General features: G+C 38.0%; 5 protein-coding genes, 1 long non-coding RNA gene, 2 other non-coding genes and 3 pseudogenes across 18 annotated transcripts in view; 6 read left to right on the forward strand and 5 right to left on the reverse strand.

Moving 5' to 3' along the window:
• The first annotated feature begins 12,534 nt into the window (after positions 1-12,534).
• LOC143648986 (U6 spliceosomal RNA) lies at positions 12,535-12,652 on the forward strand (annotated as a pseudogene).
• Positions 12,653-18,038: 5,386 nt separating this feature from the next.
• LOC143647823 (heat shock factor-binding protein 1 pseudogene) lies at positions 18,039-18,284 on the reverse strand (annotated as a pseudogene).
• Positions 18,285-34,666: 16,382 nt separating this feature from the next.
• TRNAQ-UUG (transfer RNA glutamine (anticodon UUG)) lies at positions 34,667-34,738 on the reverse strand. Its single transcript has one exon. It is a non-coding gene; the product is annotated as a tRNA-Gln (tRNA).
• A 17,805-nt stretch (positions 34,739-52,543) lies between these two features.
• On the reverse strand, positions 52,544-52,624 carry TRNAG-ACC (transfer RNA glycine (anticodon ACC)). Its single transcript has one exon. It is a non-coding gene; the product is annotated as a tRNA-Gly (tRNA).
• A 3,403-nt stretch (positions 52,625-56,027) lies between these two features.
• On the forward strand, positions 56,028-56,598 carry LOC143647824 (diphthamide biosynthesis protein 3). Its single transcript, XM_077117555.1, has one exon. It carries the CDS (start codon positions 56,101-56,103, stop codon positions 56,347-56,349), a length of 249 nt encoding a protein of 82 aa, XP_076973670.1. The 5' UTR covers positions 56,028-56,100; the 3' UTR covers positions 56,350-56,598.
• Positions 56,599-59,236: 2,638 nt separating this feature from the next.
• Positions 59,237-158,830, forward strand: UBXN7 (UBX domain protein 7). Its single transcript, XM_077117988.1, has 11 exons — positions 59,237-59,365; positions 112,128-112,275; positions 114,751-114,818; positions 120,834-120,899; positions 123,110-123,222; positions 129,925-130,071; positions 135,322-135,412; positions 136,062-136,189; positions 148,656-149,049; positions 149,173-149,252; positions 150,562-158,830. Exons 1-11 carry the CDS (start codon positions 59,293-59,295, stop codon positions 150,721-150,723), a joined length of 1,470 nt encoding a protein of 489 aa, XP_076974103.1. The 5' UTR covers positions 59,237-59,292; the 3' UTR covers positions 150,724-158,830.
• On the reverse strand, positions 69,522-70,032 carry LOC143648260 (small ribosomal subunit protein eS25 pseudogene; annotated as a pseudogene).
• A 27,846-nt stretch (positions 158,831-186,676) lies between the features above and the next one.
• TM4SF19 (transmembrane 4 L six family member 19) lies at positions 186,677-189,875 on the forward strand. Its single transcript, XM_077117556.1, has 4 exons — positions 186,677-186,856; positions 187,276-187,353; positions 189,246-189,415; positions 189,695-189,875. Exons 1-4 carry the CDS (start codon positions 186,677-186,679, stop codon positions 189,873-189,875), a joined length of 609 nt encoding a protein of 202 aa, XP_076973671.1.
• A 7,245-nt stretch (positions 189,876-197,120) lies between these two features.
• DYNLT2B (dynein light chain Tctex-type 2B) lies at positions 197,121-211,197 on the forward strand. Its single transcript, XM_077118003.1, has 5 exons — positions 197,121-197,345; positions 200,746-200,879; positions 203,871-203,940; positions 209,835-209,898; positions 211,044-211,197. Exons 1-5 carry the CDS (start codon positions 197,233-197,235, stop codon positions 211,089-211,091), a joined length of 429 nt encoding a protein of 142 aa, XP_076974118.1. The 5' UTR covers positions 197,121-197,232; the 3' UTR covers positions 211,092-211,197.
• Positions 211,198-211,201: 4 nt separating this feature from the next.
• LOC143648266 (uncharacterized) lies at positions 211,202-213,565 on the reverse strand. The gene is made up of 2 exons (XR_013158475.1): positions 213,100-213,565; positions 211,202-211,639 (listed from the first exon to the last, which is right to left on the reverse strand). It is a non-coding gene; the product is annotated as an uncharacterized LOC143648266 (long non-coding RNA).
• Positions 213,243-288,358, forward strand: part of PCYT1A (phosphate cytidylyltransferase 1A, choline) — a 90,263-nt gene continuing 15,147 nt past the window's right edge. Inside the window, exons 1-7 of one of the 11 annotated variants that reach the window (XM_077117998.1) lie at positions 213,256-213,356; positions 260,043-260,091; positions 261,989-262,115; positions 276,290-276,389; positions 282,725-282,841; positions 283,561-283,712; positions 285,710-285,788. In XM_077117998.1, coding sequence (XP_076974113.1) covers positions 261,999-262,115; positions 276,290-276,389; positions 282,725-282,841; positions 283,561-283,712; positions 285,710-285,788 — 565 coding nt within the window. In that variant the 5' untranslated portion in view covers positions 213,256-213,356; positions 260,043-260,091; positions 261,989-261,998. The other 10 variants (XM_077117996.1, XM_077117992.1, XM_077117989.1 and 7 more) reach the window with 10 other exon arrangements.

Consider the following 288,358-nt stretch of genomic DNA (forward strand, 5'->3'; position numbering starts at 1 on the left):
CTGGGAGATCCCATGGGGGATGCAGAAGCCAGCAGACTTGCTTTCCTTGTGCACAGATACCATTTGGCCAGGATACAATGCCTGCTTCCTACTACTGAAATGGGCTAGTGTGGGCACCTGGTCAACCCACTCGGGGGAGGAGGGATGGTGCAGAGTGGTGCCAGACTGACAACTGGCAAGCAAAAAAGAAGAAAACCTCATCAAAAATCAAATCAATGAATTGAGGGAGGATATAAAGAAGGCAAGGGATGAACAAAAAGAAGAAATTGAAAGTCTGAAAAAACAAATCGCAGAACTTATGGGAATGAAAGGCACAGTAGAAGAGATGGAAAAAAAAACAATGGAAACCTACAATGCTAGATTTTGAGAGGCAGAAGAAAGGATTAGTGAACTGGAGGACAGAACACCTGAAATCTGACAAACAAAAGAAAATATTGGAAAAATATGAGTAGGGACTCAGGGAATTGAATGACAATATGAAGTGCATAAATATATGTGTTGTGGTGTTTTAGAAGGAGAAGAGAAGGGAAAAGGAGGAGAAAAACTAATGCAGGAAATTATCACTGAAAATTTTCCAACTCTTATGAAAGACTTAAAATTACAGATCCAAGAAGTGCAGCATACCCCAAACAGAATAGATCCAAAAAGATGTACTCCAAGACACTTACTAATCAGAATGTCAGAGGTCAAAGAGAAAGAGAGGATCTTGAAATCATCATGAGAAAAGCAATCCATCACATAAAAGGGAAGCCCAATAATACTATGTGTAAATTTCTCAGCAGAAACCATGGAAGTGAGAAGACAGTGGAATGATATATTTAAATTACTAAAAGAGAAAAACTGCCAAGAATTCTATATCAGGCAAAATTGTCCTTCAAAAATGAGGGAGACATTAAAACATTTTCAGACAAAAAATCACTGAGAGAATTTGTGACCAAGAGACCAGCTCTGCAAGAAATACTAAAGGGAACACTAGAGACAGATACGAAGACAGAAGAGAGAGGTGTGGAGAAGAGTGTAGAAAGGAAGACTATGAGTAAAGGTAAGAAGAAGGAAAATTAGATATGACATATAAAATCCAGAAGGCAAAATAGTAGAAGAAAGTACTACCCATGCAGTAATAACACTGAATGTTAATGGATTAAACTCTCCAATCAAAAGACATAGTCTGGCAGAATGGATTAGAAAACAGGACCCATCTATATGCTGTCTACAGGAAACACATTTTAGACTCAAGGATAAACACAGGTTGAAAGTGAAAGGTTAGGAAAAGATATTTCATGCAAATAACCATCAGAGAAGAGCAGGAGTAGCTATATTAATATCTAACAAATTAGACTTCAAATGTAAAACAGTTAAAAGAGACAAAGAAGGACACTATGTATTAATAAAAGGAACAATTCAGCAAGAAGACACAACAATCAAATATTTATGCACCAAGTCAGAATGCTCCAAAATACATGCGGCAAACACTGAAAACACTGAAAAGAGAAATAGACACATCTACCATAACAGTTGGAGACTTCAATTCCCCACTCTCATCAACAGACAGAACATCTAGACAGAGGATCAGTAACGAAACAGAGAATTTGAATTATACAATCAATGAGCTAGACTTAACAGACATTTATAGAGCATTACACCCCACAACTGCAAGATACACCTTTTTCTCAAGTGCTCATGGATCATTCTCAAGGATAGACCATATGCTGGGTCACAAGGCAAAAGTTTGAATAAATTTTAAAAGATTCAAATCATACAAAACACTTTCTCAGATCATAAAGGAATGAAGTTGGAAATCAATAATAGGCAGAGTGCCCAAAAATTCACAAATATGTGGAGACTCAACAGCACACTCTTAAACAACCAGTGGGTCAAGGAAGAAATTACAAGAGAAATCAGTAAATACCTTGAGGCAAATGAAAATGAAAACACAACATATCAAAACTTATGGGATGCAGCAAAGGCAGTGCTACGAGGGAAATTTATTGCCCTAAAATGCCTATATCAAAAAAGAAGAAAGGGCAAAAATCGAGGTATTAACTGTCCACTTGGAAGAAGTAGAGACAGAACAGTAAACTAACCCTAAAGCAAGCAAAAGGAAAGAAATAATGAAGATTAGAGCAGAAATAAATGAAATTGAGAACATGAAAACAATTGAGAAAATCAGCAAAAAACAGAAGCTGGTTCTATGAGAAAATCAATAAGATTGATGGGCCTTTAGCAAGATTGACAAAAAGAAGAAGAGAGAGGATGCAAATAAATAAGATCAGAAATGGAAGAGGAGACATAACCACTGATCCTACAGAAATAAAGGAAGTAATGACAGGATACTATGAACAACTTTATGCTAATACAACAATGTAGATGAAATGGACAAATGTTCATGATAGGCATGAACAATCAACTTTGACTCGAGAAGAAACAGATGACCTCAACAACCAATCACAAGTAAAGAAATTGAATCAGTCATTAAGAAGCTCCCCAAAAAGAAAAGTCCAGGACCAGATGGCTTCACATGTGAATTCTACCAAACATTCCATTAAGAATTAGTACAAATCCTGCTCAAACTCTTCAAAAAAATTGAAGAGGAGGGAAAGCTGCCTAACTCATTCTATGAAGCCAACATCACCCTCATTCCAAAGCCAGACAAAGATATTACAAAAAAGAAACTACAGACCTCTCTAATGAATATAGATGCAAAAATCCTCAACGAAAGTCTAGCAAATCAAATCCAGCAACACATTAAAAAGGTAAAGATGCACTCAACTCAATAGGAGAAAATATTTGGTAACCATATATTAGAAAAAGCTTTGATATCTCTGTATATAAAGATATTACACATCTCAACAACAAAAGCAATCCAATTATAAAATAGGCAAAAGATATGAATAGACATTTTTTCCAAATAGCTAAAAAGCACATGAAGAGATACTCATCTTCATTAGCTATAAGGGAAATGCAAATTAAAACTGTACTGACGGAAAATGGTAGAATAGGATAGGCCAAGTTCACCTCTGCTACAAGGAACAGCTAGAGAAGTGACAGAAAAACAACCAGGAGTGTGGTGCCAGGGTGCAAATGTCCTGAGAGGGTATTCTATACTACATAGGGACATCCTGGGTGAAAAAGATGAGGACTCGAGATGTGGAAATCTGGAGACCATCTAGCTAGTACAAAGAGCCTAATGCACCCTTTTGCATATGGAAACCCAGAGATCTCAGGAGTGCACAGACAGGGAGGCAGGGATTAGGAAGCAAGCCAAGCCACACCCGTTAAATGCACAATGCTTGTGTGTCCACGTGAGCCAACCCCCTTGTGCCCTGCACACACATGCCCTGCCCCTACACACTCCCATGTACATGTGCCCTGCCCTCCTGCTCCCCACCCATGACCCCTGCACACCTACATCCTGCCTCCATGCCCTAATCACCTGCACAGTCCCCACAATCTGCATCCCACCCTGCCCTGACTCTGTGTATCCCATGCTGCACTCTGCCCCTGCACTCCAAGGTTTGCCCACACTGCACCCTACACCCTCCCCAAAACACCACAACTCACACCCCATGCTTCTGGGCAGCAGCATTGCACCCCACCACCACACTGCTGAGCACACCCCATGACCCACACCCTGTCCTAGAAATACAAAACCTTAGACAACTGAAGGAAATCAACCTCCAAAGTAACACGACTAAGATAATTAAATGCCTTGAAGTCAACAGAAAGTCACAAAGCATATGAAGATGCAAATGGATATAGCCCAGCCAAATGACCAAATTAAATGACACCAGAGGAGACACAGACCCTGGAACAACTAATCAAAGATGTTCATGCTACTCTACTAAGTAAATTCAATGGGATGGCTAAGGACATAAAGGAGATAAAAAAAAGACACTAGAAGGGCATAAAGAAGAATTCGATTAGGCCTAAGAGTCACCCCCAGAGAACCCATTTTGATCCTCAGATTTGGCCTCTCTCTCTAAGCCAACTCAGCAGGTGAACTCATTGCTCTACCCCTCAATGTAGGACATAACTCCTAGGGACATAAATCTCCCTGGCAATGTGGGACAGAAGTCTCAGGATAAGCCAGGACCCAGCATCAAGAGATTGAGAAAACCTTCTTGACCAAAAGGGGTAAAAGAGAAATAAGACAAAGTGTCAGTGGCTGAGAGATTTCAAACAGAGTTGAGAGATTATCCTGGAGGTTATTTTTATGCATTATATTGATATCACCTTTTTAGTTTATGGTGTATTGGAGTGACTGGAGGAAAGCACCTGAAACTATTGAACTGCATTCCAGTAGCCTTGATTCTTGAAGATATCTGTATAATTATATAATGTTTACAATGTGACTGTGTGGTTGTGAAAACCTTGTGTCTGATGCTCCTTATATCCAGGGTATGGACAGATGAGTAAAAAAAAAAATAAATAATAAATAAATAAATAAATAATAGGGGGACAAAGGGTAAAATAAACTGGGTAGATAAAAATACTAGTGGTCAATAAAAGGGAGTGGTAAGGTGTATGATATGTACGAGTTTTTTCTTTTTTCTTTTTATTTATTTTCCTGGAGTGATGCAAATGTTCAAAAAAAAAAAAAGATCATGGCGATGAACACACAACTATGTGGTGATATTGTGAGCCATTTCTTGTATACCATCATGGAATGTATGCGTGTGAAGAATTCTCAATAAAAACAGAAGAATTTGAAAGAATAAGCAGAAAAATAGCAGACATCACAGAGATGAAAGATACTGTATACCAAATAAAAATTATGCTAGAGACACACAACAGCATATTTGCAGAGACAGAGGAAAGGATAAGTGAACTAGAGGACAGAACAATCGATTTGCAATGCACAAAAGAACAAATGGCAAAAAAAAAAAAAGAAAGATAGAAAAAAATTGAATTAGATCTCAGGGAAATGATGGACAACACAAAGAGCACAATATAAGAATCATTAATCCTTTTGAGAATGATGAGAGCTGCAGAACCATGACAGAAGAACAAGAGAACCGCAGAGTCCACCAGCCAGCGGACTTTGGAGATGAAGAAGGAAAATGTCTCCTGGGGAGCTTTATGAAGCAAGATGCCTGGAGAGAAAGGTAGCAGATGCCACCATGTTTATCATGTGCTCTTCCAGCTGAGAGAGAAACGCTGAACGTCATTGGCCTTCCTGAACAAAGATTTTTGTGGATCCAGGAAGGCTCCTGAGGAAATCACAGTGAAGCTGAGTCCTGGCAATGTGATGTCAGCCATGTGCCCATCTAGAGAAGGAGCATTCCATGCCCAGGAATCACCCAGGGCAAAGGAAGTCATGTGAAAAGCAGTTGGTTATAAATTCACCACTTAACCAGTGCCTTGCACTTCTAAGCACTCAACAATTACTTTTGTTGAATAAAAGAATGAGTGAAGCAGAAGTAAGAAAGAATGAAGAAAAGTGAACAGAGCCTGAGGCACCCGTGGGACACCATCACAGATACCAATATACACATTGTGGGAATTCTAGAAGGAGAAGAAAGAGAGGAGCTGAGTCAATATTGAAAGATATAATGGCTGAAAACTTCCCAAATGTAATGAAAGTCAAGAATATACACATCCAAAATGCTCTATTAATTCCAAACAGGATAAACACAAATAGACCCACACCATGCCATGTGATAATCAAATTGTCAAATAACAAAGATAAAGAGAGAATTCTGAAAACCACAAGAGAGAAGCAACTTGTCACATACCAGGAACCCTTAATAAGATTAAGTGCTGATTTCTCATTGGAAAGCATGGAGGCAACAAGGCAGTGGCAAGACATTTATTTAAAGTGCTGAAAGCAAAAAATTGCCAACAAAGAATACTATATATGACAAACTGTCTTTCAAAAATGAAAGATAAATAAATGCTGAAGGACTTTGTCACTACTAGACCGCCCCTGCAAGATAGGCTAATGGGCGTTTTCTGCAGGTTGAAAGGACACTAGACAATGGACTAAAGCAATATGAAGAAATAAAGATCTCTGGTAGAGACAATGACATGGGTAAATATAAGTACCAGTACTTCTGTATTTCTGGTTTATAACTCCACTTTTTACTTCTTACAACATCTAAAGGCAAATACACAAAATGTAATGATAAATTAGTGGTTTGGGACTCATAATGTATAAACATGTAATTTGTGATAAGAACTACATAAAGGTGGGGGGACACGGGATATAGAAACATAAAGGGCATTTACTATTAAAGTTACGTTGGTATCATATCAAATGAGATTGTTCTAGATTTGGGATCTTAAATATGTAAATATCAGAGAACATGCAAACTCACAGAGATAGAAAGTAGAATAAGGTTACCAAATTGGGGTGGGGGGAGAGGAAATGGGGAGTTAATGCAAAAGGACTGTAGAGTTTCTGCTTGGGGTGAAATGAAAGTTCTTGTAATGGATGGTGGTGAGGGTACTGCGACAGTGGAACTGTGATCAATCCCACAGAACAGTACGCTTAGGATTTTTGTTGCATACGTTTCCACAATAAAATGAAAAAGAAAGAAAGAACAAAAGAAAGGAAGAAAGAAATAAGAAAAAAACTAAAGATAATGAGAATGAAATGCAATACATGATACCAATAGAATCAAAGAATGAAGGAGAAACAGCTCAAAAGGACATTATTGGACATAAGACAAAATTGGAAAATAGACTGTAAGCTTTGTAGCAATGTTAAATTTCTTGAACTTGATAACTGCACTTAATGTGATTGCATAAGTTAAATATCCTTGTTTGTAGGGAATGTATGTGGAACTATTATATGTCCATGGAGTGTGATGGATACAATCTACCTCTCCATGTTCAGAAACTAGATTGATGGATAAATAGATAGATGGATAGATAAAGATAACAGGATGTTTTGGCAAAGGTGGCAAAATGTTAAAATTGATGTATCTGGGTACCTGAGGGTGGGATTAGGGTGTGTTGGAGTTCTGTGTATGAGGTTTGTTTGTAACTGTCCTGTAAAGTTTAAATTATTTAAAAATAAAAAGTTAAAAATAACAAATGAAAAGGGGAAAAAAAGAATCATTAATGTCCCAGAAGGAGAAGAGAAGACTAAATGGCTAGGAAGATTAGTTGTGGAGATAATGAGGAAGAACCTGCCAACCCTTACAAAGGTGTAAATGTGCAAATCAAAGAAAACAAATGAACCCCAAATAGAATAAATCCAAATAGGCCTACTCCAAGACATATACTAATCAGCCTGTCAAATGTTGAAGAGAAGCAGAAAGTACTGAAAGCAGCAAGAGAAAACGACTCACCACATACAAGAGAAACCACATAAGACTGAGTTCAGACTACTCACCAAGCACTGTGGAGGCAAGAAGGCAGTGGTATGATATATTTCAGACCCTGAAAGAGAAAGACTTCCGTCCAAGAATTCTGTACCCAGCCAATTGTCCTTCAAAAGTGAGGGAGAGATTAAAATTTTCTCAGACAGACAAAGGCTGAGATAATTTGTCAACAAGAGACTGGACCTACAAGAAATACTAAGGGGAGTCCTGACCACTGGGGGTGGGGGAAACAGAAGAGGAGGTCTATAAGAGGGCACAAAATTGAAGAATACAATAAAGGTAACTTAAAAGATAAAAAAGGAAAAGGAAAAAAATATATATATATATTATTATGTATATATATATATATATATACAGGTCTGAAAAATAGAAGTCAAAGAATAGGATGGTAAATTCAAGAAATGCCTTTAGGGTGCATGGGTGGTTCAGTGGTAGGAAGCTTGCCTTCCATGCAGGAGACTTGGGTCCAATTCCTGGATCATGCACCCCCCAAAAAAGAAAGAAACAAAAGCCTTCATGGTAATAACTTTGAATGTTAATGGACTAAACTCAGAAATTAAAAGATAGATTAGCAGAATGGATTAAGAAATATGATTCATCTATATGCTGCTTACAAGAGACTCATCTTAGACCCAGGGATACAAATCGATTGAAAGTGAAAGAATGGAAAAATATGTTCCATGCAAGCTGTAACCAAAAGGAAGCAGGAGGAGCTATATAAATATCAAACAAAGAAGACTTTAAATGTAGAGAAGTCATAAGAGACAAAAAAGAAAACTACATATTAATAAAAGGGAAAATTCACCAAGAAGAAATAACAATCATAAATATTTATGCTCCCAATCAAGGAGTTACAAAGTACATGAGGCAAACATTGGCAAAACTGAAGGGAGCAATAGACGTTTCAACAATAATAGTAGGAGACTTCAATACACAATTCTCCTCTATAGATAGAATGACCAGACAGAGGATCTACAAAGAAATAGAGAACTTAAACAATTTGATAAATGAATTAGACCTAACAGACATATATAGATAGTTAACACCCCCAAACACCAGGATATAAGTTCTTCTCTAGTGTATGTCATATGTTTTCCAGATAGATTATGTCATGGTTAGGGACAGGTGTCAACTTGGCCAAGTTGTGGTACCTGTTCATCTGATTGGGCAAGCGCTGGCCTGTCTGTTGCAATGAGGACATTTCATAGGATTAGGTCATGATCACGTTAGCTACATCCACAGCTGATTCCATTTGTAATCAGCCAAAGGGGAGTGTCTTCTGCAATTAGTGATGCTAAATGCAATCATGGGAAGCCTTTTAAGGAGGACTCAGAGGAGACAGATTCCATTCCTGCTTTGGCTGGTGAGCCTCTCCTGTGGAGTTTGTCCAGGCCATCCATTGGAGTCATTGGCTTCGCAGCCTGCCCTGTGGATTTTGGACTCTGCGTTCCTACGATCACGTGAGACACTTTCATAAATTTTATATTTGCAAGTGTTCCCTGTTGATTCTGTTTCTCTAGAGAACCCTAACTAATACAGATTATATGCTGGGACATAAAACAGATCTTTATAAATTTAGAAAGATTGAAATTATTTAAAACATTTTCTCTGATCATGATAGAATCAAGCTGGAAATTAATAATCACAAAGAACAAGAACTTTCACAAATATATGGAGATTAAATAATACTCTTGTCATGGTCAGGTTCATATGTCAGTTTGGCTAGGTGATGGTGCCTGGTTGTCTGGCTGGGCAAGTGCTGGTCTGTCTGTTGCTATGAGGGCATTTCATGGACTTAAATCATGACCACATTGGTGGTATCCACAGCTGATTGTTGCACTCAGCTAAGGGGAGTGTCTTCTGCAATGACTGATGCTTAATCTAATCACCAGAAGGCTTTTAAGGAGAACTCAGAAGGGGCAATCACTCTTCCTGCCTCAGCCAGCCAGCTCCTGAGAGTTTATTGAGGACCTTCATTGGAGCTGCCACCTCACAGTCTGCCCCTACAGACCTTGGACTCTAAATCCCAGACTTACATGAGACACTTTTATAAATTTTATATTTACAGATATCTCCCGATGATTCTGTTTCTCTAGAGAACCCTAGCTAAACAGTTATTAATCAATCAGTGGGTCAAAGAAGAAATTGATAGAGAAATCACTAACTATATGGAGATGAATGAAAATGACAGTACAACATATCAGAGATGGGTTGTGGCAAAGGCAGTGCTGAGAGGGAAATTTAACCTTAAATGACTATATTTAAAAAGAAGAGGGGTATGCACAGTGGTTCAGTGGTAGAATATTCGCCTTTCATGTGGAAGACCCGGGTTCGATTTCCAGACCATGCACCCCCCAAAAAAGAGGAATAAGAGTTGGGGGAGGTGCAAGGATAATTCAGTGGTAGAATTCTCCTGCCATGCAGAGACCTGGATTTGATTCCAGGCCAACACCCCCCATCCCCCCAAAAAATCAACAAATGGTGCTAAAATAATGGGATAGTCACATGGAAAAAGAATGAGATGTGACCCCTACCATACAACATACCAAAAAAAGGGGGGAAAAAAGAAGAAAAAGAAACTAAAAATTGAGGTACCTGGAAGAACTAGAGAAAGAACAGCAAACTTACCACAAAGCAAGTAGAAGAACAGAAATAACAAAGGTTAAAGTGGAATTAAATGAATTAGAGAACAAAAGAACAATAGAAAGAATCAATAAAATCAAAAGTTGGTTCTTTGAGAAAATAAAATTGATAGACCCCTAGCTAGGCTGACAAAGAAAAAAAAGAGAGAGGATGCAAATAAAATCAGAAATGGGGGTGGTGGTGGCATTATCTCAGACCTTAAAGAAATTTTTAAAAAGTCATAATAAGATATTATGAACAACTAACTATACACCAATAAACTCAACAACTTAGATATAATGGAAAAATTCCTAGAAACATACAAACTATCAATTTTGATTCAAGAAGAAATAGAAGAACTCAGCAAACCAATTACAAGTAAAAAGATTCAATCAGTCATCAAAAAATCTTCCCACAAAGAAAAGCCAAAGACCAGATGGTGTCATAGGGGAATTTTATCAAACATTCCAAAAAGAATAACAACCCTGCTCAAATTCTTCCCAAAAAATTGAGTAAAAAGTAACACTACCTAACTCATTTTATGAATCACTCTAATACCGAAACCTGTTAAAGATGCTATAAGAAAGGAAAACTACAGGCCAATCTCCCTAATAAAAATAAATGCAAAAATTCTCAACAAATTGCTAGCAAACTGATTGCACCAACACATTAAAATAATTATACACCATGATCAAGTGGGGTTTGTACCAGGAATTAAGGATGGTTCAACATAAGAAAATCAATCAATGTAATACAGCACATTACAGTCAAAAGGGAAAAAAATCACATGATCGTTTCAATTGATGCTGGAAAACATTCAACAAAATTCAACATTCTTTTGTGATAAAAACACTTAAAAAATGTAGGAATCAAAGGAACCTTCCTCAGTGGGTAAACAGCATATATGAAAAGCCCATGGCAAGCATCATACTCAATGGTGAGAGACTAAAGCCTTCCCCCTAAAATCAGGAACAAAATACGGATGTCCTCTGTTACCAGTATTATTCAAATTGTACTAGAAGTTCTAGCTAGAGCAATCAGGCAGGAAAAAAGAAATAAAAGCCATCCAGGGGGTGCAAGGTAGTTCAGTGGTAGAATTCTCACCTGCCTTGCAGGATCCAGGTCTGATTCCTGACCCGTGCACTTCCCAAAAAACAAACAAGCAAGCAAACAAAGAAACCAAACAAGCAAAAATTCAACAAATGGTGCTGCAATAACATGATATTCACATGGAAAAAGAAGGAAATGTGACCCCAGCCATACAGCATTAAAAAAAAAAAAGGCATTCAGATTGGGAAGGAAGAAGTAAAGCTGTCATTATCTGCAGATGACATGATATTTGGAAAATCCTGAGAAATCTATGACAAAGATTGTTGCTCTAATAAACAAATTCAACAAAATGGTGGGATATAAGATTAATATACAAAAATCAGTAATGTTACTATACACAAGCAATAACCTAACTGAGGAGAAAATTAAGGAAAAAATCCATTCAAAATAGCAACTAAAATAATCAAATATCTAGAAATAAACTTAACCAGGGATGTAAAGGACCCATACACAGAAAACTACATAACTGTTAAAAGAAATCAAATCCACAAATAGGTGGAAAGGCATTCCATGTTTATGGATAGGAAGATTAAATGTAGTTAAGTTGACAATTCTATCCAAATTGATCTAAAGGCTCAATGCAATATCAATCAAAATTCCAATAACCTACTTTGAAGTTTTGGAAAAGCTAGTTACCAAATTCGTTTAGAAGGGAAAGAGACCTTGAATAGTGACAAATGCCCTAAAAAAGAAGAACAAAGTGAGAGGACTAACACTTCCTGATTTTAAATCTTATTATAAAGCCACAGTGGTCAAAACAACATGGTACTGGCACAAAGATAGAAGTATTGATCAAAGGAATCAAGTCAAGAGTGCAGAAATAGACCCCAAATCTATGGTCAACTAATCTTTGACAAGGCCCCCAAATAGACTGAACTGGAACAAAATAGTCTTTTCAATAAATGGGCAAGGGAGAACTAGATATCAATAGCCAAAAGTATGAAAGAGGGCCCTTACCTTACACCCTATACAAAAATTAATTCCAAGTGAACCAAAGACCTAATATAAGCACCAGTACCATAAAACTCCTAGAAGAAAATATAAGGAAACATCTTTAAGACCTAGTAATAGGAAGTAGCTTTTAAAATTTTACACCCAAAGCACAAGCAATGAAAGAAAAAATAGATTAATGGGAACTCACCAAAATGAAATGCTTTTGTGCCTCAAAAGATTGTCAAAAAGATGAAGAAGCACCCAACTCAATGTGAGAAAATATTTGGAAATCACATATTGGATAAAGGTTTGATATCCTATATATATAAAGAAATTATACAACTTAACAACAAAAGAACAAACAACCCAATTTAAAATTAGCTAAATATGTGAATAGGCAATTTTCTGAAGAGCAAATGCAGATGCCTAAAAATCACATAAGCAGTGTTCATCTTGACTAGCTATCAGGGAAATGCAAGTCAAGACTACAATGAGTTATCACTTCACATCTATAAATATGGCTGCTATTAACCACACAGAAGTGCCCATGTCAGCAGCACATATATTAAAATTGGAACAATACAGAGAATATTAGCATTGCCCCTGTACAGGGGCTTGTACAGGTGGACAAGCAAATTCATGAGGTGTTCCATGTTTTTAGAGCCTGTGACTAAGAGACCATTTCTGTAAGAATACTAAAGGGAGCAATACAGGCAGATCAGAACAGACAGGAGAGAGAGATATGGAGAAGAGTACAGAAATGAAGACTGTCAGTAAAGGTAAAATGAGCAAAAAAAATAAGGTATGACATAAAAAAAAAATCCAAACAACAAAATGGTACAAAGAAAGTACTGTGTTTACAGTAATACATTAAATATCAATAGATTGAACTTCCCAATAAAAAAACATAGACTGGAATAATGGATTAAAAAACAGGACTCTATGTTGTCTACAAGAGAATCACTTTAGACCCAAGAACAGAAACAAATTGAAAGTGAAAGGGTAGAAAAGATATTTCACGCAAACAACAACAAGAAAAGAGCAGGAGTAGTGTTCTAGTTTGCTAGCTGCCGGAATGCAATATACCAGAAATGGAATGGCTTTTAAAAAGGGGAATTTAGTAAGTTGGTAGTTTACAGTTGTAAGGCCAAGAAAATGTCCAATCTAAGACATCCAGAAAAGGATACCTTCAAGAAGGTTCAAGAAGCTGATGAAGTTCAGGGTTTCTTTCTCGAGGAGAAGACACATGGCAAACACAGTCAGAGTTTCTCTCTCATCTGGAAAGGCACATGGTGAACACGGTCAGGGTTGCTCTCTCATCTGGAAGGGCACATGGCAAGCAAGGCATCATCTGCTAGCTTCTTCTCTTGGCTTCCCGTTTCATGCAGCTCCCCGGGAGGTAAGCTGCATGAAAGGTATGGGAGGTATGTTCCTTCTTCATCTCTGTATGTTTGGGAGGTATGTTCCTTCTTCATCTCTAAAGGTCACTGGCTGGTGGACTCTGCTTCTCATGGCTGTGTTGTTCTGCTCTGCTCTCTCTGAATCTCACATTCTCCAAAATGTTTCCTCTTTTGTAGGACTCCAGTAAACCAATCAAGACACACCCAAATGGGTGGAGACACATCTCCCCTAATCCAGCTTAACAACCACTCTTGATTGGGTTACATCTCCAGGGAGATGATCTAATTACATACAGTATTGAATATGGATTATTCTGCCTTTAGGAAATGGGATTTTGATTAAAACATGGCTTTTCTAGGGGACATATATCCTTTCAAACCAGCACAGGTAGCTATACCAATATCTGACTAATAAAACAATTAAAAGAGCAAAGAAGGACATTATGTCTTAATAAAAGGAAGAAAACATAACAAGAGGACATAAAAATCATAAATATTTATCCTCCAAGCCAGAGTGCTTAAAAATACACAAGGCACAGATGTGGCCTCACTGTCTGTAAGCCCAATTCTGCAAGTGAAATCATTGCCCACCCCCCTACATGGGACATGACATCCAGAGGTGAAAGTCTCCCTGGCAACATGGAAGATGACTCCCAAGGATGAATCCAGACCTGGCCATATGGGATCAACAATTCCATCCTGACCAAAAGAGGGAAAAGAAGTGTAACTAATAAAGTACTAGTGGCAGAGAAAGTTCATTGTCCAGACGCTACTCTGGAGGTTGCTCTCACACAAAGCTTCAGTTGGACCTTACTACCGAACATAACCTGCCAACTCCCAACCAGGACCATTCCAGTCAATCCTAAAGAACACCTAGGGCAATATATAAGATTCCACAAGATTTCCTTGCACTATGGTAACTTTCCAGAAATCTACAACCTCCAGATGGGTCCCTGGTCCAGAAAAGTCCTGAAGACTCGCCTAGCCTCTCCAGAACATCAGATAGTTCCATCTCCCTACCCCATATTAGTGACAGACCTTTCCAATACGAAAAATTTAGAATTGTCATAGCCTGAACACCCCTAAAGAGAGAGATGGAAAGATCAAAGGTGATGGTGGAGTTATACAGAGAAGATAGAAAAGTAAGACCAACCAACATTATCTTGAGAAGAAATAGATTTCCTCAACAAACCAATCACATGTACAAAGATTGAATCAGTGATCAAGAAGTACCCCAAAATGAAAAGTCCAGGACTAGATGGCTTCACATGTGAATTCCACCAAATATTCAAGAAAGAATTCGTACCATCATGCTCAAATTCTTCAAAATAATTGAAGAGGAAAAGCAAACCTAACTCATTCTATGAAGCTAACATCATCTTACCACCAAAGCCAGGCAAAGATACTACAAGAAAAGAAAATTACAGACCAATCTCTTTAATGAATATAGATGCAAAAATCCTCAACAGAATACTTGCAAATCAAATTCAGTAGCATATTAAAAGAATTATGCACCATGATCAAGTGGGATTTATTCCAGGTATGCAAGGCTGGTTCAACGTAAGAAAATCGATTAATGTGATACACCACATCAATAAATCCCAGCAGAAAAATCACATGATTATCTCGATCAATGCAGAAAAGGCATTTGACAAAACTGAACATCCTTTCATGATGAAAACACTTCAAAGAAGAGGAATTAAAGGGAACTTCCTCAACATGGTAAAGGGATTACATGAAAAACTCACAGCTAATATCATACTCAAGGGGGAAAGAGTGAAAGCTTTCCCCCTAACATCAGAAAGAAGACAAGGATGCTCACTATCACCATTGTCATTCAACATTGTGTTGGAAGTTCTAGCCAGAGCCATTAGACAAGACTAGAAATTAAAGGCATGCAGATTAAAAAGGAAGAAGTGAAACTCTCACTGTTTGTAGATGACATGATGCTATATGTTGAAATCCCAAAAAAAAATCTACAGCAAAGTTGCTAGAGCAAATAAATGAGTACAACAAAGTGGCAGGGTACAATATCAACACCCCCAAATCAGTAGTGTTTCTATACATTAGTAATGAGGAATCTGAGGAGGGCGTCAAGAAAAAAATTCCATTTACAATAGCACCCAAATGAATAAAATATTTAGGAATAAATTTAACTAAGTATACAAAAGACTTGTAAACAGAGAACTACAAGAAATTGCTAAAAGAAATCATGGAAGATCTAAATAGAAGGGCATACCATGTGATTGTGAAAATGGTGTGTCTGATGCTCCCCTTATCCAGGATATGGACAGATGAGTAAATAAATAAGTAAATAAATAAATAAATAAATAGGGGTGATAAGGGGTTAAAAAATTATATAGATTACAATATTAGTGTCAATAAGAGGGAGGGGTAAGGGGTATGGGATATAGGGGTTTTTTCATTTTATTTCTTTTTCTGGAGGGATGTAAATGGTTTAAAAAAATGATCATGATAATGAATATACAACTATGTGGTGATAGTGTGAGCCATTGATTGTACACTTTGGATGGACTGTATGGTGTGTGAAGTTATCTCAATAAAAGTATTAAAAATATCAAGCAGGAAACTACAAATTTTGGAGAGGATGTGGAGAAATTGGAACAGTTATGCACTGTGGGTGGGATGTATGATGGTACAGCCACTATGGAAGACAGTTTGGAAGTCCTTAGAAAACTAAATATTCAGTTGCCCTATGACCCAGTGTGCTGGTCTGAAGGATTTATGTACCCTAGAAAAGCCATGTTTTAATTCTAACCCCATTTTGTAAAGGCAGCCATTTCTTCTAATCCCTATTTAGTACTATAGGTTGGAAACTTGATTAGTTTATCCCACAGAGATGTGACACTGAATGGTGGATATTATACTTTATTAGGAGGAGATGTGACTCCACCCATTCCAGGTGGGTCTTGATTAGTTTACTGGAACCTTTTAAAAGGAGAACGATTTTGGAGAAAGCTTGAAAACACTGCAGAGCCACAAAGACAGACCTTTGGAGGTGAAGCCAGCGACCTTTGGAGATGAAGAAGGAGAGCACCCCCGAGTCCAGCAGACGTCACCATGTTCACCATGTTCCTTTCCATTTGAGAGAGAAACCCTGAACTTCATTGGCCTTTCTTGAGTAAAGGTAACTCTTTGTGTGTGTATGTGTGGCTGAATTTCAGGCACCTTTATACATGGTAGACACTGTGGTTGGAGCCTGCCCATGCCATTTACTAGGCTTGAGCGTATCCAGCCCCCAGTTTCATCGGGACTTGCCCAATATGGACGGTAAGGATTTACAGCACCACCCACTGGTCTGCTCAAAGTCGTTTCTGCAGCTGGGGAATAACAGCCATTAATCCATTTTATTACTGAAGGATTTTACTCCTTTGTTCCCATATGACTTATAAATAGAACACAATATTTCTTAATATTTTTATATACTCGTAATACAATCAATACTAATGATATAGGAAACACAAAAAAATCATACCATGTTCATTAAGGATTTTCCTCTGTCAACTTCTTAAATTTTTCAAATTTTTGTAATGTAAAGTCATTCTGCTGTGACAATCACAAGAGTCTCCTCTGAGGTCATCAATACTAGCCTCTGGGCTTAGCATGCCCAGCAACACATTTTGAGTGATAAGAATTTTTACCCTGGGTTTCTAAGATCAACAATAAAATTGTTACTCTAAAAGCATTTAGCTAAGAAATTGTTAAATAAAACAGTAATTCTTAAGACCTTATCTTCTACAACAAATCCATGTGTCAACAAAGACATGTGCCAAGTGACTGGCATGGACTTGTGGTCTCTTTCCCTTTTCTGTTTCTTTTTTTCTGTTTCCAAAGAAACAGAAACAAAGAAAAGATGGAGTAATAGAATTTTAGAATCCTGCCAGGTTTTTTGTGGTGACAGTGTAGATGAACACTGTAGGGATCTACTGCATTAGAATCTCATGCAAAACTCTAACATTTCATTGGACTATTCTGTTATTTTCCATATTTAACAATTCTAACACACTAAAGTGGCAGCAGTTACCTTTCATCAATTTCAGCATCTGATCTCAGGGACTTAAAACAGAAATAGATCTGCAGTTTGATTCTGAGTTTTGGTAACAAATAAGTGTCAACTGTTTCTGAATAACCAATTTGTAAACCTTTTTTTGCCAATTCAAAAATACTGAAACCCACGATTTGGTGTTAGTTCAATAATCATTTTGTGCTAAAAGTGAAAAACCCTAAGCTCCTAAAATGTATAACTTCCCATAATCAAAGGAATTACTGTTTGTCTAAATTACATGCAATTTTTATCAAACAGCAACTACTACAAAAGGAATTACAGGAAAAAAAGTGACTTCACAAATATACACTAAAATATTTGACAATATTATGTAGGAACTGGCAGAGTTTTAGTGTTTCATATTTAAGAGCATGACTGACCAAGGTCCAAGATGCTAAGTTACCATGTTCAAGAAAATGAGGGAAAAAAATCACACTGAAAACTAACAATATAGTACATGATAAGAATGCACACTTTATAATATAAAAGCTGTTACACACAGCAGTTGCAAAAAAGCCATTAGGTCTTCTCTTGGCTTGTAAAAACAGTGTTCCAAATTTCATTGTAAATTAGCAAACTTCAACTCTTTTGTGTAGCTGGTATCTTGTTTCCCCCTTCCAGTTCTTCCACCCTAGCCTGCGTCATGAGGTCTGCAATGTTTTTCCCCAGATCGTCTATGCGACTACTCATATCATCAATTCTTCCAATGATTTGGTCAGACATAATCTGAAATTTATCTTACATCTGTTGCAGCAGTGTCTGCACCACCGAGGTGAGATCCTGCAAGGTCTTGGGGTCAGTCTTGGCCATCTCCCCGGTTCCCAGCGTGGCCATCACCTATACTACTGTTTGTCCCAAAAGTAACTCTTATTGGTGCCTTAATTTGGACATTTTTATAGACTTGCTTTAACTGGGACATTTTCATGGCCTTAGAACTGTAAACTTGGAACTTATTAAATTCCCCTTTTTAAGAGTAGAATTCTCACTTGTCATGCTGGAGACCTGGGTTTGATTCCTGGAGCCTGCCCATGCCAAAAAAGAAAAAAAAAAAAGCCGTTCCAGTTCCGGTATATCACATTTCAGCAGCTAGCAAACTAGAACACCCAGCAAAACCAATATTTGGTATATACCCAGAAGAGCTGAAACCAGTGACACAGACATTTGCACACCAATGTTCATAGCACCATTATTCACAACTGCCAAAAGATGGAAACAATCCAAGTGCCCATAAACAGATGAACAGGTTAACAAAATGTGGTATATACATACGATGGACTATTATGAAGCACAAAGATGAAATGATGGCCTGAAGCACGTAACAAGATGGATGAGCCTTAAGGACATAATGCTGAGTGAAATAAACCAGACACAAAAGGACAGATACTGTATGATTTTGCTTTCATGACCTTGGTAAAGGTAAACCCAGAGGCTTATAATATAGAATATAGAGGACCTAGAGATACACAGAAGCTAGAGATGGATGAACAGTTAGCTAACAAGGGTGAACTTGAATGTAAGGGAATAGATAGAAGTGAGGGTGGTTAACTGGTGGGTCTACAAGTAATATTGTCATATTGAAGGTGAACATGATTGTCATGGTCAGGTTCATGTGTCAACTTGGCCAAGTGGTGGTACCTGTTTGTCCGGTTGGGCAAGTGCTGACCTGTCTGTTGCAATGAGGACATTTCATAGAATTAGATCATGATCACGTCAGCTGCATCCACAGCTGATTCCATTTGTACCCAGCCAAAGGGGAGTGTCTTCTACAATGGCTGATGCTTAATCTAATCACAGGAAGCCTTTTAAGGAGGATTCAGAGAAGACAGGTTCCATTCCTGCTTCGGCTGGTAAGCCTCTCCCGTGGAGTTCATCCAGACCCTCCATCGGAGTCGTCGGCTTCACAGCCTGCCCTGTGGATTTCAGACTGCATTCCTGCAGTCACGTGAGACATTTTTATAAATTTTATATTTGCAAGTGTTCCCTGTTGATTCTGTTTCTCTAGCGAACCCTAACTAATACAATGATTGGAAAGGGTTGTATAGAGTCATGCATCCCACCAATTAACATTACAAATAAACATAGGCTCTTGCATGAACTACTTCAAAGGTATGAATCTTGTACACTGAGTAAATGATATTGGAGTATAGGAGGAAAACCACTATTGCATGCAGTGAGCTATATTAACAGGAAGACATCAATGATGCCACAGCAATAGCAGGGTAAGTATTAGGGGGAAGGGGGGAGGATCAAGAGTTAAGGGAAGACTTGGATTTTCTATTTGGTGAGGGTGTTTTTATTGGTTATTTTTCTCTTGAAAGCAGTGAAAATTGTCTAAAATTGAGAGTGTTGATGATCATACAAGTAAGAGAGGATAACGTGAGACATAGATTGTTGACTTTGGACATTAAACATGATGCCCAATGGATGGAGGTGGTGGAAAGATACCCTGACTGAGAAGTAGAATGGTGAACTGTGCTGTATACATAGGGTCACATATTGTGCTGCTACAGAAAAGAATGGAGTCATGAGGCATGCAACAAGGTGAATGAACTTGGGGGGGGGGGGCATTATGTGATGCAAAATGAGCCAGAAATAAAAGAGCAAATATTGTACTATCTCATTCAGAAAATACTTATAATAAAATTGGGGCCTCGATTATAAACTTTTATAGCAGTCACATTTAGTCTGCAGCTGTAATTGTTATTTCTAGATTTTGAGAGGCTGTAGTATATATGTATAACCTGGTATTTCCCTGGAAATTTGGGCATCTGTGTGACACCTAAGACTCAGTGTTCTGCAGGTCTGAAAGTCAGCATTGCCACATGCAACTACTGTTAAAGAAATTGAAAAAGAGATGAGGCTTCAGTTAGAGATAAGAATGAAGCCAATCAGGGCAGGACTAAGGTAAATCAGAATACAGGGGTAAGGAGGACATTGTATCTTATAACTTCATCTACTCTATGAGAGCAAAAGAAGTGAGGTTTATTTTGTCCAAAATTTTCTGTAGCACGTAATCTAACTCAACCTGCCTGGATAGATCATTTAAACAACTCAAACACATAGAGGCCAGAATAGGAATGAGGGTTTGTGATTTTTTTATAACTAGGCATTTATCAGTAGAGCTGATGGCCCAAAATCTGTCTCCCTGAGGAGTTCAAGGTTTTAAAGGATTTCAGCAAGGGGAGGTGAGGTCATTTCAAATAGCAAGTTCAAAGCAGAAAAGGGGACAGCGTTATCATTATCATTTCAATAGGAGAACATAAGCTGAAAGAAGGGGAGGCAGATCTATCACTTCAATACTAAAGGTATAAGCCAAAAGGAAGGAAGACAAGTTATCTTTCAATAGCAGAATCTAGCTGATATGATTTATAAATCTCCATTACCATTAGGCCTTTGCCCTACAAGAGAATGACCAGATAAAGAGCGTAACAGTTCTTACAGTCACAAAGGCACAAGATAAGGGCTTTTACATGCATTTCAGACACCAGGGCAGCTGAATTATAGTTTAGGGATTTCAGGTATTCCCCTGTCTACTCCAGTATCCCAGAAAGCAAAAAGGAATATGATTCAGTAACCAAAATCATCCCTGAAATCCTGATTTCTCATTTACAATTCCTCCCTCTCATTTGATAATTATCTCTCAATCATGAGGGATATCTGGGCGATGACACTCTGATTCAAGGCTGAAAAGGAGCATTGTTATTAAGGGGCAAAGGGATGAAGTGATGAAATCAGTTGTTATTCTTGGAGAGTCCAGTATCTCTCAGTTTCAGAGCTTCTCTGGCACTGGAACAATCTGAAGGTTTCAAGTCTCTGAAAAACATACTTCATAAGCAAAATTTTATAGAGCACAGGATATCTTTAAGGGTTTCCAGGAACACTGTTGGTTGGGGTTTGCCATTTATAGCAGTTTGCAATATCTGGCTGAAACTTGCATAAGAGTAACCTCCAGAATGATCTCTTGACTCAATTTGAAATCTCTTAGCCATTGAAACTCAATTTTTTAATCCTCTTTTGGTCAACTAATCCATGATGCCAGGACCAGGCGCATCCTTGGAACTTATGTCTCATGATGTCAGGGCTAGTTACATCCTGTGATGCCAGGGCCAGTTGTGTCTCATGCTGCCAGTGCCAGGCTTATGCCCCTGGAAATTATGTCCCATGTTGGGGTGGAGCTCAGAGTTTAGCTCAGAGAGAGACCACATTTGAACAACAGCAAAGATTATCCAGAGATGGCTCTTAGGTACTAATCCTAAGGAGGTTCAGTATAGTATTATAGAAGTAAGTTTCATTTGGGCAAGCCTCAAAATTGAGGCCTTGGCTTGTTAAATTGGGAGCCCCTCTTGCTTAAGAAAATGTTAGGAAATCCCCAGGTAGGAAGCTTAATAGTTCTATTTTTCTCAGTCCCTCAAGGGACTTTGCAAACGCTTTCATTTTCCACCTAAAATACTCTGAAATGCATCATTGCATAACATTAGCTTGTACAGAACATTAAGATTTTGTTCCTTATTCCAGGTTCTATATCAAGTAGGTTGTTTGATTAACCAGATTAAATTAGATAGTGTAAATTTTGGACAAAAATAAACATTTTTTTTGGTCCCACACAAAAGTTAAAGCTTTAAAATAAAGACAATATTTCCTGCATTTACCTTGTATATTGATTTACGTTAGTTTTAACCAGATCAGTTTCACCACATCTTTAATTGGAGTTTGATCTCTTTCTGCTTTTTTTAAACAGTTGCTGTATGGACTTACGCTGAATTTCAGAACTGGAAAACGAAATTAGAGTCTCAGGTGCCACACAGATACTTAAAGTTTCAGGAACTACTAGGTTATAAAGAGCAAAGCATTTCAGAATTTAAAGATAGCAGTTAACACTTGAAATCTGAGATTTAATTTTTATAAGCATTTTTAAATGAAGCTGCTTTCAGAAATGAAAACATTAGACACTTGTTTTATATTAAGAAACCATAGCAGAGGATTTGTTCTGTTTCATTTTTACCAGACTTATATTAACAGAAATATATAACATATATATCTGTCCTGCGTTTCTTTTAAAGTTTTTCCTTGTTACAGATGGAGCGCTGATGTATAGCTGACCACATATACGTTTAGAGAAGTATTAGAGCAAAGTAGTGCAAGTGACGATTTGGCTGTATCTATGATCTATAGCCTTTTTCGAATAACTAAAACAACACTGTACCATTGCTTAACATCATACAGATTTATATCAGCATATAACGTGGACAGTGAGAACATTGTCAAATTCTTAGGAATTTTATACAATTTCTAAATATATGAAAAATGTTTTGTCCATACAATTTTAACCAGCAACTGGATATAAAATCCCTTTAAATGCTTTAATACTTCCAAAATACCTCCTATGCATATAGGATTATATATATATATAGGTTAAACTATTTTAGCAACTTACTTACACAAGGTGAAAGAACAAATTATTTGTAACAGTTTTTCCCTTAACAGTGAGAAGACTTGCCTTCTGAAATAAAGGAGGAGAAGGCCAAGGATATTAACAAGGATATTATTCTGATGTAAGATCTTTGTTTTGTAGACAGAGTACTTGGATGATTAAGAAAAACTTTTTAAAAATCTCTACATTAAGAGCAGACTAACAATCCATGTTATTTCAACAAGGAGAAAACTAAACTTTAGTTTTGCATGAACATTCAGCTTAACACAAAAGTTTCTTTAAAAAAAAAACATACACAAAGCTTTGGAGCCTGCATACTTCTTTCCAATAGCAGTATTCATGAAAGGGGAAAGAGACAGAGATACTACAAAATAATGGAAGAAGGAAGAAATTTATGTTTGAATTTGGAACACAGCCAGGCATTTATATACTTTATGTTCAGAATACACAAATGATTTTTACAGTATGCCTAAAATCTCTCAGTCCAATTCAGCATTACCTTCAAAGGTCAGAAAATCCCCAAGTTTAAAATGTAATCAGCTTTTTATGATATTTAAGGGATTTATATCCTTTATAAAAAAACTCAAATTTTCAATAACATTATTTCCAACTGCTAAATAATAGCAAGAATATGTTAGTTTACAAAATTAAGTTGTGGTTTATAAAAGTTAGTTCAGAGTTCTTGTTATTTAAATGCTACTTTCTTATTTAAAAGTCTTCTTATTTAAAAATCATCTCTTCTATAAGGACTTCTTAGGTCATTCTTTATCTGCTTTCTAAATTCTTCCAGCATTTTTATTCCTTCATTACCACTGTCTTTTACGGTTCCAGTTTGCTAGCTGCCAGAATGCCACACACCAGAGACGGATTAGCTTTGCATAAAAGGGGATTTATTTAGTTAACATATAGTTCTTCAGAGGAAAGGCAGCTAACTTTCAACTGAGGTTCCTTCTTACATGGAAGGCACAGGGCGATCTCTGCTGGCCTTCTCTCCAGGCCTCTGGGTCCCAACATCTTTCCTCGGGGTGATTCCTTTCTGCATCTCCAAAGGCCTGGGCTGAGCTGTGAGTGTTGAGATGAGGTATGCTGAGCTGCTTGGGCTGTGCTACGTTGAGCGCTGTCATTTAAGTACAGCCAATGAAATCAAACATCACTCATTGCAGCAGGCACACCTGTTAGCCGACTGCAGATGTAATTAGCAACAGATGAGGTTCACATGCCATTGGCTTGTGTCCCCAGCAATAGAACTAGGCACCTTCTCCTGGCCAAGTTGACACCTGAATCTAACTACCATATATACTATGCTATGGTACAAGTATATTCTAACTGGAATATAAACTCTTTGAAGCTAAGAATTAGGTTTTCTCTATTTATGACAGTATTTACTAACAGAAATATTCTGATTGACATAAACAAAGCCACTACAACTACAAAGTCTTTACCTACTGAGGTAACAAATGGTCAGGTAACCAAAAGTCACATTTTTTGAAATCCAGATAATCAAGGTTATAAAAAAATCCATTTATATTTCTTTCTAAATTTAACCAATTTCTTAAATAGGGTACATTTGAAGTATCAACATGTTCTTAATTATACTTATATAATTTTATTTCCAGGTATAATTGCTCAGTTCATGTAACCTAACTTATCTAGCAAGGCTATTTTAAGAGGAATTTTGAGAATGAATTTATAATACCAGTTTATTTTATCAGTAAGCTTATATAGATTTAGGGAGAACACACCTAAGCAAAATAAAATTGCATTTGTTCAACTCAAAATTTATCATAAAATTTCTTTTACCAGAGGTTGAAAAAAAAATCTCTTTGTTTTCATAATATCTTAAAATACAAACAATTTTAAAAGTATATTGACTATCAAGTTCTGGAAAATAAACTGCAATTGTTTAATTTTTCCCAAGCTTAATTTCAGGAAAAACTTTTCTATACCTCTCAAAAATCTTCATTTTGCTTACTGAATACAGTAATAAAATTTTATTCAATTAGTCCTATGCCAAGGCTATTTATATATTTTAAATAATCTGATTTCAGGTTATCAGATTACCACTGCAAAAAATAATATTAACAAACATAGCCTATACTATAGCATTTTTATGCTTACCATTTGTAATCTCTAGGCCCAGTAACAAGAATTCTAAACTACATCTTGCCATATCTTTCTGTGCTTACCCCTCCCCCATAACTGCTTTAGGTGGTTGGGCATTAGGGCAGGGATAGGTTGCACAGACAGAAAGATATCAGGCTTGTTCAGTTTGGATTTGCAAGTTTTAGGTGAGGGCCATTTAATTTGGGGAGTTCCTATGCCCTTCTTTTTAACTATTTCCAATTATTAGATATATTTTACTAAAAGCTGTGACCAGCACCATTGGAAAAGGTCTCTGCTTTTTTCCAGATGCAGCCCTTTGGCAGTTTTCTGCTGCCTTAAGGAAATTCCAGGGGTGGTTTCTTTCTAATGTCCAGGCTTGTTTATAGTAATTATAAAAGTAAGCTATTGAATCTTGTTGCTCAGAGTTTTCCTCTTTTACTTCAGAAGTACCAATTTGTATATTTATATCAGACACCTAATTATTTCTAAGCATTTCAAATAGAGCTCTTTAAGAATTTTCTTATTAATTTGCTATAATAAGAAATTATTAATATAATATAATTTTATATTATTATAATATTGTTTCCAAATTTTTAGAAAAAACACCATACTTGAAAGTGAATAAATGCTCACCTGATTGTGAAGAAGAAAATAATTTATTCACAATCTTGCAAGAATGGGCGCCCAGCTGAACCCAAAATGGTGGCTGCAGCGCCAAACAATAGAACTGGAGGGTTACCAGGAGGTATGAGAATATACACTGAAAATGCATACAGACACAAATAGAAAATTAGCTACACAAGAAGCAGAAACAGAAATACTTTAGAGAGGGGCGATATCACCTCATACCATTTCTACCTTTTTGCAGAACAATTCTAACTATAGTATCTTTAACTTTATAATGGTATTTCCATTTTAAATCATATTGAGGCCAGATTATGTTACAGAAATAAAACCTTTTTTTATACACTCATAACCAAAATCTTTTCAATTTTCAATACAGCTCAAAGGCTATATTTCCGTAATCAGTAGCCAGTTAGGAAGACTTGACCTGGTAACCCTACAAATGCAGGAACACACGAGTTAATAACTAGGCTCAACACACCAGCTAACAAACAAGCATTAAACGCTTAACACATGGATTAATAATTAAGCAAACATCAACTCTTTACTATACCCAGGTCACACACCGGTTAGCATTTACTTAACTTCATTAAATACCAATTAATTGTTGGATTACTCATTTTTTAGGAGTATAGTCAACAGATAATTTTAGGCCAGTGCCTCAAACCCTGTACAGTACACACACTGAACAATCAATTAACAATAAACATACATAAAACACTTATCATGCCAATTTAACAATTAACCAATACCTAGGTAACACACCAGCTAACTCTTAAACAGACCTACTTAATTTCATTAAACACCAGTTAATTGTTGGATTAGGTTAGGCCCTCAGACCCAGTAGAGTATGGTACCCAAAATCAGAATGTGTAGAGGGCAGAGCAAAGGAAGCATGACCCTGGCCTAGGTCAAGGGGACTCAAACCGCCTATTTACTGCCTGATCCACTTTTGGCCTGCTGACCCACTCACCCAGTCAAATGTCTGGACATGGAACTGAAAACAGTTTCTCTCTGTGATGCCTTTCAAGGCACCAAAATTCTCTGAAGTGCCTGCAGAAGAGAGAAAACCTGGTTGCTGAGCCTCTAGACTAAATTCAGTCCAGTGGCTGCAAAAGACTTGGTTACTTGGCTCACCTGCTCTGCTGGGGCTGCAGAGATGTGGGCATTCGTTCTGGAGGGTCACCAAATTGTAGCATGGATTTTGCCCAACACTCTAAATAACCAATTCCTGAAATACTGGGGTTTCAAAGAAAGAAAGAGTTTGTTACTAGACACATAGTAGGAAAGCAGATGGCCTAATGGTCCAAAATCTGTCTTGCCTTGTGATTTTCCTCTTCTCTTTTTTTTTTTTTTTAATTAATGGAAAAAATGAAATTAACCCAACATTTAGAAATCATACCATTCTACATATGCAATCAGTAATTCTTAACATCATCACATAGATGCATGATCATTGTTTCTTAGTACATTTGCATCGGTTTAGAAGAACTAGCAACACAACCAAAAAAGATATAGAATGTTAATATAGAGAAAAAAATAAAAGTAATAATAGTAAAAACAAAACAAAACAAAACAAAACAAAAACCTATAGCTCAGATGCAGCTTCATTCAGTGTTTTAACATGATTACTTTACAATTAGGTATTATTGTGCTGTCCATTTTTGAGTTTTTGTATCTAGTCCTGTTGCACAGTCTGTATCCCTTCAGCTCCAATTGCCCATCATCTTACCCTGTTTCTACCTCCTGCTGGACTCTGTTACCATCTGATTTTCCTTCTTTCTACACTCTTCTCCATACCTCTCTCTTCTGTCTTTTTGTATCTGACTCTAGTGCTCCCTTTAGTATTTCTTGCAGAGCTGGTCTCTTGGTCACAAATTCTCTCAGTGACTTTTTGTCTATAAATGTTTTAATTTCTCCCTCATTTTTGAAGGATAATTTTGCTGGATATAGGAGTCTTGGTTGGCAGTTTTTCTCTTTTAGTAATTTAAATATATCATCCCACTGTCTTCTAGCTTCCATGGTTTCTGCTGAGAAATCTACACATAGTCTTATTGGGTTTCCCTTGTATGTGATGGATTGTTTTGCTCTTGCTGCTTTCAAGATCCTCTCTTTCTCTTTGACCTCTGATATTCTAACTAGTAAGTGTCTTGGAGAACGCCTATTTGGGTCTAATCTCTTTGGGGTGCGCTGCACTTCTTGGATCTGTAATTTTAGGTCTTTCATAAGAGTTGGGAAATTTTCAGTGATAATTTCTTCCATTAGTTTTTCTCCTCCTTTTCCCTTCTCTTCTCCTTCTGGGACACCCACAACACGTATATTTGTGCGGTTCATATTGTCCTTGAGTTCCCTGATACCCTGTTCAAATTTTTCCATTCTTTTCCCGATAGTTTCTTTTTGTTTTTGGAATTCAGATGTTCCATCCTCCAAATCACTAATTCTATCTTCTGTCTCTTTAAATCTATCATTGTAGGTATCCATTGTTTTTTCCATCTTTTCTACTTTATCCTTCACTTCCATAAGTTCTGCAATTTGTTTTTTCAGTTTTTCTATTTCTTCTTTATGTTCAGCCCATGTCCTCTTCATGTCCTCCCTCAATTTATTGATTTCATTTTTGAAGAGGTTTTCCATTTCTGTTCGTATATTCAGCATTAGTTGTCCCAGCTCTTGTATCTCATTTGAACTATTGGTTTGTTCCTTTGACTGGGCCATATTCTCAAGCTTCTGAGCGTGGACAGTTATCTTCTGCTGCTGGCGTCTGGGCATTTAGTCAGATTCCCCTGGGTGTCGGACCCAACAGGTTGAAAGATTTTTCTGTGAAATCTCTGGGTTCTGTTTTTCTTATCCTGCCCAGTAGGTGGCGCTCGTGGCACACGTTTGTCTGCAGGTCCCACCAGTAAAAGGTGCTGTGGGTCCTTTAACTTTGGAAAACTCTCACCGTCCGGGAGGTTCGCTAGCCGAAGTGGCTTGGAAGAGTGCCAACCGGCCCGGGGTCCAAACGCGGGGAGGATCGCTGGCCGCCGCAGCCCGGGAAAGCGCCCGTCCAAATTTCCTAGTCGGCCCAGTGGCGGGAGGGCGCCAGCCGCAGCAGCCCGCCCGGGAGAGTGCACGTTTCCGGGGAGTCACGGGTTTGGAAGGGCCCCCCCCCCATCGCTGTTCTCCGCGGCCTGGGGATTTCCGATCCAATTCTCTCAGTTGGTCCGGGGGGCCGCGCGTGGTGTGGGCACCAGCTGCCGCGGTTTAAGGGGACCACCTGTCCAATTCTCCCAGCCGGCCCGGGAAGGGGGAAGGGAGTGACTCCGGCCGCTTGCCGCCCCGCCCAGTGAAGTCCGCGCCCCTCGGCGATCTCACCAGAGCGCGTTCTCTCAGCCAGCCAGCCGTTCCAGGATGGGGTACGCTGTCTTTTTTATCTCTGTCGTGGCTTTGGGAGCTGTTCTGTATCGTTTCTACTCCCCTAGTAGCTGTTCTGGAGGAGAAATTAAGATCCGCGCATCTTACTAAGCCACCATCTTCTCCGGAAGTCCTTGCCTTGTGATTTTGTATAGCTTAATGTAATGCCTGGATATATCCCAGAGAATGTTGAGCAGATAACTTAAAAGTGTTGGCAAAGTCCATTGAGGGATGGGAGAAAAAATATGAAACTATTAAACTTTACCACCAGGGAAACCCCTGATAACTGTCTCAGATATTAGGGACTCCCAAGTCAATAGTCCAAGCCCTTTATCTTGAGGCTTGCTTTGGGGACACTTACTTTTGTAGTGGAGAAGCTTAGCTTATCTATAGTTATGCTTAAGAGTTACTTCCAGGGGACCTCTTTTATGGCTCAGATGTGGCCTCTCTCTCTCTCTCTTTAAGCCCAACTTTGCAAGTAAAAATATTACCTTTCCCCTTACGGGAGACATGACATCGAGAGGTGAATGTCTTCCTGGCAATGTGGGATATGACTCCCAGGGATGAGCCTGGCCATGTCACTGTGGGATCGACAATGCCTTTCAGACCAAAAGTGGGAAAACAATTGTAACAAAATAAGGTATCAGTGGCTGAGAGAATTCAGATAGAGTTAAGAGGCTATTCTGAAGTTTCAGCTAGAAATCACTATTTACCCTGGTTTGCCAGCCCCCAACCAAAACCATCCCTACCAACCCTAAAGAACACCTAGGGCTCTATCTAAGTTTCTACAAAGGTTCCATGCACTACAATTACTTTCTAGAAAGCTACAACCTCCAGATGGGATCCTAGGCCAAATAAGTCCTGAAACCCAAAGGGGAAAGCCTCTCCAGAACATCAAGTAGTTCTGTCTCCCTATCCCATATTGTGAACACCCCTTTCCAACATGAAAAAGTTAGACTGAGCATAGCTCAAATATCCCTAAAGATTGGGAAAAGGATCAAAGGAGGAGGAGGAGTTAAAACAGAGAAGATAGGATTAAACAAATGAGTATGACTGCTGAATCATTATATTGATATTTCTTTTAGTCTCCGGGTGTTTTGGAGTAGTTAAAAGGAAAAACTTGAAATTGTGGAACTGTAACCCATACCAAACTCAGAAATCTGTATTATAACTAATTGTTGCTGTGTGCTTTGAAATTTATTGCTTTTGTGTATATATGTTATATTTCATGATAAAAAAATTAAAAATGCAATGACATATCGTCTCACACTGTAAGAATGGCTATGACTAAACAAATAAGGAACTACAAATGTTGGGGGGAATATGGAGAAACTTATTTACTGCTGGTGGGAATGTATAATGGTCCAGCCACTATGGAAGACAGTTTGGAGTTTCCTTTGAAAACTAAATTATCTTGTTGCCCTACAATCCGGCAATAGCACTACTTGGTATATACCCAGAAGAGCTGAAAGTAGTGACACAAACAGACACCTGCACAACGATGTTCATGAAGACACTATTCATAATTGCCAAAAGTGGAAGCAATCCAAGTGTCCATCTACCAACGAGTAGATAAACAAAATGTGGGATATACACATGATGGAATATTATGCAGCAGTAATACAAAATGAAGTCCTGATGCATAAGACAATATGGGTGAACCTAGAGGATATAATATGAGTGAAATAAGCCAGACACAAAAGGATAAATACGCTATGAATTCACTATTATGACTCTGGTAAAGATAGCAAACTCCAAATCATGTGGCCCAGGAAGAAAATCTCTACTCATATGTAGCAGTGAACTAGATGCTGCATTTCTGCAGCTACAGTATGCAAATGACTTCAAAAGAAATGGCTTCCACATGTTTCACATTTTTAATATTGCCCATTCATAATAAAGATTCTATTAAAAGTAATAATTTAAAAATGTAATTTAAAAAATGGATGTGACCCTGGGAAAGTGACCTTTTGGCCTCACTTTTCCCATCTGTGAGATGGGATAATCATCCAGTCCTTTAAAGGACTGGCAGGCAAATAAAGGTTGTCCCCAGAAAGAGCAGTGTTAGAGGAACAAAGGGCAGTTAGTAAGAATTAAACAGAAATCCCAATTTCTAGCATTTTACCTGTACTTGTTATTTTATTTTATTCCTATAGGAATCCTGTGGGATAGGCCAGCAAGAGATCATCCACACTGGGGAAGGGTGAATAAGGATCAGAGAGGTTAAGTGATATATCTGAGGTGGCACAGCCAAGAGAGTAAATAGACCACCATGATGTAAGTCTCCAGAGTAAATCTAGATTGCAAACAGCTAGAAAATAGAGGAATTGTGTAATAAGTCTAGCAAGAATCACTGAGATGGTAGTAAATCAACTTGGTTTTAATGTGTGAGAGAATCTTTCTGTCCCCAAGAGCTAAACACACTGTAATTCATACAACTGTACTATAAGTTTATTGAATTAAAGTTTAATTTTAATTAAAATTTTAAAATCTCAGGATCTCAAGAATGGTTGTTTGGAAGAGGGCTTTACATACAAACAAAGAAAAATTACTTTATTCCTTCTATTAATAAATACATCAAAAAGTTCAGTATTTTATTTGTATAAAGCTAAAAACCATATCGCACTAGATTGCTTTTAGAAGAATTTAACTGTTTTTAAACCAATAATTATAGTTTTTAAAGCAGTGTCTTAAAAAGAACTTTCTTTTGGGATAATATGAACAGGTCAAAAAATATAGGTAAGAGTTGTTAGGTCGGGGGAACGGGGAAAGGCACTGCAGCTGGAGCTGCCGAGGCTGTGTCACGCTTCCCAACCTGACTTCCTGAACTAATGAACCGCCCCTTCTGGATGTTACCTGACCCCCATCCTTAAAAGCTGCCCGCACTGAAGCCCACCTCTCTCCATCTTGGATGCGGTGAGTTCTACCCGGGAGCGCACAAATAAACTCGCTCACTTTAAATTTCCTGGTCTACTTTTCTTCTTTTTCACCCTTTTGCCTCCTAAACCTTTCAAGAGTATTAATTATTCAAGACTTAGGTTCTTTAGAAGATAAAAGTGGCAATTTACAGCAAAGCCCCACATTTCTAAAGCAATCAAAAAGGTGAGAGTTGAACCTCTTTTGTTTGGATCAAAAAAATCATTTACGTATTATCTTAGTTTGCCAGGAGCTTCCATAGCAAATATCACAAGCTGGCTGACTTAGACAACAGGAATTTATTGTCTCTGTTTTGGAGGCTCGAAGGGCAAAGTAAAAGAATTATCCAAGCTTTCCCTGAAGTCGGGAGCATTCTGGGGTCGGCTTGCCAGCAATCGGTTTCTGCCGCCAATTACATGGTGAGCTGTCTTCTGCCTTCTCTGGCTTCTACTGACAAATTTCCTCTGCTTATAAGGACTTCAGTTATATTGGATTAAGGCCCAACTTTTGTTCAGATTCTGCTTTCTATAAATTCAGGCTGAGACGCTAGTGTTGTAGTTTCAAATGTTCATCTGTGGATACCAAACTTTCCTGGCTTTTTATCTCTCTTTGACTCTTCTTTCCCTCTTCCTTTACTCCTTCACTGTCTCCGCTTTCTCTGTCCACTTTTGTTGTTATTGTTATTTAATATTTTTACTGAGATATCTTCACACACATACAACTTGTCCATATTATACAATCAATGGCTCACAATATCATCACGCAGTTGTGTATTCATCACCATTGTAGTTGTTTAAAACACTTGCATCACTCCAGAAAAAGAAATAAAAAGAAAAAAGAAAAAACTCATACATACCATACCCCTCACCCATCCCTCTCATCAACCACTAGTATTTCCATCTACCCAATTTTTCACCCTTTATCCTCCCTATTATTTTTCTATTTATTGCCCTTATTTTTCACTCATCTGTCCATACCCTGAATAAAAGGAGCATCAGACACAAGATTCCACAGTCACACAGTCACTTTGTAAAAGCTATATAGTTATACAGTCGTCTTCAAGAATCAAGGCTACTGGAACACAGCTCAACAGTTTCAGGTACTTTCCTCCAGCCACTCCAATACACCATAAACTAAAAAGGGATACTATATAATGTGTAAGAATAACCTCCAGGATAACCTCTCAACTCTGTTTGAAATCTCTCAGCCATTGACACTTTATTTTGTGTCATTTCTGCCTTCCCCTTTTTGACAGGAAGTCTTTCTAAATCCCAAGATTATGCCCACTCTTAAATGAAGCTTTGCAGAGCTCAAATCCTTGGCTCTCTGCTCTCGTCACTTTAATTTATTGATAGGTGATCTTACACGATTTTTTGGCTTTGGCTACTCCCTATTTGCTAATGATTCCCAAACCTATAGCTTTGGTTTAAATTTTACCTGAAGCCAGAGCTGTACATGCTTTTTGTCTACAATATTTACTACAAAGCACAGTGATGAGACGTGGGAGAGAACAAGAAAAAGAGAGAGACCTGGTCCAGTCAAGTATATAGCCATCTGCCAACTAAACAAGTTCAACTAAATGTTCAACCAGCCATTCAAACGAAATGTCTTAGACTTGAACATATCTGTGCCTGCTGAATCTGCACATATTCCTCTGTCCTGAATCCTGAAATCTGGGAGTAATTCTAGAATCCTTTCTCTTTCTTACAGCGTGCCTACCTCATCTAATCAATCATCAATTTCACATCAATATCTCTCCTTCTCTGCCTCTCTTTGTGAACCGGAGGACTGGACTTATCCACTGAGCTTGAAATCGGAAACTTGGAGTCATCCTAAATCCCTGCCTCTTCTCTGTTGCATCTAATTAATCCCAATCTTTCTGACTTTAACGTTTGAATATCTCTTGTTCTCTCTGTCTTCATTACCTCTTATAGGTTTTAAAGCACTGCCTTTAAAAACTTTGCCATTTCCTATAGGAGTCTCTGATGGTCTGATATACTTTAGCTTAACACTCTGCCCTTGGCCTAGATTATGCCAAGTGCCCCAAAGAAAGGATCCCACAGCATATAATGTATGTAAGTTAATGCAGATACAAGGCCATTCCATTTCCATAGCCATGCAACTCACTCCTTTGGCTTCTCTCCTGATCTTTGCCTCTTTTCTGGTCCATCTTTATGTAATCTCTTTGCTGTTAAAGTCTGGTAAATGATCCCAGGCTCTAAAAGGTCATCCTTTATCCCAGTCACTTTGTCTCTGTCCTCTACAGCTTGGTAATATCACAGAGGACCCAATTCTGGGTTGCCTTGGCCTCCATGGCTCAACCCTTTGAAGCATCATCCATTGTAACCAGATTGTCATAGCTTCATAGTCAAAACCAAGAGATGACTATTGTCTTTTTCTTAGAGCTCAGTTTCCCTCAATCTCATCGTTCACACTTCCTGCTATCTTTTTAATCACAATTCTGAATGTCACCCCATTTAAACCCTTAAATAGTAAGGTAAGGGCTATTAAGGCATGGTCTCTGCCCATCTTTCTATCTCCTATTCTGCCCCAGTTTCAAACTCCAGCCTTACCAAATTACTTGTTTCAAATTACTTGAAACAAGCCTTGCTTTTGCAAGTACTATACCCTCTGCTTGCAACAATCTCCCTCTCCTCTTCTCCCTCACTTTTTGGCTTGGTTTAATCACTGGTCTTTTTTCAAAACTCAGTTCATTTATTCATGTTTTTTTGGGGGGGAGGAGTGCATGGTCCGGGAATCAAACCCGGGTCTCCCGCACCAAAGGCGGGCATTCTAACCACTGACCTACCCATGCACCTGGAAAACTCAGTTCAGACATCAGTTTCACTACTAAACTTTGTGGTTGCCTTACCAACATCTATCCCCTCTATGCCCTCTACACCCACCCTGCCCTTGTATACCCCTCTGACACTAATTGAGCACCTTTATCTCCTTTACAATAGGGGAAATATGACTCAGACTTCAATTACTCACAATTGAATTTTCCAGTCTCAGTTGTAGGTTTGGGAATAAGTATGAGACCCAACTGGGACCATGAGACATGATAAGGGATTTATTGGAGACTTCGGGGACTGTAGAAGTGATTTATGGAATGCTGACCAAGTAGATGGAAGCAAATTGAGTACTTCATGGTTTTGTCTAGACACTGAATTACACCAAACTGTCTTCCCTCTGGACTAGCCAAACACATGAGCCTATAAATTCCCATCACTGTTTAAGCCAGGTCGAGTTGTGTCTTCTGTTCTTTTCAGACTTCTCTAACACCCCCATTCCAAAACTGAACTCAGTGCTTCTCCTCTATGTCCTGTTGTACTGTAGGCACTGGTGCTCATGGTGCTGTATTGTAAATACTATTTTATTTGTCTGTCTTCCCAACCAGACCATGAACATCCTGAGAGCAGAAACTGTCTTGTTTACTCACCTCTATTCTCAGAACATAGCATACTATCTGCCACATAGCCCAGAAATAAACATTTGCTGGAGTCATGAATCAATGAATGGATGAGTGGGTGAAAGATTCAAATTTTACTTCTTTAGCCTTGATCTCTCAAACATATTTGTATCCTATCTACAATGGGGAAGTCCTACAGCAGGGACCCAAAAGGAATTCTGACTTGTCTGGGGGTATGTGATGTAGAGGTGAAGTTGCTGGACCCCACCAGGCTTCTATTTTCACCTGCCGGTTCACACAAGAGTTTGAATATTTTGGCCAAAGGTGGAAGAGTATGTGCACAAGCACCTGAGAAGACAGGAAGGAGGACAATGGAGGGGACAATATAGTATTTGGTCCCCAACCACGGGCAGGTCTGATTTCGAAGAGAGAGAGAAGGGCAACACTGTGTGGGGCTAAAGACCATTTTGGTACATTATGGCTTTGGAGATCCTGAAAGCCTGAAAATAGAGAATATGATATAAAGCAGAATTCTCCCAGAGTATCCACAGCACTGGCCAATCCAGATGTCCCACAGAGACCTCACAAGAGAGTATCAATACTTAATAAAGGGAACTTGTTCTGGAACTTCTGTGAGCACCCTCTTGGGAGATATTTTGCATGGGACAGAAGTCCTGTGTAAGCAAGTGAAGAATGACCTGCTGGAAAAATTCTGGGGAAATGCTAACAGGACCATGTTTGTACCCACAGCCTCTTAAGGCTTGGAGCATTCAGGTTATACTTCCAAATATCTAAATATGGTGTGTGGGGGGATAACAAGAACAGGGTTCTGGAATCAGATAGATGTATGTTCAAATTCTGCTTCAAAATGTGTAACCCTAATTTCTCTGAATGTTTCTTCAACTATCAGAGACAATAAAATTTTCCTCATGAATTGTTGAGAAAATGAAATGATTATAGTGTATGTGGTAAATTGTATGTATCCTCTCAAAAAGATTATGTTCTTAATTGTTCACATTCTTGTGGGTGTGCAACCATTTATAAACAGGGCCTTTTGCAAATATTACTATCAGTTAAGGTGTGGCCAACTGAATCAGGGTAGGTTTTAATCCATATCACTAGAGGCTTTTTAAAGACAAGAATTAGGAAGCCAGAAGTAAGAGAAGGTCACACAAGAGCCAAAAGCCGAAGTCATTGGAGAAAAGAAAAGCAGACACAAGAAGAAAGATATCACCAGGTGACAGGAGGCAGAGATGCAAGCCAAGGAACCCCAAGGATTGTGGCAACTCAGCACTAGAAAGCTACAGACTTTGGAAGAAAGCATAACCTTGCTGACACTTTGATTTTTTTGGACTTCTGGCTTCTGAATATGTGAGAAAATAGATGCCTGTTGTTCAAGCCAATTCATTGTGTGGTATTTGTCATAGCCGCCTGGCAAACTAAGACAGCATATATCTTATGCTCTCCTGCCCTGAGATTTCTTGGTTTCAGACCTTAGCTTCCATGTTCTGGCTTTGAAGACATTATTCCTTCAATTTGTGCCTTTTTTTGTTCCTTTTAGTCCAGGTTGATTGTGGTTCGATTTATACAGATCTTGCAAAAAAAAAAAAAAAAAAAAAGTTCATTTTCTATGTAGCACACAGGAATCAAAGCCATCGGACAATTAAACTTTCCACAAACCCTTTCTGCATAACTCCAACTCCCATCCTGGCCTCTTATACATGGCTAAATGGTTTCCTGTTTGGTTAAATCCTTACACGGGGTACTAGCTACTGGGGTCTCCCTTTCTGGAAGCCCAGAGTATTCCAGAACATCATTATCTGGTTTCTGAACACTATCCAAGGGTTCAGTTCTCAACTTTCATCTTTGCTCTTGCATTTTACTATAAGCTGCAAGGAGAAACAAGACTTCATTTTACACATATAGTGTGGAAATTTTCTCAGTTAAATATTCTGGTTATCACCTTTAAATTCTAATTTCCATCCAACAGCGGTGTTGTTGGATCCAACAGTTTGCAATGTTGCCAAGTTCTCTGTCACTTTTAAACAAGGGTCGCCTTCCTTCCAGTTTGCAATGACCTGCTCATCATTTCTGTCTAAGGCCTTGTAGGAAGTATCTTTAGAATCCATATTTCTACCAACAACAAAACAATCTAGCTCTTCTCTATCAATCATATCACAATTCTTCCAGAACCTTCCCCTTATCCATGTAAAAAGGTATTCCAACATGTTTGGTATTTGCAAACTGCTGCACCCCACTCTCAGTACCAAAATCTATTTTAGTTTGCTAATGCTTATGGAATGTAATATACCAGAAATGGAATGGTTTTTATAAAGGGGATTTATTAGATTACTAATTTACAATTCTAAGGCCATGAAAATGTCCAACTTAAGACCTCAAAAAGTGGATACCTTTACTTAAGAAAGGACACATGGGAAGGCACATGGCGACGTCTGCTTGCCCTTTGCTCCCGGATTTCATTGCTTTCAGCTCTTGATTCCAGTGGCCTTCTATCTAAGTGTCTATGGGTCCTTACTTAGCTGCTCCAGGGCAAAGCTCTAGGGTTCATGTCTCAGCTTAGCATCTCATGGAAAGGCACACGGCGATGTCTGCTGGGCTCTTGTTCCTGCCTAGTTTCTGTTGGCTCTCTCAGGTCCTGGTGTCTCCTGGTGCTTCTGCATTTCCAAATGTCTGCATCTAAGCTTTCTCTGTCAGCATTCCAAGCATCTCCAATGCCTGCATCTATGTTGGCTCTTTTAAGGACTTCAGTAAATTAGTCAAGACCCATCCCGAGTGGATGGAATCACATCTCCATCTAATCAAAAGTTCACACCCACAATTGGGCATGTCATATCTCCATGGAAACAATGTAATCAAAAGTTTACACCCTACAATATTGAATCAGGATTATAGGACATAGCTGTTGCCACAAGATTAGATCAGGATTGAAAGAACAAGGCTTTTCTAGGGTACACAACATTTTCAAAACAGAAAAGTTATATCAGCTATTTGTGGGTCTCATCCAGTATGTCTTAGAATTTTGGAACAGCCTATATCTGACTTGGGCCTGATTAAAAACCTAGACTAGAATTAGAGCCAAGTCATCCTGAGTCAAAGGCTGTAACCTGGTGAGAAATTTTGGTGTGTAGAGTTAAAGTGACCTCTCAGAAGTCTCTTCTGATTTCAGAAATACCATTGAATGGTGATGAGATGAAGAAATGAATAAGTCCAACAGAATAATTAAATTCCTTAGACAGATACAGGAAGATTGCTAAGAGAGAGTTAAGGCAACTTCATGATTGAATTCCCTAAGTCAGAAATGAGGAAGATCATGACACTGCCCCTGTCTCAGGGTGAATTTCAAAAAGATGGAGACATTTTATGGAAAAGGAAGAATTAGTTCAATGGCATTAATCCCAACTGCCAAAGTCGAGACTCTCAAAACCCTTCCAAATTGACACACCCCTTGGTTTGGTAAAGCTACCAGAATGCAATATACCAGAGTCGGATTGTCTTTTACAATGGGGATTTATTAGCTTCCAATTTACAGTTCTTAAACCATGGAAGTGTCCAGATTAAGGCATCAACAGGACAATGCCGTCTCCCTGAAAATAAAAAGGCTGCTGGAGATCTAGGGCTCTTCTGTCACATGGAAAGGCACATGACAGTGTTGCTGGTCTTCTCTTCCATGTTTCATTGCTTTCAGCTTCTAGCTTCAGTGGCTTCCTCTCAGTCCCTCCAGCAGCTTTTTCTCTAAACTTCTCTGGGTATGTCTCTTTGTAACCTGTGTGTCCTTTATCCTCTTATAAAGGACTCCAGTAAGAGTATTAAGATCCACCTTAAATGAGGTGAGGCATATCACAATTGAAATAATCTAATAAAAAATTCCATCCACAATAGGTCTACACCCACAGGAACAGATGCAAAGAACATGATCTTTTCTGGGGTATATAATGGCTTCAAATCATCACATCCCTTAATCTGCTCATTTAAAATATATGGTGGCCTGGATATGTGGGAAGAATCTCTCCCTCTTCCTCTCCCTGTGTGTGTGTTTCCTGGGGCCTACCATTATTGGGACTGTTGATATCCTTAGTACTTTAGCTTCTCACCACAGTGCAGTGGCAGCTCCAGCAAAGCTGACTTGTGGAGGGAGGTATTAGGATAGCCCATCCCACAGAAAGCAACTAAAAATGCTGGGTGCGATTTTATAACAAAGGAACTTTTAAAAACCATCAATGAACTGACAAGAGAGTATGGAATTATTGGGCCTGAGACAAAGAGAATGCATAATCTCAGAAAGGAAATGAACCAAGCATGTGTGGGGTGTTCCTGACCAATGCAGAATCATTCAGCTCTAAATGCCAGTTGCTTCCTCTTCAGAAACAAAGACCCAAATGAACTGAGATTTTTCCTGATAGAGAATTTGATCATTCAGAGCCTTCACTGAACTCCCAGCAAAAAGGGATTTTCTTTTTGAAGATAGCTGATGGGTTGTCTGACCAGTTCTTTTTGGCACCACTAACTCTTGGTGCCATGATTCTGTCATGTGACTGCCCCCAGGCATAGTCCATCCAGCCAAGGGTGGACAAATAAGAAAATTGGGCTAATTCCTGGGAAATTTGGCCACATGCACACACAGAGACAGCCACATTGCTGGAACCACAAATATGTGAACTCAGAGGTTGTGGCTGACTGTCTCCCATCCATCATGTGTCCTCAGCAGCCCAGAAGTTCAGTTTACAAAGAAAGGGTGTAGAGCAGATAAACAATCTGTCATGGTTAGGTTCATGTGTCAACTTGGCCAAGTGGTGGTACCTGTTTATCTGGTTGGGCAAGTGCTGGCCTGTCTGTTGCGATGAGGACATTTCATAGAATTAAATCATGATCATCTTGGCTACATCCACAGCTGATTACATTTGTAGTCAGCCAAAGGAGAGTGTCTTCTGCAATGAGTAATGCTTAATCTGATCACTGGGAGCCTTTTAAGGAGGATTCAGAAGAGACAGGCTCTTCATGTCTCGGGTGACGAGCCTCTTCTGTGGAGTTCGTCCAGACCCTCCATTGGAATCGTTGGCTTCACAGTCTGCCCTGTGGATTTTGGACTCTGCGTTCCAGCGGTCACGTGAGACACTTTTATAAATTTTATATTTGTGAGTGTTCCCTGTTGATTCTGTTTCTCTAGAGAACCCTAACTAATACACAATCCTTCTTGGATATTGAAGGAAGTAATGAAGGAACAAAGGAAAGGGGAGCACTGAAGTCTTATTTACTTAAAGGGCATTTGCCAAATCTGGCAAACTTGAGCTACAATTTTCACAGCCTCTTGGGGCAAGGAGTAAAGCAAAGGCCAAGGAGTGGAGTTTTATACGAAACATTCCCCATAATGTTAGGACCCCAAATGGCTAAATCCTCTGATAAGGGACAACCAAAAGTAAACCCAACCCTGCCACACTTCCTCCAAGGTGCTGTGTGGAAGGTTGCCTTGGTGATGGGGGATGAGGAGAGGACCTGGCCCTGAGACGTTGCAGCCCCAGGCTAGCTCTCATGTGTTGATTTGCAGTCTAAATTCACATCACCTGTGTGGTCCGAAAAGTCTTAAATTATGAAGTTAGTTTAAATTGGTCCCAGTATGGTTGTGCCCCAAATGCTTGGCAGGAGCAGAGGTAAATCCCCTCTAGAGAAATGTGCCTTAGACCTCAGAATTCCCACAAATAATTTTGCAAAGAAAATAAGCAGCTCATAGTAAAAGCAAAATAAAACAAGAACAATCACTGAGCACTCACCAACGAAACAGGTACCATATATGAGAAGCAATATGAACAACAGAAGGAACAGACTTGTAATGACATTATACATTGGAATTATCAGACATGGATTATAAAATAACACTGGTTACTGTGTTTGAGGAAATAAAACACTAGCTTGAAAACATCTACAAAAAACAACTTTTAAGTAACCGAGCAAATTTGAAATATAAATTGAACCACTAGAAATAAAAAATATATAGTAATTTAAATTTTTTTCAGCTATTTCATGCAAGAAATTTAAAACGTACAGAAAAGTTGAAAAAATATTAAAATGAACATCCTATACTCACTACCTAGATTCAATAATTGGTAACATTTTGCCATATTTGTTTTATATTTTTTTAATTTGCTGAACCATTTGAAAATAAATTACAGACATTGTATTTCATCCCTAAATATGTCAAAATGCATCTCCTAGAAATAATATGGTACCTGCTTTGTTTTGTTAGTGAGTGCTCAGTGATTGTTTTTGTTTTATTTTGCTTTTACTATGAGCTGCTTATTTTCCTTGCAAAATTATTTGTGGGAATTCTGAGGTCTAAGGCACATTTCTCTAGAGGGGATTTACCTCTACTCCTGCCAAGCATTTGAGACACAACTCTCTTCTATAACCACAAGATTATAGCATTTAAGAAAATTAAATAATTATTAATTAAATAGTTAAATAATATTTAAACAATTAAATATTAAATTATTTCATATCAGGTCCATATTAAAATTTTCAGTCCCCCACCACCACCAAAAAAAAAAAAAACTTTTATGGCTGTTTCCAATCAGGATTCAATACAAGCACTATAATTAGTTGTAATGTCTATTTACCCTCTTTTCATCTAGAACAATTCCTCTGACATCCCCCCCATGACACTGACTTTTTGAAATTGCCACTGCAGTTGTCCTATGGAATGCCCACATTCTGGATTTGTCTGGGGGCTTCCTAACTCACAGTGTCCTTAAACTTGTTTGTTGATCTTCTTCTGTTTCTAGAGTCTGGAATTTAGGCGTAGAAGCTTGATTAGATTCAGGGTAACAATTTAGGCAAGAAAATGACATATATGATGCTGTGTATTTCATAACACATCACACTAGAAGTACAATATATGGGATCGTCTCACTCAGAGTACTGTTAAGTTTGATCATTTGGTTAAGATAATGATTGCTCGATATCTTCCTAGGATTGAAATTTTAAAATCACTGGAAAGTTTATCAGCTTCTTATAAAGTGAAACATACACTTGCCAAAATGACCCAGATATTCCACTCCTTGATATTTTCCCATGAGAAATTAAAACTAACATTCACATAGGAATCTGTATGTGCATTGGAATAGCTTTATTCATAATTCTCTCTGACTGGAAACAACTTAGATGTCCTTCAACTGGTGAATAAACACACTGTGGTACCTGCTTTCAATAGAATCCTAAAAAGGAACGAAATTCTGATACAGGCCACCACGTGGTTGAATCTCAAATGCCTTATGCTAAGTGCAAGACACCAAGACTCAAAAGACTACATTCTACATGATTCCATTTAGCTAACATCCTGGAAATTACAAAACCATAGGAATAGAAAACTTTAACCCTAAATTTCACATTGGGAGGCCAGCATACTCATATCTCTTGTCCAAGTCACCACTTCACTGGTATCAAGAAACGTGGAAAAGTTAAGTTTTACACAGAAGGTTTCTACATAAGAATATAATCAGAACAAAGGGAAGTGGAGGAATATTTCATCATGTTTATAGTGAAGCTTTATGGATGGAGCAGATTCTGTGGATTGTCCTAATGAACATCCATTCCTCTCCTTCTTTCTTCCTAAAAACACCAAGACTTTTTGGGGAGCGTGTTATGAGTTTGTGTCCCCCCAAAATACATGTTGAAGCCCTAATCCCCAGTACCTGAGCATGTGATCTGATTTGGAAATAGGATCATTGCAGATGGAACTAGTTAAGATGAAGTCATACTGCAACAGGGTGAGCCCTGAGTCCATTCTGACCGATGTCCTTCTAAGAAGAGAAGAAACACGTGCAGATGGCCCTGTGAAGACAGAGGCAGAGATTAGTCATTCGCAAGTTAGAAGCTAAGGAACTGCTGGAGCCACTAGAAGTTGAAATAGGCAAAGGATTCCTCCTTTAGAGCTTTCAGAGAGCACATAACCTAGCTTATATTCAAATTTGGAATTTCTAGCCCCCAGAACTGTGAGATAATCCATTCCTGTTGTTTTAAGCCACCCAGTTTGTGGTAACATGCTCCAGCAGCTCTAGGAACTGAAGTAAGACAGGGAATATCCACCTTCCTCCTCAAATCCATATGTTTTACTAGACCAGCTATGTTTAGCTCACATCCCTTGCCAGAGACCAATTTAGGAACAGAGTTGTGACTCAACTAAGACCAATGAATTTTTTTTTTAACAATAGAAATTTTTTTTCTTTTAAAATTTTTATTGATAAAACAATGTATAAGCACATACATCCTTTTTTTTTAGTTAAAAAATTTTTTTTAAACGTAATAACGTACAAACACGAACATTCTTACTATGTGATCATTCCATTCTTGGTATATAATCAATAACTCACAATATCATCACATAGTTGTATATTCATCACCATGATAATTTCTTAGAACATTTGCATCGATTCAGAAAAAGAAATAAAAAGGAAAAAACTCATACATACCGTACCCCTCAACACTCCCTCTCATTGACTGCTACTATTTCCATCTAACCTTTGTTTCCCCTATTTTTTTTCTATACGCCTTGCTACTCCCTTTCATTGATTCCTAGCATTTCAATCTACTAAATTTATTTTAACATTTGTTCCCCCATTATTTATTTATTTTTAATAAATATGTTTTACTCATCTGTCCATACTGTAGATAAAAGGAGCATCAGACACAAGGTTTTCACAATCACACAGTCACATTGCAAAAGCTATATCATTATACAATCATCTTCAAGAAACATGGGTACATCTTCAGGCACTTCCCTCCAGCCTCTCCAATATATCTAAAGGAAAAAGGTGATATCTATATAATGTGTAAGAATAACCTCCAGAATAACATCTCGACTCTGTTTGAAATCTCTCAGCCATTGACACTTTATTTTGTCTCGTTTCTCTCTTCCCCCTTTTGGTTGAGAAGGTTTTCTCAATCCCTAGATGCTGAGTTCCAGCTCATTCTAGGATTTCTGTAAGACCAATGAATTCTGAAGGAATGTGTCTCAAAGGACTTTTAGGACATGTTTCCTTTCTAATTTAAAATATACACACAAATACACAACTTAGCAGAAAAGCTGCCACATCTTCCTTGAGATACTATTGTACCTGAATGTGAGACTTGGAACTGGTGCAGCTATCTTGCCACCAACTTAGACAAAGCTCAGAAATAGAGGATGGAAGTTAAGAGAATTAGAAGGAGTAGGGGCCAAGATGGCGGCTTAGCAAGGTGCGCGTTTTAGTTCGTCCTCCAGACTACTAAATAACCAGCAGTACAAAACAGCTCTTGGAGCCCCGAGAGTGAATGGACACAGAGCGTCCAGTCTGGACCAGCTGGACCGGCTGCGAGTCTCCAGAACTGTGAGTTCCCCAAGCTGCGGCGGCCGGCGGCCAGCGCCCCTCCCCCACAGGCGGCTTCCCAGAGACGAAAGACACTCTAACAGTAGCAGGGACTGAGTCCAACCAAACACCAATTGTGGCATTAATAAACAAATTCTGACTACGAAAAATAGTCTCCTAATCAGGCGAACCTGATCAAGGCAGAGGATGCTTATTGGGCTAACCGAAAAAGAGGAAAGGGGACGAAACGAAGGTTTTTGGGGATGTCTCTATGGAGGCTTGGCTGCCTCTGGATTCAGCGGCAGGACTACACAGGCTGTAACTGCCCCAGGCATAGGCAGAAACGGACTGCTTTCAGGGCTGTCTCCCGCCTGTGCCTTCCCCAGGGGAGGGGCGAAGCCCAACTCAGGTGGAATCCCTCTCTCAAGGAATTCAGAACCCAGGGCTCAGCATTTTGAAGCCATTAAAACCAGCCTGCAACCTCTCCTCTGTCTCCACCATGCCCCCAGCATGGAGAGCCTTCCAAACTTAAAGGTGCCACAACATCTTTTGCTGGTGGGACCCACAGGCAGACAAGCGCCACATACTGGGCAGGATAAGAAAAACAGAGCCCAGAGACTTCACAGGAAAGTCTTTCAACCTGCTGGGTCTCACCCTCAGGGAAAACTGACGCAGGTGACTCCTTCCCCCTGATAGGAGTCCAGTTTAGTCCGGGAAAACCTGGCTGGAGTCTATATTACCTATGTAGACAATCCTAAGGGTGGGGAGGGAAAAGGCACCTTACAAGCAGGGCAAGAAACAAGAAAACAAGAACTGAAAAATTATCCTCTGTTAAATAAAACCTAAGCTAGAGGTCCAGAAAAAGCTGAACTGAAGGTCAAAGAACAGATAGACAGCAAACTCATCTAGCAAGAAAACCCTAGGTAAGATAAGTGAAAGCAATCTCCAGAATAAACTAATTAAGGTAATTAAATGTCTAGACACGAGCAAAAAATAACAAATCACAACAGGAAAATTGAACATATGGCCCAGTCAAAGGAACAAACCAATAGTTCAAATGAGATACAGGAGCTGAAACAATTAATTCAGAATATACGAACAGACATGGAAAACCTCATCAAAAACCAAATCAATGAATTGAGGGAGGATATGAAGAAGGCAAGGAATGAACAAAAAGAAGAAATGGAAAGTCTGAAAAAACAAATCACAGAACTTATGAGAATGAAAAGTACAGTAGAAGAGATGAAAAAAACAATGGAAACCTACAAGGGTAGATTTCAAGACACAGAGGTTAAGCTTAGTGAACTGGAGGATGAAACATCTGAAATCCAAAAAGAAACAGAAACTATAGGGGAAAGAATGGAAATATACGAGCAGGGACTCAGGGAATTGAATGATAATATGAAGCACGCAAATATACATGTTGTGGGTGTCCCGGAAGGAGAAGAGAAGGGAAAAGGAGGAGAAAAACTAATGGAAGAAATTATCACTGAAAATTTCCCAACTCTTATGAAAGACCTAAAATTACAGATCCAAGAAGTGCAGCGCACCCCAAAGAGAATAGATCCAAATAGACGTTCTCCAAGACACTTACTAGTCAAAATGTCAGAGGTCAAAGAGAAAGAGAGGATCTTGAAAGCTGCAAGAGAAAAGTAATCCATCACATACAAGGGAAACCCAATAAGATTATGTATAGATTTCTCAGCAGAAACCATGGAGGCGAGAAAACAGTGGGATGATATATTTAAATTACTAAAAGAGAAAAACTGCCAACCAAGAATTCTATACCCAGCAAAATTGTCCTTCAAAAATGAGGGAGAAATTAAAACATTTTCAGACAAAAAATCACTGAGAGAATTTGTGACCAAGAGACCAGCTCTGCAAGAAATACGAAAGGGAGCACTAGAGACAGATACGAAAAGACAGAAGAGAGAGGTCTGGAAAAGAGTGTAGAAAGAAGGAAAATTAGATATGACATATAAAATACAAAAGGCAAAATGGTAGAAGAAAGTACCACCCATACAGTAATAACACTAAATGTTAATGGATTGAACTCCTCAATCAAAAGACATAGACTGGCAGAATGGATTAAAAAACAGGATCCTTCTATATGCTGTATACAGGAAACACATCTTAGACCCAAAGATAAACATAGGTTGAAAGTGAAAGGTTAGGAAAAGATATTCCATGCAAATAACAATCAGAAAAGAGCAGGAGTAGCTATACTAATATCCAACAAATTAGACTTCAAATGTAAAACAGTTAAAAGAGACAAAGAAGGACACTATGTATTAATAAAAGGAACAATTCAACATGAAGACATAACAATCATAAATATTTATGCACCAAACCAGAATGCCCCAAAATACGTGAGGCAAACACTGCAAACACTGAAAAGGGAAATAGACACATCTACCATAATAGTTGGAGATGTCAATTCCCCACTTTCATCAATGGACAGAACATCTAGACAGAGGATCAATAAAGAAATAGAGAATCTGAATATTACTATAAATGAGCTAGACTTAACAGACATTTATAGGACATTACATCCCACAACAGCAGGATACACCTTTTTCTCAAGTGCTCATGGATCATTCTCAAAGATAGACCATATGCTGGGTCACAAAGCAAGTCTCAACAAATTTAAAAAGATTGAAATCATACACAACACTTTCTCGGATCATAAAGAAATGAAGTTGGAAATCAATAATAGGCAGAGCGCCAGAAAATTCACAAATACATGGAGGCTCAACAACACACTCTTAAACAACCAGTGGGTCAAGGAAGAAATTACAAGAGAAATCAGTAAATATCTCGAGGTGAATGAAAATGAAAACACAACATATCAAAACTTATGGGATGCAGCAAAGGCAGTGCTAAGAGGGAAATTTATTGCCCTAAATGCCTATATCAAAAAAGAAGAAAGGGCAAAAATTCAGGAATTAACTGTCCATTTGGAAGAACTGGAGAAATAACAGCAAACTAACCCCAAAGCAAGCAAAAGGAAAAAAATAACAAAGATTAGAGCAGAAATAAATGAAATTGAGAACATGAAAACAATGAAAAAATCAATAAAACCAGAAGTTGGTTCTATGAGAAAATCAATAAGATTGATGGGCCCTTAGCAAGATTGACAAAAAGAAGAAGAGAGAGGACGCAAATAAGTAAGATCAGAAATGGGAGAGGAGACATAACCACTGACCCCACAGAAATAAAGGAGGTAATTACAGGATACTATGAACAACTTTATGCTAATAAATACAACAATGTAGATGAAATGGACAACTTCCTAGAAAGGCATGAACCACCAACTTTGACTCAAGAAGAAATAGATGACCTCAACAAACCAATCACAAGTAAAGAAGTTGAATCAGTCATTAAAAAGCTTCCCAAAAAGAAAAGTCCAGGACCAGACAGCTTCACATGTGAATTCTACCAAACATTCCAGAAAGAATTAGTACCAACCCTGCTCAAACTCTTCAAAAAAACTGAAGTGGAGGTAAAGCTACCAAATTCATTCTATGAAGCCAACATCACCCTCATACCAAAACCAGGCAAAGATATTACAAAAAAAGAAAACTACAGAACAATCTCTCTAATGAATGTAGATGCAAAAATCCTCAACAAAATTCTAGCAAATCGAATCTAGCAACACATTAAAAGAATTATACATCATGACCAAGTAGGATTCCTCCCAGGTATGCAAGGATGGTTCGACATAAGAAAATCAATTAATGTAATGCACCATATCAACAAATCAAAGCAGAAAAATCACATGATCATCTCAATTGATGCAGAGAAGGCATTTGACAAAATTCAACATCCTTTCCTGTTGAAAACACTTCAAAGGATAGTAATACAAGGGAACTTCCATAAAATGATAAAGAGAATATATGAAAAACCCACAGCTAATATCATCCTCAATGGCGAAAAACTGAAAACTTTCCCCCTAAGATCAGGAACAAGACAAGGATGTCCACTATCACCACTGTTATTCAACATTGTGTTGGAAGTTCTGGCCAGAGCAATTAGACAAGAAAAAGAAATACAAGGCATCAAAATTGGAAAGGAAGAAGTAAAACTCTCACTCTTTGCAGATGATATGATACCATATGTTGAAAACCCTGAAAAATCCACAGCAAAACTACTAGAGCTAATAAATGAATACAGCAGAGTGGCAGGTTACAAGATCAACATTCAAAAATCTGTAGTGTTTCTATACACTAGTAATGAACAATCTGAGGGGTAAATCAAGAAATGAATTCCATTTACAATTGCAACTAAAAGAATAAAATACTTAGGAATAAATTTAACTAAAGAGACAAAAGACCTATACAAAGAAAACTACAAGAAACTGTTCCAAGAAATCACAGAAGACCTAAATAGATGGAAGGGCATACCATGTTCATGGATTAGAAGACTAAATATAGTTAAGATGTCAATTCTACCTAAATTGATTTACAAATTCAACACAATACCAATCAAAATCCCAACAACTTACTTTTCAGAAATAGAAAAACCAATAAGCAAATTTATCTGGAAGGGCAGGGTGCCCCGAATTGCTAAAAGTATCTTGAGGAAAAAAAACCAAGCTGGAGGTCTCACGCTGCCTGACGTTAAGGCATATTATTAAGCCACAGTGGTCAAAACAGCATGGTACTGGCATAAAGATAGATATATTGACCAATGGAATCGAATAGAGTGCTCAGATATAGACTCTCTCATCTATGGACATTTGATCTTTCATAAGGCAGTCAAGCCAACTCATTTGGGACAGAACAGTCTCTTCAATAAATGGTGCCTAGAGAACTGGATATCCATATGCAAAAGAATGAAAGAGGACCCGTATCTCACACCCTATACAAAAGTTAACTCAAAATGGATCAAAGATCTAAACATTAGGTCTAAGACCATAAACCAGTTAGAGGAAAATGTTGGGAAATATCTTATAAATCTTATAATTGGAGGTGTTTTTATAGACCTTACACCTAAAGCAAGAGCACTGAAGAAAGAAAGAAAGAAATGGGAGCTCCTCAAAATTAAACACTTTTGTGCATCAAAGTACTTCATCAAGAAAGTAAAAAGGCAACCTACACAATGGGAGACAATATTTGGAAACGACATATCAGATAAAGGTCTAGTATCCAGAATTTATAAAGAGATTGTTCAACTCAACAACAAAAAGACAGCCAATCCAATTACAAAATGGGAAAAAGACTTGAACAGACACTTCTCAGAAAAGGAAATACAAATGGCCAAACACATGAAGAGATGCTCAATGTCCGTGGCCACTAGAGAAATGCAAATCAGAACCAGAATGAGATATCATCTCACACCCACCAGAATGGCCATTATCAACAAAACAGAAAATGACAAGTGCTGGAGAGGATGTGGAGAAAGAGGCACACTTATTCATTGTTGGTGGGAATGTCAAATGGTGCAACCGCTGTGGAAAGCAGTTTGGCGGTTCCTCAAAAAGCTAAATATAGAATTGCCATATGACCCAGCAATACCACTGCTACGTATCTACTCATAGGACTTAAGGGCAAAGACACAAATGGACACCAATGTTTATAGCAGCATTATTTACAATTGCAAAGAGATGGAAACAGCCAAAATGTCCATCAACAGACGAGTGGCTAAACAAACTGTGGTATATACATACGATGGAATATTATGCAGCTTTAAGACAGAATAAACTTATGAAGTTTGTAACAACATGGACGGACCTTGAGAACATTATGCGGAGTGAGACTAGCCAAAAACTAAAGGACAAATACTGTATGGTTTCACTGATATGAACTGACATTAGTGAATAAACTTGGAATATGTCGTTGGTAACAGAGATCATCAGCAGATAGAAATAGGGTAAGATATTGGGTAATTGGAGCTGAAGGGATACAGACTGTGCAATAGGACTGGATACAAAAACTCAGAAATGGACAGCACAATACTACCTAACTGTAATATAATTATGTTAAAACACTGAATGAAGCTGCATGTGAGAATGGTAGAGGGAGGAGGGCTGGGGACATAAATAAATCAGAAAGAAAGATAGAGGTTAAAGATTGAGAGGATATAATCTAGGAATGCCTAGAGTGTATAACAATAGTGAAATGTAAAATGTACAAGATTTTAAAAATGTTTTTGCATGAGGAAGAATAAAGAAATGTCATTATTGCAGGGTGCTGAAAATAGATGGTAATTAATATTTTAAAATGTCACCTTATGTGTGAGACTAAAGCAAAAAATGTTTATTTGTTACAAAGTTTATATTTTGACTAGAGCATTTCCTAATATAAATTATATAGATAGTTTGATTGAACGTCATAAGTACTTGGAATCTCAGGTACGACATGAAATTTTGTTGGTTTGTCCAGAGTGATGCCCGGATGAATCCCAGAGTGAATTGATCAGTGAGTGGAAAAGTATTTGCAAGCCCTCTTCAGGGAATGGCGAGAGCAGGGAGAAATTCAACATCCCCAGGTCGAATTGTTGATATTCTCACAAGCAGTGTGGACAACCAAAACTACAGGCTGAGCCCCCAGTCTTGGGGTTTGTTCATATGAAACTTAACCCCCAAAGGATAGGTCAAGTCTACTTAAAATTTAGGCCTAAGAGTCACCCCCAAGAGAGCCTCTTTTGTTGCTCAGATGTGGCCTCTCCCTCCAGCCAACATGACGAGCTGTCTCACCACCCTCCCCCTCTCAGCGTGGGACATGACTCCCAGGGGTCTGGCCCTTCCGTGACAGAGATCCTGGAATGTGCTGAGACTCAGCATCAAGGGACGGAGAAAAACCCTAGAATGAGCTGAGAATTAACATCAAGGGATTGAGAGAACCTTCTTGACCAAAAGGGGAAGAGTGCAATGAGACTAAGTGTGAATGGCTGAGAGATTCCAAACAGAGTCGAGAGGTTATCCTGGAGGTTATTCTTACGCATTACGTAGATATCACCTTGTTGTTCAAGATGTAGCGGAGAGGCTGGAGGGAACTGCCTGAAAATGTAGAGCTGTGTTCCAGTAGCCATGTTTCTTGATGATGATTGAACAATGATACTGCTTTCACAATGTGATTCTATGAATGTGAAAACCTTGTGTCTGATGCCCCTTTTATCTACCATATCAACAGAAGAATAGAACATATGGAATAAAAATAAATAATGGGGGAATAAATGTTAAAATAAATTTAGTTTGAAATGCTAGTGGTAAATGAAAGCGAGGGGTAAGGGGTATGGTATGTATAACTTTTTTTCTCTATTATCATTTTATTTCTTTTTCTGTTGTCTTTTTATTTCTTTTTTCTAAATCGATGCAAATGTTCTAAAAAATGATGAATATGCAACTATGTGATGATATTAAGAATTACTGATTATATATGTAGAATGGAATGATATCTTATTGTTTTGTTTGTTTGTTGTTAATTTCTTTTAATTAATATAAAAATTGTTAAAAAAAAAACAAACCCAAAGGAAAAAAACAACAAAAAAAAGAGAATTAGAGGGAAGCAGAGCTGGAGCCCTGTGGTACTGGGTATAGAACAGGTCCTAAATATTCTTGTTATTTAAGCCCAGATGAATAGGGGTTTTCCCAATATAATACATAACACCAGGAAGAATTTACTGCCTGTCCCACAATATAATATACCTTTTTGGTGGCAGCAGTACCACCTACTAGATGCTGATAAAATAAATGAAACATTTTGTATTCTTTGGGCTTTCTTTCTTTCGTTTTTGTATGCTAAGATGGCAGGTTCACATTTTATTATTTTTCCATGTGAGTATCCTGTTATTGCAGCACCATTTGTTGAATTTTTATTTGTTTGTTTTACTTGCTTGTTTTTTTGGGAAGTGCCTGGACTGGGAATTGAACCCAGGTCTCCCGCATGGTAGGCAAGAATTCTACCACTGAACCACCCTTGCACCCCTGGGCTTTCTTTTTATAATAGTTATCCACATCATGCCCCACTCTTTTCATCAGCTTATTTTGGCATGGGTTCAAATCCTAGTTTGCATCACAGAAGTTTATAATTTTACTATAGTCAAATTTATTACTTTTTGCCTTTATGGTTTATAGTTTTATGTCTTCTTTAAAAAACCTTTCCCTTCCTTGATCAAGATTTCTGTGATCCACAATTTCAGAATGGTCTGTTCCCATGTGTTCTATGTGAATGGCGACCCCTGGAGTGCAAAGTGCACTATGCCCCCTTAAGACCTGCAATGAAATTCTTGAAGTAATTAGGATAAGCTCCATATTTATTTTCTTTGTCTTCCTTCCTTCCTTCCTTCCTTCCTTCCTTCCTTCCTTCCTCCCTCCCTCCCTCCCTCCCTCCCTCCCTCCCTCCCTTCCTTCCTTCCTTCCTTCCTTCCTTCCTTCCTTCCTTCCTTCTTCCTTTCTTTCTTCCTTTCTTTCTTTCTCTCTCTCTCTCTCTCTCTTTCTTTTTTATTGATAGATATTAAAGAAGCTCTAAATAAAGAAATCTACTATAGTCATGTTTAGGAAGACTCAATATTGTAAAGGTATCAGTTTTCTAAATATTAGTCAATGAGTTTTCAGTGGCATTTTATTCTAAATTCCACAGTATTTTTCAGGTATTTTAATAAGGTGATTTTAAAATCCAAGGACAATAGATTAACAATAGTCCAAACACTTTTTTTTTAGTCCAGACACTTTTAAAGTAGAATAAAGTAGAAGGTTTATCCTACCAGATATCAAGATTATAATTACTATAGAGATATAATATCTAAGACAGTGTGGTATTGGTAGAAGTATAGAGACAAGAATGCAGAATAGATTCCAGAAATAAATGCAAACATGTACAGACAGGGTGACCAAAGTGACATTACAAATCAGTGGAGGAAAGGATTGCTCAATCACTAAAAGGCACTAGGATCAAGGTAAATTGGATCCCAACCCCATATTAGACCCAAAAATAAAGTATTGATTTAGTAAAGATTTAAGTAAGAACAGTAAAACTTTACAACTTTCAGAAGAAAATATAGGACCTTATCATTACCCTCCCCCCTATATGGGACATGACGTCCAGGGGTGAAAGTCTCCCTGGCAATGTGGGACATGACTCCCAGGGATGAGCCTGGCCCTGCAACAATGGGATCGACAGCACCTTCCTGACCAAAAGAAATGTAACAAAATAAGGTATTGGTGGCTAAGCGAATTCAAATAGAGTCCTGAGTCTTTCTGGAGGCTACTCTTACACAAGCTTCAGCTAGATAGTGCTAACTTCCACGGTTTGTCAAAGCCCAAATGACACCATTCCTGTTAACCCTAAAGAATACCTGGAGTTCTATCTGAGATTCTACAAAAGTTTCACACACTGATTACTTTCCACAAACTTACAGCTTACAGATGGGTTCCCAAGTCAGATAAGTCCTAACCCAAAGGGGCCAACCTCTCCAAGAACATCAACTAGTTTCAGCCACCTATCCCATATTGTCAACACCCCCTTCGAACACGAAAAAGTTAGAATGGTCATAGCCCAAATAGCCCCCCAAATTAGAAGGATCAAAGGAGAAAGAGGAGTTATAACAGAGAAGATAGGATTTAACAAATGAGTATGATTGCTGAATCATTATTTTTTAAATTAATTTAAAAAATTTTTTTTAAATAACAAAAAACACCAAACAAATGCAAACATTTGTAATTTTTGATCATCCCGTTCTACATATATAATCAGTAATTCACATAGTTGTATATTCATCATCAAGATCATTTCTTGGAACATTTGCATCTATTCAGAAAAAGAAATAAAAAGAAAACAGAAAAAAATTCATACATACCATAACCCCCCGCCCCTTCCCCTCACCAATCACCAGCATTTCACTCTAAATTTATTTTAACATTTGTTCCCCCTATTATTCATCTTTATTCCATATGCTTTACTCATCTGTTGATAAAGTAGATAAAAGGAGCATCAGACACAAGGTTTTCACAATCATACAGTCACATTGTGAAAGCTATGTCATTATACAATCATCTTTAAGAAATATGGCTACTGGAACACAGTTCTACATTTTCAGGCAGTTCCCTCCAGCCTCTCCATTACATCTTGAATAACAAGGTGATATCTACTTAATGCATAAGAATAACCTCCAGGATAACCTCTCAACTCTGTTTGGAATCTCTCAGCCATTGACACTTTTTTGTCTCATTTCACTCTTCTCCCTTTTGGTTGAGAAGGTTTTCTCAATCCCCTGATGCTGAGTCTCAGCTCATTCTAGAGGTTTTCTCAATCCCTTGATGCTGAGTCTCAGCTCATTCCAGGATTTCTGTCCCACATTGCCAGGAAGATCCACACCCTTGGAAGTCATGTCCCATGTAGATAGGGGGAGGGTGGTGAGTTTGCTTGTTGTGTTGGCTGGAGAGAGAGGCCACATCTGAGCAACAAAAAAGGCTCTCTTGGGGGTGACTCTTAGGCCTAAATTTTAAGTAGACTTGACCTATCCTTTGTGGGGTTAAATTTCATATGAACAAACCCCAAGACTGGGGGCTCAGCCTATAGCTTTGGTTGTCTGCACTGCTTATGAGACTATCAAGAATTCAACTTGGGGGAATTGAATTTCTCCCCATTTTCCCCATTCCCCGAAGGGGACTTTGCAAATACTTTTCCACTCACTGATCGAAGAACTCTGGGATTCATCCAGGCATCACTCTGGACAAACCAACAAAATCTCATGTCTTACCTGAGATTCCAAGTACTTATGCTGTTCAATCAAACTATCTACATAAGTTATATTAGGAATTGCACTAGTCAAAATACAAATTTTGAACCAAATAAACATTTTTTTTGCTTTAGTCTCACACATAAGGTGACATTTTAAAATATTAATTACCATCTATTTTCAGCACCCTGCAATAATGACATTCCTTTATTCTTCCTCATGCAAAAACATTTTTAAAATTTGTACATTTAGGCACTATTATTATACACTCTAGGCATTCCTAGATTATACCATCTCAATCTTTAACATCTATCTTTCTTTCTGATTTTATTTATGTCCCCAGCCCTCCTCCCTCTACACTCAGATGAGTAAAACATATAGATTAAAAATAAACAATAGGGGGACCAAATGGTAAAATTAAAAAATATATATTGGATAGATGGAAATACTAGTGATCAGTGAGAAGGAGGGGAAAGGGGTATGGTATGTATAAGTTTCTTCTTTTTTCTTTTTATTTCTTTTTCTGCAGCGATGCAAACATTCTAAGAAATGATTACAGTGATGAATATACAACTATGTGATGATATTGTGAGCCACTGATTGTACACCATGTATAGAATGTTTGTATGTTAAGAATGTATGTGCTGCCGGCCGGCGCCACCGAGGTTAAACCCACGGAGGTGGTGTCGGGCGGCGGGGGCGATAGCCCTCTTGCTGACCTCAGTGGCAATGGCCGTGTTTCACGACGAGGTGGAGATCGAGGACTTCCAGTATGACGAAGACTTGGAGACGTATTTCTACCCCTGCCCATGTGGGGATAACTTCGCCATCACCAAGGAAGATTTGGAGAATGGGGAAGACGTGGCAACGTGCCCTAGCTGCTCTCTCATTATAAAAGTGATTTATGACAAAGATCAGTTTATGTGTGGAGAAACAATCCCAGCACCTTCTACCAACAAAGAATTAGTTAAGTGCTAAAGAAGGCTATAAGAATTCAAATCTCGAACTACCGAGAATGAACTAAGATGGAAAAATCAAATGCAAGGTTACAGACCTCTTCACAAGGACAACCTTTTTTTGTGGTTTGTTGTTCTGTTAGATTGTGGATTCTTTCATCAACTGCTACGTTCACCTTCAATTAAAGAAGCAACCCACAGCATGACATACCTGGATTTCAGGTATAAAACTTTGAATTGCAAGTGTTCTTAAGTTTCCATCCAAATTTTTAAAAAGGTGTTGATATTATGTTAACTCCTGCTGATGTTGAATTTCAAACAAGAACAGACACCCTTGAAGTAGGTCTATTATGAGCTCAGAATAATGGGAAGAAAAGTTGCCAGAGTTGAAACACCCCAGGAAAAAAGAAGCGTAAACGACACTAGGCAATCAGTGATGGGTGGTGAACTGCAATAGTCCGAAAGATTTTGTTTCCACAGAACTAAATCACCAAATATATTTGTGAACTACAAAAGGACCATCAGAATTCAATCTAATGTTAAACAAAGTAAAACCAGGGTCTTTTTATGTATGACTAGAGTTCCATGTGATATATGTGCCTTATTTAGCCCAACAGATATTTTTGGAACCTTCCTAAGAAGCAATTTGTAGGCTAGGCTCTGCTTCTTACTAGCTTTTGTAATCTTTGACAATACCAGTGGATTCCTATCTGTATAATTAGTTGATAGGATCAAATGATTACTGAATTGTCAATTCTATAATGTCAGATTTGGTAGCCTGCAGGTACTGAAATGGCATCTGAAATCTTTATAAATTCAAACTATCTAAATCATGATTTATAGCTAAAGAGACTACTTTTCAAAAATTTCATGTTACCGCACTTGGATTGGAAAATTATGAAGGACAGCTGTTTAAATGGTTCTACAAAAGACTTTAGTATACACCTCCAGTGTACACCTCCTTGGAAAGCACCCAACATTTTTTGATAACTGTACATACTAATTTATTACCATGATAAACTATTGGTATGCTAAATAAAGTCAGATAAATCAAAAAAAAAAAGAATGTATGTGCTTGTATGTTGCTGTTATTAATAAAAATTAAAAAAAAAAAAGAAGTATGTCCTTTATTCTTTTAGGGTAGGTCTGTTTTTCAGTAATCTCAGTTGTTTGATATTTTCTTCATTTTATCTTTACCCCTAAATGATAATTTATCTGTGCATAAAATCTTAGTTTCACACTTTTGTTCCTCAGCATTTTAAGGCTAACAGTCCATTGTTTTTGCTGTTCTGGTCCAAATTTTGTATCAGACTAATTGCTATTATTTCATAAGAAATTTTCTATTTTATACTTGCTTCTCCCAGTTGCCCTGGGGTTCTATCAGCTCTGGAGAATTTTATATTAACTTTTTCCTTTGGTTGGTTCCTGTACTCTGCAAATTGTAAAACTGAACCTTAAATCCCGAGTGCAGGTCCACAGTTAGGAATTCTGAGGGATTTATTATTTATCTATTCCTTTATTTATTTACATCTACATCCCACCTCAAGGAGCTCAGGGGCTGAGAGAAAAGTTTCATTGTTCCTTCCCAGGACAGGTGTATTTTTCGTATTCTGCGCTTTTACATTTTTACTGAGCAAGTAGTTCTTCAAAGGTCTCAGTTTTAAAAAGGGTGGGGAGAAGGTGTTCCCATTTAGGCCACTTAGTGAAGAAGGTCCAAGGCCTTGTCTCTTGACTTTTAGTGGCTTTTAAAGGCACTTAACCAGACCTACAACCTCCTCTCTTGGCTCCTCAGTCCTGACATCATCTCAAACTCATTGCTGGGTGATTTAGTTTCCTGTTCATTTTTTGGCCCCTGCAGATTTCTCTTATTTTTCTGAGAGTTCAGCTACAAACTTAAAAGAATGCTTGCAATGAGTTGGCAGCATTTCCAGGTGTTTTATTCTCAGGTTTGTGCCTGCTACCATGCCTCACATCCTTTCTTTGCACAGGTCACAATATTTTCGATTAGGATTTGCTTTCTTTTACACCAATCATATCCTTCTGAAACTACAACCCTATACTAACCTTGATTTAACTCGGTTATTTCTCAACTCTCCCCAGTCGCACATTAACAGACTATTTCTTAGGTTGGGTCAAATCTGCAGATGACCTAAACTGAGGCTCTTTAACTTTATTTTCAAGGAGAGAAAATCATCAGCTTTGAGCGCGTCCCAATCATAGAACTGTATTTAAGAATACTTAAAATTATAAAAGTAGCAAATATTCTTTGTTTAAAAATAGCAAACCCTCATTTTAAAAGTAAGGAAACTAACTGGAATCCCGAGGAGGGAAATATGTGGACATATTTATTGAAAGAAAGCAGGTTGAAAAATTGTTTATTAAAACCCCGCTATAAATCCCCTCTATTACCCATGCTTTCTTGGCTTGAAAGGGTTCTGGCATTTTCTTTCTGCTGTATGGGATTGCTGCACCAGTTGACTAAGCAATTTAAAATTCAGAGGTTGGGTAATCGGAAAGAAAGTTGCTACAATGCCGATAATGACATTTGGCTTTTGATGGGACCTGCAAAATAAGAAAAAATACACGGCCATCGGCAGCTGGATCTATCAATAAAGCTTGTGAACTTGAAACGCGAGGAACCTGCTACCTGCCGAGACCGAGGCTGCCTCTGGAAACCAGGAACCAATACCGCATCTACAAGGTTGGTCTTGGAGCTTGGAGAAGGGGGAGCCATAGGTTGTAAAGAAGGATTCGGCGAGCAGGCAGCAACGGAACAGCCAACCCGGAGGGCAGGGAGAACGCTCCGGGACAGGCCGCGAGGTGCGCCTGCGCACACCGCGCAGCGGACTGGGGGGGCGGAGCATGGGGGCAGTCAATGAGCCTGCGCAAACGGCGCGGCGAAGTGGGGGAGGGCGGCCCGTGTGTGTCTGTGTTGTTGTTCGGCGGCAGCGGCGGCGGCGGTAAGATGGCTGCCCACGGGGGCTCCGCGGCGTCCTCGGCGCTGAAGGGGTTAATTCAGCAGTTCACGGCCATCACCGGTAAGAGACGCGGTTACCGGAAGGTTGAGAGTGGGGTCCGGAGTGGGCGTCGCGTCTGCCCCGTGCTTTCCCCTACCTTCCTGCATTCCTCCCTTGGGTTTTACTCACAGCTACTGTCCTCCCTCTTGAGGAAGAGGCGACGTCGGTGGGGTCTCCGGGTTAGGCGGGAGACAGACGTCCCCTTTTACCCCCCTTCTCGTTCCCTGTACCCTTGTTCTCGGTTTCCTTGCAGTGTGGAGGGAGACCTCTAACCTATTGCCAGCCCAGTCCAGGCGAATGGGCCGAACTCATCCGCCCCCGCCGGCCCGGGGACCTGGGGGCGGGAGGAGTGGGGGGCCGCACCCGGGCCACCGCCCTCCTCCTCCTTCATCATCTCTTGTCTGTGCAGGCTTCGGATAGAGTGTATCACCTCACCTCCTTTCTCCTTTCTTCCCGGGCCGGGTCATTCGCTCCCGCGTCCCTGGCCTGCCCTTCCCCTTTCTGGGCCCCTCCGAGCCATCGCCATGGCCTTGGTGTGTTCGGGCCCTCCCGCCTTAACGGCGATGCTGGTGGGTTCGGCAGCGCCTTTCCAGATCCCCGGGGATAGGCCGCCAGAAAGAGGGCTGCTGAGGAGTAACCTTAGGGCCTGGGGTTTTAAGAGAAGAGTGAGGGGGGAATCCCCCTCTCTCCAAACTGGATTCTGGAGGCCTGGACGGATACTGGGAGGCGTTTCCCACCTCCCCATAATAAAATCATAAAGACCCGAGTAGATGGCGCCGGGGCCTCCTGCTGCTAAAATAGGGATGGCGGCGGAAACTTCTCGGAGAGGGAACCTGTTTCTGGGTGTCAGTATCCCCAAACCCAAGGCCCAGGATTTCCTGTTTTTTTGGACCCCTGTGAAGGGCACACGAGATCTTCTTTCAGCCTGGAGAAAAGGCCCTGTGCCATTCTGTGAATTCCCTGTGTCTTGTTTCTCTCTGATGGTGCTGAACTTTTTTTGCATGAGTTATTAGAGGGCGGAGCAAATGATGAAGTTCTCTGTGGAGTGATTTGAGAGAAGAGTAGTCCATGTGCCTGAGTGTGGTTTTGCCGTTCTCGTTTGTTATTTTAGAAGGAGGTTAGAATATTAGTTCTTTCCTTTAGTAGTTACATATTTAATCTGGTCATTTGTTAGATGCAGAGAATATTTAACGTCCTCAGAGTTTATCATGCAATATCTGGTTAGATAAAATTTTGTCTTAACCATTACAGATTGTGTGGAAGTTACCGTTTTATAATTAAAACTAGTTTTATTTTTTACTCTGTGGTTAAAACTAGATGTTCGATGCATTATCTAGCTTGTGGGCGTGAAACACCACGTCAGAGTTGGTAAAGTAAAATTTGTAATGGCGTTGAGGTGGGGAATGGGATAATATTTTTCATAATTTTTTTAAAATCTTTTGCTATATATTAAAATGTTATGCATTTCCCAGTATCTAAATCTTTGTTATGGGGAATCTTTGAAAAGTATTGTGTATGTAAGTTAACATTGCTGCATATGTTTATATAGAAAAATCCTTGTAGAGAATCAGATATAGAAGTGAATATCCATTATTAATCTTTCCTTTAGAATGCCTAGTGATTTAATTTAAAGTCCCACTTATTTAATTTCAGTTTATGTTAACCCCTTCAGAAATTCAGATTGCCTTAACCTCACGTTGTCTTCTAATTCAACATTTTTGTTAGAGTTAGAAATCAAAGTGTGCCAAATGGATTTGACTGAGTTTAGCTTTTCTGTTTCTGTCAGTCTTCATTGCTTGTTTCTTGGTCATAGGCCTTTCTATTCTTAAATCAAATTGGCATCCCTCAGTAGACAGTGGTTATATGGAAATCTACAAAAGGGAAAATATCTTAGATTGTTCTTAATGTGTTGTGAATTTCTATTAATAATTTTGGGGATTCTTTTTATAAGATAATGATTAACCATTAGAAACACAGGATTGAACCTATTCAGCCTTTTTTCCACATATTTTACAAATACATTTTGGTGTTATCTCTCCTGGTATATATTTGAAATTGTTGTGCTTATGATATAAAGGTATTTTTTTCATTGCTGTATGAATCAGACTGATCTTAAGCACTTATGCTCTGATTTCAGAAAGATTTTTTTATATTTGGAAGCTCATTAATTTGATAAAAGCACTGCATCTTCAAAAATGCTATCAATCTACCAATATGGCATTTAGAAATAGAAGAGAAAATTTTAAGATTTCTTGTAAAGTCTTATTTCTTACTAAATAGAACAAATTTCTATAATACTTGAGTTTGAAATAATGAATCTGATTTAAGAAAATTATTAAAAAGATATCATGACACATGAAATAATTTTGAAAAAAGGGGGCAAAAACTAAACCTCCACTGTCACAACAGCAGTATTATTTATTTTACATTATGTTCCAATTCTTTTTCATATACTTATGTCTACATTCTGGATCCTGTTGTACATAATTTAGAACTCTGAATTTTTTCAGTTAGTATTACATCATAAAACATTTTTTCCATGATTAGTCTTTAATAGAGTAGTTAACAAAACGTTGTTCTCTGAATCACATTGAAAAGCTGTCTACCTCTACCATTGATGCCTTCAGAGTCATTTAAACCTACGTAAGATCAGTCCTGTTACTTTATAGTCATTTATTTTATGATATTATTCCACTTGATATCTCTTGATATTCATAATACATGACTTTGAATGACTTCTTTCAGAAGTCATGTCAGTTCTCAAAGCATGAAGAAAGAATGTGCTGCTGGATCTGAAGGTAATTCCAAAGCAGCAGTTTTAAAAATATTTTTTAACCATGACAGTATCCCATTAACACAAACTTGGGCTGACACCCAACCATATATACAAAATGCACAAATGTGGGCAAAGAATTTATGAGGTTAAGGTACGTAGACCCCTAAAAAAATAGGTAAAAATAAGCAATCAGAAGGTAAAGACAGAATCTGAAGGAATAGAAAAATGGACATTGAGATGAGTGCAACAAGTTGCTTGTTTAGAACTCCATAGGGCTTTGGGCATTTTAGGCATTCACATACTTCATGAAGTTATAGAACCTCAGTTGTAGAAGTGGCCTTTTACTGAAACTGTTGAATGAATGCATATTCATTATAAAAATCAGAAATTGATATGTGTAGTACTTTTTTTGTGGTGAATTTCAATTCTTTTATATTCTTTTTTATAATTACGTTTCTCTTGGATTAATATTAACATATGTTTAAGTTCTCTGTGTCAGGAAAGGAGGTCCCAAGTGTTTTAGATATCAAAAGATAGATCTTTGGAATTTTGAGACTTCGAAAGATTGTAATTGAGCAGGAAAGATGTCTGTCTTCACAGTGCTTAAAGTTTTGTGGGAATACAGACGTGTAGACAGGCAGTGTAATACAATGGAAGAATGGTAAAGAGGTATTTGGGTACCACAAAAGAGGGAGATCAAGAAAGGCTTTCCAGAAACAATAATTTCTTAGCTAAAATCTAGAGAATAATTTATCTGGGAAGCTATGTTTCTGGTAAGAGCAATATCTGTACAGGCCTGAGAAAGGGACAGACATACCGGGAAGAGAAAGAAAAGGAGTGACATAGACTTGAGGGGTTGATGATAACTTCAGATGAATAAAGCATGGTTTATGGGAGATGTACTTAAAGATGCTGAAGGAGATAAGCAGGGGCCACACCAGGGAAGGGTCTGGTTAAGAAATCTGGACTTTATTCTGAGAGTAGTAGGGAGTTTTAATTAGGGGAGTGACAAATCTGATATGCATTTTTTAGAACAGATTGCATGGCTATAGTGGAGAAGAGGTAAGCTGAAGAGATGAGTAGACAACTTGTATTAATCCAAGAAAGAGTCAGTGTCCTGAAATAAGTAGTGGCAGAGAACTGGACTCTGAAAGTCATGGGAATAAGTTATAGGAGTTAGAATGAAGTCTTAAGATTCTGTTTTGGACATCTAGGTGTATAGTGGTGATACTGAAGAAGGTATGGGATAGTAGATGTTTGGGGAGAAGATGAGTAGTTCAATTTTGGGTAAGTTAATTTGCTGCTAAGGGGATTTCTAAAGGCAGCACTTGAATAAACAAGTGAATATTGGGTCTAGAAAGATTGGTGAGATCTGGAGAGTCATACTGATGGCGGTTGAAGCTATAAAATGGTCTGACGTTCTGTAGCAGAGAGTACAGTGTGGAGGGAGTCCTAAGGATACAAAGTTGAAGGAGTATCAATATCTGAGATACTGATCTGAGTGCAAAAGAAGAAAGTACAGAGAAGATTAAGAAGAAACCAAAGATGTAGAAGGAAAACCAGGAGTGTGATGGCACTTCAAACAATAGCAGTTTAGTGATACTTAGGTAGGCACAATAGGAAATCAGAAATCACTGAATATTCATAGTTTTTTTTTTTTAAGGACTAAAAGATTCTTATAATCCATCTTGACCCATGCCTGAGACATACAGGTAAAAAGCTGGATCCCAGAGAAGTAAAGTAAAAAACTGGAGCCCCAGAGAAGCAAAGTGACTTACATATGCTTTTCAAATTTATTTGTGTAGGAAAGGACCTTAAAAAAAATTTCAATCTGCATGGACCAATCCTTTTGTAAAATACAGTAAAATTTAATTACTTGAAAAATGAAATAAAAATAAAAAGCCATTACAAAATATAAGGCCAAATTCTTTAAAAAAAAAAAAAAAAATTCAGATCTGCCTGGACCAATCCTTTTGTAAAATACAGTAAAGTTTAATTACTTGAAAAATGAAAAAGTAAAAGCTATTACAAAATAGGAGCCCAAATTCTTTTAAGCAATTGAGATACAATTTACAGACAGTAAAATTTACTCTTCTTGGTGTAGTTATGAGTTTTAAGTGCATATAATCATGTAAACCAGAATCAAGATGCAGAATAGTCCCATCACCCTCAGAAAATCCGTCCTGCCAGAAAAGTGTTTATGTGTTGACATAAGAAGTGTTCTAGATTGCTAGCTGCCAGAATTTCAATATACCGGAAATGAATGGCTTTTAAAAAGGGGAATTTAATAAGTTGCTAGTGTACAGTTCTAAGACCAAGAAAATACCCCAGTTAAAACAAGTCTATAGAAATGTCCAATCACAGGTATCCAGGGGAAGATACCTTGATTCAAGAAGGCTGATGAACTTCAGGGTCTCTCTCAGGTGGGAAGGCACATGGTGAACAAAGTGTCATCTGCTAGCTTTCGTTCCTGTCTTCCTGTTTCATGAAGCTCCCCAGGAGGCGTTTTCTTTCTTCATCTCCAAAGGTTGCTGGCTGATAGACTCTCTACTTCTCATGGCTTTGTCATTCTCTGCTGTCTCAGAAGTCTCTCTGAATCGCTCATTCTCCAAAATGTTTCCTCTTTTTATAGGACTCCAGAAGCTAATCAAGACCTGCCGAAATGGGTGGAGACATGCCTCCCCCAATCCAGTTTAACCACCACTCTTGATTGGGTTACATCTCCAGGGAGATGATCTAATTACAGATTCAAACATGTGGTATTGAATAGGGATTATTCTGCCTTTACAAAATGGGATTTTGATCAAAACTTGGATTTTCTAGGGTACATACATCATTTCACACCAGCACAGGAAGGCCTCCATTAATAGTTTCTAAGGAAAAAAAAAGTAGGTAATATGAGAGAAATAGCGTAATTCACTTGTAAAAACCTAGTGAATTGGGACTTTTTCTTTTGGCTGAAGTTTCAAAGCTGAGAAGAGAAGGTGATACACATCCACCCATTCTAAAATGAGGCACTAGATTCAGCCATGTAGGACTTCTAAAAAGACAGCAAAACCAAACCAATAATCCCTACCCTGTCCCAGTGATAAATAAGACAAAAGTAATTCCAAAAGAGTTCCTTGGATATAACAGTAGCACCAGAGTATCTGTCTTCCCAGCTCCCCTGTGGTAAAAGGACAGTGCCTCCCTTGAAGGACAGGTGCCAAAGTATTTGCTCTACTTACAGTTATCTCTAGATTGCTCACTTTTGAGTTTATGTTTGTATTGTTTTCATTTTTTATGTTTTTACATGGAAAAATTATGTAACTTTTTATACTAAACATATATTGCATTACATTTAGCCTGTGAGTAAAGCCGTATTTATTTTGATTTTGAAAAAACAAATGGTGAAGCCATGGTCAGGTGGGCTCCTGCAGTGGAGCAGACCCCATATTCTCTTCTTAGTCCTTTGGCTCTTGATAATATGGTTCATTCCACAGAGAATTTCCTTTCAAATGTTTAGCCTGTGGCAATAAGATGTTTTTATAGCTTTTTATTTAATATCCATCTGAGAATTAACCATTTGCTTTTACAGAGTACTACCAGGAAACAGAGGAAACAAAAACACACGTTAATTGTTCAAACAGTATGAATCTTCTTCTTTCCCTTGGTAGAGGAGTCAGAACTTTGTGGGGTAGAGAAGTAGGGTCAGAAGATAGATTTTTGTCTTGCCAGTGACCAGGCTCACCGTATGACCTTAAGAAGCCCTCAGTCTCTTGAGGCTTCATTTTCTACTCATGTAAAGTGCCCAGATTATAAAATATGCCCCAGACCTCCTATTGATCAGGATGTTTTTCTGTTGTGGGAAGACCCCAATCTAGGTTGATAATCAGAACATCTGTGTTCTAGTCCTTTCTGTTCCACCAAGGAGCACTATGATGCCAAGTAAAGCAAAGGATTTAAGTTCTTTGAGCTTCAGTTTCCTTATCTTAAAAAAGTAAAATGTCCTTAAAAAAGGAAAAAAGTCCCTCCTGCTCCTTTGTAGCTGTCCCCTTCCCCCGCTGAGGATTAATTTTTTTGTTGTTTTCATTTTGCCTTTTCCAGAATTTCATGTAAATGGAATTATGTAATATGTAGGCCTTTGGGTCTGCATTTGAGATTCATCCATGTTGTTTTATCATTAGTTCTTCCCTTTTTATTGGCCAGTAGTCTACCATTGTAAACTGTAGTTTGCTTATCCATTCTTCAAATGAAGGACACTTGTGCTGTTTCTAGTTTTCAGAGATTACTAAAAAAGCTGCTAAAATATTTGCGTACAGGTGTATGAATATAGGTTTTCATTTTCTTTGGATAAATACTTAGAAGGGGAATTAGGTTATTGAATCATATGATAAGTTTTTGTTTAATTTTATAAGAAATGACCAATTTTCCAAAGTAGCTGTAAGATTTTACGTTCTCATGAGCAGTGTTTGAGAGTTCCAGTTACTCTGCACTCTTGGCAGCACTTGGTATTGCCAGTTTTTCAAAAAGCCTTTCTAAAAGGTGTATAATGGTATCTTATTTTGGTTTAAACTTACATTCCCCTAATGACTAATGATATTGGATATTTTTCATATAATTTTCCATGCATAAAAATTCTCTCAAACCCCAATTTTCATTACTAGATTTAATAGACATAAAATTACTCTTTCAGATTGCTAAAAAATTTCCTAAATGTTTACACTGGAATTTCTGTTTTTTTCTTGTCAAGGACCTGTAATAGAGAATGGATGTCAGGACCACACTTCGGGTAGTACTGGTCTAGGTAGTGACAGAATAGGGTCTAGAAGAACCCTGGTGGTTTTTTTTTACTTCCAGACATTTCAGGTATTCCAGTACCATATCACTACTTCCCCCACTATAGTTTCTTTTTGTTAATTCAACAAATATTAGTTTATTAATCTAGCCCCTGATTTATTCCTTTTATGCCCCTTGTATTTACTACATTTAGTTTTCTCTGTGTAAATTTTTTTTTTAATGTTTTCTGTTGTTGAATGCTTAAAAACTACAGGATAGGAAACTTGAGGAGGTTAAAAATTCACCTTCCTCTCAGCCATCTTCTGTTCTCATTTCCTCTGATGTGTAGTATGACTTACTTTGATATCATTCCTAGGGAATATGAAGAACTAAAAAGTAAACTTTGTGTCCCTACATTTCTATGTTCCTTATCTTTGAGGCCGAAGAGGTCTATAGAGGATTTTTTTTTTTTTTTTTAAATCTCTGACTCCTATGCTTGCTTCCATGATGGTTGTGTAGAGACTCTTTTTGGCACTGAAAGTAGTGTAGAGAATTGACATAAAGGACTATTAAAATTTAGGATATCTCTTTATTCTTCCTTCCAGTTGTGGTGAAGATATGGACTACATCATAGGCTTTTGAGCTATTTCCTATTTCAGGTTATTAATGGAGAAGAGGATGTAAACAAGGCAACAGCAGCAAGGAAATGGCCATTCATGATTGTGTGCCATAAGCTGGGTTATGGAATGTCCTTTGGTGCCATTAGCAGGCTTAATGGAGATGAAAGGAAGAAGTGGTAAGGGATAAAGAAAAACGATGTATATGGTGAGAAAATAAAATGGAGTCCTGCTGTAAATTGTAGATTCCTAAGTTATATTAAGATATCCTGGTGCTGTCTATGTATTGGGACTTCAGAAAAAGCCCATTTTAAACAAGTTTTGCAGGTAGTTTAAAATTTCAAATTTGTTTCATTAGTATTTTAAGAAAAGATATGCTCTATTCTAAATATAGTAAAATAGAAGACCAAATTCTTCTTAGCTAACCCATAAAAATTTACCTCTTTATATTTAGGTAAGACTTGTAACATGACTCAATGTGTATCACTGTTCCTTTCTTTCATATCAGTTAGCCCTCCTTTCCCTCTTCTCTCTGAGTTAACTTTCGCTTCTTCATATTGCTCTGTCTAGCAAAATGGAAGTGTTATTTGCATTTTGAGTAGGATAGATTTTTATATAGGACTGTAGAACGTTCAGCACTTGTATTGGTTTCCTGTGACTGTTGTAAGAAATTACCAGAAATTGTCTAGCTTAAAACAAGACACATTACATTCATTTTCTCCCAGATCTGGAGGCCAGAAGTCTGATTTCATTGGGCCTAAATCTGTGTGTTGATAGGACACATTTCCTCCACAAGCTCTAGAGGAGAAACTGTTCCTTGCCTCTTCCAGTTTCTGGAGACTGCCAGCATTCATTGGCTTCTGACTGCACCCCGATCATCACGGCCAAAAGTCTTCAAATCTCACTTTGCTTCATCTTCAGATTGCCAACTCTGTATTTCTATGGTCACATCTCCCTCTTCCTTCCTTTTATGAGTACATGTGATTGCATTTAGGGCTACCCAGATCATCCAGAATAATCTCCCCATCTCAAGATGCTTAATTTGTCTGCAAAGACCCTCCCCACCTTTTTTTTTTTTTTTTTTTTTTTTTTTTTTTGGCCATGTAAGCTAGCATGCACAGGTCCAGAGATTAGGACCTGGCTGTTTGTGGGGTAGGGGGAGCATTTTTTTAGCCTACCACAACATGCCTCACTCTTATCCATTAAGTGTCAGTAGTGTCCCTCAACCTCCAGTCATGAAACACCAAAATTAGTGTCTTGCATTACTAAACGCCCCCAATACTTCCTGGCATTAAAGAGCCACTGAAACATTTAATTACATTTCGGTTATCTTCTGTTTCTAAAATGATACCCTAAGTGATATACTAAGTATAGCTGATAACACAAGCACAAATGATTAAGATATTTTGGCTTTATTTAAGAAAGTGAGTGAAATACTTTGCTTCTTGGGCCCCCTTTCTCATACTTTCTTCATTCTTGTCAGCATTTTACATGTCCTTCCTTTAAAAAATCTTTTGTGTAGAGACATTCTTTTTTTTTAATTGTGAAATACAGCATATATATAAAACAGTAAATTTCAAAACACATTGTAACAAGTAGTTAGTTATAGAACAAATTTCAGAGTTTAGTATAGGATAATGTCCCACAGTTTTAAGTTTTTACTTCTAGCTGCGCCAAGACACTGGAGACTAAAAGAAATATCAATATAATGATTCATTTGTTAAATCCTGTCTTCTCTGTTATAACTCCCCCTTTTCCTTTGATCTTTCTCCCAATCCTTAGTGCTATTTGGTCTACACCCATTCTAAGTTTTTCATGTTGGAAAGTGCTGTTGATAATATAGGATAGGGGGATGGAGCTGGTTGATGTTCTGGAGAGTCTGGCTATTCTGGGTTTCAGGACTTAGTTGGTCTAGGAACCCATCTGGAGGTTGTAGGTTTCTGTAAAGTAATCACAGTGCACGGAACCTTTGTAGAACCTCATATAGAGCCTTAGGTGTTCTATATGGTTGGCAGGAATGATTTTTTTTTTGATTTAATAAACTTTTATTTGTCAAAATGTACAGTTGGTTGGACCTGTTCATGCATCTTCACCGGCAGCTGGGGCATCTCCACCCTTGGTGTTTCTGGTGTAAATTACTTGAGCTCTGTGCTTTGAAACCAGCTTGATAAGTCCTTTACTAAGCAGCTCCTTAAGGGCTGCCCTAGCCAGGGAACCTCGAATCTTCAGTCTCTCAGAGACAACAGCTGGAGTTATAAGCTTGTAGTTGGGAACTTCCTTATAGAGTTTGTCGTAAGTGGCTTTGTCAAACAAGACTAGGTTATTGAGCTTGTCCCGAACTTTGCCTTTGGACCACTTCTTCTTTTTGGCTTTGCCGCCAGATTTGTTCACTGGGTCTTTGTCTTTCTTGGCCGACTTTCCGGCATCCTTCTTCTTCTTGGCATCCTTCTTCTTCTTGTCGTCCTTGGGCGGCATCGCGAAGCTCAGAGAGCAGTAGTTGCCACTGCAGCCTTGCTAAGATGTCGGGGGAAAAAGGACGGCAGGAATGATTTTGGTTGGGGGTTGGCAAAGTATGGTAAATAGTAATACGTAGCTGAAGCTTAAATGGGAATTACCTCCAGAATAGCCTCTCAATGCTATTTGAACTCTCTCAGCCACTGATTTCTTATATTGTTATAATTCTTTTCCCCATTTGGTCAGGCAGGCATTGTTGATCCCCTGGTGACAGGGCCAGGCTAATCCCTGGGATTCATGCCCCATATTACCATGGGGACTTTAACTGCTGAATGTCATATCCCATGTCGGGGGGTGGCGGGTAATGATAAGGTACTATATTTTCTTCTGAAAGTTGTAAAGTGTTACTATTCTTATTTAAATCTTTACTAAATCAATACTTTATTCTTGGCTCTAATATGAAGTTGGGATCCAATTTACCTTGGTCCTAGGGCCTTTTAATGATTGAGCAATCCTTTCCTCCACTGATTTGTAATGTCACTTTGGTCACCCTGTGTATACATGTTTTCATTTATTTCTGTAATCTGTTCTGCATTCTTGCCTCTGTACTTCTACCAGTACCCCACTGTCTTAGATATTGTATCTCTATAATAATTATTATCTTGATATGTGATAGGATAAACCTTCTGCTTTATTCTTCTACTTTTAAAGTGTCTGGACTAAAAAAAAAAGGTTTTGTGGGGGAGACGTGCGTGGTCTGGAAATATGTTTCCTATTTTTAACATCTTAAATTGAAGATTCTGAAAACCTGTCTTTATTAGAGAAAAACATTCCTTTATAAATCTGGCCCTTCTGTAGCAGGTTAATAAATGTAATAGTTGTAAATCTACTTGATACTGCAATAAACTGAATTGAACTTTTTGAAATCAAAAAGGAAAAAATTAAGAATTACTGATTGTATATGTAGAATGGAATGATTTCTAAATGTTGTATTTTTTTTTTAATTAATAAAAAAAAAGAAAGGAAAAAAAAAGATCCTAGATATACTCAGAAATCCTAAGTGGACAAAGAATGAAATGAAATCAGGAAAATGACAGATGAACATAAAGAGAACTTCATTAAAGAGATGGAAATTCTGAAAAGGAACCAAACAGAACTGAAGAGCAGTAACAAAAATTTAAAATTCCCTAAAAGAATTCAACAGCAGATTGGAGCTGCAAAAGAATAAATTAGTGAACTTGAAGATGAGACCATTGAAATCATCCAGTCTGAGAAGCAGAAAGAAAAAAGAATAAGGAAAAGTTGACAGATCCTGTAGAATCTGTGGGACACCATCAAGCAAACCATTATACACATTATGGGAGTCCCACAAGGAGAAGCAAGAGAGAAAGGGACAGAGAAAATAGTCACAGAAATCATGGTTGAAGTCTTCCCAAACTTAGTGAAAGACATGAACATACATATCTAATAACTCCAAACAAGATAAGCCCAAGTAGACTCACGTTGTGGTGTATTATAATCAGACTGTTGAACGCTAAAGTTGGAGAATTCTGAAAGCAGCAAGAGAGAAGCAATGTGCTATATACAAGGGAGCCTCAATAAGGTTAAGTGCTGATTTCTCATTGGAGACCATGGAAACAAGAGACAGTAGGAAGGCATTTATACATAAGTATTAAAAGAAAAGAAAAAAAATGTTAACAGAGAATTCTGTATCCAGTGAAACTGTGTTTTAAATATGAGGGAGAAATTAAGACATTCTCAGATAAACAAACATGTACAGATGGATGGGTAAATAGAATGATATGGTAAACGTGGCACAGTTAAAATTGATGGATCTAAGTATGGGGTAAATGTTACATTAGATTTGTCTATGTGGGGTTTGTGTTGTTTCTGTAACTGTCCTTGTAAGTTCAAGAGTATTTCAGTATACAAAGTTTAAAGAAACATGTTAGTCGAGAACTGAAACACAGGTTTTATGACTAAGAATATAGAAACACATGAATCTTTGAAACTGTTCATTACTTTTCCATCATTTTCTACCCCAAGACTTTGTATTTAATTAGCTAACATAAGGTAGTTGGCTGTTGATATTTGGAATTCAGATGTTCCATCCTCCAAATCACTAATTCTATCTTCTGTCTCTTTAAATCTATCATTGTAGCTATCCATTATTTTTTCTATGTTTGCTACTTTATCCTTCACTTCCATAAGTTCTGCGATTTGTTTTTTCAGTTTTTCTATTTCTTCTTTATGTTCAGCCCATGTCCTCTTCATGTCCTCCCTCAATTTATCGATTTCATTTTTGAAGAGGTTTTCCATTTCTGTTCGTATATTCAGCATTAGTTGTCTCAGCTCTTGTGTCTCATTTGAGCTATTGGTTTGTTCCTTTGACTGAGCCATATTCTCAATCTTTTGAGCGTGGACAGTTATCTTCTGCTGCTGGCGTCTGGGCATTTATTCAGATTTCTCTTGGTGTTGGACCCAGCAAGGTTGTAATATTTTTCTGTGAAATCTCTGGATTCTGTTTTTCTTATCCTGCCCAGTAGGTGGCGCTCGTGGCACCCGTTTGTCTGCGGGTCCCACCAGTAAAAGGTGCTGTGGGACCTTAAACTTTGGAAAACTCTCGCTGTCCTGGGGGTTCGCTAGCCGAAACGGCTTGAGCCGGCCCGGGGTCCGAACGCAGGGAGGGTTGCTGGTCGCCGCAGCCAGGGAAAGAGCCCGTCCGAATTTCCTAGTCGGCCCTGGGCAACAAGCGTGGCGGGAGGGCGCCAGCGGCAGCGGCCCACCCGAGAGAGTGCACGTTCCCCGGGAGTCACGGGTTTGGAAGGGGCCTCCCCCACCCGTCACCGTTCTCCGCGGCCTGGGGGTTTCCGATCCAATTCTCTCAGTTGGTCCGGGGGCTGCGCGTGGTGTGGGCGCCAGCCGTCTTTGTTTCAGGGGACCGCCTCTCCAATTCTCCCAGCCGGCCCGGGAAGGGGGAAGGGAGTAACTCCGGCCGCTTGCCACCCCGCCCGGTAAGGCCCGCGCGCCTCGGCGATCTCACCCGAGCTGCTTCTCTCAGCCAGCCAGCCGTTCCAGGATGGGGTACGCTGTCTTTTTTATCTCTGTTGTGGCTTTGGGCGCTTTCTGTATCGTTTCTACTCCCCTAGTAGGTGTCCTGGAGAAGAAACTAAGATCCGCGCGTCTTACTAAGCCGCCATCTTCCAGGAAGTCTCCTAGACATTCTTGCTGTTGATATTTGAACTCCCCACCAACCCTCAAAGAGTTACCATTGTTATTTGTGTTTTTGTTTTGAGATTTCATTTTTTAAAAGTTGTCATGGTTAGGGACATGTGTCAACTCGGCCAAGTTGTGGTAGCTGTTTATCTGATGGGGCAAGTACTGGCCTGTCTGTTGCAATGAGGACATTTCATAGGATCACTTCATGATCACTTCATCTGCATCCACAGCTGATTCCATTTGTAATCAGCCAAAGGGGAGTGTCTTCTACAATTAGTGATGCTAAATCTAATCACGGGAAGCCTTTTAAGGAGGACTCAGAGGAGACAGGCCCCATTCGTGCTTGGCTGGTGAGCCTCTCCTGCGGAGTTCATCCAGACCCTCTGTCGGAGTCATCGGCTTCACAGCCTGCCCTGTGGATTTGGACTCAGCATTCCTGCGGTCACGTGAGACAGTTTTATAAATTTTATATTTGTAAGTGTTCCCTGTTGATTCTGTTTATCTAGAGAACCCTAACTTGGTACCAGAAGTGGTTCTTAAGAAACAGAATCTTAAAAATGGGTTTTTGGGCGGGCCACAGTGGCTCAGCAGGTAAGAGTGCTTGCCTGCCATGCCAGAGGACCCAGGTTCGATTCCTGGTGCCTACTCATGTTTAAAAAAAAATGGGTTTTTAGGAATGGTTTTCTACTCTGACTGGACTCAGAGACACTAAGGACTCTGATTCCTCTGATCAGAATGATACTCCCAATCCATGGAGTGAGTTGGCAAAGGAGATAGTCAAAATATCATAATTTGATTCTCCTAATGCTTCGCTTGTACGAAGCCAGACTCTGGGGGATAATGTTTTTGACACCTTTACAGAGTTTTGTAGAAATAAGAGTTATAGAGATGTTGGTTGGTTGTTGGTAGATATACTGGCTACATTAAGAGATGAAAGGGATGGGCTTAAGGCCTCAAATGAGAAGCTTAAACGCCGTGTGAAAGAAGTTTCTATGAGTATTCTGAAGGAAAATCTTATTTCCTGTAGCCGTAGACTTGAGATCTCTGAAAATCAGACTCAGAATCTTATTGTTAGAGTAGCAACTTTACAACGTAAACTGAAATCTCAGTCTTGCATGGTGTCTGCCGTTAAAGTGAGGGCATTGATTGGAAAGGAGTGGGACCCTGAAAAATGGGATGGTGACATATGGATTGATAACGATGTTGGGGGCGAGGTTGAAACCCTAGGCCACACTGAGTCTTCTCTAGATAACCCTGTAATAGTCTGCCCTGGGGACATAGCCGCCCCACCTCCAGCCTGCCTTGAGGAATTGGCCACCCAACCTCCTCCTGAAGGGATTAGCCCTAGAGTGATTAATCCTGTTTCACCAGATGAAACTGCAAATGAAAGCCCTGAAGCAAATGGCTTGGAAGATATTTCTAAATCTTTTCATGACCCACCTCCACCACCCCTCATTTCTTCTAGACCTATAACTAGACTAAAGTCCCAACAGGCCCCTAAAGGTGAGGTACAAAGTATCACACATGAAGAGGTACGCTATACTCCAAAAGAACTGTGTGAGTTTTCCAATTTATATAGACAGAAATCAGGGGAATATGTGTGGCAATGGATTTTAAGAGTGTGGGATAATGGTGGGAGGAATATAAGGCTGGATTAGGCTGAATTTATTGATGTGGGCCCACTAAGCAGAGATTCTGCATTCAATGTTATAGCTCGAGCGGTTAGAAAAGGTATTAACAGCTTGTTTGGGTGGTCGGCTGAAACATGGATCAAAAGGTGGCCAACATTACCTGAGGTTGAAATGCCAGAATTTCCCTGGTATAATGCAGATGAGGGAATTAAGAGGCTTAGAGAGTTTGGAATGTTAGAGTGGATTTATCATGCAAAGCCTACTCTTACACCCCAGGAATGTCCAGAGGATGCACCTTTTACCAGAACAGTGAGAAATAAGTTTGTGAGACTAGCACCATCATCCCTCAAGAGCTCTGTGGTTGCACTTCTCTGTAGGTCAGATATTACTGTAGGAACTGCTGTCACTGAGCTGGAATCCTTAAACACAATGGGGATGACAGGATCCCGAGTTGGCAGAAGCCAGGTGGCAGCACTTAATCACCAAAGACAGGGTAGACGTGGCTATTATAATAGACAGCAAACTCAAAAGAGGCGTCAAAATTATATGACACGCAGAGATTTGTGGCATTGGCTAGTAAATCATGGGGTACCTAGAAATACAATAGAAGGGCAGTCTACTAAATTCTTGTTCGAGCTATATGAACAAAAGAGTTCTGGGCGAAGTGAACAGAAGTCTCACCTGAATTACAAAAACACAGAGTCACGGCCCCTTAATCAGTTTCCAGACTTGAAACAGTTTACAGACCCAGAGCCCCTTGAATGAAGGGGAGGCCAGGTCCCTTTGTGGGAGAAACCTGTTACACTGCCACGAATTTATACTGTTAATCTTCCTCCAAGTCTTCCCCAAGGAGACCGACGGCCTTTTACCAGGGTAACTGTGCATTGGGGGAAAGGAAATGATCAGATATTTCGGGGATTATTAGACACTGGTTCAGAAGTGACATTAATTCCAGGGGACCCAACACGTCACTCTGGACCACCAGTCAGAGTGGGGGCTTATGGAGGCCAGGTGATCAATGGAGTTTTAGCTCAGGTTTGTCTCACAGTGGGTCCAATGGGTCCCTGGACCCATCCTGTAGTTATTTCTCCAGTTCCGGAATGTTTAATTGGCATAGACATACTGAGCAACTGGCAGAATCCCCACGTTGGCTCTCTAACTCGTATAGTGAGGGCTATTATGGTGGGAAAGGCCAAGTGGAAGCCACTAGAACTGCCCCTACCAAGCAAAATAGTAAATCAGAAGCAATACCGCATTCTTAGAGGGATTGCAGAGATTACTGCCACTCTTAAGGACTTGAAAGATGCAGGGGTGGTGATTCCCACCACATCCCCGTTCAACTCTCCTATTTGGCCTGTACAGAAAACAGATGGGTCGTGGAGAATGACAGTGGATTATCGTAAGCTCAACCAGGTGGTAACTCCAGTTGCAGCTGCTGTTCCAGATGTAGTATCATTGCTTGAGCAAATCAGTACATCCCCTGGTACCTGGTATGCAGCTATTGATCTGGCAAATGCTTTTTTTCTCAGTAGCTATTAGTAAGGACCACCAGGTCAGCAGTATACTTTCACTGTCCTACCTCAGGGGTATATCAACTCTCCAGCCCTGTCATATTCTTGTTCGCAGAGACCTTGATCGTTTCTGCCTCCCACAAGACATCACACTGGTCCATTATATTGATGATATCATGTTGATTGGACCTAGTGAGCAAGAAGTAGCAACTACTCTAGATTTATTGGTAAGGCATTTGCGTGTCAGGGGATGGGAGATAAATCCAACAAAAATACAGGGGCCTTCCACCTCAGTAAAATTTCTAGGTGTCCAGTGGTGTGGAGCATGTTGAGATATCCCTTCGAAGGTGAAGGATAAGTTGCTGCATCTGGCTCCTCCCACAACCAAAAAAGAGGCACAACGCCTAGTTGGTTTTTTTGGATTTTGGCGACACCATATTCCTCATTTGGGTGTGCTACTCTGGCCCATTTATCGAGTGACCAGAAAAGCTGCTAATTTTGATTGGGGACCTGAATAAGAGGAGGCTCTGCGACAGGTCCAGGCTGCTGTGCAAGCTGCTCTGCCACTTGGGCCGTATGATCCAGGAAATCCAATGGTGCTGAAAGTGTCAGTGGCAAATAGAGATGCTGTCTGGAGCCTTTGGCAGGCCCCTATAGGAGAATCACAGCGCAGACCCTTAGGATTTTGGAGCAAAGCCTTACCATCTGCTTCAGATAACTACTCCCCTTTTCAGAAACAACTTTTGGCCTGCTACTGGGCCTTAGTAGAGACTGACAGCTTAACCATGGGCCACCAAGTTACCATGAGTCCTGAGTTGCCTATCATGAGTTGGGTGTTGTCTGACTCACCAAGCCATAAAGTTGGGCGTGCACAGCAGCACTCTATTGTAAAATGGAAATGGTATATACGAGATAGAGCCAGAGCAGGTCCTAAAGGCACAAGTAAGTTACATGAAGAAGTGGCACAAATGCCCATGGTTTCCACTCTTGCTGCCACATTACCTTCTCTTTCCCAGACCAGAACTATGGCCTCTTGGGGAGTTCCTTACAGTGAATTGACTGAGGAAGAGAAAACTCGGGCCTGGTTTACAGATGGTTCAGCACGATATGCAGGTACCACCCGAAAGTGGACAGCTGCAGCATTACAACCCCTTTCTGGGGTGTCCTTGAAGGACAGTAGTGAGGGGAAAGCCTCCCAGTGGGCAGAACTTCGAGCAGTGCACCTGGTTGTTCATTTTGCTTGGAAGGAAAACTGGCCAGAGGTGCGTTTGTATACTGACTCATGGGCTGTTGCTAATGGTTTGGCTGGATGGTCAGGGACTTGGAAAGAGCATAATTGGAAAATTGGCGACAAAGAGGTCTGGGGAAGAAGTATGTGGATAGACCTTTCTGAGTGGGCTAAAAACATGAAGATATTTGTGTCCCATGTGAATGCACACCAGAGGGTGACTTCAGCAGAGGAAGATTTTAATAATCAAGTGGATAAGATGACCCGTTCTGTGGATACAAGTCAGCCTCTTTCCCCAGTAACTCCTGTCATTGCCCAATGGGCTCATGAACAAAGTGGTCATGGTGGTAGGGATGGAGGTTATGCATGGGCTCAGTAACATGGACTTCCACTCACCAAGGCTGACCTGGCTACAGCCTCTGCTGAGTGCTCAATCTGCCAGCAGCAGAGACCCACACTCAGCCCCCGATATGGCACCATTCCCCGAGATGACCAGCCAGCTACATGGTGGCAGGTTGATTACATTGGATCACTCCCTTCATGGAAGGGGCAGCGATTTGTTCTAACTGAAATAGGCACAAACTCTGGATATGGGTTTGCTTTCCCTGCACGCAATGCTTTTGCCAAAACTACCATCCGTGGGCTTACAGAATGCCTTATCCATCATCATGGTATTCTGCATAGCATTGCTTCGGATCAAGGAACACACTTCACAGCAAATGAAGTGTGGGAATGGGCACATGCTCATGGAATTCTCTGGTCTTACCATGTTCCATCATCCAGAAGCAGCTGGATTGATAGAATGGTGGAATGGCCTTTTGAAAACTCAATTACGGTGCCAAGTAGGTGGCAAAAACTTGAAAGGCTGGGGTAATGTTCTCCAGGAAGCTGTGTATGCTCTGAATCAGCATCCGCTGTATGGTGCTGTTTCTCCCATAGCCAGGATCCATGGGTCCAGGAACCAAGGGGTGGAAATGGGTGTGGTACCACTCACTATTACCCCTAGTGATCCACTAGGAAAATTTTTCCTTCCTGTCCCTGCCACCCTGAGTTCTACTGGTCTACAGGTTTTAGTTCCAAAACGGGGTGTGCTTCCTCCAGGAGAAACAGCAATGATACCACTGAACTGGAAGTTAAGATTGCCACCTGGTAACTTTGGGATACTTATGCCTCTAGATCAACAAGCCAAGAAGGGGATTACATTATTGTCTGGGATAATTGACCCTGACTATCAGACAGAAGTAGGATTGCAACTACATAATGGAGGTAAAGAAGAGTTTTCTTGGGATATAAGAGATCCCCTAGGGCGTCTTTTAATACTATCATGCCCTGTGATTAAAATCAATGGAAAACTGCAGCAGCACAATCCAGGCAGGACTACTAATGGCTCTGAAACTTCAGGAATGAAGGTTTGGGTCACCCCACCAGGCAAAGAACCATGGCCATCTGAAGTGCTTACTGAGGGTAAAGGGAACATGGAATGGGTAGTGGAAGAAGGTAGTGATAAATATGAACTTCAACCACGTGATCAGTTACAGAAACAAGGACTGTGATGCTGTTTGGTTCATGTTATACTGTTTAAGTTGTAAGATATCAAGTTTAAGAATGAATGGTGCCGAAGGATCTGTACCCTATTCTGGAGAGATTTAATGTGTTTCCAGTTATATGCAGGACAGTTGAGTATTGTCAAGTAAAAGAAAAAAATGTCTGCTAATTTGTTTTCATTTGGAAATTAAGTATGGTTTAAGGTGATATATATATATATAGGTGCCAGGTTGACAAGGGGTGGACTGCCATGGTTAGGGACATGTGTCAACTCGGCCAAGTTGTGGTAGCTGTTTATCTGATTGGGCAAGTACTGGCCTATCTGTTGCAATGAGGAAATTTCATAGGATTAGGTCATGATTAGCTGTATCCACAGCTGATTCCATTTGTAATCAGCCAAAGGGGAGTGTCTACTACAATTAGTGATGCTAAATCTAATCACGGGAAGCCTTTTAAGGAGGACTCAGAGGAGACAGGCCCCATTCCTGCTTTGGCTGGTGAGCCTCTCCTGCGGAGTTCATCCAGACCCTCTATCAGAGTCATCGGCTTCACAGCCTGCCCTGTGAATTTGTACTCTGTGTCCCTGCGGTCACGTGAGACACTTTTATAGATTTTATATTTGCAAGTGTTCCCTGTTGATTCTGTTTATCTAGAGAACCCTAACTAATACAAAAATGTTTTTCTTTCTTTTTTTTTTTTTTGCGTGGGCAGGCACCAGGAATCGAACCCAGGTCTCCAGCATGGCAGGCAAGAACTGTGCCTGCTGAGCCACCGTGGTCCGCCATTTCCTTTTTTAAATATTTTTATTGACAAATCTGCACACACACATTCCATACATGGTGTACAATCAGTGGCTCACAGTGTCATTACATAGTTCTGTATTCATAGCCATGATCACTTTTTACAACATTCACGTCATTCCAGAAAAAGAAATAAAAAGAAAAGAGAAAAAACTCATATATACCATACCCGTTACCCCTCCCTCATTGAGGGAGTTTTTCCATCTACCTACTTTACTCCGTATGTCCCCGTTATTTATTTTTTATCCATATTTTTTACTCATTTCTCCATATCCTGAATAAAACGGTCATCAGAAACAAGGTTTTCACAATCACACTGTCACACTATAAAAGCTATATCATTATACAGTCATCTTCAAGAATCAGGGCTACTTAAACACAGCTCAACAGATTCAGGTATTTCCCTCCACCCACTCTAATACACTGTAAACCTCTAGGATAATGTCCCGACTGTTTGAAATTTCTCATCCATAGAAACTTTATTTTGTGTCATTTCTCTCTTCCCCTTTTTGTCAAGAAGGCTTTCTCAGTTCTTTGATACTGGGATCTGACTCATCCCAGGATTTCTGTGCCATGTTGCCAGGGAGATTTACACCCCTGGAGTCATGTCCCACGTGGAAGGGAGGGCAGTGAGTTCACCTGCCAAGTTGACTTAAGGAGAGAGGCCACATCTGAGAAACACTAGAGGTTCTCTGGATGTCACTCTTAGGCATAATTTTAAAGTAGGCTTAGCCTGTCCTTTGCAGGAATAAGTTTCATAGGGGTGAGCCCCAAGATGTAGGGCTTGGCCTGTTTATTTGGTTATCCTTACCATATTTGAGAATACCAGAAATTCTCTAATGAGGAAATTGAATATTTCCTCCTTTTTCTCCATTTCCCCAAGGGGACTTTACAAATACTGCTTTATTCACTGCATAAATTATTCTGGAATATATTGGGGCGTCATGCTAACCTGGATAAACCAACAAAATCTCACATCCTATGTAAGATTCCATGTACTTATAGTGTTCAGTGAAACGGACCATACAAGTTAAATTTGGTTATTTGCTACCCAAAATACAAATTTTGCACCAAATAAACATCTCTCCCTTGGTCTCACACAGAAATTGAAGTTTTAAGATATGAATGGTATCATCCTTTACCCTGTATCCCGATATATCAGTCTTATCCATATCACCTTCATTTATATCTCTACTCGAATTGAAAAAGTCCTCACTTTTTCAACTTTGTAAAAGTTTCCTGTATGGGGTACTGTTGACTTCCATAGCTTCAGAACTCTAACTCTGAGTCTCAGGTGTCACTTAAATTCCCGAAGTTTCTGGGAATGACCAGGTTATAAACAAACAGCTCAGTATCTCAGAATTTAAAAATAACAGTAATGACTCTTGAATATATGTGACTGGTGTAGGAGCTTACATTCTAAGACCCTTTACAATAGGCCCAACCTCATATCCCATGTACTTGTCTTCAGTTCACCAAGTTTTTATATTGTAGTTAGTATATATAATTGAGACATGATAATATTTGTCTTATTGTTCTTTACATTTCATTCAGTATGCAGTCCTTAAGGTTCATACACCTAGTTCATGCTTCACAACTTCATTTCTTCTTGCAGCTGCTTAGTAGTCCATTGTATGTATACACCACAGTTCCCCCTTGCACTTCTCAATCGTTTAACCCTTAGGTCATCTCCAAGAAATTATGAATGTCAAACACTGCCACCATAAACACCAGTGTGCAAATGTCCATTCCTGTCCCCACACTCAGTTCCTCCAGGTATATACTGAGAAAAGGAATTTCAGAATCATATGGCAAACCCACCCATAGCCTGTGGAACCACCATACTGCTCTCCAAGGGGCAGCACCTCTCAGTTTCTCTCCCAACAGTGATAGGTATATTGGTTTTTCCTCACTTTCTGTAACACTTATTTCTCTCTGGTCATTTAAAAACAGTTTTAGGGTTGCATGGGTAGTTCAGTGGTAGAATTTTTGTATGCCATTGGGGAGACCTGGGTTCGGTTCCTGGCCCATGCCCTTCCCCCCAGAAACAAACAGACAAACAAAAATTCAAGTAATGGTGCTGCAATAATGGGAAACTCACATGGAAAAAGAATGAAATGTGATCCCCCCCCATACAGCATACAAAACAAACAATTTTTACATCATAAATTCCAACCTAAATGTGTAGACATGCCTTCACTACTATAATCTATATGAAGACATTTCCTTTTCTTCCACAAAGAATCCATGCCCTCTGCGTGTTGACATTTAGTTTTGGCGTAATGCCTTTGTTGCATTCAGTGGAAGCATATTAAAATGTTACTTTTAACTATAGACCCTAGTTTGCATTGAATGTACTTTTTCCCATATACCATCTGTTTTCAACACCCTGTAATGTTGACATTCATTTGTTCTCCCTCATGCAAAAACATTTTTTTATTTGTACATTTAATCACCAACATTGTCCACTCTAGGCACTCCTAAATATACCATCTCAGTCTTTATCTGTTATCTTTCCTTATGGTTTCATAGATGCCCCAGTCCTTTTCCCTCAGTGATACTCACATTGAATCTGAATAGTGTACTTATATTATTGTGCTACAATAATTATGTGGTGGTGTGCTGTCCATTTCTGAGCTTTTACAATTTGTTCTGTTGCACAATCTGTATTCCTTCATCACCAGTTGCCCAATCTATCTCTTGATAACCTGTGTTCTTTTTTTTTTTTTTTCTTCAAAGAGAGAGTTTATTGCTACACATGTTGCAGGAGAGCAGACAGGCTAACGGCCCAAAATCTGTCTCCCCAATCAAAGGACATTCGAGGTTTTTAAGAAATCCAGCAAAGGGAGATGAAGTCATTTAAGGTAGTAAGTTCAAAGCAGAAAAGGCGTTATTTCAATAGGAGAACATAAATTGAAAGGAGGGGAGCCAGAGCTATCACTTCAGTAATAAAGATGTAAACCAAAAGAAAGAAGTAGTTAATGGCCAACTTCATTAGCATTAGGGCCTTTGCTGTACAAGAGAATGACCAGCTCTTACAATCAAAAAGGTACAGGATAAGGGCTTTTTACGCTCATTTAAGATTTCAAGGCAGCTGGACTACAATTCAGAGATCTCAGGTATTTCCCTGTCTACTCCAACATTCCAAAAAGCAAAAAGTAATTTTTATTTAATGATTTATTTGTCAAAATCATCCCTTAAATCCTAATTTCTTTTTTTTTTTGCTTTCAGTATTTTATTTTATTTTATTTTTATTAAAGAAAAAAAAGAAATTAACACAACATTTAGAAATCATTCCATTCTACATATGCAATCAGTAATTCTTAACATCATCACATAGATGCATGATCATCATTTCTTAGTACATTTGCATCGATTTAGAAAAGAACTAGCAAAACAACAGAAAAAGATATAGAATGTTAATATAGAGAAAAAAATAGAAATAATAATAATAGTAAAAAAAAAAAAGACACAAACAATCAAACAGACAGACAAACAAAAAAAACCCCTATAGCTCAGATGCAGCTTCATTCAGTGTTTTAACATGATTACTTTACAATTAGGTATTATTGTGCTGTCCATTTTTGAGTTTTTATATCTAGTCCTGTTGCACAGTCTGTATCCCTTCAGGTCCAAGTACCCATTATCTTACCCTGTTTCTAATTCCTGCTGGTCTCTGTTACCAATGACATATTCCAAGTTTATTCTCGAATGTCGATTCACATCAGTGGGACCATACAGTATTTGTCCTTTAGTTTTTGGCTAGACTCACTCAACATAATGTTCTCTAGGTCCATCCATGTTATTACATGCTTCATAAGTTTATTGTGTCTTAAAGCTGCATAATATTCCATCATATGTATATACCACAGTTTGTTTAGCCACTCGTCTGTTGATGGACATTTTGGCTGTTTCCATCTCTTTGCAATTGTAAATAACGCTGCTATAAACATTGGTGTGCAAATGTCCGTTTGTGCCTGTGCTGGTTTGAAAGGAAGTATGCCCCCTAAGAAAAGCCATGTTTTAATATAAATCCCATTTCTTAAAGGTAGAATGATCCCTATTCAATACTGTATATTTGAAACTGTAATGAGATCATCTCCCTGGTTGATGTGATTTAGTTAAGAATGGTTGTTAAACTGGATTAGGGGATGACATGTCTCCACCCATTTGAGTGGGTTTTGATCAGTTTCTGAAGTGCTATAAAAGAGGAAACATTTTGGAGAATGAGAGACTCAGAGAGGGCAGAGAATGCTGCAGCACCACGAAGAAGAGTCCACCAGCCAGTGACCTTTGGAGATGAAGAAGGAAAAAGCCTCCCGGGGAGCTTCATAAAATAGAAACCAGGAGAGAAAGCTAGCAGATGACGCCGTATTTGCCATGTGCCCTTCCAGCTGAGAGAGAAGCCCTGACTGTGTTTGCCATGTGCCATCTCACTTGAGAGAGAAACCCTGAACTTCATTGGCCTTCTTGAACCAAGGTATCTTTCCTTGGATGCCTTTGATTGGACATTACTATAGACTTGTTGTAATGGGGACATTTTCTCGGCCTTAGAACTGTAAACAAGCAACTTATTAAATTCCCCTTTTGAAAAGCCATTCCGTTTCTTCTATATTGCATTCCAGCAGCTAGCAAACTAGAACAGTGCCTTTGCCCTTAAGTCCTTTGAGTAGATACCTAGCAATGGTATTGCTGGGTCGTATGGCAATTCTATATTCAGTGTTTTGAGGAACCGCCAAACTGCCTTCCATAGTGGTTGCACCATTTGACAGTCCCACCAACAGTGGATAAGTGTGCCTCTTTCTCCGCATCCTCTCCAGCACTTGTCATTTTCTGTTTTGTTGATAATGGCCATTCTGGTGGGTGTGAGATGATATCTCATTGTGGTTTTGATTTGCATTTCTCTAATGGCCAGGGACATTGAGCATCTCTTCATGTGCCTTTTGGCCATTTGTATTTCCTCTTCTGAGAGATGTCTGTTCAAGTCTTTTTCCCATTTTGTAATTGGGTTGGCTGTCTTTTTGTTGTTGAGTTGGACAATCTCTTTATAAATTCTGGATACTAGACCTTTATCTGATGTGTCGTTTCCAAATATTGTCTCCCATTGTGTAGGCTGTCTTTCTACTTTCTTGATGAAGTTCTTCGCTGCACAAAAGTTTTTAATTTTGAGGCGCTCCCATTTATTTATTTCTTTCTTCAGTGCTCTTGCTTTAGGTTTAAGGTCCATAAAACCGCCTCCAATTGTAAGTTTCATAAGATATTTCCCTACATTTTCCTCTAACTGTTTTATGGTCTTAGACCTAATGTTTAGATCTTTGATCCATTTTGAGTTAACTTTTGTATAGGGTGTGAGAGATGGGTCTTCTTTCATTCTTTTGCATATGGATATCCAGTTCTCTAGGCACCATTTATTGAAGAGACTGTTCTGTCCCAGGTGAGTTGGCTTGACTGCCTTATCAAAGATCAAATGTCCATAGATGAGAGGGTCTATATCTGAGCACTCTATTCGATTCCATTGGTCGATATATCTTTCTTTATGCCAATACCATGCTGTCTTGACCACTGTGGCTTCATAATATGCCTTAAAGTCAGGCAGCGTGAGACCTCCAGCTTCGTTTTTTTTCCTCAAGATGTTTTTAGCAATTCGAGGCACCCTGCCCTTCCAGATAAATTTGCTTATTGGTTTTTCTATTTCTGAAAAATAAGTTGTTGGGATTTTGATTGGTATTGCATTGTATCTGTAAATCAGTTTAGGTAGGATTGACATCTTAACTATATTTAGTCTTCCAATCCATGAACACGGTATGCCCTTCCATCTATTTAGGTCTTCTGTGATTTCTTTTAACAGTTTTTTGTAGTTTTCTTTATATAGGTTTTTTGTCTCTTTAGTTAAATTTATTCCTAGGTATTTTATTCTTTTAGTTGCAATTGTAAATGGGATTCGTTTCTTGATTTCCCCCTCATTTTGTTCATTACTAGTGTATAGAAATGCTACAGATTTTTGAATGTTGATCTTGTAGCCTGCTACTTTGCTGTACTCAGTTATTGGCTCTAGTAGTTTTGTTGTGGATTTTTCCGGGTTTTCTACGTATAGTATCATATCGTCTGCAAACAGTGATAGTTTTACTTCTTCCTTTCCAATTTTGATGCCTTGTATTTCTTTTTCTTGTCTAATTGCTCTGGCTAGAACCTCCAACACAATGTTGAATAATAGTGGTGATAGTGGACATCCTTGTCTTGTTCCTGATCTTAGGGGGAAAGTTTTCAATTTTTCCCCATTGAGGATGATATTAGCTGTGGGTTTTTCATATATTCCCTCTATCATTTTAAGGAAGTTCCCTTGTATTCCTATCTTTTGAAGTGTTTTCAACAGGGAAGGATGTTGAATCTTGTCAAATGTGTTCTCTGCATCAATTGAGATGATCATGTGATTTTTCTGCTTTGATTTGTTGATATGGTGTATTACATTAATTGATTTTCTTATATTGAACCATCCTTACATACCTGGGATGAATCCTACTTGGTCTTGATGTATAATTCTTTTAATGTGTTGTTGGATACGATTTGCTAGAATTTTATTGAGGATTTTTGCATCTGTATTCATTAGAGATATTGGTCTGTAGTTTTCTTTTTTTGTAATATCTTTGCCTGGTTTTGGTATGAGGGTGATGTTGGCTTCATAGAATGAATTAAGTAGTTTTCCCTCCACTTCAATTTTTTTGAAGAGTTTGAGGAGAATTGGTACTAATTCTTTCTGGAACATTTGGTAGAATTCACTTGTGAAGCCATCTGGTCCTGGACTTTTCTTTTTAGGAAGCTTTTGAATGACTAATTCAATTTCTTTACTTGTGATTGGTTTGTTGAGGTCATCTATGTCTTCTTGAGTCAAAGTTGGTTGTTCATGTCTTTCCAGGAACCCGTCCATTTCATCTAAATTGTTGTATTTATTAGCGTAAAGTTGTTCATAGTATCCTGTTATTACCTCCTTTATTTCTGTGAGGTCAGTAGTTATGTCTCCTCTTCCATTTCTGATCTTATTTATCTGCATCCTCTCTCTTCTTCTTTTTGTCAATCTTGCTAAGGGCCCATCAATCTTATTGATTTTCTCATAGAACCAACTTCTGGTCTTATTGATTTTCTCAATTGTTTTCATGTTTTCAATTTCATTTATTTCTGCTCTGATCTTTGTTATTTCTTTCCTTTTGCTTGCTTTGGGATTAGTTTGCTGTTCTTTCTCCAGTTCTTCCAAGTGAACAGTTAATTCCTGCATTTTTGCCTTTTCTTCTTTTCTGATATAGGCATTTAGGGCAATAAATTTCCCACTTAGCACTGCCTTTGCTGCATCCCATAAGTTTTGATATGTTGTGTTTTCATTTTCATTTGCCTCGAGGTATTTACTAATTCCTCTTGCAATTTCTTCTTTGACCCACTCGTTGTTTAAGAGTCTGTTGTTGAGCCTCCACGTATTTGTGAATTTTCTGGCATTCCGCCTATTATTGATTTCCAACTTCATTCCTTTATGATCCGAGAAACTGTTGTGTATGATTTCAATCTTTTTAAATTTGTTAAGACTTGCTTTGTGACCCAGCATATGGTCTACCTTTGAGAATGATCCATGAGCAGTTGAGAAAAAGGTGTATCCTGCTGTTGTGGGATGTAATGTCCTATAAATGTCTGTTAAGTCTAGCTCCTTTATAGTAATATTCAGATTCTCTATTTCTTTATTGATCCTCTGTCTAGATGTTCTGTCCATTGATGAGAGTGGGGAATTGAAGTCTCCAATTATTATGGTATTTGTGTCTATTTCCCTTTTCAGTGTTTGCAGTGTATCCCTCACCTATTTTGAGGCATTCTGGTTCGGTGCGTAAATATTTATGATTGTTATGTCTTCTTGTTTAATTGTTCCTTTTATTAGTATATAGTGTTCTTCTTTGTCTCTTTTAACTGTTTTACATTTGAAGTCTAACTTGTTGGATATTAGTATAGGCACTCCTGCTCTTTTCTGGTTGTTATTTGCATGAAATATCTTTTCCCAACCTTTCTCTTTTAACCTATATTTATCTTTGGGTCTAAGATGTGTTTCCTGTACACAGCATATAGAAGGATCCTGTTTTTTAATCCATTCTGCCAGTGTATGTCTTTTGATTGGGAAATTCAGTCCATTAACATTTAGTGTTATTACTGTTTGGATATTTTCCTCTACCATTTTGCCTTTTGTATTATATATATCATATCTGATTTTCCTTCTTTCTACACTCTTCTCTATACCTCTCTCTTCTGTCTTTTCGTATCTGACTCTAGTGCTCCCTTTAGTATTTCTTGCAGAGCTGGTCTCTTGGTCACAAATTCTCTCAGTGACTTTTTGTCTGAGAATGTTTTAATTTCTCCCTCATTTTTGAAGGACAGTTTTGCCGGATATAGGAGTCTTGGTTGGCGGTTTTTCTCTTTTAGTAATTTAAATATATCATCCCACTGTCTTCTAGCTTCCATGGTTTCTGCTGAGAAATCTACACATAGTCTTATTGGGTTTCCCTTGTATGTGATGGATTGTTTTTCTCTTGCTGCTTTCAGGATCCTCTCTTTCTCTTTGACCTCTGACATTCTAACTAGTAAGTGTCTTGGAGAACGCCTATTTGGGTCTATTCTCTTTGGGGTGCGCTGCACTTCTTGGATCTGTAATTTTAGGTCTTTCATAAGAGTTGGGAAATTTTCAGTGATAATTTCTTCCATTAGTTTTTCTCCTCCTTTTCCCTTCTCTTCTCCTTCTGGGACACCCACAACACGTATATTTGTGCGCTTCATATTATCATTCAGTTCCCTGATCCCCTGTTCAAATTTTTCCATTCTTTTCCCTGTAGTTTCTGTTTCTTTTTGGAATTCAGATGTGCCATCCTCCAATTCACTAATTGTAGCTTTTGTCTCTTTAAATCTACCATTGTAGGTATCCATTGTTTTTTCCATCTTTTCTACTTTGTCCTTCACTCCCATAAGTTCTGTGATTTGTTTTTTCAGTTTTTCTATTTCTTCTTTTTGTTCAGCCCATGTTCTTCATGTCCTCCCTAAATTTATCGATTTGATTTTTGAAGAGGTTTTCCATTTCTGTTCGTATATTCAGCATTAGTTGTCTCAGCTCCTGTATCTCATTTGAACTATTGGTTTGTCCCTTTGACTGGGCCATATTTTCAATTTTCGGAGCGTGATCCATTATCTTCTGCTGGCATCTGGGCATTTAATCAGATTTCCCTGGGTGTAAGACCCCGCAGGTTGAAAGATTTTTCTGTGAAATCTCTGGACTCTGTTTTTCTTATCCTGCCCAGTAGGTGGTGCTCGTGGTGCTCATCTGTCTGCGGGTCCCACCAGTAAAAGATGCTGTGGCCCCTTTAACTTTGGAAAACTCTCACTGTGGGGGGGGGGTTGCCAGCCAAAGCGGCTTGGGGGAGTGCCAATTCGAATTTCCCAGCCCGTCCGGGGAACCACGCGCGGGAGGGTCACCGGCCTCCGTGGCTTGGGGGAACACCTGTCCAAATTTCCCAGCTGGCCCGGGGCACCAAGCGTGACGGGGTAGCGCCAGCCGCCGCGGCTTGGGGAAGTGTCTATCCACCGTTCCCAGGCAGACCGGGAAGCCACGTGTTTGGAAGGGACCCCGGTCGCCGTTCTCCGCGGCTGGGGGATCTCCGATCCAATTCTCCCAGCTGGTCTGGGGGGCCGCGCGTGGGGTGGGGGCGCCAGCCGCCGCGGCTTGAGGGGACCGCCTGTCCAATTCTCCCAGCCGGCCCGGGAATGAGGGAGGGAAGGACTCCGGCCACCTGCCGCCCCGTCCCAGGGAAGCCTGCGCCCCTCGCTGATGTCACCGGAGCGGGTTCTCCCAGCCAGTCAGCCGTTGCAGAATGGGGTACGCTGTCTTCTTGGTCTCTGTTGTGGCTCCAGGAGCTGTTCTGAATCGTTTCTACTTCTCTAGTAGCTGTTCTGGAGGAGGAACTAAGACGCGCGCGTCTTACTAAGCCGCCATCTTCTCCGGAAGTCAATCCTAATTTCTTGGTTACAGTTTCTCCCTGTCCTTTGACTAGTCTCTAATCTTGGGAGATGTTTGGACGATGACTCCTCTGGCTACTTCCTGCTGACAAAGGGGCTTTGACCCCAAGTGTTTGGGGATTGGAACTTCTTGGATTATAGTTGGATATATTGTTTAACTTCATGGGTTTTTTTTCTGTAGCATTAAGATTTCTCCTGTATTTCGGTTATGGCAGGGCTGGGCTGTTCTCCTAAAGATAAATTTTAAATCTTCTAGGGGTTTGCACTGATACCTGCCTCCTGGAAATTGGTCAGTTTCCTCTCCTTCAGTATTCTCAACTACCTGTTTTCCGTTATTGGTCCTGTGAAAGAGTCTAGGAGAGAAAAACTGGTTAGAGCGTGCTATTTTATTCTACTATGGTGTACCCATGGTTTTACTTCCATTAATTTGACAGAGTGAAATGTTAATAAGATTTAAGGGGCGAAGGGATGAATTGATGAAACCAGTTGTTATTCTTAAAGAGACCAGTGTCTCTGGATTTCAGAGGTTCCCTGGCATTGAAACAATCTGGAGGTTTCAAGACTCTGAAAAACAGACTTAATAAGTAAAATTTATAGAACACAGGGTATCTTTCAGGGTTTCCAGGAACACAGGAACATTGTTGGTTGGGGTTTGTCATGTTGTGGCAGTTTGCAATATCTGGCTGAAACTTGTGCAAGAGTAACCTCCAGAATGACCTGTTGACACTGTTTGAAATCTCTTAGCCATTGAAACTCCATTTCTTTTCCCCCTTTTGGTTAGTTCATCCATGATGTCAGGTCCAGGCTCATCCATGGAACTTTTGTCTCACAGTGCCAGGGGCCAGTTTTGTCCTGCGATGCCAGGGATGAGTTGTTCTTTGTGGTTTTTTTTTTTTTTTTTTTTTGGCATCGACATTCTCTGGGAATCGAACCCAGGTCTCCAGCATGGCAGGCGAGGATTCTGCCACTGAGCCACCATTGCACCCCCCTAACCTGTGTTCTTAACTTCAATTCTCAAAGTTCACTCATTAATGTTAGTTCGTATTTGTGAGACCATATGGTATTTGTCCTTTTGTTTCTGGCTAATTTCTCTCAGCATAATGTCAAGTCCATCCACATTGTTACATGCGTTATGGCTTTATTCTGTCTTACAGCTGCATAATATTCCATTGTATGTAGGTACCGCAGCTTATTTATCCACTCATCTGTTGATGGACATTTGGGCTGTTTGCATCTCTTGGCTATTGTAAATAATGCTACTATAAACTTTGGTGTGTACATGTCCATTTGTATCCTTGCCCTCATGTCCTCTGAATAGATACCTAGCAGTGGTATTGCTGGATCATATGGCAATTCTATACTTAGCTTCCTGAGGAACTGCCAAACTGCCTTCCATAGCAGTTGTACCATTTTACATTCCCACCAACAGTGAATAAGTGTGCCTGTTTCTCCGCATCCTTTCCAGCACTTGTCGTTTCTGTTTTTTTGATAATGGCCATTCTAGTGGGTGCCAGTTGATATCTGATTGTGGTTTTGATTTGCATGTTCTTAATAGCTGGTGAAATGAGCATCTTTTCATATGCCTTTTAGGCATTTGTGTTTTCCTTTTTGAGAAGTGTCTATTCATATCTTTTGGCTGTTTTGTAATTGGATTGTTCTTCTGTTGTTAAGTTAAAGAATCTCTTTATATTCTGGAAAGTAATCCCTTATCTGATAGGTAGTTTCCAAATATTGTCTTTCATCGTGTAGGCTGCCTTTCTACTTTCTTGACAGAGTTCTTTTGTATACAAAAGTGTTTAATTTTGAGGAGTTCCCATTTATCTATTTCTTTTTTTTTCAGTGCTCATGCTTTGGGTGTAAGGTCTAAGAAACCGCCTCCTATTATGAGTTTTATAAGATATTTCCCTAAATTTTCTTCTAAAAGTTTTATGGTCTTAGTTCTAATATTTAGATCTTTGATCCATTTTGAGTTAATTTTTGTATAAGATGTGAGATATTGATCTTCTTTCATTCTTTTGTGTATGGATATCCAGTTCTCCAAGCACCATTTATTGAAGAGGGTGCTGTTTCCCAGATGGGTTGGTTTGATCACCTTATCAAAGATCAGTTGTCCATTGATGAGAGGGTCTATATCTGAACTCTCTGTTTGGTTCCATTGGTCAGTATATTTATCTTTATGCCAGTATCATGCTGTTTTGACCCCTGTAGCTTCGTAATATGCTTTATGTGAGACTTCCCACGTTATTTTTCTTTCTCATATTTTTAGCTATTCAGGGTACCCTGCCCTTCCAAATAAATTTGGTTATTGGTTTTTCTATTTCTGCACAGTAAGTTGTTGGGATTTTAATTGTTATTGTATTGAATGTATAAATAATCAGTTTGGGTAGAATTGACATCTTAACTGTATTTAGTCTCCTATTATGTGAACTCGGTATGCCCTTCTGTTTATTTAGGTCTTCCATGATTTCTTGTAGTTCTCTGTTTATAGGTCTTTTGTATCCTTAACAAAATTTATTCCTAAATATTTGATTCATTTGGTTGCTATTATTCTAAATGGATTTTTTTTTATTTCCCCCTTAGATTGCTTATTACTAATGTATAGAAACACTATTGCTATTTGGATGTGGGTCTTGTACCCTGCTACTTTGCTGTGCTCATTTATTAGTTCTAGAAGCTCTGCTATAGATTGTTTTGGGATTTTCAACATATAATATAGTATCATATTTTCTGCAGATAGCGAGAGTTTTACTTCTTCCTTTTCAATTTGGATGCCTTTTATTTCTTTTTCTTGTCTAATTGCTCTGGCTAGAACTTCCAGCACAATGTTGAAGAACAGTGGTAACACTGGGCATCCTTGTCTTGTTCCTGATCTTAGAGTGAGAGCTTTCAGTCTTTCCCCATTGAAGAAGATGATATTAGTTGTGGGTGTTTTTTAATTTCCCTTTATCATGTTGAGGAAGTTTCCTTCTATTCCTACCTTTTGAAGTGTTTTCATCAAGAAAGGATGTTTAATTTTGTCAAAGGCCTTTACTACATCAATCGAGATGATAATGTGGTTTTTTTTGCTTTGATTTGTTGATATGGTGTATTACATTAATTGATTTTCTTATGTTGAACCAGCCTAGCATACCTGGAATAAATCCCACTTGGTAATGATGTATATTTCTTTTAATGTGCTGGTGTATTTGATTTGCATGTGTTTTGTTGAGGATTTTTGTATCTATGTTCATTAGAGAGATTGTTCTGTAGTTTTCTTTTCTTGTAGTATCTTCTTCTGACTTTGTTTAAGGTGATATTGGCTTCAAAGAATGAGTTAGGTAGCTTTCTCTCCTCGTCAATTTTTTTTTGAAGAGTTTGAGTAGGATTGTTTGGTAGAATTCACTTGTGAAGCCATATGGTCCTGGACTTTTCTTTTTTGGGAGATTCTTGGTGACTGATTCAATTTTTTTTTCTTGTGATTGGTTATTGAGGTTGCCTATTTCTTCTCAAGTCAATGTTGGCTATTCCTGCCTTTCTCAGAACATTTCATCTGTGTTGTCTAGTTTATTAGCGTATAGTTGTTCATCTTCTCCTTTCATTGTCTCCTTTATTTCTGCGGGGTCAGTGGTTATGTCTCTTCCATTTCTGAATTTATTTTCATTTTCTCTTTTTTTTTTTGGTCAACCTAGCTAAGGGCCCGTCTATTTTATTGATGTTTTAAAAGAACCAACTTCTGGTTTTGTGAAATTTCTTGATTGTTCTCATGTTCTCAATTTTGTTTATGCTCTAATCTTCATTATTTCTTTCCTTTTGTTTGCTTTGGGGTTAGTTTGCTATTTCTCTAGTTCTTCCAAGTGAATTATTAATTCCTTGATTTTTGCTCTTTTTTATATAGACATTTAAGGCATAACTTTCCCTCTTAGCACTGCCTTTGCTGCATCATAAATTTTGGTATGTTCTGTTTTCATTTTCATTTGCCTCGAGATATTTACTGATTTCTTTTGTAATTTCTCTCTTGACCTACTGGTTGTTGAAGAGTGTGTTGTTTAGACTCCATATATTTGTAAATTTTCTGGGCCCCTACCTGTTACTGATTTCCAACTTCATTCCATTATGATCCAAGAAAGTGTTTTGTATAAACTCAGTGTTTTTTAATTTATTGAGACTTGCTTTATGACCCAGAATCTCCTTTCCTTGAGAGTGATCCATGAACACTTGAGAAAAATATATATCCTGTTGTTGTGGAGTGTAATGTTCTGTAAATGTCTGTTAAGTCTAGTTCATTTATTGTATTATTCAAATTCTGTTTCTTTATTGATCCTCTGTCTAGATGTTTTATCCATTAGTGAGAGTGGGAATTGGAATCTCCAACTATTATGGTAGAGGTGTCTCTTTTTCCCTTCAGTGTTGTCAGTGTTTGCTCATGTATTTTCAAGCACCCTGGCTCGGTGCATAAATATTTATGATTGTTATGTTTTCTTGTTGCATTATTGCTGTTATTAATACCTAGTGTCCTTCTTTGTCTCTTTAAGTTTTTTTTACATTTGAAATCTAATTTGTAGGATATTAGTATAGCTATTCCTGCTCTTTTCTGATTGCTGTTTGTATGAAATATGTTTTCCCAGCCCTTCACTTTCAACCTATTTTTGTCTTTGGGTCTAAAATTAGTCTTCTGTAGACAGCATATAGATGAGCCCTGTGTTTTAATCCATTCTGTCCAGTGTGTATCTTTTGATTGGGTCATTTAATCCATTAACATTTAGTGTTATTACTGTAAAGGCAGTACTTATTCCATTTTGTCTTTTGGATTTTATATGTCATACCTATATATTTTTTTCTCTTTTTGCCTTTACTGATAGTCTTCATTTCTACACTCTTTTCCATACCTCAGTCCTATCTGCCTGTAGTGCTCCCCTTAGTATTTCTTACATAGCTGGTCTCTCGGTCACAAATTCTTTCAGTGATTGTTTGTCTGAAAATATTTTAACTTCCCCTTTCTTTTTTTTTTTTTTTTGCCTGGGCAGGCATCGGAAATTGAACCCAGGACTCTGGCATGGCTGGTGAGAATTCAGCCCCTGAACCACTGTCACACCACCCTCCTCATTTTTGAAGGACAATTTTGCTGAATATAGAATTCTTTTTTTGCAGATTTTCTCTTTTAGAATCTTAAATATATCATACCACTGCCATCTTGCCTCCATGGTTTCTACTGAGAAGTTCACACATAGTCTTATTGGGCTTCTCTTGTATATGATGGATTGCTTTTCTCTTGCTGCTTTGAAAATTCTCTTTTTCTCTTTGATGTCTGACAATCTGATTAGTGTCTTGAAGTATGTTTATTTGGGTCTGTTCTGTTTGGGGTATGCTGTACTACTTGAATCTGTAATTTTATGTCTTCCATAAGAGGTGGGAAATTTTCAGTGATTATTTCCTCCATTTGTCTTTCTCCTCCTCTTCCCTTTTCTTCTTCTGGGACACCTGCAATATGTATATTTGTGCGCTTCAAGTTGTCATTTATTTCCAAGACCCTGCCTATATTTTTTCATTCTTTTTCCTATATTTTCTTTTGTGTGATAAATTTCAGATGTCCAGTCCTCTAGTTCACTAATCCTTTTCTGTCTCTTCAAATCTATTGAAATTTTCCATTGTTTCTTTCATCTCTTCTCTTGTGCCTTTCATTCCCCTAAGTTATGTGACTTGTTTTTTCAAACTTTCATATTCTTCTTTTTGTTCTCCCAGTGTCTTCCTTGAAGTTGTTGATTTGATTTTTGATGAGATTTTCCATCTCTGTTTGAACATCCTGAATTAGTTGTTTAAACTCCTGTATGTCATTTGAAGTGTTAGTTTGTTCCTTTGACGGCCCATACTAGGAAAATCTTAGTATGTCTCATTATTTTTTGCTAGCATCCAGGCTCTTGATTTTTTAATTAGTTTGTTCTGGAGGTTGTTTTCACTCTTTTATCTAGGGTTTGCTTGCTGGATAGTTTTGTTTTCTGTCTGTTCTTTAACATTCAGGTCAACTTTTTCTAGCATATAGCATAGGTTCTGTTTATCTGATCAGTTCTTTTTCTTCTGTTTCTTGTCTTGCCTGTATGGAGCCTTTTTTTTTTTTGAGGAGGAGGAGGAGGATCTACTCAGAAATGATAGACCCCGGTCAGATCTTCCCAGAGAAGACAGTCCTGCATCTCAGGAGGAGAGAGTAGCCAGTATCAGTTTTCCCTGAGGATGAAACCCAGCAGGTATTCAGACTTCCTATGAAGCCTTTAGACTCGGTGCTTTCCTATCCTGCCCAGCACGTGGCACTTGTCTTCCTGTGGCTTCCTATCAGCTTAAAGTGATGTGGTACCTTTGATTTCATCAGACTTCCCCTGTGGAGTTGGGGGATTTGGGGGTGGGGGGTGGGGGGGGGAGGGGTGCGGTAAATTGAGTTTGAAGGATGCCTTTATTTGCTTCAGTTTTCCAGTGCCTGGGATCTGAATTCCTTGAAGGAGGAATTCCATTTGAGCTGGACCCTACCCTTCTCTTGGGGAAGATATACAGCATAGAGAATAAATTGCTTTCACCTGACTAGTGACTTTGTCAGACAAGCTTAATTCCTCTCTTGCCTGCAACCTGAGAGTGCTTCCAGTTCTATCTGAGGAGCTGTTAAGGAGTAGAAAAAAAAAAAAAAAGCTTTTTCAGAGCCAGACCCCTGCTCCTTGGGTTTGTCAATCAAGAACTTAAGTTAGTATGTGGCTCTTTGTATCTCCATGTTCTATATGTCCCCTTTTCTTGGGGTCCAGCCCTTTTCCAATATTTTGTGCTATCTGACTCAAAAAGCTTCTATTTTGTTTTTGTTTTTTTCTGTCAGCCTCAAGCCCTTCCTGCCGGGCTAAAAACTCCTGGTATCTTTCGTGCTTATTCCAGGTTTATGTGTGCTGAGGCTTATTTTCAGTAGTCAGAATTTGTTTATTAATTCCACAGTTGGAGCTTGGTTGAGCTAAGCTTTTGTTACTAATAAAGAGTGATTCCTTTCCCCTACAGGAACCTGCCTGCTCTGCTTGTGGTTGAGGGGCACCAGCCCCCGCAACTTTGAGGACTTCCATTCTGTGTGGGGACTTAGCCATTCCACCTGGTCCAGACTGGTATACACTGTGTCTGGTCACTGATGTCCCTCCAGCAGTTGTTCTTTAGTGTTCATGGCTATTTACTAGCTGCTGTGGAAGATGAACTAAATTCCGCAGCTCACTAGGCCACCAGTGCTGTTAATCTGCTTTCAGGAACTTGGCTCTTCAAAAGTTTGTTTTCTGATGGTGAGGACATGAATTTGTATATCCAAGAACTTGAGAACTTTTGGTTTACTTGGCTTGAGCTTTAGGAGAGATTACTGGAATAAGAAAAGTAAGAAATGAAAAGTTCAGTGACTTTTCAAGCTTTTCAAGGTAGAATACCAGTCGAGACAAGGATATAGATTAAGACCCAATGGGAAAGTATTTATCTGTTCCTGTACCTCTTTCAGGATGAGAAGGGAGGAGGGAGAAAGCCCAGGACTTAACAGAAAGGGAAGAGTGTTTGGTATTTGGTCAAGAAAAACGAAGGGATTGTTAGACTGATAATTGCTATATCTGTGCCATATAAAGCCATGGTATTATGAAGTATCACCAGAGGACCTCCCTACACGATATAGGTCATTGTGGTAGAAGGAAATGGTATAAAGGTGAGATGAGAAAAGAGGGTTATAAAATTTGGAGAAGTAAATAAGGGTCAAATCTTTTATTATTTTTTTATTTTACTGCCTTTGCTTTTTTAATATATATTTTTATTAAGTATTCACACAGTCCAACCATTTTATACAATCAGTGATTTACAGTATCATCACATAGTTGTGTATTCTTCACTATGTTCTTTTTTAGAATATTTTCATCACTCCAGAAAAAGAAATAAAAAGAAAAAATAAATTTATACATCACATAAACCCTAACTCCTCCCTCTCATTGACTCACATTCTTCCAGTGTACCCAGTTTTTACCCTTTCTCCCCCTATTGTTTATCTGTATTATTATTATTTTTTACTCATCTGGATAAAAGGAACATGAGACACAAGGTTTTCACAATCACACAGCCACGTTATAAAACTATGTCTTTATACAGTTGTCTTCAAGAATCAAGACTAGTTGGAACACAGCTCAGCAGTTTCAGGTACTTCCTTCCAGCCATTCAATACACCATAAACTAAAAAAATATCTTGATACAATGTGTAAGAATAATCTCCAGGTTATTGTTAACTGTTTAAAATCTCTCAGCCTCTGAAACTTTGCTTATTTCTCTCTTCCCCCATTTGGTCAAAAAAGCTTCTCAGTCCCTTGATGCTGGGTCCCCGCTCATCCTGAGATTTCTGTCCCATGTTGCCAGGCAGATTTACAGTGCTGGGAGTCATATCCCATGTAAGTGGAGGAGGGCAGTGAGTTCACTTGCTGTGTCAGCTTAGAGAGAGAGGGAGAGACCACATCTGAGCAGTAAAAGAAGTTCCCTGGGGGTGACTCTTAGGCCTAATATAAAGTATGCTTAGCCTATCCTTTGCAGGGATAAGTTTCATAGGGGCGTACCCCAAAATCGAGGGTTGTACCCACTGCTTGCAAGAATATCAGAAATCTCCAAATGGGGAAGTTGAATATTCCGCCTTTCTCCCATTCTCTCAAGAGGACTTTGCAAATACTTCTTTATTCACTGTCCAGATCACTCTGAGATTTACCATGGCATCACACTAACCTGGACAAACCAACAAAATCTCATGCCCTATTCCATGTACTTATGGTGTTCAGCTAAACTGATCATACAAGTTGAATAGTAAATGCACTGTCCAAAATATAAATTTTGTACCAAATAAACATCTCTCCTGTTGGTGTCACATAGAAGTTGAAGTTTAAAAATATGGATGATAGTATCATTTACTCTGTATTCTGGTATACTTTATTAGTCCTATCCAGATTAGCTTCATTTATATTTCTACTCGATTACTTTTTCAACTTTTTGAACAGTTCCTGTATGGGTTACTGAGTTCATAGCTTTACAGCTCTAACTCTTGGGTCTCAGGTGTTATGTAAGTACGCCACAGTTTTTGGGAAGAACTATGTTATGTACGAACAGCTCAATATCTCAGAATTTAAAATTAGCAGTTGTACCTGAATATATATGACTGCAGTAAGAGCTTACAATCTAGTACCCTTTACAATAGGCCCTATTCTAGTTTGCTAGCTGCCGGAATGCAGTATACCAGGAACGGAATGGATTTTTTAAAAAGGAAATTTAATAAATTGCTAGTTTACAGTCCTAAGGCCGTGGAAATGTCCCAGTTAAAGCAAGTCTATAGAAATGTCCAATCTAAGGCCTCCAGGGAAAGATACCTTGGTTCAAGAAGGCTGATGAAGTTCAGGGTTTCTCTCTCAAGTGGAAAGGCACACAGTGAACATGGTCAGGGTTTCTCTCTCACCTGGAAAGGCACGTGGCGAACACAGCGTCATCTGCTAGCTTTCTCTCCCGATTTCCTCTTTCATGAAGCTCCCTGGGAGGCGTTTTCCTTCTTCATCTCCAAAGGTCACTCTTTGCTTCTCATGGCTGTGTCATTCTCTGCTCTTTCTGAAATCTGTCCCATTCTCCAAAATGTTTCCTCTTTTATAGGACTCCAGTAAACTGATCAAGACCCACCCAAATGGGTGGAGACATGTCGTCACCTAATCCACCTTAACAGCCACTCTTGATTGAGTCACATCTCCAGGGAGATGATCTAATTGAAGTTTCAAACATACAGTGGTTAATAGGGATTAGAAGAAACGGCTGCCTTTACAAAATGGGATTAGGATTAAAACATGGCTTTTCTAGGGTACATGCATCATTTCAAACCAGCGCAGGCCCCAACCTGATGAGATCTCATGCACTCAACTTTAGTTCACCAAATTTTCACTTTATAGTTAGTCCATATGATTGAAGCATGAGAATATTTGTCTTTCTGTTCTTGACATGTCATTCAACTAATGAAATTTCTGAAATTTCTGACTACTGAAAATAAGCCCCAGCACACATAAACCTGGAATAAGCACGAAAGATGCCAGGAGTTTTTAGCCTGGCAGGAAGGGCTTGGGGCTGACAGAAAAAAGAAAAACAAAACAGAAGCTTTTTGAGTCAGGCAGCACAAAATATTGGAAAAGGGCTGGACCCCAAGAAAAGGTGACACATAGAACATGGAGATACAAAGAGCCACATACTAACTTAAGTTCTTGATTGGCAAACCCAAGGAACCTCCTCTTAAGGTTCATTCATCTAGTTGCATGCCACACAGCTTCATTCCTTGTTGTAGTTGCTCAGTAGTCCATTGTATGTATACACCATAGTTCCCCCTTCCGTTCCTCATTTGTTGTACCTTTAGGCCACCTATTTTCCCTGTGGGTCATGAGCACTGTACCCAGAGACATCAATGTGCAAATGTCACATTCATGTTCCCACACTCAGCTCTTGCCAGTATATACTGAGCAGTGGGGTTTCAGGATCAAATGGTCGACCCACCCCTAGTCTCCTGTGGAACCACCATACTGCCCTCCAAAGGGCTGTGCCTCTCAGTGCCTTACCAACAGTGAATAGATGCCTCTCTTTCTCCATATTTTCTCTAGCACTTGTTTCTCTCTTTTCCTTTTTAAATAGTTCTATAACATATACAATCCAGCCTATATACAATCCAATCCTATGTATATAGACATGCCTTTGCCACCATACTCTATTCAAAGACATTTCCTTTTCTTCCGCAAAGAATCCCTACCCCTTCCCCAATCCTCCACCTGTTGACATTTAGTTTTGGATATGCAGCCCTTTTAAAGGAAAAAAAAAAAAGCCTCCCTGGTCCTGTGTATCTTAAATTACCCCAAATAAAAGGCAGTTTTGTATTTTTCCAATTCCCCAAAAAAGTCTTTGGCTAAAGTAAGTATGTAATTTGTAGAAATGTAAGTGAGGTGGTCAAGTATTTATTTATTTAACATTAAATCATACAATATGTTGGTACTTTTTTCCACTCACATTTCATTAAATAGTTTTATTCAGTTGTTTTACTTTGTCACATATCTGATAAATTTATAGCTGCTCAGTCATCTAAAAGTTTTCACTTATCTTTACATTGTTTGAGGCAAAGTGATTTTTATATTTGTATGTGATACTGTTGTGAATTTTATCTCAAGTCTACTTATCCCATACCTGCTTGCTGTTTGTTTTCTCCCCTGTGTAACCATATTTTGTTTACCTTTTTAATTGTGAAATATAATATATATACAAAAGAAGCAATAACTTTCAAAGTACATTTTAAGAAGTAATTATAAAACAAATTTCAAGGCATGGTATGGGTTACAGTTCCACAGTTTCACATGTTTCCTTCTAGCTGTTTTAAGACTCTGGAGATTAAAAAGAAATATCAATTTAATGATTCAGTAGTCATACTCATTTGTTAAATCCTGTCTTCTCTGTTACTCCTTCTCTTTCTCCTTTGACCCTTTTCCCAATCTTTAGGGATATTTGGACAGTGACTATTCTAGATTTACGTTGAAAAAGGGTGTTGATATTATGGGGTAAGAGGATGCAAGTAGTTGATGCTCTTGGAGAGACTGTTAACTGTGAATTTCAGGACTTATCTGGCTTAGGAGCTATATGGGGATTTTAGGTTTCTGGAAAATAAACTTAGTGAGTGAAACTTTTTATAAAGTCTTTTTGGGGTTTACAGGAATAGTGTTGATTGGGGTTTGGCATACCAAGGTCATATTGCTGGGTTTTTGTTTGTTTGTTTGTTTGCATGGGCAGACACTGGAATTGAACCCGGTTCTCTGGCATGGCAGGCAAAAACTCATATTGCTTTTTTTTTTTTTTTTTTTTTTTTGGTTTTAAACAATGAGAATTTATTAACTACAGTTGAGGCTGTGAGAATGTCCAGATCAAGGCATCATCAAGGCAGTATTTTCTTCCTGAAGACCGGCTGCCAGCAATCCTTGTTCCTCTGTTACATGGCAAGGCACATGGTGGTGTCTGCTGGGCTCTCCCTTCTCTTGTGGGTTTTGTAGCTTTCAGCTCCTTGCTTCCTTTGCTTCCTCTCTCTTTGTCTGACTTACATTCTCTTATAAAGGACACCAGTAAAATGATTAAGATCCACCCTGGGCCAGGCCTTAACTGAAGTAACCTCATCAAAAGGTCCTATTTACAATGGGTTCACACTCACTGGAATGGATTAGCTTTAAGAACATGATATTTTCTGGGTATCTACAGTTCCAAATCACCACAGCAGGGAATCATCACTTCAGCCTGGGGTCATCTGAGAACCCTTCCCAGAGGAAATAGCATTGGGCTAATCCTTAGGGTTTCTCTAAATATTCAAGGGAAAGGTGAAATTGGGGAAATTTTAAATTTCTAAGGGACTATGAATGCTAATGCTAACAGTGATCATAAGGATACCTAACAATTTCTCATAATTTACTGAGTGATCACCATGAACCAGGCACTGTGTTAAGGGCTTTTTTTTTTTTTTTTTTTTTTTTAATTTTTTTTATTAACGGAAAGAAAAAAAAAAAGAAATTAACACAACATTTAGAAATCATACCATTCTACATATGCACTCAGTAATTCTTAACATCATCACATAGATGCATGATCATTGTTTCTTAGTACATTTGCATCGGTTTAGAGGAACTAGCAACACAACAGAAAAAGATATAAAATGTTAATATAAAGAAAAGAAATAAAAATAGTAGTAATAGTAAAAAACAACAACAACAAACAAACCAACAAGCAAACAAAAACAAAAAAAACCCTATAGCTCAGATGCAGCTTCATTCAGTATTTTAACATGATTACTTTACAATTAGGTATTATTGTGCTGTCCATTTTTGAGTTTTTGTATCTAGTCCTGTTGCACAGTCTGTATCCCTTCAGCTTCAATTACCCATTGTCTTACCCTGTTTCTAACTCCTGCTGAACTCTGTTACCAATGACATATTTCAAGTTTATTCTCGAATGTCCGTTCACATCAGTGGGACCATACAGTATTTGTCCTTTAGTTTTTGGCTGGATTCACTCAGCATAATATTCTCTAGGTCCATCCATGTTATTACATGGTTCATAAGTTTATCTTGTCTTAAAGCTGCATAATATTCCATCGTATGTATATACCACAGTTTGTTTAGCCATTCTTCTGTTGATGGAGATTTTGGCTGTTTCCATCTCTTTGCAATTGTAAATAACGTTGCTATAAACATTGGTGTGCAAATGTCCGTTTGTGTCTTTGCCCTTAAGTCCTTTGAGTAGATACCTAGCAATGGTATTGCTGGGTCGTATGGCAATTCTATATTCAGCTTTTTGAGGAACCGCCAAACTGCCTTCCACAGTGGTTGCACCCTTTGACATTCCCACCAACAGTGGATAAGTGTGCCTCTTTCTCCGCATCCTCTCCAGCACTTGTCATTTTCTGTTTTGTTGATAATGGCCATTCTGGTGGGTGTGAGATGATATCTCATTGTGGTTTTGATTTGCATTTCTCTAATGGCCAGGGACATTGAGCATCTCTTCATGTGCCTCTTGGCCATCCGTATTTCTTCTTCTGGTAGGTGTCTGTTTAAGTCTTTTTCCCATTTTGTAATTGGGTTGGCTGTCTTTTTGTTGTTGAGTTGAATAATCTCTTTATAAATTCTGGATACTAGACCTTTATCTGATATGTCGTTTCCAAATATTGTCTCCCATTGTGTACGCTGTCTTTCTACTTTCTTGATGAAGTTCTCTGATGCACAAAAGTGTTTAATTTTGAGGAGCTCCCATTTATTTATTTCCTTCTTCAGCGTTCTTGCTTTAGGTTTAAGGTCCATAAAACCACCTCCAGTTGTAAGATCCATAAGATATCTCCCAACATTTTCCTCTATCTGTTTTATGGTCTTAGACCTAATGTTTAGATCTTTGATCCATTTTGAGTTAACTTTTGTATAGGGTGTGAGAGATGGGTCTTTTTTCATTCTTTTGCATATGGATATCCAGTTCTCTAGGCACCATTTATTGAAGAGACTGCTCTGTCCCAGGTGAGTTGGCTTGACTGCCTTATCAAAGATCAAATGTCCATAGATGAGAGGGTCTATATCTGAGCACTCTATTCGATTCCATTGGTCGATATATCTATCTTTATGCCAATACCATGCTGTTTTGACCACTGTGGCTTCATAATATGCCTTAAAGTCAGGCAGCGCGAGACCTCCAGCTTCGTTTTTTTTCCTCAAGATGTTTTTAGCAATTCGGGGCACCCTGCCCTTCCAGATAAATTTGCTTATTGGTTTTTCTATTTCTGAAAAATAAGTTGTTGGGATTTTGATTGGTATTGCATTGAATCTGTAAATCAATTTAGGTAGGATTGACATCTTAACTATATTTAGTCTTCCAATCCATGAACACGGTATGCCCTTCCATCTATTTAGGTCTTCTGTGATTTCTTTTAGCAGTTTTTTGTAGTTTTCTTTATATAGGTTTTTTGTCTCTTTGGTTAAGTTTATTCCTAGGTATTTTATTCTTTTAGTTGCGATTGTAAATGGGATTCGTTTCTTGATTTCTGCCTCAGCTTGTTCATTACTAGTGTATAGAAAAGCTACAGATTTTTGAATGTTGATCTTGTAGCCTGCTACTTTGCTGTACTCATTTATTAGCTCTAGTAATTTTGTTGTGGATTTTTCTGGGTTTTCTACATATAGTATCATATCGTCTGCAAACAGTGATAGTTTTACTTCTTCCTTTCCAATTTTGATGCCTTGTATTTCTTTTTCTTGCCTAATTGCTCTGGCTAGAACTTCCAACACAATGTTGAATAATAGTGGTGATAGTGGACATCCTTGTCTTGTTCCTGATCTTAGGGGGAAAGTTTTCAATTTTTCCCCATTGAGGATGATATTAGCTGTGGGTTTTTCATATATTCCCTCTATCATTTTAAGGAAGTTCCCTTGTATTCCTATCTTTTGAAGTGTTTTCAGCAGGAAAGGATGTTGAATCTTGTCAAATGCCTTCTCTGCATCAATTGAGATGATCATGTGATTTTTCTGCTTTGATTTGTTGATATGGTGTATTACATTAATTGATTTTCTTATGTTGAACCATCCTTGCATACCTGGGATGAATCCTACTTGGTCATGATGTATAATTCTTTTAATGTGTTGTTGGATACGATTTGCTAGAATTTTATTGAGGATTTTTGCATCTATATTCATTAGAGAGATTGGTCTGTAGTTTTCTTTTTTTGTAATATCTTTGCCTGGTTTTGGTATGAGGGTGATGTTGGCTTCATAGAATGAATTAAGTAGTTTTCCCTCCACTTCGATTATGTTGAAGAGTTTGAGGAGAGTAGGTACTAATTCTTTCTGGAATGTTTGATAGAATTCACATGTGAAGCCGTCTGGTCCTGGACTTTTCTTTTTAGGGAGCTTTTGAATAACTAATTCAATCTTTTTACTTGTGATTGGTTTCTTGAGGTCGTCTATTTCTTCTTGAGTCAAAGTTGGTTGTTCATGTCTTTCCAGGAACCTGTCCATTTCTTCTAAATTGTTGTATTTATTAGCGTAAAGTTGTTCATAGTATCCTGTTATTACCTCCTTTATTTCTGTGAGGTCAGTAGTTATGTCTCCTCTTTCATTTCTAATCTTATTTATTTGCATCCTCTCTCTTCTTCTTTTTGTCAATCTTGCTAAGGGCCCATCAATCTTGTTGATTTTCTCATAGAACCAGCTTCTGGTCTTATTGATTTTCTCTGTTGTTTTCATGTTTTCAATTTCATTTATTTCTGCTCTAATCTTTGTTATTTCTTTCCTTTTGCTTGCTTTGGGATTAGTTTGCTGTTCTTTCTCCAGTTCTTCCAAGTGGACAGTTAATTCCTGCATTTTTGCCTTTTCTTCTTTTCTGATAAAGGCATTTAGGGCAATAAATTTCCCTCTTAGCACTGCCTTTGCTGCGTCCCATAAGTTTTGATATGTTGTGTCTTCATTTTCATTTGCCTCTAGGTATTTACTAATTTCTCTTGCAATTTCTTCTTTGACCCACTTGTTGTTTAAGAGTGTGTTGTTGAGCCTCCATGTATTTATGAATTTTCTGGCCCTCCGCCTATTATTGATTTCCAACTTCATTCCTTTATGATCCGAGAAAGTGTTGTGTATGATTTCAATATTTTTAAATTTGTTAAGACTTGCTTTGTGACCCAGCATATGGTCTATCTTTGAGAATGATCCATGAGCAGTTGAGAAAAAGGTGTATCCTGCTGTTGTGGGATGTAATGTCCTATAAATGTCTGTTAAGTCAAGCTCATTTATAGTAATATTCAGGTTCTCTATTTCTTTATTGATCCTCTGTGTAGATGTTCTGTCCATTGATGAGAGTGGTGAATTGAAGTCTCCAACTATTATGGTATATGTGTCTATTTCCCTCTTCAGTGTTTGCAGTGTATTCCTCACGTATTTTGGGGCATTCTGGTTCGGTGCATAAATATTTATGATTGTTATGTCTTCTTGCTTAATTGTTCCTTTTAATAGTATATAGTGTCCTTCTTTGTCTCTTTTAACTGTTTTACATTTGAAGTCTAATTTGTTGGATATTAGTATAGCCACTCCTGCTCTTTTCTGGTTGTTGTTTGCATGAAATATCTTTTCCCAACCTTTCACTTTCAACCTATATTTATCTTTGGGTCTAAGATGTGTTTCCTGTAGACAGCATATAGAAGGATCCTGTTTTTTAATCCATTCTGCCAGTCTATATCTTTTAATTGGGGAATTCAGTCCATTGACATTTAGAGTTATTACTGTTTGGATAATATTTTCCTCTACCATTTTGCCTTTTGTATTATATATATCATATCTGACTTTCCTTCTTTCTACACTTTTCTCCATGTCTCTCTCTTCTGTCTTTTTGTATCTGACTCTAGTGCTTCCTTTAGTATTTCTTGCAGAGCTGGTCTCTTGGTCACAAATTCTCTTAGTGACTTTTTGTCTGAGAATGTTTTAATTTCTCCCTCATTTTTGAAGGACAATTTTGCTGGATATAGGAGTCTTGGCTGGCAGTTTTTCTCTTTTAGTAACTTAAATATATCATCCCAGTGTCTTCTAGCTTCCATGGTTTCTGCTGAGAAATCTACACATAGTCTTATTGGGTTTCCCTTGTATGTGACGGATTGTTTTTCTCTCGCTGCCTTCAAGATCCTCTCTTTCTCTTTGACCTCTGACATTCTAACTAGTAAGTGTCTTGGGGAACGCCTATTTGTGTCTAATCTCTTTGGGGTGCGCTGCACTTCTTGGATCTGTAGTTTTAGGTCTTTCATAAGAGTTGGGAAATTTTCAGTGATAATTTCTTCCATTAGTTTTTCTCCTCCTTTTCCCTTCTCTTCTCCTTCTGGGATACCCACTACACGTATATTTGTACAGTTCACATTGTCCTTGAGTTCCCTGATACCTTGTTCAAATTTTTCCATTCTTTTCCGGATAGTTTCTGTTTCTTTTTGGAATTCAGATGTTTCATCCTCCAAATCACTAATTCTATCTTCTGTTTCTTTAAATCTGTCATTGTAGGTATCCATTGTTTTTTCCATCTTTTCTACTTTATCTTTCACTTCCATAAGTTCTGTGATTTGTTTTTTCAGTTTTTCTATTTCTTCTTTATGTTCAGCCCATGTCTTCTTCATGTCCTCCCTCAATTTATCGATTTCGTTTTTGAAGAGGTTTTCCATTTCTGTTCTTATATTCAGCATTAGTTGTTTCAGCTCCTGTATCTCATTTGAACTATTGGTTTCTTCGTTTGACTGGGCCATATGTTCAATTTTCTGAGCGTGATCCGTTATCTTCTGCTGGCGTCTGGGCATTTAGTCAGATTTCCCCGGGTGTTCGACCCCACAGCTTGAAAGATTTTTCTGCGCAATCTCTGGGTTCTGTTCTTCCTATCCTGCCCAGTAGGTGGCGCTCGTGGCACACGCCTGTCTGTGGGTTCCACCAGCGAAAGTTGCTGTGGGTCCCTCAACTCTGGAAAACTCTCGCCGTAGGGGAGGTTCGGCAACCGAAGCGTCTTGGAAGAATGCCAGCCGGCCCGGGGTTCCAAACGCGGGGAGGGTCGCCGGCCGTCGCAGCACAGGAGAGCGTCCGGCCAAATTAGCCAGTCGGCCCGGGGCACCAAGCGTGGCGGGAGGGCGCCAGCTGTCGCAGCCCGGGAGAGTACACTGTTCCCAGCCGACGGGGGAGTCACGTGTTTGGAAGGGATCCCCCGGTCACTGTTCTCCGCAGTCTGGGGATTTCCGACCCAACTATCTCAGTTGTTCCGGGGGGCCTCGTGTGGTGGGGGCACCAGCCGCCGCGGCCTAAGGGGACCGCCTGTCCAATTCTACCAGCTGGCCCAGGAAGGTGGAAGGGAGGGACTCCGGTCGCTTGCCGTCCCACCCAGGAAAGCCCGTGCCCCTTGGTGATCTCACCGGAGCTGGTTCTCCCAGATAGTCAGCCGTTCCAGGATGGGGTACGCTGTCCCTTTGATCTCCCTCGTGGTTCCGGGAGCTGCTCTGTATTATCTCCACTCCCCCAGTAGCTGTTCTGGAGGAGGAAAGGTGAGGGCGGCAAGGCTGTCGAGGCTGGTGGCGGAGGAGCACGGTGAAGGCGGGGGAAGAGGGCACCGTGGTGGTTGGAGAGCAGCCGGAGCAGGAGGGGGAGGAGAGGGGAGAAGGAGGGCGGGCGGCTCGGCTGCTGCGGGGCTTGGGCGCCGCGCGGCGGGCTGGCGGAGAAAGAGAGGGGAGAAGGAGGGCGGGCGGCTCGGCTGCTGCGGGGCTTGGGCCCATATTGCTTTTTAAATTACATTTAAAGCACAAATAATATATTCACACAGTACAAAATTTAAAAGAAAAAAAAGTTTGCCTGTTTGGGGTGAACCTGACCCCTTCTCCCTGTTGTACTAGCTATTGAGCTAAAGTGGTATGAGATAGCTCTTAGTCATTTAAACATTTATCACATTAAGCAAACATGATTTTAAGTGCTGTGGATGCTAAGGTAAGCAAAGCAATCTCTGCTTCAAGAAGCTTCTGCGCTTTGGGGGTGGGGATGGGGGGAGCCAGAAAAGTAAACCAACATTTCTCACCTAGCATTAAAGTGCTATGACAGATATACCACAGAAATAATAGAAGAGCATCACAGAAATGACAGCAAGGGAGTTGGTTTAGGGAATGTTTAGCACACATATTGATATAGAAACATTTAGTGTGATTTTTGAAGTATGAACATGCATGAAATAGATGAAAGAATTGATGGGGAGAAAAATAGCATTTTAAGCATGTAATTCATTGTGGTTACAGTGAATTGTGTGGGATGAGAGAAAGGAAAGGTGTACAGCCAGAGAGATAAGCTGACATCTGATCACAAAAGACTTTCCAGATCATAAGGACTTGGGAATTTATACTGTATGTGTCAGAAAGCCATTAAAGAGTTTTAAACAGGGGAGCGACATCAGATTATTTTTTAGAATGTGTTCCCTTAGCAGCAAGGTGAAGTATAGGATTCCTAATCAATTAGAAATCTATTGTAGTCATCCAGGTAAGAAGTGTTAAGCAATTTATTCAAAGAATTAGAGCTAGAAAAGGTAGAGAAAAGAGAATAAATGAAACTTACTAAGAGTAGAGCCACCACCTCTGTTTTTGGCAGTAGGGCCAAACTAGAGAGATAACATGAATTACCTTCCTGCTTAAAAAAAAAAAAGCTGTATAAATATGCATGTGCTTTTAAGTAAGGAATACTCAGAGACCAAAAATGAAGTAAAATTGAGAATTAGGGGTTAGCTAGCTTTAAAGCATGCCTTCACCCTGGGGTAATTTGCCTAACCTGGGTGGCTTTGAACTTCCTTTTTGATAGCCTCAGAGGGCACAGAAAACAAAGCCCAGGACTTCCTAAGGAGAAGAGTCTGACTCTTTCAACAGTACGCCCTTTCATGAAGCTAAGATTTTCATGTTTCAGCTTTGGCGGTGGGTGGAGGTAGGGCAAGGTTATCTTCACTCAGAATTTATTGCAGGGGTTCTCACAGAGTCACATTTCCCATGTGGTCTTGAAAAACCTCAAGTCAATGATATGTTTAAATGACTTCTCTATGATAGCACCCCCAGGTGCCTTACAGAATCTGTCAAATCAAATCTTCTTAGGAGGATTGTATCTGCAACACAGTCTTCAAGGAAAATGTACAGATTTCATTTCCAAGGCATGTGAGAACACAGTTAAAAAAAAAAAAGTCACAGCACAAACAATATCCGTGGAACAATGAGCAAAAGCCAGCAGAAACAATATCCATAGGGACTGCAGAAAGTTTATATTTTGTCTTAATTATAATACTTTTTATTAATATGTTTGAACAAATGAAGGGACTGAAATATGAGTATGACATGAGTGTCTCTTTGAAACATGACAAGCAGATTAGGCACAGGTGAAGAGAGAATGTGTAAACTGGAAGATAGCTTTGAAAAAATTACTTCTCTTTTGGCCTTAGCACCATCTTGCTAGAATTGTCCAGAATGCAGCATAAGAGATGATAAACATGAAAGAAGAGCTGTAACATAAAGGCTAAAATGAAAAGCTCTAACACACATCTAATTTGGAATTCCAGAAGGAAATTAGTATGAATGAAGTTTTGAGACAGTGGGCAAAGAATATTGAGAATTTTTCAGAATAGATTTAAAAATATATCAGTTCTCAGATCCATGAAGCCCAGTGAATTCCAAGGAGGATAAATAAAAATAACCCAGATGTAGTAGAGTGAAACTGTAGGAGACTGAAGACAGAGAAAATCTTAAAAACAGCTAGAGAGAAATAAGGTTGATATAAAAAACATTTTTTAAGTCTGACTACTGATTTCCTGGTAGCCATTATAGAAGTCAGAAGACATTGGAATGGTGTTTTTAATGTACTGAGAAAATAACTGTCACCCTTGAAAGGGAATTACAATAAAACTGTCTGTTGGGAATGACAGAAAAATAAAGATGTGTTGTAACAAAAATTTCAAAAAAGTGAAAGACATAATTGTGGTAGAAGAAAATCATACTATATGGAAAATCTAAGATGTTTTTGAATGGTCAAAATGTTTCATCAAATAGATACTACAATTTGTATTCTCTTATTTTTTGGATATTTATATTATTTCTGCATTTTCAGTATTAAGTGAAGCTATGCTGGGCATGTATATAAATGTGTTTGTGCATGTAATATTTTCTGTAGCTTTATTTATTTTTACTAGAAGCCCAAATTTCTGGGTCAAAAATTACTTCTCTTTTGGCCTTAGCACCATCTTGCTAGAAACCTCTGCGCCATGAGAGCCAAGCGGAGGAAGAAGCAAATGCGCAGGCTGAAGTGCAGAAGAAAGATGAGGCAGAGGTCCAAGTAAACCATTAGCGTGTGCACCCATGGAGACCAGGGAAGCAGAAATAATGGAATGCCAGAGGCCGGGGTACTGATATCAGTTGTTGACTGCAGGCTATTGTCTGGATTCTCTCAATGGATCTAGAACTGCCGATATTGTCCAACTTTCTGAAGACCTTGGAAAGACCTTGTTTGTACCAAAACAGCCCCTTTTGGTCCTTTACCCTGGACCTGTGACATTCTGGACTAGTTTTGTTTTCAGTTGTGACCCAGTGTAACGTGTATAATAAACCATCTCTTCCATCTTAAAAAAAAAGTAATGACTGTTTTATGTTTCTTTATATGTGCTTCAAAGGTATTAAAATTTACATTGCTTCTACCAGGCTATGCTAACTTGACTTTATTTACAAACGAAAGTCTGTGATAGGGCCAGTTTTAAGTAATGATGATTGACATTTCTTATCAGATTTTGGCTTGGTTGTGTCTTAGCCAAAAGTATCTTGTCTCAGCCAAAAATATCCGTCTCACTTCTCTTCCATTGGTATGAAAAATGCTATCTTTTTAACAGAGAGAAACAAATGCTAAGAGAAATACTTTCTAGAATGTAATCTTTTTCTTTCCTTTTTAGTTTATTAACAAATATATGCTTGTATTATTTAAAGAAATGGTGAAGAAATGCTTTAATTTTTCTTTATTATGAAGGAAGAATTCAGTTTTAATGGTGATCACCTAATTCTGTATATTTCAGCTTAAAAATAAACTCATGGGGTCAATAAAAATCATTTATGAGCTGATTGTAAGAATGTCTTTTTTTTTTTTTTTTAACTTTTTCTCTATCTTTTTGATATTTCAGGTGCAAGTGAAAGTGTAGGGAAACATATGCTTGAAGCCTGCAACAATAATCTGGAGATGGCAGTCACTATGTTTTTGGATGGTGGAGGAATCGCTGAAGAGCCCAGTACCAGTTCAGCAAGTGTCTCTACTGTCAGACCACATTCAGAGTATGAATTTATTATTTATTGTTAGGAGCTCCCCCCTCCCTAAATTAGGCAATTACATTTGTATCAATGTTAGATTAATTCTTTGTTTTGGAAAAAATTAAAGATTGAAAGCACTCAAAAAGAATGAAGTGGAAATTTTGAACTTAAATGATTAAAATTCTCTGGAGCACAGTCACTTCTGTGATTGATCCTCAAAAAGAGTCCAATAGGATGGCATTATTATCCACATTTTAAAACGAGGAAGCAGACATAGCTGTTTTCATAAGCTACACACAAGTAAATAGCAGACATGGAAGTAAAAGTCCAATAAAGCACTTTTATTAAATCTTTCCCAATTCTCTATTATCTTACATTCTTACAGAAAAGTTTTGAGTTGCCAGGAACAGTTTTTGAATACAAATTCTGTAATCCTTTATATTTTGTCACATGTAGTTAATTATTAGACACACGTTCAGCATATGGAATTGTAATATATAGAAATAGGAATAAAGTGAAGAGACTTGGTGTAGTGCCCTTTACATTTGATACCAATGTGAGTTTGAAATAAATACCTGTAAGGTAAAATTCCAACAATTTTTGGAAAAAATGGATGCTGCTCAAGGGAAAATCACTGATTTTGAAACAAAAAAAAATTTTTAAATCCTTTGTAACCCTCAGTGTTTATGCTATGAAATGCTAAACAAGGAAAAATCCTCCTAAATTGGAATAGACCAAAGACCTGGAATTTATTTTTATTCAGTTAGAGATAAATTTTAAAAGCCAAATCACATATGTAATTTCCTCTTTTGTTGATTCTAGGTTAATATTTCCACATTAAGTGTGAACTTTGGAGACCATTATTAGTATTTTATAAAGTTTTTTCCTGTTAATGTTGGCCAAGTACTTAAAATGCAATCTGTTCTCCCCCAGCTTAGCTCAAATTTTTAATGGAAACTGTTTAGTAAACATTATTTAGTTTAGAAAAACTTGAATAACATATACGCTGTTGATATTGGGGAGCATATCTTCTTCACTGTATAAAGCATGCCTCTTTATAGTTCATACTTTTCTTCATTAGGTAGTTAACATTCTGGAACAGATATGTTCAGATATGTAGTGATCAGGTCTCACTTGGTGGGGATTACTACTTAATCCAGCCCTCTGATTGATCTGTTTTATCAGATTAAAGTTTGCTTTTTTGAGTGTACTGTAAAGTAAGTTTTAGTTGTAATGGAATTAGTAATTTAGGTGATGTCTTCTAAATTTTTAATTTTCTAAAAAGAATTAATGGGCTTATTTCTCTTTGAAAGAGAACTTCCTCTTACAGGTGTGTTAGCTTTCCCTTTAAATAAGTGAAGTTCTGTCTCAGCAGTGACTGATATCCCCTAAGAAAGAGTACTTAGCATAATTTTGAAATATACTTTGTCTTTCAGTCATTTGACTTATTGTAAATTTTTTTGTGTCAGTTCTTTGATGACATGATGTTAGTGGTTGTTGACAAATTAATCCTAGAGTACTTAGAATAATTTTGAAATATACTTTGTCTTTCAGTCATTTGACTTATTATAGATTTTTTTGTGTCAGTTCTTTGATGACGTGATGTTAGTAGTTGTTGCCAAATTAATCCTAAATTCATAAAGTATGTTTTGGAGTTTTGAATGTTTGGTATCAGAAACAGGGTGTTAAGCTCATTTATTACCATTAGAAGTACTGAATAAAAAGCGTTAGGTTTAATTTAAATGAACATAAACAGAAAGATAATAAATTTGTAAGTTTCACTTACTGTGAACGTTAATCAATAGAGTTTAATATTTGAAATAAAAACTCTAAAATAATTGAATTTATTTCTAAGGGAGCACAACACCGTTTTTATAGTATACCTCAATAAGTATTTTTCACTGGAAGAGATTATTAATAGACCTTGTGAAGGTAAACTTTGGAGAGTTTACAGGCTTTCAAAAGATGAGTAATTATCTTCTGTTCTCTGTATGTTATTTAATAAATAATCCATGGTAATACCTATGTTACCCTACTTTACAAGTAACACAAAATTCACCACCTATTTAGTTAAGCTTATTTTAATATATCCTTGTGCTTTAATTATATATTATTTGGTGTATTAGTTAGTAATATTGCTTTTATTGAGCCTGTATTGTTCTATTCACTTAACCTTGTTTTTTGTTTGTTTGTTTGTTTGCTTGGTTTTTTTGGTAAATTCCTTATAATTTTGTCCGAAAGAATGTTGAGAGGAAAGGGAAAATAGTTTTTACTTTTCTGTTTGTTCTCTTTCTTTATAAGCCATTTGAGCTCTCTGTGCCAGGTATTTTATTCCAGTTGATCTTTATATGGAACCCATCTAAAAATCATTTATTGGGAAGTCATGAAGTTTGGTGTACATTTTACTTGTCAGTTTGAATGCATTCACAAATAATTATATAGAGAACAGATAGCAAAAAGAGTTTTCATTTTGATATTTTCCCATTGTTTTTTAAACAGAGAGGAAGTTCGGGCTCCAATTCCTCAAAAGCAGGAAATATTGGTAGAACCAGAACCCTTATTTGGTGGTAAGTTCACCCTTTTTTTCCTTAACATCATTGGACTTTCTTGTTTTCTATAGATTTTAGTTAAACTATGAAAAGATATGAAGGCTTGCTCAGGGATTACTACTTCAAGAATAGGGCCAATTTTTGTATTTTTATACTCCCCTAAGGAAAATTGAGGTAGTTCTTTCCAAGGAATGAACCAGATTAAAAACTTGGTATTTCTTTCAGAAGGCCCAAGAGAGGAAACCTAGCAAAGAGAACTGCTTGCCTTGTAATGGAGTGACTTTTTCATGAAATAAAAGACTTATTTTTCATTTTCTGGATAGCTATTTGATTGCCATGTCCTTACTATCTTGATATCCTTGCTTTCCAACTCTTTCTTAAATTTCTGGAAATGCTATTCCTGTTTTGAACAGAGGAGAAAATAACTCCTAACACATGCAAAGAATTGTGTTATCAGTTACCTACATAGAATAGGTGGTAGAGAATGGAACACTTAATCAGATTTAAAAGAAATGTATAGTTTTACTTTAATCAACGCCTGTTTTCTTTTTGTGAACCAAATATTTTTGGGCATTAGTAGGTTTATAAAAAATATAAGATAGTATGAAATTCTGGTTGGGTTTACAGAGACTTAGAAATGTATAGTGTATGTAACAATAATGTGGAGAAATAATTTGTTTTGAAAGTTGAAAATAAGAGATCCATAAGAAGTTTTGTAGGTAAACCACAATAGAGAATGAGAAACCATTTGTAAGGAAGGGATGAAAAAAATTATGTAAACCGTGTTTGTCTTTTGATTAGTTGAGAGTTTTATAAAATAACCTTTAAATTGGAGCTTTCGAGTATTATTATAACAAGAAATAAAATACTATATATCCTCTAGATTCAGAAATTAATCAAGATGGATGGAAGGTAGGTGTTAAGATCTTAATGCCAAAATGTATTATGTGCTTTCTGGAGTGTTATTTAGCTAGTCACTGTACTGATAATATACCAGAGTAATAAAATATTGTTCATAATTTTTTTTCATATGAATGTTATGAATAGGTTTTGAAATTGAGGAGTAATGTCCTTGGAAGCTTTATCTTCTCTTTATTACAAGGAATATAAGGCAGGATCTTTAAGAGCACAGGAAATTGATTCAGTGCCATCTTGCTGTTGAACAAAGAGACAAAAGAGTTGCATTTGAAATCCCCCTCTCCTTTTATCTCTAGATTAATATACATTAAGGAGGGGATGAGAATGACTTTACAAAGTTGATGTAACGATAGGCAGTCCTAACTTTCGTTATTAGACTTTATTAAAACATGGAAAGGGTCTTTGAAGAACTGTTTTCTTCTTAGAGCACTATTGATTTAAAGCACCAATTCTTAAAGTGTGATCTGGATGGAGGTCTCTGATACCCTTTCAGGGAGTCTGCAAGATCAAAATTATTTTCATATTAACGCTAAGATGTTCTTTTGCCTGTTTTTCACTTTGTTGACATTGCACTGATGGTTCAAAAGCAGTGGTGAATGAAACTGCTGGCATTTAGTTGAATCAGGGAAGTGGTCCCTAACTGTAGTAGTCATTGAATTCTTTACAGGCGTTCTCTTCTTTTCTTTCTTTTTCTTTAATAAAGTTATAGGTTCATACAAAAATCATGCAGAAAATACAGAGTTCCCATATACCCCTCCTCACATACAGTTTTCCCCAGTGTGTGGTACCTTTGTTGTAATTGATGAAAGAGTATTATTATAATTGTGCTATTAACTATATTCCATAGTTTACATTAGGGTTCACCATTTGTGCAGTATAGTCAGTCCTCTGGTTTTTTTTTTTTTTTTCTTAATTAAAAATTAACAACAAACAAACAAAACAATAAGATATCATTCCATTCTACATATATAATTAGTAAACCTCTGGGGTTTTTTGTTTTTTTTTAATTTTTAACCACACTTGAACATATAACTCAGTGGTGGTAGTTATATTCACAATGTTATCTTACCATCACTACCATCCATTACCAAAACTTCTCTATCACCCATATAGAGACTCCATACAATAAAGCATTAATCCCCCATTCCCTATCCCTACCCCAGCCCCGGTAACCTGTGTTTAGTTTCAGACTCTATAGATTTACTTATTCTAAGTATTTCATATCAGTAAGATCATACAATCTTTGTCCTTTGTGTTTGGCTTATTTCGTTCAACATATCTTCAAGGTTCATCCATGCTGTCACAATGTATCAAAACTTAATTCCTTTTTCAGCTGAATAATACTCCATTGTATACTGTATATATACCATATTTGTTTATACATTCATCTTTCTTTTTAAATTTTTTTATTGAGAAATCTTCATATACGTACTTTCTATACATAGTGCACAATAAATGGCTCATAATACCATTACATAGTTGTGTATTCATCACCATGATCATTTTTTAGAACATTTTTTAGAACATTCTCCAGAAAAATAAATAAAAAAAAAGAAAAAGCTCATACATACCATATACCTTATCCCTCTCGTTTAGCATAGTGTTTCCATCTACCCAATTTATTTTACCCTTTGATTATTTATTTGTTTTTATCCATATTTTTTACTCATCTGTCCATACCCTGCATGTAAGGAGCATCAGACAGAAGTTTCTTAAAATCTCACAGTCACATTGTAAACATTGTATCTTCATCACCTTCAAGAATCTAGGCCACTGGAACATAGCTCAACAGATTCAGGTACTTCCCTCTAGCCACTCCAATACACCATAAACTAAAAAGGAATATCTATTTAATGCGTAAGAATAATCACCAGGATAACCTCTACTCTGTTTGAAATCTCTCAACCACTGAAACTTTATTTTGTCTCATTTTTCTCTTCCCCTTTTGGTCAAGAAGGCTTTCTCAGTCTCTTGATGCTGGCCGTTTTCTTATCCCAGACTTTCTGTCTGCATTGCCAGGGAGATGTGCACTCCTGGAAGTCATGTCCCATGTAGGAGGGGAGGACAGTGAGTTCACATGCTGAGTTGGCTTAGAGAGAGGCTATATCTGAGCAACAAAAAAGGTTCTCTGGGGGTGACTCTTAGGCCTAATTTTAAGTAGGCTTAGCCTAGCCTTTGCAGAAATAAGTTTCATGGGGTGAACCCCCAAGATCAAGGGCTTGGCCTGTTGATTTGGTTGCCCCACTGCCTGTGAAAGTATTAGAAATTCTCCAGATGGGGAAGTTGAATATTTCCCCCTTTCTCCCCATTTCCCCAAGGGGAGTTTGCAAATAGTTTTTTATTTACTGCCAAAATCACTCTTGGATTTTTTCGGGTATCACAGCAAACTGGACAGATCAATAAAATCTCACTTCCTATTCAAGATTCCATGTACTTATGGTGTTCAGCTGAACTGACCATAAAAGTTAAGTTAGGAAATAAAAGTTAAGTTAGGAAATGCATGACCCTAAATATAAATTGTGCACCAAATAGACATTTCTCCTTTTAGTCTCACTCAGAAGATGAGGTTTTGAAATATGGATGATATCATCCTTTACCCAGTCTTCTAGTTATCCATTTATCTCTTAATGGACGCTAGGCCTGCTTCCATCTCTTGACTATTGTGAATAATGTTGCTATGAACATGGATGTGCAAGTATCTTTTCAAGTCCCTGCTTTCAGTTTTGGGTAAGTACCTAGAAGTATTGGGATTGCCAGATCATAGGATGATTCTGTACTTTCTGACTAACTGCCAAACAGCTTTCCACAGAGGCTACATCATTACATTCCCACCAACTATGAAAGTTTGCTCTTTTTTTTACACATCCTCTCCAACACTTGTTAATTTCTTCTTTTTTTTAATAGTGAGGACCAGTATTATTTAATTATACTTAATGAAGTAATAAAAATGATTTCATGAAAGCATGACCCTTGAGAATGCATCTTTTTAATATACTGTATGATGGAATAGTATATATGCATAAAGCACTTGTGCAGTTCTTTGAGTTCCAAGCTGAACTAGCTACTCTTTTTTTTTCATGGATTACCATTTTGACTTGAAAGATTGCTGACAAAGTAGTTATTTAAACCTGGACATTTGGCAGACATTTTCTTGAAAATGAATAAAGTGAGTCTGTTACTTCAAGGCAAGCAAGTTTAGTATTTGTTGCTTAAAAAAATTTTGAGCTTTCAGGCAAAAATAAGATTTTTAAATAATTTGTAGCCACTGTTGTAAGCTTGACAGCTTCCCAGTACTTAAAGACTTTCTGATGACATTAGTAGTGATGTGATGAACAGATATGATTTTTTAAAATATTGCGTAATAAAAAGGTCAGCATTTAAAATGTTTGCTTAACTCAGAGAACAAATATTTTCAAGTGACCAGTTATTCATACAGCAAAATCATACATAATAGATCCATTCAGAGTGCAAGATATCTATTATTGCTATAGATAGATTCCTATTCCTATCTTGCTGCAGAAAAAATTTCCCCCAAATTTAGTGACCTAAAACAACAAACATTTGTTATCTCAGGGTTTCCATGGATCTGGAATCCAGGTGTAGCTTAGCTGGGCTACTCACAAGGATGTAATCAAGGTGCAGCCAGGACTAGTCATTTCAAAGCTTGACTTTGGGTGGATCTGCTTCCAAGTTCACTCACAGGGCTATTGACTGGAGACATCAATTCCTTACCACAGAACAAGCATGGGAGACAGAGCAGCCCAGAATGGAAGCCACAGTCTTTTTATAACTTAGAAGTGACATTTTCTCCACCTGCCTCATTCCCTATTATGATTTTGAAGTTGGCTTTGAATCCCATAGCTCTTTGTTGCTTAGCTTCTGGCTCCATTGACCAACACTTACATTATGTGAGAATACAGAGTACTAGTGTTTGCTTATAGTAAGTGGTTTGAAAGAGCAGGGGAACCACATATTAAAGAGGTAGGCAGGAATAATAGTCTTAGGGCTAGAAATGGTATGGCCTGAGATGAGGGTCTTGGTTGGAGTTAGAATAAATGAAAAACAAATGGAAACATAAAGAAAATGATATAGGGCGGGCCACGGTGGCTCAGTGGCAGAGTTCTCGCCTGCCATGCCAGAGACCCGGGTTCGATTCCCGGTGCCTGCCCATGTTAAAAAAAAAAAGAAAATGATGTAAAACTAATGTTTGTTTTAAAAAATTCAATGCATAACTAAAAAGTGAATTTTTTTTAACCAAATCCCATTTCCCAGAGATAATATTGAGATTCTTTAACCTAAATACTGATACACACAGATATAAGCGTGAATGATATAATATAGATATGTTTTAAAACCAAAACAAGGATTTTTAACTTGTGGTTCAAACAGTTTTTAACTTTTGTTTGTTTTGCTTTTTACTCAGTGATTCTATGTAATGGCAAAGGCAGGCTGTTGGGAAAGATGCTTTGACATGGGTGGGAGACTTTTGAACTCTCTACCTAATCTTGTTCTACCAATCATTATTTATTAACACAACATTGTCTGGTTATGCACTGTCCAGGCTTGCCGTAAGCCAGTTTAGTAACCCTTAGCCATCAGGTTTATAACATAATGATATCAGAAGAATCATTACGCTATTCATTGGAATATACACAAATGTTTGGTCATATTTTTTTTTGTTTGAAAATGCACGCACAGAGAAAGGTAAGGTTTTGATCATTGTATTGTAGGTCTTATGTGTAAAGTACTTAGGTTTGGGTAATGGACACGATAAAGGGTATGAGAAGACCTTGGTGTCCTGTTCACTTTTTTGTCACTGAATTGTTATGTGACTGGAATATTTTTTTCTTCAAAAATTAAACTTTTTTGGTGTGTATAATTCTACAATGTAGTCACTCACTAAGAAGTAATTCTTAAATCAAGTTTGGTTAAGCCTTTTAACTGAGCCTTGGTTTTCTCATTTGTAAAATAAGATGGTTGGGGTCTTTTAAGATTTTTTAGTTTCCAAGGAAGGACACAATTACAAATCTATGAGTGTTTTAAGACAAATATTTATAGATAAAGAGTGTTTAGAATTAATTTTCAAAATTAATGTTTTAAAATTTTCCCTTAAAGCTCCTAAAAGAAGACGGCCTGCACGTTCAATATTTGATGGTTTCCGGGATTTTCAAACCGAAACTAGTAGGTATTAGCTTAATCATAATAAACATGGTAATGCATGCCTAAGGAAACATTTGGAAGTACAGATTCTAAGACTAGACCTTTGTCTTTTTTCCATTTGCACACTTTGACTTTAAAGTAAAATGTAATTTTAAACTTGTTAAGCTGCAAACTTCTCTCTCTCCCTCTCTCTATTTAGAAACAAGATAAACCATAGGAGGGAAAATGCGCAAATGCTAACCTACAGGTCTAAGATCCTGGTTGTTTGTATAACTTTTTTTCTTGAGAAGAAAAAGATGATTAATATCAGGCCCAATTACTTTGAGGATTCACCTTATTTTTTAGAACATGAAATTATGAATATAGTCTGTGATTGTTTTTTAAATTAATTTTTAAATTAAAAAAAAATTTAACAGACTCAAACATTCTTAACATATGATCATTCCATTCTACATATATATAATCAGCAATTCACAATATCATCACATAGTTGCATATTCATGTGATCGTTCTTAACTCTCTCTTGAGCTTAATTCTTCCAAATTCTAACCTACTTGGAAACTAGTTTCCCTCAGGATCCTAATATCTAGTAATGAAAGGAATGACCACAATGAAAATAATTATTGTAGGGGATTGAAAAAGAGAAGAAAAAGCCTTTGGCTGCAGTTGTTTGGAATAGGTTTATATCTTACTGTGAAATAAGTTAGAATGAGTATCTTGGTTTTATATTTTTAGAAGATGCAGTAGTGATTTAGCAAGGAACTTCTAAAGGAAGAATAGTTATGTTTAGAAGATGTATGAGAAACTCTTGGACCATCATTGATTTATAATGAGCTCCTTGAGGCACATAGGTCTTAAAACTCCAGGGAGAGTTGAGGAACCCAAAATGACTCAGGCCCATTAAGAAATCCTCTGCCTTTTCCGATAAGGGTGACAGCAATGATGATATCTCTCACTGCCAGAATCTTTAAAAATTGGAAATATAACTAGAAACACAGAAGAGGAATTAAGGTCGCTTTCAGAAATAAATGGAGATGAAAGTTTTCTCCTATGATAACGTTAGTTTTTTTTTTTTCACATGGGCAGGCACCAGGAATTGAACCCAGGTCTCTATCATGGCAGGCGAGAACTCTATTTTGAATTAGTTTTGAATATTTGATGGAAATGACTTTTGGTCGACTCCCATCTTTAATTAATTTAAATTTCTGCTTTTATTTTTACCTTTGGATACGGAACACCAAGTTTTTTCTTTTTTAAATTTTTAGTGCAATTTTAATATACAATATAATCATCTAAATTGTACAGTCAGTGGTTCACAGTATTACTGTATAGCTGTGCATTCATCATCACATTTGATTTTGAAACATTTTCATTATTCAAAAAAAAATGAAAATAAGAAAAGTAAAAAAAAGAACACTCAAAACACCCCATACCTTCTCCCCCCTATTATTTATTTATTTTTTTGCCTTTTTTTCCCTACTTACTCATCTGTCCATATACTGAATAAAGGGTGTGGAACACCAAGTTTTAAGAATCCCCACTGCCCCTGTAATTTTTTCAGTCAGCATTAGATCTTTGTGTTCATATTTGAAGTCAAGTACATTGTATAATAATTGTTTCTTTTTTTTAATTGACAAATCTTCACACATATCTGTTCCACACATAGTGTGCATTCAGTGGCTCACAATATCATCACATAGTTGTATATTCATCCCCAATGTAATTTTTTAGAATACTTGCATCACTCCAGAAAAAGAAATAAAAAGAAAAAAAGAAGAAACTCATACATACCATATTCCTCACCCCCTCTCTCAGTGACCACTAATATTTTCATCTACCCAATCTATTTTACCCTTTGTCCCACTTTTTATGTATTTATTTTTATCCATTTTTTAAAATCATATGTCCATACCCTGGATAAAAGGAGCATGATACACAAGGTTTTCACATTCACACTCACATTGTAAACGTGATATCTTTATACATCAACTTCAAGAATCAAGGCTACTGGAACAGTTTCAGGTACTTCCCTCCTACCACTCCAATATAACATAAACTAAAAAGGTATATCTATATAATACATAAGAATAACCTCCAGGATTACCTCTCGACTCTGTTTGAAATCTCTCAGCCACTAATTGTTTCTTTTGATACAAGGTTTATCTTACTGTGAGATTCATGACATTTTATTTTTTGTCTAATTGAACCCTTTTCATCCTTCTGTGTTGCAGTTCGGCAAGAACAGGAATTAAGAAATGGAGGAGCAATAGATAAGAAACTAACTACCCTTGCAGATCTATTCCGGCCACCCATTGACTTGATGCATAAAGGCAGCTTTGAAACAGTAGGTTCCTGGAGATTGTAAGCCTTAACTATGAATTCTTTTGCATTGTCAGTGCCATGTTTTTCTTTCGAAGATAAAAAAGTACTATCAGCAGGTTAGGAATTTGTAAATACTAATACATGATGCAAGTATTACTACATGATACACCTAAAGGTCACATTAACTTATATGTCTACCAGCAATATATGAGATTGGTTGTTTGATGAAACCCATTTCTTTGCCTGGTGCAGTGTCATTTTAGAATTTTTGTCAGTTTGATAGTTAAAAAAATCTTAGTTTTTTTTTTAGTTTGTGTATCTTTGATCATTACTGGCAACAGTGTAAGTTCATTGGCCGTTTGTGAATTGTTAATTTGTAGGTATCTTTTGCCCATCTTTTGGGGATCTTGGTGATCTTTAGTTTATTTTTAATTTTTTTATTGTGAGTAATAACATATACAAAAAAGGAATAAATTTCAAAGCACATCACAATATGTTAGTTGTAGAACAGATTTCAGGAGTTGAGTATGGGATACTATTCACAATTTTAGGTTTTTCCTTCTAGCTGCTCCAAGACACTGGGGCTGAAAGAAATATCAGTGTAATGATTCACCAGTCATACTCATTTGTTAAATTGTGTCTTCTCTGTTATAACTCCACCTTCTCCTTTGATCTCTCTCTCAGTCTATAGAGGTATTTGGACTATGCCCATTATAAATTTTTCATGTTGAAAGGCTGTCAATTGTATGGGATAAGGGGATGGAACTAGTTGATATGCTTAGAGAGGTTGGTCCCTCTGTGTTTCAAGACTTATCTGGGCTAGGGACCCATCTGTAGGTTGTGGGGTTCTGGGAAGTAATCATAGCGCATGGAACCTTTGTAGAATCTCAGCTAGAGCTCTAGGTGTTCTTTAGGGTTGACAGGAATGTTTTAGGTTGGGGTTTGGCAAACCATGGTGTTAGTTTGCTAGCTGCTGGAATGCAATATACCAGAAACAGAACGGCTTTTAAAAAGGGGAAGTAAGTTGCTAGTTTACAGTTCTAAGACTGAGAACATGTACAAATTAAAGCAAGTCTGTAGAAAAGTCCATTCCTAAGGCATCCAGGGGAAGATAACCTTGGTTCAAGAAGGACAGTGACGTTCAGAGTTTCTCTCTCAACTGGAAAGGCACATGGAGAACATGGCAGCAACTGCTGGCTTTTTCTCCTGGCTTTTTGTTTCATGAAGTTCCATTGGGGATGTTCTCCAAAGGTCTCTGGCTGTGTGGGCTCTTGTGGTTCTCATGACTCTAAAAAGGAACTCTCTACAAAATGTTTCCTCTTTTAAAGGATTCCAGTAAACTAATCAAGACCCACCTGGAATGGGTGGAGTCACAACTCCATGGGAACTGCCTAATCACAGTTACTGCCCACAGTTGGGTGGCTCACCTCTCCATGGGAACAGTCAGAAAGCTTGCAGCCAGCAGTACTGAATGAGGATTAAAGGACATGGCTTTTCTGGGGTCCACCACAGATTCAAAGCAGCACACATGGTAAATAACATTATCTAGCTGAAGTTTGCGTAAGAGTAGCCTCCAAAATATCCTCTCAGCTGTATTTGAACTCTGTCAGCTATTGACCTGGAGTGCTTTAAAACAGTAGCTGCAGTATTGTTTCTTTAGTTACAGAATACATTCCCTCTGGTTCTTGGTTTTATCTTAGCTATAGCCAAAGAAAATCTCTCCAGAGCAGGTTTTCTTGATTTTCTGTTAGATTATAAACTTAATGAGGGCAGGGGGAATGTGTTCATTTTCATTTTGGTTATCTTTGGGTCAATCTGTAGCATTTTAATAGGAACTCTACTTGTTAAGTGAATGAGTTTAATTAGGATTTGAGGTGTTCCCACAGCTTACATTTATGTGTTGACTGTCATACTTATTGGTCTTTTGATTCAGAATCTCCTTTCCACAGATTTAAACCCTTTAAATTTCAGACAAGTTGTATGTGGTAGGCCAAAGAATAACTGTAAAAGTGATGTATACTAGCTATATATTTAAAACTCAATTATGATTATGTTAAAAAGCACTTGTCCTTTTACATACTCTTAGACTAGTCTAAATGAAATATTTTGGATAAGACACTTCACTGTAAACTTGTTCTTTAGTTAGAATTTCTGCAGCATAAAATCTTAAAAGTGTGTGGCTGCATGTATCAGAATACTCAAATGATGGAGCGTTGACCAAACAAGAGTTTATTTTTCTCATCTGATAAATCTGGCGTTGTGGGAGTAGTTGGTGTACATTCATCACCTCGAAGGTGTCAGGTCAGACGTGTTCGTTTTCTTCATCTTTCCTTCGTGGTTTTAACATAGCAACTACAGTTCCAGGCAATTATGTCTCCCTGACCTTTCTAGTGTCCTGATGATGGATAGAGAATAGCAGCAATATGAAACACAAAAAGGACTTGAGTTTGTTTTGACACTATCCATTTTCATTAGCTTCTGAGTTACTTTAAGGTTGAATGCAATAACTCTACTTGATTTAAGATTGGTGTCACAGTTACTCTGCTGTTTTATTTTGAGGGAAAATTAAATCTCTTTTGATATTGTCCTCTGAAGCATGATTAATTTTGTTGTTATATCACCTTTTTTCCTTTGTACAATTTACTTATTTTCCCACTGAAAATACTAAACTTTACTATCTGTAAATCTTTAAATGATGTAAACAGTCCCAGAAAAAGCAGGTTTTCATTATGGTTAAAGCTATATCCATTAGTTTTATAAAAATTCGGGTAGTAATATGCAAAATAAGTTAGAGAGTTGGATGTTAAAAATTAGAGGAGTACCTGCTGACTGTTTAGTCAGGGCCCATTGGTTTGGTCACCATATTTGATGTAGAGCGGAGCCACAGTTAAAAGATTTAGACACTAGAGTTTTCTTAGTTTACCTAGAAATAATCGCTTTCAAAGGGTCTTTTCATGCTAAACAGATTAGAGACTAAAAATCCACTTGTTTATTCAAAAAATACTTATTGAGTGCTTCATACTGCAAGGCCTTGTTTATATTTGTTGACATAAAGATTTGACTACATATGAGACCAGAAACAAACAATGGCTTAAACAAGGTAGAATTCCAGGCTGTTTAGGGTAGTTCCGGTCTATGAAGTTATTAGTAATAGTTTTTTCTGTCTTGTTCTGCCATCCTAATTCTTATTTGTCCCTTATTCATATGATTCAGAATGGCTTACTACCATGCTTGCTTTTCAGCTAGCATGGAGGAGGAAAGTCACAGCCTACAAGTTTTGCTTATATCCCATTAACCAGAACTTGACAACATGGGTATACCTAGCTTCACGGGGTAGTAGAAAATCCAGATCCTTAGCTAAATATGGGAGGTTCTGTTATTAAGAGGGAGAAGGGGGAAAGGTTCAATTTCTGCCATAGGGATGTAGTAGTCAACAAATTATGCAAAGTCCTTGCCATAATATAATTTATAGTCTAGTGGGAGAAGCAGGCTACAAAAAAAAGCACAACATCATATGTATCTATATGAAATATGTACGCTTAGTGTATATATGTTTGTTTTTATATATGTAATATATATAATAATTTCAGGTAAAAGTAGTTCCTATGAGAAAGAATAAATATGGCAAAAGCAGGAGAGAGAAGGCTTCTTTTTGGTTGTTTGGGCTATTAATGTACATTTGTTCTTTCAGGCAGATTGAAAGCAAGGTTGATTTCATATGTATTTGTTTTTGTGATGAGAGAGGACTATCCTATTAGGACTGTCTCCTCCCCAGGGGAGGTTTCTGAGAGACTGAGGAGTAGAAATCTCAATGAAGTGAAGGATGTGAACCCAGGCAAGTTCCAGGGGAAGAGCAAATAAAACAGTAAATGTAATAGTACTGATGTTGTAAAGAGCTTGGTGTATTACAGCCAAGAAAGCCAGTATAGGTGGAGCTGAGTGAACAGAGCACTTTTAGAAGAAATGATGTGGGCCAGGATACATTTCTTAGATTTTCTTCTTTGCTCGCTAGCCTGTAAACTCTGTGAACACAGGGTCTTTGTCTTATTTACTGTTGTTTATGCATATGCCTAGAACAGTTTCTGGCACTTAAGTGCCCTCCTTTAATCTTTATTAAATGATTAGCGTTGTCTGAAATATCCACAATATTCCTTATTTTCTCACACAAGAAATGTATGTCTATTTTTTTGAAGTTGTCTTTCAATTACTTATACACCTAAATCCTAATTGTTAAAAATATTTTATTAATTTCAAAAGTAATTAATATGAATGCAAGTAAAAATACTTAAGCAAAAAAATGTAAAGAGCTTATTCAACAACAAAATAAATATATAAGATAAAGCTTTTCTAAATAAACTTTATATAGCTTACAATTAATTTTACTCAAATTAGACAAAGAAATTACACAAAAAATAGAAGCTAGTAAAAAAAATTTAAAGCATAGCTCTCCTTCCATAAAAAAAGTGCTGTGCATATTTAAATATTTCCTTCTTGATTTTATTTTATGCATATGTATTAATTGAAATATACTTTTCCTCTGCATCCTTATTTTTCTTGCTTTCCTGTTCTGTATGGGACTGAGAGAGATGTTAGACTTCCACTGACAGATATCTTCCTCATCACAGATAACCCTGTCATATACCTCTCTATTTGGTATTGCCAAACTTGCCTTTGAGTATCCCTTTAATGGTTTTTGAAAGGGCTTGTTCTAGTTTGCTAACTGCCCGAATGCAGTATATCAGAAATGGAATGGCTTTTAAAAAGGGAACACTTATTAAGTTGCAAGTTTATAGTTCTAAGGCAATGAAAATGTCCAACTAAAGCAAGTCTATAAAAATGTCCAAATTAAGGCACCAGCAAGAGGTTACCTTCACTCAAGAAAGGCTGATGGTGTTCATGGTTTCTGTTGCAAATGGAAAGGCACATGGTGAACATGGCAATGTCTGCTAGCTGTCTCTCCAGATGTCTTGTCTCATGAAGCTCTCCTGGAGGCGTTTTCCTTCTTCATTTCCAAAGGTTTCTGACTGGTGGACTCTGTCTTGTGGATCTGTCTTGGCTCTGCTCTCTTGGAATCTCAAGCTTTTTCCAAAATGCTTCCTGTTTTAAAGGATTTCAGTAAACTAATCAAAACCCGTCTGAAATGGGTGAAGTAACATCTCCCTCTAATCCAAGTTTAATACCCACAACTATGCTAGTCACATCTTCCATGGAGATAATCTAGTCAAGTTTCCAACATGCAGCACCGAATAGGGTTTAAAAGAAATGGTTGTTCCCACAAGATTGAATTAGGATTAAAACATGGCTTTTCTGTGGTACATAAATCTTTTCAAACCAGCATACAACCTGATAGACTCCAAGAAGAAAGGTTACTCATTTGTCCCATGGTCCACTCTTTTTTAAATTTTATTGCGAAATCTCCACACACATATAGTCCATACATGGTGTACAATCAGTGGTTCACAATATCATCATATAATTACACATTCATCACCATGATCATTTTTAGAAGATTTGTATCACTCCAGAAAAAGAAATGAAAAACCTCCTTTATGCCCCATACCCTTTCCCCTCCCTCTCATTGACTACTAATATTTCAATCTACCCAATTTATTTTACTCATCCCCCTATTATTTATTTATTTATTTATCCATATTTTTTTACTCATCTGTCCATACCCTGGATAAAAGGAGCATCAGACACAAGGTTTTCACAATCATATAGTCACATTTTAAAAGCTGTATAGTTAACAGTCTTCTGTTATTCTAAGAATATCTAAGAAGATATTCTTAAATTTTTCACTGCCTACAAAATGATTTATGTTCTTTGCTGTTAAGCTGAGTTAAGTCTTAAGAGTTTTCTATGTCAAACTGATTTGTAAAAAAAATACTGTACTAGGTAAAGTTATTTGAAACTATAGCTTTCATCTCATTGTCCCTTTGCAAAGTTATGAGGGAGCATTTCCTCATTTGCTTTTGTTATTCTTTTCCCAATAAGCAATATTTCTTTTATCTTTATGGTGGTGAGAAACTGGGGGCAAAAAGTACACAATCGTGATTGCTCTTGTACTATGAACTGGGGAGTCTTTTGGAGATCATCCTTAGACGTATTTTGATCCCACAATACCGTTTAAAAAAAATCTGTTCCTAGGAAAACAACCATAAGAGAAAAACTCCTCAGCATATTTTGCTAAAATATTTAGGGTGATTCTATAAAATAGTACATACCTTATAATTGAGAAGTAATTTGAAAAATGGGGTCCATTTGTATAGAGGGTCCTGGGTAACCATTACAGATGAATATGATATTTGAAAATTTATATGGAAAATGTTTTGGAAGACAGTAAAACAGACAAAGTAATATTTACACTTTGGCTATACATCTGTTTAAAAAGAGAAGAAGAATGTTTGTTGATAGGTATTGGAAGAGAAGAATTACATGATTTATTGACCTTACACTTGTGCAATCTTTTTTAGGTAAAGACATTAAAAATTCAGTGACTATAACAAATAACAGTGAATAAAAGAGAAAAGAGTTCATTTGAACTTGGGAAATGCTTGAAAATAGTCTAATTATATATGTATGTATAAATTGAATGTAAGTCATATATAAATACTTGAGAAAAAGTTAGTTTGTATGAATAGAGGACAACTTCTGAATTCTGAAACATATCAGTCACCAAGTAGAAATTGTTTCTAACAAATGTTATGAAATGTAACTCTTACAGGCCAAAGAGTGTGGCCAGATGCAGAATAAGTGGCTGATGATAAACATTCAAAATGTGCAAGACTTTGCATGTCAGTGCCTCAACCGTGATGTATGGAGCAATGAAGCTGTGAAGAATATTATCCGGGAACATTTCATTTTTTGGCAGGTGGGAAAGAGTTAACCACAATTTTTGTAGTATTTTACTCTTTGAGTATGGGAGATTGGGGAGGAGTCAGGTTGGAAAATGGAAAAAAAAACCTTTAAATTATGATGTGAAAAACACCCATAATGGCTGAAATAGGGCAGTGAGAAAGCATTTCCAAGGGAAAAAAAGAACGAAGCCATATAAGATTCATGTCCAGAAGAGTTTGAACATCTTAATAGAGTCTAGCACTGTACTGTTCAAATAGAAATATAATGTGTAGTTTTAAGTTTTCTTGTAAATTTAGTAGGGAGTGATGGTAAAAAGTGAAAAGACAGGTAAAATGAGTTTTTAGTAGTATATTTAAAATCAGTATTTATTCATGTGTTTTATTTATATAAAATATTTCCTAGATATCATTTCATGATGTAATTAATATAAAAATATTAGAGATTCCCCCCCCCCTTTTGGTATTGTCTTTAAAATTTTATACTTGCAGCCCATTTCAGTTCAGACTAGCCAAATATCAAGTGTTTAAATAGCCACAGATGGCTATGGCTACTAGATTGGACCGTGCAGGTGTAGAAGATGATCTTGGAGTGATGGAAAAAATATTTGGCTGATACTTATATTCTGGTTTGAGTTTTGATACTGTTTATATTTCCTTGGGCATGTAACTTAATCTTGCTGACTCCAGTTTCTTTTTATATAAATTATCAAACTAAGATTAGATGATCTTGTTCCAGTTTGCTTTATTAAAAGCAGTGATAGGATGCTCGCCTTCCATGTAGGAGACTCAGGTTCAATTCCCAGTCCATACACCACCCCCCTCCCCCCCAAAAAAAGTAGAAAGCAGGAACCTCTAAATGAGCTTAATTTTTTTTCTCACTGCAAGATATGCTATTAATTTGCCTGGTCATGATTTATAGGCCCCCAAATTTAATATGTTCTTTTTCTGAATGGTTAAATTCCTTTGATTTTATTCAACACATGCCAATTGAGCATCTTTTCTATGCCTAGCGCTCTAGTAGACACTTGCGCTTATGGTCTTAATGTTTTATAATTTATTAAGATGTATATGGTTGAGAGTCAGAAATGATTTCTTGAGATGAGTCAAAGATTATTTCATTGGGGAGCTAATATTTGAGCTGGGTTTCAAAGGTGAATGGAAGTTTACCAAGTGGATAAAAAAATAATGAGTATTCATGGCAAAGAATCAAGTATTTAAGGTTAGAGGCTCAAAATGAAATAGTCTTCAGGGCTGTAGAAGTGGTTAAATAGTATCAGACTGTTGTAAGAGAGGAGGACCTGATCATTAAGAACCTCGTGTGTTAACATTGGGTGGCTAGGGAAGTATTTTAGATAGGAGAATGATCAAATTTCGTTCGTGTTGAGAATTGGATTGTGGGTAGGTGAGATTGGTTAGAGAAATATTTAAGAGAACGAATTCATAGGAGTAACCAATTTACATACTATGTGGAGAAGGAAAGGGTAAACGTGATGTTACCTCTAAAACCAGAGAATACAGGAGAAAGAGCGTGTTTGGGGAACAAGGCGATGAACCTGGAAGTTATTCTGGACATCTCTATGGAGATACTGCTCTGAACTTTACAGAGCTGTGTGCTGTAAATAGGTAATTGGGAATTACCTATTTTGGGAATTTGGGATATAAATTGGGAATTTGGTCTACACCTGCAGTTTTAAAGATTGAGGAAGAAGGGAGAGCTGAAAACACTATCCAGGAGTCCACCAGCATTTAAGGGATAATCAGGAAGGAAAATATATAAAGAACTTTGAGAAAAGGGGGTTGGAATTGTAGAGGGAAAACCAGGAGGGCATGGAATCTTTGAAGCCTGGGCTGTTTCCAGAAAAAGGAGAAATAATTGATAGTGTCAGCTCCTTCAGAGAAGTCAAGAAAAATGGAAGATTTAAAAAATACCTGTGGACTTCCGGAGAAGATGGCGGCTTAGTAAGACATGCGGGTCTTAGTTCTTCCTCCAGAACAGCAACTAAAGAAACAGAAACAATACGAAACAGCTCCCGGAGCCACGACAGAGACCAAAAAGACAGCGTACCCCATTCTGGAACTGCGGGAGTCCTGCGTATCGGGTCTCCCGCCTGGGGTCTTCTTTCCAGCGGTGTGGGGGGGGGAAACGTGCCGGTTTCCCCGGGGGCTCGGAGGTGTGGAGGGCGCACGAGACAAAAGACGACTCGTGGGTACTGGCGGAGCTGGCAAGGCGTGCGCACCAGAACGTTTATTACAGGAAGTGTAAAGGCTTATATACAGAAGTTTAGGAGGGCGGAGTTAGGGAGAAGGGGCAGGGATAATCTGCTGCGGTGAGATACCCGAGGGGCGCGTGCTTTCCCAGGCCGGGGCAGCTGGCGACCGGAGTCCCTTCCACACACGTGGCTTCCCGGTCCGACTGGGAACGTTGGATAACGGGGCCCTCCTGCCACGCTTGGCGTCTCGGGCCAGCTGGGCAATTTGGACCGGCACTCCCCCAAGCCGCGGTGGCCGGCGACCCCCCAATCCATGCGTGGTTTCCCGGGCCGACTGCGAGATTCGGATTGGCAAGTTAAAGGAGCCACAGCATCTTTTACTGGTGGGACCCGCAGACAGACGAGCGCCACGAGCGCCACCTACTGGGCAGGAAAAGAAAAACAGAGCCCAGAGATTTCACAGAAAAACCTTTCAACCAGCCAGGTCCCACACTCAGGGAAATCTGATCAAATGCCCAGACACCAGCAGAAAATAACGGATCACGCTCGGAAAATTGAAGATATGGCCCAGTCAAAGGAACAAACCAATAGTTCAAATGAGATACAGGAGCTGAGACAACTAATGCTGAATATACGAACAGAAATGGAAAACCTCTTCAAAAACCAAATCAATAAATTGAGGGAGGACATGAAGAAGACATGGGCTGAACAAAAAGAAGAAATAGAAAATCTGAAAAAACAAATCACAGAACTTATGGGAGTGAAGGACAAAGTAGAAAAGATGGAAAAAACAATGGATACCTACAATGGTAGATTTAAAGAGACAGAAGCTACAATTAGTGAACTGGAGGATGGAACATCTGAATTCCAAAAAGAAACAGAAACTATAGGGAAAAGAATGGAAAAACTTGAGCAGGGGATCAGGGAACTGAATGACAATATGAAGCGCACAAATATACGTGTTGTGGGTGTCCCAGAAGGAGAAGAGAAGGGAAAAGGAGAAGAAAAACTAATGGAAGAAATTATCACTGAAAATTTCCCAACTCTTATGAAAGACCTAAATTTACAGATCCAAGAAGTGCAGCGCACCCCAAAGAGAATAGACCCAAATAGGCATTCTCCAAGACACTTACTAGTTAGAATGTCAGAGGTCAAAGAGAAAGAGAGGATCTTGAAAGCAGCAAGAGAAAAAACCAATCTGTCACATACAAGGGAAACCCAATAAGACTATGTGTAGATTTCTCAGCAGAAACCATGGAAGCTAGAAGACAGTGGGATGATATATTTAAATTACTAAAAGAGAAAAACTGCCAACCAAGACTTCTATATCCAGCAAAATTGTCCTTCAAAAATGAAGGAGAAATTAAAACATTTATAGACAAAAAGTCACTGAGAGAATTTGTGACCAAGAGACCAGCTCTGCAAGAAATACTAAAGGGAGCACTAGAGTCAGATATGAAAAGACAGAAGAGAGAGGTATGGAGTAAAGTGTAGAAAGAAGGAAAATCAAATATGATATATATAATACAAAAGCCAAAATGGTAGAGGAAAATATTATCCAACCAGTAATAACACTGAAAGTTAATGGACTGAATTTCCCAATCAAAAGACATAGACTGGCAGAATGGATTACAACCCAGCAATACCACTGCTAGGTTTCTACTCAAAGGACTTAGGGGCAAGGACACAGACGGACATTTGCACACCAGTGTTTATAGCAGCATTATTTACAATTGCAAAGAGATGGAAACAGCCAAAATGTCCATCAACAGACGAGTGGCTAAACAAACTGTGGCGTATACCTACGATGGAATATTATGCAGCTTTAAGACAGACTAAACTTATGAAGCATGTAATAACATGGATGGACCTAGAGAACATTATGCTGAGTGAGTCTAGCCAAAAACTAAAGGACAAATACTGTATGGTCCCACTGATGTGAACCAACATTCGAGAATCAACTTGGAATATATCATTGGTAACAGAGACCAGCAGGAGTTAGAAACAGGGTAAGATAATGGGTAATTGGAGCTGAGGGGATACAGACTGTGCAACAGGACTAGATACAAAAACTCAAAAATGGAAAGCACAATAATACCTAATTGTAATGTAACTATGTTAAAACACTGAATGAAGCTGCACCTGAACTATAGTTTTTTGTTTGTTTGTTTGTTTGTATCTTTTGTTGTTGTTTTTTCTTTTTCCTTTTTTATATATATATATTTATTATTATTATTATTATTTTAATTCTCTTCTCTATATTAACATTCTATATCTTTTTCTGTTGTTTTGCTAGTTCTTTTCCTAAATCGATGCAAATGTACTAAGAAATGATGATCATACATCTATGTGATGATACTAAGAATTACTGAGTGCATATGTAGAATGGAATGATTTCTAAATGTTGTGTTAATTTCTTTTCTTTTTTTTGATTAATAAAAAAAAATACCTGTGGAATTATTGGTTAGTTCATGATTTTGTGAGAGCAGTTTTGCTGGAATGATAGGGACAGGACAAGATTAGAGTGGATTGAAGAGGTTGGAGTAGATTATTGAAGAGGAAACATAGACATGGAGACATGAAATACAGTCAACTCTTTCAGGAGCTAGGTTGAAATAGAAGAGGAAGAGTTAAAGAAGTCAATGGAGGGGAACTCTTTTTAAAGAAGGGAATTATTTGAACATTTTTGTAGTCTAAGGTGGGAGTGAGGTGGCTAGTAGAGAAAGAGAATAGATGAGCTGTTAGATATGCCTTGAAAGAAATAGGAATAGATAGAATGAAGAGCATTGCATGAAAAGATACACTTGAATCGGAAGTACAACACCTCTTCTGAACTGGTAAGGGGAAGGAATACATTATTTATGGTAAATTTTCAGCAGGGTGGAGGGTAGGAAGTTGAAGGAGTTCCTACCACATAACCTTCATTTTTTCTTTAATGTAGGCGTAAGACCTTAAAAATATACCGAAGGTATATGTGGTGAATTAATTGCTGTTGGTGTATGACAAGTATATAGTTGGCTGACTTTTTTTTTTTTAATATCAATGATTTAACAGGTGTATCATGACAGTGAGGAAGGTCAGAGATACATACAGTTTTATAAGCTAGGAGATTTCCCCTATGTTTCTATCTTGGACCCACGAACAGGTAAGATTTATATCAGCATATGGGTTAAGCTTTTAACTATGGATTTATCTTTCACTTACTTAAATAATCTTTAATATTTGGCTGGATTTGATTTCAGAATTGTTTATAATAATTTAGGTGAAGAGTTCTTGTTTATGTACTTTATTTAAAAATCTTTTGAAATGTGCATTTGGGGATTTTGTTTCTGGCCACTTTGGAAGATTGTTGCATTTTATATTTGTGTATTTATTTCATTTCAAAGAATAACTGGTATATTTATCTTGTATTTTATAAGGATTCCCTTAGGTTTTTTAACATTAAAATATTTAGATGTTCATATACTGGTTGAATTCCCACTAGAGAAGCAGAGAGTAGAGGCAGTTGATTGAATTTTATATGGATATTGCTTTGTCTGAATCTGTTTTCACTAAATGGCAATAAGTGATATCAGCATATGAGGTAGTTGCCCTAAAATGATGGCTAGAAATCTCTTAGGTGGGTTATAATGGTTGTATCCTTTAACTTATGACGTCATTATTTAATTTAAGCTAGTGAGGGATGAAGATATGTGTTCACAGTAAATTGTAATTATGCAACTGCCAAAAGAAATCCTTGATATTGTCCAGAAAGAGTATTGTTTTTTTTTTTAATACTCTGTTTTTATCTTTAGGTCAGAAGCTAGTAGAGTGGCACCAGTTAGATGTATCTTCTTTCTTGGACCAAGTGACAGGATTCCTGGGTGAACATGGGCAACTGGATGGACTTTCTAGCAGTCCCCCCAAAAAATGTGCCCGCTCAGTAAGTATACTAGGAAAAGTTGATGGACAATTGTGTAAAATGTTTGCGGTTAAGATGGTAATGATAATAATGTAAGTAGTGGACAGTTATCATTTGTGGCTATGCGATATCTTAGACAATCCTCCCTATATTTTGATAATTTCCTACATAATGGACCCATCTTCCCAACGATATCATAAGGCTCATCCTCCCAGACTTCCTTGCTGCTAAGGGATAGGCATGTGACCTAAAACAGATCTAGAAGCAGTGTGAATATGTAGCAGTAAGCTAGAAGCAAGCCTGGTGGAGGAGGAATCTACTTTTTCAGAGGCAGCATTGGCAGAGCTTCTGGTATCCAGTTCCACGCAACAGTAGAAATTGTAGTTTGCTAGAACAACCCTCATGGTATAGTTGGGCATTATTATTCCTTAAATAACTTTAGGTCCTGGCCACTAGCTCTCCCAGAGATTATTTGATCTGCTTAATTTCTGTTAATTGCTGTTACTTAACAGCAATTCGATGTTAAGCTTACTATAGTAAAAAGAGCTATTTAAATTTGATGGCAATGAGGATAAAATTAGTTTTAGAGGCTGTGACTTTGGCTCCTTAAGTAATTAGCTGTAATCATCTGGATTAAAGGACCTAATTTTAATTTAAGGAAAGGCTTTGGGTATTTTCCAAGGAGTGGTATAGAATTATTTTTTTTTCAGTCAAAACACAGGGACCCCACAATAGGAATGAAGGCCTTTAATCCTGTATAGCTTAATGTAATGCCTGGATACATCCTAGAATATATTATGCAGATAATCAAAAAGTATTCGCAAAGTCCCTTGAGGGTGGGTGAAAAAATACAGAACTATTAAACTTTATCACAGGGGAAACCCCTGATACTGTGTCAAACGTCAGGGACACCCAAATTAGTAGACCAAGCCCTTCATCTTGGGGCTTACTCTTGTGAAGCTTACGTATGTAGCAGAGAAGCTTAGCCTACCTGTAGGTATGCCTGAGAGTCACCTCTGGAGGGACCTCTTCTGTTGCTCAGATGTGGCCTCACTCTCTCTAAGCCGAATTCAGCAAGTGTAATCATTGCCCTCCCCCTTACTTAGAACATGACATCCAGAGGTGAAAGTCTCCCTGGTGATATGGGAAGTCACTCCCCAGGATGAGTGTGGCCCTGGCACCATGGGATCAACAATTCCATCCTGACCAAAAGGGGGAAAAGAAGTGTAACTAATGAAGTATCAGTGGCTGAGAGAGTTCAAATAGAGTCAAGAGGCTACTCTGGAGGTCTCTTACACAAGCTTCAGTTAGACATTGCTACCAATCAAAACTTGCCAAACCCCCACCAAAACCATTCATGCCAATCCTAAAGAACACCTAGGGTATTATATAAGATTATACAAAACTTCCATGCACTAGGGTAACTTTACAAAAACCTACAACCTCCAAATGGGTCCCTGTACCAGGCAAGTCCTGAAACCTAGAGGGCCCAACCTCTCCAGTGCATCAGCTAGTTCCATTTCCCTACCCATATATTGACAGCCCCTTCCAACATGAAAAACTTTAGAATGGCCATAACCCAAATACCCCTAAAGAGTGGGATAGAAAGATCAAAGGTAATGGTGGAATTATACAGAGAAGATAGGGTTTAGCAAATGAGTATGATTGCTGAATCATTAAATTGATATTCCTTTTAGTCTCAAGTATCTTAGAACAGCTAGAAGTAAAAACCTAAAATTGTGGGATTATAACCCATACCAAATTCTGAAATCTGTTCCACAAGTAATTGTTGTGCTATGTTTTGAAATTTATTGCTTTTTATGTATATGTTATTTTTCACAAAAAAGGAAAAAAAGTCGGTCGTGGTGATTAAAAAAATATTTATTCCTTCTAGCCTCCGATGTTCTGGAGCAGTTAGAAGGAAAAATCTGAGATGATGGTATGGGAGCCCATGACGTCTGGGATCTGTCCTGTAACTACTTGTTGAAGAGTGCTTTGAAAACTATTGGTTTTTTTTCTTTCTTTGCTTTGTGTATGTGTTATATTATGCAATTTAAAAAGTAGAAAAAACAACTGAGTTTTTACAATAGGCTTAAGGGATTTTCTTATCTTTTGTAGTTGTAGGTTGACAGTATTGTCCGAAACTAAGTACAGAGCCTGAGCATGTGAGTTGTTGAATTACTATATAAATCGAGTTTATAGCCTCACCAGGTCTCTTATAGGTAAGGTACTTAATGGGAAAGAGTGGACAATATAAGTGGAATAAATATATAGGAGTGATTTTGGTGTCTGTTACCTCAGCCCCCGTTTAAAATTTTGTTCAATTGCGTGCCATAGAAACACCAACAAATAATGGCTTAGACAAAGAAGGGGTGTCAAGAGTTGAGGAGAGCTGAGAGCTGAGCTTCCAGATGTCAAAGTAGTCATAAAGACAGTGAGCCTTTAATCATTCACTTAAAACAGTAGTATAAGCAAGAGTCTAAATAGGAGAAAATGCCAGCTCCCCCAATGTTCCATCTTGCTGCTGTGAAATAGTACCAGGTGGAAGTGCAGACCATGGAGATCATCTTAGTGCCAAGGGAACCTTGAAGAAAAGGTTTTCCTGCCATTTTAGTGACCTGAAGGCCCAATGGAGGAGGAAGAACACTCTCTACCCCTTCTTTAAGGACGTCTCCAAATGCTACCTGCGCTAGGATTGCAGCTATACTTAAGAGTCTGGTTGATCAGAAGGACCTGAGTCCTGCATCTCCCTTGTAGAGACTGCAGTGCACTAACTGTGCATCAATTCTGGTGTGAGGGCAGCTTTCCCCCACAAGACCTGTCAGGTGTGACCTTTGTAATTGCCTGTAATTGGGACAGAAAGATCACACACAGGATTTTATTTAGGAGCCAGACTCCAAGAAGTTTGGGGCAGGCAGTCCTCAAGTCCAGAGGCAGGCAGTCTGGGGCCATCAGGGAGCCAGGTTCTTATCCTTTTTTCCCCTCTATCCTTAATATAGGCTTTTGTCCTCATGGTCACAGTGAGATGATGCATGCCAGGAATCCTACCTGAATTCCAGGCATGGATAAGGAGTAAGGGAGTGGTACTTCTGTTACAAAAGTAAGTATTCCCAGATAGCTATAGATGGAGTTCTGCTTATTTTAACTGGATATGTTCTCTTACATAAACACAATTGAGGTTCTGTTAATAAGGAAGCGAAGGAGAATGGCTGCGAGGTAGGAAACTAACAGTGCCTGTCAGAATGTCATTCTTTAAAATCAACCTACATGGTACACAATATTGTTATCTGCAGTCTACCCAAGCCATTGCATGTCAAATAGGCACATCTGTTTTGCTTTTTTTGTGGTAAATTAGCCTTAAGTTTATTTTATGTAAGTGCTGTCACTTTAGGGCGGACCACAGTGCCTCAGTGGCACAGTTCTCGCCTGCCATTCCAGAGACCTGGGTTCACTTCCCAGTGCCTGCCCTTGTAAAAACAGAACAAAAACAGACAGACAAAAAAAAAAATGCTATCACTTTATTGATATACAATTAATGTACAGTAAACTAAATATAGTTAAAGTTATAATCTGGTAAGTTTTTATATATATACACAGCCATAAAATGATGACAATCAGAATAGTGAAAATAACCATCACCCCCAGATGTTTCCTTATCCTCCTCTATAACCCATCCCTCCTCCACCCCAGTTTTATATAAATGTCATTGTACATTATGTACTCTTTTCTATTTGGCTTCTTTACTTAATGTAATTAATTTGAGACTCATCCATGTTGTTATATGTATCAGTAGTTTGTTCCTTTTTGTTACTGAATTGTTTCACATTGTATAGATATACCACAATTATCCATTTTCCTACTGATGAACATTTGAGTTATTTCTAGTTTGGGGCTATTACAAATAAAGGTGCTGTGAACATTTTTGTACAAGTCTGTGTGTAGGCAGATACTTTAGTTCTCTTGTATAAAAAATTCTTGGGAATGGAATGACTGGGTGGTATGATAGATGATTATTTAGTTTTCTAAGAAATTAATAAATTGTTTTCCAAAGTGGTTGAACCATTTTACAATCCCACCTGCAGTATATGAGAGTTCTGTTTTTTTCACATCCTTCATCAATACTTGGTGTGGTTAGTTTTTCAATTTTAAAGTCTGATAGTTGTGCAGTAGTAACTCATTGTGGTTTTAATGTGCATTTCCAAATGCCTAATGATATTGAACATCTTTTCATGTATGTTTTTGCCAACTGTATATCTTTTGGTTAAATGTGCATTCTGATCTCTGGCCCTTTTTTCTTAAATGCATCTCCCAATATATTTCTTTATCTGTATATCTGCGTACACAGAGGCAGATATGTGATATGTGTATCATAGGGAATCTGGCCCTTTTTTTAACTTTTTTTTATTGTATAGTATAACATATATACAAAGCAAAGAAATAAAAAAGCATAGTTTTCAAAGCACTCTTCAACAAGCAGTTATAGGTCAGATCCCAGAGTTTGTCATGGGCTACCATACAATCCTCTCATATTTTTCCTTCTAACTGTTCCAGAATATAGGAGGCTAGTGGGCTTAAATATTTTTTTATCATCACAATTGACTTTTTTCCTTCTTTTTTTTTGTGAAAAATAGCATATATACAAAAACTATAAATTTCAAAGCACAGAAGCACAATATGTAGAACATATTTCAGAGTTTGACATGGGTTACAATTTCACAATTTTAGGTTTTGCTTCATTTGTTAAATCCTCTATCTTTGTGTACCATCACCTTGGATTTTTCTATCCTTCTCTTTAGATGTGTTTGTGCTATGGCAATTCTAAATTTTTCATATTAGAAAGGTCTGTCAATAATATGGGGTAGAGAGTGATGTTCTGGAGAGGCTGGGCTAGGTTTCAGGACTTATCTGGACCAGGGACCCGTCTGGAGGCTGTAGGTTTGTGGAAAGTTACTCTAGTGCATGGAACCCTTGTGGAATCTTATATATTGTCCTAGGTGTTCTTTAGGATTAGCTGGAATGGTCCTGGTTGGGGGTTGGCAGGTTATGACAGGTAGCAAGGTATAACTGAAGCTTGCATAAGAGCAACCTCCAGAGTAGCCTCTCAGCTCTATTTGAACTCTCTCTGCTACTGATATTTTATTAATTACACTTCTTTCCACCCTTTTAGTCATGATGGAATTGTTGATCCCATGGTACCAGGTCTGGATTCATCCCTGGGAGTCATCTATCAGGTTGCCAGGGAGACTTTCACCCCTGGATGTCACGTCCCGTGTAGGGAGAAGGGCAATGATTTCACTTGCAGAGTTGGACTTAGAGAGACTGGTGGCCCATTTTTTCTAATTGGGTTTTTAATGTGACATTATCTTGAGTTGTAGAAATTCTTTTTATGTTCTACATACGAATACTTTGTTGGATAGGTGGCATGGAGATATTTTCTCCCTGCCTGTTGCTTGCTTATTCATTTTCATAATAGTGTCTTTGGAGGAGCAAATTTGAAATTTTGATGTAATCTAATTTATCATATTTTTCTTTTATACTTTATGCTTCTGAATGTCCTATTTAAGAAATCTTTGCTTAACCCCAAATTTTATCCTATGTTTTGCATAATATGTCTTACAAATTTGTCTGTGATTCATTTTAAATTAATTTTATATATGGTATTAGGGTAGGATCAGGGTAGTTTTGAAGGAAGAGGTGGTGCGTATAGTTATCCACTTGTTTCAGCACCATTTGTTGAAAAGATTGTCCTTTCCCACATTGATTTGCCTTTGTACTTTATCAAAAATAAACTGATAATTTATGTGTGAGTGTGTTTATGGACTCTTCTGGTCCAATGATTATGCCTTTTTTTCTAATAACGTCTCACTGTCTTGATCGTGGAAGCTTTATGAGTCTTGAAATCACATGGTGTAAGTTCTCCAATTTTGTTCCTTTTTATTAAAGTTGTTTTGGTAATTTGAGGTCCTTTGCATTTCCATGTAAATTTTAGAATCAACTTCTTACTTTCTGCAAAAAAGCCCTTGGGATTTTATTGGGGTTACATGGACTCTGTGGATCAGTTGGGGAGAATTGACATCTTAACAATATTGGGTCACTGATTAATGAACATTGTGTATATCTCTCCTTTTTTGGAAGTTTAATTTCTCTCGGCCAGTGATTTACAGTTTTTAGTGTACAGTCTTTCACAAACTTGTCAGATTTATCCCTAATTTTAATATTTTTATATTACTGCAAATATATGCTTTTTAAAATTGTGAAATATAACATGTATACCAAGAAGCAATAAATTTCAAAGTACATTGCAACAAGTAGTTATAGAACAGATTTCAAAGTTTGGTATGGGTTACAGTTCCACAAGTTCAGGTTTTTCCTTCTAGTTGCACCAAGATACTAGAAACTGAAAGGAAAAATCAAATATAATGATTCAGTAGTCATACTTATTTGTTAAATCCTCACTTCTCTGTTATAATTCCTCCTTCTCCTTTGATCCTTCTCCTGATCTTTAGGAATATTTGGGTTATGCCCATTCTAACTTTTTTCATATTGAAAAAGGGTGTTGACAATATGGGTAGGGGGTGGAATTGGTTGATGTTCTTGGAGGGATTGGCATCTCTGAGTTTCAAGGGCTTAATCTGGTCTAGGAATGATCTGAAGGTTTTAGATTTCTGGAAAGTAAACTTAGTGCATGAAACTTTTGTAGGATCGCACGTAGAGCTCTGGGTGTTATTTAGGTTAAAATGAATGATGTTGGTTGGGGTTTGGCAAACTAGCAAGTGGTGATATCTAGCTGAAGCTTTCAGAAGAGTAGCCTCCAGAATAGCCTCTCGACTCTATTTGGGCTCTCAACCACTAATACCTTATTTTGTTACATTTATTTTCCCCCTTTTGGTCAGGAAGCCATTGTTCAACGGTGCTAGGGCCAGGTTCATCCCTACGACTCATGTCCCATGTTACCAGGGAGACTCACACCCCTGGATGTTATGTCCCACGTATGGGTTATGATTTTCCTAACAGAGGTGGTCTTAGAGAAAGAGGCTACATCTGAGCAACAAAAAAGGTTTTTTGGAAGTAACTCTTGGTCATAATTATAGGTAGGCTTAGCTTTTCCACTACAAAAAGAAGTTTCACAAGAGCAAGCCTCAAGATCAGGGGTTTGACCTATTAACTTGGGAGTCCCTAAGGTTTGAAAGAGTATCAGGGATTTCCCAGGTGGGAAAGTTCAATCGTTCCATATTTTTTTCCAGTCCCTCAAGGGACTTTGCCTATGCTTTTTAGTTATCTGCCCAATATATTCTGGGGTGTATCTGGTATTACATTAAGCTATACAAAATTACAAACCCTCATTCCCATTCTGTTTGGATTATTTAAATGAATTACCCACGCAGGCTGGATTTTAGATATGTGCTACAAAAAAAATTAAATTTGGAGAAAATAAAGCTTCCTTTGGTTTTATACAATAGGTGAAGTTTTAAAGACAGACACTGTCATCCTGTACTTTGTATTCTGATTTATGTCAGTCCCAACCAGACAGGCCTTTTGTTATCTCTAATTGAAGTCTGATCTCTGTTTCGATTTCTTTAACAGCTGTTGTAGGTAATAATACTGACTTTCAGAGCTGCAGAACTCCAACTCTGAATCTCAGATCTCACAGAGGTACCTAAAGTTCCAAGGACATACCAGGTTATTCACACATCGCACAGCATCTCAGACTCTAGAAATAACACTTAAGGCTCAGGAATAAATGTGACTGCTATAAGAGTTTACAATCTAGGCCCTAATTTTCTTGTAAGTATTCTCTAAAAGAGATAATGCAATATTTGTCCTTTTGTTTCTAGCTTATTTTGTGCAACGTATGTCCTCAAGGTTCATTCACCATGTTGTCTGTCTCACGACTTTGTTCCTTTCTTTAGCCACACATAAATATATACTTCTTAAATTTCAGTTTGAGCATGTGTTGTTAGCATATAGAAATACAGTTAAGATTTCTATTTTGACCTTGTAACCTGCAGCCTTGCTAAACTCACTTATTGGTTCTAGTTACTTTTTTGTGGATTCCTTATAATTTTATGTGTCATGCTAATGGTAAATAAGAGTTCTTCCTTTCCAATCTGTATGCCTTTTCTTTTTTTTGCACTGGCTGGGACCTCCAATGCAATGAAGAATAGAAGTAGTTAAATTAGACATCCTTACCTTGTTCCTTTTGTTGGGGTTCAGTCTTTCACCATTAGGTTTCATATTGGTCTGTATCCTCACATGGATATACTTTTTCATGTTAAGTAAGTGTTCTTGATCCCAAGTATGCCAGGTTTTTATCATAAGTGAATTTTTCGTATGCATTTTGAACATCTGTTGATGATCTTTGTGTATGTGTGTGTGCATGGTTGGGGAATCAAACCCGGGTCTCCCACACGGCAATATATCTTTTTTATTTTTTTGGGTGAATTATGTTAGTTGATTTTTTTAATGTTAAAGTAACCTTGCATTAATGGGCTAAGTCCTATTTGGTTATGATGCTTTATTTGTTTTATATATTGTTGGATTTTTGTGTCTTTGTTCATGAGAGATACTGGTCTGTAGTTTTTTTTGTTTTGTTTTTATTGTTTATTTTCTTGTAAATCTTGTAATGTCATCGTCTGGTTTGCTATCAGTATAATACTGACCCACAATGACTTGGAAAATGTTCCCTCCTCTTACAGAGTTTGTGTAGAATTAGTACTTAATTATTCCTTAATGTTTGTTGAAATTCACCACTGAAGCCACCTGGGCCTAGTTTTCTCGGTGGGAAGTTTCAAACAATAAATTGAATTTTGTTAATAGATGTAGGGTTATACAAGGTATCTGTTCTTCAGCTTTAGTAGGTTGTGTCCTTCTAGAGTCTTGTCCATTTCATCTAAGGTGTTGAATATATTGGCATAAAGTTTTTTGTTATATTTCCTTAATATTTCTTTATTGACTGTACAGAATGTAGTAATGTCTCCTCTCTTAATCCTTTTATTATTTGTCACTTTTTTTTTTCCTGATAGTGTGGCTAAAGACTATCATCAGTTTTATTAATCTTATTTCACAGATGTTTTTCTGTTGTATTTCTGTTTCTTAGGCCATTGGTTTCTGTCCTTTCTTCTGCTTAGTTCGGGTTTAAGTTTCTTTTTCTAGTTGGATATTTTGTTTTTTTAAGGTGGAAACTTAGGTTATATTAATACTGAGATCTTTCTTTTCTAATATAAAAGCTCAGCTTTTCTAATATAAAAGCTATTTAATTCTGTAATTTCCCTCTATATTTAATTCTGTTATTTCCTGCTAGGAATTACTTTAGCTCTATACTATGATTTTCTTTTCTTACTGCCAGAATAACTTATAAATGGAATTTACCAGTTAGACACACTTTCTTTTTTTTTTTATTGTGAAATATAACACATATACAAAAAAAACCAATAAATTTCCATGTACATTTTAACGAGTAGTTATAGAGCAGATTTTAGAGTTTGGTATGGGTTACAGTTCTTCTAGTGCTCCAAGACAACTGAAGACCAACAGAAATATCAATAAAATGATTCAGCAGTCATATTCATTTGTTAAATCCTATCTTCTCTGTTATACTCCTCTTTAAATAACATACATACATAAGAGCAATAAATTTCTGAGTACATCACAACAATTAGTTATATAACAGATTTCAGTTTTATATGGGTTACATTTCCACAATTCAGGTTTTTATTTCTAGCTGCTCTAAGGTACTGGAGGCTAAAAGAAATATCAGTATAATGATTCAGCGCTCATACTCATTTGTTAAACCCAACGTTCTCTGTATAACTCTACCATCACCTTTGAGCTTCCTCCCACTCTTTAAGGGTATTTGGACTATGGGCATTCTAACTTTTCCATGTTGGAAGGGGCTGTCAATATATAGGATAAGGGAATGGAAGTAGTTGATATTCTGGAAGGGCTGGCCCCTCTGCATTTTAGGATATCTGGTTCAGGGACCTATCTGGAAGTTGTAGGTTTTGGGACGTTACCCTAGTGCATGGAACCTTTGAAGAATCTTACATATTGCCCTAGGTGTCCTTTAGGATTTGCAGGAATGGTTTTGGTTGAGGGTTGGCAAGTTACGATAGTAGCATTGTCTAACTGAAGCTTGCGTAAGAGTAGTCTCTTGACTCTGTTTGAACTCTTTCAGCCACTGATACCTTATTTGTTACGCTTCTTTTCCCTGTTTTGGTCAGGATGGCATTGTTGATCCCATGGTACCAGGGCTGGACTCATACCTGCGAGTCATCTCCCACACCCTTGGATTTCATGTCCCATGTAGAGGGAAGGGCAGTGATTTCACTTGAAGAGTTGGGCTTAGAGAGAGAGAGAGAGAGGCCACATCTGAGCAACAGAGGAAGTCCTCCAGAGGTGACTCTTAGGCATACCCATAGGTAGGCTAAGCTTCTCTGCCACATACATAAGCTTCACAAGAGTAAGCCTCAAGATGAAGGGCTTGGCCTACTGATTTAGGTGTCCCTAATGTTTGACACAATATCAGCAGTTTCCGCAGTGGTAAAGTTTAATAGTTCATAATTTTCCTCCCATCCCTCAAGGGACTTTACCAATACTCTTTGATTATCTGCTTAATGTATCTGGGATGTATCCAATCATTACAGTAAGTCTGTACATACAGTATGTTTGGATTGTTTAAATGATCTAGCCAGGCAAGTTGGGTTAGATTATCTGCTACAAGGTTCTGGACATAATAAAGGAGTAGGTGAAGTTCTAAAATACATGCAGTGTCTTCCTTACCCCTCTATTCTGAATTACCTTAATCCCAACCCGATCAGTTTCATTCTCGTCTCTAAATACCAGGTTACACATATGTAAAACATCCCCTCAAAACCCAGAAATAACAGTTACCAAGACTAAATGAGACTGCTGTAAGAGCTTGCAGTCTAGGCCCTAGTTTTCTTGTAAGTATTTTCTAAATGATCATACGTATTTGCTCTTTTCTTTCTGGCTTAGTTTGCCTCACCAAATGTCCCACAGGTTCGTTCACTTCATTGCATGCCTCACAACTTCATTCCTTTTTGTAGCAGCACTGTGTTCAGTCATAATGTTTACACCATCATTCACCAATCTACTTCTCAGTCACACACCTTTTTTTGTACACATAGAGTTCTCTAGGTAAGGAATCAGAGGAGAATGGACACTGCATAGGAAACTAATAGTGCCTGCCATGGGGACAATCTTTAAATTCAGTGTACATGCTGGGCAGTGTCATTTGTTCTAAGTCTGTACTTTATCCAAGCCATTTAATGTCACTTGGGCCCATCTATTTGCTTTTTTTGGGGTGGTAAATTAATACAATAAAATAATATGACTAAATACTATACAATAAAGTATAATAAAAGAATCCAATCTTTTGTCAGATGAGTGGAAGCCAAAATAAGATTTCTTTGTTTTTTTGTTGTTGTTGCCAGCCCATCCATGTTTATTATAGAATATTTTAAGCATATTCAGAAGAGGGGATTTATTGAAGTTCTGTGTATCCATTGCCTAATTTCAGTAATTATCAACATGTGACCAATCTTGTTTCATGTATCCCACATCATTTTGAAACAATCCCAGGAATTGTTTCATTCACAAATACTTTGGCATGTATCTTTAAAAGATAATGGCTCTTTTTATTTTTATTTTTTAAACACAATCACAATACCATCACGTCCTTTAAAAATTAACAATTCCTTCATGTCATGATATATCCACTGTAAGTTCTTGGTTTCTCATACATTTTTTTCTATAATGTGGATGAGAATCTAAAGTTCCACTGAAGCAACCCATATTTTTTGTGACTCACTAAGTTTGGTGAACTCTGTAAAATCAGGACTTTACCAAAGAGAAAATTAGAAATTAACATTTCTCATGATCACAGTAAAAATCTTCATTGTAATTTAAACTTGGGAGAAAATAGTTACTATTTTTTCCCTATTTTTGGAATAGTATTTTGTTTTGTTTTAAGTGCTAGAGATCTGACTCTTAGAATTTTCAAGAAATGATAGTTTCTTTGTTCAATTATTTATTGATATCCTTCTGTGTGCCAGTGACGGTGCTAGTTGAAGAGAACAATGTTCAGTCATTTTAAAGAATAGCGTCTTAAATGGCTTTATATTTTAAGACTTTGTTCTTTTCTTCTTCTGGGCAAGAAATAGATGAATTGTTTTCCTTGATTTTGTTCATTTTGATGCAAGAAAAATTACCTACTGCTTGCAACATCATTGTGCTAAGTGTTATGAAAGTTTTTGGTGTTGTTTTTAAAATATCCTTTTTAACTTAGCTGTGTAAGAAAAGGTCCTTGATCTAAATAGCTTAAAATTTAGTAGAAGAAAGATATTCAGCAGAAAATAATAATGGCAACCTATTATATTTCTTATGCCCTGATTGACTTGACTAACACTTTTTTGGTTTAACTGTTTGCTTTTTCTTTCTACCTGTGTTTTATGGCTGCATCTCACAGGAGAGCCTTATAGATGCTAGTGAAGATAGCCAGCTAGAAGCTGCCATCAGAGCCTCCTTGCAAGAGACACATTTTGATTCAACACAGACAAAACAGGATAGCCGCTCAGATGAAGAATCTGAATCTGAACTTTTTTCTGGCAGTGAGGAATTCATATCTGTTTGTGGCTCCGATGAAGAAGAGGAGATAGAGAATCTTGCCAAGTCCAGAAAGTCTCCCCACAAAGATTTGGGGCATAGAAAAGAGGATAACAGAAGGTCGCTGACTGAGCCCCCAGCCAGGACTGAGCCTGGAACAACCACAAACCACCAAGGATTGCCAGGGATGGATTCAGAAATATTGGAGATGTCACCTGAAAAATCAGATGGAATAGTGGAGGAGGTAGATGTAAATGGTGAGTTACATATTAAATTTAGCTTTCCTTAAAACTTGAATACTATGGAAAGGATTACTTAGTTATTTAAATTGCTGTTATATCCTAAGTTTCTGTATCTTTTTTTTTTAAATCTCCTTTTAGGACCAAAAGCACAGCTGATGCTGAGGTATCCAGATGGAAAAAGGGAACAGATCACTCTCCCTGAGCAAGCTAAACTGCTAGTAAGTGTATCTAGTTAATAGCTTTTGTTTGAAGTAGAAGACCTAAATAATTAGATTCAGTGCGGTGAGACTTACTTGATGATCCTTTAAACTAGGTATTAGATACTCAGTCTGACCTCTAATTGGAAACTCACGTGTGGTGAATCTTAATTCTAATCATTTTATTTCCTTTCCAGATTACCTTAGGATAGTCACATAAGGTCTATTTCAGTCAAGGTTTTTCTATTCTGTGACTTCATGGAATAGAAATTATATTGAAGTTAATTACCTCTGGAAACGAGAGAGTTGGGTTATTTGAAACGATATAGAGCTCCTGGGTTTCCTAGTGTGTAGAACTACAAATTGATTAATAACCAGTGATATTTTCATCATGGCACCCATCTGATTTGTTCCATGTGATAGTCTGTCCCATACCATTCTCCTTTCTGTACACTGGGGACTTTTGTTTACTCCTCAGCTTGCACATCTATCATGGTGATATCTAAAAGCCCATGGCTGACAGGCCTTTCCTCTGGGTGTCTTTCAACTCTCAGTTAGTCAGACTTAGCTTAGCCCTTGAATAAATCCTCCTTGGATTTGGTGCCCATACTTGCCTATTAGCTGTGGCTAGAGATAATCAGGCTGGCTCTTAAAGACTGTGTGACTGGAATGAGATTTCAGTGACTGAAATGATCTGGCCATTCGTGCTGACACTTAACTTCCAGGCCTAGTATTTAGGAGGAATGGGAGATGAGACAGTGGAGCTCTTAAGTATAGGCCACTTTTTTAAAGAAGTTTACTTGTGAAGCTAAAGCAAAAGTGGGCAATAATTAGAGGGGGAAAGGGATTGAAGGACAGACTGAACACGTTTAAGCCTGATGGGTAGTATCTCTAGAGAAGGAGATATTGAAAATACCTGTAGAAGAGAAGATCTTCTATTGGGCAGGGTTTCTGACAAGACAAGAGTAGAAGGGATCCCATGCACAGGTGGCAAGATTGGCCATAAGTAGAGATGAAAGACGTCTTCCCTGATAAAAGGAAGGAAGGAAAACTGATGAAATGTTTAAAGATGAAGTCAGTAATTTTATAAGTAGCAGTTAGGTTTGTTTATTGGGATAGACAATAATAACTCTCTGTAGTTCAGTAGTCATGTAATGGCCTTGAATTATTGAATACATTATCTTCCCATCCAGAGGGTAAGCTTCAGTTATCTGGAAAAATAACTTAAACTATCTTATCTGATAATGATAAAATGAATGTTATATATTTAATTCATTAATAAGCTCTTTTATTTCAGTTTAACAGCTTTGTCTTTCTCCTCTTCTTATAGGCTTTGGTGAAGCATGTCCAGTCTAAAGGCTATCCAAATGAACGTTTTGAACTTCTCACCAACTTCCCTCGAAGGAAACTGTCTCACCTGGACTATGACATTACATTACAAGAGGCAGGCCTCTGTCCTCAAGAGACTGTCTTTGTACAGGAAAGAAATTAACACCATGGCCTGACCTCTCTCAGCTTATCCCTTTTTCCCTTTTCCTGTGAGATACCATGTCACTGGGTATGCATTTTGGCTCATAGGACCTTAGAGCCAAAGTTGGGCAAGCAAGTCACCTGCCTTCTCTTAATTCTTGCTCTCTCCTATAATCGGTCAGTTATTCTTTTTTTTCTTTTTCTTCTTTCTTTCCTCTCCTATTTTCCTCTTTTTCTAACTTTATTTCTTCCTTTTCTTTCTTTCTCTCTTTCTTACCAAAATCTGGTGACCAAATGGAAGTGTAAAGATAAGATTTCTCCTAGTACTGGCAGCAGAAAATGTGTGTTTCAAGAAATGGTCTCTTGCACAGCACTTTTTTGTGATCAAATAATGTTGCTCCTCAGATTTCTCTGGCAAAGGAATGGCTAGATGCAGAATAAGAACAATCTCCCTTTTTCATGAGCTCCATTTTTAGAAGAGAGAAGACATTCTCTTCTCTAATGTTTCATTTTGTTTTGTTTTTATGTAGGAAATATCACGTAATGAAGTGTCCAGGCTTTTGTTTACATGGGAAAAGCACCCCTTATAATTATTGCTTATCATAGTAGGACTTTTCTTCCCCAAAGGATTCCCTCCCTCCCAAGCTCCAAGATTTCCATGATACATGTTATTGACAAAATGGGTGTTAAATGTAGGGTGAATAGCATGGCGTGGCTTTCAGTGTCCTAGCCTGAAACAACTTCCTTCATTATTACAATATAAACTATATTGATCTTGCTAACCCTAGAATGGACATTTAGTGAGCAAATTGTGGTAACTGAGATAGGAAAGCACTTGCTATTTTTTCCCAGTATGAAGGCAGTTGTTCAATAATCATGCAGTAAAATGGTTTGTAATTGTAACCACTATGGTTATTGATTGTCCTATATGCTTTTGGGCATACTTATGTATGTCCCGGGAGAAAGAAAAAGATGGCAGCTGAGAGTTGCTAACCACATTCTTTGGTTAAAAATAATGATTCATTTTGACCCCTGGTTAGAATAGCCTCTAAAAGGCTTTGGTGACTAACGAGCTTTTATCCTCATGCTATTTTGTTGCAAAAATATCAAAAACAAAAGGCTCCCTAAGGGGAAGAACTTTAAACTCAATTCATAAGACACCATTTTGTAAATGGGAGGAGGGGATTACCAGTAATTTTCAGACCTTGTGGGCTTTTTCTGCCAACAAAAGCCACTTTCAAATTGTAGTTGCTGAAAGCTTTTTCAGTAATATTTAGAAGAGACCATCTTGAATATATATAATAACTGTTTGCCTATCAACTTCACTATATGCTCAGTTCTTATTCAAACAAAATCCTCTGAAGGAATGGTGATTCTGATGGCAAAATTGAAACTTTTAAGTAAAAAAAACACATAATGTAGAATGGACCTGTTTTGTCAGTTGGGGGGTTAACTTGATTCTTCTATTTGAGGAACATATACTGCTCTTGCTCTAAGACCTATGAATTCCCATCTACTCTCTCGGCAACTAGGGGATTAAAAAGAAGATGTTTATCTGTTGCTAGTGTACAATTATAGAATATGGTTTCTAATGGTTGGATTTTGAGGGACCCTCCCTAAAGAATGAGTTATGTATCTCCTTTAGGAAATCATGGAAAATTGTTTATTCTTCAGTGAGTCCTTATGAATTAATGTTCTTACCTTTTTCTAAGTCTGTGTAAGTGCTTATGTATAAGTATATAATTGTATAAATATTTATAAATATATTTATATAATTACAATGTCATTTATACCTTGAGTGGAAGTTCTCTCTTTAGATTGGTGACTGAGTAATACCACTTTGGTGTTTTTTCATAGGTTCTCAAAGCTTAACTAGGAGCTTCTGATTTATTGAGGAAACAGTTTTTATGATAATTCCTCAGTTGTGTCTCTGACCTTGGATAAATACTTGCTTTTCTGAAGAATAAAACTATATGCTATCAGAGGTGCATTAGGGGGTTAAAAAATGTTGGTAGAAGAGAAAAGCAGAGGTCAGGAATCTAAAAATTCAGGGAAGCACAGGGTAAGAAGTAAGGGGTATGCTACGCTTTGGTGCTGTGATAGCACCCATCTCCACTCCTAGCAGAATCACAGCTAAAGCCTACATCTGTCAAAAATGTGAAGTAAAAAAATATCCCTATAGGACTGTTTCATCCTCTTAACCTATTCACTTCTCTTTAAACATTCAGAGAGCCTGAAACAACATGTTTAATGATAGAGTGTAGTTCTTTTTGACATGTTCAGCCCTGGCATATTCATTTATGAGAAACCAAAGTGACTTTTTTCAACTTGAGTTACTCTGAGATGACCAAGTATATATATATGTGTATGTACTTGTATGTATGTATGTATATATATATATAAAGTGATTTAAGCATATCAAAGAGATAGAACATGTGACATTCATCTAACTTAGATATAAGTGGGGAGTTTAGAGTATAGGGTATAGAAGCTTTTATTTTATTTTATTTTATTTTATTTTATTTTATTTTATTTTATTTTATTTTATTTTATTTTAAGGCAGGAGTATAATTATCCTGGAGTTGATGTAGAGGCCCATGTGAGATAAAGATTGTACATTATAAGAGTGAGTAAGGAGTACTACCTTGCTCAAAAACTTAATCCACTTAGTATGCATCCTCCAGTTTGTCTTAGTCTCTCTGCAAGTTCCTTTGCCCTTTGGGGCAGAGGTTTTATTGAATAGATTAAATGAGGTCCATAAAATTAGTTTTTTTTTTTTTAAGTCCTTATACATATTGGGAAGAGCTTGAAAGATTGTTTAAAAGATGGGTAGAAAAAACAAAATAGGGAAGGGAGAGTAAGTGAAAAGAGACAAAGGGAAATGAAATAGAAACTGATAGGACAAAAGTGAAGGTAATACTTTAAAATTTTGATTTAGGGGAAAAAAAAAACAGTGAAAAGAAAGAATGTTGCCAAATGAGGAAAAGAACAAGGAACTAATTTTGAGTAAATAGTTTATGCTAGGTACTTTATCTGCATTATCTCCTTTAATCGTCCTAAGAATTCTACAAAATGTGTGTTTTCATGTTTTATAGTTAGGAAAGAAAATTGAGGCTCTGAGAACTTGTCCAGGATGTCACAGCTATTAATAGCAGAATCAGAATTGAAATCCAGAGTCCATGCTCTTTTCACTGTACTGTACTGTATTCTCCAACAACAGGGGAATCAGTTTGCTCAAAAGTTTATCTTTCCATAGTTGTAGATCTGTAAACTATTATTTGGTTTTATTTTCTTAAAGCTAGGGGAAATTTGAGATAAAACTTGTGGAATTTGCCACATGCCTATAAATTCTTATTTTATGCCATTATTTTAAGGGGCTAATTATTATTATTTTTTTAATGACCAATGAAAATATGAAAGGGAAATAACTATATGGCATTATTTACCAAGAATTGGAAAGGATAAAGAATTTTATTAATTTTTTAACCATTTTTCAGAAAAGATATAATAATCTTCTAAGTCCCAGCTGTACCAGATTATTGAAACCTCTATGTCTAAACTTTTAAATCTTTTATAAAAATTCTGTTCCTTGATTCTATAAGTCACTTATATTTATTAGTCCCTTAATCGAAGTTGAAATGTTTTTGAAATTTTAATTAAATCTGGTAACCTCCTTGTTACCCAGTTGGGGAGACATGTACTAGTCATTAGATAATCAGAAAACATGTAAATGCTTAACTTTCTGGGACTGAACTATAATTATAGTAGAAATGTTGGAGAGTGGGGCAAGAATAGTATGGGTTTTGGTTAAGAAGCTCTTCACAAATAAATGACTTGGAAGGTGGCAAACACTAACTTACTAGACTTAAGGCATAAATTAACTAGTAAGGCATACCCAGTAACCAAGCAGAAAAGGATTATTAATCCCAGCTCTAAAGATGCTTAGCTACCATGGATCTTGATTGGACACAGGAAAAATACCAGAGGGAACCACTAGCAGTGAAGGAAAGATTTAATTTCCTTATCCAGGAACAAACTACATGTATAGTATGTTACATATGATATGTGGGAAGGCACCATATGTAGGCATGAGTGCACTTAGGTATTAGTACTGCTGCTAATTAACTGTTATCTTGGCAGGTCTCTTCTGAGTCTCAAGTTAACTCATATAAAAACAGAGAAAATTGGCCCAGAGCAATAGATCTCAGTCTTTTTAAGTAAAAGGACTCATAAATTTATAATTGCCTAGTTTAAGGTGGGGAGTTAGGTAGTCCCTCATGATAGTATTAATATTATTAATCCCATAAATGGAGAAAATGGAATTGCTGACCTCTTGCAGAAACTCTAGGGACTCACATATTGTAAACCACTGAATTGGGTTATCTCTGAAGACCTTCTCCACTCTGAAATTTTATGCTTCCTTGTCTCCCCTTTATATATTATCCCTAGACAATTCCTTTTGCCTTTTTTTTTTGTATTCACATTATCATTTGCCTGATTAACTTGATCTAACATCACTATGATGACATTTCCAAAAGGAGAATATACTATTTACTGCTAGATCTTTTAAATACAGTTCATTAATTTTTAAGACTTAATGCTGTGTTCTTAATCAGTATTGAGTATGACAGAAATTTATTTAATGAGAACCCAGTATTTCACTGACACCAGAGTTAAATTTTATTTTATGTGTGCTTAAAAACAAAGCATTTTACTAGCTGAGCAGTTGTTGGAAGATAGAAATTTTTTTTTTAATCTTATAGAGTGTATTTCCACTGTATCATTTCCTTCCCCCTCTCTTTTTATTTGGAGGAGGGATGTCTCTCAACTGCTCAGTAGCTAACAATGGGATGCAGGTTGATGAATATGAATAAGGTCTTCTATAAAACTAAATGAGGGTAGGAGAAACCAGCTCTTCTGATGAACGTGGGAATTTTCCAGTAATGCTAGTCTTAATGAATAGGCTACTTCAAGACAGTTTTGTACTATGAACATTCAACTTAGTTGGTTTGCCTGGCTTAGTGTTTCATTTATTGTCTTGCTATGAAAAGCTTAATAGTACACAGAACATATTTTAAAGTAGTGGCAGGAATGTTCTTTGGTACTGAAAATAACCAACAAAGAATACCATACCAATATGCTTGATTTCTCACTGTTAAAAAGAGATTTTGGCATTTCAGTAACAGTTATTTTGGTCTTTGACTCATCTATGTGTCAATATTATGAGCGAGGCAATTTAGATTATTGGATGTGATGAAGACAACCTTAATTAGAAAATCTTTTAATCCTACTTTCTCTTCTCCATTTTCTATTCTTGATTTTTGACATCCATTCTCTGGAAGTTAGTCATGATTGTTAACATACTTGGCATTGCTTAAGAAACTCCATTTTAAAATATGAACCATTTTTCATTTTTTATAAAGAAGTATGAATATAAGGGAAGAATTTAAAGCAAAAAAAATCCCTTTTTATAGCTCATTTTCTCTGTACTTAAGGAGAATGCTCTTATTCTAAATAGAGTATGGCTAATTCTCTGATACCCCTACCCCCATTTTTGATGTACAGAATGCTATGGTATTGCTTAGAATTTCAGACATTCTCATAAACATCATTTTTGGTAAAAGTCTGTCTTTGCCAGATGATCTCAAAATAAATTTGGGCAATCCAGTGTGAGCTCCTGTAAAAAAACATAATTTAGCATTTCTGTAATGAGATATATTTTTTAAAATACCCCGATTCACTTGAGGGCTAGAATTGCAAATACCAATGGTAGTATTTTGCCTAAGAATAACCACATATTAATCTATAAATATGGAAAGTTGCCTTGGTTTACTTAACTGTGGCAATAAAAAGCAAGTTTTTGTTGTTTAATGATATTTCCTCTATAGAGACCAAAATACCTGAAACTTTTATGTCCTTTATAAAGTCAAATACTTTTCAGATAGGAAGAATAGTCACCCTAAGCTGAAATGAACATGAGTAATGTCTTATCTCTATCAAAAGAAGTTAATAATCTAAATGGACTGCCATGAATCATTTATGTATTAAATTTGATAAATAAAATGGGAAACATTTCAAATCATTAGATAAATTCTGGTCTGGAATTGCATCCTTTCTTAAATTTTCTTTTTCATAGACCCAATATGGGAGTTTTAACTGTTAAGGAAAGATTGTTGATGTGGAAGCATTCCCTACCATTCTTTTTTTCTCTTTGAGGAAAGATGGCTTTATAGTACATGTCACCAGGATCCATTTCAAGTTAACATTCAAATGTTGATGCTCATTTGGATATTTTACTGTTTTAAACAAAATTTTACAGTATGCTTTTCTCAAAGCTTGTGTTCTTAGTAATGAAAAAGATCAATAACTTAATTGGTGTGATTCAAAATATAAATAGTTTTGTGACACTAATCATCTGCTCTTAATAACTTATAATTTGTTGCCCTCACGTGGAGTGACTCCTGCCACCAGAAAATACCTTTTTACCTGCAAATTAGAGTGAAAGTAGTATGTGACCTCCACTTTTTAGATGAGTAGCAAGCTTGTAATAGGGGCTGTTTGTCTTACCAGTTTGGGAATTTGTGCCTTGTTACTTTCTTAGTTTTGTCCCTTAAGTTTAGAAAGACTTTAAAACACTTACTGGGAAGTGAGACAGTAAAGCTATGAGATAATCCTCTAGTCTTAGATGTAAAGAAATGAGTACTATTTGATGCTAACATATGTATACTCTGAGGGGCTTCCATCCAAGCTTTGACATGAATCTGCTAGACACAATTCTTTACTCCTTTAAGAATCTTTTTCCACAGCCGTTTTTCTTAGATTGCTAAGAACTTAGAAGCATCTGGTGTCTTTTTTTTTCTTTTCTTTCTTTTTTTTTTTTTTATTTTAACCTTCAGCCTTTTAGGAAGCAAAGTCCTTTTTCCAGTAGGTATTGGCTGTTCCATAGTAACTCACTCACGGGAGTGTTTGTAGACTCTGCATGCTTTGTATGAGTTCAGTTTGAACAATGCGTTTTGAATCATTGGGGGTGCCCAGTTCTGGCATGTCTTCACTAATTGTGTTTATAAACACTTTCCATGTCATTTTCCAAACCTCACTTCCCATCTTATTCAGAGAGGTTAATCAAGGAATGAAATTTGTTTGGGGATGGGGATTAGGGTGGGTTGGGGATTTGAGAGAAGTCAACTTGGGGTGTTTGCTTTTAAAGTGTTCTCAAGCAGTTCCTAACAGTATTGAGAGATTCCCTGGAATGTTTGTATACTCAGTTTATTCTGGACAAAGTGGTAGTCTTTCTGAGATTTGCATTCTTAATGCAGGACAGCCTCTAAATTTAATCTGTAGTGTAACCTTGTTACCGAATTCAAGAAGATAAGGACAGACAGTGTTTCTGGCAAGTGCTCCCGAAGATGATACACATACAGTTCTCAGTTTTCCAGGCCTTTAATCCCATGGTGCTAGGAGATAATAATTTTTTTTCTGCAACTCTTCCCAAAAGCGGGAAAAAGAATTTTGGACTAGTAAGCAAGGGGTAACTGGACCATCCACCAAATTTTTTTTGTTCAAGACACACTAGAAACCCTCCTTTATATCTAGTAAGTGATAATAGAGGTGCTATGGATAGCCTTAAATTTGAAGGCATGAGGGGACAATAGAAAAATCTAAATTTGTAGCAGAAGAAAAACATGCCATTAGGTAAAGCAAAGCTGTAACTGCTAAGACTCAATGAAACTTCCACTTGCTCTAAAACCAGGGAAATCTTAAACTGGGTGTGATATATCTATAGATACATTTCGTCTATAGGTAAATACTTTCTAAATTGAGGATCTGTTTCTCTGTTGGTGATCCTCTAATTTTGGCTGTACCAAATTGTGGATACTCTTGCTGTGTTGTACCCAGTTGCTTTATTTTGATACTGCAACTTGAATTGGGGAGGGAGGGTGGGACATTTGGTGTGGGGGGCAGGGAGTGGGGCGATAAGTCTTTGAAGACATCAGCTCACTGTGCTGAGAGAGGGACCAAACTCAAGGAAACCTCTGATGTATAAATTCAACTGCTGCATTTTTTTTATAAATACATGTAAATGTCCTGTTGTAATATTTGATCTTGGAAATAAAAAAAACTTTTCAGTATTAGTTTTTTTGTGTGTGTCACTGCTTTTGCAAAATAAGAATCTTTATTACTTTCATTAATGCAATTCATGAAATTCATTATTGCAATTCAATGCCAAAAGCTTGTCTTTATTCTCATGTTTAGGATACTTGTATTTATTCACAAAGGTGAGTTCATAGTCCCATAGTCAAGTGTAATATTTGCCAGATTTTTTTCCTCTGTTCATAATACTCTGCTGAACAAAGCACTTTGTAAATGCCTGTTGAATGAAAACTGGGATATGTAGTCTCGCTAGGAGAGTAAGATTATATATTTTACATATTTGGGCAATTCAAGCATATATTCTTTCAGATCAGAGATAATAACTACTGACTAATGGAGGGTTATTAAAGAAACAAGGAAAAAAGTAATTACTAAATTAAAGGAAGAAAAGCCCGGAGACACATTATGTAGTAGATAGAAGTTAGGATGCCTGCCCAACAGTTTCCTCAATGACCTGTTTTTCTCCTATGAGACCATTCTGCATCTCCCAGCAATGTATCCTAGTGGGGCTCACCATTTTCTTTCAAGACCTTGTCTCTGCTGCCAAGTGGGTTGGTCAAGGGGTGGACATCCTACCTAAACCCGGCTGGTAGTGTACCTATCCCATTCCTCCAGCCAGACTACCTATCTGTAGCCTTAACTAGCCTCACTGTGTACCAAATAGTAGGATGTGGTGGTGAGCAAAACAGCCCCTACCCTTAAGAAGCTTCTAGTTGGGGGTACAAACAAACATAAATGTAAATCGATTTTATTGAATTGCTATGAAAAAATAGAGAAAATGCAATAGAGAATTCTGCTTTAAATATGTTGGGGAGTTAATGATTAGGCTGAAACCTGAAGGATGATAAGATCTTATTGTTTAAGAAAAACTATCAGGAGCAGGAAAAACATGCAAAGGTCATGGAGAAGGAAAGTATTGAATATACTTGAGGTACTGAAATCAGGCCAATGTGCGGCATGCAGTGAGCAAAGGGAGTGGTACACAGTGAGTAGCAGGTCTTAGGCCTTGTAATCCTTAGACTGATAAAGAGCTTAGATGTTCTGAGTGCAATTTGAAGCCTTTGCTAGAGAAGTAATAGAATTGGAAAGTGGTGTATAGATTAGATTTGCATCTTGAAAACAAAAATTTTAAAACTTGAAAGGATGCAGGAGTGTGAAGGAAAGAAATCAAGAATGACTTAAGTTTGGGGATTCTGGGAAGATGGGGTGGAGTGGATTGAATTCACCCCTGCTCCATGGGACAACGTAGGAGATGGGCAAAGATGACTGGGACTGTGGTCTGGGGGAGTGAGTGGACATAGAGGGACTTCAGTGACCCTTGGGGAGGAGAGAGGCAGGGGTGGGGAATGGGGATCAATAGATCAGGGTGTGCTGGATCGACCCGGGCAGGTGGCAGCAAGCCGGGAAGTGTACGTTGGAGGGACTGACAGTCACTAAGCCCCAGCCTGCCCCAGCTGCTGCCTACGGAAACCTCCCCCCACGGCCCACAGCTGGTAGCACCCATGAGGAGTCCAGAGGTGGGCCCAGCCGCCCACCGTTGAAAGATACACACCTGGGCGCTGGGAGTGGTCAACCCAGCCGGGTGCTGGGAATAAGGGTCCCATTGGGTGCGGGGTGCGGTGGATACACTGGGCCCTATTGGTCGGCAGCTACTCCAGTCTCTGTGGTCTGCTCCCCATCCTGCGCACTGGGACCAGCCATCACACTGCTGCGGGCTGGGAGCACCACCACTCCCTGCCATGCCCTTCCCAGATGTCTAATCCCCGCCAAACCCTTCCCAGCTGGCTAGGGCAGTCAGGGAGGGGCGGGCCTGAGGGAGGAGGTGCCTCAGGACTGCCACCTTCTGGTTAGAAGCGGTAAATGCAGGCTGACAAACCATATCTGCCTAAGTTTCTTCTTTCTTTTTATTCTTCTAGTGTTAATATATTTTTGTCTACATATGTTTTTATTATTTATTTTTCGTTTTTAGTTTTATATATTTTTAATATATTATTGATTTTTAATTTATCTTTTTTATTATTATTATTTTTTTCTTTCTGTGGGCAGCAGTTTGAGTTCATTCCTAATATATCTTGGGCCTCTCTCCTTCTGACTTTGGGGCCTACTACTGTTGTGGTGTAGTTTTTTTTCTTATTTTTATTATATTTTAATTTGACTATTATTTTGGGGGTGTATGTGCATGGGCCAGAAATGGAGCCTGGGTCTCCTGCACGGTGCGGGCCTCGCCACTAGCTTTTCATAGATCCTCAAACAGAATTGTACCCGCTACATGAGATCTAGGCCTTAGTTTGGCAGGAATTGTTGTCAAGTCAAGTGGAAAAGGAAACGTTCAAAGCAAAAACAAGTAAATACAAAACTTTAAATGAGTGAAGGAAACCAACTTGCAAAATAATCTAAGATAATCAAATGCCCCGAATATTACAGAAAAATCACAGAGCACATGAAGATCCAAGCAGAAATGGCCCAGCCAAAACTCCGGAGGGGACACAGAATATGGAACAACAACTCCAGGATATTTATAAGGAAATAAAAGATATCAGGAAGACACTAGAAGAGCATAAAGAAGAATTCGAAAGATTAAACAGAAAAATGGCAGATCTCACAGAGATAAAAGATATAGTAGACCAGATTAGAAATATACTAGAGACACACAAGTGCAGATTTGAAGAAGTAGAAGAAAGAATAAATGAACTAGAAGACATAACAATCGAACTAGAATTATGCACAAAAGGAAAAAATGACCAGAAAGATGGGAAAAAATAGAAGTGGACCTTAGGGAAATGATGGACAACAAGAGACCCACAAATACAAGAATCATTATTATACATACAATGGACAATTGAGTAGCTTCAAGAAGGAATTAATTTGTGAGGCCTGCAGCTAGATGAATGAAACTTGAGGATAGTATGTTAAATGAAAAATCAGAATCAAAAGGACAAATATTATAATGTCTCACTCATATGCAATAACTATAAAATACGAACTTGGAGAATTGAAGTCAAGAACATGATTTACCAGGTTGGGCCCTGTGGTAGGAAGATTCAAGTGTCAGCTTGGCTAGGTGAAGGTGCTTAGTTCTATTGCTGTGGACATGAGCCAATGGCATGTGTACCTCATCTGTTGTTGATTACATCTGCAGTCAGCTAGGAGGCATGCAGTTTGATTTAATGATGTTTGATTTAATTGGCTGGTGCTTAAATGAGAGCGCTCAACATAGCACAGCCCAAGCAGCTCAGCATACTTCATCTCAGCACTCACAGCTCAGCCCAGGCCTTTGGAGACGCAGAAATGAATTACCCTGGGAAAAAGTGTTGGAACCCAAAGACCTGGAGAGAACGTCAACAGAGATCGCCTTGTGCCTTCCCATGTAAGAAAGAACCTCAGTGGGAAGTTAGCTGCCTTTCCTCTGAAGAACTAACGAAATAAATTCCCTTTTATTAAAATCCGTTCCATCTCTGGTGTGTTGCATTCCAGCAGCTAGCAAACTAGAACAGGCCCTATATAAAAGTTTCTAGATTGTGAGCTCTTACAGTAGTCATGTCTATTCTGGAGATACAACCGTTATATCTAAATTCTGAGATATTGAGCTATTTGTGTATAAACTATTCCCTGGAACTTTGGGTATTTATGTGACACCTGAGACTCAGTATGTGCTGGTTTGAAGCAATTATGTACCCCAGAAAAGTCATGTTTTAATTCTGATCCAATTTTGTGTAGACGGTCATTTCTTTTAATCCAGATTCAGTATTGTTGGGCAGAAAGTTTTGATGTGAAACACCCAATTGTAGGTGTGACCTTTTGATTAGATGGAGATGTGACTCCTCCCATTCAAAGGGGGGTCTTGATTAATTTACTGGAGTCCTTTAAAAGAGGAAACATTTTGGAGGAACCTGAGAGCAGACATAGATGCTTGGAGAACATTGCTGACAGAGCCAATGTAGACATTTGGAGATGGAGATGGAAATAGCCCAGGCGCTAAACAAGAACTCATAGAAATAGCCAGAGCCTGAAGAGAAGAAATCTCCAGCCCTGGCAGATACTAAGCTAAAAGATGAAACCCAGAATTTTGTCCCAGAGTAGCTAAGTGAATACCCACAGATGCTTAGAGAGGAAACCACTGGCATCAGAAGCTGGAAGCAATGAAACTAGGAACAAGAACCAGCAGTCTCCAGCCATGTGCCTTCCCAGATCACCCTTCCTTCAGCCAAATATCTTTCTCTGGATGGCTTAGTTAGGAAGTATTTATGACCTTAGAATTGTAAACTTGTAACTTATTAAATTCCTATTTTAAAAGTCACTGCGTTTCTGGTATATTGCTTTCCGGCAGTATTGGCAAACTAATACACAGAGTTAGAGCTCTGAACCTATGAAAGTCAACATTACCCCATACAGCAACTATTTGAAAAGTTGAAAAAGTGATTAGACTTCAACTAGAGATATGAATGAAGATGATCTAGACAGAACTAAGGTAAATCAGAATACAGGGTAAAGGATGATATGATCTATATTTTAAAACTTCAACTTCTGTGTGAAACCAAAAGAAGAGATGCTTATTTGGTGCAAAACTTAAATTGGTAACACAATATCTAATTTAACTTGGATAGTCAGTTTATTTGAACACCATAAACACATAGAATCTTGAAAAGGGAGTGAGATCTTGGTTTGTACATGTTACTGTGATGCCCTGATATATCCCAGAGTAATTTGGGCAGTGTGCCGGTTTGAAAGGATGTATGTACCCTAGAGTAGCCATGTTTTAATCCTAATCCTATTTTGTAAAGGTAGCATTTCTTCTAATCCCTATTCAATACTGTATGTTTGAATCTAATTAGATCATCTCCCTGGAGATGTGACTCAATCAAGAGCGGTTGTTAAACTGGATTAGGTAGAGACGTGTCTCCACCCATTCGGGTGAGTCTTGATTAGTTTAATGTAATCCTATAAAAGAGAATGACAAGAGAGAAAGCCAGGAGATTCAGAGAGAGCAGAGAAGAATGACATAGCCACAAGAAGCAGAGAGTCCACCAGCCAGCAACCTTTGGCAATGAAGAAGGAAAATGCCTCCTGGGGAGCTTCATGAAACAGGAAGCCAGGAGAGAAACCTAGCAGATGATGCTATGTTCGCCATGTGCCCTCCCAGAGAGAGAGAAACCCTGATTGTATTCGCCATGTGCCTTCACACTTGAGAAAGAAATCCTGAACTTCATCAGCCTTCTTGAACCGAGGTATCTTTCCCTGGATGCCTTTGATTGCACATTTCTATAGATTTGTTTTAATTGGGACATTTTCTCAGCCTTAGAACTGTAAACTAGCAACTTATTAAACTCCCCTTTTTAAAAGCTGTTCTGTTTCTGGTATATTGCATTCAAGCAGCTAGCAAACTAGAACAGGCAGAGAATAAAAAAGTATTTGTAAAGACCCCTTGGGGAACTGGGGAGGAAGAAGGGAATATTAAACTTCTCATGTGGGGAATTCCAAATATTCTCACAAGCACTGGGGACAACCAATTGAATAGGCTGAGCCCTTGACCTTGGGACTTGCACTTATGAAACTTATTCCTGCAAAGGAAAAGCTGACCCTCCTTACAATTACACCTAAGAGTCACTCCCAGAGAACCTCTTTTGTTGCTTTGATGTGGCCTCTCTCTTTAAGCCAACTCAGTAGGTAAACTCCCCCTCCACATGGGACATGACTCCCAGGGGTGTAAATCTCCCTGGCAAAGTGAGACATGACTCCCAGGAATGAGTCAGGAACCAGCATCATGGGACTGAGAAAGCCTTCTTGACCAAAAGGGGGAAGAGAGAAATGAGACAAAATAAAGTATCAGAGGCTGAGCGATTTCAAACAGAGTCGAGAGGTTATCCTGGAGGTTCTTCTTATGCATTATATAGATATCCCTTTTTAGTTTATGGCATATTGGATTGGCTATGGGGAAGTACCTGAAATTGTTGAGCTGTGTTCCAGTAGTCTTGATTCCTGAAGATGATTGTATACAGATATAATGTTTACAATATGAATGTGTGATTGTGAAAACCTTGTGTCTAATGCTCTCTTTATCCATGGTATGGGCAGATGAGTAAAAAATAAAGACAAAAAATAAATAATAGGGGGTGGATAAGGGGTAAAAGAAATGGGTAGATTGCAATACTAGTGGTCAATGAGAAGGAGGGGTAAGGGGTATGGGATATATATTTTTTCTTTTCATTTCTATTTCTGGTGTAATGTAAATGTTCTAAAAATAATCATGGTGATCAATACACAAATATGTGATAATACTGTGAGCCATTGATTGTATACTTTGGATGGACTGTATGGTGTGTGAAGATATCTCAATAAAAGTATTAAAAAAAAAAAAAAGAATCATTGGTGTTCTAGTTTGCTAGCTGCCAGAATGCAACACACCGGAGACAGATTGGCTTTTTTTTAAAACTTTTTTTATTAATTATTAAAAAAATTAACAAACAAAACAGTTAGATATCATTCCATTTTACATATATAATCAGTAATTCTTAATATCATCACATAGTTGCATATTCATCATTTCTTAGTACATTTGCATCGATTTAGAAAAAGAAATAAAAAGACAACAGAAAAAGAAGTAAAATAATAATAGAGAAAAAAAGACTATACATACCATACCCCTTACCCCTCGCTTTCATTTACCACTATTTCAAACTGAATTTATTTTAACATTTGTTCCCCCTATTATTTATTTTTATTCCATATGTTCTACTCTTCTGTTGATATAGTAGCTAAAAGGAGCATCAGACATAAGGTTTCCACATTCACAGAGTCTCACTGTGAAAGCTATATCATTGTTCAATCATCATCAAGAAACATGGCTACTGGAACACAGCACTACATTTTCAGGCAATTCCCTCCAGCCTCTCCACTACATCTTGAACAACAAGGTGATATCTACTTAATGCATAAGAATAACCTCCAGGATAACCTCTCGACTCTGTTTGGAATCTCTCAGCCATTGACACTTTGTCTCATTTTACTCTTCCTCCTTTTGGTCGAGAAGGTTCTCTCAATTCCTTGATGTTAATTCTCAGCTCATTCTAGGGTTTTTCTCAGTCCTTTGATGCTGAGTCTCAGCTCATTCCAGGATCTTTGTCCCACGTTGCCAGGAAGGTCCACACCCCTGGGAGTCATGTCCCACGCAGAGAGGAGGGACAGATTGGCTTTTAATAAAAGGGGATTTATTTTGTTAGTTCTTCAGAGGAAAGGAAGCTAACTTTCCACTGAGGTTCTTTCTTACATGGGAAGGCACAGGATGGTCTCTACTGGCCTTCTCTGTAGGCCCCTGGGTTCCAACAACTTTCTCCGGGGTGACTTCTTTCTGCATCTCCAAAGGCCTGGGCTGAGCTGAGAGTGCTGAGATGAGGAATGCTGAGCTGCTTAGGCTGTGCTATGTTGCGGTCTCTCATTTAAGCACCAGCCAATTAAGTCAAACGTCATTCATTGCAGCAGGCACACCTCCTAGCCAACTGCAGATGTAAATCAGCAACAGATGAGGTTCACATACCATTGGCTCATGTCCGCAGCAACAAAACTAGGTGCCTTCACCTGGCCAAGTTGACAACTGAATCTAACTACCACAATTGGTGTTCAAGAAAGAGAAGAAAAGAGTAAAGGGCTGGGAAATTTAGCTGAAGATATAATCAGGTATAATTAGGGAAAATTTCCCATCCCTTATAAAAGACATAAATATGAAAATCAAAGAGGTCCAATGCACTCCAAGTAGGATAAATCTGAATAGGCCTACTCCAAGACACATACTAATCAAACTGTCAAATGTTGAAGAGAATCAGAAAGTCCTGAAAGCAGCACAAGAAAAGCAATCTACTATATACAAAGGAATACACATAAGACTTAGTTCAAACTACTCAACAGGCACCATGTGTGCTGGTTTGAATCTGTGGTGGACCCCAGAAAATCCATGTCCTTTAACCCTCATTCAATATTGCTGGGTGGGAGCATTTTGATTGTTTCCATAGAGATGTGACCCACCAAATTGTGGGTGGTAACTTTTGATTAGATGATTTCCTTGGAGGTGTGTCTCCACCCATTGAAGGTGGAGTTGCTTACTGGAATCCTTTAAAAGAGGAAACATTTTGGAGAGAGTCCCTTTTGTAGAGCCACAAGAAAGCCAGCAGATGACGCCATGTTCACCATGTGCCCTTCCAGCCAAGAGAGGAACCGTGACTGTATTCACCATGTGCCTTCTCAGTTGAGAGAAACCCTGAACTTCAACAGTCTTCTTGAACCAAGGTATGTTTCCCTGGATGCCTTAGATTGTACATTTCTATAGACTTGTTTATAATTGGGACATTTTCTCAGTCTTAGGACTGTAAACTAGCAATTTATTAAATTTCTCTTTTAAAAGTCATTCTGTTTCTTTCTGGCAGCTTCATTCTGGCAGCTAGCAAACTAGAACACCATGGAAGCAAGAAGGCAGTGGTATAATCTATTTAAGATCTTGAATGACAAAGGCTTCCAGCCAAGAATTCTTTATCCAGCCAAGTTGTCCTTCAAAAATAAGGGAGAAAAAAAAAAGTCAAGGAGAGATCAAAATCTTCAAAGACAAAAACTGAGAGAACTGGTCAATAAGAGACCTTTTCTACAAGAAATACTAAAGGGAGTATCTGTCAATGAAAGAAAAAAGACAGAAGCAAGAGGTCTGGAGGAGGACACAGAATTGAAGAATACCAGTACTATAATGTAAAGAATTAAAAGAGAGGGAAAAATATATAGAACTGACAAATAAAAACTAAGAGTAAGACTGTAGCTTCAAGAACTGTTTTTATAGTAATAACTTTGAATGTTAACAGACCAAACTCACCAATTAAAAGACATTGATTGGCATAATGGCATAAAAAATATAATCCATCATCGTATGTTGCTTACAAGAGATGCATCTTAGATTCAAGAACACAGTTAGATTGAAAGTGAAAGGATGGAAAAAGATGTTCCATTCAAACTGTAACCAAAAGAAAGCAGAAGTAGCTATACTAACATTAGATAAAATAGACTTTAAATGTAAGGACATCATTAGAGACAAAGAATGACACTACATATTAATAAAAGGGACATTCACCCAGAGGAAATAACATTCATAAATGTTTACGCTCCCAATCAAGGAATTCCAAACATTGGCAAAACTGAAGGGAGATATAGATGTTTCAACAATGATAGTGGGAGACACTATTATACCACTTTCCACTATAGATAGAACAACCTGACAGAGGATCAACAAGGAAATAGAGAACCTAAATAATGTGATAAATGAATTAGACCTAATAGACATATATAGATCATTATATCTTAAAACATCAGTACATACATTCTTCTCTAGTGTATATGGAACATTCTTCAAGATAGATCATATGCTGGGACACAAAATGAGACTTTATAAGTTTAATAAGATTGAAATAATCCAAAGCACTTCTCCTTTGCTGGAATGTAGCTGGAAATTAATAATTACCAAAGAGCCAGAGCTTTCACAAACATATGGAGATTAAACAGCCCACTCAAATAATCAGTGAGTTAAAGAAGAAATTGCTAGAGAAGTTGGCAAATATCTTGAAACAAATGATAATGAGAATACAATATATCAGAATTTAAGGGTTGTGGCAAAGGCAGTGCTTAGAGGGAAATTTATTGCCCTAAATGCTTTTATTATAAAATAAGAACAAGCAAAAATCAAGGACTTAACTGCTCACCTGGAGAATTTAGGGAAAAAACAGCAAAGTAACCCCAAGGCAAGTAAAAGATGAGAAATAACAAAGGTTAAAGCAGAAATAAACAAACTGAGGAAAAATAAAATACTAGAAAAAGTCAACAGAACCAAAAGTTTTTTTTCCTGGGGCAAGGTCTCCTTTAAAGCCTCAGTTTTCAGAAAACTACGTATTAAGTAGCCATATGACCTGGCAAAATCAATACTCAGTATGTACCCAGAAGAGCTGAAAGAAGTAACACGAAAAGACATTTCCACATCAATATTCACAGAGGCACTATTCACAATTGTCAAAAGATAGAAACAATCTAAGTGCCCATCAACAGACAAATGGATAAACATAATGTGGTATATACATATGAGGGACTATTACGCAGCAGTAAGACAGAGGTCCTAAAGCATATGGCAACATGGATAAATCTTGAGGACATAAAGCTGAGTGATAAGCCAGACTCAAAAGGACAGATACTGTATGATTTTGCTATTATGACTCAAGTAAAGGTAATCTCAGAGGTTACACTATAAAATATAGGAGACCTAGTGGTAAAGAAAAGCTAGAGACAGGAGAAAAGCTACCCGATGAGGTTGAACCTAATACGTTACCAGTGAAGGTAACTCATTAGTGGGGTTATAAGTAACATTGCCGTATTGCAGGTGAATATGATTGAAAGGGGATGTATAGCGCCACATATCCCATGACTAAATCTACACTTACAAATAAGTTCTTGCATGTACTGTTTCAAAGGTGTGATATTGGAATCAATGGTAGAGGGAGCTAGGGGGAAAACTAAACAAGCGTGCTATGGCCAATGGCTGACAGGAAGGCATCAATAGTGCTACCAGGGACAAATAACTGGAGAGGGCATGGGGAGGACAAGTGATAAGGGGTAGCTTTTTTGTTTGTTTGTCTGTTTGTTTTGTATGTGCAGGCACCAGGAATCAAACCCAGGTCTCCAGTATGGCAGGCAAGATTTCTGCCTGTTGAGCCACTGTGGCCCACCCAGCGGTAGTTTTTTTATTATTACACATTTAATAAGCTTTATTTTTCAAGGAATTTTCATTTATATAATCTTATAGAACCTTCCTGCCTTACCCTCCACACATACAGACATTATCCTCTCTGAGGCATATAATTCAAGCATCATTATCCTCATTTTTTTCTTTATTCTTTATTGTCTTTTTCTAAAACACAAACACCAGAAGATTGGATCAATTCATACTGAAAGACAGCTATAAGTGTTTTTCCTCAGAACTCGCATGTCAACCACGACCTTCAATGTTTGATTAAATTACCACACATTTTAAAGAGATTGTCCATGCCATCTAAGTTTTCAAATTGGTTAGTCTAAAGTTTTTCAGAATATTCTTCCTCGTAGTGATTTGTCATTTTATAAATCTATTCTCTATATATGGTGATACCTTTGCTATGAAGCCTAGTTTTGTTTATTCATGCCGATAAGGAGTAGTTTTGATTTGATAGTTGGTGATGCTCTGTTTGTTGGTTCTTTGTTGCTATGGACCAATGAATATTGTCTAAGATTGAGAGTACTGTTGATTGTACAACAAAGTGAGGATAGTGTAAGACATGATTTGTTATTTTGGACATTATCCATGATGCCCAATAGATGGAGGGAGCTGAAGAGTAGAATGACCAAGAAGCAGAATGGCAAACAGTGATACATTTATATGATGGAATGTGGTGTGGCTACAAAAAGAAAGGATGTCGAGAGGCACACAATGAACTGAAATAAACCTTGGGAACAATGTGTTGTGCAAAATAAGCCAGAAACAAAAGAACAAATATGCTAAGGTCTCTTTCAGAAAATACTTACAAGAAAACTGGAGGCTAGATTGTGGGCAATTATAGCAGCCACACTTGTTCTGAAGTTGTAAGTGTATTTCTAGATTTTGAGACACTGAGCTCTATGTATCAGCTGGCATTTCCCTGGGATTTTGAGCAACTCTGTGACAGCTAGGACCCAGAAATGGAGCACTACAGCCTTGAAAATTAGCATAGCTATATATAACATCAGTTAAAGTAACCAAAAAAGAGATCAGACCTCAATTAGAGTTAAAAAAGAAGCCAATCTGGCTGGGTCTAGGGTAAATCAGAATACAGGGTAAAAGATGATAGTGTGTGTACTCTAGACCTTCACATACTGTATGGGACCAAAGGCAGAGAGGTTTAGTGAGTTTAGAACCTACATTTTCTGTAACACATAATCTAAATCAACTTGTCTGGATAGCTTATGTAAACAAACCAAACTCCTGGAGTCTAGAACGGGAACTAGGCCTTGTAATTCTGTATAGCTTAATGTAATAGCAGGATACATCTCAGACTATGGTGGGCTGATAATTAAAAAGTATTGGTATCAGCATCAAGGGATTGAGAAAAACCCTAGAATGAGCTGAGATTCAGCATCAAAGGATTGAGAAAACCTTCTCCACCAAAATGGGGAAGACTGAAATGAGAAAAACTGTCAATGGCTGAGAGATTCCAGAGTCGAGAGGTTATCCTGGAGGTTATTCTTACGCATTAAGTAGATATCACTTTGTTGTTCAAGATTTAGTGGAGAGGCTGGAGGGAACTGCCTGAAAATGTAGAGCTGTGTTCCAGTAGCCATGTATCTTGATGATGATTGAACAATGATATAGCTTTCACAGTGAGACTCTGTGAATGTGAAAACCTTATGTCTGATGCTCCTTTTAGCTACTGTATCAACAGAAGAGTAGAACATATGGAATAAAAATAAATAATAGGGGGAACAAATGTTAAAATAAATTTGGTTTGAAATGCTAGTGATCAATGGGGGAAGAGGGAGGGGTATGGTATATATAATTTTTTTTTCTGTTTTCGTTAAAAAAAAAAAAAAAACTCAGTCTTCTTGGCTGACAGGATTCAGATGATTTCTCCATGCTATGGCTTCCTTCCTTGCACAGATGCAAGCCTACAGATTTGGTAAATTACCATTCAACAAATAACCTCTTCTTGGCTTCCCACCCTCATTTCTTTAATGATGGGAGGAACGCCACAGGAAGTGGCAATTTCTTTGCAACCTGAGTTCACAGTGTGCAGCTAATTATAGAAATAAATAAATGGTGACTGGAACCAAAAAAAAAAAAAATGTATTGGTAAAGTCCCTTGAGAGTCCAAAGGGAAAAAAAAATGTAACTATTAAACTTTCCTATCTGGGAAGCCCTAGTTACCCTCTCAATCACTGGGGACTCCCAAGAAAAAGGTCAAACCCTTGATTTTGAGGCTTACCCTTATGAAGTTTATTTCTGTAAGGGAGAACCTAAGACCACCCATACAAGGCCTAAGAGTTGCTTCCAGGAAACATCTTCTATTGTTCAGATGTGGCCTCTCTTTCTCTAAGCCCAGCTCTGCAAGGAAAATCATGACCCTCCCCCCTATGTGGGACATGACATTCAGATATGAAAATCTCCCTGACACCATGGGCCATGACCCCTGGGGATGAGTCTAGCTCTGTGTGATCCACAACACCTTCCTGACCAAAACAGGGAAAGAAGTGTGATAAAATAAGGCATCAGTGGCCAAGAGAGATCAAAGAGTCAAGAGGCTATTCTGGAGGCTACGCTTATGCAAGCTTCAGATAGATAGTGCTATTGCTAATTGTATGATTTGCTAAACCCCAAACAACATCACTCCTGTTGACGCTTAAGAACACCTAGGACTTGAACTGAAGCCTTATAAAAGTTTCATGCACTAAGTTTACTTACTTTCCTGGAACCTATAATTACCAGAGGGTTCCTAGGTCAAAATAATCCTGAAACTCAGAGGGATCAGCCTCTCCAAGATTATTAATTAGTTACATCCCCCTATCCTTTAGTGTTGACACCCCTTCTCAACATGAAAACGTCAGAATGGTGGCATTGCCTAGAGATTCCCTATAGATTGGTAGAAAGTTCAAAGGAGAAGGAGATATAACAGAGAAAATAGAATTTAACGAAGGTGTACAACTGCTGAATCACAATATTGATATTCCTTCCAGCCTCCAGTGTTTTGGAGCAGCTAGAAGCAAAAATCAGAGATGTTGGAATGGTAGCCCATGACAAACCTGGGATCCATTCTGTAATGATTTGTTGACGTGTGCTTGGAAAATTTTGCTTTTTCTTTCTTGGCTTTGTATATATGTCATATTTTATAATAATAAATGTTTAAAAATGACTCAAATTTCTAGCAGTTAGATATATAGTGGTATCATTACTGAAACAGGGACTGCAGATGGCTCAAACAGGTTTGGTGGGGGATAAATAATTTTGAGTGTGTTAAGTGGTATTTCCAAGTGGAGTGTTAGATCTGTGAATCTGAAACTTGGAAGAGAAGGGGACTGGAGTTAAAAGTTTGAGAAATCAGATTGGATTTAATTCCATGAGAATGAGTGAGGTCCTCTAGGGAGAGAGTTGAAGAAGAGTGTCCAGGACCCAGCCTTGGGGACTACTGGGATTAAGAGGCCCAGTCAAGTCAGTGAAGTCAGTGAAAGGAGGGTCACCAGAGCAGATATCAAGAGAGCAAAACAGCAAGAATGTTCAAGAAGGATGGAGGAGCCAATTCTCTCTAATGCTGCTTAGAGAGGAGGTAAAAAGGACAGTGAAGCATCCATTAGATTTAGAAACAAGAAGTCATCAGAGGCTGATGGTACGATGGTGGAGATGGAAGCCCAATTTGGGTGGGTTGAAGTTTGCAATATTTTCCAGTTATAATAATAACAAACAAACAAAAAAAAAACTTCCTCTTCAGCAGGCTGGTATAAATGGGAGCTCTTTCAACATCTCCTATCTTCCTTTTTCCCCTCCCTCCAGTTAAGGAAATGTGCATTCTTGTTTAGTCAGCTGTCAATTGAAGTGGCGAGCCCACCCACAGGGAGCCTGATTAGTAGGTCACTATCGGGGGAACTCTCTAAAACAGCTGGCCTGATTGTCCAGTTATATCATCTTTTCCCTTCCCTCCCACCAGTGCCTTCCATTTTCTTAACTTCCTTTATTCCTTGTGCATATCCCACCTCCACAGCCCACCATATCCCCGGGAATGGAGCATCCATCTCTCCTCTTCTCCCAAGCCTTTCAGCTTTAGGAAGCCTTTTATGGCATTAGGTAAATTCTTTCCCCACCCCAGGTCCTGCTCTTAATTTGTGCCCTGAGACTCCCATTTGCTTCGCTCTAGAAATGTCACCACTAGAGTGATAACTAGTAGCTGTGTCTCCAATAGAGCCAAATTCTAAGAAAATTAACGTTTACATCCAGGAAAACAGTCTTGTTTTAGTTCTTTCATGGCAGTGAGCAGGCCTCTGTTACCATCTGGCATACCACAGGGACGTGCACAATTTGACCTAAAGCCAGCTTTAGTAAAACTGTTTATTGCAAGAATATAGGAATCTAAAGGTTTCTAGTTTGCTAGCTGCTGGAATGCAATATACCAGAAACAGAATGGCTTTTAAAAAGGGGAATTTAATAAGTTGCTAGTTTACAGTTCTAAGGTCAAGAAAATGTCCCAATTAAAACAAGTCTATAGAAATGTCCAATCAAAGGCATCCAGGGAAAGATACCTTGGTTCAAGAAGGCCGATGATATTCAGGGTTTCTCTCTCATCTGGAAAGGCACATGGCGAACACAGTCACAGTTTCTCTCTCGGCTGGAAGGGCACACATCATCTGCTACTTTCTCTCCTGGCTCCCTGTTTCATGAAGCTCCCCGGGAGGCATTTGCCTTCTTCATCTCCAAAGGTCACTGGCTTGTGGGCTCTCTGATTCTCATAGTTATGTCATTCTTCTCTGCTCTCTCTGAATCTCTCTCATTCTCCAAAATGTTTCCTCCTTTATAGGACTTCAGAAACTAATCAAGACACACCCGAATGGGTAGAGACATGTCATCACCTAATCCAGTTTAACAACCACTCTTGATTAAATCACATCTCCAGGGAGATGATCTATTTCCAAATTTCAAACATACAGCATTGAATAGGGATTAGAAGAAATGGCTGCGTTTACAAAATGGGATCAAGATTACAGCATGGCTTCTCCAGGGTACATGCATCCTTTCAAACTAGCACAAAAGGGGTATCTTTTTTTTTTTTGTAAGATTAATCATTGAATTAATTGTCACAAATTTACTCTAATGGGCAAAGACCTACAGCTGCCATCACCAACCCCATATTAAGTTTGGTACTTTAAGTAGCTAGGGCCAAATTCCAGTACTTTCCTTCACTCCATGAGCTCCATTTTAAAGACATCCATATGACAGTGTGAACTGTTAGATAAGCCATTGGGTTGGGCAATATGGGATATTTTCTAAAAGTCTGCATAATATCTGGCAATCAACATCTGACCATTCCAAATGTCTAAGAAATGTTCTATCTGACACCGTGTATAAAATCTCTTTTGCTAAGCTAAGATCCCAGAACAGGAGAGAAATAAGTCACTCAAAGTATTTTGAAAACAATTTAATTTTCGCAATAAACTTGCGAGATGAGTAGGTATCACTTTATAAATGAAAATTGAGGTTCTGTTACTGAGGCTTAGAAAATTACCCAAGTTCGCACAGCTCACAGGTATTCATAGCAGGTACTGCAATCCAGCTCTCTCAGGACCTGAAGCACTACAATGCTGCCTCCAAGAAGAAATACCTTATGGTATTTGGAATCTGGGTTGGGGAAAAAAATCCCAAGCATCAATGTGCTGTACTGGAGGAAGTGTACTCAAAAGACGAAGAACATTTCCCCATCCCTGCTCGACTCACTGTTACTCTGAGCAGGTCAAATTCCTCTGGGCTTTGATTTCTTTGTCTGCATAATGAGGCTAACCTAAAATTTATTTCACTTTCTTTAAGTCTTTTGTAAGGATCAATGAGATAGCTTGTAAATGTATTTTACAAAGCAAATAAGTGTTTCTTCTTATAAAGCTTTGTGAGTCCTCAGCCTGGTGTCTTCAATCAAAATTCAATTCCCTGGGAAGACACACAATTCATTTAAGGTCTAATGATTATTCTTTACAAGGAAAATGGAAGCTGGATCCTCCCACTGAATGAACTTTTTTGGGGGGGGCGTGCATGGTGGGGAAATCGAACCTGGGTTTCCCGCACCGAAGGTGAGCATTCTACCACTGAACCACCTGTGCACCCTGAATGAACTTTTCCATACTTGTTTAGCAGCTTATTTACTAGCCTGAGGTGTGTGCACATCTGCATACATAAAAATTCAGTTCCTATGCAATTAAAAAGAAACTGTAATAAGCAGTCAAATGACCATTTTTCATATATGTACATCCAGGATTTTTCTCTGCATTTTTCTCTTGTTTTTATCATTAGACTCAAAATTTTTATGCACAGTGACTATGTGTATTCCTTCATCTGGTGCATGCATGAATTCATTGATTATGTGGTTCTTGAACTCCTATCGCATTCCAGGCTCTGCGCTAGATTCTGGGTTTACAGAGTAGAATAAGGTATAGCCTCTGCCCTCGAGGATCTCACAGTCGTGGGGAAACAGGCATATACATAGTATAGACAAATCAACATGCAGTGGTAAGTCAGCAAAGATTTCTCAAAGCGGACATAAAGAAAAAAATTAAGATTGATAAATGGGACTTCATTAAAATCAAGAACTGCTCTGCATCAAAAGACATCGTTAAGAAAGTGACGAGGCACCCCACCACGCAAAGAATCACGGAGAGCTGAAGTGCTTGCTGAGGATAAAGGGAACATGAAATGGGTAGTAGAAGCAGGAATTGATAAATATGAACTGTGACCACGTGACCAGTCACAGACACGAGGACTGTGATGTTATGAATATTTCCTCCTTGCTTTGTAATGAGTATCTACGTATTTGCACAAAAAGCAAATATCTTTGTTTTCCTCTCTATTTTATCCCCTTTATCCTTGATGTAAATTGTATTGTTCATGTTATAGTATTTAAATTGTAGGATATCAAGTTTAAGAGTGAATATTACCCAAGCACTTGCACCGTATTCTGGAGAAATTTTAATGTGTCTCTGGTTGTACACGGGACAGCTGAGTATTGTTAGCCAAGAAAAAAAAAAGTGTCTGTTATTGTTTTCCATTTAAAGATTAAGTATGGTTTAAGGTGATGTGTATAGCTGCTAAGCTGGCAAGGGGTGGACTCTGATTGTCAGGTTCATGTGTCAACTTGGCCAGGTGGTGGTGCTGGCCTACCTGTTGCTGTGAGGACATTTCAAGGACCTAAGTCATGAGCAGGTTGGTTGCATCCACAGCTGATTACATCTGCAGTCAGCTAAAGGAGTGTCTTCTGCAATGAGTGATGCTTAATCTAATCACCCAGAGGTTTCTAAGGAGAATTTGGAAGACAGAATCTCTCTTTAACCTTCAGCCAGTTAGCCTCTCCTGGGGAGTTCGTTGAGGGCCTTCACTGGAGCTGCCAGCTTGTGGCCTGCCCTGCAGATTTTGGACTCTTACAGCCCCACAGTTGCGTGAGACACTTTTACAAATCTCATATTTACTGATATCTCCTGTTAGTTCTGTTTCTCTAGAGAACCCTGAGGAATACACCCTCCCCTATCTAAAATGTGTTTCTCCTTCACTGGTCCTCTGTGAGTGACTACATGTCCCCATGTCTTCTGTGGAGCCCCAGTCCCTCCTAGATCCTCAGACATCAGTACCACATTTCACAGCTCTGCTCACCTCTGCCTTGGGCCCCAAGTCCCACGGATTCAGTGCTACCCAGTGACCATGGGGCCACATCAGCATGTCAGTGTCAGTGCTAAGGATGAGAGTAGTAATGGCAAACCACTTTAAGATGCATTCAGTTCTTGGCAGATATTTTGTTTAGAGGATTTCTGTGAAGGGGAAAGTCAGTTATGGAGGTTTGGTATATATGTTAATGAAATAAACAACTGGCATTATTTTATTAATGGATATAAAAAACCCACAGAGGAATTTCAATAACAGAGAAAGCCAAAAAAAAAAAAAAAAAAAAGAAAAAGAAAGTGACAATGCAAACCACAGATAGGGAGAAAATTCACGATATATACTTCTAACAATGATCTATTATCTGAATTGTAAAGAACCCCTACAAACCAATAAGAAAAAAAAATAACCAATAAAAAATGGGCAAGAGACTTGAACAGGTACTTCTCAAAAGAGGATCTCCAAATGTCCAATATGAATGTGAAAAGAGGCTGAACTTCAATTCTCTTCAGGAAAATACAAATTAAACCACAATGAAAGAGCACTAAACACCCACCAGAGTGCCTTAGATTAAAACTGTTGGTGAAAATGTGGAGCTACCAGAACTCATCCACTGCTTTTTAGAATGTAAATTGATAGGACCACCTTGGGAAACTGGCATTATCTAACAAAATTAAATATGTAACTAACCTATAATCCAAAGTCTCACTCCAAAGTATATTCCCTAGTGAAAAAAGAACACACAGGCCCTCCAAAAGATGTGAGAGAATATTGGTAGCAGCATTATTCATAATAGGCAAAAATTGGAAGTAATCTAAATGTCCATCAACAGTAAATAGTAACAGAGTAATACAGTGGAATAATCAATACTCAACAATAAAAAATAATGAATTCCACAACAAAATGGATGAATCACAGATATAATATCGAGTAAAGAAAGCTAGATGCAAAAGAGGACATACTGTATGACTCCATTTTTATGAAATTCAAGTACAGACAAAAACTAATTGATGATGATAAAAGCCAAAATGGAAGTTAATGCGAGGGATAAGGATAATTTGGGAAAGAGGCAAAAGAAAGCCTGCTGGGGAGTGGGAAATGTCCTCTATTTTGATCTGCGTAGTATTTACATGGGTGTATATATAAAAATACATCAGGTTATGCGATTAAGATCTGTGCATTTTACTGCAGATATATATATTCCTGAAATTTAAAAAAAATTTATTTATACTTGGAAGCGGTTTTATAGACATTATACCCAAAGCAAGAGCACTGAAGAAATAAATAAATAAGTGGGAACTCCTCAAAATTAAACACTTTTGCACATCAAAGAACTTCATCAAGAAAGTAAAAAGACAGCCTACACAACGGGAGACAATATTTGGAAACGACATACCAGATAAAGGTTTAGTATCCAGAATTTATAAAGACATAGTTCAACTCAACAACAAAAAGACAGCCAATCCAATTACAAAATGGGAAAAAGACTTGAACAGACACTTCTCAGAAGAGGAAATACAAATGGCCAAAAGGCACATGAAGAGATGCTCAACATCCCTGGCCATTAGAGAGATGCAAATCAAAACCACAATGAGATATCATCTCACACCCACCAGAATGGCCGTTATCAACAAAACAGAAAATGACAAGTGCTGGAGAGGATGTGGAGAAAGAAGCACATTTAGTCACTGTTGGTGGGAATATCAAATGGTACAACCGCTGTGGAAGGCAGTTTGGCAGTTCCTCAAAAAGCTAAATATAGAATTGCCATATGACCTGGCAATACCATTGCTAGGTATCTACTCAAAGGACATAAGGGCAAAGACACAAATAGACACCAATGTTTATAGCAGCATTATTTACAATTGCAAAGAGATGGAAATAGCCAAAATGTCCATCAACAGATGAGTGGCTAAACAAACTGTGGTATATACATACGATGGAATATTATGCAGCTTTAAGACAGAATAAACTTTTGAAATATGTAACAACGTGGATGGACCTTGAGAACATTATGCTGAGTGAGATTAGCCAAAAACTAAAGGACAAATACTGTATGGTCTCACTGATATGAACTGACATTAGTGAATAAACTTGGAATATTTCGTTGGTAACAGAGACCATCAGGAGATAGAAATCGGGTAAGATATTGGGTAATTGGAGCTGAAGGGATACAGATTGTCCAACAGGACTGAATATAAAAACTCAGAAATGGACAGCACAGTACTCCCTAACTGTAATACAATTATGTTAAAACACTGAATGAAGCTGCATGTGAGAATGATAGAGGGAGGAGGGCTGGGGGCATAAATGCAATCAAAAAGAAAGATAGATGATAAAGATTGAGATGGTATAAGCTAGGAATGCCTAGAGTGTATAATAATAGTGACTAAATGTACAAATTCTAAAAATGTCTGTGCATGAGGAAGAAAAAGGAATGTCATTACTGCAGGATGCTGAAAACAGATGATAATATTTTAAAATTTCACCTTATGTGTGAGACTAAAACAAAAAATATTTATTTGGTACAAAATTTATATTTTGACTAGTGCATTTCCTAATATAACTTATGTAAATAGCTTGATTGAACACCATAAGTACTTGGAATCTCAGGTAGGACATGAGATTTTGTTGGTTTGTCCAGAGTGATGCCCCGATGAATCCCAGAGTGATTTGTCAGTGAGTGGAAAAGTATTTGCAAAGCTCCCTTCAGGGAATGGTGAGAATGGGGAGAAACACAACTTCCCCAAGTTGAATTCTTGATATTCTCACAAACAGTGTGGACAACCAAAGCTATAAGCTGAGCCCCCAGTCTTGGGGGCTGTTCATGTGAAACTTAACTCCACAAAGAATAGGTCAAGCCTACTTAAAGTAGCTAATAGTACTTAAAGCCTAAGAGTCACCCCCAAGAGAACCTCTTTTGTTGCTCAGATGTGGCCTCTCTTTCCAGCCAACACAACAAGCAAACTCACCACCCTCCCCCGTCTACATGGGACATGACTCCCAGGGTTGTGGACCTTCCTGGCAACGTGGGACAGAAATCCTGGAATGAGCTGAGACTCAGCATCAAGGGATTGAGAAAAAACCTAGAATGAGCTGAGACTCCACATCAAGGGATTGAGAAAACCTTCTCGACCAAAAGGGGGAAGAGTGAAATGAGACTAAGTGTCAATGGCTGAGAGATTCCAAATAGAGTCAAGAGGTTATCCTGGAGGTTATTCTTATGCATTAAGTAGATATCACCTTGTTATTCAAGACGTAATGGAGAGGCTGGAGGGAACTGCCTGAAAATGTAGAGCTGTGTTCCAGTAGCCATGTTTCTTGAGGATGATTGAATAATGATACAGCTTTCACAATGTGACTGTGTGATTGTGAAAACCTTGTGTCTGATGCTCCTTTTATCTACCATGTCAACAGACGAGTAGAACACATGGAATAAAAATAAATAATAGGGGGAACAAATATTAAAATAAATTTTGTTTGAAATGCTAGTGATAAATGAAAGTGAGGGGTAAGGGGTATGGTATGTGCAATCTTTTTTTTTCTCTGTTATCATTTTATTTCTTTTTCTGTTGTCTTTTTATTTCTTTTTCTAAATTGATGCAAATGTTCTAAGAAATGATGAATATGCAACTATGTGACGATATTGAGAATTACTGATTATATATGTAGAACGGAATATGTTAATGTTTTTGTTTATTTTTTCTTAATTTTTTAATAAATAAATTAAATAATTAAAAAAAAATTAAGTCCCATGGGAGCATACCTGACCTTGAGTGAATAAATTCCAGAAGACTTGCCTGGGGACCTTTGAACTGGATCTTGAATGGGAGTTTGTCAAAGGAGGGGATCACAGGTGCTCCATACAGAGAGCACAACAAATGCTCAGCAGTTTGGGGTGATCGTGCTAAAAGATGAAGGTAGCCTGGGGCTTAACCAAAAGTGCTAGAGGCTAGTACAGGAATCATGCAACACTTCCAGTCAGTTAAAGGCAGAGAAAGAAGGATGATAAGGAAAAAAATGATGGCTTCTCTGCTCAGCACCGTTCTTCCAAAGAGCCCAAATTCTATAGTCAGTGAAACAGATGAACTCATGGGCAGCTGGTGTGTGGAAAAGTGTGGGTGCTCGGGAAAGAACTGGGGGTGAGGTGTTCTCATGGGCGTAGTCTCTGACTCATTACTTTTTAGCTCATAGGCCAGTGCTTTTTGTTTCCTTCCTTAGGATCACGTGGAAATGAGAAGAGTGTGGGTCATCAGGAAACGGTTCTCCAGGGAGAGGAAGCTCCTTCAATGGAAGCCTGTGAGTAGCAGTGTGGGGGCGCACGCGCACACACACACACACTGGGTGACTTCTACATATACAGAGTCTCCCCGGCTCTCCTGGGAAGAGTCTTGGAAGAGAGACCACGGGTCAGGCCAGGCAGGAGCTGGAGTTGGAGCTGTAGGAGTGAAGGGTGCCACCGAAGAGGGAGCCCTTTTCCAGGATCTTTCTCTCCCAACTTGATTCTTGCCACTGGACGCAGGTAAGCAGAGATGGAAGGGTGCAGGGAGGTGATAGCCAGGGATCAGTGTGGCCGAGCTGTTAAGAGAACAAACTTCCAACTCATGCAAGCCCTGGCTCTGCCACTTAGGAGCTGTGTGACTTCAGGCAATTCATTTAACTTCTCCTTGCCTCAGTCTGTCCGTTAACTTCAGACCTTTGCACGGACCTGTAGTATCTTCCTGCGCCAGGCATTGCTGTCTAATGCCTTGTTGTCAGCCAAGTTTTAGCCTAGATAGCATTTCCTCCAAGGTTAGATGTTCCTCCATGTGCTTCCTTATACCTTAAATGGACACCTCTGCCTGACACATGCCACACTTCATTATAATTGCTCATAGACTTGTGGGGGTCCCCAGAAGATATTAAGTCCCTTAAGAGAGAAGACCATATCTAATTCACCTTTGTATTCACAGGTGAATAGCACCTGGCAGATAGTGGTCATGTACTAAATGTCTGACGGATGAAGGAATGGAAGAGAAGTCATGAGTGTTGTGTGACACGGGCAGGCACAGAGAACCTGCAGTCTCCTTCTCCATGTGCTGTAACTGATCATTTATACTGCTCAGGCTTCTCACCAGTAATTAGTTCACCCAGCTGGGATCTCAGGTCAGAACAGTGCCTCCCATAAAATCTGGCTTTAAAGTTTGACCTTATGATCCTGCTTGTCCCTTCAGATATCAAATTAGCCAACCTCTTTGCTAATCTCCTGGCTCACATTTTTGAAAGCATTTCTCAAAAGCATTGTGATTTGTAGGGGAGCAAAGTCAGGGAGAGGAAGTGAAGTCCAAACTAAACCAGAACCCTCCTAGATAGAGGAGCACAGCAAGTGCTTTTTGCACAAGGCAGGTGGAACAGGCAGGATTCTCTGAATTCCACTTATCCAAAAGGCCACACTTAAATTCTTAGCTTTCCCTCCACATGCCCATAATTTTTTGGTTTCCCTTCTAAGACTCTTCCCTGATAAGAAAAGTCTCCTACAGAAGAGATTTCTATGGGGTTTATTTTGGCCATCTGTGTCTAAATCGGCCTCACTCATAGGCAGCTGGAAGGCATCCCCCAACAAAAGCGTCTCCCTTTCCCATGGCATGGAGTTTTGGCCTGAAAGTCCAATCATATACCAGTCCTTAGTTTGGCCCCTGACAAAATGTCGGTCACTGGAAAGGGTGTGGGGTTGAAATCCTCACTTGCTAACATCTTCTATTGGTTCATTCGCCCAACACAGAAACTGGCAATGAGAACCCTGCACTCAATGTACCTGACACTCTGGAGACGGAGGCTGCCTAGACACACACTCGTGTGGCAGCAGTGCGGGGCAGACTGTGGGCAGAACTGTTTGCCCTTAGGTACCCTCCCTCCTTTCAGCAGGTCAGGCTCTTCACTCGTCAGAGAAAGCACCCATGGGAAAAGGCCTGTTTCAGGAAAAGAGGCCAGAGGGAAAGCATCCTATCATACCTCCCGAACCCTGAGCCCCTCCCTGCCCTCCCAGCCCCTTGTACCCTTGGGGTAAATACTGCGCTGTTCCTTCATTTTTTTCCCCTGACCTCAACTGAGACCTGAATTTCTTTGCATCAGGGACAAGTTATTTTTTGGGAGAGCATGGCTTAGGGGGCAAATGCCCTGTGGAGAGGGCCCACGGTGAAGGGAACTCATCACACCAAAATATGAGGAATTATGGCAGGAAGTTTCCTGTGTTGGGGGTTGGGGAAGGAAGAAACTTTGACTCTGAGATTAGGGGAAGCCAAGGTCACCAAGGACTGGGGAATGAGACAGAAGGGCCAGGCATACCCCCAAACAATAGGTCTGCTGGTTGTGATGTCCAAGGCACCATCTCTTTACCCTAAGCTGTCATCTGGATAAATCCAAAATGCTAGGCAAATCAAATCTAAAAAAACAAGACACTGAGTCCATGATTTGTAAAACTGTTTTTAAAATAGTACTGCAGAGTGGGCCACAGTGGCTCCATGGCCGAGTTCTCACCTGCCATGCCGGAGACCTGGGTTTGCTTCCCAGTGCCTGCCCATGCAAAAAAATAAGAATAAAATAGTCTTGTAAAAACAAAACTTAGGGTAGCTATTCATAGGAAAGATGCCAGAAAGGTGGTAGGATTAGAGAGGATACACCTGGGAGCTTCAATGATATTATTGCTAGTGGCCTATTTTTTTTAATTTACATGAGTGTTGTTTAATTATCCCATAGCCCTTATAAGGAATATATTGCATACGTTATGTTCTATTTTTGCTACTCTGAAATACTTCATTATATGTGTGTGTGGGTATGTACATAGAGAGAGAGCCTCTGACTCACATGTGTATATGTGAATATATATATATATTTCTGATTATATTCAAGGCCATGTGTCATAGGGAAATGTCAAGGTTCTTACTCTCAGGGAGCTCATGGCCATAAGGGGAAACAGGTATATCAGTGAAAATGCAAAAGAGAGAAAGGGGTATAGGAAAAGGAGGCATCTAGACATGATAGTTTTTAGTTGGCTTTATTAATGTATAAAATAAAATTCACCAATTTTAAGAGTAGCTTGATGAATTCAAATACATAGGTGTATATTCAGATTCTAGATCTAGAACATTTCCATCATCTCAAAAAGTTCCCTTGTGCTCTTAACATTAATCCCCTGTCCCGTTCACAGTGGCTGCCACTGATCTGATTTCTGTCACGTCTGGTATGTCTTTTCTAGAAGTTCATATAAACAGACCGATTGATGAATATTTGATTATTTCTCATTTTTAGCTATTATGAATAAAGCTGTTATGACCATTCACATATAGTCTTCGTGTGGACATGTTTTCATTTCTCTTGGGAAAACACCTAGAAGTGGAACTTCTGGATTGTTAGGTAAGTGTGTTTCATTTTGTAAGAAACTGCTAAGCTACTTTCCAAAGCAGCTGCACCATTTTTATTCCTACCAGTGATGCATGAGCTGTCCAGTCACTCCACATCCTCACCAACACTTGGTATGGTCTGATTTTTAATTGTGACAATTCTAGTGGGTGTGCAGTTGTATCTCATTGTGCATTCAATTTGCATTTCCCTATGATTAATGACATTGAAGTCTTTTCACGTTCTTAGTTATCATCACCTATCTTCCTTTGTGAGATGAAATGAAGTATTTTTTCCAAAGTTTTTGCCCTTTTTTGTGTGTGTGCTGTATGGTGGGGTCACATTTCATTCTTTTTCCATGTCACTATCTTATTATTGCAGCACCATTTGTTGAATTGTTTTTTTTTAAGTGCATAGGCCAGGAATTGAACCCAGGTCTCCCTCACGGCAGGCAAGAATTCTGCCACTGAACTACTCTTGTACCCATTGCCCATTTTTTTTAACCAAGTTGTTTGTCTTCTTATTATACATTTTTAAGAGTTCTTTGTATATTTTAGATAGAAGTCCACTGTCAAATATATATATATATATATATATATATATATGTAGTGGATATTTTCTCCAAATCTGTGGTTTGCCTTTTCATTTTCTTTATGGTGTCTTTCAAAGAGCAAATTTTTAATTTTGATGAAGTCTAATTTATCATTTTTTAATGGGTGTGCTTTTTATATCTTAGATGACACTTCTTAGATGAAGTGTCAGCCTAACCCAAGATCCCAAAGAATTTCTCTCATGGTTTCTACTAGAAATTTAATTAAGCTTAGGTCTATGATTCATTTGAAGTTTATTTTTGAATGTGGTGTGAGGTAATTGTCAAAGCACGTTTTTGCTTTGTTTTATATATGGATTTGTTCCAGCACCATCCTTTTCCCACTGATTTACCATCTATTTCAAAAAATCATTTAATCATGTATATATGGGTCTATTTCTGAACTCTCTATTCTGTTCCAGCACTCTGTGTGTCTTTCTTTACACTGCTACTTCACAGTCTTGATTGCCATAGCTTTTATAAGTCTTGAAATCGCCTGTATAAGTTCTCTGACTCTGATATCCTTTTTCAATATTGTTTTACCTAGACTAGTCTTTGCATATTCGTATAATTTAGATTCAGCTTGTCAATTTCTACAACAGAATACTGGTAAGATTTTGACTGGGATTGCATTGAATGTATGCAACAATTTTGGAAGAATTGACAGCTTAATATTATTGAGTCTTCTGATTTATGGTGTATCTCTCTATTTACTAGGTCTTTAATTTCTCTCAGAGTTTTGTAATGTTTAGTGTACAGGTTTTGTACATATTTTGTTACATTTACCCTTAAGTATTTTATATTTTTATGCTCTTTTTAAGTGGCATTTTTATTTAAGTTTTCAAATTTGTCATTGCTCATATTAGAAACATAATAGGACATTTATATATTAATATTTTATCCTGTGACCTTGCTAATCTCACTGAAGATTCCTTGGGATTTTCTATTTAGATGTTATCTGTGAATAATGACGAATATTACTTTTTCCTTTCCAAACTGGATGACAGTTGCTTCTTTTTTCTTTTCTTATTGCACTGGATAAGACTTTCTGTGCAATATTGAATAGAAAGGGCAAAGTGGACACCACGATGGCACCTTTTAAAATGTTTTATTTCTTTATGAAGTAGAAATTATCATTAGCTATATTAGAGGTGTAAGCAAAATATGATGGGGTGAGGAGTGTTTTGTGGGAGTGGGGGCTGGCAGAGAATTGAGCAATTAAACCCTGTACATTGGAGGAAGGTCTATAATGGGCAGTGGTTTTACAGAAAGTTTCCTGGCTTTCCTTGATCTGACCCTAGGAGGGGACAGTTTCTGCAATCTATTTTCCTCTCTCCACCCTCTGTTACTTGAGGTTCCCCTATGTCACGTTCCTGGCAGCAGGGCTACCAAGCTTCTCCTTCCATCAGTTCTAGGACACTGTCCTCTCCTCCTGTGATGGCATGCTCTCGGACCTGCTCCCGCCTCCTGGGCCTGAGCCTGGGGACTGCAGCCCTGTTTGCTGCAGGGGCCAACACGGCGCTCCTCTTTCCCAACTGGGATGTGACCTACCTGCTGAGGGGCCTCGTTGGCAGGCATGCCATGCTGGGCTCTGGGCTCTGGGGAGGAGGCCTCATGGTAAGTGTTTGGGGTCCTTCTGTCTTTGTCGTTGTCGTCAGGGCGGGCGTGGATTACCAAAGAGAGGAGGGAGCAGGGAGGTATGGGGGAAGAGTGTCTGGATTCCCTGCAGAAAAGCTGGATCAAACAAGATGGTCTTGGGTCCACAGAAAATCCAGGATAGAGAACTGTAGAAACCTTGCCAAGGGTTGTTGCATTTTAGCATGGAGATGAGGCAGGCTGAGTGTGAACTTTTCCATCCACAGAATCAGATCAGGCTAGTCACCCAAAATTGGGTCTTTGCAGTGAAAAGCCAAACCCTCTGGGAAACAGAGGACAATGGAGTCTAACCACTTTTTTCAACACCTAACTAAGCCTCAAACTATAGCTAGAGACCTAAATTACCCAATCTCTGCTTAACACTCTTCTCTCCTTTCCAGGTACTCATTGCAGCTATTCTCATCTCCTTGATGGGCTGGAGATATGGCTGCTTCAGCAAGAGTGGGCCCTGCCAAAGTGTAAGCACTAGATTCTACTATTCTAATACTGGGAATGTCCCCATATTCTACTCTAGGAGCAGGGTAGTAAAGAGCGAATTTCAGTCTTGGGGCTTGAAGCCAGGTCCTGAGAGTGCTATTTAATAATTCTAAGCTTTTGAGCAAGTTGCTTAAACTTCCTGGGCCTCGGGTCTTCATCTATAAAATGGAAGTTAACAGAATCAAGTCAAGGGAGTGCTTAGGGAACCATAAATATCTATTCAAATGTGAGGAACTGTTTTTTTTTTTGAGCCAGTTGAACAATCTGGACATGAGTTAGGTACAATGTAATCATGAACCATTGATACAAAATGTCCTGGCTACTTTATTTCATATTTTCTTAGAGCTGGAAATTTATTCAGCGATCACTAGTGACTAGATTATAATCCAGTCCCTCCATTTTATAGATAATGAAACTGATGTCCAGAATAAATTTGCATTTTATGAATGATAGCATCTACATAAATTAGAAAAATCTCAGTTACATCTATGTATAAGATGCAATGGTTTTTCTCTCAGACATATGAATTTGTGGACCCTTTACAGTAACTCTGCAGCCTCCTCTGATAACTGCATCTCTCATACCAGGTCTCAACACTGACTTAGAGTTACATATTAAATAATTAAATAAAACATCCACGCATTTCATTCACTATCTGTTTTTATTCATGTCTGGTTTTCCCTTATGTAGGTAGTTCTCAAACTTTAATGTGCATCAGAATTCCCTGGAAGGTTTGTTAAAATGTGGATTGTGGGTCCCACCCCCAGAATTTCTAATTCAGTAGGTCTAGGATGGAGTCTGAGAATTTGCATTTTTAACAAGCAAATGATAACTTCGTAACACTTCGTAACACGCAGTGATACGAAGCTGCTAGACCAAGGGCCACATTTTAAGAACCACTGCCCTGGGCTTATGGCAGACGAATTCGCCTTGAATCTTTAACTTGTAGTCAAAACTGCCTATTCACCTTTCTCTGGCCCCTCCCAAGCTTCAAACAAGTTTGACACCAGAAACATAATTCTATGATTCTATATAAAACTGTATGCATGCTTTTTTCAAATTTTTTAAAATATGTATTCTTTGGGAGGAAGAAAAAAAAAATGCAGTACCTTAAGAAAGAAATCTATTTGGAAGCAAATTAGAATCCTGCCAAGGAAACAAACCTATTGTTATCCTCTGGTGGAGCAGGGAGTGGGGTGGAGGGTGGGTGAAGCACAGGTTAACAACCAAAGGACTTCTGATTGGAAAAGTACAATGACACAGTTGGAGTCATTTCAGAGTTTGACTGTAATTTTCCTTCCTTCCTTCTTTCCTCCTTTCTCTTCTCCTTCTTCTTTTCTCTTTTCTTTCCTTCCTTCTTTCCTTTCTTCCTCCCTTCTTCCCTCATGCTATCTTCCCTCCTTTTTTTTCTCTTTCCCTTTTTCTTCCCATTTGAAAAAGAGAGGAAGCAGGGGATAGGAATTCAGAACTTTTGAAAATACAGCTTTTCCTTATACCAGTGAGAGGTAGGCATAGGATAACCCTTTAATCCAGAGTCTGGATTCTGAGGTAAAATGCATTCTGAGTTTAAAGATTTTTTTAAGCCAAGCTGCCTGAGAAGTTCAAAAGATCCCACTGAGTCAGGGATATCCAGGTCCAAGGGCCCATATTTCCCCTTTCTCAGTCTTTTCTCTTCACTGGCTCTCCCCAGTGACCCCTCATTAGCCACCCCGTCTCGGCTATGCTTTAAAGGAGGTGCTATGGGTAGGACTATTCGTATAGGATAGGATGGGAGAGAGCCTCAGCACCAGAGAAGTTAGAGATCCAGATTGCCCCTCAAGTCACCTAGTTCCCATCTCATCTCAGGCCCACAATTTCTTCCCTCCCTCTGCAGATGTTTATTTCTCTGATGTCAAGTGGTCTGGCTTTGCTTGGAGCCTTGATTTGCTTTATCACTTCTGGAGTAGCCCTGAAAGATGGTCCTTTTTGCATGTTTGATGTCTCATCCTTCAATCAGACACAAGCTTGGAAGTATGGCTACCCATTCAAAGACATGCATAACAGGTAAGTAGATGGAGACTTGGATTTGCAATATTTTCAGAGAGAGAAAAGAGACATGGAAGGACACAAAGATGGACTACAGCCTCCTTTGGATCATCCAGTCTAGTATTTTGCTGCTCTAATGCTCGGAAAATTGTAAATGCAGTGATACCCAAATGTCACCCTCAAGAGTCCAGTCCTGTGACCTGACCTAAGGGAGAAGGCCCCAGCTATCTACTGGGAACACTGTTTGACTTTTCCGACTTATCCCCAGCCCTTAGGTCTCCTTATCTTTTGGGACAGGAATTATTTGCATGACCACTCACTCTGGAACTCCGTGTGCTTGGAGCCCTCTAAAGCTGTTGTTTGGCATGTGTCCTTCTTCTCCATCCTTCTGTGCATCAGCCTCTTCCAGATTCTCCTGGTGGTCATTTATTTCATCAGCAGCTTCCTGGGCCTTTTCTGCAGCCTCTGCGTGAGGTGACAGGTAACCCTTTTTCATGTGTGTGTGTTTTCATCATAAGCTGCCTCAAATCCTTTCTGCAGGTGGTGGGTATGAATTATCAGTAAGCTTCCCTTTTAGGTATTCCTGTAGCAATAATAGCAATAATAATACCTGCACAAATAGTGAACAATATCATGCATTTTAAATCATGTTGTAAACTGCGAGATGACAGACTAATGCAAAGAAATGATTAAGTAATTATTATTGCGTAAATTACATTGCATAGGAATTTATAGTCCATAAAATGCCTTCCAGCCATGATCTCATTTCAGCCTCTCAACAATCCCATAAAATCATCCACGTGTTACAGATAGAGGAATTGATGCCCTAGAGGATAAAATATTTGTAGCCCAAGAGCATACAGCTAAGTCAAGGTGAAGTAAGTGCTCCAACACCTATCTTGGGAATTCAAGCCCACCAGCGCTCTGCTTTATTACTGTTCAACAAATACGTACTGAGCACCTGCTATGTGCTCCACACTGCCATGCATGCTGTGGATCCAAAGATGACCAAGACATGGTCCTTGCCCTTGGAACTTACCCTGTACTTGAGAAGCCCAGGGTCAGGATAGGGAGACAAACACATCTACAGATAATTTGCATGTCTTATGGTAAGGGCCAAATTAGAGCTTAACAAAGGGTGCAATGGGAGTTCAGAAGAATGACAAACCTTCAAGAGAGGATCAGTGAGAGCTCAAGGAGGGCTTAGTTGTGTCCGAGTGATTCTTGAGAGGACCCAGCAAAGAAGCGAGGAAGGGGCTTCCCAGCAGAGGTAACAGCAAGCACAAAGGCATGGAGGGGAGGCACAGGATGGTGTGGGAGAAAAGTGAGAAGCCACAATTGCTTGTAATGTGGAACCTGGAAAACAAATGACTCTTTTTCTCTCCTATGTTAGGCCCTTTGACCTGGGGATAGAGATGGATGGTGAGAAGAGTCAGAGATTGAGATGAAGGAGGTGATAGTGAGAAAGTTTGATGGGTTAAAAAGAGGAAGAAGCAGGTGAAAGCAACATGGGAAGAACTGGAAAGATGGGTCTGGGCAAGAGAAGAGGGAGTGGGCAGGTCAAGGAAATGAGTTAGAGAATTCTAGGCTCCAGAGCCACAAAGTAGACAAAGCCAGGAAGGGACTGTGGGGATCCTCAGATCCCTGGACCACAACTCTGTCCCAGCACTAGCCCACATCAGTGACAAGCTGTTGAGGCACAGGAAGCCTCCAGAACACAGTGGTTCCTCTGTCCCCTGGGCTCAGGAGCAGGGCAAAGGAACACAGTTCCGCCATCTGACAGTCAAACTAGCAGAAGGTCCCTCTAAACATCATCTTATTCTTTCCTCCCTGGAGCTCCTGGCCCAACAGGTCTGTCCAGGATGGGAAAGGTGGTTAGATACAGCGGTCAGGGACAAAAAGAAGCACAGCCCCTTGAGATGGTAGGGAGTCCTGAAGTCCAGACACCATGTTGTATACTGACATACAGCATCCAGGGAGCATTGCCCAAGTCTGTCTCATATTTCCCTGTTGGGTGATTTAGTTTCAGGGATATGGTCATGATGTGCCAGATCCACAGAACCTTCTTCTGTGGGAAAAAGGTACTGACACCTCAACACAATAAATAGAGAATTTAAATATAGTTTATATCAAGTTTTGGGCATGGTAGGTACACACACACACACTCCAGGCACACAAACCCCATTCTGGCTCAGCCCTACTTTGATGCCTCAGCAGGACACCCAGGTGACAGAGGTCTGTCCTTGGTCCCACAAAAATTCACAGTGAACAGGTGACTCTTTCATATCTGAGCTTCCTCCACCTTTTGAGGAACCTCAGAATGATGTTATTATAGAATTTGACAGCACTTCAAAGGACAATGTCACCCTTCTCTGCCTCATCTAGGCCCATTGTTTTCTTCCTCAGACTCTGTGCATCTTGGGTTGATCCTTCTACAGTTGCCTGCAGATACTCCCAGAACTCAAAGTGCACAACTTCCAGTTTTGATGTGCAATCCCACTGGATGAGGGAAACGATGTTCCTGTCTACTAGAGACCCCCTTATCTGAAGAACAGCTCACTCATCTTCCATATGCACAATTCAGTTTAGGGTTCTGGAAGTGGAAGGAAGAGAGAAGGACCTTGGAGAAGCAATGGGGAAAGGAGAGGAAATACTGCATTCATTCTACCATGGAACCCAGGCCCTTCACACCTGGTTGTTGGCTGCCCTCTGTGGGATTCCAGAGGGCACCTGCATCACCTTCCTTCTACCTATCTCAGGACCACCCTCATATTAGGAATGGGCTTCCACCGTTTTTTTTTCCCTGCCCAACAAAATCTACTCTCACTCCTGGTTTGGCTTCCAACCAGGGTTCTGGGCAGAGGGGCAGATGCTAATCTGTTCATCAGGACAGTGCCAAGTAAATAATTTATTAAGAAGAAAAGCAGTCACTTGCCTTTCATGTGTCTCCTTGAGTATTACCATGGAATGAAGAGAATGTTTCCTTATGAGTAATCCTGCTAAGAAAAAGGTAAAGCTCATCTTTGAAAAAGGTTGTCCTTCAGCTTTCTGTTTGGAGCACCAAGAGCATTTCTTACAAATAGAATGTTCAGCAATGTGTTTCAGTGCCCAAAGCTAATTTCACCAGAAGGAAGTTGGAGTCCAGTACACACATTGGCCTGTAAGGTCTGCTCCCCTCCAGCTGCTGTGGGCTGGCTGTAGGAACCTTTCTTCCCTACTCACACGTGTCTTTTTGCTTCCCTCCCTTTCCTCTTCTCTCATTGCTTAGTCCTTGGTGCCTGTCTGGCAAAGACCTCCCCATTCCCCTCACTCCAATTAACACTGTCCCCCTCATCTTAGTCAAAGGGTGGCCATGACAGTATTTCAGAGTAAGGAGATGCCAATCAGTCAGTGTTTACCCAGAAAATGCCCTCAGCGGGCAAAATGCTAGGAACAGGGATTCAAGACACAGTAAGTCACAGTTCCTGCTCCCTCACAGGTACAGTCCCAAGTCTGCTCGGTCCTCCATCACTTTCCTCCAAGGCCTCCCTTCTGTTACTTCTGGAGGCCTTTACTGCTTCACTCCCAGGGCCTTAGCTCTGTGGTTGTACCTGTACTAAAGCATCCAGCATAATCTTACTTAGTGAAAAAGGGAGAACTGGGGAAAGGAGTTGGGTTCTCTCTTAAAAATTAAATCAATCATTTTTGGTACACCTGATTCTCTGCATACCACCGGTGCCAAAATTAAGAAGGTTGTTCTCTCTCTATAGGGTCCAAATGGGAAAAATAAATTTAAAAGGAGGGAAGGATGACAGGGAGTCCTCTTGGGTAGACTCAGGGATAAGAGGCAAGCTTCCTGATTGAAGAGAGAGAGCCCTGGAGCACAAACTTAAAACCATCTCAAACTTTATGCCTATGTCCTTGCTTGAATTTTTATCTTATGTTTCTTCTTGTCATAAGAAGGAAACACTGACGGCCTGCTAAGGAGTGTACTGCGGGCCCCTTTCCTTCTCTTTCTTCATCTCCTTCCCTGTCCCCTTCTAGTTCCCCAACAATTCAGCCCCAAAGCCATTAAATGGGGCCAGATGAAGTAGGCGATGGTTCCAGGAAAGGGCAGTTCAGAGCAGGGAGTCAGACCCTGACCAGGGTAAAAAGATCATCCACACTGGGGAGGGCATGGGAGTATAGGATTTGCTTTGGTTCGCTAAAGCTGTGAGAATGCAATATACCAGAAATGGATTGGCTTTTATAAAGGGGATTTATTAAGTTAAAATTACCATTCTAAGTCCCTGAAAACATCCAAATTAAGGTACACAGCAAGAGGGTACCGTCTTGGAAGAAAGTTAACTTTTTTTCTCTGTCTGAGGTTTCTCTGTCATGTGGGGAGGCACATGGCAATGTCTGCTGTCCTTCCCTCCCAGCCTCTGGTTTCAAACGGCTCTCTCAGCTTCTGGTATCTTATGCATCTCCAAACGTCTGTGTCTGCTCTCTGGTGGCTCTTTTAAGGACTCTAATAAACTAATTAAGACCCAATTTTTTTTTTTTTTTTAACATGGGCAGGCACTGGAAATGAACCCGGGTCCTCTGGCATGGCAAACAAGCATTCTTGCCTGCTGAGCCACCGTGGCCCGCCCATGGCTTTTTTTTTTTCTGCATGGGTAGACTCTGGGAATTGAACCCAGGTCTACAGTATGGCAGGTGAGAATTCTGCCACTGAGCCACCAGTGCACCACCATGAGCCATCAGTGCACCACCAAGACCCATCTTGATAGGGTGTTCACATAGCAGGGTGATCCAGGGTGGGCTAAGTCCAACTGGGGTGATACAGGCTTCCATGTTGGGGTACACCCGGGGCAAGGGTTGAGGATTGAAGGGATTTTCCACATGTGGGGGGCAGCAGCCATGGCCTAGAGAGGGAGTTGGAATTTGTGTGGTGGGGAAGGGATCCATATAGGGTGGAGGGACTGCAGTGGAAGCAAGGAGAGATTGTTTACATAGCAGGGATCAATCAGATAAATAAATATGTTGTGAATAATGGGAGCCAGGCATCTCTCTGTCAGAGAAGGGAGTTACAAATTTGGAAAGGGAGAAAACTAGAATGAATCCTGTGGTGTTAGATTTGATTTGGAGGATATGTGTGTCTGGTAAAATGAATACAGACATAATGTGGATTTACACACACACACACACACACCATTTATTCTAGCTTACCTTGTACCTAGATCTTGGTTTCTAAATATCAGTTTCTACTAAAAGGAGCCAGGGTATATCTCAATAAAACAACATTTAAAAAAATAAAAAAGGAACCAGGGTTCCTTGAACAAATGGCTCATTCCAGGACCAAGCCATGAAAAGTACAGATGAGCCTGGAACATATTGTTGTGCCAGGAAATAAGGAAAAGAATGATCTGGGACAAAATTATTTATTGTGAACATCAAAATAAATAAATAAACAGATTATAGCGTAGTAAATAAAATAGGGATCCACAAGCCTATACAGATATAAATAATAGATAAATAAATAGGATTAATGAGGAATAGTATTTACATAGTTACAAATTACCTCCACATAAAAATACTTATTAATTGCAAAGGGGAAAAGTGTAACTTTACAGTAGTGAAGCTTGGCAGACACCATCTTAATCAAGTGACCAAAAGTAACATTACCAGATATGGGACAAACCCACATTTGAATCACCTGATAGGATGCAACGAGAAAACAGCGTCACTCTTGTGATATTCTTGCCAAAGATAAATATCTTGAAACAAATCATTATGATACATCAGACAAACCCAAATGGAGAGACACTTCTACAAAATAACCAGCTTGTCATTTTCAACCATTGTTCTAGTTTGCTAGCTGCCGGAATGCAATATACCAGAAACAGAATGACTTTTAAAAAGGGGAATTTAATGAGTTGCTAGTTTACAGTTCTAAGGCTGAGAAAATGTCCCAATTAAAACAAGTCTATAGAAATGTCCAATCAAAGGCATCCATCCAGGGAAAGATACCTTGGTTCAAGAAGGCCGATGAAGTTCAGGGTTTCTCTCTCAAGTGAGAAGGCACATGGTGAACACAGTCAGGGCTTCTCTCTTGGCTGGAAGGGCACATGGCAAATACGGCGTCATCTGCTAGCTTTCTCTCCTGGCTTCCGGTTTCATGAAGCTCCCCAGGAGGTGTCTTCCTTCTTCATCTCCAAAGGTCACTGGCTGGTGGACTCTCTGCTTTGTAGTGTTGCTCTCTCTGAATCTCTCATTCTCCAAAATATTTCCTCTTTCATAGGACTCCAATAAACCAATCAAGACCCACCCAAATGGGTGGAGCCATGTCATCCCCTAATCCAGTTTAACAACCATTCTTGACTAAATCATGTCATCCAGGGAGATGATCTCATTACAATTTCAAACATACAGCATTGAATAGAGATTATTCTACCTTTATGAAATGGGATTTATATTAAAACATGGCTTTTCTTAGGGGGCATACTTCCTTTCAAACCAGCACAACCATGATGAGGCTATGAGGTCCTGAAAGTCTAACCATGATGAGGCTATGAGGTCCTGAAAGTCAATAAAAGACTGAGGAACTGTTCTAGCTTGAAAGATGGAAGGAGACTTAAGAGATATAACTTGATGTAACATGAGCTCATGAACTGGGTCCTTTTGCTATGAAGTTATTGATGTAAGTGGAGAACTCTGAATGGGTCTGAGGAGTAGAGGGTAGTAACGCAAAGCATTAGTTTATTGCTTTTGATGGTTGTATATTTGTTAACTCGGAAAATGTCCTTCATAGGAAAATGTGTGAAAGTATTAGGGATGATGAGCTTAGCAATGTATTTTCAAACGGTTCAGGGTAAAAAGTTGTTTTGTGCTATTCTTGCAGCTTTTCTTTTAAAATTTGAAATTGGTTCATAATTAGAAAAAAAAAAAAGCAGGTCCTGCTACCTGTAAAATCTCAGGGGTGCACTAGGGTTTTCCAGAGAAACAGAACCAATGGGAGATTTTACACACACACAAAGAGATTTATTAAAAGGAAGTGACTCAAGTGACTACAGGAGTGGGCAAGTCCAGACTCCATAGGATAGGTTGTAAGCTGGAAACGCCAATTGAGGTTGAATTCTACAGTCCAAATTCCCCAGGGGACGCCGGGTGGCTGGAAATTCCAGCAAGAGCCAATGTTGAAGGTGAGGCAGAAATTCTTCTGACCTCTGAAATCCTCAATTCTGGCTTTTAAGACCTCCAGATGATTGCGGGAGGGGACCCCTCACCTTATTATAGGCAACATCCTTCGGGGAGCCAAATTCTTAATTGATTATAGACGCAATCAACTAATTATTGATGCAAACAACTGGCGACTATAACCTTGACCAAACAACTGGCGACCATAACCTAGCCAAGTAAGTTGACAAAATTAACCATCATTTGGGGTAAAGAACTTTCAAACATCGGGGGTTTTGTTACTATTTCTCACCTGTTTCAGTTGTAAATACCATCACATGATTGTGTAATTCAGTATTTTCTTTCTGTTTCCGTACTTCCAGGCATCTTCTGTTATAGAAGGCAGTACTCTATTTAATAATGGTTAAGTCCAAGGCCTCTCCTCACCCCACCCCCAAACCAAACCTTAGCTCTTAATGGCAAAGTCCAACAGAGACAATCACTGTCGGTCCAAGCTATCGCCGCTGCATGCCCAGTGTTGTGCGCAGGCTCGGGAAAGGGCGGAGAGAATCTGCTGTCACGTGAGGGCTAAACGCGAGCCTGTCGCCCAGGCGACGGTTTCCCAGCGAGCAGCCGCAGCCTGCTGCGACCAGCCAGGCCTTCGTCGCGAAATACATCCGGGCCGAGAAGCCCGGGCCATGTCTGCATCGGCCGCAGTGTCCTTCTCTGTGGGTGACGGGCCTCCTGAAACTGAGAAGAATATAAGGGAGCCTGAGAACACCTATGTATTGCGGCCCGTTTTCCAGCAAAGGCGGGTAGTAGACTGGATGTGGTGGGAGCGATCTGCGAGAGCGTTGGGTGGGGAAGGCAGAGCTCGCCTGCAAGCCCAGGCGTTGGAGAGCGGCGAGAGGAAACGGTGGGGCGGGGCCTGGCCGGTGGGGGCGGGGCCTGGCCGGTGGGGGCGGGGCGGAGTGGGGAGAGACTGCGCTGTTCCAACATCCTTGCTCATCTCAGGCTTTCAGCTGCTGGGGTCAGTGGGGGACGGGATCCGCCGTTAGGGCGCCGGGAGTGTTTTAACTTGGAGCGATGGGAATGGATGGTTCTAGGAGAAATCGAGTGTGGCTCCAGGGAAAGGAAAAGGACGGACTGGAGAGAGAGGTGGAATACAACTGGCTTGCGTCGAGTGCCCTTCAGCGGTGTTTCGGGGGTTACCGTGTGCACACATATACCAGAATGCGCTTACTCTTCTGCAGGGCACGGAACCTATATGTATAAAGTCCTTCCCGGGTAGTAAGCTGAGGCCGTTGGCCCTCCACCCCCTTACTTTCCCGGAATTAAGGTAAAAATTAAGTTAGACAAAGTCACTAACTTAATCTTCTCAAGAGAAAAAGATTTTTTTTTTTTAAAAAAAGAAAGACACCCTAAACCCCTTCTCTGTTTGATATCAGATTGTTTGCTGATTCTCGTACTTGGGGCGCATTAGAAGCTAGGAACTTTGGTATCATCATGATAAAATTTCATGCAGGAGTTTCACCTTAGGTAAAATGAGCGACGGTAGAGGTGTGTTCAGTTATCTTGGTAAATGGTTCTAGATGCATAGAATACCATTCAGCATGTTTCTCACTGTTGTAAGACAGTACAGAACAAAATTAACAAATATTATGTAGGAATAAGCCTATGAGATTATGGGTGACTTGTTTGAAGGAAACATTAACATTTTATTAAGGATAGAAAAAGCTTAAGGGAAGAACCAGGAATAGTATGTTTGTTAATAGGAAAACCAGATTTCAAACAGATCAAGTCTTAGAAATTTGACAATAATTCTGAAGTTTATCTGTGAGAACAAGTAGGCAAGAGGGCAAAGAAAATACGTGTAAAAGGTAATGAGCACGCACTAAGGTTACTTTTCAGAAACCCAAAACCGTCAGATGGTTTCTAGGCCAGATAAGTCCTGAAACCTGGAGCTGCCATTCTCTCCAGGAACATCAACGAGTTCCCTTCCCCATCCCATATTGTTGACACCCCTTTTCAACATGAAAAAAAGTTAGAATAGGCATAGTCCAACTATCTGTAAAGACTGGGAGAAGGATCAAAGGAGAAGGAGGAGTTATAACAGAGAAGTTAGGATTTAACAAATGAGTATGACTACTGAATTATTATATTGATATTTCTTTTTAGTCTCCAGTGTTTTGGAGCAGCTAGAAGGAAATACCTGAAATTGTGGAACTGTAACCTGTACCAAACTTTGAAATCAGTTCTGTAACGACTTGTTAAAATATACTTTGAAATATTGTTTTTTGAATATGTTACATTTCACAATTTAAAATGCTTTTTAAAAAGGCAAAAAGAATGAGGAGATACTAGTGCTACCAAATATTAAACTCAAAACTTAAAACGTTCTGGTAACTTGCACATGATAGACAAATCAACTGATAGAACATATAGCCCAGAAAAGGAGCCTAGTGTTGTAGTTAATAAAAATACAACCAAAATGAGATGGTTAGGGTGGTGAAATTAGGGGCAGCTTTTTTCCTTTTCTCTGCCTTAATTTGTTCAATAATTCATTCATTCAACAAATATTTATTAAATGCCTACTATGCATTCGGTCCTGTTCTTGGAAATGGGTGTTTCATCAGTGAAAAAAACAGACAAAAATCCCTGTTCTCATGGAGTTTGTGTTCTAGTGGAATAGAAGGACAACAAACACGATAAAATTACATACCTTAACTGTATAGTGTATCGGATAGTAATAAGTGCCAGGAAGGAAGATATGAAATGATAGGAGGGTGGTTGGAAGGTTTAGGGTAGCCAGGGAAGATGACTTCTGAATGAGAGAGCTAGCCATGCAGATGTAGAGAGGAAGAGCATTTCAAGCACAGGCAACAGCAAATGTAGAGGCACTAAGGTTTCCATGTATGGTGTGGTCAGGAAACATAGGAAAGGCCACTGGAACCTTACTGGAGAGAACTAGGGGGTAAGAAGTAGTAGAAAATAAGGTCAGAGAGTTGGTGGGGGTTAGGGGTGGGTTTGATCCCATGGGACCTTGCAAGTCACAGTGAGGACTTAGGCTTTTACTCTGGGTGAGATGGGAAATGTGGAGTATTTTGAATAGAGGAATGTTATGATCTGACCTGTGTTTTAACAGGATTAGTCTGGTAGCTGTATTGAGAATTGGTTGTAGAGGCAAAGACTGATGCATAAGGGAGACTTGTTAAGAAACCATTGAAATCCAGGAGGTAAGTAATAGAGGGCAATGAGGTGTTTAGAAGTGGTTGAATTTTAGTTTAATTTTGAAGGTTAACTGATAGCATTTGCTCATTAATGGATAAGGCTGTAGGAGAAAGGTATAAGGCTGACACCAGGGTTTTTGAACATTATACAACTGGAAGAATGGAATTTCCATTGATTGAGATAGGTAAAGAAGACCTAGGTTTGGGGAGAGGAGACACAGAAGCTCAATGTTGGATGTACTAGGTTAGAGTTGCCTAGTACACATCCTGTTCTAGTTTGCCAGCTGCCAGAATGCAACACACCAGAGACGGATTGGCTTTTAATAAAAGGGGATTTATTTTGTTTGTTCTTCAGAGGAAAGGCAGCTAACTTTCCACTGAGGTTCTTTCTTACGTGGAAGGCAAGGATGGTCTCTGCTGGTCTTCTCTCCAGGCCCCTGGGTTCCAACAACTTCCCCAGGGTGACTTCTTTCTGCATCTCCAAAGGCCTGGGCTGAGCTGCAAGTGCTGAGATGAGGAATGCTGAGCTGCTTAGCTGTGCTATGTTGCTATCTCTCATTTAAGCACCAGCCAGTTAAGTCAAATGTCACTCATTGCAGCAGACATGCCTCCTAGCCGACTGCAGATGTAATTAGCAACAGATGAGGTTCACATACCATTGGCTTATGTCCGCAGCAACAGAACTAGGTATGCTCACCTGGCCAAGCTGACAACTAAATCTAACTAACACAATATCCTAATGGAGAATAATGTTGGAATATGTTGTCTGAAGTTCAGGGAAGAGGTCCAGGCTGGGGATATAAATTCAGAATATAACTTTTTTTCTTAAATTAGTTATATTACTTTTCAGTATGAACTAAAAAAGTATGAAAAAAGAAGGATTAAATGGTACTAATTTCAAAAAGCTGGGGAAAATTGAGATGTGGAGGTAAATTGCATTTTGGAGTTACTGATTAGATGTTCTCAAATTGTTTCATTTAGGTTCAGACCCTCTCTGGTTAAAGACTGTATCCATGCTGTACTCAAGGAGGAACTGGCAAATGCTGAGTATTCTCCAGAAGAAATGCCTCAGCTTACAAAACATTTATCAGAAAAAATTAAGGATAAATTAAAAGGTAATCATGGTGATAACTGGGTATGATTTGCCTCAAACACCCATTTTACCCATGTCCCATCCCCATCTTTAAACAAGTGACTTAAGCTGTGGGTTCCATTCGTTTAAAGACGAATTTCTCTTCAGTGTCTAGTTTTCTATAATTATTTTGTGCCTTTAACTCATGTAGGTTTTTGCAGATTGTGGGAAAAAGTAAAGATGGGAAAGAAAACATTGTAGAAAACCACTGTCCAAGAAATCCTAGTTTTCAGAAAGAACAGGAATTACAGGAGCTCTTTTCCCCCATAACCCTTGGCTGTTTTTCCCATCAAGCTATCAATTGCTAGGCTGGCGTTCAGAACCCACACAGTCTGGCTTCATTCCATCTGTCCAGCCAAATCCTTTACTCCTTACCTCACTGAACCTCACAGAGCACATTTTGTGCTTTTCTTTCACTGTTCTCTCTCTCTCTTGTTCTCTTTTTAATAATGTTACATCATCTGAAAAATCCTTTCTCTCTATCTGTCCTTTTTTAAAGATAAGATGGGGGAGTGGGCAGGAATGGCTTTGTAAAAGTAATACATGCTCATTGTATTAAACCTGGGCAATCCAGAAAAGAACACATAAAATTCTTATTTTTTAAATTATGTGAAATTCTGCTACCCAAAGTTAGTTTCTGTTTAATATTTTTGAGTATTTCCTTCTTTTTCTTAATTTGTTTTAACTTTGAGAAATTAAAAAATACGAAAAAGAACAAAGGAGAATATCAGTCCTATTTATATTATGCTAAAAAGTTAACATCTTTGTTTTCAGACTTATTTATGAGCATTCACCATTAACATTTTTATAAAAGATACATGTGCATTATAAATAATTTAAATAATGTAGAAAAAAATAAAATTAGAATATATCAGATATTTTTCCATGTATATATATACGGATAAATAAATACTTTAATAAAAATGAGATACTATAGATCTACTGCCCATAATTGTATTGTATTTATTTGAAATCTAAATGGAATAATTGCTCATCATTGAGTGCTTTTACCATGTCATTTCCATTGCTGAATTCTTGATTTTGGTTCAGCTCTTACCTGATGAAATTTTGTTGTCAGGTCTTTTCAGGAAGGTCTCATAAATGCTATGTTCCCTGGGTTCTTTCATATTTGAGAATGTCTGCATTTTGCCTTTCAATTAGAATACCTTTTGGATGAATATGATATTTTGAGGTAATAATTTATTTCCTCAAGAACCTTGTAGACTTTGCTTCTCTTCTGGCATTGATTATTACTGTGAAGAAATCTGAGGGCAGCCTGATGTTCTCTGCTTAAAGAATCCTATCCTTAACCTCAATGCTCAGTAGCTTTTCTAGGGTGTGGCTTCATGTTGAATCTTTAATGTCTTTCAATCTGCAAATTTTATTTTTTCACATCAGGATAATTTTTTTACAACTCTGAATACATTTCCTGTTACATTTGTTGGATCCAGATTTGTTCAGGTAACCAAATACTGTTATGTTGAATCATCTTTGTCTTCTTAACATCTTTGTCATATTTATTAGTTTTCCTCTGCCATAATTTCTTCCTTCTTCATTGACATTGATTTGGGACCAACTCAAGCCAGTAATTCAATTTTCATTTGTATCTGTCTGTCTCTTGCCATTTGAATTTTTTAGTTCTGCAATATTGTGTAGGTATTCGGTTTGTTTAAAACTATTAATCTTCCTTTTCATCTCTTTCTTTTGTTTTATAATCTGATTGTTGAGCACTTAATTTTATTGAATTTATGAGTTTACACTGTTCTACTTTGTGAGTTACTTGTAAGGAATCTTTGCCTCTTTCTTGGCTTATATCATCTTTCAGGTTGAGTTTTTTGTCTTTTGCATAATAGGTATCTTTCTTTTTTGTTATTCTTTGTTACTGTTGCATCTTCACATATTGCCATTCAACTTTTTTCTGTTTTACTCAGCCTTTAATATCAAAATGCTCTGTTACCATGTGTATTATTTCTTGACTCCACTCCCACTGTACTTAAGACTATTTTATTTTTCCCTCAGAACTGTGGGGCCTTTACTTTCATTGAAGAGAGTCAGTTCTGTTTCAACTTTGCCATTTCACATGGTTTTTGTTTGTTTGTTTTTACTGTTTCCATTGTTCCCTGATGTGAAAAGGAGCAGTTCAGTTTTCTTCTCTTTAGATTTAGAATTAAAATGTTCAGAATTTTGCTGTTTTAGCCGTTTAGTTTCTGGAAGTGAATTGTGCTAAGCCACCTTGATGAACTCTAGAAATTTATGCTTCTTTTTCTTGTCTACCTTACTGAACAGCTTGGAGTTTCCTAAAGTCCCCACACTCTCCTGCCTCTGGACATGCTATTCCCTTCCCATTGAATGGAGAGACATTGTGGGGCCTGGTAAATTCCTACTCTTCCTTTAAGATTTAGCTCATTTGTCACATCTTTCATGAAATCTTTTCTGGTCATTCCTTCTTTCTGCCCAGATAAACGGAGGACCCCACTCCCCACCTCTGTACTCTATGCTACATTTTCATATCTGTTTTCCCAAATACTGTGAGCTTTTTAAGGCAATAAGAGTGTCTTATTTACTTCTGTATATCAAGGACCTAGCTCAGGGCCTGGTTTAAGAGTAAGATGAAAGGAAAGAAGCTAAGGTTTGTTGAGAGATTACTATGTATCAGTATGGTTCTACATGTTTTATAAATGGCTGTGTTTTAGCTCATTTAATCTTATATCACCCCTGGGAAATAGGTGGTGATATACCCATTTAACAGATGAGGGAGACTTAAATTGAAAAATTAAATAATTTCTCTAAGATTACACACTTAATAAGTTTACAGTTCGGATTTGCCCTCCAGTCTCTCTGACTCTCAAGTTTATGACCATGTTCAGTAAGTTCTTGTGGGCTGAGTGCTTATGCCCATTTCTGGGCAAATTCGTCTTCAGTAAATAATTTCATATACTTACTTATAGATAATTTTCTTATTCTTTCTTTCTAGAAATGGGATTTGACCGATATAAAATGGTGGTGCAAGTAGTGATTGGAGAACAAAGAGGTGAAGGCGTATTGTGAGTAATTAGTTTTTCCTTCTTGTTTTATTCATGTATACTTATTAGATATTTATTCTCTTAACAGTTCAGTAAAATTGTTTCTTTGCAAGGAGTGTAAGGAAAGGACTGTATACAAAATGTATCTGTGAACCAAAGATGTCTTGGTATGAACAGTAAGGTTAACAGGCTGGGTGAGCTTCACCAGGTAACTCAGTTTTCATGCTGTCTGTAGGCTAATAAATCTTTTAGGATTTATGTGTATATTCTCCCATGGGAAAAATGGGATTATGTGTATATATTTTTTCCCATATCCCTTGTGGCTCAGTTTTGGGTCCTACTACTCTCCTTAATTATTTTCTTTAAAGTTATCTGAGACCTTTCTTAGCTCTTGTTCTTAGCTATGGCTTCTATTTCTTAAAATTCACTGGTTTTAAGAATTATTACTTTAATATCACTTGTCTGACTTGCTTATTCTCTTTTGTTCACTGGCTCCTTATTCACCCCTGCATTCCCACCTGTAAACTTTCTTTTTAATTTTTTAATAATTGTTTTTAAATCAGAGAAGTTGTATATTTGCAGAAAAATCATGCAGAAAATACAGAGTTCCCATATTATTGTTTCACTCTGCCATTATTAACATCTTGCATTAGTGTGGTAGTCATAATTGATGAAAGAATATTATAATTGTACCAGTAACTGCAGTCTAATGTTTACATTGGTGCTCACTCTTTGTATTGTGCAGTCCTATGTTTTTTTAATTTTTAAAAATTTTTTATTTATTTATTTGTTTTAAACATAACAACAAACAAACATGAACATTCTTACCATATGATTATTCCATTCTTGTTATATAATCAATAACTCACAATTTCATCACATAGTTGTATATTCATCACCATGATCATTTCTTAGAATAGTTGCATCAATTCAGAAAAAGAAATAAAAAGAAAAAAGAAAAAAACTGATATATACCATACCCCTTACCGTTTCCTCTCATTGACTGCTCATATTTCCATCTACCCAATATATTTTAGCCTTTGTTTCCCCTATTTTTTTTCTATACGCCTTATCACTCCCTTTCATTGATCACTAGCATCTTAATCTATTAAATTTATTTTAACATTTGTTCCCCCTATTATTTATTTTTAATCCATATGTTTTATTCATCTGTCCATACCATAGATAAAAGGAGCATCAGACACAAGGTTTTCACAATCACACAGTCACACTGCAAAAGCTATATCATTATACAGTCACCTACAAGAAACATGGCTACTGGAACACAGCTTTGTATTTTCAGGCACTTCCCTTCAGCTTCTCCAATATACCTTAACTAAAAAGGTGATATCTATATAATACATAAAACTATTATAATTGTACCATTAACTATAGTCTATTGGTTACATTAATGCTCACTTTTTGTGTTGTACAGTCCTATGGTTTTTAAAAAATTTTTTATACAACCTACAATTTCCCTTTAACCACTTTCAAATATATAATTCAGTCCTGTCAGTTATATTCAGAATTGTGCAACTATCACCATGCTCCATTTCCAAAACTTTTCCATCATTCTTACCAATTAAGAATTAACTCCCCATTCTCCATATCCATTCCAATCCCCTGGTAATCTGAATTCTAGTTTCTGACTCTGTGAATTTACTTATTTCATATCAGTGAGATCGTACAATATTTGTCCTTTATTTCACGCAACATGATGTTTTCAAGGTGTCATATATATTGTCACATGGATCAGAACTTCATTTGTTTTTATATCCAAATAATATTTCATTATATATGTATATGTACACCACATTTTGTTTATCCATTAATCTATTGATGGTTACTTGGGTTGCTTCAATCTTTTGACAATTATGAATAATGCCACTATAAACATCCGTGTGCAAATAACTGTTTGAGTCCCTGCTCTTAATTCTCTTGAGTATGTACCTAGTATTGGGATTGCCAGGTGATACGGTAATTCTATACTTAACTTTCTGAGGAACCGCTGAACTGTTTTCCACAGTGGCTGCACCATTTTACATTCCCACCAACAATGAATGAGTGTTCCTATTTCTCCACATCTTCTCCATCGTTTGTTATTTTTTGTTTCTTTAATAGTAGCTATTTTAGTGGCTGTGAAAGGGTGTCTCATTGTGGTTTTGATTTGCATTTTCCTGATGGCTAATGATGTTGAGCATCATTTCATGTGCTTTTTGGGCATTTGTATATCTTGTTTGGAAAAATGTTATTCAAGTCTTTTGCCCATTTTTTTTCCCTACATTTCTGTGTTGTTGTGAAGGTCATAACAATAAATGTTAAAGTAAATTGCACATGAAACCTGCTCAATAAATACTGCCTTTTTAAACATTTTTATTGTGAAATATAACATATGCAGAAAAGTGATACATTTCAAAGTCCAGTTTAACAAGTAGTTATAGAGCAAATTTCAAAGTATGGTGTGGGTTTAGTCTAGCTGAGACTAAAAAGAAATATCTATGTAATGAGTCAGTCATCATAATCATTTGTTAAATCTTAATTTCTCAATTATATCTCCTCCCTCTCATTTGAGCTTTCTCTCAATTTTCAGGGATATCTGGGCAATGACCATTTTAACGTCTTCATTCTGGAAAGGGGTGTCAACCTTATGGGGTAGAGGAATGAAACTGGTTGATATTCTTGGAGAGACTCTACTCTCTGGGTTTCAGGGCTTGTCTGGCATACGAAGAATGTGGAGGTTTTAAGTTTGTGAAAAAAATAAACTTACTAAGTAAAACCTTTATAATAGAAAGAGCCCAGGGTTTTCTGTAGGGTTTTCAGGAATACTGTTGGTTGGAGCTTGGCATAACATGGCAATTAGCAATATCTGACTGAAGCTTGCATAAGAGTAACCTCCAGAATGACCTCTCAACTCTATTTGAAATCTCTTAGCCACTGAAACTTTATTTTGTTTCATTTCTTTTCCCTCTTTTGGTCAAGAAGACATTCTCAATTCCATGACAAATGGGCCAGGTCACTGAGATTGCTAGGTTTTTATGGTTGATGCTAAGGCTGGAGCCATCAATCTGTGACCTTTTCAAACTATTTTTCTTTTCAAATAGTTTTACAGACTTTTTTTTTCCCTCCCAAATGGGGAATGAACAGAGAAAACAAAAATAGATACTGCCTCTTTAGGATTACTCTGCTGCTTTTGCCTGTCATTTTAATAATAAAGGCCCTCACACCTGGTCCCCCAGTGATTTGAAGTAGCTGATCAAAAGCAGTGATCAACAACCAGACCATATTCCCTGGAATTTTGGAAGACAAGGCCCCACCCTGGCACCAGCAAGCTATGTGAGGAGCCCTGCCTGCCATGTGCTGGGGGATGGGGTTGGTAGCTGCTGCATGAAGAGTGAAATGCAGTCTCCTCATCCAGGTCTTTACTGGATACACAATGTTCCACTAGACTCCAGCGTTTCAAAATAGTTTATCTAGACAGTTCCTGCTAGTTCAATAGGTGTTTTGGTGGAGGGACTGATTCCTGGAGCTTTCTACTCTACCATCTTTCCATAATCCTCCAAATCCAAAAAATATATATGTATTTCTTTCTGGTGTGGCCCAGGTTTCTGGTATGGCTCAGGATTTTTTTGTAAAAAAAACAAACCCAGGTTTATCTTGTACATTTCCAGCCCTAGAACTGGAATCGGCCACTTTGCTAAGGAGCTCTGGTTCCTTTCATTGGGGAATGATAGTAAAAAGACCATAGTCTGAAGGCAAAGATTGTATTTTATATATCTTTGAATCAATTGCACCTAGCATTTTTCCTAATACACAATATATAATGGATATTCAACAAGTGTTGCTTGAAGAAATTTTTAATGCCTTCATGTGGTTCAACTCAGTTTAAGTACCACTTTCTTCCTGAAGTTTTCTTTGACAGTTACTCCCCTCTAAAGTCCCTTCAATTCTGTAGCCCTTCTGCGGATTTTATTTAAATATTGCACATCTTGGAGGCTTGGACTAGATAGACATTACAATTCCTTTTAATCCTGATAACCTATAAATACAGCACCACCTATCAATTATCTTATTTTTATGTATACACATTTTTTTCACCTGATTAAATTGGGAATTGTTTGAAGATAGGGAACAGATTTTAATATTTCTGGACATACAGTAGTTGCTAGTTAAATACTTGTTGATTGTTCAATTAGGCAGATTAATGTTATTTCATATTGTCACTGCTTTTTGTTAACTGATCAATTGAGCAAATTAACTTTATTTCATATTGTTACTGCTGCAGTTTGGAAAGAGGTAGAAATTTCTTGATTTAAAAATTGTGAAATATTAGACTGTAGGGGAACCTCTTCTAGTTTGCTAGCTGCCAGGAATGCAACACACCTGAGATAGATTGGCTTTTAATAAAAGGGGATTTATTTTGTTAGTTCTTCAGAGGAAAGGCAGCTAACTTTCGACCGAGGTTCTTTCTTATGTGGGAAGCACAAGACGATCTCTGTTGGCCTTCTCTCCAGGCCTCTGGGTTCCAACATCTCTCCCCGGGGTTATTCCTTTCTGCATCTCCAAAGGCCCCTGGGCTGCAAGTGCCCAGTTAAGGTATGCTGAGCTGCTTGGGCTGTGCTATGTTAAGCTCGCTCGTTTAAGCACCAGCCAATTAAATCAAACATCATCCATTACGGCAGACATGCCTCTTAGCCGACTGCAGATGTAATGAGCACAGGATGAGGTTCACATAACATTGGCTCATGTCCACAGCAACAGAACTAGGCACGTTCACCAGGCCAAGCTGACACCTGAACCACATTCTTCTATATAAATTATTTTAAATGACTTCTAAAAATGAACCAATGTAATATAGTATACATGTATCTTTCTCTGTGGCCTTAAAGCTGAACTGCTTGGGTTCAAAGCCAAGCTTTGTCACTTACCAGTTATATTATCTTGGACAAGTTTGCTTAATTTCTCTGGCCCTTAGTCTTCATGCATATTAAATAGATATAGTAATAGTATCTATCTCTAGGATTATGATTTAATATATGTAAAGCTGTTAGACCAATGGCTGGCACAAAGTAAGCACTCAATAAAATTTAATGCAGATAAATCAGACATTTTAAAATTTCACTTAACATACTGTGAACATCTTTTCATATTCTTCAAATTTTTTTTGTAAAACATCTTTTTAATGGCTGCATAGAATTTCATTGCCAGAAAATACCATAATTTTATTTACTAATCCTGTACCAGTGGGCATTTAAGTTGTTTCCAATTTTTAATTTGCTTTTATTTTGACTAGCTGTTTCTTTACCCAAGAACTGGGGAGAGGGGAATGCTTGAATGTAGACAGTGTATCAGAGAGAATTTAGAGGTTGCATAGCATCCTTTAGAGATAATAGTGGACTTTTTAATTAGAAGACTGATTTCTAGTTCAGAGTTTGGCCTTTACTTTTCTGGGACTTTAAAAAAATGATTGAGTTGGACTAAATAATCTCTTATATCTAACTTCTCATATCTTTGTGTAAGAATCAAACCCATTTCAGTCATAAGTCTTAGGTGCTGTATCTTCTAAAAGTCACACAACAATATCTTAGCTGAAGGAATCTATAATTGAGCTCCCCATCCAGAGTAGTAAAGACTTCAAGGTACTGAGCACTTCAGCTCTCAGGGCATCCAGGGAGGGTCTGAGGCTGCTAGAGTCTATGGGCTGGTCACCTTCAGCTGCAAGCAGCCTCATCTGATTCCATTCCCTTCCAGTTTACCCAGTGTACTCTGCTGTGCAAATATGTTTTTCTCTGAGTATCAACCAGTTAAAAAAGTTGGGAAACACTGAAATATAAGAAGGAAAACTTTTGCTCATGGGGCATGTGCAGTTCAGATCCTTGTTAATGCTGCTATTAATTCTTCTTTCTTTGACTTTTTAGCATGGGTGCTCGTTGTTTCTGGGATGCTGACACTGATAATTACACTCATGATGTTTTCATGAATGTAAGTATATTTGGAACTCTTTTTTTTCCGTTCTGAGAAAATGTGTGCATTTCAAATCACATTACTTAATATTTATTTCTTAAATTTGAGAACACTTAAATTTTAGACATTTGTCTTAGAAACTTTTTGGGTGAGATGATTTTGATGTTATTTTTGTGTTACTAAAGTAGAAATCTAGTGTGCTGATTATGGACAAGGAGACCCATAGCAAATGATGTAAATTTTCACAAATTTGAATTTGGGAATAACATATTGTTTATTTAGTGCTAATAGACATACTCCACTTTGCTAAACTGCAAACAAATTTGTGTGGCAAGGGTTCCAGGATCAAAGGTGATTTTTCTTTCAATAATACTTTATTTTATCTCAAAGCCATTTCTCAAAACCGAGCACAAAAAAGAGAGAAATCTTTAAAAAGAGGTTACATGTAAACATTAGTAAATTATTGCCACCGACATTTTATATATTTTGTTATTTTATACTTGCTCCCAGAAATGTCCAGGCTGTAAATTAATAAAGTGAGAATTAGAGTAGAACAGAAACTGGATTGAGTTGCTGAGGCAGGTGGAACTCTTGTAATAAGTACCTAAAAAGTGTTTTTAATAAGTTTAATCTGGGATCTGGAAGGCATTTTGAGATTCTGAGCTAAACAATGGACAAATAAATTTTACCAATTAAGGAAAGATACCAGAGACCATTTGCCCGTACCTAGAGTTTAGGATAAGGCACTGTTTATTTTTATTTTCAGGAATATTACAGTATAACTCTAGGGTTGGGTAATGCTTTTACTCCAAGAAGCTCAAGGCATTTCTTGCATTATTTTATTTCTATGATAAGTCAAGAAAATGGAAATAATTATTTTATGAGTATGCATTAATTAGTTCATTAATTTGCATTTTATTTCTGTATTCAGAAAATATCATTCTTTATCCATCCTGCCATTAGCGAGCAATTTTATGGTTATGCTCAGTCAAGCAACTTTATAGGTATACTCTGGTAACCCTTTTTTTCTTTAAGAATAGTGACAAAATTGACAAAGATATGGGTGGTGTCAATTTCAATTGTCTCTGCTGCCCTAATTAACTGATTAATACTAACATTCTGGATGTTTGTATGTGTATGTTTTCTGTTTGTTTGTTTTTTAGGACACTTTATTCTGTGTTGTTGCAGCATTTGGTGGTTTCTACTATTGAATCTTTGAAAAGCTGGGAAAAGATATGACCATGAAGAAATATGAACTTTTTTATATTGTTAAGTAGCTAGAAAAAATAAAGATAAATTGGCAGTTTGACAACTGAATCTCTTGAGTTTTAGGCCTTATATTTTTTATTTTTTTGGCTTTTAACAAGGGGAATTTAATGAGTTGCTAGTTTACAGTTCTAAGGCCAAGAAAATGTCCCAATTAAAACAAGTCTATAGAAATGTCCAATCAAAGGCATCCAGGGAAAGATACCTTGGTTCAAGAAGGCCAATGAAGTTCAGGGTTTCTCTCTCAAGTGAGAAGGCACATGGCAAACACAGTCAGGGCTTCTCTCTTAGCTGGAAGGGCACATGGCGAACATGGCATTGTCATCTGCTAGTTTTCTCTCCTGGCTTCCGGTTCCATGAAGCTCCCTGGGAGACGTTTTCCTTCTTCATCTCCAAAGGTCGCTAGCTGATGGACTCTCTGCTTCGTACTGTTGCTCTCTCTGAATCTCTCAGACCTTATATTTTTAATGTTCCTATTTTGTTTTAATTTGTTCTTAGTATATTTGGAAAGGAGAGAAAGAAGTAGGGGAAAATCCATAATTCAATTGCTCAAATTTTAAAAACCATACACATTTTATACCATACACATTGGTATATTTTATAACAGTGCTTTTTTGTTTTATAAGATTTAAAAAGTAACATATATGATAATTTTGTACCGATTTTTCACTTCTGATGGCGTAAGCAGTTTTTATGTCAATTTACTTGCATTATAATTTCCATAAGCATATTTTAATAGCATTTATTCCATTAGGTTATACTATTGGTTATTTTTGCCATTTCCTTACTGGAGGATGCTTATTTCTAATTTTCATTATTAATAAAACTGAGATGAATTTATTTGTGCTTAGTTTTTTTTCCCTACATTTTAAATTGTTGCTTTTATCTCTTATCCCAGTGTTTTTGCTCAGTTATTGTCACCCTCTGCCTTACACAGCTCATTAGCTTCAATACCCATCCATTTTCTCCAGGGTTTCCCCAGTGTCAGGGTCTGAGAGTCTCCAAGCTGTGTGTATGAAGTTAGCCCTCCCTTAAGACTCAGATTCTTACACTGGTTACTATCCAAACTCCCACTATCTTTCTATGACTTTCTTATAAAGAAAAAGAGTCCCTATTGTTTTCTCTAGCTACCTGACCTTATTTGGGGAACCTCAGTCTATCAGCCATGTTTAAATAACTAAAACTCAAAAAAGGGAAACGGTCTGGATTTAAATCCTTTTTCACCGATGAGGCTCCTCGGTGGATGTACATATTTATCCACACTCTTTCTTCTCAACCACTTTTACGTTAAAAACCCAGACAAAAAAATAATAAATAATTTTACATCTTAATTCCATATCATTATGTACCTACCTACTTGCCTCACATCTACAGAACGAAAAGGGATCCCTCCAAAGATTCATTCCAGCAAGGGAAAGCTCCCTAACCAGACACTCCTGCTACATGTAATTTCCTACCAATGGCCTCCCTAGAATCCATTCGCTCTTGTTCAACTACCTTCGGTTGATTGCTAGGAATCTTTGCTTTTCTTGAGTGAGCCAATATGGGTCAGTAATCACAGGAAGTAAACGGTTTGGGGCCAACCACAGGTTTTCACAGGACATAGCCGGTGGACGTGAGTTCTCAACATCACGAAGGAAGAAAAAGTTGGCGCTGTGGTAAAGCGGCCGCGTGCCGGGGTGTTTAGCGGAGGGCGTCTCGGTTATGCGCAGAGTAAATGCTCCTGGCGAGCGCCTGGCGCTGCACTGCGAGAAAGGAGCAAGACTGGGAGTCGACCTGCGCGAAGGCCACTCTGACGCGGCCCTAAAGGACAGCCGCCGGGCTAACGCTTCATGGTGGACTGTCAGCTGCAAATGTGACGGTTCACAGCCATATCCTAACACGAAGACGGGTCTCCACTTTACACTCCGGTTCTGGACTGAGACTCTGACCCTTAGCCCTCTCTCCTCCTACCTCTGATTATTTCGACGCAACCACTTCATCCCCGGGGCTTCTGGAGACGGAACTACTGTGTCAGGGGTGGTGGTTTTCAGGGAAAAGCCGTGGTCGGATTAACAAGAGGGCGGGCAGTAGGCGGGACTTCCGTTCCGCTCTTCCATCAGTTGCCTTTCCCGGGCGTCTCCCCGCAACCTCTTCAACTTCCCTTGTCCGTGACGCGGCGCCCAACAGAAATCCGACCGGACAGGGGCACTGGGGAACGTGAGTTGCAGGTAAGGATCCAACAGATTCACATACTAGCGGCTCTGTTTTACAGGAGACTGTAGGGCTGAGACCTCGAGAGTACTGTGACTGGGGGAAGGAAGATTGGGTCAGTGACAGCGAGGGGAGTGTGAGGCAGGGACTATGAGGCTACTGTGACCGAGGAGCATTGACAGCGACAGGACTGTGACCGAGGCGTCATTGCCTGCGAGGGGTCTCCGGCCGAGGAGCAGTGATTGCGAGGGGACTCAGACTTCGGAGAGCATGAGGTAGAGGCTGCGAGGGGACTCTGATCGAAGAAGTAAGAGGCGGTGACTGGAGGGGACTGTGGCCAAGGGGCAGTGCACTTCGAGGAGACTGATCGATGGATAGTAACTGTAAGGGGACGCCAACCTAAGGGAACATGAAGGGACTCTAACCAAAGAGCAGTGGCTTTGAAGAGCTGACTTGAAGAAGCGTGAGGGGGTCAGTGACTAAGGAATGATGCTGTGGGATTGTATTTGGGCCTGGGTTGTGATGGAGTGACTGTGACTGGGCAGAGAAGACTTTTAGCGGAAAGAACACTAATCTGGGACTTGACAGACCTGAGTTTAATTTCACAGACAAACTTCTTGTAGGTGGGAAACTTACCTCACCACTGAGCTACTGATTCTTTATTAGCAGATGGGAAATTTGGACCAGATTAATGTTTTCCAAATTATGGCTCCCATCCTGTTACTGGGTTGTGATATCAGTTTACACACATTGATGGCATATGACCTCTTAAAAATGGAATAGAATAGACGTTATCAATGTGTTCACATATTAAGGGTAAGTATAGTTTCATGAAACTTTCATTTCTGTTGTATTTGTGGAGGTGGTCTTGTAAAATGGATTTTGTATATTTAAAAGTGTATGAAGTAAAAATAGTAAAGCGAAAAAGTTTGAAAAAATGTTCAACCAGATTATTTCTGATACTTCTTTAAGGTCTAATATGTAATGATTCTATTACTAGGAAACTATTTGCATATAAAGATATGCAATTGGGACACAGGTTCTATTAGATTGACGTAACTGGAGATTGCTTCTTAAACGTGACTGAGATGACTAGTTTTGATTGAGTGATGAAAATCAAAATCTCAGTTGGGAGAACCATTTTTTATTGTGAAATATATGTACAAAAAGCAATAAATTGCAAAGTACATTGCAACAAGTAGTTATGGAAGAGATATCAGAGTTTGATATGGGTTACACTTCCACCATTTTAGGTTTTTCTTTCTAGCTGCTACAAGATACTGGAGACTAGAAAGAAATATCCATATAATGATTCAGCAGTCATTCTCATTTGTTAAATCCAGTCTTCTCTGTTATAACTCTTCTCTCACCTTTGATCCGTCTCCCAATCTTTAGTGATATTTGGACTATGCCCATTCTAACTTTTTCTTGTTGGAAAGTGGTGTCCACAATATGGAGTAGGGGCATGGAACTAATTGACATTCTTGGAAAGGCTAGCCTCTTTGTGTTTCAGGACTCATCTGGCCTAGGAACCATCTGGAGGTTGTAGGTTTCTGGAAAGTAATCTCAAGGTGTGAAACTTCATATACAGCCCTAGGCATCTGGTTGAGGTTTGACAAACGATGGTAATTAACAATATCTAGCTGAAGCTTGCATAAGAGTAATCTCCAGAATAGCCTCTCAACTCTATTTGAACTCTCTTAGCCACTGATAATCTTATTTTGTTATACTGCTTTTCCTGGTGTTGGTCAGGAAGGGGTTGTCAATCCTATCATGTCAGGGCCAGAGTCATCACTGGGAGTCATTCCCACATTGCCAGGGAGACTTTCACCCCTCGATGTCATGTCCCATGTCAGGGGGAGGGTAATGATTTTCCTTGCAGAGTTGGGTTTAGAGAGAGAGGGGCTACATCTGAGCAACAAAAGAGTTTTTCTGGAGGTGATTCTTAGCCATAATTATAGGTAGGCTTAGCTTTTCCACTATGGTTAAGTTTCTTAAGAGCATGCCTCAATATCAAGGGCTTGGCCTATTGACCTGGGAGTCCCTAATGTTTGAGACAGTATTAGGGGTTCCCCTGTGGTGAAATTTAATCGTTCCATATTTTTTTGAGAACCAGAGTTCATTTTGAAATATAGACAGTGATATTTATAGAGACAAGAAAGATATAGGTGCTTGTGGTAGGAGAAACTGTTGGAAACAGACATTAAAGAGGGGAAGCTTTTAAAGAGGGTGGAAACAAGTTTTGGGAAGGGATCTGAGGATAGAGACAGAAAATTCTGAGGGTTACATGGGAGTGGAGAGATGAAACCTTTAGGGTCCTTTTCAGTCTTGATATTCAGTAACCATGTCAATAGGATTGCTAGTAAAAAAGTTATGAGAATACCGTTTGGTACAGTAATAGTGGTAAACAGATGGTGACCATCATGGGGAAGAAAGATGGACAAAGGAATGGCTGTGGGAACATTAACAATGGTGACTAAAATGCCACGTGGGAGAGGCTTTAATGTATTTAATTATCCAACTCAGTGATTTGTACACTGGAGGCCAAGACTGGCATATTGGGAATACTAAGTTACAGGTAATTCAAATGATGTTTTAACTGCTGTGTTTACTTTCCTTCTCATTCCCTTTTATGAGGTTGTTAGCAATGTAGATGAAATGAACTACAGTGAAATTCATATTTCCTCCTCTCTGACAGTCCTCTATGGAAGGTGAGATGGATTGTGCCATTGAGAGTTTTTAAAATAGAGCTGATAGGAGATGGTTAGGGTCATTTTAACTTACCAGGCACTGTATTAAACTGATAAACTAATAGTTATGTGCTCTCTCTACACGCATACACATACAACTCTGTGTTAAGTGAAGAGAGTTCAGAAAGTTCCTTGAAAAGGAATGAGTTGGTAATAGTGGGGGATAGCCTTTGTTTAGCTAAAAATGGCTAGTTACACCATTTATTAGAACATTAAGTGTTTACTTGGCTTACCTTCTATGAAACTGAAAGCAACTATTCAAGAGGTTTGTGTGGGTTTGAATCTGTGGTGGACCCCAGAAAAACCATGTCCTTTAATCCTCATTCGGTATTGCTGGCTGGGAGCTTTTTGATTGTTCCCATGGAGATGTGACCCACCCAACTGTGGGTGGGAACTTCTGATCAGATAGCTTCCATGGAGTTGTGACTCCACCCATTAATCTTTTAAAAGAGGAAACATTTTGGAGAGAGTCCCTTCTTACAGAGTCACGAGAAAGCCAGCAGATGCAGCCATGTTCACCATGTGCCCTTCCAGCTGAGAGAGAAACCCTGAACTTCAACGGCCTTCTTGAACCAAGGTATCTTTCCCTGAATACCTTAGATTGGACATTTCTGTAGACTTGCTTTAATTGGGATGTTTTCTCAGCCATAGAACTATAAACTAGCATCTTATTAAATTCCCTTTTTAAAAGCCATTCCATTTCTGGTATATTGCATTCCGGCAGCTAGCAAACTAGAACAAGGTTCTTTCTAAAACAGGATATATACTTCAGAGTAAATGACCATAGCAGGGAAGACTTGGGTTTAGGGATTGTAGCACCGTCGGGCCCTTTGTAACTGGAATAAACTTTTTTGACCTAGCCTGCTTTGCAAGTTCCCTTTGAACACCAATATGATGGCCTTACCTATAAAGAATGAGTCTTTTTTCCCTCTCAGTCTCTGATTTCTCTCCCATAATAGGTGGGGTTTTATTTTTCTTGGGGACCTCCTCTTTGGATAAATGACCCATTAAAGGGATTGATCTAGTCAAAGCCTTGGATTTAGAAGTCCTAGGTCACTGTATCTGATTTTATCATTGACTTTGTGACTATGGGAAGAATTAGTGCTTCCTCTTGTTTTAGAGTTTTCTAGCCATAGTAGAGTTAGCTGTTTTTCTGGCTAAGCAGCTCTTTGGAAATCTGAAATAGTGCATACTTATACCATATTTTGTATATAATATCACGGAGTTTGTAAGCCATCTGAACTCAAATCATGGAGTTGCCTAGCTCTGTTTAGTGAGAATAACATCTCCTAGACATGTTTAAGTACTGATGAGAAATTCTCACAAAAAAGGCAGTAATTTGATATTGTTATTAATGATGGATAAGGACAGAATATCTACCAATAGTATTTTTCTTACACAGTCATCTTGCTTTTTTCCCCAAGTATTTTCATAATTGATCTGAAGCCAGATCTTCTAACTTTTCTACTTATAGAAATAATTCCTCTTTTGCAAGCTTCAGTTAGACATTGCTACCTATCATAATTTGCCAAACCCTAACCAGAACCATTCCAGCCAATCCTAAATAACACCTAGGGCAATATATAAGATTCTACAAACGTTCCATGCACTAGGATAATTTCCAGAAACCTACAACCTCCAGATGTGTCCCTGGACCAGGTAAGTCCTGAAATTAGAGGGAACAGCCTCTCCAGAACATCAGCTAGTTCCATCTCCCTACCCCATATTATTGACAGCCCCTTCCGACATGAAAAAGTTAGTATGGGCATAGCCCAAATACCCTTAAAGAGGGGGGAAAAGATCAAAGATGATGGTGGAGTTATAGAGAGGAGGCAGGGTTTAACAAACGAGTATGATTCCTGAGTCATTATATTGACATTTCTTTTAGTTTCCAGTATCTTAGAGGAGCTAGAAGTAAAAACCTAAGATTGTGGAATTGTAACCCATACCATACTCTGAAATCTGTTCTACAACTAATTGTTGTGCTGTGCTTTGAAATTTATTGCTTTTTTGTATATATGTTATTTTTCACACACACACACACACACACACACACAAAAGTTGATTGTGATTATAAAAAATATTTATTCCTTCTAGCCTCCAAATTTCTGGAGCAGCTAGAAGGAAAAATCTGAAATCATGGTATGGTAGCCCATGACAGACTCTAGGATCTGTCCTGTAACTACTTGTTGAAGAGTGCTTTGAAAACCATTGTGTTTTTCTTTCTTTGCTTTGTGTATATGTTATATTATACAAGAAAAAAGCTAAAAAAAAAAAAAAAAACAGATAAAGTAATAATCCCCTCTTCTGAATCAAACAGAAATAGGTTTCTCTTACACCAATGTACTTCCCAGTCATCTCTGTACTATGAGAATTCTTTTTTTGGCCAAGATTGTGGCTACTTCTGCACCTTGTATATTATCCACATCAGTCATGTTAAAAAAACAGTATGGCTTAAGAGAGGAGAATGTGGGAAGACCAGGGCTCTAGGTTCAGTATTCCTGCTTATCTGCTGGGTGACTTCAGGCAGTCCTTTGACCTCCTGTTTACTTAAACCTTTCTGTTCACAGCCTTTCTTTATAATCTTAAACTTTTCTTTTCACAGTATTCCTGTGATCAAATAGGTACCCGGACGTATATTTTGAACATGATTTGTTTTGTTAGGTTCTTTATGGTTTGTAGCAAAACTTAAATCTTAATTCCCTTCTTCTATAGCTAGTCAATAGATTCGGGAAATATATGTTTTTATATACTCTGTTTTCCAGTGTATGCTGTACTCCACTCACAAAGGAAAAAAAGAAACTGAGTCTCTAATATATATTTGGTATGTTAGTCTCATTTTCATATGTTATCTCATTAATGTAGATAATTGATTGCCTTCTTTTTACTGTATGGAAACAAGATTAGTAGGTGTATTGTAGGCTTTTTTGGGAGAAATATCTTTTCTTCCTATCGTCTCCCCTTCCCCTTTTGGCAACTCTCTGGAATCACAGGCTGAAAGTTATATTACTTAGAGGCTTTCTATGTTTAGACTAGGATGACTGCCATTGAGCCTGGCGACCCATGGATCTGTTAGGCTGGTATTCACATTCTATTTGCACATAACTATCTGCAACCAGTTTTGAAGTGAGGGCTGCTAAAAATAGTGACATATGGTTTGTGCTGTGTATTAGAGAACGAAATGAGTATATGGCACTTAACAGAAGACAGATTATTTTTTTAACTAAAGAAAATTACTTTAGATAGGATTATGTTTCTTTTTTTTTCTTTTTTTTCCCTGCCCTTCTGCCATGGATCCCTTTGATTTGACAGTGTGGTGAAGCAATATAGACTCCCTTTTCGAAATAATATTTTTATATGCAAAAATATAAAGTACATAGAATTGTAAAGGAAACCACTTATATTGAAATACAATTATTGGAATATTTTTAGATGTGTGATATAGCATGTTTTAGTTTGTTAATGCTGTTAGAATGCAATATGCCAGAAATGGAATGGCTTTTAAAAAGGGAATTTATTCAGTTACAAGTCTGCAGTTTTAAGGCCCTAAAAATTTCCAATTTAAGATATTCAGAGAAAGATACTTTGACTCTAAAAAAGGCCAATGTTTGTCACATGGGGAGGCACGTGACTGGCATCTGCTCGTCCTTGTTCCTGTTTCCATTGCTTCCAGCTTCTGATGCCAGTGGTTTCCTCTCTAAGTGTCTGTGGGTCTTCACTTAGCTCCTCCAGGACACACCTCTGGGTTCTGGCTTGATTAGCATCTCATGGCATTGCTTGCTGGGCTTGTATCTCCAAATATCCATGTCTAGTCATTTGCTCTCTCTCTCTGTCGGCACTTCAAGCATCTCCAAATGTCTGCATCTCTGCTGGCTCTGCAGCAACTGTGTCACTTGGGGTTTTTCTGCATTTCCAAACGTCTGTATCTGCGCCTGCATTTGAGGTTTCTTCAAAATGTTTCCCCTTTTAAATGATTCCTGTAAACTAATCGAGACCCACCTGAAATGGGTGGAGTCACATCTCCATCTTATCAAAAAATTACACCCACAATTGGGTGTGTAACATCTCTGTGGAAACAATCCAATCAAAAGGTCCTACCTACAACTGGGTGTGCCACATCTCCATGGAAACAATACAATCAAAGTTTCCACCCCACAATATCAAATCAGGATTAAAAGGTACTTGGCTGCCCCCACAAGATGGGATCAGCAAAAAGCACATGGCTTTTCTGGGGTACATAACACCTTCAAACTGGCACATAACATTAAAGTACGTGTGATCTGTAAGTGGGTCTTATAGCTACAATAATTTTAAATGGTGATGGGTTTGAGCGATATTTCAAGAAATTTGCAACAATTGTAATGTGGTATGAAGATACTGGTGGCAATATCTACTGGTCACGAAGTCATAAGCATTGCTATTGTTACTGTTGTAGCCTATATTAATAATTGAAGGAAATCCGAGATTTGTCAGAGGTTGGTGAAAATAAAGGTAGACTTTTTCCATCCAAATTCAGATTTCCTGAATTCTATTCATAAAACTCGCCTTGAAGATGTAAGTTCCAAAGACCCTTTAAGGAATAGTGAATCTAAACACAGGGTTTACTCACTGAATTTCCTAATCAAATAGTGACAGTAATAGTGTTCAGCTGTATAAACTATCATAAGTATCCCTTGTGTTTTTTCGGATAATCTCTTTCCCGCACTTTCCTACTCTGTGGCCAGGACAAAGAAGGAGCTTATTTTGTTACATTGCCTAACCTAGAATCTGGCACAGGGCATGTGCCCATTCAGTCTTTGTTGAATAAAGGTTTCTCTGAAGAAATTAGAGGGAAGAGATCAAGTTCAAAGCTAAGATCTTAGATGTGGCAATTTTCTAGCTTTAAATGTTGAGGAGTAAGATTGACTCTGGTTTAAAATACTAATCTGTCAGTGCAGAGGCATGTGGTGTAATTCACTTTTACACTGAGAAATTCTTAAATTAGTGTTTCTTTAGATTTGTTCTGTGTAATGTAGTGATATATATGAGCTAGTTATATAAACCTCAGTATCCTGTATTAGAAAGTTATGATAAAGTTCCTTGTAATAATACTATTCCTAGAAGTGTCCCCCACTGTAGAACCATCTGCATGCTCTAGGTAGGATTTGCCACCAAATTATTGATAAAATTGGTCCTATCTTCATCTAGAACTGGAGAGAGCAAACTTTTTCTGTAAAAGGCCAAATGGTAAATATTTTAGGCTTTGCAGGTCATATAGTCTCTGTTACTGTTACTCAATTCTGTTGTAGCACAAAAGCAGTCACAGATAATATAACTGTGTTCCAGTATAACTTCATTTACAAAAAACAGGCAGCAGGCCATTTTTGGCTTGTAAGCTGTAGTTTGCTAACCCTGATTTACAAAGTCGGTTGGTGGTAGGGCTTAATTCCTTCTCTCCGCTTTGGGTTAGCCATATCCTCCTTTGGACTTAAAAGGAATGATGTCGCTGCAGTGCTGTCTATGGAAAGGCCTGGATATACAGAAGATGATGTGAATAATGCCAGAGTATTAGATGCACCTTAACCTTGGTGTTTACAGAGCTTGCCTCTTAGACCACAATGATAGAAGCTGACAAAGATCCCAAATGTGAAGTATGCCTGTTCACTCAGCTTTGGAATTAGGCATTGGTGAACCAGTTGAAAAATACTAAGGATAGGGTTCACTGAGGAAGATGGGGAAAGCAGGTATAGAATTCAAAGGAAAAATTCATGTCTCCTTTTGCAGATCACTCCCTGTAGTAATCACGCAAGTTTGACTTAGATTTTTAAACCCTGAGGAGTATATGTCTTGTAGCTTGCTATTGCCGAAGTTGTGTAGCTTAGAAAGAAGAGTCTACCTCTTTCTCCCTGGGGTGCTTACCAGATCTACTAGCAATAAGGATGTAGAATGAAGGAATTGGTTAGGAGTCCCTAAAATTGCATTTGTAGGAGGCTTTCAATTTTAGGACACAAGCATATGCATGTCAGTGCCCAGATTTTATCTCTCTTGGGACATTCTTATTGGAAAATGCTTGACCGAATCTATCGTCAGTATCTGCTCCCCTGCTCCCCATACATATTTTTCACTTCTCTGCACTTCCTTAGTAGCAAAGTTGATGCATACAAGCAGACATCTATTGGAACATTGATGAACAGTGAGTACTGGACTAGACAAGCAGTGTGTACTGGGAAGTGCATCCGCAGATACGGAGCCAGATTTTGTGAAACTGAGTAAAAATCACAGGCACAGATAATACTTTCTATATCTTAAGAGCACTTTGAAGACACTTACTGGGCCATTTGAAACCACTGTGTACTCCAGAAAAGCCATGTTTTAATCCTGATCCAGTCTTGTGGGGCCCCACCTATTGTTTAGGATGGAAATCTTTGATTAGATTATTTCCATAGAGATTGATCCACTCATTGTGGGTGTGACCTTTTGGCTAGATTAATTCCATGCAGCTGTGACATACCCAGTCGTGGGTGTGGCCTTTTGAGTAGATGGAGATGTGACTCTACGTTTTCCAGGTGGGTCTTAATTAGTTTACTAAAGACCTTTAAAAGGGGAAACATTTTGGAGAAACCTCAGATGCAGACACAGACACAGATGTTTGGAAATGCGGAAGCCCCAGGAAATGCCAGGAGCTGAGATAGCTTACAGAAGCTAGTCAGGATCCAGAGCTGACAGAGATGCAGACATTTGGAGATGCTTGGAGTGCCGACAGAGAGAGAGAGCAAATAACTAGACATGGATGTTTGGAGATACAGAGCCCAGCAAGCAATGCCATGAGATGCTAAGCAAGCCAGAACCCAGAGGTGTGTCCTGGAGAAGCTAAGTGAAGACTCACAGACACTTAGAGAGGAAACCACTGGCATCAGAAGCTGGAAGCAATGGAAACAGGAACAAGGACCAGCAGATGCCAGTCACGTGCCTCCCCATGTGACAGACATTGACCTTTCTAGAGTCAAGGTATCTTTCCGTGGATACCTTAAATTGGACATTTTTATGGCTTTAGAACTATAGACTTGCAACTGAATAAATTCCCTTTTCAAAAACTGTCGCCCCCCCCCCCAAAAAAAAAACTGATCCGTTTCCTGGTATATTGCATTCTCAAAGCATTTAGCAAACCAAGACACTTACAAGTGCACTTAGTAATTAGGTAAGGGGGGTGGTGGTGGTGGTGGTGGCGGCGGCGGCGGCGGCGGCGGCGGCGGCGGCATAGTGGTGGCATGGGCAGTTATGTCTCTATTGCCATGCTTGAATGGGAATTTGGGTGACTAAGATAAGATAACTTATCTAGTCACTGAATAGGCAGCAATGTTGAAAAGATCAGATCTCTCAAATGCTGCATTCTGGGTCATCTCCCTTTGTCTATCCATTGTTAGAGCTCCTTTGACAAATTTTCTGAAGGATACACCACTAAAGAAATACAACGTCTTAAAAAAAAAAAAACAAATAGAAAATCTTGGCCCACCCTAGTCGTGTTCGTGAGGGAGGCTCCCCTCCCCATCCCCTATTTTGACCTACTGTATTGGCTCTAAGGAGGTGCCATCATTTCCTAGCCTCATTACCACTGGACAGAGGCTTTTTTTTTTTTTTAACATTTTTTTTTTTTTGTATATTCTCTTTTTTTTTTTATTAATTAAAAAAAGAATTAACAAAACAATTAGAAATCATTCCAATCTACATGTACAATCAGTAATTCTTAATAACATCACATAGTTGCATATTCATCATTTCTTAGTACATTTGCATCGATTTAGAAAAAGAAATAAAAAGACAACAGAATAAGAATTAAAACAATAATAGAAAGAAAAAAAAACAAAAAAAACAAAAACAAAAAACCTATACCTCACATGCAGCTTCATTCAGTGTTTTAACATAATTGCATTACAATTGGGTAGTATTGTGCTGTCCATTTCTGAGTTTTTATATCCAGTCCCGTTGTACAGTCTGTATCCCTTCATCTCCAATTATCCCTTCTCTTTTTTTTTTTTTTAATTAACGGAAAAAAAGAAATTAACCCAACATTTAGAGATCATACCATTCTACACATGCAATCATTAATTCTTAACATCATCACATAGATGCATGATCATCATTTCTTAGTACATTTGCATTGGTTTAGAAGAACTAGCAACATAACCGAAAAAGATATAGAATGTTAATATAGAGAAAAAAATAAAAGTAATAATAGTAAAATCAAAACAAAACAAAACAAAACAAAACAAAAACCTATAGCTCAGATGCAGCTTCATTCAGTGTTTTAACATGATTACTTTACAATTAGGTATTATTGTGCTGTCCATTTTTGAGTTTTTGTATCTAGTCCTGTTGCACAGTCTGTATCCCTTCAGCTTCAATTACCCATTGTCTTACCCTGTTTCTAACTCCTGCTGAACTCTGTTACCAGTGACATATTTCAAGTTTATTCTCGAATGTCCGTTCACATCAGTGGGACCATACAGTATTTGTCCTTTAGTTTTTGGCTGGATTCACTCAGCATAATATTCTCTAGGTCCATCCATGTTATTACATGGTTCATAAGTTTATCTTGTCTTAAAGCTGCATAATATTCCATCGTATGTATATACCACAGTTTGTTTAGCCACTCTTCTGTTGATGGAGATTTTGGCTGTTTCCATCTCTTTGCAATTGTAAATAATGCTGCTATAAACATTGGTGTGCAAATGTCCGTTTGTGTCTTTGCCCTTAAGTCCTTTGAGTAGATACCTAGCAATGGTATTGCTGGGTCGTATGGCAATTCTATATTCAGCTTTTTGAGGAACCGCCAAACTGCCTTCCACAGTGGTTGCACCCTTTGACATTCCCACCAACAGTGGATAAGTGTGCCTCTTTCTCCGCATCCTCTCCAGCACTTGTCATTTTCTGTTTTGTTGATAATGGCCATTCTGGTGGGTGTGAGATGATATCTCATTGTGGTTTTGATTTGCATTTCTCTAATGGCCAGGGACATTGAGCATCTCTTCATGTGCCTCTTGGCCATCCGTATTTCCTCTTCTGAGAGGTGTCTGTTCAAGTCTTTTTCCCATTTTGTAATTGGGTTGGCTGTCTTTTTGTTGTTGAGATGGACAATCTCTTTATAAATTCTGGATACTAGACCTTTATCTGATATATCATTTCCAAATATTGTCTCCCATTGTGAAGGCTGTCTTTCTACTTTCTTGATGAAGTTCTTTGATGCACAAAAGTGTTTAATTTTGAGGAGTTCCCATTTATTTATTTCCTTCTTCAGTGCTCTTGCTTTAGGTTTAAGGTCCATAAAACCGCCTCCAGTTGTAAGATCCATAAGATATCTCCCAACATTTTCCTCTAACTGTTTTATGGTCTTAGACCTAATGTTTAGATCTTTGATCCATTTTGAGTTAACTTTTGTATAGGGTGTGAGAGATGGGTCTTCTTTCATTCTTTTGCATATGGATATCCAGTTCTCTAGGCACCATTTATTGAAGAGACTGCTCTGTCCCAGGTGAGTTGGCTTGACTGCCTTATCAAAGATCAAATGTCCATAGATGAGAGGGTCTATATCTGAGCACTCTATTCGATTCCATTGGTCGATATATCTATCTTTATGCCAATACCATGCTGTTTTGACCACTGTGGCTTCATAATATGCCTTAAAGTCAGGCAGCGTGAGACCTCCAGCTTCGTTTTTTTTCCTCAAGATGTTTTTAGCAATTCGGGGCACCCTGCCCTTCCAGATAAATTTGCTTATTGGTTTTTCTATTTCTGAAAAATAAGTTGTTGGGATTTTGATTGGTATTGCATTGAATCTGTAAATCAATTTAGGTAGGATTGACATCTTCACTATATTTAGTCTTCCAATCCATGAACACGGTATGCCCTTCCATCTATTTAGGTCTTCTGTGATTTCTTTTAGCAGTTTTTTGTAGTTTTCTTTATATAGGTTTTTTGTCTCTTTAGTTAAATTTATTCCTAGGTATTTTATTCTTTTAGTTGCAATTGTAAATGGGATTCGTTTCTTGATTTCCCCCTCAGCTTGTTCATTACTAGTGTATAGAAATGCTACAGATTTTTGAATGTTGAACTTGTAACCTGCTACTTTGCTGTACTCATTTATTAGCTCTAGTAGTTTTGTTGTGGATTTTTCCGGGTTTTCGACGTATAGTATCATATCGTCTGCAAACAGTGATAGTTTTACTTCTTCCTTTCCAATTTTGATGCCTTGTATTTCTTTTTCTTGTCTAATTGCTCTGGCTAGAACCTCCAACACAATGTTGAATAATAGTGGTGATAGTGGACATCCTTGTCTTGTTCCTGATCTTAGGGGGAAAGTTTTCAATTTTTCCCCATTGAGGATGATATTAGCTGTGGGTTTTTCATATATTCCCTCTATCATTTTAAGGAAGTTCCCTTGTATTCCTATCTTTTGAAGTGTTTTCAACAGGAAAGGATGTTGAATCTTGTCGAATGCCTTCTCTGCATCAATTGAGATGATCATGTGATTTTTCTGCTTTGATTTGTTGATATGGTGTATTACATTAATTGATTTTCTTATGTTGAACCATCCTTGCATACCTGGGATGAATCCTACTTGGTCATGATGTATAATTCTTTTAATGTGTTGTTGGATACGATTTGCTAGAATTTTATTGAGGATTTTTGCATCTGTATTCATTAGAGAGATTGGTCTGTAGTTTTCTTTTTTTGTAATATCTTTGCCTGGTTTTGGTATGAGGGTGATGTTGGCTTCATAGAATGAATTAGGTAGTTTTCCCTCCACTTCGATTTTTTTGAAGAGTTTGAAGAGAATTGGTACTAATTCTTTCTGGAACGTTTGGTAGAATTCACATGTGAAGCCATCTGGTCCTGGACTTTTCTTTTTAGGAAGCTTTTGAATGACTAATTCAATTTCTTTACTTGTGATTGGTTTGTTGAGGTCATCTATGTCTTCTTGAGTCAAAGTTGGTTGTTCATGTCTTTCCAGGAACCCGTCCATTTCCTCTAAATTGTTGTATTTATTAGCGTAAAGTTGTTCATAGTATCCTGTTATTACCTCCTTTATTTCTGTGAGGTCAGTAGTTATGTCTCCTCTTCCATTTCTGATCTTATTTATTTGCATCCTCTCTCTTCTTCTTTTTGTCAATCTTGCTAAGGGCCCATCAATCTTATTGATTTTCTCATAGAACCAACTTCTGGCCTTATTGATTTTCTCTATTGTTTTCATGTTTTCAATTTCATTTATTTGTGCTCTAATCTTTGTTATTTCTTTCCTTTTGCTTGCTTTGGGGTTAGCTTGCTGTTCTTTCTCCAGTTCTTCCAAATGGATAGTTAATTCCTGAATTTTTGCCTTTTCTTCTTTTCTGATATAGGCATTTAGAGCAATAAATTTCCCTCTTAGCACTGCCTTTGCTGCGTCCCATAAGTTTTGATATGTTGTGTTTTCATTTTCATTCGCCTCGAGGTATTTGCTAATTTCTCTTGCAATTTCTTCTTTGACCCAGTCGTTGTTTAGGAGTGTGTTGTTGAGCCTCCACGTATTTGTGAATTTTCTGGCACTCTGCCTATTATTGATTTCCAACATCATTCCTTTATGGTCCGAGAAAGTGTTGTGTAAGATTTCAATCTTTTTAAATTTGTTAAGACTTGCTTTGTGACCCAGCATATGGTCTATCTTTGAGAATGATCCATGAGCACTTGAGAAAAAGGTGTATCCTGCTGTTGTGGGATGTAATGTCCTATAAATGTCTATTAAGTCTAGTTCATTTATAGTAATATTCAGATTCTCTATTTCTTTGTGTTGATCCTCTGTCTAGATGTTCTGTCCCTTGATGAGAGTGGTGAGTTGAAGTCTCCAACTATTATGGTATATGAGTCTATTTCCCTTTTCATTGTTTGCAGTATATTCCTCACGTATTTTGGGGCATTCTGATTCGGTGCGTAAATATTTATGATTGTTATGTCTTCTTGTTTAATTGTTCCTTTTATTAGTATATAGTGTCCTTCTTTGTCTCTTTTAACTGTTTTACATTTGAAGTCTAATTTGTTGGATATTAGTATAGCCACTCCTGCTCTTTTCTGGTTGTTATTTGCATGAAATATCTTTTCCCAACCTTTCACTTTCAACCTATGTTTATCTTTGGGTCTAAGATGTGTTTCCTGTAGACAGCATATCGAAGGATCCTGTTTTTTAATCCATTCTGCCAATCTATGTCTTTTGATTGGGGAATTCAGTCCATTGACATTTAGTGTTATTACTGTTTGGATAATATTTTCCTCTAACATTTTGCCTTTTGTATTATATATATCATATCTGATTTTCCTTCTTTCTACACTCTTTTCCATATCTCTCTCTTCTGTCTTTTTGTATCTGACTCTAGTGCTCCCTTTAGTATTTCTTGCAGAGCTGGTCTCTTGGTCACAAATTCTTTCAGTGACTTTTTGTCTGAGAATGTTTTAATTTCTCCCTCATTTTTGAAGGATAATTTTGCTGGATATAGGAGTCTTGGTTGGCAGTTTTTCTCTTTTAGTATTTTAAATATATCATCCCACTGTCTTCTAGCTTCCATGGTTTCTGCTGAGAAATCTACACAAAGTCTTATTGGGTTTCCCTTGTATGTAATGGATTGTTTTTCTCTTGCTGCTTTCAAGATCTTCTCTTTCTCTTTGACCTCTGACATTCTAACTAGTAAGTGTCTTGGAGAACGCCTATTTGGGTCTAATCTCTTTGGGGTGCGCTGCACTTCTTGGATCTGTAATTTTAGGTCTTTCATAAGAGTTGGGAAATTTTCAGTGATAATTTCTTCCATTAGTTTTTCTCCTCCTTTTCCCTTCTCTTCTCCTTCTGGGACACCCACAACACGTATATTTGTGCGGTTCATATTGTCCTTGAGTTCCCTGATACCCTGTTCAAATTTTTCCATTCTTTTCCCTATAGTTTCTGTTTCTTTTTGGAATTCAGATGTTCCATCCTCCAAATCACTAATTCTATCTTCTGTCTCTTTAAATCTATCATTGTAGCTATCCATTATTTTTTCTATGTTTGCTACTTTATCCTTCACTTCCATAAGTTCTGCGATTTGTTTTTTCAGTTTTTCTATTTCTTCTTTATGTTCAGCCCATGTCCTCTTCATGTCCTCCCTCAATTTATCGATTTCATTTTTGAAGAGGTTTTCCATTTCTGTTCGTATATTCAGCATTAGTTGTCTCAGCTCTTGTGTCTCATTTGAGCTATTGGTTTGTTCCTTTGACTGAGCCATATTCTCAATCTTTTGAGCGTGGACAGTTATCTTCTGCTGCTGGCGTCTGGGCATTTATTCAGATTTCTCTTGGTGTTGGACCCAGCAAGGTTGTAATATTTTTCTGTGAAATCTCTGGGTTCTGTTTTTCTTATCCTGCCCAGTAGGTGGCGCTCGTGGCACACGTTTGTCTGCGGGTCCCACCAGTAAAAGGTGCTGTGGGACCTTAAACTTTGGAAAACTCTCGCCGTCCTGGGGGTTCGCTAGCCGAAGCGGCTTGAGCCGGCCCGGGGTCCGAACGCAGGGAGGGTGTCCGAACGCAGAGAGGGTTGCTGGTCGCCGCAGCCAGGGGAAGAGTCCGTCCGAATTTCCTAGTCGGCCCTGGGCAACAAGCGTGGCGGGAGGACGCCAGCGGCAGCGGCCCGCCTGAGAGAGTGCACGTTCCCCGGGAGTCACGGGGTCACCGTTCTCCGCGGCCTGGGGGTTTCCGATCCAATTCTCTCAGTTGGTCCGGGGGCTGCGCGTGGTGTGGGCGCCAGTCGCCTTGGTTTCAGGGGACCACCTCTCCAATTCTCCCAGCCGGCCCAGGAAGGGGGAAGGGAGTAACTCCGGCCGCTTGCCACCCCGCCCGGTAAGGCCCGCGCGCCTCGGCGATCTCACCCGAGCTGCTTCTCTCAGCCAGCCAGCCATTCCAGGATGGGGTACGCTGTCTTTTTTTATCTCTGTTGTGGCTTTGGGCGCTTTCTGTATTGTTTCTACTCCCCTAGTAGGTGTCCTGGAGAAGAAACTAAGATCCGTGCGTCTTACTAAGCCGCCATCTTCCAGGAAGTCTCTTAACATTTTTATTGTGAAATATAACATATAGACAAAGAAATGAAAGAAAAAGCAATTATTTTCAAAGTACACTTCAACAAGCAGTTACAGAACAGATTTAGGGTTACCATTCCACTATTTCAGATTTTTCTTTCTAGCTGCCCCAAAACACTGGATGGTAAAAGAAATATCATATAGTGATTCAGCAGTCATATTCATTTGTTAAATCCTATTTTCTCTGTTATAACTTCTCCGCCTCCTTTGATCCTTCTCCCAGTCCATAGGGATCTTTAGGAATGCCTATTCTGACTTTTTCATGTTGAGAAGGGGTATCAGCACTAAAGATTGGGGTCAGGAGTGTGATTAGTTGATAATCTTGGAGAGGCTAGTCCGGCTGGGTTTCAGGATTTATCTGACCTAGGCACCCTCTGGTAATTATAGGTTCCAGGAAAGCAAACTTGGTGCATGAATCTCAGTTCGAGCCCTAGGTGTTTTTTAAAGTTAACAGGAGTGATATTGGTTGGGGTTTAGCAAACTATGGCAATTAGCACTATCTAACTGAAACTTGCAAAGAGTGGCTCCAGAATAGCCTCTTAATTCTATTTGAAGTCTCTTAGCCATTCATGCTTTTATGTTTCTTTTCCCCCTTTTGATTCAGAAGGTGTTGTCTAATCGACAGTGTGAGGGCCAGTCTCATCCCTGGGAGTCATATCCCACGTGTCAGAGAGACTATTACCCCTGAATTTCATACCCCATGTAAGGGGAGGGGTAATGATTTTCCTTGCAGAGTTGGGCTTAGAGAGAGGGGGGCCACACCTGAGTAAAAAAAGAGGTCTCCTGGAAGCAAAGCTTAGGCCTTGTTACAGGTAATCTTAGATTCTCTCCTACAGAAATAAGTTTCACAAGGGCAAGCCTCAAATTCAAGGGCTTGACCTATTTTCTTAGTTGTTCCCCCATGGTTGAGAGGGCACCCAGGGTTTCCCAGATGGAAAGTTCAATATCTTTTTTTTTTTCCTTTGGACCCTCAAGAGACTCTATCAATACTTTTTTTTTTTTTAAATGCTCTATGGCAGGGGGCACATTTCCTTTTTTTTCCATGTGAGTATCCTCTTTGTTGCAGCAACATTTGATGAATTTCTGTTTGTTTGTTTGCTTGTTTGTTTGTTTGGGAAATGCATGGGCTGGAAATTGAACCTGGGTCTCCTACTTGGCAGACAAGAATTCTACCATTGAACTACCCTTGCACCCACTCTACCAATACATTTTAATTATCAGCCCACCATGGTCTGAGATGTATCCTGGTATTACATTAAGCTATACAGAGAATTACAGGTCTTCATTCCCATTCTGGACTCGAGGAGTTTAGGTTGATTTAGATTGTGTGTTACAAAAAGTTTAGGTTCTAGATATAATAAACCTCTCTGTCTTTGTTCTCACACAGTAGGTGAAGATCTGGATTATAAGAATTTTCTGAGTGACCTCAGCGTACTTGTTCTTTTATTTCTGGCTTATTATTATCTTTTAATAATCACAATTGACTTAATTTTTTTTGTAAAAAATATATATATGTATGTACAAAAAAGCAATGGATTTCAAAGCATATTACAACAGATAGTTGTAGAACAGATGCCACAGTTTAGTATGGGTTGCAGTTCTGCAATTTTAGATTTTTACTTCTAGCTGCCCTAAAATACTGGAGACTAGGGTGGGCAACGGTGGCTCAGTGGCAGAATTCTTGCTTGCTGTGCCGGAGACCCAGGTTCAATTCCTGGTACCTGCCCATGCAAAAAATAATAATAATAAAATAAAATAAAATAAAATACTGGAGAATAAAAGAAATACCAATATAATGATTCAGCAGTCATACTCATTTGTTAAACCTTGCCTTCTCTGTATAACTCCACCATCACCTTTGATCTTTCTCCGACTCTTTAGGGGTATTTGGGTCATGCCCATTCTAATTTTTCATGTTGGAGGAGGCTGTCAATAATATGCAATAGGGTTAATGTTTTGGAGAGGCTGGCTCCTCTGTATTTCAGAACTTACCTGGTCCAGGGACCCATCTGGAGGTTGTAGGTTTCTGGAAAGTATCCTACTGCATGGAACCTTTATAGAATCTTATGTAATACTGTAGGTGTTCTTTAGGGTTAGGAGGAATGGGTTTGATTGGGGTTTGACAAGTTATGATAAGTAGCAATGTCTAACTGAAGTTTGCGTAAGAGTTACCTCCAGAGTAGCCTCTTACCTCTATTTAAACTCTCTCAGCCACAGATACCTTATTTGTTACTGTGTTAGTTAGATTCAGTTGTCAACTTGGCCAGGTGAGCATACCTAGTCTTGTTGCTGCGGCCATAAGCCAGCGGTACGTGAACTTCATCTGTTGCCAATTACATCTTCAGTCAGCTAGGAGGCGTGTCTGCTGCAATGAGTGACATTGGACTTAATTGGCTGGTGCTTAAATGGGAGATTGCAACGTAGCATAGCTAAGCAGCTTGGCATTCCTCATCTCAGCACTAGCAGCTCAGGCCAGGCCTTTGGAGATGCAGAAAGAAGTCACCCCGGAGAAAGTTGTTGGAACCCAGGGGCCTGGAGAGAAGATCAGCAGAGACCATCCTGTGCCTTCCACGTAAGAAAGAACCTCAGTGGAAAGTTAGCTGCCTTTCCTCTGAAGAACCAACAAAATAAATCCTCTTTTATTAAAAGCCAGTCCATCTCTGGTGTGTTGCATTCCGGCAGCTAGCAAACTAGAACAGTTACACTACTTTTCTTTTGTTCAGGATGAAATTGTTGATCCCACAGTGCCGGGGCCAGACTCATCCCTAGCAGTCATCTCCCACACTGCCAGGGAGACTTTCATCCCTGGATGTCATGTCCCACCTAGGGTGAGGGGCAATGCTTTCACTTGCAGAGTTGGGCTTCGAGAGAGAGAGGCCACATCTGAGCAACAAAAGAGGTCCTCCAGAAGTGACTCTTAGGCATATCTACAGGTAGGCTCAGCTTTCCCACTGCATACATAAGCTTCACAAGCGCAAGCCTCAAGATCAAGGGCTTGGCCTATTGATTTGAGTATCTACCTAATGTTTGACACAATGTCAAAGGTTTCCCTGGTGGTAAAGTTTAATACTTCTACATTTTTTCTTCCATCCTTCAAGGGACTTTGTCAATACTTTTTGATTATCTGCTTAATATACTCTGGGATGTATCCAGGTATTACATTAAGCTATACTGGATTAAAGGCTCTCATTCTTATTCTGGGCTCCCTGTGTTTGGATTGTTTAAATGATCTAACCAGACAGGTTGAGTTAGATTATGTGCTACAGAAAATTTAAGTTCTGGACAAAAGAAACCTTTCTTCCTTTGGTTTCCAACAGTAGATGAGGTTCTAAAATACAGGCAATGTCTTCTTTCCTGCTGTGCCCCATATTCTGAATTATCTTAAACCCAACCTGATTGGCTTTGTTCTTATCTCTAAATACCTGGTTATACATATATAAAACAGACTCTCAAGATCAAAATCCAGAAATAATAGTTACAGCTCTGGACTAAATGTGACTACTGCACGAGCTTATGATCTAGGCCCCTGTTTTCTTATAAGTATTTTCTAAATGAGACCATACAGTGTTCTTTTGTTTCTGGCTTATTTTGCCTCACCAAAGTCCCACACATTCATTCACAATGTTGCATGCCTCACATCTTCCTTTTTGTAGCACATCATTCAGTCATATGTATACACCATCATTCGCCAATCTGCTTCTCCGTCAGGGTATCCTTCAGCCACCTCCATTCATTGGGCATCATGTATAATGTCCAAAGTCAACAGTCCATCAACCCTCTCAATTTTAGATAATTTCATTGTTTCCAAGAGAAAGATAACCAATAAACACCTCCTCACCAAATAGAAAATCTAAACCTCCCCTTAACTCTTGTTCCTCCCCTTGCTATTTATCCCTGGTATTGTGGTAGGTACTATTGATGTTTTCTTATTAAATATCATATTACGTATGAGCCAGTTTGAAAGGATTATGTGCCCTAGAAAAGCCATGTTTTAATCCTGATCTATCTTGTGGAGGCATCCTTTTCTTTTCTTTTTCATGGACAGGCGACAGGAACCAACCTGGGTCTCTGGCATGCAGGCAAGAACTTTGCCTGCTGAGCCGCCGTGGCCCGCCCCAGCCTTTTCTTTTAATCCCTATTCAGCACTCAAGGTTGGACCCTGATTAAATTATCTCCATGGTAATGGAGCATGCCCAATTGTGGATATTAACCTTTGATTAGAGGTGATGTGACCCCACCCATTCCAGGTGGGTCTTGATTAGTTTACTGGAATCCTTTAAAAGAGGAAACATTTCGAAAAAAGTTTTAGATACATGAGAAGCACCAGAGCTCATGCAGCCAGAGACCTTTGGAGAGGAAGGAGGAAAATGCCCCAAGGGTACAAGAAGCCAGGAGAGAAAGGTAGCAGATGTTCCTATATTCACCATGTGTCTTCCCAGTTGAGATAGAAACCCTGAACTTCTTTGATCTTTCTTGAGTGAAGGTAACCTCTTGTTGGTACCTTAATTTGGACATTTTTATGGACTTGCTTTAATTGGGACATTTTCACGGCCTTAGAACTGTAAACTTGCAACTTAACAAAGTCCCTTTTTAAAAAGCTGTTCTGTTTCTGGTATTTTGCATTCCGGCAGCTTGCAAACTAGAACAGCATGCAATAGCCATTTTCCCTCTATACCCTGAACTTAAACAGTCTTTGTACAAGATTCATAACTTTTCACTATTTCACGCAAGAACTTATTTATATTTTTAGTGTTACTCAGTGGTACACATGGGTCAATACAACCCCTTTCAATCATGTTCACCTTCAATATGGTAATATTACTTATAGACCCGCTAGTGAACCACCTCCACTTCTATCTATTCCCTTACATTTAAGTTCAACCTCATTAGTTAACTGTTCACCTGTCTCTAGCTTTTGTGTATCTCTAGGTTCCTTATGTTCTGTATTATAAGCCTCTGATTTTACCTTAACCATGGTCTTAAAGTGGATTCTTACAGTGTCTATCTTTGTGTCTGGCTTATTTCATTCAGCAGTATGTCCTCACTGCTCATCTATCTTGTCTTGTGCTTCATGATGTCATTTCATCATAGTGCTGCATAATATTCCATCGTATGCATATAATACATTTTGTTAATTCACTCATCTGTTGATGGGCACTTGGATTGTTTCTATCTTTTGATGATTGTGAATAATGCTGCTATGAACATTGGTGTGTAAATGTTTGTGCCACTACATTTAACTCCTCTGGGTATATACCTAGTAGTAGTATTGCTGGGTGTCATGGTCAGGTTCATGTGCCAACTTGGCCAAGTGATGGTGCCTGGTTGTCTGCTTGGGCAAGACTGGCCTGTCTGTTGCTATGAGGGCATGTTGGCCTCATCCACAGCTGATTGTGTTTTTAATCAGCTAAGGGGAGTGTCTTCTGCAATGGGTGATGCTTAATCTAATCACCAGAAGGCTTTTAAGGAGGATTCAGAAGAGACAGTCACTCTTCCTGCTTCAGCCAGTGAGCCTCTCCTGTAGAGTTCGTCCAGACCCTTCATTGGAGTCTCCAGCTCTATAGCCTACCCTGTGGATTTTAGACTCTCCCATTCACACAGTTGCCTGGCCAGCCTCTCTTGAGAGTTCATTGAGGACTTCCATTGGAGTTATCAACTTGTGGCCTGCCCCATAGACCTTGGACTCTACATTCCCATGGTTACGTGAGATGCTTTTATAAATTTTATATCTACAAATATCTCCTACTGATTCTTTTTCTGTAGAGAACCCTTGCTAATACACTGGGTCATCAGGCAACTCAATATTCAGTTTCCTTGTTATGTATAATGAAACCAACTAAAACTATTTTTGCTATAAGTTCTATAAAACCCTTAAATTCATCTGGTAGCTGTTCCCCTGAACAGGTTTATTTTAGTAAAAAACAAAAACAAAACAAAAGGTTTTTATCGAATGTTATGATACAAAAAAAAAAAAAAAAAAAAACCTTCAATTTTCTGGGTGTGCACAAAGACCATGAAGACTTACCCAGTGCATGACTGGATTTTTGTGGTTTTGTTCATTTTATGTTTTGTGTGTGTGTTTTTTTAAGCTGTATGAAATGGATTTACTGAAGTTTATCTAGTCCGACTTCACCCACGGTGTTCTGTGCTTGCAGTGTGAGTGTTGTCTTCAGTGTTGCTGTCAGTGTCTCTCCTCTTAGCTTTCCATTTTTCTTTCAACATAGTATGAAGTGTCTTATCCTTTTCTATGAATTCCAGTTTGCCTTAAATCTTTTGATGCTGTGGCTGTTTCGGTAAAAATTTAGTTCAAACTAATGATGTAGAACGATTTGACCAAATGAGCTGGTCTATTATGCCTTGTAAAACAGCAGCATAAGGCTTTTAAAAGGTAGTTAATAAGAAGTTGCTGAAATTTTGGCTTTTTAAAATACGTAGTACGTGTTTTTAATGATTTTTCACATAATGTGTAAGGTAGTGAAATGCAAGAAGGGAAAAATGTTTTGTGTCAAACACATTTTCTGACTGGGGAACTTTTAATAGGATGAATTGTTTGTAAGGCTGTATGCCTCCTCTGATTGACTAATTTAGGATATCTGCTGTATGATGCAATGTAAAGTCTTTTTTTTTGCCTTTTTTCAAAAAAAAATAAACTAAGTTGATGTTCTAGATTTAGTGTAGGTAGCATTGGAAATGGGGGTGGGGGCCGGGGAGGGGAGTCACTGAATGTTTTGACTGTCCTTTATGCTAATGATAGTGCTTAAGAGTGAGAATTATGCCTTAGACCTGGCAAACCAAAAAAAAGAAAAAAAAAAAACACAACGTTGCTATTGCAACTAAATGGCAAAAGCTAGAAGTAAGGATTTATCTTCAAACAAGCTGACATGTGAATAGAAGGAAAATGATTGGCTACTAGCGCTCTCTCTCTCTCTCTCTCTCTCTCTCTCTCCCCCTCTCCCCCTCTCTGTCTCTCTTAGGTAAATTTAAAAAGTAAAAATGACTGGCACTTTTAAAGGTAACTTCACCAGAGACCGAAGAACCAGTAACCAGTAGCTCCAGCTTGTCTCAGCATCACATTTTCCTTGCTCTTTATTTTGCCGGATCAGTTTGCGGTTAGGAAAATGTGCCTTTTTTGTACCTTTGCTTTTAGGTTTTATACTTTTAATTGATGTATGGACAGACACATACAAACAAAAAAGCATGAAGGAAGATTTGGATTCAAGCAGTGCCACACTTTGCATCATCACTACAAGTGTTAAATGTAAAGAAAAATCAATTTTTAAAAAAAGATTTTTTAATGAATTTTGAAAAAAGAAAAAAATTACAGGGAAGTAACACAGACATTCCCAATATGTGATCATTCCATTCTACATATATAATCAGTAATTCACAATATCATCACATAGCTGCAGATTCATCATCATGATCATTTCTTAGAACATTTGCATCAATTCAGAAAAAGAAACAAAAAGACAACAGAAAAAAAAAAACCATACACACCATACCCCTTACTCCTCCCTTTTGTTGATCACTAGCATTTCAAACTAAATTTATTTTAACATTTGTTCCCCTTATTATTTATTTTTATTCCATATGTTCTACTCATCTGTTGACAAGGTAGATAAAAGGAGCATAAGACACGAGGTTTTCACAATCATACAGTCACACTGTGAAAGCTACACCATTATACAATCATCATCTAGAAATATGGCTACTGGAACACAGCTCTACATTTTCAGGCAGTTCCCTCCAGCCTCTCCATTTCCTCTTGGATACCAAGGTGATATCTACTTAATGTATAAGAATAACCTCCAGGATAACCTCTCGACTCTGTTTGGAATCTCTCAGCCATTGACACTTTGTCTCATTTCACTCTTCCCCCTTTTGGTTGAGAGGATTTTCTCAATCCCTTGATGCTGAGTCCGAGTTCATTCTCGGATTTCTGTTCCAAGTTGCCAGGAAGGTCCACACCCCTGGGAGTCATGTCCCATGTAGACAGGGGGAGGGTGGTGAGTTTGCTTGTTGTGTTGGCTGAAGAGAGAGGCCACATCTGAGTAACAAAAGAGGTTCTCTTGGGGGTGACTCTTAGGCCTAATTTTAAGTAGACTTGACCTATCCTTTGTGGGGTTAAGTTTCATATGAACAAACCCCAAGACTGGGGGATCAGCCTATAGCTTTGGTTGTCCACACTGCTTGTAAGAATATCAAGAATTCAACTTGGGGAGGTTGAATTTTCCCCCCCCGTTCTCACCATTCCCCAAAGGGGACTTTGCAAATACTTTTCCACTCACTGAACAAATCACTCTGGGATTCATTGGGGTATCACTCTGGACAAACCAACAAAATCTTATGTCTTACCCAAGGTTCCATGTACTTATGTTGTTCAACCAAGCTATCTACATAAGTTATATTAGGAAATACACTAGTCAAAATATAAATTTTGTACCAGATAAACATTTTTTGCTTTAGTCTCACACATAAGTTGAAATTTTAAAATATTAATTACCATCTGTTTTCAGCACCCTGCAGTAATGACATTCCTTTGTTCTTCCTCATGCAAAAACATTTTTTAAATTTGTACATTTAGTCCCTGTCATTATACACTCTAGGCAATCCTAGATTATACCATCTCAATCTTTGTCGTCTATCTTCCTTTCTGGTTTCATTTGTGCCCCCAGCCCTCCTCCCTCTATCATTCTCACATTCAGCTTCATTCAGTGTTTTAACATAATTGTATTACAGTTAGGTAGTATTGTGCTGTCCATTTCTGAGTTTTTACATTCAGTCCTGTTGCACAATCTGTATCCCTTCAGCTCCAATTACCCAATATCTTACCCTATTTCTATCTCCTGATGGTCTCTGTTACCAACGAAATATTCCAAGTTTATTCACTAATGTCAGTTCATATCATAGGTATTATAGACCCCAGCTGGATTTTCCCAGACCAAACTGGCCTCCTATGAGGAGGAAAGATTCACCTGCGTCGGTTTTCTTGAGGGTGAAACCCAGCAGGTTGACAGACTTTCCTGTGAAGTCTCTGGGCTCTGTTTTTCTTATCCTGCCCAGTGTGTGGTGCTTGTCTGTCTGCAGGTCCCACCAGCATAAGATGACTTGGTACCTTTAACTTTGGCTGAGGGCATGGTGGAGATAGAGGAGAGGTTGTAGGCTGGTTTTTTTTTACATTTTTTTTATTTTTTAACTTTTTTTATTAATTAAAAAAATTAACAAACAAAACATTAAGAGATCATTCCATTCTACATATACAATCAGTAATTCTTAATATCATCACATAGTGCATATTCATCATTTCTTAGAACATTTGCATCAATTTAGAAAAAGAAATAAAAAGACAACAGGAAAAGAAATAAAATGATAACAGAGAAAAAAAAGACTATACATACCATACCCCTTACCCCTCGCTTTCATTTACCACTAGCATTTCAAACTAAATTTATTTTAACATTTGTTCCCCCTATTATTTATTTTTATTCCATATGTTCTACTCTTCTGCTGATATAGTAGCTAAAAGGAGCATCAGACACAAGGTTTTCACATTCGCAGAGTCTCATTGTGAAAACTATATCATTGTTCAATCATCATCAAGAAACATGGCTACTGGAACACAGTTCTACATTTTCAGGCAGTTCCCTCCAGCCTCTCCACTACATCTTGAACAACAAGGTGATATCTACTTAATGCATAAGAATAACCTCCAGGATAACCTCTCAACTCTGTTTGGAATCTCTCAGCCATTGACACTTAGTCTCATTTCACTCTTCCCCCTTTGGTCGAGAAGGTTCTCTCAATCCCTTGATGTTAATTCTCAGCTCATTCTATGGTTTTTTCTCAGTCCCTTGATGCTGAGTCTCAGCTCATTCCAGGATCTCTGTCCCACGTTGCCAGGAAGGTCCACACCCCTGGGAGTCATGTCCCACGCAGAGAGGGGAAGGGTGGTGAGACTGCTCGTTGTGTTGGCTGGAGAGAGAGGCCACATCTGAGCAACGGAAGAGGCTCTCTTGGGGGTGACTCTTAGGCCTAAATTTTAAGTAGACTTGACCTATCCTTTGTGGGGTTAAGTTTCATGTGAACAAACCCCAAGCCTGGGGGCTCAGTGTAGGCTGGTTTTAATGGCTTCAGGAATTCCACCTGAGTTGGGCTTTACCCCCCGCCTGGGGAAGGCACAGGCTCCAGACAAGCCCTCAAATGAGGTTGTTTCTTCCTATGCCTGGAGCAGTTGCAGCCTGAGAAGCCCTGCCGCTGTATCCAAAGGCAGTCAAGCCTTTGTAGAAACACAAGCATGAAAACCTCTGTTTCCTTCTCTTTTTTTCCTTTTTCCGTCAGCCCTACCCCCCTGGTGCTGGGGCAAAAATGAGCGACCTCCGCTTTGACCAGGTTCACCTGAGCTGGGGGCCTATTTTTAGTAGTCAGAATTTGTTAATTAATTCCACAATTGGCGTTTGGTTTGGCTCAGCCCCTGCTGCTGGTAAAGTCTCTTTCCTTTCCCTCTGGGAAGCAGCCGTCGGTAAGGGGGGCCTGCAGCCAGTCCAGCTGGTCCAGACTGGGGTACGCTGTGTGTCCGGTCACTGACGTGGCCCCAGGAGCTGTTCTATATTGTTTCTGGTTATTTACTAGTTGTTCTGGAGGACAAAGTAAAACGCACACATTTCTAAGCCACCATCTTAGAAAAATCAGTTTTGAAACTATGAAATTCCTGATCCGTAAATACACAGTTATTTCTACTTTAGTACATATAAGATAATCCACTGTTATTAAAGGTCTTTTATTAAGACAATTGTATACATTTTAAAAGCAATGTTAAATTAAGTTGTCTTCTAAAACTGTGTACTTGTCTGGTCAACTGTGTATGATCAGTTATCTTCCTCAGAGTCTTATTTTCTTTTGTGCTGGGACAGGTTGCTGGCCATCCCTGTTTCCACAGACCAAATCCTCCTAGCTCAGGAGCTAGGGCTAAGCAGTTATTTCTTTCAAAGTATTTTTAGTTCTTAAATTTTATGCTTGTATTTGATTATAGATGTCAGTGACATTTCATAGTTTCAAAAGTCCTTGCTGCTCTGAGAAGTGTAGAGTCTAGTGAAAATTACATAGTCATAAGAGAAATGTGTTTTTGTTTCCTTTTTTAAAGTTGTGGTATTGTTGGTTCAATGCTCCCTGGAATATTACTGCTTTGTGAAAGTGCAGACTGAACTCAGCACCCTCCCTGTACCTAGTATGTTTATAAACCTGGGTCGCTCACTACTTGATATTTTTGCCTTAGTTAAGACAGAAATTTGATAGCTCAGTTAGAGGGAAGGGAAAATCTGCTGCTAGAAGTATCTGAACTAAGTGCCATACTTGTCTGGGTAAGATCTGGGAAACATAACCTCTGTACATTAAAAAAAAATCAGTTAAACATCACATAATAGACAGCCATTAAATTATAAAAAAAAAAATTTATGAAGAAAGACCTTTTGTACAGATTGAAAAAAAAAGATTTTCATAGAGGTATCTGTATGAACAAAGGAGTTGGTTTTTTTTTTTGTTTTGTTTTATTCGTGCCACAAACTTGCCAGTGCTAACTTATTTGTCCAGTTCAAGATAACTGTAGTTTTGTTTCCTAGGACTTGTTAAATGCCAAAAGACATTTTTGAACTGTGCATTTGATCAGATTGTTAGCTTTTTCTGTTTTATTTCTTTTGAGAACCTTTGAATAAAAAATATCTGGAATTAAAAGAAAAAAAATTCAGTTTCCTAAGGAACCACCAAACTGTCTTCCATAGCAGCTGTACTGTTATACATTCCCACCAGCAGGGCATAATTGTCCAATTTCTCCACATCCTTTCCAACGTTTGTCATTTTCTGTTTGTTTAACAGCAGCCATTCATATAGGTGTAAGTTGGTATTTCATTGTGGTCTTGATCTGCATTTCCCTTATAGCTAACGAATATGAGCATCTCTTCATGAGCTTTTTAGCCATCTGTATTTGCTAAGAAAAATGCCTATTCATATCTTTAGCCCATTTTATAATAGGGTTGTTCTTTTGCTGTTGATTGAGTTGTATAATTTCTTTATATATTCTGGATATTAAACTTGCATTGGATATGTGATTTCTAAATATTTTCTCCCTTTGAGTTGGCTGTCTCTTCATCTTTTTGAGAACATCTTTCATGCAAAAGCATTTGATTTTGAGACGTTCCCATTTATCTATTTCTTTCTTTTGTTGCTTGTGCTTTGCATGTAAAGTTTAGGAAGTTTAACTTCCTTGTACTAGGTCTTGAAGATGTTTCCCTACATTTTCTTCTAGGAGTTTTATAGTACTGGTTCTTATATTTAGATGATTGATTCACTTTGAGTTAAATTTTGCATTTTGTGTCTGCCAGTTTGAAAGGATGTATGTACTCTAGAAAAGCCTTGTTTTAATCCTAATCCCATTTTTTTAAAGGCAGCCATATCTTCTAATCCCTATTCAGTACTGTATGTTTGAAACTGTAATTAGATCATCTCCCTGGATATGTGACTCAATCGAGTGGTTGTTAAGCTGGATTAGGTGGCAACGTGTCTCCACTCATTCTAGGTTGTCTTGATTACTTTATTGGAATCCTTTAGAAGAGGAAAGACTTTGGAGAAAGCTTGGGATTCTGAGAGAGCAGAACAATGGAGCCATGAGAAGCAGAGAGTCCACAAAGCATGTGGAGAAATTGGTACAATTGTGCCCTGCTGGTGGGAATGAAGAAGGAAAATGCCTCCTGGGGAGCTTCATGAAACAGGAAGCCAGGAGAGAAAGCTAGCAGATGACACTGCTCACCATGTGCCCTTCCAGCGAGACAGAAACCCTGACTATGTTTGCCATATGCCTTCTCACTTGAGAGAGAAACCCTGAATTTCATTGGCCTTCTTGAACCAAGGTATCTTTCCCTGGATGCCTTAGATTGGACATTTCTATAGACTTGCTTCAATTTGGACGTTTTTTTTGGCCTTAAAACTGTAAATTGCAACTTAATAAATTCCCCTTTTAAAATGCTGTTCTAGTTCTAATATATCACACCTGTCAGCTTGCAAACCAGAACACCATGTCTTATAGTATCCTCACTTTGTTGTACAATCAGCAGCATTCTCAATTTTAGACAGTATTCATTGGCCCATAGTGACAGCAACCCAGAAAAAGAAACAAAGAAAACAAAAAAAATTCATACATACCACACACCCTCCCCCATCCCCCTCTCCAACCACCAGCACCCCAATCCACCAAATCCATTTGAACATTTGTTTCCCCTATTATTCATCCACTTCCAGTCCATATGTTTCACTCATCCATCCACAAAGCAGACAAAAGAAGCATCAGACACAAGACCTTCACAATCACACGGTCGCACTGTGAAAGCTACACCACCACACAATCATCCTCAAGCAACATGGCCACCGGAACACAGCTTCAGAGCTCCAGGCAGTCCCCTCCAGCCTCCCTGCCACGCCCAAACCAAGAAGTGATATCCATTTAATGCATAAGAACAACCTCCAGGATGACCTCTCGACTCTGTCTGGGATCTCTCAGTCATTGACACTTTTTTTTGTCTCATTTCTCTCTTCACCCTTTCAGTCGAAAAGGTCCTACAAAAATCCCCTAATCCCCTGGTGCTGAGTCCCAGCTCACTTCAGGATTTCTGTCCCACATTGCCAGGAAGGTCCATACCCCTGGAAGTCATGTCCCATGTTGAGAGGGAAAGGGCAGTGCATTTGCTTGTCATGTTGGCTGAGAGAGAGAGGCCACATCTGAGCAACAAAAGAGGTTCTCCTGGAGGTGACTCTTAGGCCTAGTTTTAAGCAGGCTTAGCTATCCTTTGCAGGGTTAAGTTTCATATGAACAAACCCCAAGATTGGGGGCTAAGCCTATTGCTTTGGTTGTCCCCACTGCTTGTGAGAGTATCAAGAATTGAATTCATTTTTGTATAGGGTATAAGGGGTCCTCTTTTATTGTTTAGGCTATTGATATCCAATTCTACCATGCCCATTTATTGAAAAGGCTATTTTGTCCCAGTTCAGTGGATTTGGGGCCTTATCAAAGATCAGTTGTCCTTAGATTTTGTGGTCTGTCTCTGCACTCTTGATTCGATTCCATTGGTTGACACTTCTACTTTGTGCCAGTACCATGCTGTTTTGATCACTGGCTTTATAATAAGTTTTAAAGTCAGGAAGTGTTGGACTTCCCATTTTGCTCTTCATTTGGATATCTTTAGCTATTTGGGATCTCTTTCTGTTCTAAATAAATTTGATAACTAGCTTTTCCAAGTCTTCAAAGTAGGTTGTTGGGATTTTGATTGTTATCACATTGAATCTGTAGATCCATTAGGGTGGAATTAGCATCTTGACGACATTCAGTCTTCCTATACTTGCGTGTGGAATATCTTTCCATCTATATTGGTCATTTTTATTTCTTTTAGCAATGTTTTGTTGTTTTCTGTGTATAAGTCCTTGACATCCCTGGTTAGGCTTATTCCTAGACACCTGATTCTTTTGGTCACCATTTTGAATGGAATTTTTTTCCTCAAATATTCATCCAATAAGTCATTACTTATGTATAGAAACATTACTGATTTTCTTACTTTAATCTTGTATCCCACCATTTTGCTGATTTGTTTATTAGCTGAAGTAGCCTTGTCATAGATTTCTTGGTGTTTTCCAAGTATAGGATCATGTCATCTACAAATAATGAAAGTTTTATTTCTTCATTTCCTATTTGGATGCCTTGTATTTCTTTCTCCATTCTAGTGAATCCAGCTAGGATATCTAGTATAATGTTGAATAATACTGGTGACAGAGGACGTCCTTGTCTCATTCCCAGTCTTACAGGAATGCTTTCAGTCTTTCACTGTTAAGTATGGTGCTGCCTGTGGGTTTTTCACATATGCTTTTTCAGCATCAGTCAATATGAACATGTGATTTTTCCCTTTTTGATTTGTTAATGTGCTATATTACATTGACTGATGGTCTTGTGTTAAACCACTCTTGCATTCCTAGCATAAACCCTACTTGGTTGTGATGTATAATTCTTTGAACATGTCGTTGAATTTGATTTGTTAGTATTTTGTTGAGAATTTTTGCATGTATGTTCCTTAGGGAGATTAATCTGTTTGTTTTCTTTCCTTGTAGTCTTTATCTGGTTTAATATTAGAGTGGTGTTAACTTCATAAAATAAATTAGGTAGCATTCCTCTTTCCTCAGATTTTTTGGAAGAGTTTGAGCAGGGTTGGAGTTAGTTCTTTTTAGAATGTTTGATAAAATTTCCCTGTGAAGCCAGCTGGTCCTTCCCTTTTCTTTGTGGGAAGATTTTTGTTGACTGATTGAGTCTCTTTACTTGTAATTGGTTTGTTGAGATTTTCTGTTTCTTCTTGAGTCAATACACATAGTTTGTGTGTTTCTAGGAATTTGTCCATTTCATCTAAGTTGTCTAGTTTGTTGACATATGGTTGTTTATAATATTCTTTTATGAATTTTTAAATTTCTTCCGGATCCATGGTAACGACATCCCTCTCATTTCTGATTTGGTTTATTTGCATCCTCTCTCTTCTTTTTTTTCTTTGTCAGTCTAGCTAGGGGTCTATTGATTTTATTGATTTTCTCACAGAACCAGCTTTTCATTTAGTTGATTCTTTCTGTTGTGTTTTTGTTCTCCAATTCATTTATGTCTACTTTAATCTTTGTTTCTCTTCTTGTATTTGCTTTGGGGTTAGTTTGCTGTTCTTTCTCTAATTTCTCCAGGCAAACAGAGCTACTAAGTCAGCCTTTGTGTGTGTGTTTTGCCCTTTTAAATGTGGATATTTAAAGCCACCTTCTTTTCCAGGGCCATCCCTATACCCTTATATGAAGGATGTTGGTTGATTGCAGAGGTGCACTTAGCATAAACAGACAGGCTTGAGAAATATTGTTCTTATACTTGGAGATATTCAAGTGGTTTCTGAGTATTTGTGAAGATTTAAAAGTGGTTTGGTTTTAGGTATAGCTTGTTTTCAATGTAATGAACTAAAAAGCCAACATGATATTAATGTATATTTATTATCCTTAGTATTTCCTCACTCTCTAACATTTCATTTCTTTTTACTTCTTTAGTAGCGAAGTTGGTAAGTCCACGCAAACATTTTTTGGAGCAATAGGGAAACTGAGCAGAATTTTTCAATTATTTAAAGCACTAATTATTAAATTATTCTACATTCTTTGTTGGTACATAAGTTAGTAGATGTGAGGGAATGTGGGGATGGTGTAAGGAAGCCAGTATAAAAAAATTTTTGAGAGCTTGTTGGAAATTGAATCATGTCCTCTGCAAAAGACATGTCAAGTCCTAACTCCATTCCCATGGATGTGAAGCCATTAATAAATAGGATCTTTGAAGATGTTATTATTTAAAGGTGTGGACTCATTTGTAAATAGGATCTTAAAAGATCCTATTTAGATGAGACCAAAATGAATCAGGGTGGGCCTTAATTTAACATGACTGAAGTCCTTATTAGCAAAGGAAATTAGACATGAAAGTAGAAGCCAGAAGTAGGAGAAAAGCTAGAAATAAGAAAAGCCAAAAAAGGGAACTATTCATGTGATGGAGCATTGCCATCACCAAAACACTACAGACTTTGGAGGAAAGCATGACCTTGCTGACACCTTAATTTTGGATTTCTAGCCTTCTAAAACGTGAGACAGTAGGGCGGGCTATGGTGGCTCAGCAGGCAGAGTTCTCACCTGCCATGCTGGAGACCCAGGCTCGATTCCTGGTGCCTGCCCATGTAAAAAAAAAAGGTGAGACAATAAAGTCTTGTTGTTTCAGTCAAGCAATGTGTGGTATTTGTTATAGCAGCCCTGACATACTATTACAGACCTAAAAGGCCAAAGCTTAAAAAATTAGTAGTAGATCTGGGGGAAAGGCATGAGGGATAATCTCTAAAACTGTTTTAGGGTTATTCTCATGGAATGTCTGTGATCTTGCTATTTTTACATTTCTACTGAGAAAGTGGGTAAGATATAGATAGAATGATTTTATGTGAAAACCTCCCAAAAGTATTGTGTTTCTTTTAAGTCCAAAGTATCTTAAGACCTCAGATTAAAGTATAATGCAAAATGTAATGTAAAACACAAAAATCATCTTTAGAAAATAGAACTGTATATAAGCTGATAAGGAATATTGTAAATAGGTAAGAAAAAATACTTTTTGACAAGTTGGGGTTTTGTTGTGCCAATTTTAATATGCTTAGAAATTGCTAAGTACTTGCCCCTACCATTAAAACAAAACAATAGTATTTGTTGGTAGCGCTTTTTAATATTTAAAGCAGTTTTTTTTTAATGTTTTCTGCACTTAATCTGTTTAATAAAAAAGTAGCTATTGAGCATTTAGTAAGTACCAGAACTCCTTGCTAGGTGATATGCCCAGTGAGAAGGGAGCCCAATCTTTATGAAAGATGAAATTAAATGTGTCAGAAATAGATGTATCAGGATTTTCGTGGTTCCAAGCCCAGTTTAAATGGTTTAAGCAAAAAATGGCTTATATTAGTTCACATAACTTAATAGTTCAAGATCTGGCTTCTCTATATTATTAGGTCCACCTTCTCTGTGTTGACTCCCAAAATGACTCCTCCTGGTCACAAGATGATCACTAGCAGTTCTTAGAACCATGTTTCCATGTTCAAAACTACGATAAAAAGAAGTAATAGGGGGTGCAAGGGTAGTTCAGTGGTAGAATTCTTGCCTGCCATGCGGGAGACCTGGGTTCGATTTCTGGTCCACGCCCTTCCCCCCAAGCAAAACAAACAAAAAAAACAAACAAAAATTTAACAAATGGTACTGCAGTAACAGGATACTCACATGGAAAAATAATGAAATGTGATCCTGCCATACAGCATACCAAAAAAAAAGAAGTAATAATCTTTTTTCCTGGCATTCCCATCACAGGAATCCTGAGATTTATTTTTGGCTTAAGTAACATATTACTGCTCTTTGTGGCCAGAGGAGCCATAGATTAGTTTAGATTAGATGTGTTAGTTTAGATGTGATCTGATGCTAGGGCTGGAGGTGAAGTCTGTGAATCCTCAAATGAAAAATGGGGCTCTTTTTTGGAAGCAGAGGTATTGAATAGTAGGAAGGCAAACAACAAATATCTACTACATCACGGATCTTATAGTTTAATTTTTCATTTGATCTTACTATTATGTAGAAGTTAAATACATTTTATTATAAGCTCCCTTAACCACATAAAGAAACTTCTAGAGTTAGGGGGTTATCTTAACCTATAAAGTACTGAGAAGAGCTGGGATTAAATTCCTGGTCTAGTGCCCTTTCCTCTCTTCTAATTTGACCCATATCAAAACAACTCCCTGGAGTTCCTGGGTAATTTGCCAGTGATATTCCCAGTGAGAAAGGAGTCTAATCTTTTTGAAAGATGAAATTAAATTACTGCGTGGCACAGTGTATTTATAGCATATGGTCAGAGTGCAATGAGTAGGTTTTATTAAATTAATATATGGCTATTTTATATGCTAGGTAGTGTAGTTTTTTAGTTAGTAGTGCAGAACCCAGAGCCAGATTGCCTGAGTTCAATCCTATTTTGCCCTGTGCTAGGTTTGTGACCTCAGTCAAGTCATTTAACATAGTTGTGACTCAATTTCTTCATCTGTAAAATAGGGATAATAGTATTACTTAACTTTGTAGGATTGTTGTGAGGATTAAATGTTTCAATACATGTAAAATGCTTATAACTTCCTGGCATTATATGTGTTAGCTATAGTTATTATCGTTATCATTATTGTCGTAATCTTTGGTAATGTGATAGAGAAATGTGGGGTGTATGATAGTACAGTGAAATAGATTTGCAGCTGATTAAATACCCTAATCATTAGATTCAAAATACATTCTATATTCTATTTTCTAAAGATAAACTCTATTATATTTTACATTTTATTTTTCATTTTTCTAACCTTAGAGTATTCCTTAAGGGTGGATGTCATTGAAGAGAGAGGCTTCTAGTGGTGTGTCACATTGGCATGTTCTGTGTCTATCCTGGTCAACATTTTCAGCAGCAACTTGAATGGAGACATAAAAACCATGCTTTTCAAATCTGTAGATTACATAAAGTTGCAATGAATGACTAATATGATAGGTGGCAGTCAAGATTTGAAATTATTTTAACAGATTAGTACAAACAAAATGATCAGCCAAAATAGACTTTAATAGGATCTTGACTAACATAATGAACTTTAAAAGGAATAAATGTGTAATCCTCAGATAAATAAGTACATAAGTATATATAGGGGAGATTTAACTTTTAAGTAGTTCATTTCGAAAAGTCCTAGAGATTTTTAAATAACAATATATTTCATTTGAATCACTAATGACTTATCAGTAAGCTAGTATAATCTTGAGCCTTATTGGTGGAAATCCAGTAATACCTCACCTGGATAAAATATGGACCACATTCAGAGGGTAGGCCGAAATACATGTCACAAATTGCATTTAATTTTTAGCAGAACCCTTCAGGTCTATTTACACTTATTTTGCACATCGTATTTTCACTCAGCAAACATTTGAGCTCTCATTGCAAGAACTGTTCTTGGGATTGATAAGCACAGCCATGATCCCTGCTTTAGAGAATCTCACAGTATAGTTGGGCTGGCACAATTCCAAGAATTTTGTTGTGATTTCCAATATCATGGGAAATTAAAAGCTGCAAATTGGAAATGAGAAGAGGGACTGCTATAGGCAGGCAGACCGGTTGACAAGTGATGTGTCAGAGCTAGAGAGGAATCACAGAAATGATAGAAAGCTTACAGCAATTTGAAAGTTCAGCCTTACATAACTCAGTAAAGCCCAAGGGCTAGAGTTGTCAAGGAAAGGTAACTCTGCTATTGAAAGCAGTGTGTCATACACATTTAGAAATATTTCTATCAAAAGTCTTAAAGTAAAAAGTTTTTTCTCTTAAACTTTGAGTGAGTTCAGTTTAGAACAGTCTCACTATTTGGAGATATTTTAGGTTTTGATATGTATTATCCAAATGAGGAGATAGTCTCACTATACTTTGCTTCTCTTAGACTAGATAGAGATCATTGGTTTCACTTCTGGGAACCCCAGGTTAAGAAGAATGTACACACGTTATATATCTAGAAGAGTTTGAAGGATGGTGAGAGAATCACTTGAGCTATAGTAGAAAATGAGAATTTTTAGCCCATGGAAAGGGAAGACTTGAGACATTATAGTTATAACTTCATACATCTGAAAGGAAATTATATGGAACAGGATGTAGACTTTTACTCTGTTGCTCCATGGGACAGACCAGTTCTAGTGGATTGAAGCTGTCTGAAGGCAGGTTTCATCCAATTGTGATGAATAACTTTTTATAGTCATTATATTGTCTTAATATTAGACTATTTGTCAAATGGGTTTTTTAAGAGAGAATGAGCTTCCTATCCCTGAAAATATTTAAAGGTATTCTTTTTGTTACTGCTCAGTTCTGAGAAGTTATAGGCAATGCTTCTTCAGCCAAACCTCAAACTAACTTTCCTGAACTACAAGATCATTGATAATGTTTTCTGATAAAACATCTGAAATAATATCTTTGATATACCAGTGATCATTATAACTGCCTTCAGCTTGGAAACACATAGCTATTCTCTTCCCCATTCATTTGTCATATATATTATCTAGAGCAAAGGGTTTGAGAGAAAAGAACATTTTCTAAAATCGCTCAGCTTTAGTTTCAAGAAGTCCCTTTTTGGTCCCCTTGGGAGAATGGGGAGAAAGGGGGAAATATTCAACTTCCCCATTTAGAGAATTTCAGATATTCTCACAAGCAGTGGGGGCAATGAAATCAATAGGCCCAGCCCTTGATCTTGGGGTTCGCCGCTATGAAACTTATTCCTGCAAAGGATAGGCTAAACCTACTTAAAATTAAGCCTGAGTGTCACCCCGAGACAACCTTTTTTGTTCCTCAAATGTGGCCTCTCTCTCTAAGCTGACATGGCAAGTGAACTCACTGCCCTCCCCCCAAAGTGGGACATGATTCCCAGGGGTGTAAATCTCCCTGGTAACATGGGACAGGAATCCCGGAATGAGCCGGGACCTTACATCAAGGGATTGAGAAAACCTTCTTGACCAAAAGGGGAAAGAGAGAAATGAAACAAAGTTTCAGTGGCTGAGAGATTTCAAACAGAGTCAAGAAGTTATCGTGGAAATTATTCTTATTATATATAGCTATCCCTTTTTAGTTTATGGCTTATTGGAGTAGCTAGAGGGAAGAACCTGAAACTGTAGAGCTGTGTTCCAGTAGCCTTGTTTCTTGAAGATGATTGTATAATGATATAGCTTTTACAGTGTGACTGTGTGATTGTGAAAACCTTGTGTCTGATGCTCCTTTTATCTAGGGTATGGACAGATGAGTAAAAAAATATGGATAAAAAATAAACAAATAATAGGGAGGGCAAAGGTTAAAATAAATTGGGTAGATGGAAATATTAGTGGTCAGTGAGAGGGACGGGTAAAGGGTATGGTATGTATGAGTTTTTTCCTTTTTATTTCTTTTTCTGTAGTGATATGAATTCAAAAAAATGATCATGGTGATGAATACACAACTAAGTGATGATATTGTAACAAGCCACTAATTGTACACCATGTATGGAATGTTTGTATGTGAAGAATGTTTGTATATTTAGTTTTTATCAAAAAAAAAAAAGAATTCCCTTTTTGACTATTGAGGTATTTGCCCATTTCTAATCTCCTTGACTTATTTTGTCCTTCATGATTCCTCAAAGGTTCAGTGCTGACTCAGACTATATCAGTAGGCTCTTTCAACAGATCATTGTGACGCAGTTTTTATGCAGATTTGCTCATAAAGCAAACAATGCAATTGCGTGCTTATCAGAAATCTTTCCATAGTCTGGTTGATTTAGTAACTGGCTTGGATACATAGTACTACAGATGTTAATTTATTACAATCTTATGCTCTGATGTAGGTCAGGATGCATTTCTACACGCACTGCCTTTTCTTGAGCTTTTTCTGCCACACAGTGCTATCTCTAAGGAAAGTCTTTGCTTGAATAACCTTTTGAGGTAATCCATACCCTTTTAAGACAAGTTTCATTTCTGAAAAGGTTTTTATTGTTGTTAGTTAAAATGTATGTCTCTGCATCTTCCATCAGTGATACTGTGTAGATTTTCACAGATTAATTCTCTATCCTATCCAACACGATAGGTATTCAGATATTTAGGAATATAGTTATCAGGTACCTTCTAACATAGCATGTCATGGCATGGCATGACATAGCATAGCATAGCAGTTAAGGGCATGTACTCTGGAGCCAGTCTGACTGAATTTGATTCCAGTTCACCACTTACTGGCTGTGACGTTACCTTCTGTGCCTCAGTTCCTCATCTCTAAAATGATGGTAAAAATAATACAGCTATGTCAGAGGGTTGTGAGCATTTAAAGAGCTTTAATATTTTGAAGTGCTTTAACATACATGTGTTATATAAGTATTTGCTGTGATGAGTAGTAGTAATAATGTGTTATATGTGTTTATCATAGCTTAACATCAGGCTCTTGAAGAGTTCTTGTTAGAGCAATGATTCTTAAATGGATAGGGGTAGGGAGGGGGGAGAGGTTTGAAAGTAAGTTTCATAATTTACCCTACTTTTACATTAAAAGTACACTTTCTTTCTTTCTTTCTTTCTTTTTTTTTCTGTGGAATGGGATGGGGTGCAGAAGGGTGGTGTGTAGATCCAAGTTAGGCCCCCACCCAGCAGACCTGGTGAAGGTAGAGGACAGAAGTAATGGAGAGATGGCATTGGAGTTGCTGAGCTATCCAAGCTTGATGGAAATGTTAGCATACCTAAGAGTTTTGGGGGAAATGTTGCAATGAACAGAATATCCTAGGGAAATTTTGATGAGTTTAGGGGAGTGGGTGGTATTTCAGGTAAGGAAGAAGTCTGAGATCTTGGAGAGAATGAACAAAGAGGCCCAGGCAGTTGTATAGTCAGGCATCTCAGTGGTCCTCGAAGACAAGTTTTTGTCTCATGAAGGATTTTGAACACATTTTTTTTTTTAGGTATACATTTTTTTTTTATATTAACGTTTGTTCCCCCTATTATTTATTTTTATTCCATATGTTCTGCTTGTTTGTTGACAAGGTAGATAAAAGGAGCATCAGACACAAGTTTTCACAATCACACAGTCACATTGTGAAAGCTATATCATTATACAATCATCATCAAGAAACATGGCTACTGGAACACAGCTCTACATTTTCAGGCAGTTCCCTCCAGCCTCTCCATTACATCTTGGATAACAAGGTGATAAGTACTTAACCTCCAGGATAACCTCGACTCTGGAATCTCACAGCCATTTACACTTTGTCTCATTTCACTCTTCCCCCTTTTTAAGTATACATTTTAATCATAGCTGTTGTAGGGTAAAAACTTACTAAAATCATTTTTGATCTAGGGGGTACGCAGAAGACTGGTTTTAAGGCCAATGATGATAATTAATGCTGTTAAATAATAATATCTATTAAGCATTCAATGTATGCCAAACACTGAGCTAAGGCTTTTCAGAAGCCTTTGCTTAGTGCGTGTATGTTATATTTTTAGTTTTATTTTTTATAGCTTTATTAAATACAATAAACTACACACATTTAAATTTAAAGAGTTTTAACATTTATATGATGTGAAAGCATCACAATTAAAATAATGAACATATCCATTACTGCAGTTTCCTCATGCCACTTTGTAATTCACCCTCCTTTCCATCCCAAGACTTTTATACAGGGATTATCTCATTTAAACCTCATCTGATAGATGATGGAGCTCAGTTTTAGAGAGGTTAAGCAATTTGTCTGAGTTCTCAGGGTTAGTAAGTGGTAGAGATGGGATTCATACTTAGGTAAGCTGATTTTAGGGCCTGCCCTCTGCATCACTACAGTATTATATTAATAGGGTGAGGTTTAAAATTTTTGCTCAAAATGGAGCATAGGTTAAAAAATACTCAGAGACATACCTTAGACATTTTATTAGAGTTGTTTATATAAGGTGGGTGGAGTGTTCTTGTTTAAGAATATATGTACTCAACTGAAATACAGGTAAGATATTTTAGTATTACCTGTATTTACAAAAGGGCTTTATAACACGTTAATCATAGTAATGATTGCCCTGATTCTTTTTAACTTCAGCTTTAAATAGCTAGACAACTCCTTCTCTTGACCTAGGTTCCCAGTGTAATATTTAAAAATATGTCAACATATTTTTATGTGTGATTTCTAAATCTTGTAGCATAGATCTAGTATCACAAGGTCTAGAGATCCTAGATATCATTTGACTTTAAAATATCTTTGACAGCCTTTGCTTCTTTCTAATGTGATGATTCATATTCACCATGCATTTAGCTGGCTAAGTTGAATCATATGACAAGATAGTGAGGTACTTCAACAAGTAAGTAGTTAAAAAGCAAAGTAAAGTCTTGGGATGGAAAGGAGGGTGAATTACAAAGTGGCATGAGGAAACTGCAGTAATGGATATGTTCATTATTTTAATTGTGATGCTTTCACAATCATATAAATGTTAAAACTCTTTAAATTTAAATGTGTGTAGTTTATTGTATTTAATAAAGCTATAAAAAATAAAACTAAAAATATAACATACACGCAGTAAGCAAAGGCTTCTGAAAAATTCCTGTAAACTTGTCTTTGGATGGTTTAAGTGTTTTTCTATTAAGCATTAAAGGATTTTAACTTGAAGTTATGGGAAATAACTGGTTGAAATTCAACATGAAATTTATCCCCTTGATTGAAACTTTTTATTATGGGACACAGGCACCCTTAAAACTGTGTTTTGTTCTATAATGAATGAAAAGTACAGGTATCTTTAAAATAGTTCCTATTTGTAATGTCAGAAAGGAGCAGAGATAAAATAATTGCTTCTTTGCTATTTAAGTTGAAAGCTTATCAGAAAATCCTAGCAAAACCACCAGATAGGAAAAATCTGCATCTGAACAGCTGACAAATCCACCAGTCTCTGAGTCATTCCAATAGCCATGTCAGTTCTATTTAATTGTACTTAGGACCTTGTTTACTTTAAGTAACTGACCTTTTATTCCATTATTCAGTTAAGTAGGCCTAATTTAATGTGCAAAAACTTAAGGAACCCATGCTGTAGAGAGAATATATTTTATAGAAGGAAGCTGCAGTAATGATGATGAGACTTAGCTTCTTTTTAAAAATCTCAGGTTTCTGAGAGACAGCAAAGTATAATGGTTAGGACTTTGGAATTGACAAATCTGAATTTAAATTCTGGTTTTCCCACTTATTTAGCTGTGTCATCTCTTGGGCAGGTTGCTTAACCTCCTAGGACCTCAGTTTTCCCATTTGTAAATTGAGACTAATAATACCTGCTTTTTGAGTTATAAGGGTTAAATGAGAATAATATATATTAAGTACCTTCCTCAGTGCCTGGCATATAGTAACTATTCAGAAAACAATAGCTGTTGTATGTCTGCTACTGTTGTTATCTCACTCCTTGTAAGACTCTTAAATTACTAAGTAGACTTCTTGGAATATATATATATATAGCATGTTTACTAATTTAAAAAGTAGGAAGAAAAGGAAATCAGTTTCTGGGGACCTCAACAGACAATCTTGTATGATGGCCTCTCTGTCCAGGAAATTGTCCTAGAGCATTTTTTATTTTATTTTTATTTATTTATTTATTTATTTATTTCTTAGGAATATCTTAACCAATTTATTTCATTAAAAATTTTTGTATGTATGCACACAAATGGTGTGAGAAAAATTTTTGGTACGTCTAATAAATGAAAAGGCTCCTTCGATAAGCATAAAATAGAATTACAAGTGATAAAGTATAGTGTCATAGCATTTTTTATTTTGAAGAAAAAAAAAGTACAGAAAAGTTGCAAGAATAGTTAAATGAACTCTCTTATGCTCACCTAGATGCATGCATTGAAAACATTTTGCCATAGTTGCTTTACCTTTTTAATGTATAACATAATGTACACATTCCAACTTTTTGAGGGGCCAGGGAGAGGCCTAAGAGTAAGTTGCAAAGATGACAACTCTTTATTCTTAAATACTTAAGCATGTAGCTCCTAAAAACAAGGACAGTCTTTTAACACAATGTAATTACCAAATTCATTGATGCCTATTACTATTTAATATGCAGTCCATATTCAAACTTTGTTGATTGTTTTAATAACTGTCTTTTATAACAGTTTCTCCCCCAATCTAGGATCAAGTGTTGCATTTTAGTTGTCAGGTGTCTTCAGTCTTTTTTAACCTGGAATAGTCCCTCAGCCTCTTAATGATTGACATTTTTTTTTTTTTTTGAGGATAACGAGCTTGTTGTTTTGTATGATGTCCTTTAATTGGAATTTGTCTGCTTGTTTCTTTATATTTCGATGTGGATTTTGGAGTTTTGGCAGGTAATGTTGGGTCCTTCTCAGTGCATTACATCAGGAGGCATTATTGGTACTGTTAATTAACTTCAATCACTTAGCTTAGAAATTTTCACTGTGACGGTAACTCTTTTCCCTTTGTAATTAATAAGTAATCTATGGGGAGATAACTTTGAAACTATAAATATCCTGTTCCACAGCAAATGTTTACCCAATGGTTTTAGAATCCTAAAGAACATTTTTATGTCATAACATTTTTTTAAGGTGAGGGCCTGCATGTGATTTCTTCCCCTTGATTGCAGGTTTCTTGTGCAATTAGTTTTTACTTTAAAAATGTTACAGTACCTCGTACGTAGTAAGTACTCAGTGTTATTAGCTGCCTGACCTTGCTCTGTCTGATACGAAATTGCTGATTACATTTCTCATAATGGATTTTGTCTCCTTATCCTGAAAAGAATTTTACAGATATTTACAGCAGAGTCCTGTGACATACAAATTATACATTGTCACTCTTTGGGACTGATTAGACATTCTTAGCAGGTCGGCAAGGTGGGAACAGTGGTACTTACCACTGGATATTTTGAAAGAATAATTAAAACAGTAGTGAAGAATAACTACTGACCATTATTAGAAAAACTTAATGTTAAATTTAGAGTACAATTCCTCTATTCTAATTTGCATTTGTGATGGAAGGAGTTTCTGGGTAATGTTCATCTTTCACTTTAAACTGACCTCTTTTTCTTCATGTCAGCTTTAAACTGATGTTTTTTTCATATCAACCTTGTAACTTAGCCATGACTCCTGGGGAGTCACCTTCAGTCTCTAAGAATTAGTCCAAGTTTCTTGTAGATATTGTCACATTGCCATGTGGAATTTAGCTAGAGGAAAGAAAGTAAGACATGATTGCAGTTGTTTGGATGAGCATCTCATTCAGGAGAGCTCATTATAGGCAATGAGGCAGACAAGAATGGTCCTCATTCTCTCTGGTATTTGTTTTCCTCCTCTGCTCTCAGATTTTTTTCTTCCGGCTTTCTTTGTGCCATATCTTTGGCAGAGATGGCAGTTGATCATTAATTTTCCCCTACTCAATTTCTGGCTGATGCCTATAATTTCATCATTATCAAGAGATTAATTTATTTGTGCAGATAATATTTCCCAAGAAAAATGCAGATATCTCTGTTGCAGTTGGAGGGGGGTAACAAAAGCCAATATCTAAATATGAACTATGGAATATTCAGAACTTCTCTATAAAATTTAGTTGCTAGAAGCTCTCTATTAAAAGGGACAGTAATAAATATGTTTTCCCTGGGAAAAGGAGAAGCCTGGGCGACGTTTTAAAAGTTGGGGACTCTGTACAAGCCACAGGGTCTTAGCACTCTGAGAGAGAAAAGGGAAATGAGCACTGAAAAAGGAAGGGGAAGGGCATTTAAAAGATATTCTACATACCACACTAATGCAAAATGTTAATAATAGAGAAAACTGTGTATGTGTTTGTGGGGGGGCAGTATATGGAAACTGTATTTTCTGCGTGATTTTTCTATAAACCTACAACTGCTAATAAAAAATTACGTGTATACATATATACAGATGTGTGTGTGTATATATATGCATATAATATATATTTATACATATATAAAAGAAATGCTTGCCAAACCCCAACCAAAACCATTCCTGCCAATCCTAAAGAATACCTAGGGTATTATATAAGATTTTACAAAGGTTCCGTGCAAACAAAGATTTCCGTGGGTAATTTTCCAAAACCTGCAACTTCCAGATGGGTCCCTGGACCAGATAAGTCCTGAAATGCAGATGGTCCAGCCCTTTCAGAACATCAACTAGTTCCATTCCCCTATCCCATATTATCAACAGCCCTTTCCAACATAAAAAAGTTAGAATGGGCGTAGCTGAAATACCCTAAAGAGTGGGAGAAAAATCAAAGGTGATGGTGAAGTTATGCAGAGAAGTTACGGTTTAACAAATGAGTATGAGTGTTGAATCATACTGATATTTCTTTTGGCCTGCAGTACCATAGAGCAGCTAGAAATAAAACCCTAAAATTGTGGAATTGTAACCCATACTGTATTGCTTTTATGTATATATGTTATTTAAAGAAAAGGAGTATTTAAAGAGAAGATAGGATTTAACAAATGAGTATGATTTATGAATCATTATATTGATAATTTTTTTGGTCTCCAGTGTCTTGGAGCAGATAAAAAAAAAAGAACTGTAACCCATACCAAACTTTAAAATCTGTTCTGTAACTTCTTGTTAAAATGTACTTGGAAATTTATTGGTTTTTTGTATATATATCACAATAAATTTTTTTTTTAAGTCAAAAAATGAGAGAGAAAAAAAAGATGCTATACCTACTCCCCAATTTTCACCCTGGTGGAGTGGTCACTGAAACCTACAGTGCATTTGTTTATGACATCCACGCCTTGTTAAACCAGGAATTGGAGATCTCAAAGGTTATTAACCCCTCCTGGGAAGCTGCTAGTTGAGTATTATCGGGCATTTTGCAGAGATACATTTGGTGGGGGGATGACTCTCGAATTTACCTGATCGCAGAATTTAAGAACATCTGCTTCCCTATGCCAGCATCGTTCTGAACAAGTGGCAGAAAGTTCCCATTTAAAACGTAACTGCTTTGGCTACATAGTCTCCCATGCCTAATCAACTAACATTTTCATTATCAATCCCTGGGCATTACTTAATTGAGAATATGAGATGCTGCCTGGCAGGTGGGAGGACTAGAAGACTTAAAGCAAGAGAGGTACTGCTGAGGGAGGGTCCTGGGGGTGTTAAAGACAAACTAGGTGTGCCTTTAATTTTACTAGGGATACCTATGCTACTCAAATTGTCTTGTGCCTCACTATTAGTAATATATAGTATTTTGAACACAAAATTATTATTTAATATTTCTGAAGGCAAAAAATAATATTTTTAAAGATGAAGGAAGAATAATTTGCCTAATTGTATGTGGTACTATACCAGGAATTATAGAAAGAAAATTAGAGTGATCCCTGCCATTTAAAGTTTGCAATCTAAGATCTTCAATGAGCTTTGACCAATATGAAGTTCTAAATTAAATTTTATTTCAGTATAGGTGTGCAGTTAATCATTCAAGCTAATGAGCCGAAAGTATGGCGTAACATAACGTTTGCATGTAATAGATGTTCATTAAATATTATTGACTTGAAATTAAATGATTGACATTATTCTAAATTAAAAAAAAATTATTCAGGTTAGGTAACTTTCATTGGTGCTGTACTGTGTTCTACCTTAAGATAGTTATCATTATTAGGCCAGAAGAAACAGCACCTCCCTTGTGGAATAGGTGTGGGGTTTGTTTTGTTTTTGTTTTTTGCCGAAAGTATTTTTATCTTGCATAATTTAGGAATTTAGATAATAAAGTACCTTTATTTTCAGATGCGTCTCTGTTACAGTGCGTATGTGTTTGATTGACCTATCTGGAAAGGTCAGTATGATACTGAGCACATTTAAAGTCTACTATTTTATTAGCGGCTGTAGCCTCTATTTAAATATGTATCATTGTTTGCAGAACTATCTTAGGTACTTGGTGTTGGCATGGAGATTTGGTCCCTCTTTACTTGTAGTGTTCTTCTTAATCCCTTCTGGATGATCAAAGTAAGAAGTTCAGTAAACAGAAAGAATTTAGATTTGGTATGACTTTGATGTTGGTGGAGAAAATAAGAAAACTAAGTTCAGTCCCTCCATTTTACAGATAGGGATAACAAGGGTACAATTTTTTATAGAAAAAGAACTGTTCTGAAGGCACTTAATATGGTGTTTGGTGTTTAATAGACATATTGAATAAATTAATAAGAGCTGTTTAACATTGAATTTGAATCTGAACTAATTTTCTGCAATTGTTCTCCTGAATGGCTTGTTGAGAACAAATGTCTTTGAGCCAGTCACTTTTTGACTTACTACTTGAGGTTGTACTTTGGTGTTTTATTAAAATATATGCTTTGTCCCATACTTGGATACTTTAATACTGTTCTGTAGGCATCTGAGGTATCTTTCTATTGGTCCATCTTTATAATGAGCAGCCCAATGTAGTTGTATTAGGGTGAGTAACAACTTTGGTGTTGGTGAATTAGAGAATACCCAGGGTTGGAAGGACTGGAAATAGAGTAAGTCTTAGGAAGGAACTCAGAGGCCATGAAGAAGTAGAGTGAACTGGTGATTGAAATATTCAGGAGAAGGTGAGAAGAGGCTGAAGAGAAGGCTATGAGGAAAAATGATTTGGGAAGGCAGGAACCATATATTGCATTTCTTTTGTATTGAATATAGTAACAAATAAGAGATGTAATAGAGGAAACAAGGGAGAGATACATTGATCAAGATTATAGACATCTATTAGTTAATGAATATTTAATTTCTTAATGTGAAATAATTTTTCCATAGCTAATTTATTCCACATTTGAAAATAGTTTTTTTTTTTTTTTTTTTTTTTTTTTTTTTTTTAAAGGAAAGACAGAGAGAAGGAAGGAAGGATAGAAGGAAGGAAGGAAGGAAGAAAGGGAAACATCTTTAAACATTTTCTTGTTTTATTGTATTCTGTTTCTCCGTTTTTTGTTACATGGGCTGGGGCCGGGAATCGAACCGAGGTCCTCCGGCATAGCAGGCAAGCACTTTGCCCGCTGAGCCACCGCGGCCCGCCCCTGAAAATAGATTTTAATTATGCATACTCTACAAATCACAGAGCATATATGTGCTTTCTTAAATCACCAGTGTCTAAACTTGAAAGATTATTTGCGGCTTCTTCCCACATAGTATTGCAAACTTATTTAGGATTCTTTTTGGGCAATGCTTCTCTATTAGCAAAAATGAGAACTTTTCTGACCTTAAAAACTGACAGGATAGCATGCTTAAGGGTAAACTGTGAATACCGTCCCTTTGAAAAAAAGAGTCTTTTTATCTGTCTGCACCAAAGTCATATCTTTCACATTTCCTTACACTTGTCAAACCTCCAGGTTTCCCAGGAATTGTATCGAGAGGCAGTAGTAAACTCTGTGTAACTTTCTTTCTCTGTCAAGTTATTTCAATCTTTATATGTAGTCAGGATATGAAATTAGCAGTTAGTTTACAGGCTACATTGTAGAGGGAATAATTTCTAAGGTCATATATTAATTGTGGCTGTTGTTCAATAAAGACAACTTTCTATCACAGCCTGTGTTTCATGAAGCTTTGTTGTTTTTATCTGATGCAATTGGCTCATTTTGGTGAAATGTGTGCCATGGAGTTGAGCCTTTGCTAAGTGCATCAGTGTTAACATCTTTGAAATACTGGTGACAGATTTTTTTTCCCATCCCAATGAGAAAGAAATTCTTTTTCATTTCTATGATCAGTTAAAGGAAGATGGACACACAGAGTTCAGCCAAAGTCATTGCAAGAAAGAGGAGGAAAGAGGCACCTGGACCCAATGGGGCAACAGAGGAAGATGGAATTCCTTCAAAAGTGCCACGCTCTGCAGTTGTAAGTAAAGAAGAGATTTCTTTGTTGGACACTTAACCTGGTGGAGGGAGGGTAGAAACTGATATAACTTTGATTATATCAATGTTACAAGTCTTCTTAAATAATAGAAAGAATGAATAGTAAGTGTATTGTCACAGTTCTTGGAAATCTTGTGCTTTCTTGCCAGATTATGACTTAAAGTTCAGTTGTAGAAGAATTACATCAGAGATTGAAAGAACATGTTAGAAAATTTGGAGGTTGTGTGTATATTAGGCTAGAGATCAAATTCAAACTAATGAAATAGAGAAACTGGGGCTCTGGGCAGTAATCTGCTCTTAGTATTATCCCATGCGTCCAGTTTTCTGTATCAGTTGTTTCTCCCCAGTCCTTTCCCTACTGTACTGCAGGTATATCTTAAATGAGTACTCTTTTCCATTACTGCCTACCTCATGCTACTTTATCTCTGGGACATCTTTTTACTTCTTAACCTACTGCCAAACCTTTGATGAAAGACCCTATTCCAAACTGCCCATCCAGTCTCAGCTTAGTTCTCTTTTTAAAGCTTTCCGTAAAGATTCATTTTAAGGAATACATACACGTAATTATATTTATCATTGATACACAATATTATTATGAAGTGCATATCTCTAATCCCCGTGACAGAATTGTATGTTCCTGTGTTTTCTTTACCTATACTGACCATTAGAGATTCTACCAGACTATCTCGTATCTTGATCTTTCACTGTAAAGTAGACTATTTATAGTTACTTTAAATTCCACCTGTCTTTTATTCCTCACTGAATTTTTTTTTTGCAATGTCTCATTGCTAAGATAAGTATCATTGTAAGGATGTAATTTTAGACCCTGTTACTGATAAGTGCCCAGAATAATTAAACAACAATACAATCCCCATCTGTTCTAGTTTGCTAGCTGCCGGAATGCAACACACCAGAGACGGATTGGCTTTTAATAAAAGGGGATTTATTTTGTTGGTTCTTCAGAGGAAAGGCACCTAACTTTCCACTGAGGTTCTTTCTTACGTGGAAGGCACAAGATGGTCTCTGCTGGTCTTCTCTCCAGGCCCCTGGGTTCCATCAACTTTCCCCGGGGTGACTTCTTTCTGTATTTCCAAAGGCCTGGGCTGAGCTGCAAGTGCTGAGATGAGGAATGCCGAGCTGCTTGGCTGTGCTACATTGCGTTCTCTCATTTAAGCACCAGCCAATTAAGTCAAACCTCACTCATTGCAGCAGACACGCCTCCTAGCTGACTGCAGATGTAATTAGCAACAGATGAGATTCACGTACCATTGGCTTGTGTCCGCAGCAACAGAACTAGGTATGCTCACCTGGCCAAGTTGACAACTGAATCTAACTAACACACCATCTAATCGTAAGAAAACATCATACAAGTGAGAGACATCCCCAAAACACCTGTCCACTACTCTTCAAAACTGTCAAGATCATAGAGAAAAAAGAGACTAAAAACCTATCACAGAATGGGGGAAACTAGCAGGCATGACAATTAAATTCAGTATGCTAAAAAAAAAAAAAAATCAGAATGGTAATCGTGCGTTGGATTCTGGAACAGAAAAAGGACATTAATGGAATAGCTAATGCACTCTAAGTAGAGTCTGGAGTTTAGTTAATAATATTGTGCCAATGATATTTCTTAGTTTTGACAAATGTGTCATGTCTATGTAAGATGTTAACATTAGGGAAAGTGGGTAAAGAGTATAGGGGAATTCTCTTTGTAATCTTTCTGTAAATCTAAAATTATTCAAAAATAGAAAAATTATTTTTAAAAACCTCAGAAAGCAGACAAACAAAAACAATACACTGCTTTGCCATCATGAGAGAGAGAGAGAAGCACTTAGATCTAGGGATAAGCAGCAGTCACCAAAAATTAATTTTGGAGACATGCTATAGTATCTGTCATTGCCACCTTAGAACGTTATCATTGCCTTAAAATAAATGAAACATTTTTATTCTTTGGGCTTTCTTTCTTTCTTTTTTTTGTATGCTGTTTGGCAGGGTTACATTTCATTCTTTTTCCATGTGGGTGTCCTGTTTTTGCAGCACCATTTGCCGAATTTTTGTTGTTTGTTTTGCTTGTTTTGGGGAAGTGCATGGGCCGGGAATCGAACCTGGGTCTCCTGTATGGCAGGTGAGAATTCACCACTGAACTATCCTTGCACCCCTTAGAATTTTATTTTGTTCTTTCCTATTCTTTATACCCATTATCCCTCGGTTGGTTCATTCTCTATTTCCTTCTTTTCTGGTTTATTATGTAATTGTTTAAAAGAATCCAGAAAGCAAATATCATGAATTTCTAGAACAAAGATGGCATAGAATATAAATGAATTGTAAATTTAATCATTGTTTCTCAAAATTGAGGTAAAGATAAAGTTCTGTAAAAGGTAATATAGATATGTTTTGGTTTGTCAAAATTGCCAAATGCATATTCCAGAAATGGGTTGGCTTTTACAATGGGGATTTATTAGTTTACATATTTACAGTTTTAAGGCCTTTAAAATGTCCCAATTAAGTCATCGAGTGGAAGATAACTTCTCTGAGGAATGGCTGCTGGTATCTGGGGTGCCTCTGTCATATGGGAAGGCACATGGTGACGTCTGCTGGTCCTTTGCTCCTGTGTTCTGTTGATTTCATCTCCTGTTCTCATTGGCTTTTTCTCTCAGCTACAGGGAAATGCTTGCTTCTCCCAGGGCATTTCTCTCTAAGCTCGGTTCCTCAGAGAAGTTATCTTCCACTTGATGACTTAATTGGGACATGTTAAAGGCCTTAAAACTGTAAATATGTAAACTAATAAATCCCCATTGTAAAAGCCAACCCATTTCTGGAATATGCATTTGGCAATTTTGGCAAACTGAAGCATATCTATATTACCTTTTGCAGAACTTTATCTTTACCTCAATTTTGAGAAACAATGATTAAATTTACAATTCATTTATATTCTATGCCATCTATCTTTTATCTGCTCATAAAGGGCTCCAGTAAAGGATTAAGACACACCTTGAATTGGGTGGATCACATCTCAACTGAACAACCTAATCAAGGTCCCACCCACAAAAGGTCTGCATCCACAAGAATGGATTAAAAGAATATGACATTTTCTGTGGTACATATCAGCTCCAAACTACCGCAAATTATTTGCTGGTAAAAGTGGCAATTTCAGATTATTATTAGACTCTTTTATTCTTTCTTAACATTTCAGATTTGCTGCAGTATTGAGAGAAGTTACAGAGCATGGGAAATTACAGAAACAGTGTTTACAGAATAGAGAAATTTAAATATCTGAAGGTATCAAATAAGGGCTGATAAAGTCCTTTTGTTGTTATAAGTTGCAACTGAGTAATGGAATTCTGTTGTTTAAAAACATCAAAGGCAAAACAAACAAAATACTTAAACAAAAAGGAATCTCTATTAGTGTTAAAAATTAATCCCCATATCTTTAAAAATAAATTGTACCCTTTATTAAGATAAAACCATTTTGAAAATAAGTACAAAAAAGTTGTTTACAAATCCTACTATTAGTCATTCTTATAAGTCATTTTAGGATTTTTATGAAATTTTAAAAATAACCATTTCAAAGGTTAACTAAAATTAATATAATTGTCAGTTAGTTTCATTGAAGCCAGTGTTTTGAATCAAAATACCTCTCCTTTTTTTCCCCTTCTTTTATGATCTTTTTTCGCAGTGATATGACCAAACTATATTATATCCATTGATTGCTCTTTAGTGGTTCTGGGAAACTAGTTAGGAATCATTACCTTTGTATCCCATTCCTCTTTCTTTCAATTATTTTAGGACATGATGACTTTCAACTACCCTGTATAAATGTGGCATGTAGTTCATATTGTTGCCTAGTACCAATTTATCTTTCATTCTTCAACCATTCAATTAATGTATTTATTGCTGCTATTTCTGTTTTATATTTTTTTAGCCCTAATAAAGGGAAACATTTTGTATTTTGTAACCATTGATTTAAACTCACTTTCCACTGGGTTAGTTTTGGAGCTTCCTAGGCCAAGGAGAAACATATTTAGACTCTGAGACAATTATAAGTTGTTCCAAACCAGCACTCTACTTTGAGCAATAAAAGCGACTATACTACATTAAAAGAGGAGTATGCTTTCAGGCCCAGTATTGATGATATTGGTGAGGGCAAGTCTGTTAGTTTCCTGTTGCTGCTGTAGCAAATTACCATATGCTTTGTGGCTTAAAACAATGTAAATATATTTTCTTACAGTTCTGGAGGTCCAGTGTCCGAAATGGGTCTCACAGAGCTAAAATCAAGGTGTTGGCAGAGCTGTGTTCCTTCTGGAGTTTTCCAGCTTTTAGAATGAGCTACATTGCTTGCCTTTTCCAGCTTTCAGAGTGTGCCCAAATTGCTTCCTTAGTTCACATCCCCCAGCCAGCAATCACATCACTTGGACCTCTGCTTCCATCACCACATTTCCTTCTCTGATTCTGACTTTCTCGCTTCCCTCTTTCATTTATAAGGACCTTGTGATTACATAGAGTCTACCAAGATAATTTAGGATAACCTCCCTATCTCTAAATCATTAATTGTATCTGCAAAGTGCCTATGGCCATGTAAGGTAACAGGTTCTGAGATTAGGATGTAGATATTTCTAGGGGGCCATTCTTCTTTTTTTTTTTTTTTTTAATATATTTTTATTGTAAACAACAACCAGACATACAAACAGTCTTGACATACAAACATTCTCGACATGGTTACAATCAGTGGCTCGTGATATCATCACATAGTTGTGCATTCATCACCATAATCATTTTTTGAACATTTGCATCTCTCCAGCAAAAGAAATAAAAAAGGAAAAAACTCATACATGCCATACCCCTTTCTCCTCCCTCTCATTGATCACTAGCATTTCTATCAATTTATTTTAACTTTTGTTCAGAGGGCCATTATTCTGCATATCACAGTAAGTAAGCTCAGAAAATGACTCAACAATTAACAAAACAGGGCATTAATTTCTGAATGTTTCTTAGAGAATTCAGATCAAAGAGATGGTGGTGGGCACCAATTCAGCACTCTCACATGGAAGAGAGACAGGTTATAGCCAAGTAGGTGATACTTTCAGCCAGTCATCATAGCCATGAGTAAAGCCAAGGAGTTCAGTCTTCTTAGTGGAGTGGGCTCTGAGAAGATTTAAACATCTTGCTCCTTAGAATCTTTCAATGCTTAAATTATTTTGCTTCAGATATTCATGTCACAAGTCAATTGAGTGACATGCTACCTGTTCCATATTCCTCATTGGTACATACTGGTTATTTAGCATGGTCTAGTGGTCAAAACTGCACTCACCCTAGAGGTGAGTCACTCCACCCTAAACCTGTACTTTCTATCTCTGAACCCTCCTTGAGCTCTGCAGCAAAAGCAAACAAGATTTTTTTTATAGCTTCTCTATTGAGATGTAGTCAACATATCATACAGTTCATCTCTTTAAAGTGTTCAATTCATAGTTTTTAGCATATTCATAGAGTTGCACAAATGTCACATTATCAATGTTAGAACATTTTTTATCATCCCTAAGAGAATTTTGTACCCATTAGTATTCACTCATTATCTTCTCCAACCTCCCCAGACCATAGAAATCTCTAATTTACTTTCTGTTTCTATGGATTTGCCTATTCTGAACATTTCATATAAATGGAAACATATAGTATGTGATCTTTTGTGTCTGGCTTCTTTCTCTTTACATGTTTTTAAGAGTCATCTGTATTGTGGCATGTATCTATTTCATTCTTTTTTTTTAATTGCTGAATAACATTTTTTTTATACCACATACCACATTCTATTTATCGATTCATCAGTTAATGGACATTTGGATCGAGCAAACAAGACTTTATTGCATGCTTGCAATATTTCAGCATGGCAGTAGGTGCTAGGGGAAAATAATGAACAAAACCACCTCTCTGAGAAATGTAAGCATAACTTAGAGCTCTGTAGCCCTTGCAGCTCATTAACTTTAGAAAAATACTTTGTAAGTTGGGAAAGGAATAGGAAGGGAAGGTTCACCAAGTATTAGGTAATTGAGTTGTAGGTCAGGAAAATATGAGAGAAAAAAAAAGGAAAGATTAAGGAATAATTTTATGGCTATAAGTAAAAAAACATTTATATAGATGTTTTTAAAGATACAGTCAAAAGGATCACAAAAATATTTACAAAGTGTAAGTCTTTTAACTTACTTGTATCTGTTGTAAGTATGAATAACTCACAAGATATCTAAACTCTGGGGAAAATTGGCCACATTTCTGTTATGGCTAAGTACATCTCACAATCTTATTTCAATATTGAGAACCTCTATCTGGCAGTGTCGTGGATTGAAGATGCAAAGATGAAAAGATGACCTTGTTCTTAAGAAGCTCACAGAGAGACAGGGTAAAGAGACAAGCAACAGAGAGAATTTCCAGGGAAAATTTCAAAGTATGAAGTTACAGGTGTCACTCTTCCTCCAGAAACACCTGGTGGACAAGCAGAAACTATCTGACACAGCTGTTCTGGGGCTCTGAAGATCAGGGACGCATTGTACAGCATCAGGGAAGAGCAGGTTAAAGAGACTGAGAAATGCAATAAAACACTGTGCACATCACTCCATGGCGATGGCCAGCACCCACCATCCACCCTGGAGGCAAATTACCTCAAGTCTGCTCCCTGGCTGTTTGCTGCAGAGTGAGAAGGACATGGAAGCCTTCCTCTCCAAGAGCAGGGAGGGGTATGGCCTACTACTGATCATGGCTTTTGATCAGCAAATTTAGACTGCTAGGTCCTGGCTCTGAACTCTGGTTTAACCCACCCCAGACAGGAACTGCAGTGGCAATTGTTGTACCGTGCCCCTGATGGGTGATGCTGAAGGAAGTTTAATGTCACACTTCCCACTTACGGCTACATGGAACGGTTTTGGTGGTGGGGTTTTTTTTGTTGAGAAATATCCACACACATGCAGTCCAACCATATTATATAATCATTGGCTTATCATGTTATCACGTAGTTGTGTATTCTTCACCATGATCATTTTTAGAATATTTGCATCACTCCAAAAAAAAGAAATAAAAAGGAAAAAAAAAAAGAACTCATACCCCTCCCCCACCCTCCCATTGATCAGTATTTCAATGTACCCAGTTTTTACCCTTTATCTCCCCCTAATATTTATTTTTTATCCCTACCCCCCCCCCCTTTTTTTAAACTCATCTGCCCATACCCTGGATAAAAGGAATATAAGACACAAGGTTTTCACAGTCACATAGTCACACTGTGAAAGCTATATAGTTATATAGTCTTCAAGAATCAGGGCTACTGGAGCACTAGAGTCAGATACAAAAAGACAGAAGAGAGAGGTATGGAGAAGAGTGTAGAAAGAAGGAAAATCAGATATGATATATATAATACAAAAGGCAAAATGTTAGAGGAAAATATTATCCAAACAGTAATAACACTAAATGTTAATGGACTGAATTCCCCAATCAAAAGACATAGATTGGCAGAATGGATTAAAAAACAGGATCCTTCTATATGCTGTCTACAGGAAACACATCTTAGACCCAAAGATAAACATAGGTTGAAAGTGAAAGGTTGGGAAAAGATATTTCATGCAAATAACAACCAGAAAAGAGCAGGAGTGGCTATACTAATATCCAACAAATTAGACTTCAAATGTAAAACACTTAAAAGAGACAAAGAAGGACACTATACACTAATAAAAGGGACAATTAAACAAGAAGACATAACAATCATAAATATTTACGCACCGAACCAGAATGCCCCAAAATACGTGAGGAATACACTGCAAACACTGAAAAGGGAAATAGATACATATACCATAATAGTTGGAGACTTCAACTCACCACTCTCATCAATGGACAGAACATCTAGACAGAGGATCAATAAGAAATAGAGAATCTGAATATTACTATAAATGAGCTAGACTTAACAGATATTTATAGGACATTACATCCCACAACAGCAGGATACACCTTTTTCTCAAGTGCTCATGGATCATTCTCAAAGATAGACCATATGCTGGGTCACAAAGCAAGTCTTAACAAATTTAAAAAGATTGAAATCATACACAACACTTTCTCGGATCATAAAGGAATGAAGTTGGAAATCAATAAGAGGCAGAGTGCCGGAAAATTCACAAATACGTGGAGGCTCAACAACACACTCCTAAACAACGAGTGGGTCAAAGAAGAAATTGCTAGAGAAATTAGCAAATACCTCGAGGCGAATGAAAATGAAAACACAACATATCAAAACTTATGGGACGCAGCAAAGGCAGTGCTAAGAGGGAAATTTATTGCCCTAAATGCCTATATCAGAAAAGAAGAAAAGGCAAAATGCAGGAATTAACTGTCCACTTGGAAGAACTGGAGAAAGAACAGCAAACTAATCCCAAAGCAAGCAAAAGGAAAGAAATAACAAAGATTAGAGCAGAAATAAATGAAATTGAAAACATGAAAACAATAGAGAAAATCAATAAGGCCAGAAGTTGGTTCTATGAGAAAATCAGTAAGATTGATGGGCCCTTAGCAAGATTGACAAAAAGAAGAAGAGAGAGGATGCAAATAAATAAGATCAGAAATGGAAGAGGAGACATAACTACTGACCTCACAGAAATAAAGGAGGTAATAACAGGATACTATGAACAACTTTACGCTAATAAATACAACAATTTAGAGGAAATGGACGGGTTCCTGGAAAGACATGAACAACCAACTTTGACTCAAGAAGACATAGATGACCTCAACAAACCAATCACAAGTAAAGAAATTGAATTAGTCATTCAAAAGCTTCCTAAAAAGAAAAGTCCAGGACGAGACGGCTTCACATGTGAATTCTACCAAACATTCCAGAAAGAATTAGTACCAACTCTCCTCAAACTCTTCAAAAAAATCAAAGTGGAGGGAAAGCTACCTAATTCATTCTATGAAGCCAACATCACCCTCATACCAAAACCAGGCAAAGATATTACAAAAAAAGAAAACTACAGACCAATCTCTCTAATGAATATAGATGCAATAATCCTCAATAAAATTCTAGCAAATCGTATCCAACAACACATTAAAAGAATTATACATCATGACCAAGTAGGATTCATCCCAGGTATGCAAGAATGGTTCAACATAAGAAAATCAATTAATGTAATACACCATATCAACAAATCAAAGCAGAAAAATCACATGATCATCTCAATTGATGCAGAGAAGGCATTTGACAAGATTCAACATCCTTTCCTTTTGAAAACACTTCAAAGGATAGGAATACAAGGGAACTTCCTTAAAATGATAGAGGAATATATGAAAAACCCACAGCTAATATCATCCTCAATGGGGAAAAATTGAAAACTTTCCCCCTAAGATCAGGAACAAGACAAGGATGTCCATTATCACCACTATTATTCAACATTGTGTTGGAGGTTCTAGCCAGAGCAATTAGACAAGAAACAGAAATACAAGGCATCAAAATTGGAAAGGAAGAAGTAAAACTATCACTGTTTGCAGACGATATGATACTATATGTCGAAAACCCGGAAAAATCCACAACAAAACTACTAGAGCTAATAAATGAGTACAGCAAAGTAGCAGGTTACAAGATCAACATTCAAAAATCTGTAGCATTTCTATACACTAGCAATGAACAAGCTGAGGGGGAAATCAAGAAACGAATCCCATTTACAATTGCAACTAAAAGAATAAAATACCTAGGAATAAATTTAACTAAAGAGACAAAAAACCTATATAAAGAAAACTACAAAAAACTGCTAAAAGAAATCACAGAAGACCTAAATAGATGGAAGGGCATACCGTGTTCATGGATTGGAAGACTAAATATAGTGAAGATGTCAATCCTACCTAAATTGATTTACAGATTCAATGCAGTACCAATCAAAATCTCAACAACTTATTTTTCAGAAATAGAAAAACCAATAAGCAAATTTATCTGGAAGGGCAGGATACCCCGAATTGCTAAAAACATCTTGAGGAAAAAAAACGAAGCTGGAGGTCTCGCACTGCCTGACTTTTAAGGCATATTATGAAGCCACAGTGGTCAAAACAGCATGATATTGGCATAAAGATAGATATATCGACCAATGGAATCGAATAGAGTGCTCAGATATAGACCCTCTCATCTATGGACATTTGATCTTTGATAAGGCAGTCAAGCCAACTCACCTGGGACAGAACAGTCTCTTCAATAAATGGTGCCTAGAGAACTGGATATCCATATGCAAAAGAATGAAAGAAGACCCATATCTCACACCCTACACAAAAGTTAACTCAAAATGGATCAAAGATCTAAACATTAGGTCTAAGACGATAGAACAGTTAGAGGAAAATGTAGGGAGATATCTTATGAATCTTACAATTGGAGGCGGTTTTATGGACCTTACACCTAAAGCAAGAGCACTGAAGAAGGAAATAAATAAATGGGAACTCCTCAAAATTAAACACTTTTGTGCATCAAAGAACTTCATCAAGAAAGTAGAAAGACAGCCTACACAATGGGAATCAATATTTGGAAACGACATATCAGATAAAGGTCTAGTATCCAGAATTTATAAAGAGATTGTTCAACTCAACAACAAAAAGATAGCCAACCCAATTACAAAATGGGAAAAAGACTTGAATAGACACCTCTCAGAGGAGGAAATACAAATGGCCAAAAGACACATGAAGAGATGCTCAATGTCCCTGGCCATTAGAGAAATGCAAATCAAAACCACAATGAGATATCATCTCACACCCACCAGAATGGCCATTATCAACAAAACAGAAAATGACAAGTGTTGGAGAGGATGCGGTGAAAGAGGCACACTTATCCACTGTTGGTGGGAATGTCAAATGGTGCAACCACTGTGGAATGCAGTTTGGCGGTTCCTCAAAAAGCTGAATATAGAACTGCCATACGACCCAGCAATACCATTGCTGGGAATCTACTCAAAGGAATTAAGGGCAAAAACTCAAACAGACATTTGCACACCAATGTTTATAGCAGCGTTATTTACAATTGCAAAGAGATGGAAACAGCCAAAATGTCCATCAACAGACGAGTGGCTAAACAAACTGGTATATACATACGATGGAATATTATGCAGCTTTAAGGCAGGATAAACTTATGAAGCATGTAATAACATGGATGGACCTAGAGAACATTATGCTGAGTGAGTCTAGCCAAAAACTAAAAGACAAATACTGTATGGTCCCAATGATGTGAATCGACACTCGAGAATAAACTTGGAATATGTCATTGGTAACAGAGTTCAGCAGGAGTTAGAAACAGGGTAAGATAATGGGTAATTGGAGCTGATGGAATACAGACTGTGCAATAGGACTAGATACAAAAACTCAAAAATGGACAGCACAATAATACCTAATTGTAAAGTAATCATGTTAAAATACTGAATGAAGCTGTATCCGAGCTATAAGTTTTTGTTTTGTTTTGTTTGTTTTGTTCTTATTATTATTACTTTTATTTTTTTTCTCTATATTAACATTCTATATCTTTTTCTGTTATATTGCTAGTTCTTCTAAACCGATGCAAATGTACTAAGAAACGATGATCATGCATCTATGTGATGATGTTAAGAATTACTGATTGCATATGTAGAATGGTATGATTTCTAAAAAAAAAAAAAAAAATGGTCAGCACAATACTGCCTAATTGTAATGTAATTATGTTGGAACGCTGAATGAAGCTGCATCTGAGCTATAGTTTTTTTTTTTGTTTTTTTTTCTCTTATATATTTTTGTACTTTTTATTTTTATTTGTGTTTTCTCTCTGTGTTATCACTTTATTTCTTTTTCTGTTGTCGTGCTATTTCTTTCTCTAAATCGATGCATATGTACTGAGAAATGATGACCATACACCTATGTGATGATATTAAGAATTACTGATTGCATATGTAGAATGGATTGATTTCTAAATGTTGTGTTAGTTAATTTTTTTAATTAATAAAAAAAATAAAATAAAATAAACAACAAAAAAAACTATATGCATTCTCAAAATATCAAATAAAAAGTTATTACCAATAAAAAAAAAAAGGAATGAAGTACTTATACATGCAACATATATAAACCTCTAAAACATTATGCTAAGTGAAAGAAACCAGACACAAAAGGTCACATACTGAATGATTCCTTTTATATGAAACACCTAGAATAGGCAAATCCATAGCACTGCTATCTGTTTCCCCCCAAACCTCAAACCCCTGGAAATCACTATCTACTTTCTGTTTTTATGTAGTTGCCTATTCTGGAAATTTCATATAAATGGAATCATGCTTCTTACGTATTATGTATTCTATGTAGTTGCCTGTCTTTATGTAGTTGCCTATTCTGGAAATTTCATATAAATAGGCAACTACATTTACATGAAATGGACAAATTCCTAGAAAGAGCAAATTACTAAATCTCACCCAAGAAGAAAGAAAATCTGAATTAGACCTATATCAAGTAAAAAAAATTGAATTAGTCATTAATAGTCTTCCCAAAAGACTTGCCCAGGTCCAGATGACTTCATGGATGTGTTCTATGAAACATGTAAGGAAGAAATTATACCAATACTACACAAAAGCTTTCAGAAACTAGAGGAGGAGGGAATACTTCCCAATTTATTTTATGAGGCCAGATATCAAAGCCAGACAGGAACATTACAAGAAAAGAAAATTGCATTCCAAAATCCCTCATAAAATAATATAGAAAAATCCTCAACAATATATTAGCAAATTGAGCCTAGCAATATATAAAAAGGTTTTTACACTATGACCAGTGAGATTTTGCCCAGGAATGCAAGGTTGGTTTAACATCCTAAATACAATGAATATACTATACCATAATTAACAAAATAAAAGACAAAACCATAATATCATTGTTTCAGTAGATGCAGAAAAAGGATTTGATGAAGTCCAATACCCATTCATTATAAAAATTCTCAACAAACTACAAAAAAGGGAAATTCCTCAACCTGATAAAGGGTATCTGTGAAAAACCTATAGTTATCATACTTTATAGTGAAAGACTGTATGCTTTTCCCTTAAGATTGGGAACAAGGCAAGGATTGCCACTTCTGTTCAACATTGTATGAGAGATTCTAGCCAACACAATAAGGAGGAATAAAAAGAAAATTAAAGTTGTCCAGATTGGAAAGGAACAAGTAAAACTGTCCTTATTCACAGATTACATAATCTCATATGGAGGAAATCTTAATAACAGAATTTAGTGAAGTCACAGGACATAAGATTGATATATAAAAATCATTTGCAGGGGGTGCAGGGGTAGTTCAGTCGTAGAATTCTCGCTTTCCATATAGGTTACTTGGGTTCAATTCCCAGCCCATGCACTTCCCAAAACAAAAATTCAACAAACAGTGCTGGAATAATGGGATAATTTATGGAAAAAGAATGAAATATGATCATACATTTCATCATACAGCATACAAAAAAATCAGTTGCAATTATGGGCACACACACACATACATACATCAGTTGCATTTCTATATACTAGCAATGAACAATCCAAAAATAAAATTAAGAAAATTCCATTTATAATAGCATCAAATAAAATAAAATACTTAAAATTTTAACATATTCTTAAGTCAGGCCAAATATGGAGGGGAAGAGTGTACCTACATTCTTATTTCAATTCTGCCTCTGAGTAGTTGTATACAATTCATGTAACTTCACTGAGCTTTGTTTTTCTCATCTTTAAATTGAGAATAGTATCTTCAGTACTACTTGCCCTACAGGGTTTTCATGAATGTTTATAAAGCATTACAGAGTGTTAATTGAATTTAATAAAGCACATAGAAGCTGTTTGTCTTCCCAGTCCCGTAGTTGAAGTATGAAACTGTATTTAGGAACCTTGGCAATTTTTCATGTGGGACAGGGTTGACTTTTCTGCCATACTGCAGTCACCATTATTCTGGACCAGTTCATTAGGACTCTGCTTAATCTTATGCTGCAATCACTAGCAAGACATATTTATCTTTCATGCCATGATTTATCCATTTTGTAAAAGGTTACAACTTTGACTTACCGTTTTTAATTAACCTTATTTTCCTTTTTTCTTCATTTAATGAAATCTTAACTGATTGTTCTATAAATTCAATGTGTGTCATTGAATTTAACTTTGTTTTCCTCTGATTTCCCTTTTAAGGGCTTGCGGCAGCCAGCTCCTTTTTCTGATGAAATTGAAGTTGATTGTAGTAAGCCTTACGTCAGGGTAACTATGGAAGAAGCCTGCAGAGGAACTCCTTGTAAGTAAATGCCTAATTAACCATACTGTTGTTTTACTATTGTTTTCAGCATTCCATTGTATTCATCCCATCTGCCCTGCTCTTCTGTTTGGGAGAGTAATTCTACTCCATAAATTTTCATTTTTGTTTTATTATTGCACACTTGCTCCCTGGGCTATTGTCATAGCTACAAGATACAGTGGAGCAGAGACAATAAGATATTAAGCTGAGCTGGGTTATAATCTTGTCTGTTTTTACAAAGATCCAAGAAAATGTTAGTCTGTCACATTTTTAATAGCCTTCAGAATTATCCCCACAATCTTCCATATTCTGTTAGTACCCTAGCTATGATGCCGCTGATTAATAGAGGACAAAAATATCTGAAGTTGGGAGAGGCCCACCATCTAATTTTATTTTTATTGATATTATAATCTTTGTGCTTATTCTTACTTTACATCATTAATTAGCAACTTTTTAAACACATAAATTATTAATATGTGTTCCAGGTAGTCTCTCTGTTTTGGGAAATTGGTTTCAACCATGAGTATTTGTTATGAATACAAAATCCTGTGGGCAGCTGTCCTTACTTTTCTATAAATTCTCCAATTCTCCCTTTTTTTTCTAATCCCTTTTTATTTCTTCCGATTATTATGGTGAGTCTTCCGTTTCCTCTATAAACATAAGGTTGGACTACTTACACCCAGCTAAGCAGGAGGTAATAAGAGGCAATTATAGCTATAAATCTATACATTTCCAGTATGTAGAAAATATTTGCACTTACGTTTAATTGTGCTAATATGTTTGCTTTCTATTGTAATTGAGGACTTGTTAAATATGAATAGAAATTAATGCTTAATGGTGTGAGACCAGAGCTTATGGTTTTGGTGTCCTCAAAAAAAGAGGCTAGGGCAGTACAACAAGGCTCAATAGCAGAATTCTCACCTGCCATGCCAGAGATCCGGGTTCAATTCCTGAAGCCTGCCCATGTAAAAGAAAAAAGAGGCTCATTCCAGAGAATGCTTTCCTTTTGCAAAAGAGTTTAGGTACAGCTTATGTTAATAACAACCCCTAATTTATGTTGTGATTTTTTGGGTTTGGCTTCCCTCACTTGAGTAATAGGTAGGCTAATGGGACAGGATAAAATAACAAGGATAACTCTGAAAACACAGAGGCTGTATGTAAGAGGCTGAAATGTGACAGGTCAAATTTCAAAATGCCAATTTACAGAACAAGGGTCACATTCATACATGTGACAGCAGATCCTGTTGAAGACAAGAACTTTTTACCTAGTCACTAGTGACACATATTCAGAATTCACTACATCACTCAGATCTAGTCAAATTAGTTATATTACCACCTTGATGCTAATTTATCCACATACCATTTATGGTATATAAGTATGTATATTGTTCCAAGTTTTGAAGCTTATAAATTTACAAGCACTAACTAATAAATCTAAATTTTAAAAAGTTTTAGAATAGAATTTTACAGGTAAATTACCGTTGAGATTATTTACTTTGTAGTCTCTTCATTATATACATGAGGTAAGTAAGACCCATAAACACTAAGAAGTGAAGACTGTACTAGTAAAACAGATAATTAGTAATAGGACTGTAGCTAAAATCTAGGTCTTTCTAACTCTGTGCTTCTTTCACTCTGGAGTGGTGCTGCTTTTTATAGACATGAGTTATATACGATAGAAGACCGTTGCCAAATGATTACATTCTGTTCTAAATATATAATCAGTAATTCACAATATCATCACATAGTTGCATATTCATCATCATGATCACTTCTTAAAACATTTGCATTAATTCAGAAAAAGAAATAAAAAGACAGCAGGAAAAAATTCATACATACCATACCACCCACTCCTCCCTTTCATTGATCACTAGCATTTCAATCTACTAAATTTAACATTTGTTCTCCCTATTATTTATTTTTATTCCATATGTTCTACTCATCTGTTGACAAGGTAGATAAAAGAAGCATCAGACACAAGGTTTTCACAATCACAGTCACATTGTGAAAGCTATATCATTATTCAGTCATCATCAAGAAACATGGCCACTGGAACACAGCTCTACACTTTCAGGCAGTTCCCTCCAGCCTCTCCATTACATCTTGAATAACAAGGTGATATCTATTTAATGTGTAAGAATAACCTCAGGATAACCTCTCGACTCTGTTTGGAATCTCTCAGCCATTGACACCTTGTCTCATTTCACTCTTCCCCCTTTTGGTTGAGAAGGTTTTTTCAATCCTTTGATGCTGAGTCTCAGCTCATTCTAGGGTTTTTCTCAATCCCTTGATGCTGCGTCTCAGCTCATTCTAGGATTTCTGTCCCACGTTGCCAGGAAGGTCCACACCCCTGGGAGTTATGTCCACACCCCTGGGAGTCATGTCCACACCCCTGGGAGTCATGTCCCACATAGACAGGGGGAGGGTGGTGAGATTGCTTGTTGTGTTGGCCGGAGAGAGAAGCCACATCTGAGCAACAGAAGAGGCTCTCTTGGGGGTGACTCTTAGGCTTTATTTTAAGTAGGCTTGACCTATTCTTTGTGGGGTTAAGTTTCATATGAACAAACCCCAAGACTAGGGTCTCAGCCTATAGCTTTGGTTGTCTACACTGCTTGTGAGAATATCAAGAATTCAACTTGGGAAAGTTGAATTTTCCCCTGTTCTCACCATTTCCCGAAGGGGACTTTGCGAGTACTTTTTTGTTCACTGTCCAAATCACTCTGGGATTTATCGGGGCATCACTCTGGACAAACTAACAAAATCTCATGTCCTCCTCAAGGTTCCATGTACTTATGGTGTTCAATTTAGCTGTCTACATAAGTTATATTAGGAAATTCACTAGTTGAAATATAAATTTTGTACCAAATAAACATTTTTTGCTTTAGTCTCACACATAGATGAAATTTTAAAATATTAATTACCATCTATTTTCAGCACCCTGCAGTAATGACATTCCTTTGTTTTTCCTCATGCAAAAACATTTTTTAAATTTGTGCATTTAGTCACTATCGTTGAACACTCTAGGCATTCCTAGATTATACCATCTCAATCTTTATCGTCTACCTAAGAATAACCTACTCTTGCTTTCTCCCTCAGACTTTCTAGTTCAACAGTGGCCTCTTCTGGCCATATGATTAGTATAGTGATAGGGAATTGAGATACTGAATTGGAGGGAAGGAGGCTAGGGAAACAGTGACAGGAGGTATATCTGGGGTTGGTCAGAGAAAGGGTTCAGTGACACATTTGGCCTAATAGGGGGTGATTAGCTACATTGGCAAACTGTCACTCAGTCAACAATGTTCTGTGCTATTATACCGTCCAGGAAATGTGTTTACTTAGCTAAATCTCTCCCTCACCTTACTTTATCCTTCCTGTGCACTAATAAAAAGAAACTAGAGCCACAAGAGAAACAACAGCAAAATGTTCTTAATTTTGATATTTTATCCTTTGTATTTTAGGATCATATAAATAAAGTAAGATCATAGTCCTTATGTATTTTCTAGGAAGTATGTTAATGACCTCATGGTTATGATTTCTAGGGTGTAGAAGAGAGATTATGCTACTCAGAATTTGTTTGTTTTGTTTTATAGATGAGAAAAGTAAGGGTTAAGAAAATTAACCCTTACACGGGGAAGGAACTAGTAAGGGTTAAGGAAGTTAACCTTACTCACAAGGGAAGGAACTGGTTGACAAGCTTGAATTAAAATCCTTTTGACTCTAAATACATCATACCATTTCTGTTTTTTTCATTGTATTGGTATATTTATTTTAGTTTTAAATTTTATTTCCTATGTTACAAAAGTAATATAATCCCATAATTTAACATTCAAAAAGTACAAAAAAAATATAAAGAGCAAAATGTCTTCCTTTCACCCTTATCTTGCAGCTGCTTGATACCCTTCTTAGAGGCAATAAGAAGCAGTATTCACAGTTTCTTGTGGATAGCTAAGCAAATAGGTTATATGCCCTTCCCCTTTTAAATATATATCATGATAGTTAAATATATCATGATACATTTAACTAGTCTTCCACTGAAATTTAGATTGTTTTCAAACTTTTGCTATTACAAACAATGTTGCAATGAATAACCTTGTAAACTATATTTATAAATATGTATGTGAAGTTCCTGGAATTGGAATTGCTGGGTCAGAGACTATGAGGATTTGTCTTCTGATAGATACTGCCTAATTGTCCTTCTTACAGTTGTTCTAATTTAGTTCCTAACTGTAATATATGACTTCTTGACCTAAAAGCTACTTATTTTGTGATAAAGCTGTCTGAAAAGAAAAGTCCATAAACCATTTAAGAACCAGTTTCTTCTTCCTTGACTCAACTGCCGTCAAGACAGGAGGGGAGATAGAGCTTAACTAATTCTACCCCAGGTATGGCATACCTGACAAGGCTCTGAACCTTTTTTTCCCAGATTACTGTTGTTGCTATGATGAAATAGTCCTTCCTTTATTCCATGTAATGAGAATGAATTACTAGGGCTCTTTAGATTTATCATTTGAAGCGTGATGATCCCTTATATCAATTTCATTCTTAGTGTGTTTGTTTGGCTTTACAACTTAATCTTATACCCCAGGAGATCATTTCCTGGCTTCTTTTTATATATGACTACCACTAAATTTTAGGTGACAATCAGTTCTCTATTATTTCACTAAAGGAGGAGAGGAAAGGAAAAGCTATAATGAAAAGTCCTAAGGTATTTATTTTTTATTTTCAAATACTAAGTGTTTTTGAAAATACACTGTTCTGTGAAAGATTAACATCATGCTCACTATGAAGGAGAAATGCTTAAAGAGATTGTGTCTGTTATCATAGAGTAAAAATTGAAGGGTGAATTTGTAGCTGAGAAGCAATAAATTAACTCATCCACTTGGCTACTTCCTTTCCATTTTTTCAGTCTTACCCTTCTGGATCACCCCTTACTTTCTGGTTAATAGTAGGGAGATTTATTTTCAAAGCAGAGCACTAGTCATGAGGAATCAAGGCAACCTGAAAATGAAAGAGCAAGCAGCCAAATTATAGTGGGAGGTTTAAACATGAAGTGAAAATGTAGATTTTGAAGTTCAGGAATTATCATTGCACAGCTCTCCCCTTTCACTTCTAAAATAAGTTTAAGATAAAGCAGTCATGAAATTTAATTGCCTTGATAATTTGGTACAACCAGGCTGTGTTAGTCAGGGTTCTCTAGAGAAACAGAACCAACAGGAGAGATCTATAAATATGAGATTTATAAAGGTGTCTCATACAACTGTGGTAATGGAAGAGTCCAAAATCCATAGGACAGGCTGAAAAGATGGAGGCTGCGATGAAGGGTCCAGTGAACTCTGCAGGAAAGGCTCACTGGCTGAAGAAGCAGTGAAAGACTCTCTTCTTCCTTAAAACCTTCAACTGATTGGATTATCTCATTGTGGCTGGCGTGATCATATATGTAATCAGCTGTAGATGCAATCAACTGACTGATGGTTTAATACACCAGTCTTTCCGTTTATCAGCCAGCTTGGAAATACCCTGTCAGGGCAGTGCTTGCCTAATCAAACAGCTGGGCATCATCACTTGGCCAAGTTGACACCAGAAGCTAAATATCAGATGGGCTTACAAAGGGGGTTAGTGAAGATGATGTCAAGAGAGTATTTGTATGACTGCGAGATTTCAAATAGAGTCAAGAGATTATCCTGAAGGTTATTCTTATGCATTATATAGATAGTTTATGGTGTATGGTTGTAACTGTTGGACTGTGTTCCAGTAGCCTTGATTCTTGAAGACTGTATAACTATATGGTTTTTACAATGTGACTGTGTGATAGTGAAAACCCTGTATTTGATGCTCCTTTTATCCAGGGTATGGACAGAAGAGTTTAAAAAACAAAAAAAAGGATTAAATAATATGGGGAGATAAAGGATAATAATTGGGTAGGTTGAAATACTGTGGGCCAGTGAGAGGGAGGGCTAAGGGATATGAGATGTATAAGTTCTGGTTTTTTTCTTTTTATTTTTTTTCCTGGATTGATGCAAATGTTCTAAAAATGACATGATGAAGAACACACAACTATGTGATGATATTGTGACTCACTAATTATATAATGTGGTTTGACTGTATATGTGTGGATATTTCTCAATAAAAATCTTTTTTTAAGGAGAAAAAGAGGATATTTGTAATAAAAAATATCTATGATGTTATTCCTCACAGTCCCAATGAATTGCCAAATTAGGTGAATACCCAGAGACATCTTAAGAGAGGGCTACACAGAAATAGAACCATTTCTATTTATCAGTTATGAATGGTTGAATTAATGCATTTCTGTGATTAATTCTTTCCTTTGGGTTCAGATGATCGGCCTGTGAGAGTTTATGCAGATGGAATATTTGACTTATTTCACTCTGGTCATGCCCGGGCTCTGATGCAAGCAAAGAACCTATTCCCTAATACATATCTCATTGTGGGAGGTAAGAAAACGTCATAGAACTTTAGGTACTGTCCAGAAAAAGATTATAGGAGTCTTTTTCTCTCTCCTGTCTTTTATAACCTGAGCACATTGGTTTTTGACTTGTTTTTTAAACAAATAATATGAAACAGCCTTTCTATAGCATGAAATATATGAGGCACTAGTAACCTAAACCTGGAAAATGGTCTCGTTGACCTGAGTTGTTCAGTACTTACCTCGCTGCCTTTTAGCTGAGTTTCTCTAATCATGGGAGCAACACTCAGCTCTGTTGCCTTGCTAAGTACAGCATTTGATCTAGATTTCACTTTATCGTTTTGGATCAATTGAGGTACAAAGATCTGTCAAACAAATGTTACATGTTTCAGTTCAGTTTTATAAAGATACAATAGAAAAACCTTTTAAAAACTTGATGCAAAAAAAAAAAAAAAAAACTTGATGCAAAAATGCACAGCAGATTTATTTCAAAACCAAACATTTTAGTCCCCTGTTGTAACCTCTCTCTTCCAAAGCATGAACTTACTATTTAATGAGTGTTTCTCCTGGAGGTGTGCTTTGGATTAAGAAAAGCACTGTTACTCTGTCTGAGCTACATCCACAAGTTTCTTTTCTGGGTGGGGAGAATGGCTGCAGTCCTTGGAATTGGGAGATGAGAGGTTGATGACTGGTGAGTGGTTAAGCAAAGGGACTTTGACTTACAACTTTATGATGTGGTGAACTTAGTCTGCAGTGATGAGCTGACACACAACTTCAAAGGCTTCACAGTGATGAATGAAAATGAACGCTACGATGCAGTGCAGCACTGCCGCTATGTGGATGAAGTAGTGAGGAATGCCCCCTGGACCCTGACACCTGAGTTCCTGACAGAACACCGGGTAAGAAACTGGGCGCATGACTCCATTTCTTGTTCCATAATTCTCAAGTTTCTGGGTCTTGGACTAATGTTCCACTAGCCTTTTTTCACTTCTTCCTTCTATGTAAGTTTCATATAGAGGAGATGCAGCGATGTTGCTATGTCATCCTTGACATTTAGATGGGGTTTGATGGTTTACAAGCACTTTTACATCCATTGTATTTCATTTGCTCCTCACAACAGCCCTGTGGAATAGTTGCTACTTGCACTTTACAGCTAAGGAACAAGGGTAAGAGAGTGCTCCTGATAACATTGTAACAGGACTAGAAATTGGACTCTTCAGTTCAATTCTCCCCAGTACTATAGTTGTGTCTACATGTAGTCTCTTTAGAATATACGCAGCCCCAGTCATGTTCTCAAGGAGTTCACATTCTAAGAGACAAAACAGATAAACACAGACCTTTCTTGAGTTGACTTAAATTTAATTTCCTCAGACTTTTGATTTGGAGCAAGAAGTTGTGTGGGATCAGAGATCTGGGATGTTTCTCACTTTTACTTAGTGAGTTAGTGTTATAAAACCCTTTGTCCCCTTTAAACCTCCCATATGAAAACAACAGACTTCTAGCAAATGGTGAATATAAAAGATGAGAAAGATTAATCAGGCCAGATTGGAGAGCCTCAAGCTTGAGGAACCAGCGAGCTTAGTTTTCCATAGGGGTGTGTGGAATCTTGCCGCTGAATTGTTCGTTGAGGCGGTAAAGAACAAAGGTAGCCAAGGTGCTTTTAGAGCAATATTTAGGCAGGCTCGAACTAGGGGATATTTATTGTAACTATTTTAGGTTAAAACAGACCTAGTATAGTTCTCTAGCTTTTCTGTATCAACACTCAGCAGGGAGTGGCACCAAAGTTGATAAACAAGATTATTCTCAGCAGCATAGCCAGGCAGGCCTCAGGCAGTATGAGGTTGGACGAACTTCCAACTTCTCTTTTCTCCTTGTTAACAGTATATCCTAAACCAGGAGTCTTGCTTGCCCCCTATTCTTTTTTACTTTACTGTCTATGGTTCTCTGACAAGGTGTTCCTGGCTAATTGAGATGTTAGTTAAAAGTCCCTGACACAGTCCTGATGAGTGTACTTCACACTACAGTGGCTTCTGAGAGTTGGGTTTTGTGGTATTGGCAGTATATTAGCAAAAGGTCTGTGGCCTATATAAGAAGGAGTAAATAAGTGAGGTTTTAATATGTCTTACAGAAAGATTATTGATTCCAGTGGTGCCACATCATTTTTTATCACTTATATAAGAATATTAACAGTAGTAAAATAATAGATCCTGAAACCTAAAGGTCTTTTATGGCTTTTGAGTTTTGCATTTTTCAGAAATACACGTGTATCCATTCTAGTAAAAGGACTCTCAGTTGCAACCAATTGAACAAAAGAGTGACCTCTTTTTCATACTTTTGAAAACTCTTATTTGACCAATCCTTATAGATCCAAAAGAGTGGTTAGATGTTCTTTCTTCTTGGCATTACCGTCTAGTAAGTTCACCAGCATATCCTCTAGCCCTGTTAGCTACAGCATGGTGACTGGTATATAGTGTGGGGGTAGCACTTCAACTAGACCAGGAGAAATAGCCGAAAAATAGTGTGAGGGTAGTATTTCCACTAGGTCAGGAGAAATGGCCAAAAAAACCTAACTTCCCATATATGGTATTTTTGCTTGTTTGTTTCGGGGTAGGAGTGGTGATGCATGGTCTAGGAATCAAACCCAGGTCTACCTCACAGAAGGCAAGCATTCTACCACTGAACCACGCGTGTATGCTTATTAATAACCAGGTTGGGTAGTTGTGCATGAATCATGGATTTAGAGGTAAAGCAAAGAGAGGTAGAAAGGGGGAAAATTCTGTTTGAGGCCTGGTTCCTGCTTATTTTCCTTTTTCTTGCCCTGGGTATATTCAAGCCAAGTGCATTCTTTTTGAATGACAATTATCCTGGATTTTAAATGATGGTTCCTTATTTTCAGATTGATTTTGTAGCCCATGATGATATCCCTTATTCTTCTGCTGGAAGTGATGATGTTTATAAACATATCAAGGAAGCAGGTGAGTAAGTTGATGTGTATTATGTATATTCTCACTTTATGGGGTCTCAGAGGTAGCTACAGAGATTGAACCAGATTACTACTTTACAGAGGAAAAATTGTATGCTGGGAAATTCAGTATTTTCTTTTGGATCACATTTTGGATAAGTGGTAAATCTGAGCAGAGCACTGACATCTGCTAACTCTATCTAGGCACTTTTTTTTATGTCTTTTTTTTCATTGTGAAATATAACATATGCAAAAAGTGAAAAGAAAAAAAAAGGAACAATAATTTTCAGAGTACATTTTAACAAGTAGTCACAGAACAAATTTCAGAGTTTGGTATGGGTTACCATTCCACAGCTTCAAATTTTACCATCTAGCTGCTCCAAAATACCCAAGCCTAAAAGAAACATCAGTATAGATTCAGCAGTCATACTTGTCTGTTAAATCCTATCTTCTCTTTTAAAACTTCTCCTTCTCCTCTGATCCTCCTTCCAATCCATAGGTGCTCTTTGGGTATGCCCACTCTTAACTTTTTCATATTGAAAAGGAATATTGATAATATAGGGTAGGTGGGATGGAATCTTGGAGGGGCTGGCCCCTCTGGGTTTCAAGACTTACTATCCTAGGAACTCTCTGAAAATTATAAGTTTCAGGAAAGTAAACTTAGTGCATGAAACTTTTGTAGAGTCTCAGTTAGAGCGCTAGGTGTTCTTTAGAGTTAACAGGAATGATGTTGGTTGGTATTTGTCAAACCACGACACTTGATATTGATATCTAGGTCAAGTTTGCATAAGAGTAACCTCCAGAGAACTGGATATCATATGCAAAAGAAGGAAAGTAGACCTACATCTCATATCCTATAGAAAAATTAACTCAAAATGAATAAAACCCCTCAACATTAGAACTAAGAGCATAAAACTTTTTGAAGAAAATGTAGGGAAACATCTTATAAATCTTGTGATAGGAGGTGGTTTTGTAGACCTTCACCCAAAGTGCAAGCAATGAAAAAAAAAATAGATGAATGGAATCTCCTCAAAATAAAGCATTTTTGTGCAATCAAAGAATTTTTTCAGGAAAGGAAAAATGCAGCCTATATAATGGGAGGTGATATTTGGAAACCTTAATTACCAGTATTTATAAAGAGATTCTACAACTCAGCAACAAAAAGACAAACAACCCAATTAAAAATGGGTAAAAAACATGAACAGACACTTTTCAGAAGAGGAAATACCAATGACTATGAAAAGATGCTCAATTTCACTGGCTATTAGGGAACTGCATATAAAACCACAATGAGGTACTTGACACCCGTTAGAATGGCCATTATAAAATAAACAGAAAACTACAAGTGCTGGAGAGTATTTGGAGAAAGACACACTAAATCACTGTTGGTGGGAATGTAGAATGGTACAATCACTTTGTAAGGAAGTGTTTTAGTTTGCTAGCTGCTGGAATGCAATATACCAGAAACAGAATGGCTTTTAAAATCGGGAATTTAATGAGTTGTTAGTTTACAGTTCTAAGGCCGAGGAAATGTCCTAATCACAACAAGTCTATAGAAATGTCCAATCAAAGGCATCCAGGGAAAGACACCTTGGTTCAAGAAGGCCGATGAAGTTCAGGGTTTCTCTCTCAAGTGAGAAGGCGCATGGCAAACACAGTCAGGGCTTCTCTCTCGGCTGGAAGGGCACATGGCAAATAACAGCATCATCTGCTAGCTTTCTCTCCTGGCTTCCGGTTTCATGAAGCTCCCCGGGAGGCGTTTTCCCTCTTCATCTCCAAGGGTCGCTGGTTGGTGGACTCTGCTTTGTGGTGCTGCAGCATTCTCTGCCCTCTCTGAGTCTCTCGTTTTCCAAAATATTTCCACTTTTATAGGACTTCAGAAACTAATCAAGACCCACTCAAATGGGTGGAGACATGTCATCCCCTAATCCAGTTTAACAAGCATTCTTGACTAAATCACATCATCCAGGGAGATGATCTCATTACAGTTTCAAATATACAGTATTGAATAGGGATTATTCTACCTTCATGAAATGGGATTTATATTAAAACATGGCTTTTCTTAGGGGACGTACTTCCTTTCAAACCAGCACAGGAAGTTTGGCAGTTTCTGAGGAAGCTAAGTATAGAATTGACGTATGACACAGCAATTCTACTACACGGTATATATTCAGAGGAACTGAAGTCAAGGACACAGACATTTGCACACCAGTGTTTATAGCGGCATTATCCAAGATTGCCAAGAGATAGATGGAAACAACTCAATTGTCCATCAGTGAACGAGTGGCTAAACAAGCTGTGATATATACATATGATTGAATATTATGCAGCTGCAAGACAGAATAAGGTCATGAAGCATGTAACAACGTGGGTGAACCTTGAGGACATTAAGCTGAGTGAAATTAGCCAGAAACTAAAGGACACATACTGTATGGTCACACTAATATGAACTTACATTAATGAGTGAACTTTGAAAGTTTAAGACACAGGTTATCAGGGGATAGAAGGTAGAGATTGGGCATTTGGTACTGAAGGAGTACAGAATACACAACAGGACTGATTGTAAAGATACAGAAATGGATA

The sequence above is a fragment of the Tamandua tetradactyla genome, chromosome 10 (genome assembly GCF_023851605.1).
Source record: "Tamandua tetradactyla isolate mTamTet1 chromosome 10, mTamTet1.pri, whole genome shotgun sequence".
Classification (NCBI taxonomy): Eukaryota; Metazoa; Chordata; class Mammalia; order Pilosa; family Myrmecophagidae; genus Tamandua; species Tamandua tetradactyla.

Bases quoted from the DNA above. Each gene is read 5' to 3' on its own strand.
- UBXN7 (XM_077117988.1), top strand. From the start codon at position 59,293: ATGGCTGCCCACGGGGGCTCCGCGGCGTCCTCGGCGCTGAAGGGGTTA. The intron at 114,819-120,833 runs GTAAGTTCACCC...TTTCCCTTAAAG, and splicing joins ACCAGAACCCTTATTTGGTG to CTCCTAAAAGAAGACGGCCT. The intron at 135,413-136,061 runs GTAAGATTTATA...TTTTATCTTTAG, and splicing joins TATCTTGGACCCACGAACAG to GTCAGAAGCTAGTAGAGTGG.
- TM4SF19 (XM_077117556.1), top strand. From the start codon at position 186,677: ATGGCATGCTCTCGGACCTGCTCCCGCCTCCTGGGCCTGAGCCTGGGG. The intron at 186,857-187,275 runs GTAAGTGTTTGG...TCTCCTTTCCAG, and splicing joins TCTGGGGAGGAGGCCTCATG to GTACTCATTGCAGCTATTCT. The intron at 189,416-189,694 runs GTAAGTAGATGG...CTTTTGGGACAG, and splicing joins TTCAAAGACATGCATAACAG to GAATTATTTGCATGACCACT.
- DYNLT2B (XM_077118003.1), top strand. From the start codon at position 197,233: ATGTCTGCATCGGCCGCAGTGTCCTTCTCTGTGGGTGACGGGCCTCCT. The intron at 200,880-203,870 runs GTAATCATGGTG...CTTTCTTTCTAG, and splicing joins AATTAAGGATAAATTAAAAG to AAATGGGATTTGACCGATAT. The intron at 209,899-211,043 runs GTAAGTATATTT...TTTGTTTTTTAG, and splicing joins CTCATGATGTTTTCATGAAT to GACACTTTATTCTGTGTTGT.
- LOC143647824 (XM_077117555.1), top strand. From the start codon at position 56,101: ATGGCCGTGTTTCACGACGAGGTGGAGATCGAGGACTTCCAGTATGAC.